The sequence below is a fragment of the Oryctolagus cuniculus genome, chromosome 6 (genome assembly GCF_051225735.1).
Source record: "Oryctolagus cuniculus isolate XC-2025 breed Fujian yellow rabbit chromosome 6, ASM5122573v1, whole genome shotgun sequence".
NCBI lineage: Eukaryota > Metazoa > Chordata > Mammalia > Lagomorpha > Leporidae > Oryctolagus > Oryctolagus cuniculus.
The window spans coordinates 158,638,928-158,922,243 of NC_142872.1; the positions used below are offsets into that span (position 1 = coordinate 158,638,928).

Below are 283,316 nucleotides of genomic sequence, written 5' to 3' on the forward strand. Positions count from 1 at the left end.
GCCCCAGCAGCCAGCAGTGTCCTCATAGCCTAACCACCCCCAGGGCTGCTCATCTCCCCAGGCAGCACAAATGGACAGCAGTAAGAATGAAGGTTGGGTCACCACCAGGCCAGGAACTGCTGAGGTGCCCGCTGAGGGAAAGCTAACATGGATGAGCAGTGGCAGAAGGAAACCATCTTTAACATCTACCACCTACAAGCCTGTGTCCAGCTGCAACACTGGACCAGGGATGGAGTTCCCTCCCAGCTTTGATATGAACATCCATGTGTGTATGTACACATACCCACATAGGAAAATCACATAGGAAAATCTCTCTCAATATAAATAATACCCAAATATTGAAATCCCTGGTTTCTTTTTTCCCCGTATAACATAGATATATTGATAGTGGTTAACTATGACTTAGCATTTGATTCACAGAACATCCAAAGGGAGTGTGGCACCTGTGCAAGAGGAGCAACCATCACCCAGGGATGGAAAAGGTCACCATGGGACCATGTGCATCCCTTTTGGGCAGGAATAGTGTCTGAGTCAGCTTGAGCTGGCAGAAAAAGCACCAGAAAGTCACTGTGTGCATCTGCAGGTGACAAGCACAAGTGCAAGGTGCCAGCTGACCAAGGTCCCTGAGGGCTCTCTTTCTGACTTCTGTGTCCTCAGACGGCTGAGACGGAGTTCTCAGGGGTGTCTTCCTCCACTACAAGAACACGGATCTCATTCTGTAGACTCCACCCACCACCACCTCATTCAAACCTAATTCCCTCCCAAAGACTCCAGCTCCAAATACCATTACTTTGGGAGTTAGGGCTTCAAACCATGCATTTTGTCTGTTTACAGTGTAACTGCAAAAGCATAATTTTGCTTTGACTTTATGTGGAAGTTGCCATGTTGGCACTGGCTGAGCTCTGTTGGGATCACGAAATGTCAGCCTAACTAAAACGAGGCATTGTCTCCTCCAGAATCCCCATCCGTGCGTGGTTCCCGGGTGAACGTGACCAGAGAGGAGCCCGCGTGAGGCTGGGGATGTGGAATTAACGCAGAAGCTCTATCACGGTCATCAGTAAGCAACGGATGCAGAGGAAGCTGCAGGCCACAGCCCACCCTTGGTCTCCTCCACTGTGTCCATCACGCCCTTCCTCCTTCACGTCTGCTGCTAAGGCTGGCCTCAAGGCTGCCCACTAGAAGCTGGCTCACGGACCCCAAGGGTAGCAGCTAACAAGGAGGCGGCTGTTTTGGCGGAGTGGTTTATGTCCACAGGGTTCTCCACGGGCTCCCGGCCACAGTCCTGCTCCAGCATCTCCGCTCTGTGAGCCGGGGGCCGCCCACCTGACCTGTGCTTCCTCCTCCCTGCCCCACCTCTCCCTGCTACGGCTTCACCTCCAGCCGCTCACAACCTGTGTCAGACTGCACTCCCACAGCCGGCTCTGGTACCCTCGTATTTATGGTGGCTCGGTTTTCCTGACTGGTCACGTTTTGATTTTAGTGGAGCCTCCCGTTGGCAGCTTCCCTGAGAAAGAGGGACCCTGGCTGAGAAGGCGTCTGGTCAGCCGGCTCCCTTTGCTCTGTCTCACTCCCCTCACAGCTCCGGCTGTGTATCTTTCACACATGTGCCTGCTTTCTCCCCCCACTACTTGTGTTAGTTGTTTTGCATTGCAACAACAAGATGCCCGAGACAGGTCAGTTTCACAAGCAAAAGAGGTTATATCTAGCTCCGAGTTCTGAGGGTTCACAGTGCAGGGAGGGGGCAGGGATCTGGCCTCTGGAGAGGGTCCCTCATGGGATAGCTTCACACGACAAGCGTGCCTGTGGATGGAAAGGATCCTACCTGGAAACAGGGGGCCAATGACTGACTCAGGTGTCAGGCCCAGGCTTCCATAGCCACTCGCCCTAGAGAGAACTGACTCCAGGAGACCAGCAAGCCCTCCTAAGGGCAGTGTGCCCCGCGATCCAGGGCCAGCTGAGGGACATGGCAGCTGCTGGCACTCAAAGTGGCCCAGTAAGTATTTGTTGAGTGAATATCTGGGGAAGCCCAATTTAAATACTGATAGATCATGGTCTGAGTAGCAATAGTTTTTCCTACAGTGTGTGTGCAATGCTGACTTCGCAATATTTTAGATAAAGAAGAAGAGGTCAACCATCAACAAAGCAAAGGAGGAATTGGAGGAGGAAGGGCCGGAAAAGGGGAAGAAGGTAAAGAAAGAGGGGAAGGGGGCAGGGAATTGAGGGAGCAGGAGAGGAGAGAGAGGGAGAACGAGAAGGAGGGACTCTGAGGGAACAGCTGACACTGTACTGGGTGTGTTCTACACCCACATGGAGACAGACCTAAGGGTCAGGTATCATTCCCCAATCATAGACGAAGCACTGATGTCCCAGAGAATTCAAGGACTTGAGGAAGGTCTTTGCAAAGTGACTGAGCGGGACTCCAAACTCAAGGTACCTAATTTCAAAACTCACATTCTCTCCATTATACCATGCGACCAGAGAAAGCAGATGTGGCATGGGAAGAAAAATTGAACTGCTATTTGATACCATATTTAAACATTCTACTTATATCTGGAATGATAGTATTAACTTCTTTACTTGACCAACTTACTGAGTACCACTTTAATAATTAATCCTTTAACCTATGACTTAACCTATTGTACAAGCATGCAGTTCTGTGATTTATAACCAACATTTACATTATAATCCTATGATATTACTATCATCCATTTATATTATAATCCTATGATTCTATCAAACATTGTCACTAACCAACCTTTTCTTATAGACAAATGATGAGTTAAGGCATCCTTAAAGTATACATTTTAATTGCAAACATCTTTAGGAATATCACCATATGACGTGGGGGACATTGGAGAAGTAATAATGATAATAATGACAAGTAGTTTTGTGTTTACCCTATAAGTGATGTGCATATACCATGCACCAAGCAAGACTGGGCCTGCAGGGTCCCCGCTCATATTTCAAATCAGTGGAGGCACTTCAGGGTTATCTTCAAAGCCTGGGTCTTCCTCTCTGGGCATAATTTTGGGTTCAGATTTCAGTCTTCTGGGTGCGTGTCTTTTCTCTTGAACTATGGTGGTCACATCCGGGAAGGAATGCTTACTGGGATCTACTTCTAGTTTCTCAACATTCTTGCTCCTGCAACAACAAAAGAGGCCGAAGACACTGAGATCACACAATCTAAACTTCAGTTTCGAATAGATTCAGCTCCATCATTCATTTCTTCAGAAAACACTGGTGAGCGTCATCTTCACAGCGTAGGGATGAGTAGGAGACAGTCCCCGGCTTCCAGTGGTCCAGAGCCTTGCAGAAACAAGATTCTGACCCATGAAGAGATACAGTGCTAGACAGTGCTCCAGGGCTGTGCCACTGCACAAGCAGCTGGAAGAGAGGTCACCAGGGAGACTGCTCACTTAGAATCTGTTTTGATGATAGAAATGACTCAGCAGGCAAAGCCACAGCCATTATTAACAAGAGCCTCACTACACAGGCCTTACTCCTGACTGCAGCTAATCAGGCTTCGCGACCCTGCTGCTTTGGACAACGCAACCTGCTGTGGGGCACTGAGACTACAAGTTCAAGTGCAAAGCAAAGGTCACCCTCCAATTACTGCCACCCTTCCCCCCTGCCTTCCAACCAAGGACTACTTCTATTGCCTGCACCCAGTTCTCTCAATATACATGAAACAGAACAGGTAGAACCTCCATCAGCCAGTGACCTCCAATGTCATGGTCATACAGAAAACTGTTGATGACACAGGTCCACAGTCTGACCCAGCAGCCCCAAACTGAAGTCCTCAAACTAAACCCATCCAGCAGACCTTCTGCTCAGAGGAGAAAAGTTCTGTTTTCTTTGGAAAACATGAACTCTCCGTTGCCTTTGCAACCCCCCCCCCCTCATTTCTGTAATCTGCACATCCCTGCAGGTATTTTTCATTCCTCCTAGTAGTGTCACATGGACCTGCTGAAGAAAAGTGCGAAGTCTACAAAGAGTATGAAGTGGCATAGCTTGAAGGCCCAGACTTCACCTTGATAAACCATGCTCACTGCCCAAGGAAGGAGCAGTCAGAATGGGTGTGTGCATGGCATGAAGTGGGGGAAAGGGGGCGTGGAGATCACTGATGCTCAGGAAATAACAGCGTCCTAAGGGAGAGGGCTGTGTGGAGCAGGCCGACGTGAATGGCTCTGGACAGGGCTGGTGCAAGGTTAGGCTTTCCTGAATCAACGGGAAACTTGCCCCCAATAAAAGAGGGGCTTATGGTGGCTGGCACCGGGCAACAGCAACACGGCTACACTTGCCTTCAGGGAGGGTGGACAGTTGGTTGTGATGGCTGGTATACGCTGGGCAGAGGGTGTCCACCAGTCCCCAGTCAAGAACCCCGAGCACAGAGTCCCTAATGACCTCCTCAGTGGAGTATTTCACCCTCATGGGAAGAGTCAAGGCGACTCCACGGGGAGTAGCCCCTTAGCAGCTTGCTCCTGGCTTTCTCTGGACTGTCCCCTTGCTGCTTTTGCTTGTGTCCTTTGGCTGTAAGAAATCTGAGACATGAGGAGCGCCATGTGCCGGCTCTAATAAGTGACTGACCCTGGAGGCGTCCTGGGGACTGCTGACACATGGCCCTGCGCTCAGCCCTGGTATCATCAAATTCTCAGATAACCTCAGTGTCGCCTCCTTCTGAGCTGGGTGGAGGCAGGGAGGGGCGGTCAGCCAAGGTCCCACAGGAAAATGGGTAGGGCTGGGAGCTGAATGCAAAAGCTATGGCATTGCGTCTACACTTACAGCAAAGTCAGGCACCACACACAGCACAAGGGTGGGTCCTGTCCTGCTGGCATTGGCACAGGCTATACCCATCACGGACGTCCTCCAAGTCAGCCGGCACTTGCTCTGGAGCCCGCTGTGGCAAAGCCAGGCCCTCTTGCCTCACACTCACTTCCTGGTAGGGAAGGAGCAAAGCTGACGACTTGAAGTCGTGAGGCAGGAGAGCATCAGGCTAGCATGCAGGACCCCGGCCCCTACTCATCCCGCTGTAGGCTGTCTAGCAAGTTAACTGCTCGGTGCCTCCCAGGCATCACCTCTATAACTGAGCTGCTCACATTGAACGTGGGTCCATCCATGTAAAGGCAAAGAGCAGTGTGCTCACTGAGAGTCCATGCCATGTAGGAAAGAGGAGTGTGAATGGGCCCAGAGCAGTGCGAGGGAGCCCACTGGGTACTCAGCCCAGTGCTGTCCAGTTCATGCCTCTTAGGTGCCCAGGGCTGTGATCGGTGCTGGGGATCTGCAGGGACAGGCCCACACCCAGCATCAAAAGAGGAGGGCACAGGCTCGGTTGTCGGTGTCTCAGGGCTCAGCCAGTGGGACAAAGCCAGCAGGTTGCAGCCAGAGGCGGAAGCCATGTCTGGATGGTGGGAATGTCACACAAAGGGGACTGGAGGGAGGGAAAGTGAGGGTTTTGCTGGGTTTTGAGTGGGGAAGAACCTGCCAGAGATAACAGGGACGAAAGGTAAGAAAACGCCTGTGCTGCCCAGAGAATGAGGTTCCCCAAGGCAGGGGTGGCGAGTGGGTGCGCACCCCTGGGGCTGTGGAAGGAAGGTCAGCTGACGCGCTGAGGGGGCCGCCTGGGTGCAGAGTCTTCAGGTGCCGTGGCAAGGACCGAAGCTGGGCACGGGGCGCCTCACCCACCGTGTTTTTGTTTTCACGTCGGGACTATGTGCTTATTTTTAGGACACTTACAGCCAGTTTTGTTTTAAAGCAAGGGAATGATATTAACAACCTATTAATTACATTCAGTGTCATGGAAGTGTAATTAGGAAATAGGGCTCCCGACACACTGTTCCCTGGGAGTGACCTGCTGTTCCAACCACTAAGTTTTCTTCACAAAGTCATTTCCTGTTGCTCTTTTTTTAAATTTTTTATTTATTTTATTTTTTTATTTTTTTGACAGGCAGAGAGGACAGTGAGAGAGAGAGACAGAGAGAAAGGTCTTCCTTTGCCGTTGGTTCACCCTCCAATGGCCGCTGCGGCCGGCGCACCGCGCTGATCCGATGGCAGGTGCCAGGTACTTATCCTGGTCTCCCATGGGGTGCAGGGCCCAAGCACTTGGGACATCCTCCACTGCACTCCCTGGCCACAGCAGAGAGCTGGCCTGGAAGTGGGGCAACCGGGACAGAATCCGGCACCCCGACTGGGACTAGAACCCAGTGTGCCAGCGCCACAAGGCGGAGGATTAGCCTAGTGAGCTGTGGCGCCAGTTCTCCCTTTCTCAAAATAGTGGATTCTACCGTGGTCTTAGCCCTCCCTTGCCACGTAATGTAAGGTTCTAGTACCAGGGGGCCACTGCTCTGCCTGCCACGCCTTCCTTCCCACTGGCTGCCTGAAGCCTTGCTGCCATCAGGGATGCTGAAGCAAAGGCCGAAAGAAAGACAAAGACGCCCCCTGAGGCCCTTGACTGTGGAGCCACCTAGGAAGCCACCTCCTCCCAGACTAGTTGTTGGTTGGGGGACATCAGCACCCTAGTTTTTTTTCCACTCTGTCTTAGGGATTCCATCTCTGCTTGCTCAGTAATCTGACACAAGGCGTGCCTGGACGTCATCTACATTTAGAAGCACAGAGAAGAGAATGCCAGGATCTGCTTGGGTGCCAGGAATTCCATAACCTCACATGAATCCTGACAGAGCTTAAAGACGAGCTCGGCCCGTCGCGACCACGGTTTCATAATTATGGGTATTACTGGCCACGGTTACTTAGTTGCACAGGTACTAAGACAGATAACAATGGCCACTGACGCGGACAATGCACTTTCTAGTTTGGAAAATGTTTTCGAAAACAGGAAGTTAGAGTTTCCAAGGACATGCATTGCAGCCATTATTAAATAAAGTTCTACTTTTAATTATTCTGCTCTTATTTAAAAAGGCTGGGAGATCTGGTTCTCTATTAAGTGGATATCTAAATCCATCTATTATAATTAGGTTGTCCTTGGCTTTGAGGGAAAACAGCCTATCTCACTTCCAGGCATGTCTCTCGGGCCATTACTTCTGTGTCTTGATAATAAACAATGAACGTAGTCGGGACACAGTTGTCGTGAGCAATGGACTAATTTGCAATGGAGGACTTTCATTACTCAGGAATCTCAGGAGCAATGAACAGAGAGCCACTAAGCCCGGGCCACTGGGGCTTGCAGTAATCCCCACAACCAAGAGGACGGGCGGTTCTGCCTGCATGCCTGAGGCCCGAAGGCTGGATGCCTGCCCCTGGTCTGGCCACCACCGCACTGCCAGAGCTGACCCCCTGGACTCTGCTGAGATTAGCTGGAGGCAAAGGAACAGATCATCACTGTGGAAGAAACGGGGGCCGGGGGGAGAAGAAGAGAAATGGCTAAGCCACTATGTATAAAACACAGCAAAGATGGACTCCTTCAACTAAATAGCATAAAAGACACACCCCCCCCCCCAACTCCAGCAATATGGTAGGCTGACATATCTGGACCAGATTCCCCACTTAACACTGGAAGGTTCTTGAGACTATGACAAATCTGATAACTCACAGAGAACAAGGTCAGAACTGAGTGACAGTTACCTGTGCCCTGAGGGCGTCAGCTGACTTGAAGTGGTGCTTTGGTCTTGCTGACCTTACGGAATCTGAGGACAGAGGTCAGAGCCCTGAGCATGCTCGGCGGGTGGTCTAACAGGACGCCCTGTGCACACTACGGGTACAGTATCAAAGGGCTTCTCCTTCAGCAAGAGTGGGGAGGGGACCGTGGCACAGCAGGGTCAGCCGCCACCTGGGACACTCACACCCCATACTGGCAGAACACCTGCTGCAAGTGCTGGCTACCTCGAGCTTCCCGTGCAGCTTCCTGCTTATGCACCTGCGAGACAATGGATGGTGGCCTGGGTGCTTGGGTTCCTGCTGCCTATGTGGGAGAACCAGATGGAGTTCCTAGGTCCTGGCTTTGGCCTGGCCCAGCCTGGCTGTTGCAGGCTTTTGGTGAATAAATCATCAGATGGAAGATGTGTGTGTGTGTGTTTGTGTGTGTGTGTGATCTGAACCCTTCTGTCTTTCAAATATATACATACAAACATACTTACATACATTTAGAGGGGAATCAGTAAATCCCCTCTGCTCATCTCATGAAAAGCTGCCTTGCTGGGGTGGAGAAGGTCTGTGCTGCTACCACAAGCCGCCAGTTTACAGCACCCTGGGGGTTATAGACGCTTGATCTTGAATTTAGATGGAAACACTGTCCAACTGGCAGAGTTGGGGGTCTGCCATGCAGCACATGCTGATGCCTCATGGCCCGTGGGAACCTCCGAACTGTTTTCTAAGGCAGTGGAGCATGAGGCAGGTTCACTGTGTCCTGTCTGCCTGCAAGGTTACCAACTTGTGAGTCCAGAGAGACAGAACACACACACACTGCAAGTTACACGAGGTGGCTTTCTCACTCCAGGTGAGCCTCGAGGGAGCACAGAAGTCTGGCATTCCCCGGGAGCCGGTCCTTGAAGGCTCAGGAAAGCTGCCCAGAGTGGACGCGGCCTTGTCTGCGTCCGTGCCAGCTGCACGGCATCCGAGGGGCTCCAGGATGCAGACCATCCTGGGTTTTACATCCTGAGGTGCTGGGATTTCTGGGCTAAAGGACGGTGAAGGACGTCTGGGGGCAGGGTGGTGGGGCAGCAGTGTGGATGCAGGGAGGCTGAAACGGAGGCCTGGTGTCGCTCCCCGTCTTCGTGGAGGAACGACACAGGACCCTGCACTGTTCTTTTGTCTGCTCGGCCCTTCCCGGGTTTGCTGCTGGTCCTTCCCGGGTTGGCTGGCAACCCCTCCACCTCCGTGGAAGGGCGGCTCTCCTGCCACTTTCCCCGCTTCCACGGGGGCGCAGCACACCGCCGGCCGGCTCTCTTGGGGGCTGCTCAGATGTTATCCGGATGTTCCTGGTGCATGTTGTCTCTCTCCTCCTTTATAGTCCTCTTCCACCAATCCCAACTCTGCTACCCACACGCCGAGTACGCTGCTCTCCTCCAATCAGGAGCAGGATCAGCTCCTGCAGCTTATTGGTCAAACTGGAGGCAGCTGCGTAGAAGTTGTTTACTCCTCTCCCAGCGTCATATTGTGGGAGAGCAGATGCATAGAATAAGTCTTAATTCCAGTAACTTAGTCTAGTCCGAGTTGCTCCCCACAGCCTGGCTGCCCAGCCAGTTCTCTCTTATCTCAGCACGCTGGACTCCCAGCACATTCCAGAGTCACTGCAAGTGAGAAAGAGCAGGGAGAACCAGGGCAGGAGGCGGCCCCTGGAGGCCTGGCCTGATAGAGCAGCTCTCAGAAGAAGTCAGGAACCAAGGGAAAAGGGTGATTTTCATGACAATCAGAAGCAACGAGAACAGATGATGGTAACACAGAAATTCCAGATATTGCAATATGAAAGCATGGATTCTAAACCTCGTTTACTAAGTTTAAATGTCTCAGACAATAGTAAAATAATGGAAGGTTTTCCTCTGCAATTGGCAATAAAAGACACCTGCCACCACTCCTAGATTAACTGTACTTTGGAGCCTTCCCCTATGCAATAAGGCATGAAAAGTAAAAGCTATATGGATTGAGAAGAAAGAAGCTATCATTTTTGAGCAGATATACAGACAACTTTACTAAAAGAACCCACAGGTCAATCAGTAAAACAAGATTAACAAGCCTGTTGAGCATAAAATCCAACCTGAAAGTGAGGGACATAGTGACAGTGACTGCAAAACACTGTGATGACACCAGTGTTACGGAATTGTGTACTTTCACATGGTTACAATGGTTAACTTGATGTTATGTGCACTGTACCACATCAAAAAGAACCACGTTAAAATATATTTATGATAGCATCAAATATGTCAAACCTATAAAAGTTCATGAACACAATTATGGAAAAATTATAAAATTTTACAGACATAGCAAATAAGTCTGAGAAAATACAGATGCTGATACTATGATTTTGCTCCCTCTAACTTGATCTATACACCCAATATCGTTCCAAATAAAATCCCAATATGTGTGTGTGTAAAACTTGACAAGCTGATTCCAAAATGTTCATGGAAGTACAAAGGGCCAAGAACACTCAACTCGCTCTTCAAGAAGGGTAAGGTCAGATGAGTCTCTCACCAGACTTCCTATAAAGCAATGAGAATTAAGGAAATGGAACACTACAGAGTCCAGAAACAGACACGTACACATCTGGATATTTGACTCATGGCAGAGATGGCCTTGGTGACAAATGCAGAAAAGACCAGCTTTTGAGTAAGAGAGATTGGCACAGCAGGGTGTCCACACTGGAAAAGAATAAGTAGTCACACCTCACACCAGCATCAACTTATGATGGATTAGACCTTAAATGTGAAAGGCAAAACCATAAGGACTACTTCTAAGATCTCAGGGTTGGAAAGTTTCTAGAATAAGACATTAGCCATCAAAATGAGGTTTAATAATTTGGGTTCTTTTAAAGTTCTCCTGTCCATCAAAAGACTCCACAAAGAGAATAAGAAGGCATGCCCAAAGCTGTAGGAATTCTGATGCCACTGCTTCCCGGCTTGGTGGTCTTGGCAAATTCAACCTCTCTGGACCTCAGAAATTACTCACAAACAGCAGTTCTACCATGTGGTGTTGAGGACCACAGATGGATTGTGCAGAGTGTCAGGTGGCAAAGTGAATGCCCAACAAACACCTGCAGTTGTGAGGAAAGTTGCACGCCTGCTGTTTGCATCACAGTGTCACAGGGCCACCAGAGTGGGTCCTCCAGCTCCGAGGACCAGAGCTCCACCCACCTTCTCCCCCTCCTCCCTGTCCCCACTCACTGCATCTCCACAGCCTGAGAAAGGGTGGAGGGAACTCCTGTATCTCCTCCAACCAGCTTCCCTGCCTGCCCTTGGTCACCAGGTGCATCCTTAGTGGGCACGCTCGGTGGGTGAGGTGCCCAGGCCGTGGCTGAGACACTGCACAGTGCAGTTGGTCAGTGACTAGGGAGCAGCACACAGACGCTGTCTCCGTGGCTGTGCAGGGACCATTTCTCAGTTATCAAGAAGAGAAAGACAGGCTTTGCAGAAGTGCTGCTGGGAAGAATTGTGCTAAGACGCCTTGAATCCTCAAGTGTAATCATGGTAATGATGGTTTTCCTGGGGTCTGAGAACCAGCTCCAAACTGTTTGCAATGATTTGCCTTCCCAGCCCGCAATGCCTCACAAATCAGATTCAGACTCTTTACATGTGTTGATGCTGCTGGGGGTTAATTACGACCGTGAATATTCATAATAGTCGCAATACCCTCGAATCTCCTATCTGCAATGGCAATCACTGAGCTGGGAAATCTGAGTGGATTTCCAAGGTTAAAAACAGTAACCCACTTTTGAGTTGAATTTCCATTCCATACCTGTTGTTCAAAAACAAACCTCATGTTTAAAAATCTCTACAAAATTTCAACAGTTGTCTCTTGACTATACAAATGCCGGACTGCTTTATTATAGAGACACAAATATAGCCCTGGTTCAGGTATTTTTATGTGGCTAATTCTAGCATACACATTTGTAGCACAAAGATAGTTTGCCTTCGTTCAAAATAGAACTTGCCATCTGGAAATGCTGAGAGGTAGAGGACAGCGGAGAGAACTGGGAGCTCGCTCTAGAGAACTGAGGACTAGGGCTTCGCGCAAAACACTTTTCAGGGATGTCACTGGGAGACGGTCTCGGGAGGCAGGGCCAAGTCTTCACTCAGGAATCAGAGAGAGGCTTTCTAACACGGGGGAATGCAGAGAGCGGGCTGAACATGCCTTGGAGAGCGGGAGGGTCCTGTTGGGACAGGAATCTAAACAAAAGCCAGGCGATGACTGTGGGCAGGAGACTGATAGGAGGACACGTGACGAGGGTCCCTGGGCCCTGGTAGCATACGCTGGGCTGAGGAATCCTGGAAGTGACAGGAGGGTCACAGTAGGGAGGCAGTGAGAGCAACGGTCCCCACACGTCAGGACACCACATTGCTCTCTCCCTCAGTTTCCCCACGTGTGAAGCGCGGACCACAGTTGGGAGGATGAAATGTGCTCAGATGGGTGAGGAACGCAGACGTGCCTGCCAACAGAGCAAGTGCTTGGCAAACGTCAGCGCTCACTGGTGTCGGCATGATCAGTCTGATTATTACCATCCCAGGAAGCTGGGACCTGGCTGCGCACAGATTTGTTTTTGAGGCATCAAGAGCCTTACAAAGCAAACGTCTGAGGTTCTGGTTACAAACAGAGACAGTCACGAGATGAGTCATCTTTAAACTTCAAACAACTGTGTCATTCTGGAAGCGGCACGCTAACAAACGAGTGCAAAGAGAGCGATATAACAAATGTCAGCCTGGGGAGGGGGTACCTTTCCTTTGTTTGCTCCCTGCTGCTGTCCAGGGTAGTTTTCGCAGACCTGGATGTCGGTCGGCTGCCTGTGAATACTTCTTCCACCTGTAATAGAAACACAGCGCATTCTAAGTGGTGCACTACTCTCTGAAGCACTTCTACAGCCAGTCTTTAAGCCCCTCTGTGCGGTACAGGAAGGCTTTTGTCACCGGTTGTATGTGTTCACAGCAGTCTTGCAAAGCCATGGGCTACCCTGTGATTGCTGAAGGCCTGGAAGGGGGATACAGTGAACAAGTTGACTCAGCGCATGTTATGTGAGAGCCAAAAAAACATGGCAGGCAATTTCCTGGGGTGCTGGGGAGCAGCCAAGATTGAGGTGCTGCTGCAGTGAGAAGCTCTCCTGGTTGGGAGCTCAAACCCCATTCTCTCCCCCAGCCCCAGTTTCTTTGTAAAAGCGAGGGAATCAGTTTATGACCTCAAAGGTGCCTTCTTGGTCTGAAGCGTCTTGTGATGCTACTGTTTTCAAAGTAGATAAGCTCAGGAGGAAGCACATTGAGGGTTCAGTAACACCGATCGGGTTCTACAGACACACTGCAGAGATCACTCAGACCCTGCACCCAGGCAAGAAGCCTGGAAGACAGCAGAGTGCAGGAGGGAGGAGAACCTGCCACGGCTTACAGACCCCAACCGTGTGCTACAGCACATGTCTTCAGCGTTAGGGATTTCGTGTGTTTTACTTAGTGCCCCACTGCCTCACACTCCTACTGGATAAGCATTGCTCAGAGGCCTACAAGAGGAACTGTCACACTCTCCCCTCCTGGTGACTGGGCCTATGGCCCAAGCCAGGGGTTTCTGCCCTTTCTTTGCAAGGTGGAGCATGACATGGATTGGATTGGGCATCCATTTCTCTCTCCACCCTCAACTGGTCCTTCTGTTTGGCGAGGGAATGACTTATTCACTAGCCACGTCTCCCTGGGGAACATGGTCACTGCTCCAAGAGATAAGGGACTTCTGCTCCTTCTCTGTCCTGCCTGAGGCTTGGTGTGCTGCACGGTTCTGGTGCAGGTCCATGTCTCTAGCAGGAAAAAGCTGAGCTGAAGCTTGGACTTTGAAGTCCGTGGCCAACCACCCAGCTGCCATCTGCCTGCTCAGGCAAGCACACTGGACTCAACGCTCTGCATTTGGGAAGGGAGTTGGGAACCCTGCTTTAGTCCCAACCCTAAGCTGCATTCTCACATCCAAGTTTTACGAGACCTTTCTATTGGGACACTGGGCACTGAATCGAATGAGTTCAAGGGGTAATTTGTTTCCCACTGGACTAGGGATTCTTGGTTGTAGGCTCCCCAAAGGCCCCAGCTCCTTATTTACCATGGGTGTCCTTCCACAAATGGATAAGGAGTGAGCAAACAAAGGACTGAGTCCTAGCTGGGGGTGCTGTGGTGTCAAACTCAGGAGGTGTGGGCTCCGAGCATATGTACCCCTAGACAGCAATCCTACACCACCATCGGGAGGTAGTGCCGGGGCCAGGGTTCTGTATGCAGTGCAGTTGTACAACTTACTTCCATGGTTTCTAAAAGTGCAAATGTATCTATCTACGCTTGGAAGGCCAGGAACATCAGTTGATCTTTCTCAGCAGAGGGTCTATGAGCCATGCAGGAAGAAAGATCTGCACAGGCACCACCTTTTCTGTATGGGCATTGAACACCAGACTGGAAAAAAGAAGACATAATACACAATAATAAGTACTGCAGCTGGCTCGCATGGTGGCCAAACTTTTGCTGAATCTCCCAAGAAAAATTCAATGAATGCTATAAAGACTTGAAATTTCAAGGCTGAAAGTTTGTTCAGAAACATTTTCAAAAAGGCATAAGTTTGCATGACAAAAGCCAGAAGAATGCTATGGAAGAACCAGCAACTAAAGTCACCAGGGCGGAGCTAACTGAATAATGAAGGAAGAGGTTTACCTAACAGAGCCGGCTTTATCATCAAACATAGCTTGTTTGTGAGTAGGCAAATTCTAACATGTTTCATTTGCTGTGTTTTAGAATACAGGGAATATCATCATTTTACGGTTTTCTCTTTTTTTTTCTCTTCTGGCCAGTGATGTTACAGGTTCGGATATTAATGTGGTAGGTATGAATGTCTATACTACTTTTAATGTGAAACTACTGGTTTGCTTCCTTTCCTTTAACGGAGCTAATAGGAAAAATGGAAAAACTCAATTAAAATTCAATTAAAAATATGAGTTTATTTTGGTACAAATCTTTTTGGAGTCCATGGCACAATTTTTCCATGATATGCATTTTCCACGTATTCTAAAAAAAATTTTTTTCACCCCCAATTTTTTGTACCAAAAAACTCATACTGTGAGTTCCATTTTCCGTGAACTTTTTGAAGTTTGTCATACAAATAGTTCATGTTGTGACCTACCCTTAAGGAAATGGAAACCCTTTTTAACAGCAATGGATTCCAGTTACAATTTACTACACTGTAGTAATGCCAACAGTGAAAAGAAAAACAAATCTGAGGAGAGACTACAAAGGAGTTCCCCTGGGTGTGGGGCAAGGAGTGAGGAGTGGCCGGTGTTAGGGCCAGGAGAACGGCCCCTCCTAACAGAGTCTCAGGGAGGCTCAAAGTAAGTGTGGAATAGTGTGGCCCCACAGAATTCTCTGTAATTCTACTCATTCCGTGATTTCCAAATATTCCCACATTTCTGATGGCGGGGTCTTGTGCCATCCAACAGAACAGCCACCAGCCACATGTGGCCACTCAGTGTTTGGGATGTGGTAGGTGCAGCTGAGACATTTGAATTTTATTGAATCTTGGCTCATTTAATTGCTATTCACCTAGCTGAAGCGATAGGAACCCAACTGCAGCCAGCCCCAGCCCCAGGTGTGGTGGTCTAATGATGAGTTTCACGGGCTGGTTTTCATGCAGGAAGGATACTGGCCATGGCCAGTCGCCCTTAACTCAGCTGAGATCTTAGACCACAGGGCTTTTTCAACTCTGAAGCTCTTTGCTCGCTCCTTCCTTGACATTCCTGGTACATGGCGCTCTCAGGTGAGTGTCAGTGTGAGAACGCAGGAGCCAACAATCCTGTCTCTGATCTGTGTGAGGCCTGAAGGCTGCCCTCCCTCGCTACACCATCAGCCACAGAGCTCAACAAGGAGTTGGCTGAGGCCCTTGCTCATCTGCCTCCCAGCTCCCCTTGTTTTCCCCCACGCCTGGCACACAGCTAGCTCCCTTCCCAGGTGCTGATCCCTAGGGCACTCCTTAATAAATATTTTGCATGCTCATCCCCATCTGAAAAATCTTTTTCCTGGGGCACAGTAGCACCTTAGCAACTTTTAAAATTTTTTGATATTTTAATTACTTTAAATGAGGTCAATGGTAGTTAAAATTCATTAAGGTATCAGCTTTGTAAAAAAAAAAAAAAAACTCTTGAAACTAATGTATAAGTTTTGTATTGCCTCACACTGTAAACGTACTAACAAGAACTGAGACATGTGCATAAATGAGTCTTAAAACACCCTGTTTCAACACTGTTATTTGTCATGTAACAAGCCCAGATAAGGATTCTCTGTGTTGATGGAAATGCAAATAGCGTCACAAATTTGGAACTTTTCTTCACAGGGAATTTTCTGTGTACCAGAAATCTAAATGTGTTTCTTATTTTTAAAAGGTATTTTCAATTCACTCAGTTGCAAAGATGCTTTTAAGTTTAAAAGTTAAAGAGAACCAGAGAATCAGCAGTAAGAAAAACATTAACACCGACATTGATATTAGCACTGAAAATCCATCTGAACACCACATTCCAATTAACAGCAGGTGAGATTCTCTGGCTAAGATCTACGGTGCCCACGGAGAGGACAGCTTTGGGTTCCCACTGTGCCTGTAGTCCAGAGCTGCCCCTTCTCTTGGGAAGTGATGTTCATTAACAGCAAACATAGTCTTATTTATTTGTGCTAAGTGAGTTTAAGGATGACGAATGGAGACATTGTAAGGGCCAAACTATGTTTAATAAATTAGATAATGTGAGACGAATGGTTTCCTGAATCCACAGAGAGAAATGTAATCAACTACTTGAAAATTCAATTGTGGGATGGGCATATAGGTACAAATTAACATTTTAATGATGCTACATTATTTTAACTGTCAAAGGGTCATACAAGTTAGGAGTGAACATGGAGTTAGTGACAGGGCTCACTTTTCTACACAACAGATGAATTTGCAGCCTTTGCCTAAATAGCTGCCTAGACTAGGTCTCACTGCTGTCTAATGTAGAACCCTGTACAGAGACCATTTACAGTTATTTGACAAAATGTATGAGGCTGCCTTACAAATATGACAGTTACTCATGCTAAGAAACGTAGACTTTGTGAGCTGGGTAAATGCACCGTAGACAGATGTAGGGAGATACTTAGCTCTCAATCCTCATTCTTTAGCTTGAATCACAGCAACTGTCACAATTTGACTGCTTTGGACCCATAAAACAGTGATTTCACATGGTTCAATTTAATATTTATGTGAATTTAAGTAACGATTGAGCAGTCACTTCATTTCAAATGAGTATTTGCTACTTGTAAATTCAAAGAGTGAACAAAGAAAGTGGAATATAATCAGAGACTACTTGTCAGGAAAGAAAATGTGAAATACTCAACATTTTAACATTTTCCTGTGAATTTAGTCTGGCTTCTTAAATAACGGTATGAAAATTACAACACACTTCTCTTTCTCTTGGATTTCACTTTCTCTCACAGTTTCAATTATTACCTCCACTAAATCTGTTCAAAGAAAGGCCTGGTGATCATCATATGCCAATGCAGGAATAGGGGTAAATATGGAATGGCAGATTCCTTGTCCCGCATCATCTCATGAGGAAGAGATAAACAATGAAAATGCATTGAGGAAAGTGTGATTGGCAATATCATCAATAGACTTCTATGGAAGCCCAGTGGAGGGAGGCATAGGGGTTGGGTGAGGAGTGGGGATCAAAGGCAGTTTACTGGAGGATGAAAGGACAGATATCAGTTTTTTTGTTTTTTGTTTTGTTTTGTTTTTCCCCAAGGAAACCTTTTATTTAAGGAATACAAGCTTAATGCATTTCATAAATACAACTTTAGGAATATAGTGATTCTTCCCATCATACCCAGCCTCCCACTCACACTCCAACCCCTCCTCCTCCTTGCAATCCCATTCCCAGTCCCATTCTCCACTAAGATCCATTTTCAATTAACTTTATACACAGAATACCAGCTTTATACTAAGTAAAAAGTTCAACACACAAAAACTGTTCCTCCACAGCTGAGACAAGGGCTGTTCAAAGTCATCGCATCTCGAAGTGAATTTCACTTTTTTTTTTTTTTGAGAAACTTAATTAACTTTAAAGAAGCACCCAAGAATGATACATCTTTTGCAGGCAATTAGGCATAACTACAACTTATGAGACCTAAACCTCCATTTAATACATTAAAAGAAAATAAGTCCTTGAAAACAAGTATTATCATTGGGGCTGGTGCTGTGGTGCAGCAGGTTAATACCCTGGCCTGAAGTGCCAGCATCCCATATGGGTGTCAGTTCTAGTCCCAGCTGCTCCTTTTCTGATCCAGGTCTCTGCTATGGACTGGAAAAGCAGTAAGAAGATGGCCCAAGTCTTTGGGCCCCTGCACCCACTTGGAAGACCCAGAAGAAGCTCCTAGCTCCTGGATTTGGATCAGCGGAGCTCTGGCTGTTGCAGCCAGTTGGAGAGTGAACCATCAGATGGAAGACCTCTCTCTCTCTCTCTCTCTCTCTCTCTCTCTCTCCACCTCTCCTCTCTCTGTACAACTCTGACTTTCAAATAAAAAATAATCTTCAAAAAACCAAGTATTATCATTAATTAAGGAAACACCTAAAAAAACAAGCAATGGAGTTGGACACTTAGGCATACTAAAACTTACGAGACATCAGATACACTTGATACACTAAAACTAAATAAATCTTTGAGAACAAGTTTTACTCTTCACTCTCACAATACAACTCTTTGAGGACAGAGTTCCTGCATAGGGAGTTAGTGCACAGTGATTCCTGTTGTTAATTTAATAATTAACACTCTTATGTATGATGTCAGTGATCACCCAAGGCTCTTGACATGAGCTGCCTATGCTGTGGAAGTCTTTTTAATCCACAAACTCTATCAGAATTTAGACAAGGCCATAAGCAAAAAGGAAGTCCTCTCCTCCCTTCAGAGAAAAGTACATTCATCTTTTATGACCACGTCTTTCCACTGGGGTCTCACCCACAGAGGTCCTTCATGTAGGACATTTTTTTGCCACAGTGTCTTGGCTTTCCATGCTTGAAATACTCTTGTGGACTTTTCAGCCAGACCAGAATGCTTTAAGGGCTGATTCTGAGGTCAGAGTGCTACTTAAATCAATTGTCATTCTATGAATCTGCTCTATGGACTGCTTCCCATGTTAGAGCATTCACTCCTTTTTAATTCTATTTATTATTATCACTTAATCCTACCCATATGATCACTTTAACACTTAAAATGTGGTTTTACCATCCAGCTTAAGAAGATTTGGGGTCCCATGCAAATTTTTAAACTGTATCCTTAGAAGTAAGTCTGTAGGAATGTATGTAGAACTATTCAGCTTTACAGTTACAAACTTCATACACTTCACAATTACAACTTTAGGATCATGGTGATCCTCCTCCCTTTCTTATTTATACTCTTATTTTTCACTAAGATCCATTTTTCAATTAACTTTATACACATATGATTAACTTTATGTTAAGTAAAGAGTTCAACAAATAGTATGAAAAAAAGTGTTCCTCAGTCAAGACAAGGGCTGTTCAAAGTCATTGCTTCTCAAAATGTTAATTTCACTTCTACATATTGCCTTTTAGGTGTTCTATTAGTTATCACAGGTCAGGCAGATCATATGGTATTTGTTCCTTTGGAACAGGCTTATTTCACTAAGTATTATGTTTCCCAGATTCATGCATTTTTTTTTTACAAATGACCAGATTTCATTTTTTAACCACTGTGTAGTATTCCATGGTGTACATATCCTATAATTTCTTTATCCAGTCTTCAGTTGATGGACTGGGTTGATTCCATGTCTTTGCTCTTTGGGGCTGGCGTTGTGGTATGATGGGTAAAGCTACCACCTACTAAGCTAGCATCCCTTATGGGCTTCAAGTCCTGGCTGCTCTACTTCAAATCAGCTACCTACTAATGGCATGGGAATGGCAGTGGAGAATGGCCTAAGTGGTTACGCCCCTGTCACCCACATGGGAGACTAGAAGAAACTCCTGGCTTCTGGCTTCAGGCTGGCCCAGCCCTGGCCATTGCAGCCACCTGGGGAGTGAACCAATGGATGGAAGATCTCTTTCTCTCTGTCTTTCCCTTTCTTTCTCTAAGTCTACTTTCACATAAATAAATAAATAAATAAATAAATCTTTTTAAAAAAGAAAGAAAACAGTAGGAGATGTGTGCCTGGCCTAATGGTTAAGACACCACTTGGAACGTGGACATCCCATGTCAGAGTGCCTGGCTCTGAGCTCCAGCTCTGCTCCGTATTTCTGCTTCTTGCTGTTTTGCACCTTGGGAGGCAGCAGGTGATGGCTCAAGTCATTTGGTTCCCACCCAACCGCTTGGGAGACCCCGACTGCATTCTCAGCTCTTGGGTTTGACCTGACCCAGCCTTTTGCCTGCTGTGGGCTTTTGGGAAGGAACCAATGAATGGGAAACTCTGTCTCTCTGTCTCTCAAATAACAATTAAATAATTAAGTTACTGCAGGAATTTCCCTGAAGACAGAGGTCATGTTGGGTATGAGGAAAAGTCTAGGGAGAACAAAAGGCATGAACAAAGAAAGGAAACTAAATGAGCACTTATACTAGCACAGAATATTAGGCAGACAGTAGCTGGAACTAAGGCAGAAGTGGGGAAATGTCCAGTCTTGGGGAGTTTAGCTGAAGGTCCTTGGATTTTTCACAAGAGGCAATGGGGCTCTTGGCAGTGCTTTTAACCCTTGGTGATATAGGTACTCAGCTCAGCTCAAAAGTGCTATCCCAAGCACACACCCTTAGTTTCCTTGGACAAGGTGCATGATATTAATAAAATTCCTAAATTCAATGAAGTGATAGCTTTTGGAAGAAGTATTTCTTTCTTCACTAGATACAAAATACATTTTTCTTTCTGTTTAGATAATTATAGTCAACGTTCTATACCCCACCCAATCCCACTCTGAAAATACTCATACAATCCTGTTGGGAAATGGTCTAACTATGCATAATGGCCATCAAGCTGATTCTAAGAACCCTCTCATTGAAGCTGTCAGTTAGGCTGTTCTTTGGGCTTTTGTTTGTCTGCAAACTACACAGATATGTATACAACAGCTGATGACAGTTTCACATGAGCTAGGTTTTGGACTCTGCACTGGAGATGAGTTGGCTCTATGTATCCTCTTGAAGGAGGTAAATTTTAAACCACCTAATGGAGAGAAACTCAATAACCCATATATTGGGAAACAATAATATTAGAATGTTGGTTATCTCCATGATGATCTATAAATTCAACATAATCCTAGCTGTCATCCCAATAAGATTTGTGTATGGAAACCAGTAAGTTGATTCTTACAGTTGTATGAAAATACAAAGAATATCTACAATGAGCATGTAAAAATGATGGAGGAATTGCAACCTTCAAGCTATATTATAAAGCTATGATAACCCAACAGAGTGTGGTATTGGCATAAGGACAAACAGATCAACGGAACAAAACGAAATCTAAAATAGACTCATCCTTATAAAGCCACTGCATTTTGACAAAGGTGTCAAAGTAGTTCAGTGGGGAAAGTAGGATCCTTTGGTGCTCCAACCACCTATTCAACTGGAAAACAATGAATGTTAACAACTTCTTCACATCACACTCAAAAATCAATTTGAGGGGTGCATATATGGTGTAGCTGTTGCTTCTTGGTATGCTCTCATCCCATATCAGAATGCCTGGTTTGGAATCCTGGCAGACCCACTTTGGTTTCAGCTTCCTGCTTTAATGAGCACCTTCCTGCCAATGCAGATGATGACTCAAGTACTTGGGTCCCTGCCACCAACTCACAAGACCTAGATTAAATTCCAAGCTCCTGGCTTTGGCTTGGCCCAGTCCCGGCTGTTGTAGGCATTTAGGAGTGAACTAACAGGGGCCTATGCTGTAGCATAGTGGGTAAAGCTACCACCTGCTGTGACAGCTTCCCATATGGGTGCTGGTTCAAGTCCCAGATGCTCCATTTCTGATCCAGCTCTCTGTTATGGCCTGGGAAAGCAGTAGAAGATGGCCCAAGTCCCTCCAGGAGACCTGGAAGTACAAAGTTTATATATTTATAGTTGATATTTTAATTCCAGATTTCATTATTTCTTTTTTTAAGATTTATTTATTTATTTGAAAGTCAGAGTTACACAGAGAGAGGAGAGGCAGAGAGAGAGAGAGAGAGAGAGAGAGGTCTTCCATCTGATGGTTCACTCCCCAGTTGGCCGCAACAGCCAGAGCTGTGCTGATCCAAAGCCAGGAGCCAGGAGCTTCTTCAGGGTCTTCCCATGTGGGTGCAGGGGCCCAAGGACTTGGGCCATCTTCCACTGCTTTCCCAGGCCATAGCAGTGAGCTGGATCAGAAGTGGAAAAGCCGGAGCTTGAACCCGTGTCCATATGGGATGCCAGTGCTTCAGGCCAGGGTGCTAACTCGCTGCGCCACAGTATTGGCCCCGATTTGATTATTTCTTAACTGTGTTCTGATTAACTTTCCTAAAACAAACATGTAACCCACTGAGCCTATTAAAAACTGAAAGTTGAGAGACTCCTATATATGGATTGCAGCTGATAACTGAAAATGATATTTTATGATAGAAAAATAATATACTTTTATAATCTTACTAGAGATAGTCTCAGTGGGAAACACCCTCCACTGATATGAAAAAGTTCATGCTTTTTCTTGCTTATCATTCATTCATTCATTCAACAAACATCTACAGTTCATCCACGATGGGCCAGGCCATTTTCTAGGTCATAGGGATTCAGTAATGAACAAAAATACTTGTCTTCTTGAAGTTAAGTTCTAGTGTACGTGTGTGTATGTGTATGTGTCTGTGTGTGTAGGTGTTGTTGGGGGTGTAGACAGCAAATACATGAATGTCTCACACACACACAGACACACACACACACACACGGCATTTTCATGCTATGAAGAAGGATGAGACAGCAAAGAGGCCCTGGTGGGCTGGAAGGTGGAGGCTGCATATTAATCAGGGTGTCAGGGAACACCTTATTAAGCAAGTGAGATTTGAGGACAGACCTAACAGAGCTAGAACAAGTCATTCAGGGAGCTGGGGGTGGAGGTTTTTTTTTTTTTTTTTTTTTTTTTTAGAATTAGCAGCAAGTGCAAAGGCACCAAGGGGCAAGTATGGCCTGCACAGTAGCAGCAAAGGAGACAGGAAGGCGACATGGAGACAGCAAGGGAGAGGATGACAAGCTGGCGGAGATGCCTGTGAGAGGCCTTGGACACGCTGGGGAAAATGCTGGTTTGCGTCCTGGGTGCCGTGGGAAGCTGTCGGTGATCCCCAGGCAGAGAAGGATATAGACATGGTCTACGTGGGCCTCAAGCCCGCTAGGCTGCAGCACGGGGACCCACCACAGCAGGCCGGAGCACAAGCAGGGAGACTCACAGGGCCGCTGCCTTAGTCACCCAGGACAGGGAGGGCAGTGGCTGGATGTGGGTGGTTAAGGAGCAGGTAGCAAGCAGCGGTCAGCTCTGCGTGTATTTTGAGACAGAACCAGGAGGGTGTGCAGGTGGGTTCCAAGTCGGGGGCAAGAGAGGCAAGCCAAGGTTGTCATCTGCTGTGTGCATTCTGCCAGCGTGGGCTTTCCACACCTCACACGATTGCTAAGACAATGGGAAGCAACCACGTTTGTCCTTCTTCCCCTCATGCCAGCCCTACCTGAGGGCAGAGATGTTCTAACTCCTCTGAGCAGTGAGGCCCAGTCGGGCTCTGCTCCCGCGTTTACTGTCCTCATCCTCCTGGTCTTGCCACCTCTCCCTTGCTCTTCTCTTCCCCTCAAGAGCAGCTGCTTGCCCTGTACTGATTATCTTTAGGGAACTCTCGGGGCGGGGAGGGGGCTGGCATCCCTGTTCCCACGAGCTTCCATTCTGTGGCTCCTTCTCATGGGAGGCATCCCTTCTCCTTCAAACCACCTGGGAAGATAAACAAGCCCTACCGTGCTGGGTCATGCGTCACATCTCACGACTCTGCCCCTCCTCTTCAGCGACATAGGAAGGTTTGGGAATTTCTTTTGGAGGTGATCTCATGAGAGACGTGGGGAGGACAAGGGAGGCGAAATCTCGTTTGTCTCCTCCTAAAAATAGTTTTCATCATTCCAGAGTAAAAGGTCCAGTGGCTATGAAAATATTTTTTCCTTGTGGCAGGAGTTAGTCTTGTCTTCTCCTGACATGGGATGAGGCTGAAAACCCTCACTAATGTGCAGGCTCCACTTCTGTAAGGACCTTGTGGGAATAAACAAGGCCAGGAGAAAGGGATGCCTTCCTCGGAGGAAGACGACGCCTGGGAGGGAGCTGGGGCATAGCGGCCTCACCCAAGACGAGGGACCAGGAGGAAGACCCCGTGGGGGCTGGGCGCAGGTTGGAAAGGACTCCCATGATAAGCACCTGGTCTGCTCTCTGTTTTCTGTCACTCTAACAGAATCCCTGATGCTGGGGAATCCATAAAGGGAAGAGGTTTATTCTGGCTTACAGTTCTACAGGCTGGAAGTGCAAGGTCAGGCAGCTGCACTGGGCCAGGGCCTGATGCCAAAAGTTGGAAGGAGAGAGGGGAGCCTACATTCCAACCCTGCCATTAAGGAATTAGGGTCCCATGAATGGGCGTTTGGCTCCAGCTCCTGACTCTATCATTTTGCTAACATAGATCCCGGTAGGCAGTGGTGATGGCTCAAGTAATTGGATTCCTGCCACCCATTCTAGGAAACCTGGATGGAGTTTCTGGCTCTAGGCCTTGGCAGGGTCAACTGTGGGCATTCTGGAAGTGAACCAGTGGATGTGAGCTCTCTCTCTCACTCTCCACCCCCAATAAAAGAATAAATAAAATTGTACAAAAAGGTTTCAACACCTGGATTTCGGTGGCCACAGTCAACCCACAGCACATCTGATGTATCCCAGTGACACAGGAAGATCTAACACCACGGAGGAGTGGGAGTGTTAATGAGAAGGGGATCTCAGGCAGAGAGGAAGAGGTCAAGGCTAGAATCAGAGGACCAGATGAGCAAGCTGGGGAGGCACAGAGCCTGTCAGCACAACATGGAGAAGCTGTGGGACCCTTTGCGGGAGGGAAGGGGAGAGGAGGAGGATGCGGGCAGCAGGGGAGGAGCAGACGCAACATGGCATCTGTGTTGAGCTCATCAACTGAGTGCAAGCTCAAAGCCAGAGCTCCAGATATTTCTCCAATGCCGCTCTTTGTTGCCCTGGCAACTGGGCCCTGGGAACTGGACCAAGGGCAAGAAAAGCCACATGCAAATGAAGTAAATAATAAACAAAGCCGGAGCCTGGACTGCCCCATCAGCACTGCCATGGGAAAAGGTACGAGAGCACTGAAGAAGGTTTTACACTGAGGTGAAGCCCCCTGGCCCCTCTGCAGGGTGAGGCCCAGTGACCTGTGGCTTCTGCTGCTGACGGAGGTGGTGTTCACCTTAGATCTTGCACGAGCAGACAAATATCCAGTCGGACTTGTCCGTGCTACTCTAGCCTCCGGCTTAGGAGAAAACCCTAGGAATCAGGGCCCTAGAATTTCCAAAAAGCAAGGCTGCCTCTCCTGCTGGTGCCCCACGTCAGGGTCCAGGTAGACGGGGATACTGGCCTGGGTCCCAGCCTCCAAGGGAGTGGGCAGAGATAGCAGACAGGGGACAAATATTCGAGTAATCACTGCTGCCAACAGCAGCTCTCGGCAACCTAGAACGGTGTCTGGTCCCCGCTTTTCCTACTCATTTGCCAGCAGATGGAAGAATGTCCTTGCCTTCCACCCTGACTGGCCAATAGGCAAAGGGGAGACAGCCCACTTTAGATGGGGACTTTGCAATTCTGCAGAAACTATGAATCAGTCACACAAGAACAGCATTTGTGTTCCCAGTCAGTCTAGGGTACTGCTTTACCGGCAGAGAGCCAGTCTGGGTTCTCACCTCTTTGATCTCCTTACATAAGCCCTATACAGGGTCAAAGGGGTGAAGAAGGGAATTAAGTTGAAGATGCACCTGCTGGATCTGGAGCCCACAGGACCCTGCCATTACTGTGGGCCTCTCCTGCCCTGCCTGCAGCCAGGGAGCCCTCTGCCTTCAGCCCTGGGAACCTCAGCTGGCAGTGCAGGGCCTGGGAGCTCCCAGTGCCTTCCTTTCTTGGATCAGGGCTGGCTGTCCAGGAGGTCCTGACTGGATCTCACAAACCTGGGGCCTGGCCTTCATCTGGCATCTCTGACATTTTCATTCTTTGTATGCGTATGATTTATTCATTAATTTGAAAGACAGAGAGATAGAGTGAAAGTAAGAGAGAGGTCTCACATCTGCTGGTTCACTCCCCAAATGCCCACAGCAGCCAGGACTAGGTCAGGCTGAAGCCTGGTGTCAGGAACAGCATCCAAGTTTCCCACGTGGGTGGCAGAAATGCAACTACTTGGGCCATTATCTGCACATGAGCAGGAAGCTGGATGGGAAACAGAGGAGCTAGGACTTGAACCAGCACTCTGACACGCAATGTGGACATCCCAATAACCCGCGGCACCACAGTGCCCACCTGCGATATTTTTCTGACAAGCATTTACTTATTTGAAAGCAGTAAATATCTTTTTTTTTTTTGGACAGGCAGAGTGGACAGTGAGAGAGAGAGAGACAGAGAGAAAGGTCTTCCTTTTGCCGTTGGTTCACCCTCCAATGGCCGCCGCGGCCAGCGCACTGTGGCTGGTGCATCACACTGATCCGAAGCCAGGAGCCAGGTACTTCTCCTGGTCTCCCATGTGGGTACAGGACCCAAGGACTTGGGCCATCCTCCACTGCACTCCCGGGCCATAGCAGAGAGCTGGCCTGGAAGAGGGGCAACCGGGACAGAATCCGGCGCCCCAACCAGGGACTAGAACCCGGGGTGCCGGCGCCACAGGTGGAGGATTAGCCTATTGAGCTGTGGTGCCAGCCAGTAAATATTCTTTTAAAAGTGACATTTGTTCATTTGACTTTGAGGACACCCAGAAGAAAAGACAGCCCGGCTGGTCTAAAGAGAAGCCAGACAAGGTACAGAGAGGAGGCCCATGGTTTGAAAAGAGATCTACAGCATTGAAGAAAGCAACTTCCTGCACATACTGGGCTTTCTTGCCCCTGTTTTGATAACGTAGCCAGGTAACTGCGCAGGTATATTCCAGTTAATCTGGCAGGAGGAATCACAAAAGAAAGGACAAATTCCGTTATACCCAGTTTTGATGCAGAACAAGTTTATAAATGAGAAAAATTCTGATTAATCAATTAATTTAAATTTTATTTGAAAGCTGCAGAGAGAAAGAGACAGAGAGAGAGATGTGGAAAGGCATCGTCCATCCACTGGTTTACTCCCCAAACGCCCATAACAGCCTGGGCTGGACCAGGCTAAAGCCAGGAGCCAGGAACTATATCCAGGTTCCCCACATAGGTGGTGCACATTGAGCCATCATCTGCTGACTCCCAGGGTGCACATAATCAGGAAGCTGGATTGCAAGCCACGTAGCTGGGACTCAAATCAGGTGCTCCAATATGAGACACAGGCATTCCACACAGCTGCTTAACTTCTTCACCAAATGCTCACCTCAGGAGGAGACAGTGATCCCACAGCAACCTGGCCATAGATGAAACGTCAAGGCATCATTTATGCTTGTTTAGATACAGGCCTTATAGGTTAAGACTTTAATTTCTACTTCTGCAAAATGAGGATAATGATTCCACCTGTTCTATAGAATGCTCACAGTATTCAACATGGAGTGTGGGGCTCGTGGTAGATGTTCAACAAATATTAGCTATGGTGTCAGTTTTATCATTAATTGGCATGAGGACAAGCAGGAGAGGCTATGTGGCCTGTGGGATACCCCATTTATTTGAGGTTTCTGACAGAAGAACCCCATGATGCTCAAATTTAGTGCTCTTTAAAACAGAATATTATCCATTTATTAATATGTGCTCATGGGAAAGTGAGACAGGCAGACTTCAAAAAGTTCATGAAAATATTGTGAAAAAACTATATATGGACTTCAAAGAGAATATGCACCAACCTTAATCTACATTTCAATTTCACTTAGACACAAACATTTAGAAGTACCCTCATATAACTTCAGTAAACCCTGATTCCTTCATAGAAAAATAAACAAATATTCACAGGTCAGGGGGGTACTGTGGGGACTGAGTTGTGCAAAACATATAGGACAGGATAGAAAAAAGTGCTTGCTAAATAGAAGGAGTTGTGGATTTACCATAACTCTGAACAGGTGCCCAAATCCTTCAGAGCAGGTGCAAGGCTATTTTATTTTCCTATTTGTCAAAAGCGCAGCATAGTGTCTCACAGGCAGATGGTGTATAACACATTTTTAGTTTGTGCAGTGAATCTACACATGCAAATTCTAAGTATAAGCCCTCTAGTTAGCTATTACCTCTTTAAATATTATCTCTGCCCCATTCTCCCTTTCTGTACCATATGGGACTAACTAAACTGAACATATATTAGGGCTTTCTTACCATATTCTACATTTTTAAGTATCTTTGTTAAAATCTTATCTCTTTGTGATTCATTCTGGACACTATTTTCCTTACCTATTTTCCAGTTTTCTAGGGCTCTCTTGAGCTGTGTCTAATAAATTCACTCATTAAATTTTAAAACTAGCTTATCGTATTTCAGTTCTAGAATTATTTTATGGAGTCCTTCTCAAATATACTCTATAATTTGCAGAGTTTCTGGTTCCTTATAAAACATTTCAAGCTTCAATTTGCACCCTTACATAATTAGCATCAGTGTATGCAGCAGACATTGTCAATGTCCACGCCAAAACTTTTGACTTTTCCATGCGCCCTAGCACCTCCATGTCTGTGGCTGGAGCCTCCTCCTTGGGACAGTGCAGGACCAATGCTTGGTCAGAAATGCCGGGGAGTTTACACCGCCACTACCACCTACAACAGGGAACAGCTTTCAGGAACTGCTGTACAAATACCACAGTTCATTGCTCCTTAGATAGAGTAATCCTGAGCTAGGTGTTCTGCATCATCTCCTAGTTTCCTCACTGGGGTAGCTGGCTAACCAGAGCACTCTGTATTGGCTGCCTTCCCTTCCCTCCATTCTGACCAGCATCTCCTATTTCCCAAATTCACTAATGCACTGAAATCCCCAATATAAGGTTCTGAAAAATCCAATTTTAAAAGTATTTAAGAATTTGTCTACAATAATGGTGAGACTCTTAAAGTTACCTCTAAGGAAGAGGAGCAGAAACCTGGCATAGCCAGATTCCAAAATACTGACTGGGTTTCTACCGGAACCCACTCTAAGCTCCAGGCGTGTCTAATTTATCCCTGTGTGCTAGACACTTATTTGGAATAAGTAAATCAGTAAATTCCTTGACTTAGCATGCATGAACCCATTGTACGTTGAATACACAGTAAGAAAAAATGCAGTTACCACATACAACTGGGCAAACAGTGCAGCAACACAATGTGCTATGGAGGTGCTAGTGTGGCTCCTCACCATTGTGTGGCTGGCCAGGAACTGTGCCCCCATTGCTGCTGCCCAGCCTAACCCTAGGAGTGCTGGATCATGTACCACTAGCATGGGAAAAAGACACAAACCCAAAGTATGCTTTCTACTGGACGCATGGCTTTCATGAAGGGAGTGTGTGTGTGTGTAAAGTTTGAGACTATGGATGAGGTTAATGTCTTACAGAAATGATTTTCATTGGGGTTTGTGACACATGTATGTGTAGGTAGTACTCATCTTAGACTACTTCTTCTCAAGTTCAAGACCCAGTGTGGGGCCAGTTAGACAACGTGAAGACAGGCTGTGAGACATTCCGAGGAATGTCTTACTTCTTACGCACCATGCTCCCAGGCTACAAGCTGCTGTCAGAGGCACATCTCAGAGAGGCAGGGGTTCACTAAAGTCCTGGCAGGCTCTGGACTTCGACTCTTTCTCTAGTTTCCCTATGTGGTCACTAAAAGCATGGCTTAGCCTAGCCTTTCAGCTATTCCTCCTATGCTAGTAGACAGTATATGTTCACTATCCTACTCGGTGTTGACATCAAAATGTGTTTAAGATAGTAGTTAAAGGGCAGGCATGTGTTGCAGTGGTTGGGATGCCATTTGGAATGGCCATACCCTAAAACTGGAGTGGCAGGGCTGAAGTCCCCGCTCTGCTTCCAATTCCAACTTTCTGCTAATGCAGACTCTGGGAGGCATCGGGTGTTACCTCAAGTACTTGGGTCCTTGTTGCCCACATGACAGGCCCAGACTGAGTTCTGAGCTCCTAACTTTGACCTGGCTAAGCCCTGGCTGTTGTGGGCATTTGGGTAGAGAACCAGTGGATAGTAGATCTCTGTTTCTTTGCCTTTCCAACAAATAAAAAAATAAAGTTTTAAAATAAAGTTAAATATATAGCCCATCATCCAAAGTTCTCTTCAGTGTGGTTACTGCTTCTTATTAGTTAGTTGGCAATTGGCAGATAATGGAGTTCTAGAGATGATATTTAAGGTCACAAGAGTAAATGAGCTTATGAATGGATTGAGTATAAATAGGAGAAGGAGTCTCAGGAGTGAATGATCACAGCCAATGTTCGGAGGCCTGGATATGAGACAGAACTAGCAAAGAAATGGTAAGAGTTGTCCAGCAACAGGAGCACCAAGCAACACAGGAGGGAACCCAGAGAAGCAACGTGAACAAGGATTTTAAAATGGAAGGTCTCATTGTTGATGTATAAATCTGCTGGGAGGCCGAATGGGAGGGGGATGCAGGACGACCACTGGATTTGGGATTGTGGAGAGCACGAGAGACCTCAGAAAGAGATGTCTCAATGGCAGGAAGTTGGGCACGCGATAATGCCTGACGGCAGCTGCTGCTACAGATGACAAGAATAGAACAGGTCAAAGAAGCCAGACCCAGCTGTCTTCTCTTCACTGTGGTGTCTAGTATAGAGACAGACTATAAAAACTCTGTGGATGTCGTATCCTTTGGTGTATAGTTATCAACATCACTTCAGCGAATCATACCATGTAGAAGACAATATATTCTTTCCCACGTTAAAAAAAAAAAGAAAGAAAGCAATGCCGCTGAGGAGGGAGGCTAAGTGAGGACCCTTGGGGGTACTAGGAATGTCTTCCTCTGAATTTACGTATTGGTTATGAGTGTGCTCAGAGCACCAAAACTCTCGCTTATTGTACACGTACGTACATTTTTAGTATACAAACTGATTTCAATAAAATATTAATAAAAGAGCAGAAACAGCAGTTATAGAGGTCTGCTTTACGAGTTTTGTAATAAAGCAACCAGGGCAATAAATAGAAGGGGGTATTTTAATTTTGTTATGTTTCTTTTCTAAACATTTTATTAAAATACGGTGTACACATATCAACAAATGCACTTAGGTATACAGGTCAATGAGTTTTTTTTTTGTCATCTGGTCACTCTCATAATCAACGCCTAAATTAAGAACAAAGCATCCCTGGGGCCCAAGAGTTCTCACTGTTGTGGGAGATGTTTCAGCCTATTTTCTAACGTACGATCCAGAGAAGTGAAATTAGATGAGGCAGCACAGAGACGAGGGAACTGCCAAATGAGAAAACGTGATCTGTCCAAGGTAAGTGGGAACAGGATCCAACAACACATATATGGAGCGTTGGGATGGACTGTGGGCAGTCAATTCATAGAATTAGAGGGAAGGAGGGTTTGGCAAGGGACCATACATGCAGGTAGACTGGTAGATAAAATGGTTGATGTATATTGCAGTTAGCTTTCTCTTCAGATTTATTTATTTGTTAGAAAGGCAGAGTTACTCAGAGAGAGGGAAACACACACACACACACACACACACACACACACACAGAGAGAGAGAGAGAGAGAGAGAGAGAGAGAATCGTCCATCCACTTGTTCATTCCCGAAATGGCCAAAGCCAGGAGCCAAGAGCTTCTTTCAGGCCTCCCATGTGGGTGCAGGGGTCCAAGCACTTGGGTCATCTTTCACTGCTTTCCCAGGTGTATTTGCAGAGGGCTGGATCAGAAGTGGAGCAGCCGGGACTTGAACTGGTACCTATATGGGATGCTGGCACTTTAGGCAGTAGCTTAACCCACTGAGCCACAGCACCAGCCTCTTAAGTTACCTTTTGACACTTCCATTTTTACAGTGTTGGAGATTTTAGGAATGAACTGAGAATAAAAAATAAAAGTGAAAAAAATATGAATGGAACAGGGACGCCTAGAATGATGACCAGGCGGTTTGGTGGACCCACTTGACAACTGGAGAATAAAAGTGAGTTTACGGTGGGTCTATCTCAAGTCCACTTGAGTGGAGGGAAAGCACTATGAAACATGGATCCGAGCAGTAAGGAAAAGGGAGTCTGACATTGTGTCTGCAGGGTCGTGGTCTGTTTGACCTTAACATGTGACCTTCACCTCCTGTGCTCAGTAGAAGCAGAGTCAAGCAAGATGTTCAGCAGATGGCAACTTCCTTAATCTCAGTGAATTACTCTGAAAGAACCCCCGCAGGAAATCGCAAAGCATATTCTTGGAGTGCTCCTGCAACTCGTCAGTTGAGAGTCTAGATGGGAGTTGAATGTAATGACTTGACGCAAGCGAATAAGGCTCTCAGCGAATGCAGCGTTTCAGTGAAATCTTGTTAAGCTGGACTGCGGTGAGCTCATATGCCAAATACTCCCAGGACGCTGCTCATCAGATTGTTTATGTACATATGATCTGTCTGACTACAAATATTAAAAAAAGGCTCCACAGTAGCATGAATGCTTGGAAAATGTGATGGGGAATTATCTCACTCAAAATGGGAACTGAAGCCACACCTGTGGTATTTATAAACTTTGGAAATTGGGTAGCAACTTTAGCGAGAAAATATTCCCACTCCCCCGCCCCACCAAACTATTCTGAGGGCATAAAATAATAGTAATAATGGAGAAACACCCTACTGATTAGTCTTGATAATGTAGATATATCAGTCAATTCATCCCTATTACAATCCATAAGTCCAATGCAATGTCAAGAATTATAAAACAATACTAAGAGCCATTGATACTATTTAACAATGTCAGTTCCTAGTGATGAATAATAGTGATTAATAGAAAACATTAACACAGTATGCATTTCATCCCAAGTGCTGTTCTAGGGCTTTCCTTACATTCATGCACAGTATCCTCAAGACAGCCTTTATTATCATTATTATACAATTTTGGGATGAGGGATTGGAGGCACAGAGAGGTCAGTAAGTTGCCAGGGTCACACAGCTGCTGGTTGGCTGGTTCCAGAGCCCACTCCCATAATCATCTCCACTGCTCCTAAATCTCCATCAGTGAAAATCCCAATGGTCCTTTGAGGAGAATTTGATGAACTGACTTTCAGATCATCTCAGAATACTCACATTGAAAAAGTAACCAGGCAATGGTTGAGAGGGAGGGGAATAGGGGAGATTCATATTCCAAACATTGAAATGGATTTTAAAATGCATTTAATGTATTTACTCAGAAAATTATTGAGCAGCTGCTCTCTGCCGGGCTCTGTTCTGGCTTCTAGTGACACAGCAGTGACAAGGACTCACAAAACCCCATCTCAGACGAAGCTTGACTCTTATCTTGGAGAAGAGACCAGGAGATACGTAATAAAACACGTAGGCTCTCAGGTGCTGGTATGTTCAGTGGATATGTTCGGGGGAGGGATACAGAGTGCTGGGAGGGGGAGGAGACTCTTCCTTAAGTGTGGGGTCAGGAAGGCCTCCTTCACAAAAAGGGACTCGGGCAGAAACCTGAGAGTGGTGAGAGCAAATGATAGTACCTGGAGGAGGAGCACGGCAAGTGCAAAGGCCCGGGAGCAGTAAGAGGCTTCCTCGCATGTGGGTCAGCAAGGAAGCCACAGGGGGCCAGCACGGCTAGACCAGAAAGTGGGAAAAGATGCTGATGGCCGGTAAGGGGTGGTGGGGCTTGGTTGTCAGGGGACTTTGCCTCTAACTCTGAACGAAATGGGAAAAGTAACTGCCTTGATTTACATATATAAAACAACCACTCTGACTGCTATCTTGAAAATAGAGTTACTGTTCTCCAAAGCAGCGTGAGTGTGAGTTACAACGGGTGGCTGATGATACCGTTGCTTTGTGTGCCTTGACTGAATACGCCTAACGTGATAAAAGGCCACAGATGCTGCAGAGTGAGATTCTTTTCATATCAGCCCCGAAAGCTAGGACTGGTTATCAAAATAGTGCCAGAATCCAGAAAGAAATGCCACTAGCTAGTGGGAAGATTACGACAAAGCCCACACAACACAGCGTCCTTATTACCAGTCCTCTATCTCCTGGGCAGGCGATCCTCCATTGCCTGGGGCTGCCTGTGTGGGAAAGCCAGGTCCGTCACGGAATTTCCCAAAATAAACATGGCATAATCATCGCAGGCACGGCACAATCAAAGGTCAGCTCTCTGCAGTGTTCTTCGCAAACACCGTCACATACAGGGAACCACTAGACATCCAATCTAATGCCCTTTCAGCTTGGAATATCTGAGTATTATAAACCACTAAGGACCATCTTAGCTATTTCTGGAAGAGCTAAGTTTCACTCATGCTGGTGACACTGTTCTATAAATGAATTGAAGTTGAACCCAAGTGTCTACTTGGTTCTCTTATTTTAGGTGGAGTCAAATGGTTTTGCTTATTATTTACATTGCTTTGAGTCAGTGTTTTCCAGCATTTGAAGCCTAATTATACTATTTTCTTTTGAAGCGTTTGTATATTTAAGGTCCATAGCATGACACTATGGAAGATATTTGGACGAGTTAACATATCTATTGTTCCACGTAATTGGTCACTTCCTGTTTCTGTGGCGAGAGCAGTTCAAGTCTGTTCATGGAGCACGGATCCCCAGTACGGTGGAATTTTAGCACATACAGTCCTTAGTGTGTACAGCAGGTCGCGAGACTTGTTCATCCTATGCATCTGCTACTTCGCATCCTCTGAACTGCAGCCCCAGCTGACCTACAGCCCCATCCTCTGACCTCCATTTTCTCTCCAGCCCACCCATCCCTTGTTCCTGATCACTAGTGTTCTGTTTTCTCTCTGTGTACATTTCAACTTTTATAATATTTCCCTTAGCATAATGTCCTGCAGGCCCATTCTTATTATAGCAAATGGCAAGATCCCTTTCTTTTCAGAGCTGAGTAATATTCCAGTGTATATACTCACATGTGCACCACTGTTTCTTTATCAGCTCAGCTGTCAATGAACGCTTAGGGTGACTCTCACAACCCGCTTCCAGATCCCTCTGTGGTTCTAATGCAGGCCAGAGTCACACGGTTCCACAGTGAATTAAGTCTGGGCTTCCAGAACAGCACAGTGAACTGAACTGCCCTACTCCAGTGAATTTTTGACGATTTTTAAGGAAGAGCTTGAGAGTCCACGCAAATAACTCTGATAAATGAAAAACAACTGATGTTGGGCAAGAAATTATTCTGCAAAGCCTGCTTTTGCTAACAAAATACATTTCTTTTGAGATAAATGATGCTAGAAGATGCCTCTAGCATAACACATACATTAAGGTAACATTCATAGGGTTGTGTGCCCGGCACCATGGCTCACTAGGCTAATCCTCCACCTGTGGCGCCAGTACCCTGGGTTCTAGTTCTGGTTGGGGCGCCAGATTCTGTCCCGGTTGCTCCTCTTCCAGTCCAGCTCTCTGCTGTGGCCCGGGTTGGCAGTGGAAGATGACCCAGCTGCTTGGGCCCTGCACCCACATGGGAGACCAGGAGGAAGCACCTGGCTCCTGGCTTCAGATCAGCACAGCGCCGGCTGTAGCAGCCATTCGGGAGGTGAACCAACGGAAAGGAAGACCTTTCTCTCTCTCTCTCTCACTGTCTAACTCTGACTGTCAAAAAAAAATTAATAAGGTTGTCTAAACTCTTAGAAAATAAGAGTGTATTTCAAAAGGTTTGTGGAAAATAGAACTAAAAGATCAGTTTGCTGTGGTGCAGCTCTTAAATGCAGTTTTTTTCATGACGCACACTTTCCATGAGCTCTCTGACAGCCCCGCGTTTTCCAAGTTTTGCACCTGAATGAACTCATCTTTCAGCTCCGTTTCCCATGAACTTTTGTACAGAATCAGAAGAAAAATGCTTACTCAGGTTATGCTGAGGAAGTAATAGAACCATTCCTAGTCCCTCGATATGCAGGATCTTATCTTTAACCTTGTACTTTTAAAATGCTTTTTCCCTAATAAGCCATTTAGAAGTTTTTGTGTGTCTTTACATTAAATGTGAAAAAATGCAGACATAGAAAAACAAAAGGATGAAATGGAAACAGGATGCTGTATTTGTTTAAAAGTGTTGTGAGTGGTGACAACAGGGGTTTCTCAGCAAGTGCCTGGCACCCTGTTAGAGTATAGGAATCATGTCTTGATTTCTCTCTAAGAAATAGCAGAGTTCCCCTTTACTCTCTGGCTTTTCAAAAAACAAACAAAAAAGCTGGTGATCACAGTACCATACAAAAAGTCTGTTTCCAAGTCCTGGTGTAATTAAGTTACTTCTTAGAGTTCCCTATGGGATATTCTAGTTAATTTGGAGCATTCTGTTAATTTGTTGTAGTCACCAAATATAATGCAATTCTTACAGTTAATGTTTGTTATTTCATTACTTGATAGAAAATTGTATTTGCTCTCTTATTGCCCCAGAATAAAACTATATAATTGATTACTTATAATCAATCTGTTGGAAAATTGGCTACAGGAAAACAATTACTAAGTCGTTATAGAAACCACACTGGTTAACATAGTTTATATCCTTTGTACCAAGCACTCCTTCCAGTCTGCTTTTCTTCCTCACCAGCAGAGCCCCACTTGACTGGTTTATCTACTCTTCCCCTTTGAAGTCAGAGCAACCTGGGCAAGACTGACCTCACCCCCAAGCTCATGGGAAATAGAAGCCAATCACCATCCCCTTGGCCAAAGATTGGTTCAATTGTGCAGGAGTAAGCTAGTCAAGCCTGGATGGACTCTTCGGCTAGACTGTTCTAATCAATCCAGAGGAACTCTTATCCTCCCTCCTCTCCTTCTCTGTTTCACTTTTTGGTCTCATGCAAGGCAAGAACAAAAAAGCACGCTGCCTGGCGTTCATCTCATGGACGGAAGCCAGTCTGAGGACAAAAGTGACATGTAAGACAGACCCTGAGCCTATCTGCCTGGCTTCCTCTACCTTCTGTTCTTGTTACAAGGTGAGAAATGCTAACGGTTACAGCCACATGTATTTGGAGTCTTTGCAGCTTAAACTGGAAACATCCCCAGCTAAACTATCCCATTGTGGGGAACCAGATACTCCAGCACATGCAACACTTCCAGGCTTTAGAAGCCATAGACACTAAATTTAACTCACCAAGGAGATGCAATCCATATTTTCACCTTCAGTTTTCCTCTCTACATTCAATGAATCTCCAATTCTATTTCTTTAGTGTTTTTCCAACTATATCATCTCTGTTGTCAACTATTTCATCTCACTTGATTCTTCAACCACCTCCAAACACTGGTCTGTTTCTCTGTTCCCATTCAGAGAAGAAATTCTCAGAACAAGTTGTCTGAATGCTCGTTTCCTCCTCAAATGGCTAATTTTCTCTCATCTACCCTTTCTGACAGTTTCCATTGTCACAGTCTCCCTAAGACAGCTTTCATCCAGACCACTGATGGCCTCCGCTTTGTTAAGTCCAATGATCATGTGTGTCCTCATCATACCCGACCTCTTCCTTTCTTCTTGAAACCCTTCCCTGATACCACATGCTTCTGCTTCTGGTTTCCTCCTTAACTCATTGGCTGTTCATGCATAGTTTCCTGACCAGACTCCTCTGCTCAACCACAAAGTGACAGAATGCCCACCGCTCCAGCCTGGGCCCTCGTCTCTTTTCCATCCAAACTCCTATGTCTGTAACCACCATGTGTATGCTTATTGCTTCTACTTTCATAGTGCTGGCTCATTGTCTCCTCTGAGCTCAAGGCTTTTATATGCAAATGCATGCCTGTGATGTCAACTAGATGGTTCAGAACATCTATAATTCAAAATGGTCAAATGAAACCATAATTTGCTTCCCCTAATCTGCTCCTCCTAAAGTCTTCCCCCTTTCGGAAAATGACACCAGCATCTAACTATTCGTTAAAGCCAAATATTAGGAAGCATCTTTGATTTACTTCACAATCGATATCTTGCCGGTACCAGCATCAAAATGCATCCTCAATTCAATTACGTTTCACTGCCTTCCCCACCTTGGCTGTGGTCTCCCCGCTGGATGACCTCATGCAACCTTCTCACTAATTTCCCCTCAGCGCTCCTTTCCACCCTTTGATTCAGAGTCCATGGAGAAGGCAGAGTAACATTTTAAAAACACAAATCAGGTCATTTTAATCCCTGCTTAAAACTCACCAATGACTTCCTATTGCTCGTGGAATAATAATAATAATAATAATAATAATAATAATAATATTGCTGTAGCCCAGAAGACTGTGTACAAGGCTGATTCTGCCTGCGTTTCTGCCATGTTTTTCTCCTCTCCTCATGCATCACATTCCTGATAGCCTGGCTGTGTTCACTGTAGTGTTCTGGGAGCAGTGGCCGCATTCCCACCACCAGTCCCTTGCACACAGCATGCTCTTTCTGCATGCACCTCACCTTTATACATCTGCAGCTTCACATCAGCCAGGTCTCAGTTGAAATGTCATCTTTTCACAGGACTGTTTCCTGATCCCTCAATATCCCTCCACTCCTAGCACCAGCCTTATTTTCAGCCTAGTGCTCATCTCTACCTGAAACAAATTTGTCTGTTTAATTGTACACGGTCTGTCTTCCCTTCTCTGAAGGGAAAACAGAGACTTTAGTTCATTCAGCACCTGGAAGAGTATAAGGCTTCAATAGTCACTCAATAAATACAGAAGAATGAGAGGCAGGCACTGTGGTACCACAGGTTAAGCTGCTGCTTGGGACACCCACAGCCCGTATCAGAGTGCCTGGGATCCCCCTTCAGATACAGCTTCCTATTAATGCAACTGGGAGGTGGCAGATGATGGTTCAAGAACCTCTGTCCCTGCCAATCTTGTGGAAGAACTGGATGGCTGTTATAGGCATTTGTGGAGTAGACCAGCAGATGGAAGATTTTTCTATTTCTTTCTCTCTGTGTGTCTCTCTCTCACTTCTCTCTCCCCTTCTCTCCCTCTCTCCCATTCTGCCTTTAAAATAAATAAAAACAAAATATAAACTTCATATTTAAAAAATACAATTATAGTTCATACCTCTGTCATTTTCCCCCTTGATTTATCCAGTAGCAGCCTCTCCCATTCTCCCATCACATCCCCAATACCAACTGCATCAAGTGATGTTTGTCTGAGATCCTCCATGAATTTTCTCCTCTATACCCTCCAGCTTTCTCCACTTTCTCACATTTGCCATATGCCACAGCCACACAGAACCATTTCCATTCAGACTGTGCCTCACACCCGTGGCCTCCTTGCCATATGATCTTCTTCTTCTCCATGTATCAAACCTCACTCACCCTTCAAAATCATGTTCTCACATTTCCTCCTCATGAAGCTAAGCGTCAGGAACTCTACTATTTCTAGCAATGATGCCATGATTGTTTATCTTAGACTATGGAAAATCACTTGTTTACATTCTTGTCTCCCTTCCTAGACTGGTATCCATGTAGGCAGTCAACAAATGCTTGCCGAATCAAACAGAATCGAATCTGCCCCATGCCATATCAAAAATACACATTTACCACCCCTAATAAGAAGAGGAAAAAAAGAATTTCAGTTTGGTCCACATCATGAAAATAATACTAGCAAAATTCATTGTATGCAAACCATGCTATGAATTTTACATGCTTTCTCTTTCTTAAAAGTGGTATTAGAAAACAGAGCCCTAGAAAGTACTAGTTTGGAAGTCCAACCCCATCTTTTCAGAGATCTTGGGCATGCTTCATCTCCTCTCGAAGTTATTAGCAAGGAAAGTACCAGTCACCACATAAAGGACGTGTTCAGTGGCACCTGCTTCACTTGCAAGAACCACGCGATTCATCCATCCAGCTGCCGTCCAGACTCTGGCCTGCAGGGACAAGAACTGCTAGGGAAGCAATGGAAGAACGAGCCCTCACAAGCCTGAACCGCAGCCCAGTCTCAGTTCTTTTCTCCTCCCAGATCTCTGTTCTCCTACCTCAGCTGCTGTGAGGAGGTTTTCTGGTCCTCTCAACCAACAGATTCAATCAGAAGTCATCACTAGCCCTGACTGGTCAATTTCCTCCAGGAACCGACGAATGCTGAGGTGACGCTGCCTACCTTGGGCATGCAGACCACCAGGTGCCCGGTGGTCTGGGATCTCTTGGCAGAGCTGCTGTCAGGTCTGACTTCTGCAGGAAGGACAAGCTGAAATGGCTGAAAATAAGCAGGCAGCATCAGAAGAGTAGGGACACATCGAAGAGCGGATTACTGCAAGAGATGGTCTAATTACCAATTCAAGCTTCGTATTCAATTAAGACATGCACTTAGACTTATTAGTAAAAAAATTGCATGTGAGCCTTGCCTGATATGCATGAACTATTTTACCTATGTTAATGAATAATCTAAAAAACAGTCATTAATCACAAATAGCAGAACACTCATGGGACTGTTTATGGCTTCTTGTCATAAAACATCAACAAATTTCCATTTTAAAGGCTTAATGTTCACCCATATAAATGCTCAGAATCAGAAAAACATATTGTTTCAAAAACTGTATATATTTGCTATGAATGAAACACTGATAGAATAGGTGTGCAATTTAATCTCATACATAAGCTGTTATACATACAAGGGTGCTTCAAAAAGCTGACGGACAATGGAATTAAAAAGATATGCTTATTTTGGTGCAAAAAATGAAATTTATGCACACAAGGGGTCTTCAAAGAGCTCATGGGCTTGTACATTATGAAAAATATAGATTTCAGGGCCAGTGCTGTGGCACAGCGGGTAAAGCCACCACTGCAGTGCTGGCATCCCATATGGGTGCCATTTAAAGTCCCAGCTACTCCACTTCCTATCCAACTCTCTACCTGGGAAAGCAGTAGAAGATGGCCCAAGTCCTTGGGCCCCTGCACCCTCAGGGGAGACCTGGAAGAAGCTCCTGGCTCCTAGCTTCTGATTGGCACAGCTCTGGCCATTGCGGCCATCTGGGGAGTGAACTAGCGGTGGAAGACCTCTCTCTCTTCTCTCTCTCTCTCTGTCTCTACCTCTCTGTAACTCTGTAACACTGTCTTTCAAACAAATAAATAAATCTTTAAAAAAGGAAAATATGATTTCAAAACATTTTGCATCCAAAGAAGCATCTTTTAATTCCATTGTTTTTCCTGCAAACTTTCTGAAGTACCCTTGTCTGATCACTGTGCTACCAGCTTGGTAGAATGGTGCAGTACAATAAACACAGGCTCCGCCTGCGGCGCCAGCAGCCTGGGTTCTAGTCCTGGTTGGGGTGCCGGATTCTGTCCTGGTTGCTCCTCTGCCAGTCCAGCTCTCTGCTATGGCCTGGGAGGGCAGTGGAGGATGGCCCAAGTGCTTGGGCCCTGCACTCGCATGGGAGACCAGGAGGAGGCACCTGGCTCCTGGCTTCAGATTGGCGCGGTGTGCCTGCCGTAGCAGTCATTTGGGGGGTGAACCAACAGAAATGGAAGACCTTTCTCTCTGTCTCTCTCTGTCTAACTCTGCCTGCCAAAAATAAAAAAATAAAATAAAATAAACACAGGATTACAAACTCGCTGTCTCAAGCTACACAAGGCCAGCAGCCATTTCTATTTTACACCATTCCCATGGTCTAAAATCAAGTGCCTAAAACAGCATTCGGATCAGGTTTCTTCTCTTTCTCTATTGGAATCATATTTAAAAATTAGGGCAACACAGCTCAGTTCAAATCTTAGCTTTGGAAACTGATAGTCAACGGGGTCAGACATACCTTCCCTTTGACCATCACTCGCACGTAAGTTGGCTGCACATCAACGTCAATTAATGAGGTATCCATGTATCTTTAAAATGAAACATATCAAATCCTGTAAGCTTCAAAGCCGTTTATTTTAAACAAGTGCAAACACAAATTCACACTTACAGGAACATTTTAAACACAGCTTAATTTTTCCATGCTAAACAGGTCTTACAAACCTCGTCTTAAATTAATCCCCAGACTAAAGGAAATTCAACACATCAGCAACTTCAGTTTCAGACCCACAAGTACACTTGGCATTGATTGCCCCAAACCAAAAATATCTGAGGTCTGAAGCACCAGAGGTTTCCAAAAAATAGCTCGCTATGTTTTTTCATGAGTATTTTATTTTAAGGCCCTGGAAGTCTCAGAGCCAGGAATGCTGAGCCCAGCACGCTTGGGGCCTGAGCCCGCAGCTCCTGCTTCCTGGGAGGCTGTTCTGCAGCTGCCCTGATAGCATCTCTCCTGGAAGAGGAGCACAGCCTGCTGATCCAGCAAAGCCTTCCATGGACGCCTGTGACCCCACGATCGAGTGACAGCTTTTCTCCTTGACTTGTGAGCAAACGGGAGATGTGGACTCCCCAGCACTCACTAAAGAATGAATAAATATATACATATAAATATAAATAATCAGGTTGAGTCAAACAGTTACAAAAGACTGAGTGCGCTCATTGGGAAATGCAGTGATGAGTCACTACTTGCAAACACGAGGGCAGGGAAGCTAACACACTGGCTGCAGGCACAGGCTTCGGAGCTGCACACACTTGTGAGGAGCTGCGTCCACCCCTTCTTGCTCTAACACCCTGCCCTGCATGCCTCAACTTCCTAAACCTTTGCTTTGTCATCTGCAAAGTGGGAATACTAGTCGTGCCTGCTTCGTGAGATTGCTATGGAGGACAGTTCATAGTACATGATTATACAGTGTTAATAAACTATTATGTTATTTCATGAAGTGTATATAACAGTGAAAGTAGAGATACCATTTCCCACAACTTTATGCGTAATATCTACCGCTTACATGGCTATCTGCTCTTCACTGGATTTCAGCCCCTAACACACTCATCTGTGCCGACCTGGCAAGCCCTTCCTCCGCCAGACGGCTTTTCCTGCCAGCTCTTTGTCGAACAAGCTCCTTCTCATCCTTCGAGTTGCATGGCTCAGATCGTCAACTTGCCCTGAACCTAGTATACCCCACTGCATACCGTTCTTCTCCATCCCTGCACACTGCCTCTTTCCTCTACAGCACCCTTTTCCAATGGAATTAGTCATTAAGATGCCTGACTAATGTCTGCCTCCAACAGCTGTCGCTGGGACAACGCTGCAGGAGAGCAGAGACTGAACTGAGAATACACCGGCGATTGTCTCCCCGTGCCTGGCACAGGATAGGCATCCTGTAGGCATCCGTTGGATAAAGCCGGGAAGTATACATGAACTAATGAGCTTAATCTTCGTGTATACTCCTGGGTGCAAATACAGCCAACAAGGAATTTCAGTGCAGTTCACTGAGGCAGAATTGTGGCAATGGAAGGGTTTTACGACAGAGTCGGGGGAAACATAACCACCATTAAAGTTCACACACACGGGATGAGCAAAGTTTCCATTTGAGGACTGAACAGGAAGCAGGCAATGGAGCTAAAAGAGAAAGGATTACACATTCATTGAACTCCGGAAATAAGGCCTGGAAATGGAAAGGACTTAAAAAGATGGAACAGTGGGTGTTTAATTGAAAAACAACAGAAATAGCCTACTGGAGAGTTTCAGGGACAGAAGACATCAAGTCGGCTGGAGAAGAGCTGCTGATTCTTTGAAGGAAGGTGATCAGGCAAGCAGACAGGCAGAGAGCTGCCGTGAGGCACAGGAGAGACAGCTCACTGGGGAGCAGGGACCAGACTAAGAGCTAGACTTCCCTTCCCCAGAGCCAAAACCAGGCAGTGAGTGGATAAGAACTACGTGGTATATCCATACTACGGAATAAGGTTCAGCCATGGAAAGAAATTCCTACACGTGACAGAACGAGGGAGGAGTTTTACAGACATACAGAAGGGCAGCAGCTACTTACAGGTACTATCCGGAATAGGCAAACAGGTACAGAGGCACAGCAGGTTAGGCTAGCCTGCCTCAGGGAGGGAGAAACAAGCAGCGATAATGGGGATACAACACTGTGCACTTATTAAACACCACTGGGTTACACACCACAAAATGGTTGAAAGAGTGCGTTTTAAAGTTACGTGTTATTTTATTACAATTCAGAGAGCAAATGTGGATGAAGGCCTGGGGGCTTATCCCCTGGCTTCTCCATTTCCTGTTTGCTTTGATGAGAGGTGCCCTGTGAATGTACTCCCTGGTGGGTAAACCCAGGATGACAATCCTGCCTACTTCCCTGCATTACTGAGCAATGCACTAGAGAATGTAAAATCCAGGACCAGAGAAAGATCTTTATTATAATTCAGGCATACCAGGGTCCACTGACTCCATTCATCAGCATTCATTCATTCATTCATTCATGCCTGTAATCACTGAGTTCCTAACAGGTGCCAGGCACTGTTTCAGGTCCTAGAGACACTGGGAGGGAAGAACACACGAAGTAAAGCTCATGCCTGGACCATACATGTTAAGAGCAATCAACGAAGGCTTTGTCGGCAGGCATGCTGCGGTGTTAGGCTCCATAGCAAGACAGAGAGGCTTCCCTGAGAGGGGCACAAGGCATGCATCCATGAGGATACGGAGGGCCACAGCGACACAGGCAGAGAGGGCAGCATGCGTGAGAGGCCCCTGAGATTGGCAGCTGGAGGTCAGGACAGGGAGCCAGCAATGAGGCAGAGTGAGCTGAGTGGCTTCCAGTGACTTCCCCAAGGAAGGGGAGAAGGTGACACAGGCTGGGGGTGGGAGTGCCGAAGCTGCAGAGCGGAGGGTGGGGTGGGAGGGGCCGGCTTTACTGTGATGTGGTGCTGAGGTGTGAGCACCTGCCCCTGGCATGGAGTTGGGGGAGACAGGAGTCATGTTCTAGGAGGGAGGCAGGGGAAGCAAGGGGCTGCTGGAGGTGCCCCGGCTGACTGCCAGAGCTCGCTGTGTTATCAAAGTCTTCTGGAAAATACGAGGAAAATCAAAGCGACGCGTCAGGAAGAAGAGCAGAGGGGGTTCCAGCAGTGTCAGCATCAGAAACTGGAAAGCCCTGAGGATTACTTAAACAGCCTTAGAAATTCCAGAGTCCACAGCCATGGAATTGTGGGCTTCTTCCCTTTATCCTCATGCTCTGACAATTAAAAATCCTCTGTCTTAAAATTAGTCTTCATCTAATCACATGTCCAATCAAGCTCCCCTTCAAAAGGTTTCAGAACTTAGAAGACGGCTGCTGAGGATGAAAACGGACAGATATGTGAGTTAAGTAAATACATAATGAAATGTCTTTACCTATAGACAGTGAGGTCCAGGATGATCAGGTGATGTTTTTCGTCATCTTTCAAAGAGAAATCAAGTCTAAGAGTGATACATGGGGGGGAAGGGGGGAGATAGTATCTTTAGAATACTGCATAGGTTCCCCAGTCACAGAACCCAAAGTAAATTTGAAAATAACCATATATAATAATCTTCAATGACAAGCTTATTTTGGTAGTTAGATAATAAAATGTCTATGTTAATTTTAAGACTTGAACAACAACCTGCTCTTTATCAATAAATTATTTATGTTTACATTGTTTAAACGTAAGACTCTTAAGACACAAAGAACTAACTTTGGTGCGGAGATAGAGACATCTGGTGGCTAAAGCTTTCTTCTCCATTTTGCTAGGAGCAAACTCAAACACTAATTATTTATGGAGAACTAAATGCTGCAGTTGCTTGCTCTTTTCCATACTTTTATACTGCTTAAGTTGTAAGGAGTTCTGTCTTCCTTTTTTCCTTGTTGTCTTTCTTCTCTTTCCTTGCTGGAGCTTTCTAGTGTGCTGGATGGAAAGGCTGAGCCATGCCAATGATTACTATGTACTTACAAATGAACAGAGGTTCGGAGAGGCTGGCATAGCTGCGTGAGAGGACCTATAGGCCTGGACGAGAGGATTTTAAAGCTCACCCTGAAGCTGGGTCCTAGGTATAGTTTCCATACTGTCAACATACTGTTCAGAATTACTTGGTCAATTTTGACTATGGCATGCATGATGTTACTCTATTACGTGTGTGTGTGTGTGTGTGTGTGTGCGTGTGTGTCCCAACAATATTAAACAACGTGAGCTAACTTATTTGGAAAACGCAGAGTTGGCTACAGAGCTGGTGGTCAGAGGTAGGTCCTATCGCAGCACACACTCTCCCACCGCTCCCAACAACCCAGTCATGAGGGCCACCTTCAGCGTCTCAAATGGCCCAAGCCTTCTTTACTCCATCTCAGAGCCTTGTCGGGCCTTCTTTGCCTGTTCTCCAATTCCCCAGCCAGACAACTTGAACTCTCCCTGCGTGCATCACATGGAAGGAAATTTTGAGAGGCTTCAGAGTAAGTGAGTCATTTCCCAGCCTCTGCTCCTCCTGGTTTTAACTAGGCATGTGGCCATGTAGCATAAAATAAAGTATCTCCCAGGCTCCCTTGCACCTAGGTGAAGTTGGGCGATTTAGTTCTATGAGGGAAATTCTCTTAGGGCAGGATCCAGAAATTGTCCTTAAGAGAAGAGTGGTTATCTTTTCCTCCTTTCTTCTTGATGCAGTTGAGAACAACAGGTTGCAGGAGGCCAACACAGGAACCATGCAGACCACTTAACAAGCTGCTACCCTTGTCAGGCAACAGCTGGTGTCGGCTTGTACCAAAAGTGGTGGTGATGGAGCTGATGGGAAGCAGTTGGATTCTGGTAATGCTGAATGAGGAGCTCATCAGGTTGACTGATGAAATGAGAGATAGAATAAAGGATAAAAAAAAGGTTCTGGTCTTCACTACCAGGAAAATGCTTGCCCCTGAGATGGAGAACATCCGGTGAGGAGTTGTCATGGGGATGGCGGCCAGGAGTCCTGTTTTAGGCCTGGGCTTGTGTTAATTATTTCATATCAGCACCGTGATGTTAAACAGCTAGCTGAGTGGCTGAGTGCAGGATAACTGTGGAAGCCAAGCCCTCGAGAGGAAGAGGGTCTGGGGACAGGGAGCAGCAGAGACAGACCTCCGACAGGCCGGTCACCCAAGGTAGCAGCACAGAGGGGGTATGTGGACCGCTCCAGGCTCATGAGGAAGGAAGAGGGCACTTCTGGCTGCTTCTGTTTTTTCAAATAAGAGAAAAGGTAGAGACTACGGAAGTGTAAGGTTGTGCTTGCGGTAAGGAGAGAAGGAAGGGTGTGAGAGCAGCAGAGTGCACTGCCCAAGAGAACACCAGGAGTTTGCTTGAGTCCACTTGGGACCTGAAGGTTCACGGATGACCAGTGAGCAGAGGCGAAGGCTTCCTCCAGCCACGCATGAGGGCAAGCTCAGGAGCCAGCGATGTGCTAGATGTAAACAGGGTTGGGGTTTCACGAGGTGAGGATGAGGGAAGGAGGGAAGGAAAAGAGAGTTCTAGATGTTTGCCAAGGACTGACTTCTGTGGGGAACCGGGAAAGCAAAGCAGGTGCGAGGAGCTGGGAACATGAGCGCTGGGGATGGGAAGCAAAACAGCAGAGTGAGCTGATGGTCTCAGTGAAGGCACACGACTGCTGCAGTGTGGGGAGCTCCACAGGGACACAGGGACACAGGACACGGTGCTCGGCGAGACGCTGGAGATGAAGATTCTAGGCGTGGCAGATACTGATGGTGGCCAGACTGGGAATGAAAATGCAATCACATAGCTGAGCTGAGGTGGAGAAAATGATGGTCAAGAAACTGGGAGACCAGGACTTTTGGTGGATGGTCTATGTTGGTGATGAGGTCAGAAGACCGAGGATGGCAGAGAGGTGACGAGAAAGACACTGACGTCAGGGCTAAGACCTTCAGTGACCTGAGAGGGCAGAGGGTTGAGGGCTAAGCAGACAGTGCAGTAAGGAGATCAGGGTGGGAGGACATTCAGATGACCCGTGTTTCAGCAGAGCTGGAGATTTAAGGGATAGAGGAGAAAGATGGCCTGAAAGTAGCTCTTGCCGTGGTCTATGCGTGGTGAGCGGCAGTAGCAGTGGAATCCTCAGCTCCAGACAATGAAAGAAGACAAAGTGGCATTGAGAGAAAAGGCTGAGGTTTCAGGTTTGGCTGACAAAGCATAAGCTCCAGGGGCACGGTGGCAGGGGTAGGGGATCAGGGAGAGGACAGAGAGTGAGTTGGATTCAAGTCATATGGGAATGAGACTCTGAAGGAGGACAATGACCAGGGAGGGGAAGTCAGAGAGCCCAAGGCATTGTGGGACTAGGTGGGCATTGGGGGAGGGGTGGACAATGAGATTGCCATGGACTCTCCCTAAGTGAACTGGCTCTAGGGGAAGGTAAGATGGTCAGTGTGGTAGTCTTACCAGGGACACTTGAAGGGTCTCCCTTGAGAGCCATCACAGGCTGAAGAGAGATGATTTCACCACTACAGTTTTAAGCTCCACCAGAGTAGAAACCTATCCTATGCAGTGCTGTATCCCCACTGCTTCACCTAGTGTCTCACACTGCCTTCCTGTCTGCCGTTTAAAGGTTTGTGGAGGACATGGAGATTCTCCCGCCTGCTGGATGAAGGGTGTGTGTAGGGGCGAGGGGAGATTATAAACCTGAACATGGAAATCACTAGAACTAGACACACACCACCTGTTAGCTATATGACCATGGGCAAGTCACTTCACCTCTCCCAGGCTCAAGTTTGGGGCTTGGCAAAAAAAAATATTGCCTACGGCCTGAGACTGCTGAGAAGACAAATGATACCTGGGAAAGACTTGAGACAGTGACTGTCGTGGTAATGGGTTAGCAAATAAAATAATAAACTAAATAGGTTTTGAGTCATAAAATGAAGTCAAGAGTTTTAGCCCATAGTCTTTTTGGTCTGTATCATGGCTACAAAAGACCTTTTTGGCATGCTTTCTAGTTTTAATTTTTCAGACAGACAGGGTAGACCAGGTATCATTAGATTTGAGAATTTCCAGATTGAATACTTTTCCTCTCATCAACTTTACTCTTGTATTTATATCAACTTCTTCCCTAGATCTCAAATGCTTTGTAGATGTGTTCCAGAGTATAACATAGATGTGCAGGAGATATATCAGTATTCTCAGCCAACTTCTTCATGGAAGAGTTCGAAAGATTTATAAGTGCAACAATAACACAGTGGCAATTTTTAGGCATAAAATTGTATATGGACCAAAGCTTTGTGGGATACACAGGGAACTAAGATTTCCATGTGCCTAAACCATCCTCTGGATGTCAATGAAATTATATATGTGAAACGATGATAGATGCTTTGCTTTTAAATAAGCACAAATGACATTATTTGGACTCAGCAAACTTGCTGAAAGTGGTCAGGTATAATCTTTGCAGAGTAGACCCATTTTCTGAAATCATTGTAAAGCCCACTGCCACCGATGCTGCGTCCAGGTCTCCACTTGGCCTACGTACTTTGGCTCATTTACGTTCAAGACCTTCCCATCATCAGTGATCAGAGTCCTGGGCGGCTTCATGTTCTTCTTTTTTCCACTGAAGATCAGGGGTGGGTGGGAACCAGGGGCAATGGTGCAGGGTGTGGCAGGAAAGACAGAGGGGAGAAAAGACAAAAGCAGGTAATATTTTAAAATCAGTTTAAGAAAAATTAGGCAGACATATGTAAATATATCCACAATTCACTGTTATGAAACTCATTCCTTTAGTTCTGTGCTTGAAACTCAAAGTCAAGGCAGTTTTTTTCTTTCTTTTTTTTTTTTTTTTAATATGGTTGTATCTATGTCTGCAAAGTAAAAATGTGACCAAGACAATTTGCCAGATAATTTAAATGGGGGAGGAAAACTCCTTTTCATGAAATATCCATGAATATTTAAATGAATCTATTTTATGCATGATTTACCCAGATAACTGTCAATTCTCCATTTGTGTGTAGAGCTTCTGCTTTAGTTAAAATTACAATTTTTTAAAATAGAAGTGGAATCTATTCTACAGAAATAAAAATTCTAGTTCATAAGGATCTATATAAAAGGCAACTTCTCACAGCATTCTCTGTCGTGGCAAAATCCTGGAACTACTGGGAGTGTCCATCAGTGGAGGAGTGAGTGGATCAACTGTGGTACATTCATGCTGTGAAATATTTTGCAGCTATTACAAATGTGTTTTCTCTTTACCTATTGATTAGTTGATGATGTATTTAGTGAGAAAAATGTATAAAATATGAGCCTGCTCTTGTTTTAAATAAAAGACTGCAAGTCCTGTATGTGCTGAGATGATTTCTGTGACTGCAGAGAGTGGAGGAAGATGTGGTGGGGTTCACGCGAGCCTGTTGACTCTCATTACACTGAGGGCAGGATAGGATGCAAAGAAAGGGAGCCAGGGAAATGCAAGTGTGGTGTGTGCGTTCCATTTAAAACATTACTGGGAATGCATGCAACTTAAACAGCCCTATGTGGACAAGGACTGGAAGACCAGATGGACAAGTGTATTTAGATTGTGAAACTGCAGGCAATTCTTTGCTTTGGATGTCTCTCATTCTTGTAAGGTGGATTTTGTGTCAGTTAACCTTATGTTTTAAAAGAAGCACTCACATTTGCTCTGCACCTTGAACTGGGCCCCAAGACCCAATTAAGTTAATATTTTGATGACCCAGGACTATTAAGGGGCATCCAGAAGTACCTGGTTTCACTCGACTTTCAATGAAGACAAGGGCAATGTATGATGAAATATTTCTCTTGTCATTGCTTTCTTCCAGTTAATGTAAATAATTATGCAATCAAAAAACCAAATACCTCAGAAACCCACTGGATTAGGCAGACAATAGCACACTGAACAGGGTAATTTACACCTATGTCCAACTCAACCTTATTTTTTTTTAGGTGTCAGAGAGAAAACATATTTCTCCTTATTTCATGCTCAATACAATATAAAATACTCATACACACATATACACACAAATACATGTGTGTATATGTAAGGATGGATATGCTAATAAATGTTAAAATTATAGTATATAGCCTGTGGATGTGGGATTTCCGTTTCAAAGTGCGCTGGAGTCTGCAAAGCACTACATTTCTTGGCTTATCTGATTTTCTTAACAACACAGTTGGGTAGGTAAGGCAGGTATGATGATCCCTGTTAAACAGATGAGGAGGAGCTAGGTACTTGCCAACATCAGACAGTAAATGACAGTCAAGACACAAATACGCAGTTTCTGATGTTATTAAAGTGCTCTTTGCAAAGCATTGAGTGGCTCTCAGCTTACAAATCGCCTTATTTTACAAACACATCTTTCAGATGGCACTTGATTCTCCATTGTTTCACCTCCCTATCGTGCTAGATAATGTGGAAAATTTTAGGGAAGCAGCAGAGATTCTTATTAGTCTTTCTACTCTTTTGGTTTCTTGCTTTTAGTTGATAATCATAGAGAGAGACACTATGTTTCCTCCATGTCACTGCCAGGCAGACTGTCGCATTTTGAAGTTAATTGATTATATTATCAAACTCATGAATTATAAGTGTTCCATAAGTGATATCCCAGACTTAAGCACCAACATGCAATAGAATGGCATAGACACTATCTTTGAAAAAGCTACTGTGAAAATAACTTAAGCATTCTAGCTTTTAAGAAATCATCAAATTATATCAAAATAGTTGAAAAATGAAAGTGTATTGTTAAATTTCCAACAGAGTTAGAACAAAATGCCTAATGAAATTGACTTCTAATTCTTAATTTTGCAAATTAATAGAAAAGACTCAAAGGAGCTCATTCAACCCAAAAGTGACTTTTTCTTTGTTCCATGATAACTTCTATTTCTAACCTAGGTCATACCTGTACTAAATATATTTACAGTAGTTGAAAAGCTAAAGACATATAAACAAACAAAACCCTACCTAAAATGTCACATTTTATGGTGGTCTAAAGAAGATACCTTGATATTAATTAATGCTAGCCAATACACTTCAACAAAAAGTTCTACTTATGGAGAAGCAAAAACCATGTGATAGCTAACAATAGTTTAATGTAGATAACAGATAAAATAATGTGCAATCATGAAAATATGGTCCATTACAGTCTTACCTCACCCTCTCTCATTGACAGGAAAAGATGGAATACCTTAATTTTTCTCGGTCTTTCCGTTGTTTCTCCACATGTCTAAGAGTTTCCAATCTAGACTCAGGAGTAAACAAACAGGGCTTATTCCAGAATTCCAGATCCTCTTCATCATCATGTAATTTCTTGTTGTTATGCTCCTCTACTTGTATAGCTGGTGTTTGGAAGTGGTCTTTGTTCTCTAAAGATGATCTAGGAAAAAAGAGACACAGAGCATGGATGACCAATAATAACTCTATGAGTTTCATCCCTAATTCTTCCCCTGAAAAATATCACTTTTCTTATGTCATATTTCACTTTAAAATAAAAAAAAGTCTCTGAAAAAAAAAAACAACACACAAAGTCTATCTGAGTCAAGATGGAGAAAAGTACGGCCACAAGTCTAGGGAGGCACCTTGTCCTCTGTCATCAAGGAGGTTTGCAGGCCTGGCGCGGTGGCGGGTGAGGTTTATAAAAAGCATAGTTCCTTCAGTAAATCTGCAGCAAGGCCTAGGAATTTGCACTTTACAATATTTTGTGGGAGGTTCTACTGATCAGACAACAAGGAGACCACCAGGCCTTACCAATCATTGCACCTCCAACCTTGGACCTGGTAATTCACCTTCCACTCTGCTCCCACCAAACAAATCTGATCATACTATTCTCAAGGTTCTTTCATGATTCTCCATCTCTGAAAGTCTCTTGTGGGATACACAAGGCCTCCCATAATGGCCTCCACCTACTTTATTTTTCATGGATAATTTCTGATTATGCAGTTTATGAAGATTATCTATTCTTTCTCTTATTCCTATTTTGTGAACTATGAGAAAATTAAAGATATCTTTATGTGCCATCAAATGGGTATTATGTGAGATATCCACGATTTGCTTGATAGGGACTAAAAGTATTTATTATACATCTTCTGAGTGCCAGGTCCCAAACAACCCTAGTCAAGATATACCATGACATTACTACTATCAAGAGATTTTAATCTAATGGAGAGAAAGTGACACCATTCAAACAATAAATATTGAATATAACCTATCTCCCCTTAGAATATACATTCTATTAGAAAATGATAGGGCGGCGCTGTGGCATAGCAGGTAAAGCCGCTGCCTGCAGTGCTGGCATCCCATATGGGTGCCAGTTTGAGACCTGGCTGCTCCACTTCCAATCCAGCTCTCTACTATGGCCTGGGAAGGCAGCAGAAGATGGTCCAAGTGCTTGGGCCACTGCACTCATGTGGGAGACCTGGGGAAGCTCCTGGCTCCTGGCTTCGGATTGGCACAGCCCTGGGTGTCGCGGCCATCTGGGGGAATGAACCAGCAGATGAAAGACCTCTCTCTCTCTCTCTCTCTTTCTCTCTCTTTACCTCTCCTCTCTGTAAATCTGCCTTTCAAATAAATAAATCATTTTTTAAAAAAAAGAAAATGACAGTGAATGAAAAAAACTACATTAAGCCTTTTAGTACCAAGCATAGCAAATAGTAATTACTCAGTAAACATTAGATTTTGCTCAAAAGAGGTGACACAAAAGTCTTATTTAGTTGATCTTTCAGTAAGATAGTTTCTGAGTGGATGGGACAAAGACACTAGAACATGCAGTTTAAATACTACATACAAAGCATAGAGCAAAATTCTGCTTAGATTCTTTACACACTGGGGGCACCTGGCTCCTGGCTTTGAATTGGCACAGCATGCTGGCTGCAACGCACTGGCTGTAGCAGCCACTTGGTGGGTGAACCAATGGAAAAGGAAGACCTTTCTCTCTGTCTCTCTCTCTCACTGTCTAACTCTGCCTGCCCCCCCCCCCAAAATGCAGCTAGATATTTTAATAAACAAAACAATGCAAATTACTGAAAATAAATGCTTTGTCATAAAGCTACAGTTCTTTATGGTAGTGAAAAGACAACTGGTAAAGAGGATGTATACGTTCTTACCTATTCTAGCTAACTGATACTGAAATAATTGGTTCCATGCTCATTCAAGTAACTTTTTTCCCTAAGAAGTTAAGAAGTGACTATTTGGTTCACTTTTACCTTTTACAATCTAATAACGATGATTAAAAAACCAAAAATACTTAAGAAAAACTGTTGAAATATCAGCTAAATAACATAAGTCTTCAAAGGAAAAATGTGTGTAAATTTAGGTAGCTGATTGGTGAAACAAACTGAGTTCATTAGGTTATGAACAAAACATTTCTCTTAAATCACTTCCTTTAACCTGTTCTCTTGGAACTGTCTTCCTACACATGAGCAGATCCAACAGACCTATAGTCACTTTCAAGACAGTCTCATCTCAGCTAACACTCATCTTCAGGTATTAAAACATCGATGATTTAAATAAAGCTTCAGCGTTATATCCAAACTCAGCCACTCCCTCACTCTCCTGACCCCTGTCCCTCCTAGTCCAGTTCAAGACTGGGCCACACAAAGGGAAAGGGACCTCGTCTACTACCCCCATCGCTCATCTACCCCTCACCCCTGTGTCCTGTGTCTCGTGGCTCTCCTTGGGTTCCTTCTGATTTCAGAATTCTGGGCCTGGGAGGACAGAAGGGGAGAAAGAGGTGGACATCGCTTCTGTGACCACTGCTGTTATTGCCGCCTTCTCTGAGGCCAATGCCCAGACACCAACTTCCTCTGCTTGTGAGCCTTGGTCGTTTGTGGAGATACTACATAGGAACCCTCCAAGTACACAGCTGCTCATAAGGGTTGTCAACTTCCTGGTTGTCCATTTTGTGACAACCCCTTAGATTCTGCCATTGACAATCGGCCCTACAACCCCTCACTGCTGCCACACTCTCTTTGGCTGCATTCCTTCAAGAAAGCTCAAGCCCAGCTCCATCTACCGTCTGTACTTGGCCTGCAGATACCCACAAATTCTTGCGATGTGAAACACTTGCAGTGTACGCTGCTTCCAGGAATACCCTCTTTCTTGATCCTTTTGCTCTAAGCTGCTCCTGGCCACTTCCCATCTTTCCGATTCTCCAGGCTGGAAGCAGGCTCTCTAGTACAGAGATGAGAGGCTCAGCTGCCCTCGTGCAAGCTCCAGAGCTCTGTCATGTTTCTCCTGCAGCCCTCGGAGGCAACAGCTCCCTAATCCTCCCCACTGAGTCAAAGACTCACCATTTCAGAGATTCCCTCCCAGAATGTCTAGGTTTCTGTCCTTATAGGCTAGATGGATTAGAGTGGAGATGGCTGCAGGACCAGCCATATGGTGGGGGAAGCAAGTAGGCACCCAGAAGAAACCCAACTGTAAGCTTCTACTAAAATATAAGAAAAAGATTATTTTAAACTTTTGTAACCTTCTATGAATCAAGAATAGCAAATGATCTCCAATACAGCTTTTGTGATAATTATAGCCCTGTTGCAACAAATAGGAAAAGCACAATAAGAAAAGTATATTACAGCGTAAACCCATTTATGAACATAAGTTGAAATGTTATAAATAAAATATTCACAAAATAAATGCAACGAGGCATCAACAAATACATCATGAGCAAAGTGATTCTATTCTGGAAATTCAAGGGTGGTTTAATATTAGAAATTCAAGTGATACGATTCTACACATTAACAGTAAATCATGACTATCTCAATGTAGCCAGGGAAAGCATTTAATGAATATCTTTTTTTTTTTTTTGACAGGTAGTTGGACAGTGAGAGAGAGAGACAGAGAGAAAGGTCTTTCTTCAGTTGGTTCACCCCACAAATGGCCAATACAGCCAGTGCGCTGTGCCGATCCAAAGCCAGGAGCCAGGTGCTTCCTCCTGGTCTCCCATGCGGGTGCAGGGCCCAAACACCTGGGCCATCCTCCACTGCTTTCCCGGGCCACAACAGAGAGGAACAACCAGGATAGAACTGGCGCCCCAACCGGGACTAGAACCCAGAGTACCAGTGCTGCAGGCAGAGGATTAGCCTAGTGAGCCGCGGCGCTGGCTGCATTTAATAAATATCTAATATAAAGGCGCATCAACTGAGAATAGAAGGAAACTTATTTAACATTACCAAACCCCATGGCAAACGTAATACTTAATGATGAGGATTGGGGTCATTGTTTTGAAAGTCAGGACCATGGTATAGATGCCCACTCTTACTGCTGCCGTTCTTCCCCTATATCGGAGGCTTTTGTAGGCACCATGAAGAAAATAAAGCGGATTGGAAGATTTTAAAGTTGCAGTTTACAAACAATATATAGAATATTGCAATTTTTTCAAAAAGTCAGTATAATTGCTTAATACAACAGCAGTACACAGAAATCATGTGTTTCTTTAAGCATCAGCAAGAAGCAATTATATGTCTATTTTTCATATTTTTGAAGATGTTAGGAATACATCTAATAAAAGATGGTACAAGGGATTTATAGGGAAAATTACAAACTTGGTTGAAGGACTCAGAAGAAAAATAAATAAACACAGAGAGAGCTATTCCCAAGTCCAGCAAGGAGAGTCACTGTCAGGAAGATGTCAACTTTCCCCCAGGGAATGTACACACTAGAGGCAAGTTCAACCAAAATTCCACTGGGGACTTTCAGCAAGTTCCATTAGCACACTCAACAATTCTGAGGTGGACAGTTAGCCCAATGGCTAAAACACCTGCATGCCCTATCGAAGTACCAGGATTCAATAGCCAGCTCTGGCTCTTAACTCTACCTTTCTGCTAGTACAGACTCCAGGAGGCAGGTGATGGCTCAGGGAGTTCCTGCCACACACTTGGGGAAAACCAGATTGAGTTTCTGGCTCCTGACTTTGGCCCTGGCCCATCTCCAGCTGTCACAGGCATGTAGGGAGTAACCAAGATGGACACTGTCTCTCTATATATCTGTCTCTCCCTCTGACTCTCTCTGGCTCTCTGCCTCTCAAATAGAAAAATAGTTCAAAAAATTTAAATATTCAAAGCAAACATACAATCATTATTTATTAAAATTGGGTGGTAGAACTATAGCTGCATATTTTAACATTTATGTGTACCTGAAATAGTGTATGATTATTATTTTTTTGATTTTATGAGATTCTGTAATCTATGTATTTAAAGCTGTCACAGCGTGGAATCAAATCAGTTGACTATAGTTGCAATTCACTTAAATGAGAACTGAAAATTCAGATTTGTTTAAAAAAAAAGGAGGGGTTAGTAATCATATTAAAAACTTATTATCTAACTCACAAAACAGAATGTTTTCATGATGTAATTAGAATTATCCAATTTATAATCCTGTGATCTGTATGTAGCTTTTCTAAAATATTCCCACTTTATAAATCAAAATAAACCTCTTTAATTCATCTTTCCTGTGCGTCTTTGATAGAGATTTCTCTGAGGATAATTTTAGATGCAATTTAGAGTTACTGGTATGGAGAGGCACTGTTTTCTAAGGGAAGAAAATTTCACAGTATTATTGCAAACAATGGGATGCTTCTATCCTGCCTGCCCTCCCAATTCACATCATATTTTATTCTTCAAATCAATCTTCTGGAAAATAAATGACACCCTGAAGACCTCAGGAAGGCAACTTAGTTTGCTGTTTTTCCCAGGAGTTAACTGGAAAGTCAGCGCTAATGAGTTACATACAGTGGGGTATTGATGTCGGTGTACCATCGTCCATCAAAGCCTGGATTACTTCTCTTGTCTACATTTCCATGCTCCTCTTGAAGTTTCTTCTGAGCCTCTTCTCTCTCTTTGGCTCGTTTGAGGCAGTAAGCTTGTTCTTGTTCTCTGATTTGTTGTTCAGTTACTGGATAGTTCTGCAATGCCTGAATCCTTTCTGAACGTTCTATTTCTTTACCATCCAGCCACTTAAATAAAAAGCAAAAAAACACAGTACAGTTACTCACATGTAGCAGTGTATATCAGCATTGTATATCAGTGTTGCAGTATTTAGAATTTAGAAATAATAATACAACAACCTTAGCGATTTAAAATTAAACCAAAGTAATTAATAGGAAATATCAGAAACATTGATCTAAATTGATATTTATTTCAATCAACAGTTTATAAAATACCTTTACCAGTAATAATAATAAGTAGGCTTTCTGTAAAAGCCGATAATTATAGACAAACTTTCAAAGTACCTTGTATTACTTTTTTTAAAAGATTTATTTATTTGAAAGAGCTACACAGAGAGAGAAGGAGAGCCAGAGAGAGAGGTCTTCCATCTGCTGGTTCACTCCCCAATTATCTGCAACTGCCAGAACTGCACCAATCTGAAGCCAGGAGCCAGGAGCTTCCTCCAAGTCTCCCACGTGGGTGCAGGGGCCCAAGGACTTGGGCCATCCTGTACTGCTTTCCCAGGCCACAGCAGAGGGCTGATCAGAAGTAGAGCAGCTCGGGCTGGAACCAGCGCCCATATGGGATGCCGGCACTGCAGGTGGCGGCTTTACCCACTATGCCACAGCATCGGCCCCGCTTGTATTACTTTTATAAATGTTCCCTCTACCAAGAATTTCAATGCTGAAGTCAAAGCATGGTTCCAAAGTGTAACAATAACACTTCCCGAATGCTCTCTATGAAAAGGGCAGAAAGTTGATGCACACTCATTTCCTTGGCCCTGTCCCACGGTGCTAGGAAACCAGGCACTCAGAAGCCCACCCAGATGACTACTGCATCCTAAGTGTGCTCATCATCCTATCAAAGCCGTCAATTTAAGATACTTACTTATTTATTACATAAAATCAGATGCATTTCAATTTAAGATACCTGCTTATTTATTATATAAAGTCAGATGCATTTGAATTTAAGATACTTATTTATTATATAAAATCAGATGCATTTCAATTTAAGATACTTATTTATTATATAAAACCAGATGCATTTTATAGGAACAGGTGAAATACTCATGAAGACATGGTAGGCTGATATTGGTTCTTCAATAATGTCCACATTCTTACCTCCATGAATGTAACCTTACATGGCAAAAAGCATTTTGCAGATGTGATTTAGGTTAAGGGTCTGGGATGAACAGAGTAGATGGTCCTTACATAGCTCACCAGTAAAAGAGGCAGAAGTGGCAGGGTAAGGGTGGGGAGAGATGTAAAGATGCTATACTGCTGGCTTTGAAGATGGGGAAGAGACCACTAGCCCAGAAATGCAGGGGCCTTCTAGAAGCTGAACAAAGAGAGGAAAAGAATTCCTCCCAGAGTTTCCAGGAGGAATAGACCCACTAACACCTGGGCTTCAGCCCAATGAAGCCATTTCAGACTTCTGACCTCTACAACTACAAGATAGTAAATATGTATTGCTTTAAGATACAAGTTTGTGTTAATTTGTTACAACAGCAAAAAGCAAAGGCTAAAATAAAAGCGAAAACACATATACAATTTAGTAAAATACACGTTTTAAAAACTATCAGGAGAGGACTTGGAAAAATGGTGGATTAGGGAGCAGCACGCTTCACAGGGCTAGGAAGAAACAGTGCAGAGAATAGTGTAGGAGGTACATGCTCAGAAGTGGAGAGAAAACCACCTGGGAAGCCCCGCGGTAGGAGGGGAAACGGCTTGAATGTGTGTGGTGAGTGCTAACACAAACCCCGAAAACCTGAGAACTTGAGTCACAGACAGTCAGAACCGACAGCTCAAAATTTTGAGATGGAGGAAGTTGGTCTGCACCAATCTTTGGGAGTACTGAGCCAGAGAGCAAGGCATGGGTCTGGACTGGAGCCTGGGGAGCTGGTGGTTGCTGGTGGTTGCCTGTGGTCCTAGTGGAAGTGGAGAGGGGCAGCTGATTCAAACCAGTATCTCCAAAACAGAATGCGCGAGCTGGCTGAGAGAGGGTGGGTGCCATTTTAAAACAGGACTACCACTAGGGAAGCCTGTAGCTCACTGCGTCAGGACACTTGAATGCAGCACTGGCAGCAAAGGCGGGCAGGCATTAAGCCAGTGGCTCTAGCGTGTGGGTGTGATCTAGGGCAACAAGGGGAAGGAACAGTCCACAGCCCCCACTGCCTCAGAGCTCGGCGGGAAGGTGGCGGGCACCTACGAGAGACGAGGAACTCCCACACCAGCAGCACCCTCTGGTCTAGGTGTCTCCGGGAGCCTTATGTGCTGAGACCTTGAGGCCTCTGTGGCTACGTGAAAAGGCATAGGGCTTAGCTGGGATCCAACTTGGGTGTTACCCTAGAAACTCACCTTAACCTACAGCATTGACCAGAGTCCCCTGGACACACCCTCTACACACTTCCTGGTAGTCTCTGAAAGGGCAGACATTGCATGAAGCCAAAGAAGCATAACCCCAAAGATAAAAACCAACAGAAGAAAAAAAAAATCAACTCCACAAATGCTGAAACATAAGAGCCGAAATTCAAGAAAGAATAAGGAAGTAACCATGATCCCCACAGAGGAACACAACATTGCAATATTAGAATGTGAAGAGGAAGAGACCGAGGAGATGCCAGAAGTGGAATTTAGAAAAAATCATAGGGTTACTCAAAAAATCAGAAGCAAATTCATGAACTAAAGAAAACCATACATGATATGAATGAAAATTTTTCCCAGGAAATTGAGACTATAAAGAGAAATCAAAGTGGAATATTAGAGATGAAGAATTCAATGGGTCAAATAAAAAAAAAAGTGGTGGAAAGTCTTAACAGCAGACTTGATGAGGCAGAAGGAAGAATATCTGAACTAGAAGACAAATCTATGGAAATCTTAGAGTCAGAAAAAAAAAGAAGAAGAAGAAAATAGAAAACTTAAAAACAGTGTTGCAGGGGCCAGTGCTGTGGCACAATAAATTAATCCTCCACCTGCAGCACCGGTATCCCATATAAGCGCTAGTTCTAGTCCCAGCTGCTCCTCTTCCAATTAGTTCTCTGCTAGGGCCTGGGAAAGCAATGGAAGATGGCACAAGTGCTTGGATCCCTGCACCTGCGTGGGAGACCTGCAAGAAGCTCCTGGCTCTTGGCTTTCGATGGGCCCAGCTCTGGCTGTTGCAGCCAAATGTGGAGTAAACCAGTGGATGGAAGACTTTTCCCTCTGTCTCTAAGTCTACCTCTCAAATAAATCAATAAAATCTTTAAAAAAAAAAACAGTGTTGAAGATCTATGAGATAATATCAAATGACCCAACATACAGATCTTATGAGTTCCTGAAGAAGTAGAAGGAGTGAAGGGAATAGAAAGCCTATTTAGTGAAATAATTACAGAAAACTTCCCTAATTTGAAGAAAGAAATGGATGTTCAAGTAGAAGAAGCACACAGGACTCCTAACAGACATGACCAGAAAAGATCTCACCATGACATATTGTAGTCAAACTTTCCATAGTAAAACATAAAGAAAAGATTCTAAAATGAGCACAAGAGAAATACCAGATTACTTTCAGAGAGGCTCCAATTAGACTCACAGCTGACTTCTCATCAGAAACCCTAAAGGCTAGAAGGGAATGTGTGAGATATAGTCCAAGTCTTAAAAGAAAAAAACTGTCAACCCAGAATACTTCACCTCACAAAGCTTGCATTTATTAGTGAAGATGAAATAAAGACCTTCCATAAGAAACAGAAGTTGAAAGAATTTGTTGACACTCATCCAGCCTTACAGAAGATGCTTAAGGATGTGCTACACACAGAAACATGGCCATCACTATGAAAGAATGAGAAGGCAGAAGAGCCACTAGTGAAAATACAAAAGAAATCCTAAGTAAACAATAGGAATATTTATGGAAAAATGGCAGGGCCAAGTCAGTACTCATCAATAGTCACCTGGAATGTAAATAACCTCAGTTCTCCCGTTAAAAGATACAGATTTGCTGAATGGATTGAAAACAACATCCATCTATTTGCTGCTTACAAGAAACACATCTCACCAACAAAGATACATGCAGACTGAAAGTGAAAGGATGGAAAAAGATAGTCCATGCTAACAGAAACCAAAAAAGAGCTGGTGTTGCTATCCTAATATCACAAAAAATAAACTTCAACATAACAACTGTTAAAAGAGATGAAGAAGGGCATTATTTAAAGAGGAAGGGATCAATCCAACAGGAAAATGTGACTATAATAAACATATATGCAACTATCACAGGGTACCTGTGTACTCAGAAAATGCTAATAGACCTAAAGGGAGACATAGACTCCAATACAATAGTAATGGGGATTTCAATACCCCACTTTCAGCAATGGACAGATCAACCAGACAGAAAACCAGCAAGGAAACAACAGAGTTAATTGACACTATAGACCAAATGGACCTAACAGTTATCTATGGAACCTTTTACCCAACAAAGACAGAATACAGATTCCTTTCATCAGTGTATAGAACATTCTCTAGGACAGACCATATGCTAGGTCACAAAGCAAGTCTCAGGAAATTCAAAAACATTGAAATAATTCCATGCATCTTCTCAGACCACAATGCAATAAAGCTTTAGATCAACAACTCAAGAATCTCTAAAACATACATAAACAATGGGAGACTAAAAAGCATGCTCCTGAATGAACAGTGTGTCACTGAAGAAATTAAAAGAGAAATCAAAAAAAATTTCTGGAAACAAATGAAGATGACAATACATCATATCAAAATCTATGGGATACAGCAAAAACAGTGTTAAGAGGGAAGTTCATATCAATTAGAGTACCAAAGTTACTAAATAAATGAGCTATCAATGCATCTCAAGGACCTAGAATATCAATAACAAACCAGTAGGAGGAAAGAAATAATCAAAATTAGAGAAGAAATAAACAAAATTAAAACCAAAAAAATTACAAAAAATCAGTGAAATAAAAAGCTGATTTTTTGAAAAACAAACGAATTGATATACCATTGGTGCAAATAACAAAATAAAAGAAGGAAAAGACCCAAATCAATAAAATCAGAGATGAAAAAGGAAACATAACAACAGACAGCACAGAAATAAAAAGAATCATCAGCAATTATTACAAAGAGCTGTATGCCAACAAAAAGGGAAACCTAGAAGAAATGGATAGATTCCTAGAAAGATACAATCTACCAAAATTAAGTCATGAAGATATAGAAAACTTAAACAGACCAATAACCAAGACAAAGATCGAATCAGTAATAAAGATCCTAACAACAAAGCAAAGCTGAGGACTGTATAGCTTCATTGCTGAATTCTACCAGACATTTAAAGAAGAACTAATTCCAATTCCTTCTCAAGCTATTCAAAACAATTGAAAAGGAGGGAATCCTCCCAAACTCCATCTACGAAGCCTGCATCACCTTAATACCTAGTCCTGGAAAAGATGCAACAAAGAAAGAGAACTATAGACCAAAATCCCTGGTGAATGTAGATGTAAAAATCCTCAACAAAATATTAGCTAATAAAATCCAACAACACATCAGAAAGATCATCTACCCTGTCAAAATGGGATTTATCGGGCGGAGCCAAGATGGCGGAATAGTGAGGGCGCGCACCGATAGTCCGGGAAAATTTAGTTTAATAAAAGGGGAGTTACGGTAGCCTCAGAAAAAAGAACCAGGAAAATATTGCAGAGGAAACTCTTCTGGATCCAGTGGTCGTGAATCGGAGGACCTACTGGGAGAACAAGGTCGCCCACCGCGCGAAAGCCGAGCCGCGGGACCGAGCCACTGGACCGAGCCGCGGAAGCCGAGCCACGGGACCGAGCTGCGCAAGCCGCAGGCTCTGCACACCAGTGCTCGAAGGGGAGTGCAACAGCGGGGAGACTTGGGACGTCCAGGGCTCCAAGTCCACACATCGGCGCTGGAAGGGGAGCGGACCTGCGTGGAGAGCGTGGGAGCCCACGGTTCGGGACACCAGCGGCAGACTCAACACACCAGCGCTGGAACGCGAGGTGAGCCGAACCTCAATAACCCGAGACACTGGCAGGCAAGCGGAGAGAGGAGACTAGAGCGAACGACCCCCGGGGGGGGGGACTTCACCAAGCTAACTGGAAGAGAGAGGAAAAAAAAAAAGGTGACTGGTACGGACACGTGTTTCTCTCTCTCCGCTCACCTCTCAAGGGCGAGCAAGACAAAGAGCAGGCGCCATCTTGGACATACGTCATAAACAGAGCGACCTCAGGTCTGCACCGGCCCTGATCCTAGCAGAAAAACCTGACTCTGGGCGGGGCGAATTAACAGGAGATTAGGACCTAGTAAATTTGTGGTGCTACTGAACTGAGACTGTGAAAAAAGAGACGGTGGGGGAGAGAACTCACGGAATTCACGTGAGCACTCTCCAGAGACGCTACAATTCCGTAACTTTGGCAACCCAGTGGGAGACTGAAGGAGACTTTGAGCCCACTCTGAGGGCCGAACAGATTCCCTGTGTGGTCCTTGGGAAAGAGCTTCTGATCTCTGGCTCCTGCGGGTATATCATTTGCCTGCTAACTACCTCCAACTTCGTTCAGCTGTGCAGAATAACTTCCCTTTTGAATCAAAAGAGAGAGAGAGAGAGAGAGAGAGAGAGAGAGGTTTACCACGCCTAACCTGGGAGTGTCACCTTTGGCACACCAAACAGAGCTCTCAGGCCACACCCATCTCAAGCCCTAAGGCTCCATCAAAAACAGATAGTCCACTTAATCTAGAGTCATAGTATAACAAGAAAAAGCACCACAGTGAAGAAACCAAATATCTCCAATATGCCAAATAACAAACGCAAAAACCAAGGTAATAAAAACAAGGAAGTCACCATGAAGCCCTCAAATGAAAAAGACACCCCAATTCAAGATTATGAGGATGATGACATAGAAGAAATGCAAGAAGCAGATCTCAAAAAATTGATAAGAACATTAAGAAGTTCTCAAAAACAAATTCTTGAACTACAGAAATCCTTAATGGACAAGATAGAAAATCTCTCTCGTGAAAATGAAATATTAAGGAGGAATCAAAATGAAACGAAACAACTAGTACAACAGGAAACTGGGATAGTGACTGAAGTGAAGAATTCAATAGATCAAATGAAAAACACAATAGAGAGCCTTACAAACAGAATGGGAGAAGCAGAAGAGAGAATATCGGACTTAGAAGACAGAGAACAGGAAAGGATACAGTCAAACCAAAGAAAAGACGAGGAAATTGGAAATCTAAAACATATTGTCGGGAATCTTCAGGATACTATTAAAAAACCCAACATTCGGGTTCTAGGAGTTCCTGAAGGCATGGAGAGGGAGAAAGGATCAGAAGGCCTTTTTAGTGAGATATTAGCAGAAAATTCCCCAGGTTTGGAGAAGGACAGAGAAATCCTAGTACAGGAAGCTCACAGAACCCCTAATAAACACGACTAAAAGAGATCCTCACCACGACACGTTGTAATTAAACTCTCCACAGTGAAACATAAAGAAAAGATCCTAAAATGTGCAAGAGAGAAACGTCAGATTACTCTCAGAGGATCTCCAGACTCACAGCTGACTTCTCATCAGAAACCCTACAAGTTAGGAGGGAATGGCGAGATATAGCCCAGGTACTAAGAGAGAACAACTGCCAGCCCAGAATATTATATCCTGCAAAGCTATCATTTGTGAATGAAGGTGAAATAAAGACTTTTCATAGCAAACAGAAATTGAAAGAATTTGTTGCCACTCGTCCAGCCCTGCAAAAGATGCTTAAAGATGTGTTACACACAGAAACAAAGAAACACGGTCATCAATATGAAAGAAGGTAAAGGAAGGAAACCAAGGAAGGAAACCTCACAGCAAAAGATCACAGGGAATTCAAAGCATATATTAGAACTTATCTTTGGCAAATGGCAGGGCAAAGTTACCACTTATCATTAGTCACATTGAACGTGAATGGCCTGAACTGTCCAGTTAAAAGACACCGATTGGCTGATTGGGTTAAGGAACAAAACCCATCTATTTGCTGCTTACAAGAAACACATCTTTCCAACAAAGATCCATACAGACTGAAAGTGAAAGGCTTGAAAAAGATATACCATGCCAACAGAAATGAAAAAAGAGCGGGCGTAGCCATCTTAATATCAGACACCATAAACTTTACCACAAAAACCGTTAAGAGAGACAAAGAGGGACACTACATAATGATTAAGGGATCAATTCAACAGGAAGATATAACAATTATCAATGTATATGCACCTAACTACAGGGCACCGGTTTATCTAAAAGATTTGTTAACGGACTTAAAGGGAGACTTAGACCCCAATACAATAGTACTGGGGGACTTCAATACTCCACTCTCAGAAATAGACAGATCAATAGGACAGAAGATCAACAAGGATACAGTAGATTTAAACGACACTATAGCCCAAATGGATCTAACAGATATATACAGAACTTTCAATCCTACAGGTAAAGATTTTACGTTCTTCTCAGCAGTACATGGAACCTTCTCTAGGATTGAGCACATACTAGGCCATAAAGCAAGTCTCAGCAAATTCAAAAGAATTAGAATCATACCATGCAGCTTCTCAGACCATAAAGGAATGAAGTTGGAAATTAGCAACTCAGGAATCCCTAGAGCATGCGCAAACACATGGAGATTGAACAACATGCTCCTGAATGAACAATGGGTCATAGAAGAAATCAAAAGAGAAATCAAAAACTTTCTGGAAGTAAATGAGGATAACAGCACAACATACCAAAACTTATGGGACGCAGCAAAAGCAGTGTTAAGAGGGAAGTTTATATCAATAGGTGCCTACATCAAGAAATTGGAAAGGCACCAAATAGATGAGCTTTCAAATCACCTCAAGGATCTAGAAAACCTACAGCAAACCAGACCCAAATCTAGTAGGAGAAGAGAAATAATTAAAATCAGAGAAGAAATCAACAGGATTGAATCAAGAAAAACATTACAAAAAATCAGCCAAACGAGGAGCTGGTTTTTTGAAAACATAAACAAAATTGACACCCCATTGGCCCAACTAACTAAAAAAAGAAGAGAAAAGACCCAAATCAATAAAATCAGAGATGAAAAAGGAAACGTAACAACAGACACCACAGAAATAAAAAGAATCATCAGAAATTACTACAAGGACTTGTATGCCAGCAAACAAGGAAACCTATCAGAAATGGATACATTCCTGGACACATGCAACCTACCTAAGTTGAACCAGGAAGACATCGAAAACCTAAACAGACCCATAACTGAGACAGAAATTGAAACAGTAATAAAGGCCCTCCCAACAAAGAAAAGCCCAGGACCAGATGGATTCACTGCTGAATTCTACCAGACATTTAAAGAAGAACTAACTCCAATTCTTCTCAAACTATTCAGAACAATCGAAGAAGAGGGAATCCTCCCAAATTCTTTCTATGAAGCCAGCATCACCTTAATTCCTAAGCCGGAAAGAGATGCAGCATTGAAAGAGAATTACAGACCAATATCCCTGATGAACATAGATGCAAAAATCCTCAATAAAATTCTCGCCAATAGAATGCAACAACACATCAGAAAGATCATCCACCCAGACCAAGTGGGATTTATCCCTGGTACGCAGGGATGGTTTAATGTGCGCAAAACAATCAATGTGATACACCACATTAACAGACTGCAGAAGAAAAACCATATGATTATCTCAATAGATGCCGAGAAAGCATTTGATAAAATACAACACCCGTTCATGATGAAAACTCTAAGCAAACTGTAGCAATACAATCAAAGCAATCTATGAAAAACCCACAGCCAACATCCTATTGAATGGGGAAAAGTTGGAAGCATTTCCACTGAGATCTGGGACCAGACAGGGATGTCCACTCTCACCACTGCTATTCAATATAGTTCTGGAGGTTCTAGCCAGAGCTATTAGGCAAGAAAAAGAAATTAAAGGGATACAAATTGGGAAGGAAGAACTCAAACTATCCCTCTTTGCAGATGACATGATTCTTTATTTAGGGGACCCAAAGAACTCTACTAAGAGACTATTGGAACTCATAGAAGATTTTGGCAAAGTAGCAGGGTATAAAATCAATGCACAAAAATCAACAGCCTTTGTATACACAGGCAATGCCATGGCTGAGGAAGAACTTCTAAGATCAATCCCATTCACAATAGCTACAAAAACAATCAAATACCTTGGAATAAACTTAACCAAGGACGTTAAAGATCTCTACGATGAAAATTACAAAACCTTAAAGAAAGAAATAGAAGAGGATACCAAGAAATGGAAAAATCTTCCATGCTCATCGATTGGAAGAATCAATATCATCAAAATGTCCATTCTCCCAAAAGCAATTTATAAATTCAATGCAATACCAATCAAGATACTGAAGACCTTCTTCTCAGATCTGGAAAAATTGGTGCTGAAATTTATATGGAGGCACAAGAGACCTCGAATAGCTAAAGCAATCTTGCACAACAAAAACAAAGCCGGAGGCATCACAATACCAGATTTCAGGACATACTACAGGGCAGTTGTAATCAAAACAGCATGGTACTGGTACAGAAACAGATGGATAGACCAATGGAACAGAATTGAAACACCAGAAATCAACCCAAACATCTACAGCCAACTTATATTTGATCAAGGATCTAAAACTACTTCCTGGAGCAAGGACAGTCTATTCAATAAATGGTGCTGGGAAAATTGGATTTCCACGTGCAGAATCATGAAGCAAGACCCCTACCTTACACCTTACACAAAAATCCACTCAACATGGATTAAAGACCTAAATCTACGACCTGACACCATCAAGTTACTAGAGAACATTGGAGAAACCCTTCAAGATATTGGCACAGGCAAAGAGTTTCTGGAAAAGACCCGGGAGGCACAGGCAGTCAAAGCCAAAATTAACTATTGGGATTGCATCAAATTGAGAAGTTTCTGTACTGCAAAAGAAACAGTCAGGAGAGTGAAGAGACAACCGACAGAATGGGAAAAAATATTTGCAAACTATGCAACAGATAAAGGGTTAATAACCAGAATCTACAAAGAGATCAAGAAACTCCACAAAAACAAAACCAACAACCCAATTAAGAGATGGGCCAAGGACCTCAATAGACATTTTTCAAAAGAGGAAATCCAAATGGCCAAGAGGCACATGAAAAAATGTTCAAGGTCATTAGCAATCAGGGAAATGCAAATCAAAACCACAATGAGGTTCGACCTCACCCCAGTTAGAATGGCTCACATGCAGAAATCTACCAACAACAGATGCTGGCGAGGATGTGGGGAAAAAGGGACACTAACCCACTGTTGGTGGGAATGCAAACTGGTCAAGCCACTATGGACGTCAGACTGGAGATCCCTCAGAAACCTGAAGATAACCCTACCGTTCGACCCAGCCATCCCACTCCTTGGAATTTACCCAAAGGAATTTAAATTGGCAAACAAAAAAGCGGTCTGCACCCTAATGTTTATTGCAGCTCAATTCACAATAGCTAAGACCTGGAACCAACCTAAATGCCCATCAACGGTAGACTGGATAAAGAAATTATGGGATATGTACTCTTTAGAATACTATACCGCAGTAAGAAACAACGAAATCCAGTCATTTGCAACAAAATGGAGGAATCTGGAACACATCATGCTGAGTGAAATAAGCCAGTCCCAAAGGGACAAATACCATATGTTCTCCCTGATCGGTGACAACTGACTGAACACCAAAAAGGAAACTTGTTGAAGTGGAATTGACACTACGGGAAATGGTGACTTGATCAGCATAGCCCTGACTGTTAATGAACAACTTAACACATTATCCCTCTTAGTAGTTGTTTTGTCTGTTCTACTTAATATGACTGGTTTAATTCTGTAATTAATACACAGTTATTCTTAAGTGTTGAAATTTAACTGAAATGTGATCCCTGTTAAACATAAGAGTAGGAATAAGAGAGGGAAGAGATATATAATTTGGGACATGCTCAAGCTGACTTGCCCCAAATGGTAGAGTTAGAAACATACCAGGGGACTCCAATTTAATCCCATCAAGGTGGCATGTACCAATGCCATCTCACAATTCCAAGTGATCAATTTCAGTTCACAAAAAATTGATCATAATGAAAGGACTAAGAGTCAAAGGGAGCACATAAACAAGTCTAGTACCTGCTAACACTAACCGATAGAATAAATAAAGGGGAGAGTGATCCAACATGGGAAGTGAAATACCCAGCAGACTCATAGAATGGCAGATGTCCTAAATAGCACTCTGGCCTCAGAATCAGCCCTAAAGGCATTCGGATCTGGCTGAAAAGCCCATGAGAGTATTTCAGGCATGGAAAGCCAAGACACTCTGGCAAAAGATCTCTGCGAGTGAGATCTCAGTGGAAAGAACAGGTCTTCAAAGAAGGAGGTACCTTTCTCTGAAGGGAGGAGAGAACCTCCACTTTGATTATGACCTTGTCTAAACAAGATAAGAATCGGAGAACTCAGAGGGCTTCCATAGCCTTGGGAACTCATGACTGGAGCATAGGGAGATTACTGATGCCATAGACAGGAGTGTCAATTGGTAAAGTCAACAACAGGAGTCACTGTGCACTTACTCCTCATGTAGGATCTCTGTCCTTAATGTGCTGTGCATTGAGATTTAATGCTATAACGAGTACTCAAACAATATATTTCACTTTGTGTTTTTATGGGGGTGCAAACTGTTGAAATCTTTACTTAATGCATACTAAACTGATCCTCTGTAAAAAAAAAAAATTATCAACTCCCAACTTGACTCTCACTGAGATTAAACATGACAATAGGTCTGATCTGATTTCATCATCATTAAAAAAATCATCTATTATTTTTCACTTTATGTTTCTGTGCGGGAGCAAACTGTTGAAATCCTTACTTAATGTATACTAAGCTGATCTTCTGTATATTAAGATAATCGAAAATGAATCTTGATGTGAATGGAAGGGGAGAGAGAGTGGGAAAGGGGAGGGCTGTGGGTGGGAGGGACGGTATGGGGGGGAAGCCATTGTAACCCATAAACCGTACTTTGGAAATTTATATTCATTAAATAAAAGTTAAAAAAAATGGGATTTATCCCCTGAATGCAGGGATGGTTCAACATTTGTAAATCAATCAATGAAATACACCACAGTAACTAAATGAAGAACAAAAACCATATAATTTAAGCATTTGATAAAATACAACATCATTTCATGATGACAACCATAAGGAAAATGGGTATAGAATGAACATTCCTGAATGCAATCAAGGCAATTTATGACAAACCCATGACAAACATCCTATTGTACACATAAAAGCTGGAAGCATTCCCCCTAAGATCTGGAACCAGACAAGGATGCTCACTCTCACCATTGCTATTTAATATAGTCCTGGAAGTTTTAGCTAGAGTCATTAGGCAAGAAAAAGAAAAAAAAAGGATACACATTAGAAAAGAGAAACTCAAGCTATCGTTATTTGCAGATGACATGATCCTATATATAGGAGATCCAAAAAACTCCACTGAGAGACTATTGGAACTCAAAAATGAGTTTGGTAAAGTAGCAGGATATAAAATTAACACAGAAAAATCAATAGCTTTTGTACACACCATGGCTGAGAACAAACTTGTAAGATCAGTACCATTAACAATAGCTCCAAAAAGAATTAAATACGTTGGAATAAATTTAACCAAGGATGTCAAAGATCTCTATGATGAATATTACAAAACACTAAAGAAAGAAATAGAAGAAGACACTAAAAATAGAAAAATAATCCATGTTCATGGATTTGAAGAATCAACATCATCAAAATGTCCATAGTACTGAAAGAAATTTAGAGATTCAATGTGATCCCAACCAAAATACCAATGACATTCTTCACAGATCTAGAAAAACAATGCTGAAATTCATATGGAAACACAAGAGACCCTGAATAGCTAAAGCAATCTTATACAAAAAAAAATCAAAGCTGGAGGCATCATGATACCTGATTTCAAGACATACTACAGGGAAGTTACAATCAAAACAGCCTGCTACTGGCACAAAAACATACTTATAGACCAACATAACAGAATAGAAACACAGGAAATCAGTCCATGCATCTATAGCCACCTTATATATTATAAAGGGGCCAAAATCAATCCATGGAGCAGAAACAATCTCTTCAACAAAAGGCACTGGGAAAACTGCATCTCCACATGCAGAAGTATGAAATTAGAACCTTACCTTACACCCTGCACAAAAACCCACTCAAAATGGATTAAGGACCTAAATCTATGACCCAATACCTTCAAATTATTAGAGAACATGGGGGAACCCTACAAGATATGAGCTTAGGCAAAGACACACAGGCAATCAGAACCAAAATTGACAAATGGGATTACATCAAGCTGAGAAGATTCTGCACTGCAAAAGAAACACCCAGCAAAGGGAAGAGGCTACTGATACAATGGGAGAAAGTATTCACAAACTGAAAAACCGATAAAGGGTTAACATCCAGAATATATAAAGAGCTCAAGAAATTCAACAACAACAAAACAAACAATCCAGTAAAGAAATGGGCTAAAGACTTAAACAGGCATTTCTCAAAAGAGGAAATTTAAATGGACAACAAACATTTGCAAAAATTCTCAGGTTCACTAGCCATCAGGGAAATGCAAATCAAAGCCACAGCGAGGTTCCACCTCACTCCAGTTAGAATGGCTCGCATACAGAAATCAACAAACAACAAATGCCTGTGAGGATGTGGGGGAAAAGGTACTTTATCCTCTGTTGGTGGGGATGTAAACTGGCCTAACCACTGTGAAAGACAGTATGGAGATTCCTCAGAAATCTGAATATAGTCCTACCATATGATCCAGCTATCCCACTCTAGGAATTTACCCAAACCAAAAGAGATCAGTACATGAAAGAGATATCTGTACCCCCATGTTCATTGCAGCACAATTCACAATAGCTAAGATACGGAATCAAGCCAGATGTCCATTAACTAGGGATTGGATAAAGAAATTATGATATATATACACTATGGGGTACTACTCAGCTATTAAAAAAAAAAGAAAAAAGAAATCATGTCATTTGCAACAAGATGGCCACAACTGGAAACCATTTAGTTAATGAACCAGCTAGTCTCAAAAAGACAAATATATGTTTTCCCTGATCTGATACAACTAATAGAATTCCTGAAATCTGAAATGTAACGTATTCGGGGGAATTAGTCATTTGGAGAATGGATGATTGTTTATAGCCTTGTCTCTTCCATTGAAGAACACCCATTTGTTTAGTTTTATTTTGTTTTGTTTTGTTTTGTTTTCTCTTCATACTCTTAGCAGAACTCCTCTACTTAAAGTGGGGCTAACTATAAGATCACTAAGTAAACTGGTAACAGATCATCACAAAAACTAAGAATGGGAATCCAAAAGAGAGGGGAGGAAGGGTTGGAAAGTGGTGGGAAGCCCCACTTTGTTCCTACACCTGTATATAAGAAATATATGAGGGGCTGGCGCTATGGTGCAATGGGTTAAAGCCCTGGCCTGGGGTGCTGGCATCCCATGTGGGCGCCGGTTCGAGACCCGGCTACTCTACTTCCAATCCAGCTCTCTGCTATGGCTTGGGAAAGCAGTAGAAGATGGCCCAAGACCTTGGGCCCCTGCACGCACGTGGGAGACCCAGAAGAGTCTCCTGGCTCCTTGCTTTGGATCTGCGCAGCTCCAGCTGTTGCAGCCTTCTGGGGAGTGAATCAGCAGATGGACGACCTCTCTCTCTGTCTCTGCCTCCCTCTGTAACTCTGTCTTTCAAATAAATCTTATTTAGAAAAAGAAATATATGAAAATTGTATAACAAATTAAAAAATACAAAAGAAATCTATTGAGATTAAATTATGAATTAAAATTATAATGTGAAGAGTTGGAAACATATTTCCTAAGATGTTTTGGTTACAAGAACTCCTATTACTCCTATAGATGGCTACATATTTGGTTCTGAGTTTCAAAGAAAAATAGAAAATAATATCAGTTATACTATGTTCATTGTGTTTAATGGAAGAATATGCTAGTTTCTGGCTTTCCTCTAATATTTGGCTCTCAGACAAATTTCTAAAGTATAATTGTATAATGGCAATCTTCAGATACACCACACATTCATTATTTCCAGTGAAAGATGAAGTCACAATGATAAAATCTAATTCAATAAAACATACTTGTTAAGGTGATGAATAATTGTAGTCCACATACCTAAATCAACTTAGGTTAAGCTAGGGTCAGGTTGGAAAATTATTAATCAATAAAATTTACTCATTATATCAGAGCAGGCATTTAGCCCATTGGTTAAAATGCTTGCATTACACACCAGAATGTGTGGGTTTAATTCTCCGTTCTGGTTCCTGTCTCCAGGTTCCCATCAACGCAGACTCTGGGAGCTAGCAGTGATGACTCAAGCAGTTGGGTTTCTGACACCCTCATGGGAGTCCTGGACTGTGTCCCCTGCTCCAGGCTCTGGACCTGACCCAGCTATTACAGGCATTTGAATGGTAAACCAGCAGAGGGGAGCTTGGTTTCTCCTCCGTCTCCCTCTTCCTCTCCCTCCCCCTCTTCTCCCTCCCTCCTCCCCTCTCAAATAAATATTTTTGTGTTTCCTGGTTTTTGTTATGTCACTTCTATTTTTCCCATTATGAAAATGATTTCTTTTTTGTCTTCTTTTAACATGTAAGTTAGGCCAGCACCGTGGCTCACTAGGCTAATCCTCCGCCTTGCGGCGCCTGCACACCGGGTTCTAGTCCCGGTCAGGGCACCGGATTCTGTTCTGGTTGCCCCTCTTCCAGGCCAGCTCTCTGCTGTGGCCAGGGAGTGCAGTGGAGGGTGGCCCAAGTGCTTGGACCCTGCACCCCATGGGAGACCAGGAGAAGCACCTGGCTCCTGCCATTGGATCAGCGCGGTGCTCCGGCTGCAGCGCGCCGGCCACGGCGGCCATTGGAGGGTGAACCAACGGCAAAAGGAAGACCTTTCTCTCTGTCTCTCTCTCTCACTGTCCACTCTGCCTGTCAAAAAAATAAAAAAATAAAAAAATAAAATAAAATAAAATGTAAGTTATACAAGCTTCATATATTTCATATATACATATTTAGGGACAAAGTGGGGTTTTCCCTCCCTCCTGTCCACAATCCAACCCTCCCTCGCCTCAGAATCTCATTCTTAATTTTTACAGTGATCTATCATCAGTTATTGTTGAATGGAAGAGAGACAGATATAGTCAGGCAGAGATCTCCCACCAATTAGTTCATTCCCCAAATTCCTGAAGCAGTCAAGGCTAGGCTGGTCCAAAGTCAGGAGCCAGGAACTCTATCTGGTCTCCCATGTGAGTGGCAGAGAACCAACTACTTGAACCACCACTTGCTGCTCTCCAGGGTGTGCGTTATTAATTAATTTCCATTACAAGTAAATATATACAAATCCTTGAGAAAATATTAACATATATACATTATCATAAATATATTATTAATATAACAATTTGCACAATTCTGGCTGAATATAATTTCTTTCACCTGGGATTTTTATGAACACTGGGAAGCAAAGTGATATTCTGTTATCTGTGACTGGAATGCACTGATTAATTAATTAGTTTATTTAGTTAATACTCCGCCTTTACATTGTTTAAGTGAATATTAATTTAGTTAGGCATGCTGTGCTTAAAAGACTGTGAAAATGAAGCCTCTGTCATCTTACAGACAGAAGGCAAAAGACCCCACGTTGAGGACTGATGACACATTTCAGACCGTGTCCCAGCATTTATTCTAGAGATCTCAATTTATTTGATGGCTTCTGTTAGGTGGTCTTTGAAATTGGTCCAAGTTTCCTTTAAGCCAAAATCACATCTGAGTTTAATGGGCCTAAAGAACAGAAAGAAGATTTTAAGCTGAACATTTTTCGTATTTCTTGATCTTTCTTCACTCAGGATTCTTGCCACCCAGGGGCAGACTGTCCACACTTATTGATAGTAATTGTGTCTGGGCTGCAGCAAAGAGGAGAAAGAGACGCTAAGATTTACTGAAGGCCTCACAGGACTCCTTTAAAGGAAGAATTATTATCCAATTATAAATGAGTAAAATCAGACATTCAGTTCATAGGGAGTGGAAACATGAGTTAAACCCTGGTCTGTCTGCTACCAAATCTTTTTTCCCGCTCTGCTACAGTGCCTACATCCCACCTGGAGTGTCTCAGTCGCTGGCTCAGTCCACGTGACCGACTGAAATAAAACTACTCAGTCAGCGTGGGTTGAGTTGAGTCCCCCCACAAAATAGGTCTGTTGAATTCCTCACCCCCAGTACTTCAAAATGCTATCCTACTGGGAAATAGGATCATCGTAGAAGTAATTCATTAAAACATCATCATACTGGGGTAGGGTAGACCCCTAAGTGACCAGAATGCACAGGAGAACACCATGTGAAGATGAAGGCAGAGATCAGGGTGGTGCATTAGCAAGGCTCAAGATGGCCAAGACTGGCAGCAACCTACCAGGAGCCAGGCACAGAACGAGGGTCTCCCTCACAGCCTCAGAGGGAACCAACACAGAATCAGAAGGAACTTCACCCCAAGCACCTGGCTTCTAGACCATGAGATCATGAATTTCTGTTTTGTAAGCCACCCTGTCTGTGGCACTTTGTTACAAAGCCCTAGGAAAATACTACATCTGTTAAACAATTCCCTTCAACCATATCACAAGCTTTCAGTGAAATGGCAGTTAAGCTTCTAAAGTACGTCAACCTATTTTTTTAAGTACTAGTGAACACATTTATGAACATCATTTTTCAAAAAGCGGCTGTTGTTGTCAATGGCATCAGCTGACTTGGAGAAGTCTTTCAGGAAGACCTGACCTAGAACTTGCACAATTGTCCAAAAGGAAGCAGTGACTATAGACACAGTATGAGTGGTGGAGTTTTTGGTGTCTGACATGAGTGGGTTCAAATCCCACCAGTGCCACTTGCCAGGTGTGTCATCTCAAACAAGGAGTGTCCATCCTCTGAGCCTTGGCTCCCTCAATTCTGAATGCACTGAACTGCCTCCACGCACGGGTCCGGCTAGATCGGAGAAGCTGTGCAGAAAGCATCCGGCACAACACCCGGCCCCTGTTTCTAGCACCCGAGTGAACACTGCAGCCCTGACCACACAGCCTCACGCCCCCCAGCCCTTCCACGAAAACAGCTCCTCACGTTCCACCACAGGATCCACTTCCGTGATGCTCCAGTTATTATCAGCTCATTTCCTAGGAGGTCATTGCACAAGAGTGGTCAGCCAGCACAGTATTTGAAATAACTTCCCATTTATTCCAGACTCGGTTACCTGCATCCTTCATTCTCTTTATCTGAGACAGTTTGAATTATAAGAAACGTGTTCCATCAAATCCAGCAGCCAGCCATCTCTCAACTACAGAGAACACAGGAGGCTGAGAAACAAGTGCACTCTGAGAACTGAGAAGATGTCTTTACAAAGCTAATGCATGCCTGCACTCCCTGCGCAGAAGCTGGGCACAAATGGGGCTGGGAATACTGGGAATTATATGCAGATTACCAATGCTGTTTCCAACATACATTTGAAAAACACTCAGATGCATGATTTCTCCAGAAATCACATTTTGCCCTATGTTTTAAAATCCTAAGATTTGGGATATTTGCTGTAAGAGATGAACATAAGTGATGTTTCTCCAGTGTGGTCCCTGGACCCGCACCATGGAAACTGCCTGAAGAGTTCATTAGAAATGAAGATTTCAGGCCCCTTGTCAGATCTGAGCACACTCTGGGGTTACACAGCAATCTATGTTTCTAAAAGCCCTCCAAGTATTCTGATACACACTGAAATCTGAGGCCCACTGTCCCAGGGTTGAGAAGGGGTGAGGATACAAAGATGACTATAAAAGCACTGCAGATTAAGACTACAGACAAAGGAGCTGTAGCTACCATGAAAACCCTGCATGTCTGGTTTGCTTCTACTCGCGATGCACTGTTATTAGCAATGATGGATGCGCTTCCTAACAATGGGGTGAGCTCCCCAAGAAATAGTTCAATTAAGTTCCACGTGTTCTGGGTGAGGAAGGAGAAAAGTGTTCCATTTATTCTACAAGGATTTATTAAAGCTATTAAAATAATGTTAAAGGTTTAGCAAGTCACAGAATTTGGATTCTCTGCTGTATTCCACCCTCTGAAGCAACACGTTCCCTGACGACGCTGCAAATCAATCACGAATTACTGTGCTTGTTCACTTTCACTTTCCTGTGTTTCTGGTATCATCCAAACAAGCACACCTTTAACTGGTGCAGAGTCGCCACCACAAACTCCCGGTAGCCGTCAAAGTAAGCGCACGGGTTCCCCATGAGAAAGAGCTCCTGCAGGTGGATGTTGTGTTTCAGGGTTTTAATGCTGCTCAGCTCACCAATGAAATTCATGGTCAAGTCAAGTTTTGTTAGCACTTCACATCCTGTTGAGAAGAATACAAATAAAACCAGAGTTTTGTTTTTTTTTTTTTAAAAAAAAGGAAAAAGCACAGGGGTAAGACACTGTGCGTGACAGCACATAACAGAAGTTTAACAATGATAATATTTTACATCTGCTAATTAATTGCATTGCTTACCAATTAGTGGTTTGCAGAAATATCAACTCAAAGACTTAGGATTGCCTCATTTTTAAGTTTTCATCTCTCCTTCCCCTCAAGGCCTTAAAAGCAGACTTACAGCAAATCAGTCCTCTGATCTTTGCACTCAGGGACCACTTTCCCTGCTCGGATGCACAAGGCCAAGGCTGGTTAATGTTTGGATCTGGTCACTTTCTGGCATGAAGAAAGCCAGGCAGAAGCTGCTACTAGTGTCGGTGTGACGTCAGAACAAAATTTCTACAAGACAGGCTATCTGGAATCTCTCCTGAGTATTTTCCCAGGTAATAGAAATATATGTCACCATGGAGGGTGATGGTGGGAAGCTTCCCCAAATGGAAGGTATGTCATAAAATCAATGTTTTCAAAGTCACCTAAGAAAGTCAGGTTGGCTCTGGGACCACCAGTACCTGAACCGAGGTTATTAACACAGGAAAAGAGAAGGAGGCACAAATGCTTATAAGAATAATAAAACAGGGTAAGTCACTGAAGCAGACATTTACAGTAAATCTGACCCATCCATCTTCATTAGAGACAGCCAGACACTATAGAGATAATGAATCAAATTCACACTTGAATTTGCATTAACTCCCCTCATTCACATTCCATGGGAACTTGGTAGCTAGGAGTCCAGACTTTGAAATTAGGCCGGCACGAATTCAAGGCCTCCCTCTACGTCACTCATGCTAACACAACCTTGAGTAAGTGACAATCATCAGCTTCCTCTCCAGCAGAACTCTCCTGATATCAGTAATAGCATTTTTTTTTGGCAGGAGTTGCTGAGAAGATAATAGAAACTGATGCACACACAGTGCTCAGCATAGTGCCTGCCACCTAGAGTGTGCCAGGAAGCTTCAGCTGTGATTAGAACGGTCCAATAAGCACTCTTTTGATTATCATAAGGCTTCTAGGAAAATGTGTCCAACAGGAAAGAGGGAATTTTAGCTGTCCCAGGAGCAGAGATTTTGTAGTTTCTCACTGTGAACTAAGGAAGGGTTGACCTGGTTTATACAGTCTTTTTGGGTTTGCTTCAGTATAAGGTTATCTCTCTCTGACTTATTTGATTTTTTTTTTTTTTGACAGGCAGAGTGGACAGTGAGAGAGAGACAGAGAGAAAGGTCTTCCTTTTCTATTGGTTCACCCCACAAATGGCCACTACGGCCGGCACACTGCGCCGATCCGAAGCCAGGAGCCAGGTGCTTCCTCCTGGTCTCCCATGCAGGTGCAGGGCGCAAGCACTTGGGCCATCCTCCACTGCACTCCCTGGCCACAGCAGAGAGCTGGACTGGAAGAGGGGCAACCAGGATAGAATCCGGTGCCCCAACCGGGACTAGAACCCGGGGTACCGGTGCCGCAGGTGGAGGATTAGCCTAGTGAGCCACGGCGCCAGCCCTCTCTCTGACTGACTTATGCAGATTTCTCAGCCATCTCCAGCTGACAATCTACTTCTACTTTGTTCTACATTTGTTTCTTCAAGCCTTGACACACCCTGCCCTTCCATCATGCTTCCAGATTATATACTGCCATTTTGTGGTTATATAACTTAAAGTAAGCTCTGGTTCCTCATACCCTATATTAACATATCAATATGAACTGTATTATTATTTGGGTCACAGTTCTCTAACTGTTTCACCTTTGGTATGGCTTTTCTCACTCCTGAAGGCTATGTGATGGAACCAGCCTTATTCAAGAGAGTGTTCTCTCCATCTTAGCCTCTCCTGATTCTGCACCTGACTCCACCTTGTGCGAATTCCATGCTCTGCTTTCCTCTCACCCAGTCGTGTCCCACGCCAGTCTCTTCAAATAATTTAACTTTGCTTTAGTGTTTCCTTCTGTATATCCTCAATCTATATCCATCCACCCATCCACGAATTACTGAGGGCCTTCTGTGTATAAGTTGCTGAGCCAGGTCTTTAGGATAGTTATTCTGAAAAATTCATAGCATCCAACGTAGGCTTTTCAAAAGCTGGGAAAGGAGAAAAAGAAAGGTGTTATAGGAAAATAAAATGAAATGTGCAAAGGTGTCAAGAAGTGAAGCAGAAACCAGAAAAGGTCAGTCTCCAAGGGACACTATAAGCCATCTATTCCATACACACTGATTCTTCTTTCCCAATCCCCATTGCTGATCAATCGATCAACCCCTTGTTCCTGGCTTCTAGTCCCAACGTTCTACAAGATTTGTTCCTCTCAACATGGCCATGGCATTTATATTGGTAATTCCAGTAGACCTTCAATCCATTACATTGTCAGATCAATCTGCTGCATATGCCATGATTGATGATTGATTCTCTGCCAAAACTATCAACTGTCTTGGTAACAGTGATACTGCTTAAGGGAGATCCAAGACAGCAGAATAGGGAGGGAGCTTACTGCTCTAGTCTAAGGGAAGATAGTTTTTAAAAAGGAGAAAGTCTCAGGGAAGAGTTAGGAGAAGAAAGTCCATGCAAATTAGAGGGACACTGTGGACCTACATGGAGGGTATAGGTACACGTAACTCAGGACCCCAGCAGCCGAGAGCCTCAGCACCAGATGTGCAGAGGTGATATCAGACTGCAGCAGCCCATGCCACTGGTGATAAAGCTGCAGGAAGAGCCTGGCACAAGTCCAGCTTGAAGCCCTGTGAACGACAGTGTACCTGCCAAACCAGAAGAGAAAAAAAGGGAGGGGGCTCATTTCTCTCTCCCAGACCACCTTGCACCCATGTCCTGTAAAGCCGAGAGAAGGCAGACAACATTTTGGACATATGTAACAGCTGCAACAGCTCGTGTCTACACATCCAGGAATGCCTGAGTCTGGCTGGGAGAATTGACAGGTGGCAGGGTGTGCTGGGACTGTGAAAACACTGTGGCTGTGTGGGAGGGTGCAGGTGGGGCTTGTCCTTTGGGCAATTACTCTGAATGGCTCCACACGTTTGGGGCTCCCTGATTCCCTGGTGAGGGTCATTGCTGCAGGATCTAGGCTTACACAGAGGACTTCACAGATACTGTGTGTGGTTCTTGTGGCGGCACAGGTGAACACTGTATTCACTGGGGCTAACGCCCAGACACTGGTCTCCTTTGAGGAGAGAAGGTGAGCATGAGACTATGCCAAGAGAGCAGAACAAACCTCCTCTTTGATAAAAAAAAAAAGAAAAGAAAAGAAAAGAGAGAAAGAGAGAGAGAGAAAGAGAGAGAGAGAAAGAGAGAGAGAGAGAAAGAGAGAAAAAGAGAGAGAGAAAGAGAGAGAGAGAGAAAGAGAGAGAGAGAAAGAAAGAGAGAGAGAGAAAGAGAGAAAAAGAGAGAGAGAGAGAGAAAGAGAGAGAGAGAGAAAGAGAGAGAGAAAGAGAGAAAAAGAGAGAGAGAAAGAGAGAAAAAGAGAGAGAGAAAGAGAGAGAGAGAGAAAGAGAGAGAAAGAGAGAGAGAGAGAAAGAGAGAAAGAGAGAGAGAGAGGTGATTTACCATGCCCCACCTGGGGGTCACTTGAATACCTTGAGAAGAATTAGGAATTCTATCTTCTTTAAACGTCTGGTAGAATTCAGCAGTAAAGGTATCTGGTCCTGGGCTTTTCTTTGTTGTTAGGGTTTTCATGAATGATTCAATATTTGGCTTGCTTATAGGTCTGTATAAGTTTTCTATATCTTCATGAGTTAATTTTGGTAGATTGTATCTTTCTAGGATTCTATCCATTTCTAATAGGTTTCCCAACTTGTTGGCATACAGCTCTTTGTGGTAATTTCTGATTCTTTTTATTTCTGTGGTGTCTATTGTTATATTTCTTTTTTTGTCTCTAATTTTATTGATTTAGGTCTTCTCCTTCCTTCCTTTATTGGTTATTTGGGCTGATGATGTGTCAATTTTGTTTATTTTTTGGATAATCCCCTCAACCTGGAGCACTAAACAGAGCTCACTGGCCACACCTACCACACACCTCTGGGTATTCACTGAAAAAGCAGACATTCCACCAAACCACAGAGGCATAGTCCAAAGATAAAAGCCATCACAGAGAAAATAAAACAAAACAAATCAGAAAATAAACCAACTATCTCCGCAAGTGTCAAATAATAAACGCAGAATTCAAGAAAACAAGAGTAATGAAGGCTGGTGCCGTGGCTCAATAGGCTAATCCTCCACCTGTGGCACCGGCACCCTGGGTTCTCGTCCCGGTCGGGGTGCCAGATTCTATCCTGGTTGCTCCTCTTCCTGTCCAGCTCTCTGCTGTGGCCGGGGAGTGCAGTGGAGGATGGCCCAAGTGCTTGGGCCCTGCACCCGCATGGGAGACCAGGAGAAGCACCTGGCTCCTGGCTTCAGATCGGCGCAGTGCACCGGCCGCAGCGGCCATTGGGGGGTGAACCAACGGAAAAAGGAAGACCTTTCTCTCTGTCTCTCTGTCACTGTCCACTCTGCCTGTCAAAAAGAAAAGAAAAGAAAAGAAAAGAAAAGATAAGAAAAGATAAGAAAAGATAAGAAAAGAAAAAGAAAGAAAAGAAAAAGAAAACAAGAGTAATGAAGACAACATTATGTCCCCAAAAGAACATAACGCTTCAATACTAGAATATGAAGTTGAAGACATTGAAGAAATGCCAGAAATGGAATTCAAACAATTGACTGTAGGATTACTTAGAAACAATCATATGTAAATCCATGAACTAATGAAATCCATACCATGACATGAAAAAAAAAATTATCCCATCCATGAAACTGAGATCTTAAAGATAAATCAAAAAGAAATCTTGGAAATGAAGAATTCAAGACAATAAATAGAAAATGCAGTGGAAAGCCTTAACAACAGACTCAGTGAAGCAGAACAAAGGATATCCAAGTTAGAAGACAAATCTCTGGAAATCTTACAGTCAGAAGAAGAAGATGAGGAAGAGGAAGGGGAAGGAGGAATAGGAGGAGGAAGGGGAGAAGGATAAGAAATCAGAAAAACTAAAAAACACTGTTGGAGAGTTATAGGACTATAGGAAACTATCAAATGACCCAACACACTGGTCTTAAGAGTACCTGAAGGCATGGAAAGACAGAATGGATCAGAAGGCCTTTTTAGTGAAATAATAACAGAAAATTTCCCTAATTTGGAGAAAGAAGTGGATATCCCAGTACAGGAAGCACATAGAACTCCTAACAGACATGACCAGAAAAGACCTTCACCACGACACACTGTAATCAAACTCTCCACAGTAAAACATAAGAAGATATTCTAAAATGTACACGAGAAAAAAGCCAGATTATATTCAGAGGATCTCCATTAGACTCACAGCAGAGTCTCATCAGAAACCCCACAGGCTAGGAAAGGATGGTGAGACATACTCCAACTCTTAAGAGAAAAATCTGTCAACCCAGAATACTATACTCTGCAAAGCTCTCATTTATGAATGAAGGTGAAATAAAGACCTTCTATAACAAACAGAAATTGAAAGAATTTGTCTCTACCGTCCTTACCAAAGATGCTTAAGGATGTGCTACATACGAAAACACAGAAACATGGTCGTCACTATGAAAGAAGGTGAAGGCAGAAAATCACCCAGTAAAAATACAAAAAAAAATCCAAAGTAAACATAGGAATGTTTATGGAATAATGGCAGGGCCAACTCATCACTTATCAATAGTCACCTTGAATGTAAAGAGCATCAGTTCTACAGTTAAAAGCTACAGACTGGTTGAAAGGATTCTTTTTTTTAAGGATTTATTTATTTATTTGACAGTCAGAGTTACACGCAGAGAGAAGGAGACACACACACACACACACACACACACGGCGGGGGGGGGGGGAGGGTCTTGCATCCGCTGGTTCACTCCCCAATTGGCTGCAACAGCCAGAGCTGTGCCAATCCAAAAGCAGAGCCAGGAGCTTCTCTGGGTCTCCCACATGGGTGCAGGGGCCCAAGGACTTGGGCAACCCTCCACTGCTTTCCCAGGCCATAGCAGAGCTGGATTGGAAGTGGAGCAGTCGAACTCGAACCAGCACCCATATGGGATACTGGCACTGCAGGTGGCAGCTTTACCTGCTATGCCACAGCACCGGCCCTGGTTGAATGGATTCAAAAACAAAACCCATCTATTTGTTGCCTATAATAAACACATCTCACCAACAAAGATGCATGCAGACTGAAAGTGAAAGTATGGAAAAGAATTCTATGCTAACAGAAACCAAAAAAGAGCTGGTGTAGCCACCCTAATATCAAACAAAATAGACTTAAACATAAAAACTGTAAAAAAAAAAAAGGAATTATAGAATGATTAGGATTAATTCAACAGGAAAATCTGACAATTAGACATGTATATGCACCTAATTATAGAGAACCTGACTATTTAAAAGAAATGTTAAAAGATTTAAAGGGAGACATAGACTCAAATACAATAGTAATGGGAGATTTCAATATCCCACTTTCAACAAAGGACAGATCAACCAGAAAGATAATCAACAAGGAAACAAAGTTAATCAACACTATAGAGCAAATGGACCTAACAAATATCGGTAAAACTTTTCCCCCTACAGTTGCACAATATACATTCTTTTCATAAATACATGGAACTTTCTCTAGGATTGATCACATGCTAGGCCATAAAACAAGTCTCAGCTAATTCAAAAAAATCAAAATCATACCATGCATCTTCTTGGACCACAATGGAATGAAGCTGGAAATCAACAACACAGGAATTTCTACAACATACACAAACACATGGAGACTGAACAACATGCTCCTGAATGAACAGTGGGTCACTGAAGAAATCAAAAGAGAAATCAAAAAACTTCTGGAAACAAATGAAGATGACAATACAACATATCAAATCCCATGGGATACAGCAAAAGTAGTGTTAAGAGGAAACTTTAGCAATTGAGGCATACATCAAGAAATTGGAAAGGCACCAAATAAATGAGCTATCAGTGCATCTTAAAGATCTAGAAAAACAATAGCAAACCAAACACAAAACTTGTAGGAGAAAGTAAATAAATAAAATTAGAGAAGAAATCAACAAAATGGAAACAAAAAATACGAAAGATCTACAAAAAGAGGTGGTTTTTTTGAAAAAATAAACAAAATTCACACATCATTGGCCCAAAAACCAAAAAGAAATCAAATAAATCAAAGGGATTCAAAGTGGTAAAGATGAAGTCAAACTATACCTATTTGCAGATAATATGATTCTACTTATAGGGGACCCAAAAGACTCCACTAAGAAATTACTGGAACTCATAGAAGAGTTTGGTAAAGTATCAGGATATAAAATCAACACACAAGAAACAACAGCCTTTGTATGCAAAGACAATGGCCTGGATGAGAAAAAAAACTTCTAATATCAATCACATTCACAACAGCTACCAAAAAAATTGAATACCTTGGAATAAATTTAACCACGGATGTCAAAGATCTCTATCTCAAGAATTGCAAAACATTAAAGAAATAAATAGAAAAAGACACAAAAAATGGAAAATATTTCCATGTTCATGGATTGGAAGTATCAATATCATCAAAATGTCCATTTTTCCAAAAGTAATTTACAGATTCAGTGCAAATACCAATCAAAATACCAAAGACATTCTTCTCAGATCTAGAAAAAATGATGCTGAAATTTATTTGGAAACCCAGGAGACTTTGAATAGCTAAAGCAATCTTACATAACAAAAACAAAGCTGGAGGCATCACAATACCAAATTTCAAGATATACTAAAAGGCAATTATAATCAAAACAGCCTGGTACTATTACAAAACCAGATGGATACAACAACTGAACAGAATAAAAATGCCAGAAATCAATCCACCCATCTATAACTTATATTCGACCAAGGAGCTAAAACCACTCCCTGGAGCAAGGACAGTCTCTTCAACAAATGGTGCTGGGAAAACTGGATTTCCATGTGCAGAAATATGAAGCAGGACCCCCAACTTAGACCTTGCACAAAACCCATTCAAAATGGATTAAAGACCTAAATTTACAACATGATACCATCAAATTAGTAAAGAGCATTGGGGAAACCACTCAAGACATTGTCACAGGCAAAGAGTTCCTCCAAAAGACCCTAAAGTCCCAATCAAAGACAAAATCAACAAATGGGATTACATCAAATTGAGAAGCTTCTGTACCGCAAAAGAAACAGGAAAATGAAGACACAACTGACAGATTGGGAGAAATTATTTACAAACCATGCAACTGATAAAGGATTAATAGCCAGAATATATAAAGAGATCAAGAAACTCCACAACAACAAAACAAACAACCCAGTTAAGAAATGGGCAAAGGATTTAAACAGGTACTTTTCAAAAGAGGAAATCCAAATAGCCAACAAACATATGAAAAACTGCTCAGGTCACTAGCTATCAGGGAAATGCAAATCAAAACCACAATGAGGTTTCACCTCGCCCCAGTTAGAATGGCTTTCATACAGAAATCAACACACAACAAATGCTGGCAAGGATCTGAAGAAAAAGGTACCCTAATCTACTATTGGTGGGAATGCAAACTGGTAAAACCACTATGGAAGACAGGTTGGAGATACCTCAGAAATCTGAATATAGCCCTACCACATGACCCAGCCATCCCACTCCTGGGAATTTACCCAAGGGAAATGAAATCAGCAAATAAAAGAGCTATCTGCACCTCCATGTTTATTGTAGCTCAATTCACAATAGCTAAGACATGGAATCAACTTGTCTATCAACTGAAGACTGGATAAAGAAACTATGGGATATATACTCAATGGAATACTACACAGCAGTAAAAAAAATGAAATCCAGTCATTTGCTACAAAACGGATGAATCTGGAAAACATCATTCTTAGTGAAATAAGCCAGTCCCAAAGAGACAAACACCATATGTTCTCCTTGATCTGTAGCAACTGAGAACCTCTAAAAGGAAATCTGTAGAAGTGAAATTGACATTTTGAGAAGCAATGACTTGAACAGCCCTTGTCTTGACTATTGAGGAGCAGTTTGTTATTTTATTATATTTTATTATTTTTATTTTTTTCTACCTAATACCATTGGTTGAACTCTTTACTTAACATACAATTAGTCATAGGTATATAAATTCAATTGAAAATAGATCCCAGAAATAAATAAGAGTGGGAATAAGAGAGGGAGGAGCTGTACAGTTATGCACACATTCCCAGGACTTATCCCTAAGGGTAAAGCTAATATCCTGCCATGGGACTCCAAATCCCATTAATCTGGGTGGTAATAATGCCATCAGACATGTTAAAGTGATCACATAGATAGGATTAAGAGTTAAAGGGATCACATAAATAAGACCAAGTGTCTGGTAATAACACTAGATAGAATTAAAATAGGTGAGCATGTTCCAACATAGGAAGCAGTCTACACAGTAGACTTCTAGAAAGTCAAAAGCCCTAAACAGCACTCTCACCTCAGAATCAGTCCTTATGGCACTCTGGACTGGCTGATAAGACAATGAGAGCATTTAAGGCATGGAAGGCCAAGACAGAGTGGCAAAAAAAGAGTCCTACATGAAGGATCTCTGTGAGTGAGACTCCAGTGGAAAGAAGGGGCCATTAAAGAAGGATGTACTTTTCTTTGAAGGGAGGAGAAAACTAAACTTCCACTTTGATTATGGCCCTGTCTAAATACTGACAGAGTCTGTGGACTAAATGCCTCCACAGCCTTGGCAGCTCATGGCAAGAGCCTCGGGAGATCACTGACATCATAAATAAGGGTGTTAATTGTTAACAACAAAAGTCACTGTGCACTTGCTCCCCATGTAGGACCTCTGTCCTTAATGAGCTGTACTATGAGCATTAATTGCAAGACTTGTCCTCAAACAGTACTTTATACTTTGTGTGTGGAGGGGGGTGCAAATTGTTGAAATCTTGACTTAGTACAGAGTTGGCATTCTGTATATAAAGTTAATTAAACATGAATCTTAATGAAGAATGAGATGGGATAAGGAGTAGGAAGTGGGACAGGAGTGGCAGTGGGAGGGCATATGGGGGGAAGAACAACTATATTCCTAAAGTTATACCTATGAATTTTGCATTCATTAAATAAAAGCTTAAGGGCCCAGTGCTGTGGCTCACTTGACTAACCCTCCGCCTGCGGCGTCAGCATCCCATATGGGCACCAGTTCTAGTCCTGGTTGCTCCTCTTCCTTTTCAGCTCTCTGCTGTGGCCTGGAAAGGCAGTGGAGGATGGCCCAAGTGCTTGGGCCCTGCACCCACATGGGAGACCAAGAAGAAGCACCTGGCTCCTGGCTTCAGATCAGCGCAGTGCTGGCCATAGTGGCCATTTGAGGAGTGAACCAACAGAAGGAAGACCTTTCTCTCTGTCTCTCTCTCTCACTGTCTGTAATTCTACTTGTCTAATTAAAATAAATAAATAAATAAATAAATAAATAAATAAAAACTTTAAAAAAAAGACTATGTATTAGTAGTCTACCCTCTGGAATCCTCAACAGAGAAAAGAATATATTAGCTGTTATCGAACTATTTTTTTCCATCATCTAGGAAGAAAAAGAAAAAAAGTCAAAGCAATGTATGTTTAAATCATACTAATATTTACTCAGATAGGTGGACTGAGTGTGTATATGCATCTTCCTCTATGATTTTAAACCCTTATAATTAAACAAAAATTACATACTTGCAGGTAGATAAGATACACCCTCCCTCACTACACTTCCCCCAACAAGCACATCCTTAAAGGACCCTGCACTCAATCCACCATATTACAGCAGAAGGCACAGCACTGAAGGAAAGACCCAGTCCAGACAGAAAGCTGGGGGTGGACTGTGAGCTTCAGGCTACAAAGCTCAGAAAGACAATAGTGACCATGCTTCCCTCTAGTGGTAGATGAACAAAACGTTGCAAAAGCAGTTACTTCCTTACTGAAAATAACAAACCCTAGGCAACACAACTGAGAGGGAAGGTCTTATTATCTCTCTGATGCTTTAGACTGAAATGTCACTACCACAGAACATGGATATATTTTGCAATTTAATTAGTTGACAAGAGAACACAGTAATAGGGCTGTAGAGTGTTAGCTGGGAGAGAGCAATATTCCATTTCTAATGCAGAAAAATGACAAGAATGGAAAGAATCTTCTAGAATCCAGCATAGAGGCTGGGCTTCAAGGCTTTGATATGTTAATTTTCTAGGGCTGGGAGATGAAAATTAAAAATGTATGATGCATATTTATGTCTTGTTGATAGATGACTATAAACTTGATAGTCATCGAAATACCCATTTCTGTACTAGTAGACAAATGGGCTGAAATCCACCATGACCCAAGCAAAGTCCTCGTAATTTTAGCTGTTGGCAGATCGGGAGTAGGGTGGGCACAGAAGCTTGCCTGCCTGTGCTCCCTGGCCCCGTTCCCCAGAGTAAAGCCTATCGCTGGCATGTTCCTCCCACTCACGGAGCACACAGCAGCCCTGCCAGGCATGGGAGAGGCTGGATGGGAAAACCAAACCTCCCAACTGCAGAACAAGCCCATATCAGCCACTAACACACCCAATTCTTTGTGAATGCACTCAGGCACTAAGTTTTGCCAGAAATTTAGAGAAAAGATAACACATAATAGAAGGCTTTGATGTAAAACAGGAAACCTCAGATGAAGTGAGCTAATTCAGGGAACTGAGGAACTGAAAACAAAAAGTTCAAATAATTATCTCCCAAGAGATTTTAGAAGATATCTCAGACACTAAGAAATAGCACAGAAAGCATCAATCAGAGGACAGGAGTGAGTTCTGAAGAATGAAAATGATGGCCACAATGAAGAGTTCATTGTAAATGAACTGAATTATAGAATGAGAAGAAAGGATCTTAATAATTATTTTGAAATTTAAATCTGGTGAAATATGTCAGGCTGTAATATCAATAGGCAAAGAATCCTAAATAAGGAATATAGGTAGATTGGATTAAGATGGCAGAGCAGGCAGGGAGCTTACTGCTCTATTCTAGGAGAAGATAGTTTAAGAAAAGTGGAAAGAGTGCAGTCTCAGGGAAGAGTTAGGGAGAAAACAACAGAAGAAACTCCATCCAAAACAGAAGGACACAGTGGACTTTCTTGGAGTGTGTGGATGCCCACAACTCAGGACCCAAGCAGTTGAAAGCCTCTGTACCAGCACTGGAGAGTGAGGATGAGGCCAGACTGCAGCAGCCCAAGCCACTTGCAAAAAAGCTGCAGGAAGTGCCTCGAGGGAACCTGGCTTAGAGCCCCGTGGGGGATAGTGTACCTGCCAAACTAAAGGACAAAAACAAAGGGGGCATGTTTCTCTCTCCCAGTCACTCTGCTATGGCGTCCTGTAACCAGCTGACAGAGAGCAGGCGCCATTTTGGACATAATTAACAGCTGTACCAGCTGGTGTCTGCGCCCAGCAACCAGCCACGCAGACTCTCCCGAGTCCGGAGAGGAAAACAGACTGGGGCTGGGTGCTCCTTACTGTGGGAGGCTTGAGTGCTGGGACTTTGAAAACACGGAGGCCACGTGGGAGGACTCCGGGTGTGACTGGGACATGGAGCAGTCACTGTGAGAGGCTCATGCGCTCATGCCTCCCTGGCTACCTGGTGAGGGACATTGCTGGGAATCTGAGCTTACACTGAGTACTGCACAGATCCTTTGTGTGGTCCTTATTGCAAAGTGGATGAATAACATACCCACTGGGGCTACACCCAGGCACTGATCTCCTTTGAGGAAAGGAGCTCAGTTGGGTCTATGCCAACAGACAAGAACAAACCCCCATTCTGATTTTTAAAAAAAGGAAATTTACCATGGCAAACTTGAGTATGTCACCTCAGAGATGCCCTTCCCCCAGGAGAACTGAACAAAGCTCCCTGGCCACACCCAGCACACACTTCCAGGTATTCACTGAAAGGAGATACTCCACTAACCTACACAGTACAAATATAAAAACTGCCACAGGAAAAAAAAAAAAGAATATATCCACAACAAAGAGCATATCCACAAATGCCAAATCACAAGTGCACCAACTCAAGAAACAAGAATAAGGAACACAACATGATGCCCTCAAAAAAAAAAAAAAAAAAAACCACTTCAATACTAGATTGTGAAAATGATGAGACTAAAGAAATACCAGAAATGGAATTCAAAATATTGATCATAGGATTACTTAGAAGTAATCAGAAGCAAATGTGTGAACTAATGAAATCCATAAATGACATGAAGGAAAATTTCTTCCATGAAATTGAGATCTTTAGGAGAAATCAAAATGAAAACTTGGAAATGAAGATTCAATAGAACAAATAAAAATGCAGTGGAAAGCTTTAACAACAGAATCAGAGAAGCAGAACAAGGAATATCCAACTTAGAAGACAAAGCACAGGAAATTTTACACTCAGACCAAACACAAGATGAAGAAATTAGGAAACTAAAAAACATTGTTAGTAATCTACAGGACACTATCAAATGACCCAACATATGGGTTCTAGGAGTTCCTGAAGGCATGAAAAGAGAGAAAGGATTCTTCTAATACTTTTTAGTGAAATAATAGCAGAAAATTTCCCCAATTTGGAGAAAGAAAGGGCCAGCCAAGTACAGGAAGCACATAGAACTCCTAACAGACATGACCAGAAAAGATCTTCACCACGATATTGTAATTAACCTCACCACAGTAAAACATAAAGATAAGAATCTAATGTGCATGGGAGAAATGCCAGATTACTTTCAGAGTATCTCCAATTGGAATCACAGCAGACTTCTCATCAGAAATCCTACAGGCTACGAGAGAATGGCTAGATATAGTCCAAGTCTTTTTCTTTCTTTCTTTCTTTCTTTCTTTCTTTCTTTCTTTCTTTCTTTCTTTCTTTCTTTCTTTCTTTTTTTTTTGACAGGAAGAGTGGACAGTGAGAGAGAGAGACAGAGAGAAAGGTCTTCCTTTGCCATTCTTTCACCCTCCAATGGCTGCCGCCGACGGCGCACCGCGCTGATCCAATGGCAGGAGCCAGGTACTTATCCTGGTCTCCCATGGGGTGTAGGGCCCAAGCATTTGGGCCATCCTCCACTGCACTCCCTGGCCACAGCAGAGAGCTGGCCTGGAAGAGGGGCAACCGGGACAGAATCCGGCACCCCGACTGGGACTAGAACCCAGTGTGCCGGTGCCGCGAGGCGGAGGATTAGCCTACTGAGCCGTGGCGCCGGCCAAGACTTATTTCTAAGGGTACAGTTTAAAAACTTGGCATGGGACCCCAAATTCCATTAAGCTGGGTGGTAAAAATGCCATCTTAAATGTTAAAGTGATCATATTAAGTGTTAAAGTGATCATATAGGTAAGATTAAGTGTTAAAGGGATCATATAAATAAGTTCAAGTGTCTGGCAATAATAATAGGCAGAATTAAAAGGAGAAAATATTCCAACATGGGAAGCAGTCCACACAGCAGAATAATAGAATGACAATTGCTTTAAATAGCACTCTGACCTCAGGCATTCTGGTCTGGCTGAAAAGCCCATGAAAACATTTCGGGCATGGAAAGCCAAGATACTGTGGCACAAAATGTTCTACATGAAGGACCTCTGTGAGTGAGACCCCAGTGAAAAGAAATGGTCATCTGGCCAGCGCCGTGGCTCAATAGGCTAATCCTCTGCCTGCGGCACCGGCACCCCGGGTTCTAGTCCCGGTCAGGGCGCCGGATTCTGTCCCAGTTGCCCTTCTTCCAGGCCAGCTCTCTGCTGTGGCCTGGGAGTGCAGTGGAAGATGGCCCAGGTCCTTGGGCCCTGCACCCCATGGGAGACAAGGAGAAACACCTGGCTCCTGCCTTCAGATCAGCGCAGTGCACTGGCCGCAGCACACTGGCCTGTCAAAAAAAAAAAAAAAAAAAAAGAAAGAAAAAGAAAAAGAAAAAGAAATGGTCATCAAAGAAGGAGGTACTTTTCTCTGGAGGCGAGAACTTCCACTTTGCTATGGCCTTGTCTAAATACTAACAAGACTGTGGATTTAAAAGGCTTCCATAGCTTTGGCAGCTTGTGTCAAGAGCCTTGGGTGATCACTGATGTCATACATAAGAGTGCTAATTGTTAAACTAACAACAGGAGTCACTGTGCATTTACTTTTCATGAAGGACCTCTGTCCTTAATGTGTTGTATTATGAAAATTAGCTCTAAAACTTGTTCTCAAATAGTTTGTGTGTGTGTGTATGTGCAAGTTGTTGAAATCTCTACTTAGTATAGAGTTGGTCTTCTGTGTATAAAGTTAATTGAAAATGAATCTTAATGGAGAATGGGACTGGGAATGGGATAGGGAGGAGGAGGAGAGGTGGGAGTAGGAATGGGAGGGAAGGTATTGTGGGAATAATCACTATATTCCTAAAGTTGTACTTATGAAATTTGTACTCCTTAAGTAAAAGTTTTCTTTGGGAAAGAAAAAAAAATAAAGAAAAACAGAATACAGTTTAAAAAGTACAAAACATCAGTTAGAATTCAATTAAAACAATCTATAGGGGAGATCAAAGAAAACTAAATGAGGAAGCTATTGGAATAGATGATAGAGAGATAGATAGATAGATAGACAGACAGATTGAAAGAAGGGAGAAAAGAGGGAAGGGAAGTAATGAAAGGAGAAAGGACGGAAGTGTGGGAAAGAAAAATTGACAATCAAGATTTCTATATCTAGGAAAATTATTCTTGAAAACTTAAAAGAGGAACTAAGACATTTCTAGGTAAACAACAATTGAAAACATGTCACTAGCATATGTACCTACAAGAAATATAAAAGGGCATCCTTCAGACTGAAATGAAAGACGCTGGATAGGGGCTGGTGCTGTGGCGTAGTGGGTAAAGCCACTGCCTGCAGTGCTGGCATCCCACATGAGCACTGATTCGAGTCTCGGCTGCTCCACTTCTGATCAAGCTCTTTGCTATGGCCTGAGAAAGCAGTGGAAGATGGCCCAAGTCCTTGGGCCCCTGCACCCATGAGGGAGACCCGGAAGAAGCTCCTGGCTCCTGGCTTCAGATCAACACAGCTCCAGCTGTTGTGGCCATCTGGGGAGTGAACCATCACATGGAAGACCTCTCTCTCTCTCTCTTACTCTCTCTCTCTCTCTCCCTGCCTCTCCTTCTTTCTCTGTGTAACTCTGACTTACAAATAAATAAATAATTTGTAAAAAAAAAAAGACACTGGAGAGTAACTCAAATTTCTATGAAAAAATAAAAACCATCAGCAAAGCTAATATAAATGCAACAGAAATATATTTTTGTTTGTACCTAGTTTTTCTGCTAACTTATTTAAATGATGACTTCAGGAAGAAATAATTATAAATCTATGTTGATGGGCACATAATGTATAAATACACAATTTGTGAAAATAAGAGTATAAGTGGGAGAAGAGAACAAAACAATATAGGGGCAAAGTTTTACATATTACTGAGATAAAATCTGAATTAATTTGAACTAATTTTTATAAGTTAACTTATTGATTGTAATTTTCATGGCGACCTTTTAAAAAACAACAATATTATATACTGACAGAAACAAAAGGTATTAAAGTGCTACAAAAGAAAATGTGATACAAAAATAAAAATAGTACTACAGAAACACAGGGACAAAATATATGGGCAAAAATAGCAGACATAATTTCTTCCTTGTCACTCATCACATTAAATGTAAATGTAATAAACTCTCCAATTAAAAATCAGAGAATGACCAAATAGACAAAAAAATAAAAACATGACTCATCTACATGTTGCTTAAAAGGGACATAATTTTGATTCAAAGACACAAACAGAAAGTTAAAAAAATGGAAAAGGTTTCACTAAGCAAATAGTAAGCAACAAGAACATAAAGGACTGATGTGGCTATACTAGTATCAGACAAAATATACTTTACTAAAGATAACAAAGGATGCTTTGTAATGATAAGGAGATCAGTTCATCAAGCAGTTAAAACAATTTTAAAAGATAAGCATCTAACAGCAGAGTCCTCAAACACAGCAGCAAAGGGAGAATTGGACAATACAACATCAATAGAGATTTCAATACCCTGTTCTCAACAATAGACAGAACAACTAGGCGGAACATCAGCAATGAAACAGAAGAGAACAACACTAAAATAAATCTATATTTAATAGACAACTTTAAAGCATTCTACCCAAGAATAGGAGAAAACACATTCTTCTCAATTGTGCATGGAACACCCTCTACAACAGACCAAATATTAGGCCATAAAGAAAGTCTCAATAAACTTGCTATTGTTGATATCACAGAAAGAACGTTCTGTAAACCCAAAGGAATGAAACTGGAAATCAGTAAGAAAAAAAATTTAATTCACAAATATGTGGAAATTAAACGACACTCCCATATAAGAAATGGACCAAAGATGAAATCACAAGATAAATTAGAAAATTCTTTGAGACAAATTAAGTCAAAAACACAACATTCCAAGTCTTAATAGATGTAAGGAAAGTAGTATTCATAGGCAGTTCATACCTGTGCATATCTACACACACACAAAATCTCAAATAAGTAACCCAACTTTTCACGTTATGGTAAAAAACAGAGCAAACAACACAAAGCAAAGAGAAAGAAAGATTTAATAAAAACTAGAATAGAAAAAAAAAACAAAATGAAAACTTGGTTCTTTGAAATGATCAGCAAAATTAGCAAACTTAGCTACATTAACCAAGACAAGACTCAAATTTACTAAACAGGAATGAAAGAGAAGACATCACTAATTTATTTTACTGTCTTATAAATTTTTAAAATTTTATATAAGGAATACCAACTTCATGCATTTCATATATACAAATTGGGGAACATGGTGATTCTTCCCATCCTACCTCTCTCCTGCCCATACCCCACCCTTCTTCCTCCTTTCTCTCCCATTCCCATTCTTATGTTTTACAAAGATCTATTTTCAATTAACTTTATACTCACAAGATTAGCCCTACACTAAATAGAGAATTCAACAAATAGTATGAAGAAAAAAGTATAACAAACAAACCAGCAAAAAACATTGTTCCTTAACAGGCAAAGACAAGGGCTGTTCAAAAATATCACATCATAAAGTATCAGTTTCACTCCTATAGATTATCTTTTAGGTACTCTATTAGTTTCCACAGATAAGAGAGAATATATGGTATTTGTCTTTTTGGAACTGGTTTATTTCACTAAGTATAATGGTTTCCAGTTGCATCCATTTTGTTGTAAATGACAGGGTTTCATTTTTTTTACCACTGTGTAGTATTGCATTGTGTATATATACCATCATTTCTTTATCCAGTCTTCATCTGATGGACATCTGGGGTGATTCCATATCTTAAGTATTGTAAATTGAGCTGCAATCAACATGGGAGTGCCGATAACTCTTTCATATGCTGATTTTATTTCCTTTGGGTAAATTCCCAGAAGTAGATGGCTGGTCATACAGTAGGTCTACATTCAGCTTTCTAAGGTATCTTCATATTGTATACCACAGTGGGTGCACCAGTTTACATTCTCACCAACAGTGGATTTAGGGTACCCTTTTCCCCACATCCTCACCAGGATTTGTGGTTTGTTGATTTCTGTATGAGAGTCATTATTTAAAAAAAAAAAAGAATTATTTATTTATTTGAAAGGCAGAGTTACAGAGTAGCAGAGGCAGAGGCAGAGAGAGATCTTCCATCTGCTGGTTCACTCACCAAATGGCCACAATGGCTGGAGCAAGGCCAATTCAAAGCCAGGAGCCAGGAGCTTCTTCCTAAGGTTTCTCCTAGGTCTTAGCTTTCCTAGGTCATAGCAGAGAGCTGGATCAGAAGTGGGGCAACCAGGACTCAGAACAGCTCCCATATGGGATCCAGGCACTGCAGACAGTGGCTTTACTTACTACACCACAGTGCAAAAGTGGGGTGTTAATGTCCCCCATTACTACTGTATTGCAGTCTATGTCTCCCTTTAGATCTATTAACATTTCTTTTAAAAAGCCAAGTGCCCTGTAATAGGGTATGTATATGTTTATTACAGTCACATCTTCCTGTTGAATTCATCCCTGAATCACTGCATAGTCCCTTCTCTGTCTCTTTTAAAATAGTTTTTGTGTTAAAGCCTATTTTGTCTGTTATTAGGATAGCTACACCTGCCCTTTTTTGCTTTCTGTTAGCATGGACTACCTTTTTCTATCCTTTCACTTTCAGTCCACATGTATCTTTTTAATGAGATGTGTATTTTGTGGGTAGCAAATTGATAGTCTTGTTTTTCAATCCATTCAACCAGTCTGTATCTTTTAACTGAAGAGTTGAGGCCATTTATGTTCAGGATTACTATTTATAAGTAACAATTTGGCCCTGCCATTTTTCCATAAATATTCCTATTGTTTACTTTGGTTTTCTTTGGTACTTTTACTGGGGGATTTTCTGCCTTCACATTGTCATGATGGTGACTATCTTTCTGTGTTTCTGTGTGTAGCACAACCTTAAGCATCTTTCATAAGGCTGGACAAGTGGTGACAAATTCTTTCAATTTATGTTTGCTATGGAAGCTCTTCATTTCATCCTCATTCATAAATGAGAGCTCTCCAGGATACAGTGTTCTGGGTTGACAATTTTCTTTTTCTCTTAATACCAGGACTATGTCTCATCATTCTCTCCTAGCCTGCAGGGTCTTTGATGAAAAGTCAGCTGTGAGTCCAACTGGAGATCCTCTGTAAGTAATCTGGCATTTCTTTCATGCACATTTTAGAATCTTTTATGTTTTACTATGGAAAGTTTGACTAGAATGTGCCATGGTGAAGATCTTTTCTGGTTATGTCTGTTAGGAGTTCTATGTGCTTCCTGTACTAGGATGTCCCTTTCTTTTTCCGAATTAGGGTAGGTTTCCATAAATATATCACTAAAAAGGCCTTATAGTACATTCTCTTTCCATGCCTTTAGGAATTCCTAAGACCATGTGTTGTATCTTTTGATAGTATCCCATATATCTCCAACACTGTTTTAAGTTTTCTAATTTTCTAATTTCTTTTTTTTTTTTTTGGTCTGACTGAATAATTTCCATAAATTTGTCTTCTAGCTCAAATATACTTTCTTCTGCCACGCCAAGTCTTTTGTTAAGGCTTTTCACAACATTTTCATTTGATATATTGAATTTTTCATTTCTAATATTTCCTTTTCTCTTTAAAATCTCAATTTCATGGGAAAAATTTTCATTCATATCATGGGTGGTTTTATTTAGCCTGTAGATTTGCTTCTGGTTGGTTTGAGTAAACATGATTAACTTTTTGAATTCCATTTCTGGCATTTCCTCAATCTCTTCATGTTCACATTCTGATATTGAAATGTTGTGTTCTTTTGGGGGTGGTCATGGCATCTTCTTATTCTTGTTTCTTGAATTTCTGCATTTATTTTTAGACATTTGTGGAGTTAATTGTGTTTTTTCCTCTAATGGCTTTTATGTTTGAGCTACACCTCTGTGGTTTAGTGCAGTATCTGCACCTTCAGTGAGTACCAAGAGGTGTCCAAGTTGGGCCTGGTAGCTGTCCTCTGATTAACAGAAGGGAGGGGAATGGTCACCTCTGCTGGTGTGATACCCCCTCACCTCCTCTCCTCCAAGCTGAGCAATAACCAGGTGTTAACCCCCAGTGTATTCAATACTAATCTGCACAACTGTACGAACTGCACAACTGATCTGTGCAGTTCTAACTGTGAGCAGGGCTCCCTCTGCAATGAGCTGCTCTAGGTAACCAAGGAGCTCCGAGAGTGTGCACCCAGTGACTGCCCAGAAATACAGCTACAACCTGCCCCCTCTCACACAGTCACAGTGTTTTCACAGTCTCAGTGCCCAAGTCTCCAATGGTCAAGGAGTGCAAGAGGGCCCACTCCACCCTGCAAGACTGTCCCATCCAGAGAGACTGAGGGATTCCCAGAGCTGCTGCCCATGTGTGTTCTGCCCTAATGGATCAAGCCTGATCCAAAGTCAGTGGGGAATGTGGGTCTTTCCCTCTGTTAAAATCCCTGGACACATGCATGCAAAATACCCCCTGGCCAGGCCACAGCCCCATTTGTTTCACAATTGTGCTGGGCGCATGCAAGAGTCCCCACAGGTGGCACTTCCTTTCCGTTTTGATGGCTCCCCCTCCCCACCTGTTGCCCAGTAGATGCAGCTGACAAGGTGGAGAGCATCCCCACCAACTGCACTCAAACTGCCTTGGTTGCCTCTGCCATCTGTGTGGAGACTGTTCCCGCTAGTTGCTGGGTGCACACATGAAAGATGGAGCAGCTGCTACCTGCTTATGTCCTAAAATAGTGCCAGCCCTCCCAAAGCTGGCCTCAGGTCACTGGGTGGGTGTGTGGGAGGGGATGGGGGTGTGAGACAGGGAGAGACAGACACGCCACTTTTTCTCCCCTCTGGGTGAGGGTTCTGGGTCCTGTCAGGGTTCTGGGCTGGGCTCGAAGACAAGACAGTCCACTAGACTCTCCTTCCAGCTGTATCAACAGTGGTGCCAGCCCTTGCAGGCTGACCTCATGGTGCTTTTTCTAGATCCAAGCAGCTGAGCCCTTTGTTGTGTTTGTGCTCTTTGCTGCACATCTGCACCTTCTACAGAGGTCAGAGCGTGTCCCCAGCTTTCACAGGACCTCCCACTGCAGTTTGCTGCAGCTGTACCCTGAGAGTGCACTTTCTCCACTTCTTTCCTACTAATTTAGCCCAGCCTAGATCAGACCGCCCCAGTGCTACTCCACCATCTTGGAAAAAAAGAGCCATCACTACTGACATTATAAAAATGAGAAGGACTATAAAGAAATATTAAGAACAAACGCATACCAACAAATGAGATTACCTAGGTGAAACAGATGACTTTCTTGAGATACATAAATTACCAAAGCTGACTAAAAAAACAAAAAATCCAAATAGTCTTAAAACAAGTAAAGAGATTAAATTAGTGATTTAAAAATTTCCATAAAGATATGTGAATACCGGAGACTTCGAATAGCTAAAGCAATCTTATATAACAAAAACAAAGCTGGAGGCATCACAATACCAGATTTCAAGACATACTACAAGGCAGTTATAAGCAAAACAGCCTGGTACTGGTACAAAAACAGAAGGACAGACCAATGGTACAGAATAGAAATGCCAAAAATCAATCCAAACATCTACATCCAACTTATATATGACCAAGGAGCTAAAACCTTCCTTGAAGCAAGGACAGTATCTTCAACAAATGCTGCTGGGAAAACTGGATTTCCACATGCAGAAGTATGAAGAAGGACCCCTACCTTACACCTTACACAAAAGCCATTCAAAATGGATTAAAGATCTAAATCTATGACCTGATACCTTCAAATTATTAGATAACATTAGGGAAACCCTGAAAGACATTGGTACAGGCAAAGAATTCTTGGAAAATACCCAAGAGGCACAGGCAATCAAAGCCAAAATTAACAAATGGGATTACATCAAAATGAGAAGCTTCTGTGCTGGAAAAGAACACTCAGGAAAGTGAAGAGGCAACCGACAGAATGGGAGAAATTATCTGCAAACCATGCAACTGATAAAGGATTAATAATCATAGCATAGAAAGAGATCAAGAAACTCCACAACAACAAAACAAACAACCTAGTTAAGAAATGGGCAAAGGACTTAAACAGGCATTTTTCAAGAGAGGAAATCCAATGGCCAACAGACACATGAAAAAAATGTTCAGGATCACTAGTAATCAGGGAAATGCAAATTAAAACCACAATGAGGTTTCACCTCACCCCAGTTAGAATGGCTTTCATATAGAAATCAACAAACAAAAAATACTGGTGAGGATGTGGAGACAAAGGTACCCTAATCTACTATTGGTGGGAATGTAAACTGGTAAAACCACTATGGAAGACAGTTTGGAGATACCTCAGAAATTTGAATATAGATCTACCATATAGCCCAGCCATCCCACTCCTGGGGATTTACCCAAGGGAATTGAAATCAGCAAATAAAAGAGCTGTCTGCACCTCCATGTTTATTGCAGCTCATTCACAATAGCTAAGACATGGAATAAACCTAAATGCCCATCAACAGAAGACTGGATAAAGAAATTATTGGATATGTACTCTATGGGATACTACACAGCAGTAAAAAAAAAATGAAATCTGGTCATTTGCAGCAAAATGGATGAATCTGGACGACGCCATACTTAATGAAGTAAGTCCCAAAGGGGCAATACTATATGTTCTCCCTAATCTGCAATTTCTAATAGAGCATCTAAAAGGTCATCTGTAGAAGTAAAATTGACATTTTGAGAAGGAATGACTTGAACAGCCCTTGTCTTGACTGTCAGGAACAGTTTTTTTTTTTTTTCCTTCTCTTCTTCCTACTATTTGTTGAAGTCTTTACTTAACATAGAGTTAATCATAAGTGTATAAAGTCAAAAAACTTTTCCATAAAGAAAAGTCCAGGACCAAATGGTTTCATGATGCATTCAATCAAGTGTTTATGGAAGAATTAATTCCCATCTCTTAAAAATTCTCAAAAAAAAAAATAGAAACACTCCTAGTTTATTCCAAGAATGATTGTGGTTCAAAATATACCATAAAATAAGTCAAAAGGAAAACCCACAAAATGAATGACTATACTTGCAAATCATATAATTAGGATTTATTATCTAGAGCATATAAAGAACTCTTACTATTCAACATAAAAAAGCAAAAAGAAACTAACCTAATTTTAAAATGGGCCCAAGTTTTGAATAAACATATTTCTACAGAAAAGGTATACCTAGAAAGCACACAAAAAAATTCAACATCTTTAGTCATTAAATAAATGCAAATCATGACCACAATGAGATACCACTTCACATCCTTTGGGATGGCTACAATAAAAACAAATAAACAAACAGATAATAACAAGAATGAGCAAGGCATGGAGAAGTTGGAGCCCTTATAAATTGCTGGTGTGATGCAAAATAAGTGCAAGTACTTTGGAAAACAGGTTTAGCAAACTTTCTTGTTTGTTTTTGATATCTTTTCAAGAAGTTAAACGCAGAGTTATCATATGACCTAGCAATTCCATTCTTAAGTATGAGTATATTCCAAATTAATTGAAGATATATGTCCACAAAAAAAGCACATGAATTTTCATAGCCATCTTATTCTTAATAGCCAAAAAAAATGGAAGCAATTGAAATGTCCATCAACTAATGAAAGGGTAAGCAAAACGTTGGTGTATGCATACAATGGAATATTGTTCAGCCATATAAAGAAATATTGATACATGCTACAGTGTGAAGGAACCTTGACAGAATTACACTAAATAAGTCAGAAAATACCACATATATTATGTGATTTCAATATCTAATAAATATTCAAAATGAAAAATGCTATGGAGACAGAAAACAGATTCAAGATTGCTAGGGCAAAGAGCAATGAAACTGAATGTTACTAGATACAGTGAATGTTACCAGATATGGGGAACTAAAAATATCTGAATTGGATAGTGATGATGGATGATGTACAACCTGTGAATATACTAAAAATCAATATACTCTATCTTTAAATAGTGAACTTTAGTTTGTGAATCATATTCCAATTTTAAAAACTAAATATTCCAAATATTTTAATTAAGAGACATTTTTAAAAAGAGAAAAGTATTTTGATTCTTTTTACATGAAATATTTGATATGGATCAGAGAGATTAATATAAAAATAAAATCATTAAAACTAAAACTTAATAAGAATATATTGACTTCAGAAACCACATAAAAAAAGATTGATAACTGGGTATATTAAAATGTAAGACTTCTGCATGGTTCCAGTATCACAACTGAAATAAAATGAAAGCAGTAGATCAAGAGAAAATATTTCTAACATATAAGATAAAGGATTAATATTTGGAATTTATAAGCACATTAAAAATAAAGACAAATCAATATAAAGGTGGCTAAGCGCTATGAAATATCTTCTAATTCACATAAGAATAAATATAAATATTCATGTCACATCTGAAAGTTTATATGGAAGCTCAGTAACAAGAGATCTGTATATTAAAATAATTATTAGATAACAATGTCTTCCTATATTAAAAATATATTTCAAAGTATTTGTGAAATTGTCTATCAGTGAGTACTCACATGGACTAGGGCAAGTATAAACTGATACAATCTTTTTGGAGAAGGATTTGGCAGTACATTTCAAAACATGCAATTTTAAAAACAGGAATTCTACTTCTAATTAAAAACCTTGCAAAAAAAAAAACTGCACATGTACACAAAGTGAAATGTGAAATATGCTTACACAACCATGCTTATTATAGCAAAATGCTAGAATCCACCCAAATGTTCCTCTGCAGACAAATGGCTAGATAAATCACTCTGCAATCGTTTTGTTATACAGCACCCCGCCCCCTTTCCTGAATATCAAAAAGAGCAAGGTGATTTCAGGGAATAAATTAATTTACCAAATAGTATTATAGTATAATTCCATCTACAGAAAGCAAAATAAAACCAAACCACCTCCTATACATCTAGGTGTTAACCCTGGCCAGTTCTGGGAAGGGAACTAGGTCAAGAGGTGAAGACTGGACTTTCATTTGTAAATGTATTGTCTTAATTTTTATAAGAATTAGTAAATTTAAGGTTTATGTAAAATATTAATTTTAAAGTGTGCATCTTGTTTATGAAGTGCTACTTAAATCTAATTTTAAATTTCAATTTTCATTCATAACTAGAGAAAATAAAATTCTTACCTTCCAAATTTTCAATTTTTTCAATATTGTTTAAAGCCAAATTCAAATATTCAAGTTTCTTGAGCTTGCTAACATTTTCTGAAATATACAAATAATGTAATTAATTCACCTTCAAGATAAAATAAATTTCCACCTCATCCATGGTGGAAATGATAAAGAAAATTTAAGGGGTGTTGTTCTGGTTATCAAAACCCTGTTGCACCTGTATGTCAGACACTGCCATTGCCTATGCAACACCCAATTCCTCCTTTGTCCTTCAGATGGAATCCAGGTTTGACCATGGTCTTTATCCATCCCCAATCCAATGGCTTAGGCGTAACCAAGCTTGGCCAATGCATAGCAATTCAGTATCTCTTGCTGGTGACAGCTCACGCATATGGTCCAGGACAAGGTACGCACACCAAGTACTCTCAGTCAGCTAAAAGAGCAGGCTCTATATTCATGCTTGGGAATTTCCTTTCTCCTACTGGATGTTAATAAGAAAGGAATTACTCTCCCTCCAGGTACTCACACCAATCACAAGGGAACTAGCTGTAGGACAAAGCCCACATTACGCCTGGTAGAATGATAGAGAGAAGTAATCAACCAACCCTGGCGTATGCCCAACTTCCACTCTTACAGATGGGTAAGACGATAGAATTCCTCCCTATTAAGCCACATGAAGTGGAGTTTCTTTTACTTGAAACTGAAGCCAACCCAAAATAGGATTATTAGTTTTAATAAGCATGAAATCCCACACAGGCAAAACACTGAGTATGAACAAATCAAGGCATCATTTTAGAACAGCTAATAACATGTAACAAAATGGCTGATAGCTAACTATATGCCACAGAGCATTTTGAACATTTTGCATATATTATCTTACTTAATCTGTATAAAAACCCCATAGGGGTAAGTTGTGTTTGTTTTACAAATGAGAACGCCAAGGTACAGAGAACGAATCCATTGGCCAAGGTTGAGTTATACAGCCGGGAAATTTGACTCCACATCTGGATGCTCCATCATTACGTATCGTAACAGTTCTTAGCAGAAAACTCTGCTAAGGAGTGTGCATTTGAAGTAGCCTCACTTAAAAGCAATGGTTCCTCCGCCATTTCTCAGTTATTATAATGAAGAGCAGACCCCAAGATCACCACCATTTTGACCACAAATCGTCCACATGAAATTTACGAAGCATCATACGCTTACAAATTGACTTGAGAGCAGTAGCTTTCCTCTCAGAGAGCCAGTTTACTCACTCTTTTTAAAATAAGAAGTTTAAAATAAAGTACAAGTGTCTCACGGCAATTACCCTAAGCATCACGAATGTTTACAAAAGGCTCTCTGGCAACATCATGACAGTTATAAAATTTGGAGGTTTCTGTGTGCCAGGAATTATGATAGCCAGAGTCTCATCTGCATCCTGAAGAAAAACACTTAAGATTACCACTGTTAATACTGCAGCCCACAATAGAATACCTGTTCAAAATAGAATTCCCCTACCCTCTCATTGTTATGCATATCAGGACTTCAGAAAGTTCATGGAAAAATGCTTATTATGAAAAAACTATTCCAGGGGCTGGCGCTGTAGCGCAGTGGATTAACGCCCTGGCCTGAACCACCGGCATCCCATATAGGCGCTGGTTCTAGTCCTGGCTGCTCCTCTTCTGATCCAGCTCTCTGCTATGGCCTGGGAAAGCAGTGGAAGATGGCCCAAGTCCTTGGGCCACTGCACCTCATGGGAGACCAAGAAGCTCCTAGCTCCTGGCTTCAGATTGGCACAGCTCCAGCCATTGCAGCCAACTGGGGAGTGAACCATCAGATGGAAGAACTCTCTCTCTCTCTCTCTCTCTCTGTGTAACACTGACTTTCAAATAAGTAAATAAAATCTTTAAAAAGAAAAAACTATTCCTGGATTTAAAAAAAAAAAAAAAAAACCTGCACCAAAACGAACTTCCCTTTTTATTCCATTTTTCCACAAACTTATTTATTTATTTATTTATTTGGAAGCCAGAATCAGAAAGAGAGAGAGATCTTGCATCTGTTGGTTCACTCCCCAAATGGCCTCAATGGCCAGGACTGTGCCAGGCTGAAGCCAGGATCCTGGAGCTTCTTTTGGGTCTCCCACATGGCTGCAGGGGCCCAAGCACTTGGGGCGTCCTCCACTGCTTTCCCAGGCACATTAGCCGGGAGCTGGACTGGAAGTGAAGCCGCTGGGACTTGAACCAGCGCCCATATGGGATGCAGGAATTGCGTGCAGTGGCTTTACCCACTAGGCCACAATGCTGGCCCCTGATGCAAACCTTCGAGCGTTTCCTTGTACAGCCCTCCAAATGCTGGGAGAGACATCTGACAGGAAAAAGCTAAGCTTTATGCAGGAAGGACTTCCTAAATCAACTCCTCGAGAACAGCCAGAAGGGGGAAGGTGCTTGGCCTCGTGGTTAAGACACCCGCATCCCGTATCAGAGTGCTGGCTCCAGTCCTGGCCCGGGCTCCTGACTCCAGCTTCCTGCTAGAGGCAGACTCTGAGAGGCAGCGGGGATAGCTCAAGTAATTGGGTTCCTGCCACTCCAGTGGGAGACCTGGATTGCATCTCTGGTTCTCAGCCTTGGCCTCAGCCCAGCGCCCCTCAGCCACTGAGAGCAGGTGGGGAGTGCGTCAGTGCGTGAGAGCTGGATCTCTGTCTCTATGCCTGTCTCCACGTCTATCTCTGTCTGCCTGACAAATGAGGGAATAAATAAATAAATACATACAACAACAGGGACCAAGTTGCTCAGAGGAAGAAAACAGGATGCTCTCTAAGTGCAAAGTATAGACCCCGCCCCTGGCAGCAAGAAGGGGGTCTCAGAGTTTTGCCCAAGTCGCCGCGGAAGCAGTTCCCACCAACTGCCACAAGCAGAAGCCCCAACTCGCAGTGGCCCAAGCGCCGCCTCAGGTGCCAGACGCTCTGTGGCCCTCAACTTCACCCAGGCACGGTGCCCGCCGGGAAGCTGCTGACGGTGGATTTCTGGAGGCCGCCCCCACAGGTTCTGCGCCTTCCCCGGGGACCCCAGATGGGCCTCAGCTCCCACTTGGATCAACACGAGGCAGCGCCTTCCTCCGCAGCCCATCTGGATCCCCCAGTGAGGAACAGAGCTTTAGGGAAGGCGACTGCTTTGCAGACTTCTGCTTCGGTGGCATGGGGGGTAGGGTGGGGGGTAAGTCTGAATCCCAAAGGGGTAGTTTTACTTGCTTGCTGAATAAGTGCGCAAGCGCCTAGGGGTGGAGCAGCACTGAAAGATCCTGTTATTAGGATTTGAAAGAGTGTTTAATTTAAGTATACTTTGGAAGCAAAAATTTAAGCTTTCTCACAGCTCTGAAAAGGACTAAAATACTACGTTCCTAATTAGTAATTGTGATGGACCCAGCTGTGGAGATTAAAATTTCCAGAACTCTTTTAGATCTTACAATTAGGAATGCTCTTTAATGCCCCACACATCAAAGCTGGTGGCTTTCTGTAACAGCCCTTTAATTGAACGATGGGCCAGAGATCCCGGCTTCTGGTTAAGTAAAAGAGGCTGACGATAATTATCAGGAGAAATACACAGAGGGTTTTAGCAGGTCTGCAAAACACAATGTGAACCTAGGTGTTTTACAATCCGAGGGCCGATCTGCAATTCCTCCCAAAAGCAGAGGCAGGTCCAGCACAGTGTTGCTCAGTCTCAGCGGCATGGACAACTGAGCTGGAGAGGTGTCGCTGGTGGGGGTTGTGTTATGCATCGTAGGATGGTTAACACTCTCCCTGGCTTCCACTGACTCGGGGCCAGGAGCACCCACACACACATTTGTAGCAAGCATAAATGTCCCCAGACATTGCCCAATGCACCCATCTGAGAACCACTGCACATCACCAGAGAAAGTTCACCACCACCTTCAAAGCAGACCTCTGGGCTCTGATGTCTAAGCACACAGGGGTTGGCACTCCCTCTACCTCGTCAGCCCTGACCCATCCCTTCCTCTCCAATTCCATGCACCTCTCCCTCTGCCCCTGCCTTCATGTGAGGGCCTGGGGTGCCCTGGGGTAAATAACCCTGATGGTGACAGCAGGAGCAGCTGACCACCTTCATCTAATAAGCACTGGTTTCATGGTGAGCAGAATGCTAAGCACCTCCTTTCAGGTCGCCCAGATACCAATTCTGCATGCTGGGGATTAACTAGTCCTGTTTTACAGATGGACCGACTAAGACCAGGCACACATTAACTGAAATTTCTAATTCTACTCGGCTTATAAATGGCAAAGGCAGGGTTCAAAGCCAAGTCTACCTGATGCCAGAGCCTTGGCCTGCTCTTATTACTGAACCACACTGCTGCTTTTCTGAGTACTGGGGGTGCTCCTGTTTCCACAGGGCAGGGCCTGCATTAGAGTGAGGCCACAGCTCTCGACCCTTTAATTCATTCTTACTGGGGGTTGGGGCGGGGGGAGACACAGGGAGTGGGAGAAGGATTGACTTATTTTTGATGGATAAATTGGGAGAAGAAACTGGGCATAGCCAATCCCATCCTCTTTCCCGGCTTCTGGGATCTTCCTGACAGCAGAGAAGACAGAGTGTAAACCTCTCCTCCCATAAAGCAAGGACCTACCCAGGTAGAGGAAACTTGGGGTTCAGTTCTGCATGTGACTGGACGGATAGGTTTACTCTGGAGACAGTATCAGCAAGCCCGCCTGGCTGCAGCTCGAAGCCGCATTCTTCAAGGAGCCGCACCAGCCATAATGCTGGTATTTGCATCTTTACCCACCTGACTCCTGTAAACTGGAACCCCCTCAAAACCCAAAGCCTTGTGTATATACGTCACAAGAAACAGGGCGGAACTGGCTGCCAGTGTGTGGTAACCTGACAAAGACTTGTTCAATTCTCACATAATCCATTCAGCTTTGCAAAGTAACAAATGCCTGACTTATTTCCTCTTCTCTTTCCAATTTTGAAAAAATAAATGTGTTTCACGTCTTTTTAGGTGATCAAGTCGAGTAGCATGTGCCCTGCCTTTAACTTCTCTCCCAACTCCTTGCTGGAGATGCTTCTGGCCAGTGAGAGTCACAATACCTGGACACAGTCAGGGAGATACTGTATTTGCCAACTACCGGGAGCTGGGCATGGCTGTTGTCCCAGTAATTCTTTTTCGGTTATGGCCTTCCTCTGAAAACACTGCATTTTCCTAAGTCTTCCATTCAAAATGCTAAAGAAACAGGAGAACAGAGTGACGAAACTTACCAATTTTCCCAATCAGATTATTCTGAAGATAAAGAATTTTTAGATCCCGGCACCATTTGTCAATATGTTCTAGTCTTTCTATTTCTTGCTGATGCAAGGAGAGTTCCTCCAGGGAAAAAATTATACAGTCATTGTGTTCAGCATTCCGTCTAATAAGATCTTCTGTGACTGAAAGAAAATTTGTCACATATTACATTTCTGCCCCCATTGTTCATCACGGGGTTATTACTTTATTATTGCATTGAGTTTTCTTTGCAGTAAAATATCAATTCTCCAGGCCAGAGTGCTTTTTAATAAGAAAGAGATCAGTAAAAGTCTTCTGGGAGATTTTGTGACATCATGTGGATGAGAGGGGAGAAAGAGAGACGGTAATATCTTAGGTCTTATTTGTTGTTGTACGTGCAGAGTCTACACACACTTTGCTGTACGGATGGAGGTAGAGTTGACAGTCAATGACAGTCAATGCCTATACAAAAGGTCACATGCAGTGGTGCCATGTCCAACCGGAGAGGATTCAACAACAGAGAGAGAGCAACTTACTCCCAAGAGCTACAGTTGGGCTAGCAGAGGGCAGAAATATGAAAATATCCTCCATCATTCAATAAAGAAAGGTCATTCATTCATTTGACCAATATGTACTAATTTAACTGGTGACTCTTTACAGGTCTTGCACTGCAATCTTTCAAAGCAGCCACCATTTGTTCTGTTTCCAGGAAGAATGAAAAAGCCGCTCACAGGAGGGTAGATGGAAGCCCCACCCCTCTAACAAGAGTCTGGACTGCCCAGACTCAGATGGTTATGACTGTGTGGCAACAATGGCACAGCCTGGAGACAATATCATGGCCCAAGTTGGAGCCATACAGAAAACCATAAATCGTCTGTACAGATGCACTGAAATTGAAGAGGTAATGCCAATGGAAAAATCCTGGCTTTCCCACTCCTACTAAAATATGTTAATATTGCTGAACCATCACATTTTAGGCAGAATGTAGAAAGATTGCATATCCACCCCAGGAGATAATATTTATTTATTTCACTTACAAGGTGCTAAGCACTATTCCAAATGTTTTGCATTTATTAATGTATGAATGCACAATGTCACTACTGACATTTTCTAGATGAGGAAATAAAGCCCAGAAAGTATCAATGGTTTTCTACAGTCTTGGTGGAAAGTGCTAGAGCCAGGTTTCAAATTCACTGTCCAGCCCCAGGCTATGTGCTTCTAACCACTATGCTACGCTGCCTTAAACACAAGCAATAAGAGCCTCCTGAGGTTTCTCAGGTTTCCTGACTGTGCAGACCCCTCTAGGCAAAGACAAAGTTCTTCATCACACCTTTTGACCATTCTGCCTCTGAGCCAAACCCACGAAAAGGGAACACGTCTCTTTGGAAAATGTAAAAAAGTGTAAGAACTTGACCATGTGCATACAGTAAGCCAAACAATCTTCTACTTCTGATGGGAGGAGAAAGGGTTGTTTGCAATGATAGTTCTTTGGAAGGAAGACAAGGAAAACAGAGATGAAACTATTTGTGGCAGACGCCTCTGTGGGTTCAACTGACAGGCAGAGATGGCTGCAAACCTGGTACTGGGAAGGGGCAGGCCACGGTGGAAGGAAGCTCAAAGGACAACCTCACGTGCCCTGGCTTGCTGAGGTCCCTCCTGCCAGCCCTGTTCCTTCCTGGAATGCCACTACCATTTTGTACGCCAGCTTAAATAGACTGCTCTAGCCAACCAAAACAAAACAAAAAAATACTTCCTAGAAACCAAACCGGTAAGAAAGAGAAGGGCATGAAAAAGAATAATGAATAAGCAGGTACCACCAACATGAGGATATAGCAAAGCTGCTGGGTATAGATGCCGGTTTACATTACAGATGTAATGCCTGTTACATGTATCTGTCATTCACCTCTACGCATTCTATCACCAAGGATACAACGTGGGTGAAGAGGCTGAGACAGCAGAACCAACATTGTTTGAGCTAACTTAGCGAAATCCGAGGTTTATTTGCTACTACTGCTAAGACCTTCAGTGACTAATGGGGTAGCTGTGGTTTGAACTACACAAGCCTATGGGGCAGGGGTGTGGTTTGCTGGAGCCCTTACTGCCAGGAGACCTGGAGTCCGTGGGGCTGCACATCCATAGCTCACGCCCTCCCCTCTGGACCATGCTTCAAGAAGGAAGATGTTCTGCCCAAGAGGCCCAAGCCTGTTCCTATGCCCTACACTGGCTTCTTCTCCAAGTTCATTCTGACAGACGGAAATCCCATCCCATATGCATCCCCACTTCCAGGAGTGTCCAAGGAGCAGCTTTTTCCAGGGGTTGTGTGGGCTGGAGAATCCACCCTCATACATGAACAAGAAGGGTGAGGATACAGCCAAGGGTGGGAAGAGGAGGGAAGACAGACCAGGAGACCACCTTTCCTCAAGCTACCACGCCCTGGCACAGAACTCCAAGCAGTATGGGAAAGTTGCATTACATCTGCCATCTGGGTTTCGGGAAGGCATGCGTGCCAAGGGAATAAGACACATTTTATCTAGTCACTCGATCTATAACTTGATCCATACACCTTTACTTCCATTCTTGCCCCAGATTCCAGTGGAAGATTTAATTTAATATAACCTAACTGGAACCCCACAGGGACTATCTATGATGACTGGAATGTGTTCCGGGAACTCTTTCTTTTTTTTCAAAGATGTATTTATTTATTTGAAAGTCAGAGTTAGGGGGAGGGGAAGAAAGAGGGGTCTTGCATTCCACTGGTTCACTCCCCAGAAGGCTGCAATGGTCAGGGCTGGCCAAGCTGAAGTCAGGAGCCAGAAGCTTCACCCACGTCTCCCACATGAGTGGCAGGGGCACAAGCACTTGGGAGATCTTCCATTGCTTTTCCCAGGCCACCAGCAGGGAGCTGGATCAGAAGTAGATAGGAACCAGTGCTCCTATGAAAAGCTAGCATCGCAGGCAGCAGCTTTACCCACTTCTCCACAATGCCAGCCCCTGTTCTGGGGAGTTCTGAGAGCATCTTAAACATCAGCTGGTCTCTGGTCTCATCTGTGCAGCCCATAGGGGGCTTCTGGGCTCCCTGGGTAGGGAGGCATTCAACTTCTCCAGTTCTGCAGTTTTAAAGGCCTTTCCAGTTTTCCCTGACGATTGACACGGTTGGCAAAGGTCCTACTGATACCAAATACCCTTCCTGTAGCCTCTTGCTACACCTCTCAAAATTTCAGAAAGTGTATTCATCATGTGTCTAAAAATGATCATTTTAAAGCAATTATCAAATCTTCCCCTTCAAAGGCATATAGATATTAGGAAGGGATTATACTGATCCATATCTCCTAACCCTTAGAATTAAAATGATAAAAGTCAACACTAGGTATTAAGAGTAGGAGGTGAAGGAACCCCCTAGCATGAATAACTAATTTACACACATGCACACACACACACACACACACGTGAAAGGAGGGGCACAACAGTGGTGCTGTCTCCTCTGGCCTCAGAATCAGCCCTAAAGGCATTCCGATCTGGCTGAAAAGCCCATGAGGGTATTTCAGGCATGGAAAGCCAAGACACTCTGGCAAAACAAAACAAAACAAAACAAAAAAACCTAAATGAAAGATCTCTGTGAGTGAGATCCCAGTGGAAAGAACAGGTCTTCAAAGAGGGAGGTGCCTTTCTCTGAAGGGAGGAGAGAACCTCCACTTTGACTATGACCTTGTCTAAACAAGATAAGAGTCGGAGAACTCAAGGGGCTTCCATAGCCTTGGAAACTCATGACTGGAGCATAGGGAGATTACTGATGCCATAGACAGGAGTGTCAATTGGTAAAGTCAACAACAGGAGTCACTGTGCACTCGCTCCTCATGTAGGATCTCTGTCCTTAGCATGCTGTACATTGAGACTTAATGCTATAACGAGACTCAAACAGTATATTTCACTTTGTGTTTCTATGGGGGTGCAAACTGTTGAAAGCTTTACTTAATGTATACTAAACTGATCTTCTGTAAAAAAAAAAAAAAAAAAAGAAGAAGAAGAAGAAATTATCAATTCCCAACTTGACTCTCACTGGGATTAAACATGACAATAGGTCTGATCTGATTTCATCATCATTTAAAAAATCATCTATTATTTTTCACTTTATGTTTCTGTGTGGGAGAAAACTGTTGAAATCTTTACTTAATGTATGCTAAACTGATCTTCTGTATATAAAGAGAATCGAAAATGAATCTTGATGTGAATGGAAGGGGAGAGGGAGTGGGAGAGGGGAGGGTTGCGGGTGGGAGGGATGTTATGGGGGGGGAAGCCATTGTAATCCATAAGCTGTACTTTGGAAATTTATATTCATTAAATAAAAGTTAAAAAAAAAAACAGTGGTGCTGTCTCAACAGCAGTAGCTATACACTATGATGGATGAGAAGAAAATGCAGAGTCACTAAGGAAGGTGGGACCGTGAATGTCTGGAATTTCTCAGTGGCCCTTTTCTGAACTCTTCTAGAGGAAGCACACTGCTGTGTGGCCCATCACTTTACAGCGCTCGAGTAACTGTTATTATACCACACTGCTTCATCTGCAATGGCAAGCATCAGAGGAAAGACCAGAGTACCTAAGAAAAATGCGTAAAAATATCTATATGGTGCACAGAGATTATAGCGTTTCATGCTTTTAAATGGAAAGGCCCGTTGCAATTTTATATGCTAACTTGGGCCAACCACCCTTTAACTTCATGAAGGGATGCTCCCTTTCAGAAACTCCGGCTCCAAGTGATACAGCACTGCGCTTACGTAAGCTCATCCTAGGAACTTAAAAATGGTTTGGGGGCAGCTATTGTGGCATTAACTCTTAAGTCACTGCTTGGAAAGCCTGCCTGGGATCAAGTCCCACCGCTGCTTCTACTCCAGGTTCCTGCTAATGTGCACCCTGGGAGGCAGCAAATTATGGCTCAATTACTGAGGTCCCTGCCACCCAAGCAGGAGACCAGGAAAGAGTCTCTGGCTCCGGGCTTTCACCTGGCCAAGCCCCCAGCCTTTGTGGGCATTTAGGAAATGAATCAGAGGATGGCAGATTCTCCCTCTCTCTCTCCCTCCCTCCCTTCCTCCTACCCTCCCTCCCTCTCTCCCTTTTCCCTCCCTCCTCTCTCTCTCTCTCTACCTTTCAAATATACATAAATAATAAATCTTTAAAAAAAACATTTTAAAAACACTTCCAAAACAGATATGTCCTTTCCAGACTATGTCAACAGAGGTGGTATTGCAACACCTAATCTGGTATGGTATAGATTTAGAACAAACCCTTGCTCTTATGAAACATATCGTTTACATTTCCTTCTTTTAGAAAAGTTCAAACAGTGAAATGCAAGACTCTGATGGAGTGTAAGAAGTGGCTCTAAAACACGTTGCCGAGGAATCTAAAGGTTTAACTCCGATAAGCCAGCCGAGGTTTCTTCTCAATTCCTGCAATATGTGGGTTCTATCAGTAAAATGGCTTTGCAAGGAGGGGGCAGGAAAGGCAGAGGGGAGGTTTCTGGGAACATGGAGGTAGCCCTTTGCTTTTCCCAAGCTTTTCAGTATATTCAACAAAGTTCCAGAACTCCCAGAGCCAACAATTCAGTGTATATTCCTCCATGCCCTCTCTTTCTCACTGGATTGGAATAAAATCAGCCAACATGTGTTTATAGCAGCTTTGGGGTCATTTTCAAATGTTGAAAGACCTAGCAAATGCAGATAGAAAACAAAGATTGAATAGAAAGGAAGGAATTGCAAACAGAGGAAGGCTACCTCTTACAGCATCTAAACTTTTTTCTTTTATAATTTTCAATGGACAATGTTTAAAAATTGGATTGCACATTTACCCCGACTTTTCTCACGGACCCAGGTCATCCGAACGTGCATCAGGAGCCATACTGTGCCCTACTCCGTTGATACCTTTAAGGGGTGTGGACATAGAGTGCACCATTCCAAAGCACAAGGTTACAGGGGGCGAAGACAGAAGCACACAGAAAGTTAATGAGTGCAAAGAAGGGAGCGATCAGTGCTGTCAAGAGAGAAGAGGCCAGGAGAGGCTTCACCAAGAAAAGCCTGGGCTGAATGCGGACAGGGGAGATCGGGCAGAAAGGCCTCCCAGGCTATCATGTTCCCCCTCTGATTCGCAAGGAGTAATTCCTCCAGCTGGGCGAGACAGCCCTTGGAAGCCCACCTCCGTCAGGGGTCACTGCAGCTGAACAGACACCTCAGCCAAGGTCATGCCCCTTCCCAAGACAGCCCAAAGCCATGATGTGGGGTTGCAAAGGCCTAGTCCCCCACCCTTGGGCAAGTCAGAAGGTCCATGCATGGTTAGAGCTCCTGGGGGTGGTTAGCGGAGGCCTCCTGAAACTCATCACAGCCCAACTTCCCCCTCTGTCCACTCTTGCTTTCTCCCTACCCATCCCGAGAACTCGCCCTCGTAAACCTCCAGCACATCAGTCTGCACCTGCTGCTCTGCTTCCTGGGGGACTCAGCCTGGCAGCGCTGACAGTTAAAGGGGCCCGTGAAAGCAGACGCTAGCTAGGAGAGAGTTCCGCTGCTGAAGTGACAGTGTGGATGCCGTCACTGGCCGCAGGCAGGACACAGGGTCTGGCCCGAGGCAGTGGTACAGCTGTTAAGGCTCAGGGGTGTAGAACAGAGCGGGGACACCAACACAGGGGAATGGTTTTTTGGGAGTTGTCAAATCTCAGGCATAGAGAAACTGTGAGGGAGCTGTTACTTAAAGAACACTTGCACTGGGCAGCTAAGCGCTACAGGCAGAGAGATTCTAATGGTCTGGTGAGAGCTGAGTGTGAAAAACCCGGCCACCAACCTGGTAGCATTTCGTGGAGCCAGAGCACAGACACTGGCTGAGGACTAGGACCAGGGCTTACCCGGAAGAGTAGCAGCGACTTCCATCTTTGAGCATGATGGAGTTATGGGACAGCAACTACCAAACACCCCAAAATAACCAAAAATCCGAAATATATCTGAGTAAAGATTAAAAAAATACATTGGACACCAGAAAGTCAAAAGGGAAATTAACATATTTTACCAAAATGAAAACAAATCAATATCATATCAAAGTTTGTGAAATGTACCTAAACCTTCCTAGAGGGAAATCTACAGCACTGAACTGCTACAGAAAAAAAAAAATTGGCTTCCACGCTAAGAAATTAGCAAAAGAGCAAACTACACCTAAAATAAAAGAGATTATAACAGAAATCAATGAAATGGAAAGCAGAAAAACAACAGAGAAAAATCAGTAAGAATTAAAAAGCTCATTTAAAAAATACAAATTGGTAAACTTCTAGTGAGACTTCATTTAAAAAAGAGAGAGAGGACACAAATTGTAGATTTTAGGATTCAGAAGCCGGCACCACAGCTCACTTGGCTAATCCTCCGCCTGCAGCGCTGGCACTCCGGGTTCTAGTCCCGGTTGGGGCGCCGGATTCTGTCCCAGTCCAGCTCTCTGCTGTGGCCCGGGAAGGCAGTGGAGGATGGCCCAAGTGCTTGGGCCCTGCACCTGCATGGGAGACCAGGAGGAAGCACGTGGCTCCTGGCTTTGGAATGGCGCAGCACCGACCATAGCGGCCATTTGGGGGGGGGGGGGATGAACCAATGGAAAGGAAAATCTTTCTCTCTGTCTCTCTCTCTGTCTAACTCTGCCTGTCAAAAAAAAAAAAAAGATTCAGAGAGGTGACATTATCTCCATTCTGCAGGCACTAGAATAAAGGAATACATAATATAAATGGTCTTGTGCCATCAAATTCAGGAACTTAGAGCAAAGGGGTAAATCCCTTGTATGATGAAACCAAAGCTCACTCAAGAAACCATAGACTGAACGGCCCTGTATCTACCGAAGTAATTGACTATGTGGTTGAAAACCTTTGCACCCAGAAGACCATGGCATGGATGTTTCTGCTGATGAATTCTGCCAAGCACTTAAGGAAAGAGAAAACAAAACAAAACAAAACAAAACAAAACAAAACAAAACAAAAAACAGGACTCCATGTTTCCAAAGTCTTCTAGAAAAGTGAAGAGATGTTAGCAAGGGGCAGGAAGCCGTGCAGGGACAGCCCAGGGAGAGACACGCAGCCACAGCTTCCAGGCACCAAACCCCCCAAATGCCCCCACTTGGCCTCAGTCTGCCACCCTGAGGATATCTGTATGGGTTCAGTCCCAAGGGGACCCGATCTCCGGGCCTCAGTTTCCGTCACCTAGATGGGGACGATCGGGATTCCTGCTGCTCGGAACGTGTGCAGAGAACAAAGTCAAGCACCGATCCAGTCCTCACCACAGTGCACGCTGCTGCCTGGCCACTGACTTGAACTCCGAAATAGCCCAGTCATGCCGGCCGACTGGTTCCCCCTCTGTGGTCCACCACTGCTCTTCTGACGAATTTCTCAGTTCTTCGTGGGATCTGCACGACCTGTGGATCTGACCCCCGCCCGCCTCTCTCCAGCCTTCCTTTTCTCTGCCCCTCCATCCCTTAATTCCTCCCCTCACCCCAGCTGTACCACTGGTCACTGTTCTTGGGCCTCTCTTGGCAGTCCCAGGCCTCCAGGGTCCCCTGCCTGCTGCCCTCGGGCTGAGTCCAGGGCACAGGCAGCCCCATAAGCGATGCACCTGTGTTTGCCTCTCAACCAACAGGAGAGAAGCCCACCTCTGGCTTGCTCAGCGCTGCATCCCTCAGGGCCGCCTTGCAAGTCTGGTAAGAGTCAGAGGGCAAAGGATAACCCGCACAGACAATAATATGCGGTCCCTGCACACGGAAGGTAGGCCCAGGGAACTGAGGCGGCATCAGGGAGGGGCTAGCAATGGGGTTTGCGCTTTACACGCACTCCCTCCACCACAGGCTGTGAGGCCCTGCGGGCAGAAGCCCCATCAGCTACCACTATCTCTTGATGAGAAGTATGCAAATGTGTTCAGTGGGATTTTTACAATAACTGATACATGGAGCCGTTCAAGACTGCCGTTTGCGGAGATAAAATCTGTTGTCCGCATCAGAACTGATAACCGATAAGCCCCCAAACCCTTGAGGTTCTGGGTGCATTTCTCAACAGACCCGTCTACACCGCGTGCCCCAAGGGGTGAAGTCACCGCTACACCCCCTTCCTGCGTGCGTCTGAGGGCGGCGGCTTCCGCACGGTGACAAGCCCGGGGTCACACGCAGCCCCGGACCGCACCTGCCGCCCCCACTTCCTCCAAGCCCAAGGCCGTGGGCCCCCGCCCCGCCACTCTCACAGGCCGGGCTACAGCACCCGTGAGCCGAGGTCTGCGGAGCGCGAAGCCCCACACAGGGCCTGGGTCCTGGGCGCTGGGGTCCGGGGCTGCCGGCCGGGTTTCCCACGCACACCCGCCGACGCCCGCGACGGGGACGACCGAGGGCAGGAGGTGAGAGGGGCGCCTGCTTACTCCAGCCCATGGCGCCTCTCGGGTTCGCCGGTCGGGGAAGCCTGACCCGAAGCCGGAGGAGGACTCCCTTCAGGCTTCGCAGCGCGCCTCAGAGCGTCTCCGGGGGACTCTGGTAGCCATGGCAACGGGACTCTACGGCGGCCGCGCAGGGCCCTGCGGCGCCGCGTTTCCCGCCCTCAGCAGGAGGGCCCCCAAGGGGGCAGAGCGGTGACTCCGCACGATGCCTCCTTCTCCCGAAACCCACGACCAGAATGGAACAAGGCCTCAGGGCAGTCTTCTGTCCAGACGGCTTGCCTTTCAGCCCACCCGGTGCAGTCTCCTGTAACTCGGGTAACGCTGGCCAAGCCAGACCTGGCTCCGGCCGGCACTGTGCTTTGCAGCAGTAGGGGCTGGTGAGAGGCGCTGCAGCCACCCCCACAAACCTCCACTGCCTTCCCGGGCCACAGCAGAGAGTTGCCTGGAAGAGGGCAACCAGGACAGAATCCAGCGCCCCGACCGGGGCTAGAACCTGGTGTGCTGGTGCCGCAAGGCGGAGGATTAGCCTAGTGAGCCGCAGCGCCGGCCAGACAGGCACTTTTTATTTTATTTATTTATTTATTTTTTAACTTTTATTTAATGAATATAAATTTCCAAAGTACAGCTTATGGATTACAGTGGCTTACCCCCCATAATGTCCCTCCCACCCGCAACCCTCCCCTTTCCCACCCCCTCTCCCCTTCCATTCACATCAAGATTCATTTTCAATTCTCTTTATATACAGAAGATCAGTTTAGCATACATTAAGTAAAGATTTCAACAGTTTTCTCCCACACAGAAACATAAAGTGAAAAATACTGTTTGAGTACTAGTTATAGCATTAAATCTCAATGTACAACACACTAAGGACAGAGATCCTACATGAGGAGTAAGTGCACAGTGGCTCCTGTTGTTGACTTAACAAATTGACACTCTTGTTTATGGCATCAGTAATCACCTGAGGCTCTTGTCATGAGCTGCCAAGGCTATGGAAGCCTTTTGAGTTCACTGACTCTTAGACAAGGCCATGGTCAAAGTGGAAGTTCTCTCCTCCCTTCAGAGAAAGGTACCTCCTACTTTGATGACCCGTTCTTTCCACTGGGATTTCACTTGCAGAGATCTTTCATTTAGTTTTTTTTTTTTTTTTTTTCCAGAGTGTCTTGGCTTTCCATGCAGACAGGCACTTTTTATGAACAGGCTCGGTATAAAGTGAGTTGTCATTGTTGGGTTTTGTTTCTTTGAAGTCATGGCTTCCTGTCTACAGATTTCCCCCAAATAAATAAACACAAACCCACCCGTGAGCCCTTCCATCCATGCCCCTGCTCATCACTCTGAGCTGTGAAGGAAGGGAAAGGAACCTCTCACAGCCCCACCAATCCCCCCTCCACCCCACGCAATTGCGGAAGGGCCCCACACGCCTCAGCCCAGCTCCAGAGAAAGCAGCGACAGCAGCAAGGGGCTCTTCCTCAAGTGTCCATTCACCTCTCGGGTTATCTTTCAGTGTGTTATTATTACAAAAGTAGTGATTGGTCTCTACCCTGTTTGAAAAAAATGAAAAAAAAAAACCACAGGGTTGGGGGTGCGCTATGTAACACGTAAAATCTTCGTGTTGCAATCCTAGCAGGCAGTATGGAGTGCATGTGCGGGTGATACTCACCCTGTAAAAGAAGATTCATTGAGCAATGCTGAATGAGGAGAAATGTGTTATTTCAATACTTCCTGCCGTTAAGCATTTACTGTCAGCTACCATTATGGCCAGGTGGAGACGAGGACATGAACTTGGCAGAGAGGCAGGAACATCAAACAATGTGAAGTGAAGCAGGGGCAGGGACCACCACTTGGTTTGGCAAAAGCAGTACACGGCATAGAGGGTTGCTTGAACAGTAAGCCTGCGAGTGTAGACCTGGGAGACGTGGAGGCACGGAGTACTAAACCAGAGGAACCGACTGGCATGCAGGACATCGTTGTGTTGTCCCTCCAGCAAGAGGAACACTGGAGTTCTGAGGAGATCCTCAAAGACACCCCAAGAATAAACTTAGGTGACATCCACTGCTTCCACCCCAAAGTCAGCTTCTCGTCATTTCCCTGTCTTCTGAAAGCCAGACAACGTGGGATAAATAGTGCAAGCTAGTACAAGCCCCGGACGATCAGAAACATCCGTTGCATCCACAGGTTTATTACTTGTGGCATCAGAGAGACGACTGTGCCTGTGACAGCTGCACGTGTGACATTTCCACATGCAGATGACAACATGGGCGAACACGGTGGCTGCGCCCCTGGAAGGTCTGGTGCTGGATGGCATGAACAGCAGGTGAGTTTGGCAAACATGCCTGAGCTTCAACTTGTGCCTTTTGACAGCAGGGAGCTCATCAAGGCTGCAAAGCTAGTGGCAGGGAGCATCCTAGGTAGATTAGTTCCTGAGAGACATGACCTCAGGTTCCGTACAAGGCTGTCAGCCTCCGGGTCAGAAGAAACAAAGTGAGGCAGCCTGGAGTCTAGAAAGTTCTCTAGGGCAGTTGCAATTGCCATGTTGGTTCTGAGCGTCTATCCTCAGCTCTACCCTCTCTTGAACTCTCAACCTTACTGTGAAGCTGTGCTTGTCAAAGGGGTACTATGGTTTGGATGTTTTTGTCCCCACAGTAATTCATGTTGAAAGTTAACCCTCGCCGGCGCTGTGGCTCACTAGGCTAATCCTCCACCTTGCAGCACTGGCACACCGCGTTCTAGTCCTGATCGGGGCGCCGGATTCTGTCCTGGTTGCCCCTCTTCCAGGCCAGCTCTCTGCTGTGGCCCGGGAGTGCAGTGGAGGATGGCCCAGGTGCTTGGGCCCTGCACCCGCATGGGAGACCAGGAGGAAGCACCTGGCTCCTGGCTTTGGATCAGCGTGATGCGCCGGCTGCAGCGGCGGCCATTGGAGGGTGAACCAATAGAAAAGGAAGACCTTTCTCTCTGTCTCTCTCTCTCTGTCCACTCTGCCTGTCAAAAATTTAAAAAAAAATTTAAAAAAAAAGAAAGTTAACCCTCAATGAAGCAGTGTTAAGAGGTGCAGCCTTTAGAAGGTGGCTCAGTCATGAGGGCTGGCCCTCATACATGGCCTCAGTACCCTTCTTCCAAAAGGGCTTGGCAAAGGGCATTTACCTCCTCTTCCCTTCTGTCCTCTGCCTGGGGAGGGCACAGCATTCCACAGATATGAAGACAGGAAGCCATCTTGGAGATGAGACCAGGCTCTCCTTGAATAAACCACCTGGCACCTTGGCCTTGCACATCCAGAGTCCAGAACTGTGAGACACACATTTCTGCTCTTTATAAAATTACTCTATCTCAGGCATTTTGTTAGGGCAGCAAAAAGAGTCTAGAAGGACTTTGGATTTTTCTTGTTAACATCAGCTGTCCTGGAGTATTTTATTCATAGATGGGAAAACAATGGAGCTGCCACTCTACAGGGTAGAAATCTCTAGAATGTGTTCAAGCATTCTGTGTTTGACACTGCCCACATGCTTTGAAACTGCTATCTCAGTTCTCACAGCAATCCCAGAATTAGGTAATGTTATCGTCAATGCATTGCAAGTAAGGAAACCAGAGCCCCGCAAGACTGTATTACAAGCGCTAAGTGAGCCAGAGGAGAAATAAAATATTTTCCAGAAAAGCAAAAACTGGGAGAACTCACCACCACCAGACAGCCTCACAGGAAATCCTGAAGGAGAGGTCACGTGACAAGAGAGGCAGCAACAGAGAGAGCTGAGAGAGCCAGACTTGCTCCATAAAGCCTACTGTTTGGCTAATCAATCCAGTCGGTTGACTTCTGACGCACTCCTGTGAGAGAGGCATTGATCCCTTCCAAGGGAGATGTCCCTATGACCTAGTTATGGCTCCCCGTACCCCACCTCTTAATAGTTCTACTTTCTTTCGATTCTGTTACAGTGGGAACCACAGCACGTCCAGCAATGAATCCTTGCCAGGCTACATTTGGTCCAGAGCAGGGATCTAGCAGGCTCCCCAAGAAGGGTGATAGTCCCTCAATTGGGACCTTTTCATCAAAATCTAGGAAATGAGCTGGGTCTGGTGGCAGGGCCTTGAAAAATTGCCCTGCCCATCTAATGGAGCGGAGAAAAGCACTGGATGATAGAATGGAAAAACCAGGGATGTTGTCTTTGTAATTTGTCATGGGCCAGTCTGGGCTGTTGTGTATGCCTTGTCCTTCCTGAATCCAACATCACAATCACTGTGTTTGCTGAAAACAGAGAACCCATGTGGTATGCAGGACATGTGTACAATGCGCTGTGATGGTTATGGTCCACTGACAGGAAGGGAAATTGGGAAATAAATCACACTGTGACAGTTCCAAATAAAGTCAAGTTCATTTCACTCTAAGTGAATGAAATAGTTTAAAGCATGAGGATGTGCACTTATGCAAAGCATTCTTCCAAATAGACGCGTTTCTTTGGCTTCTGGAGATATTACAAGATGAGAGGTGCTTCCTGGGCAAACTGCTCCTACATTTTGTGTTTGTGAGTAGAAGAAATAAATCTATAAGAGGTTTTTTTTAGAATTCCAAAAGCAGCAAAATAGTCTTCCTACTTCTTTTGTGCTGGATTAATTCCAGGGTCGTGGACTTAGAAAGTTAAATGGTTCTTTTTGTTTCAATTGTTACATATAATGTGGTATATTTTATTGTGTGTAACCAATACTGTGGTTGCAATTCCATTGTAATTTGCATTAATTTTCCCTTCTGAAGAGTTTATTCATTGCAACTTTGTTACAATAAAAAAGCCAAGCACCTAAATTTATTAGCACAGTTCGTTTCCCTCCGTTCCTTCTCCTTCCCTTCTTCCTTCCCTCCCCCCTCCCCCTTCTTCCCCCTCTATGTCATCTACTTTCCTTCCTCCTTTGATCTTTAAATATTTATCCAGTGTCTTCCATATATCAGGCACTGTGAGAACTAATCTACACAACACATGTAGAAGCCATAGAAGACTACTTGACATACAGGAAGTACGCAGGATGGGTTAACTATCCCCCTTTTGAAAACAAACTACTCTAAACAGGGACCCTAAAATGTGAGTGCTCTTTCCCCTATGTAACAGGTGAGGAAACTCAAGCTACTTTGCATCCATGCAACGAAAAATGAGAAAATTACTTGCAAACTTGTTCCTGAAAGTCCTTGCATCTTCCACTTGCTGAACACTGGCTCTTGGAGCCCTGAGGCACAGTACACAAGTGTGACTACCCAAAGGCCATGACACTGGAGAAGCCAAACATAGATGCCCCCTCTAGCCAAGCCCCAGCCTTCCAGCCCTCCCTGCCTAGGTGCCAGAAATGCGAGTGACACTGTCTTATATCCTCCATCAGCCAAGAATCACTGAATGCCCTCTGTCAAAAGCACATGGAACAGAAGAATCACCAAGCTTCTCCCTGCCAGGTTTCCTGACCCACAAAGTCATGGGATACATTCAAATATTTGTTTTAAATTTGAGACTATTTGTAATACAGCAAAACGTAGCTAAAATATTAGCAGTAACTGCCTTAGGCCATCAGTGTGGGATTCTGTTGGTGCCTCATTTAGGTAGGAAGCTGAGTTCAGCAAATTCCAAGCTTTTTTTTTTTCCAGCAAACTAAGTCTTCTGTTCCAACCCAAATATATAAGACATATAAAAGACTCACTGCATACTGAAGCGAGTGTCAATGACTGAGCTGAGGGGCACTGAGACAATCCAGTCAGTGGTTGTCTGTGTAGATCTGGGAAAAGAACAGTAGTTAACTTTGTTTGATGGTGACGTGAGACTACATGGGCCCCAGCTCATGGGAAACCCCACAAAAGCAGGGTTTGCAAACCACTGAGCTAACCTCCCATTGGTCCCTCTGAAACGACTGCGGCACATCCATTACACATTCAGAACAACCAGCCCAGGGCCCACCCCAGAGTGGTCTCCAGGGTTTTTACGCAGTCCCAGATCCCAGAACTATAGATTCTTTCGATGCTTAACTAAGCCAATAATTCTTGCATGAAAAGTAGAACATCGTAAAATAATAGAGTGTGTATTAAACCCCATCAATTAAATGTAAGCCCATTACTGTCAAAGCACACCATCGTACATCTGTCTTAACCCCTCTTAGAGCCTCACAGCATTCCAAGGGAAAAGCCTATATCCGGTTAGTCATTGCTGTAAGGAGCAGTCTTACTAGCAGAAACTCTCAGGTGCAGCCGGAGTCCAGCAATGAAGCCGTATGTTCCATCAGGTCAGCCACTTTGGGATGGGCACCTGACATTCTCTCTTGCCTTCTTGTCTCCTGACTTACTCCCCTCTTCACTCCTTGGCCCAGCCTTCTCCACTGCCTCCCTGATCCTGCAGCCAGTGTCCATAGGAACCAAGGCATCTCTCCCATGTGGTTCTTCCCCAGCCTCAGTGGGAGAGCGCGTCTTCTATCCTGCATGGAGAATCTAACAGAAAATGGAATCTTCCTCAGACTGATCATCTCTCATAGTGGGGCTTTTGGAGTGGATTCTCTGTGCAGAATGATTGCAAGTGTCTTGTTTTGGTACCTGGCACCTATCCCCTGAGTCTTGTTGGAGAGCAACTCCAGGTACCAACTTTCTGCTTTTGCCCTGGAACAACAGCCAGTATGAGGACATATGACCTGTGTCTGCTCAGTGAACCTTCTCTTGAGAGAACACTCGAGGATGGGCTTGGGTGGGTCTTCCTACGGTGTCCTGGCTGTACTGTTCCACCTAGCAGTTGCTCGCTGGGTTTCTAGCTTCCTGCCCCCCAACCCTGAGCACCTCCAATTCCACCCATTGCAAATCTTGGTGCTTCTGCTGCAATCTGTGAAGGGTAACTATGCAGTCCTGGAGGACACGTTCTCCATGTAAGACCTCCCTCATTTCTGACACCAACTACAAATTCAAGGGGTTCCCAAAACCACGCTCAGTTTCACCAATTCACTAAAACGATGCAAGCGTCTTAAAAGCTGCTGCACTCACAGTTACAGTCTATTACAGAGAAAGAAGATTAAGATAAACCCAAGGAAGAGACACACAGGATGGAGACCAGAAGCTTTGGTGTTTTCTGCTCAGGAAACCAAGACCTGTTTCTTTTCTAATGATATTGCGTGATCATACATGTGGCGTACTGCCATCCGGGAAAGCTCACCTGAGCTTTGGTAGTTAGACTTATTATTCAGATTTCACCCTGTAGGCATGATTGATTGATATATTGCCCATGAGGTTAATCTCAGTCTCCATGTTAACAGACACCTTGTGACCCAAAGTACCTTCCCCCATCCGAGTAACATTATTGGTGTTTCTGTGATGGACAGACTCCACCCTAAGACTACATGAGAGTGGTTTGCACCTGCTCCAAAGCACATGTTAGACTATGTCCTGAGACCCAAGCTTCCCCAAAGAAGTAAAGACCCTAGGAGGTACGTCCTAGAATCTGAGGGTAAGTAAAGGTGAGAACATCTCTAGGGCCAAGGCCAAATTCTTCTCTGCACACCTTCTTGGAGTCCCATGATTTATATGAGAATACCTCAATAGTTCCAATCTTTTTGATTTTGTTTCCAGGGTCATTTTCATTTCTAGCAACATGTGATGCCTTATGGTTCTAAGGGGCACCCTTATCACTGAGGGAGAGGAGAAGAGCAGGCCCAAATGTGAAGGAGACGTGCAGCTCAATTTTGCCCTTGTGGCTGGTAAAGTGTTCCCCATCAGCGCACACAGGCACCAAACAAAGACACTATGGACTTCAGAAAGATGATGACCAAGGTTTCTCCTTGGATAGTTGACTTGTTCAAGGTCAGAAGTTTGTTCATTTTCTAGAACTTCCTAGCAGACAAGTGGCAGCACGTGCTAAAGGCCTAAGAAACTCTAAGAAAAGCAAACTAAAAAATGTATCCAATAATTTAATTTTCTCTGAGAAATGAGTAATCAACAACCATATTCATTTTTAGCGTTACAACATGAGGGACCAACCCATAGAAAACCTGGTGTCCCCAAGATTGTTATTTGAAAACCATTGAGCACAACTAACTATGGATAGGGACAGCAGTAAACAAAAATCCACAAAAATTAAAACTGTATCTCTTAGAACATTAGTCCTTCCAAATATAATCTTCAAGGATCAACTTGAAATGAGGCTCCTGGATAATTGCAAGAAACTGCCAATTTTGCTAATGATAATAAGTTTATTTTAATTGCTAATATATTCCTAATTACTCTAGTCCTAAAATGTTTACTTCCCTGTCAGTCATCTTCTCTGATATATGGTCTTTGTGAAGACTTTGTCATATCAATCAAGTTTGGTGGCAGCTGCTGAATATGATGTCACCTTCCTTGTCATACAACTCTGTTGGGCACCATTTGTCCTCAAGTAGGGAAAGACCTCACCCACAAAATCTCCTAGAAATCATGGCTGTCCATTCCAGCTTGCAGAGAAGTTGTGTTTGCAAGGCTTTTCTTACATAAAAGAAGAGAAATGACGTTATCTATTCCTAACTCTATTTTATTTTATTTTATTTTTGACAGGCAAAGTTAGACAGTGAGAGAGAGAGAGAGAGAGAGAGAGAAAGGTCTTCCTTTTCCATTGGTTTACCCCCCAAATGGTCACCACGGCCTGTGCGCTGCAGCTGGCGCACCATGCTGATCCGAAGCCAGGAGCCAGGTGCTTCTCCAGGTCTCCCATGGGGTGCAGGGCCCAAGCACTTGGGCCATCCTCCACTGCACTCCTGGCTCCTGGGCCACAGCAGAGAGCTGGGCAGGAAGAGGAGCAACTGGGACAGAATCCGGCACCCCAACCGGGACTAGAACCCCGGGGTGCCAGCGCCGCAGGCGGAGGATTAGCCTAGTGAGCCACAGCGCTGGCCCCTAACTCTATTTTAAACTGATCTTCCACCTGCCCTAACTCTGTGTGTGTCTGTGTGTGTACCTATGTGCATGTGTGCAAACAATTGTGTTTCAAGAGTATGATTAATTTAATGTAAACATTCCTAATTTGAGTGTATATAAGGGTTTCATCAATACATTAACTAATTTTATTTCTTCTAGCAAATAATATTGAAACCCATCGGCTGAAGACAGAGCAAAGATCAAGGTTGGGACAGGTTTCAACTGTCCTGTCATTCTGCTGTCCTTGAGGGAGAAGAGACGACAGACAAATAAGCAAATAAATATTACACAACAGGATTGCAGATAATAATAAGGCTAGAAAAGAATGTTGAGGTGGTAGGTAGTAGAGGAGGGCTGCTGTGGCACGTCACAGTAGGTCATCAGGTGCCATCTCCAAAGAGGTGACCTTTGGGTGAACCTGAGGATGAGAAGAATGAGGTTGTATAAAGAACTAAGGGGACAGTTTTCCCACAGAGAGGGAAATGCAAAAGCTCCAGACTGGACAGAGCACAGCCTGCTAAAGGGACAGACAAGGAGACCACTGTGGTGAGGCTGGGGAGTGATGAGGCCAAGGGCTGGCTGGGAGGCGGCCAACTGTGTTGGTGAGGGGACAGGCATGGCTCTTGGGTTCCAGTCTCTCTTCTTCTGATCACAGCACTCCGAGTTTTCATCAGAGCTTCTCCTCTGCATTCTGTGTGGCCTGGGTATGACTGCAGAACAGTACCCTCTCTGAGGTCTGGCCAGTGAGAATTCTGCCTTTCTCCATGCCCGGGTTGGGTGGGTGGGTGAACGGATGACCCAAGCTGGGCCAACAAGGTGAACAATGACAACAAAAGAGCACCAGGCCTAAAACTAGAAGGGTGCCTCAAAAAATTAATGCAGGATATAATTAAAATATTTTGAACTAAACTTTTGGAATAAAAATTTTGAAATGCATGCATAGTTTTTCCATCATATGTATTCTCCACAAAATTTTGGAATAATCCTTGTATTGCTAGAACTGTTAGAGACTTGTATTTTCTGCTGAGATTGCTGACAGCTCTCTGAACACTGCATAGGGACGTCTGCGTGAGAATGAAGCCAACATATGCGACAGAACAAAGAGGTGGAACAAGACCACTGGGCTCAGGGCATATGTATCTGTACCTGAAGGTAGGCCTTGGAATTTTGTGTGCATGAGACATTAATTTTTCTTTTCTTAGTTTGAGTTAGATGTCACTTATTTGTAATTGAAAGAACCCCTATTTTATTTTTAGAAAGCTTTTATTTAATAAATATAAATTTCATAGGTACAGCTTTGGGAATATAGTGATTATTCCCCCTATACTCACCCTCCCATCCCTACTCCTGCCCCACCTCCTACTCCCTCTCCCATCCCATTCTTCATTAAGATTCATTTTTACTTATCTTTATATACAGAAGACCAACTCTATAATAAGAAGAGACTTCAACAGTTTGCACCCACACAGAAACACAAAGTATAAAGTACTGTTTGAGTACTAGTTATAACGTTAATTTTCATAGTACAACACATTAAGGACAGAGATCCTACATGGGTAGCAAGTGCACAGTGACTCTGTTGTTGATTGGCACTCTTATTTATGATGTCAGTAATCACCCGAGGCTCTTGTCATGAGCTGCCAAGGCTATGGAAGCCTTTTGAGTCCACGAACTCTGTCGGTATTTAGATAAGGCCATATACAAAGTGGAAGTTCTCTCCTCCCTTCAAAGAAAAGCACATCTTTCATTGATGGTCCCTTCTTTCCACTGGAGTCTCACTCACAGAGATGAAAGAACTGCTATTTAAAAAGTAGCATATATATATATATATGTACATATATATGTAAGACATATAAAAGGACTATTTATAAAGTGCCATATAAAAAGTACTATTAAGTACTATATATATGTTTTGCATATCTATATGTATTATTTTTAAAGTAATATAAAAGCATTGGTGGATATATATTTTAATTAATACAATGGAGCTGAGTGTTTTCACATTCCTATATGTTTTTTTAAAGATTTATTCAAAAGACAGAATTACAGAAAGATTATCCACATGATATGTGTTGATGCTAGCCTTGATCACCTCTGAAGAAGCATTTTTCAAATTTCTGCACTGAAAAGTCACTTTTTTTTCATCTCTCTCCTCCCTGCCTCCTCCCATTCTGCACTCTTTGGGAGAAAGGAACTCACAGCACACAGCTCAGGGATGGTGAGCTGTGCTCCACCTACCAGAGCAAAGAGTGTCCACATGGATCACTTGGACTTCTGCACAGGAGATTAGTGTAGTCTCCTCTGTTAACTTATTTATTCAACTACTTGTTCACATTACTATGAATTCTTCCATATTATTGGGTTAGAATCCAATATTATTTTGTTTGCTCAAATTTGTTCAACTTTGGGCATTGGAAATTCTTTCAGTTGGTTCTTTGTCACTTTGTTGTGCTCCCATAACCAATGTTTTGCTTTATTTTTCACACTCTCTTAATTTGCAACACTGCAAGGTAACCTAGGATCACACTGTGTATTCCTAATATCCCCCCAACACACACACATCAGTTCTAGAATTAGTCAAGAAGCCTTGGTTTCTTTTATTGAAGAATGACACTAGACACCCAGATGGATGAGGATACTGAGTTAAAGAGTGAGTGGTTCTAGATAAGCCTGCAAAGCTGTGTAGGAGACACAGCACCCTGCAGTCCAATGGCACTCTGAGACCATTTTGGGAACATTTAGAAACCAACGCATGGAATAAATAGGAGAATGATACAATATAATTTACTTTTCTTTATTTTTAAAGCATTTATCTGAGAGGTACATAATTAGAGAGATGGACAGACAGACACAGTTTCAATCTGCTGGTTCACTCCTCAAATGTCCTCAGTGACTGGGAGTGGGCCAGCACTAAAGCAGAGAGCTGGGAACTCAACTGGCGTCTCCCACTTGGATAGCAGGGACCCAACCACTTGAGCCGTCACTGCTGCCTCCCAGGTTGCACATCAGCAGGAAGCTCCAGAGTGGAGCTGGGCATCAAACCCAGCACTCTGATATGGGACACAGGTGCCTCAAACACTAGACCAAGCACCCACTCCCACGGTGTGCTTTTAAAGACATTGTTCTGGCCACTGTAGGGAAAGTGAAGAGTAGGGCTGGGTGAGGCTAACAGTGTTGTCTTAGAGAAGGCAGTGGAAATAATGAGAAGCAGTGACTGTATATATGGAGGGGAAGGGTGCCATGAGCCATTGGCCTCATTGATGATTTGAATAAGGGGATGAGGAAAAGAGAAAACTGAAGCATGACAGCCTAAGTCATGGACTTGAGCAAATTTGCTTGTCTTATTAAATAAGAATCCGTATTCTAAATATACCAGTGGCCTCCATCTTTGTTTCCTTCTCAGGACCTGAGCTTCCTCATTGATAAAAGAGGAGGTTGGATTAGACATCTCGGAGTGTGCATCAGCATGGGGAGTCTTCAGGACGGAATGCAGCCAGCCCCATCTTCAAGGATTGGTATTGATAATAGATTTCAATCCAGGAGGAACAGGATGGCAATAAAGACAGAAACACATAGACCAAGTGATATTTCTTTTTTTTACACCTGGTTCAAAGATTTTATTTTTTTAATTTTTATTTTTTAAATTTTTATTCAATAAATATAAATTTCCAAAGTACAACTTCTGGATTATAGCGGCTTTTTCCCCCTATAACCTCGCTCCCACCTGCAACCATCCTCTCTCCCACTCCCTCTCCCATTCCATTCACATCAACATTCACTTTCAATTATCTTTATATACAGAAGATCAATTTAATATATACTAAGCAAAGATTTCAACAGCTTGCGCCCACACAGAAACACAAAGTATAAAGTACTGTTTGAGTACTAGTTATGCCATTAATTCACATAGTATAACATATTAAGGACAGAGGTCCTACATGGGGAGTAAGTACACAGTGACTCCTGTTGTTGATTTAACAATTGACACTCTTATTTATGGCATCAGTGATCACCCGAGGCTCTTGTCATGAGTTGCCAAGGCTATGGAAGCCTCTTGAGTTCACCAGCTCTGATCTTATTTAGACAAGGTCATAGTCAAAGTGGAAGTTCTCTCCTCCCTTCAGAGAAAGTTACCTCCTTTGATGGCCCATTCTTTCCACTGGGATCTCACTCACAGAGATCTTTCATTTAGGTCATGAAAAGACTGGGTTGGATAGGGACAGGCATTTGTCATAAAGGTTAAGACACTACTAGGGACATCCATATCCCATGTCAGAGGGCCTGGGTTAGGATCCTACTTCTGTTTCTGATTCTAGTTTCATGTTAGTGTACACCCTGGAAGGCAGCAGGCAATGGGTCAAGTGGTTGGGTCCCTGCAACCCATGTGACTGAGTTTTGGACTTCTGGCTCTGGCTTGGTCCAGTCCTGGCTGCTGCAGGCATTTGGAGGGTAAACTGGTGGATGGAAGATCTCTCTCTCTCTCTCTCTCTCTCTCTCTCTCTTCCCCTCCCCCACATTCCAAGTACATAAACATAATTTTTTTAAAAAAATGAAGAACCAGGGTGCCTACAACAGTAGCCTGACTGAGACTACCTCAGACAGCTGTGGAATCGCAATGGAGAGTAGAAGGAAACAGGAGGAGACACAGAAACAGAAAGCAAGACAGGTGGCGTGAAAAGAGTCACAGAATCAGAGTGAAAGAATGCACAAACAAAATAAAAAAGCAAAAATGGAGGCGGAAGATATTTCACCACTCTTGCTCCACTTTTTCCCGTATAGATAGATGTCTAAATGACATCTATTCAGCAAACATGTACACACACATGCACACACACACACACACATGATGCATTTGTATACATTGCTGTGGTTTGGAAGTGGTTTCTCTCAAGGGTTAATATGTTGGAAATTTGTTTGGAGGTAGTGAGGCCTGGAGGAAGGTTCTTGGGTCACTGGGAGAGGATGCTTTCCTGTGGGTTGGTTTTTGATTATTATAAAACAACAGGCCTGACCACGTCCCAGTCCCGGGCACGGTGTCATGCCAGGTGATTTCTTGCTGTCACATGTGCTCCCACCAGGATGTCATCTACACAAGGCCCTCATTAGAGCCAACCTGATGCCAGTGCCAGGCTTGTAGCCTCCAGAACTGTGAGCTAAATAAATCTCTCTTCATTATAAAGTTACCAAGCTCAGGTGTTTCATTGTAGTAGTGAAAAACAGACTACTACAAGTATGAATACACAAAAATATATAAAGAGTTTAACGTACAAAAGATAGATGCCTATATATATATATATATATATAACTATATGAGAAGTTGTGTGTGTATATATACATCAGCATACTACATACTGGCTCTGTTCTTCGTGTTGAAGAGTAAAACAACTAGCAGTAAACAGAGCGCCTGCTCTCATGAGGCTTATTTTTAAGTAGGAAGATATAGCAAACAAACCAATAAACAGGCAATTGCACAGCTTGTCATGTACTATTAAATGCTATAGAAGAAAAAGCGAATAGAGGAAGGGGATGAGAGTGCTAAGGAGTGGTCGCTGTCTTGTATTGGAGGAGGTGACATTTGAGAATGAAGCCACGTGGATGTGTTACAGGATAGTGCTCCAGGCAGGAGAGCAGCAAGCACAGATGCCCCCAGTGAAGTGATCCCATTATGCCCAGTGAGAAGGCCAGCATGGCTGGATAGGGGTGAGTGAGCTGTGGATGGGAGCAGAGTGAGAAAGAGAGAGAAGTGTAAGTGAGAGAGAGAGAGAGAGCTGGAGTCCTGTTAGGTGCAGACTTGAAGGCAGTGAGAACTGTGGCCTCTCCTAGAGGGAGAAGGAAGCAATTTGGGGACTTTGGTAGAGACACGGTACCCTTTGACTTTATTATAATGGGATCACTCTGGATGCTGTATTGATAGGAGGCTGCAGGGGAAAAGGTCAGAAGAGAAGGAGGAACACTGGTTATGGAGGTAATTGCAGGAGCCGGCGCTGTGGATCAGTGCAGCTCTGGCCATTGCAGCCAACTGGGAAGTGAACCATCGATTGGAAGACCTCTCTCTCTCTCTCTCTCTCTGCCTCTCCTCTCTCTGTGTAACTCTGACTTTTAAATAAATAAATAAATCTTTAAAAAAAATGAGGCTATTTCAATCAGCTAAGCGGGGATGGGGGAGCTCATGATGTTGCAATTGGTGAGCAGTGGTCAAGCCCAAGCCGCATTTTGAAGGTGGAGCCAGCTGAAGGTTCCAGCTGATACAGGGAATGCAGGTAGCAAGGGAAAGGGAAGAGTGGTTACAGGTTCAGCTGGGGAACAAGAAAACACCCTGCTTCATCTCAGACTCACAGCATTCAGAACTGGAGCCAACACATCTCTGCTGGGTAAGCCCCCAGTTTACAATACTTCATAAATGCAACCCTTGGAAACAGACAGAGGGGCCAAAGATCAGTCCCAAAGACTTCAGTTGAAAAGCAGAGAAGATGGCATTGCCGTGAACTAAGATAATGAGATTGGGAGGGGGTGGTGGCACAGGAAATAGGAAAATTATAGACTCTGGTATGTGTTAAGCTTGAGATCTGTGTTAAACATCCAGATGGAAATAGTTTTTTCAACTAAATATTTCATTTATTATTTTAAGATAACATATTTCCAACTTGCCTAATAGTTAATTCTTAATGACTCACCTACATAAAGAGCTCAACAAATAGAAAAATAAAAAGACCAGAGTCCAGCAGGAAAATAACCAAGGACTATAACAAAAATCAAATGAAAATATATTCAATTTAGCTCATATAAGGTAAATTGTAAAAGAGTCACAAGATCATTAATACTGTAACAGAATATAATTCCTATCGATTGACAAAGACTTACTGAGAAGGCAGCTGGATCTATGAACGTGGGGCTGAGGTCCAGGTTGGAGACACACTCAGGGAAGCTGTGGTTCACAGGGGCATTTGCACTCATGAGCAAGGGTGAGACCACGCTAGGGGTGCTGTTAGACAGTGACACGGGTCTGGCATACTGCAAAATGTAAAAGTTGGTAAAATGTGGAAGAATAAGCAGAGGAGACCTACACCCAATGAAGCCAAGTACTTGAGAAGGAAGAAGGGATTTATCACACCACGTGCTGTTTTGAACCAAGTCGAATGAGGACTACACATTGACCATGGATTTAACAGCATTTAACATTCTGGGCATCTTTGACATGGGCTGCCTTGGTGGGTGGTAGAAGTGAAATCCTTTTTGGGGTGTGTTGGGGAAAGACTTGGCAGAGGAGAATTAGAGGCAAAGAAGCATCAGGAAGACAAACCTAGCAAGGGGTAGTGCTGCTACTGCAGGAAATGGAGAAGCACGCAGTTATAAGGGATGCGGAATCCAAAGAGGGGTTTGTTTGTTTGTTTGTTTGTTTGGAAGAGTTACAGAGACAGAAACAGAGACAGAGGCCGGCGCCGTGGCTCAATAGGCTAATCCTCTGCCTTGCGGCACTGGCACCCCAGGTTCTAGTCCTGGTTGGGGCGCCAGATTCTGTCCTGGTTGCCCCTCTTCCAGGCCAGCTCTCTGCTGTGGCCAGGGAGTGCAGTGGAGGATGGCCCAAGTGCTTGGGCCCTGCACCCCATGGGAGACCAGGAGAAGCACCTGGCTCCTGCCTTCGGATCAGCGCGGTGCGCCAGCCACAGCACGCTGGCCGCAGCGGCCATTGGAGAGTAAACCAACGGCAAAAGGAAGACCTTTCTCTCTGTCTCTCTCTCACACTGTCCACTCTGCCTGTCAATAAATAAATAAATAAATAAATAAATAAGAGAGAAACAGAGACAGAGAGATCTTCCATCTGCTGGTTTACTCCCTAATAGGCTGCAATGGCTGCGACTGGGCCAGGCGGGAGCCAGGAAGCCTGGACTTCCATCCAGGTCTTCCATATTGGTGGCAGGGGCCCAAGTGTTTGGGCTATCATCTGCTACTTTCTCAGGTGCATTAGCAGGGAGCTGGATTGGAAGTGGAGCAGCTGGGATTCAAACTGGCGCTTATGTGGGATGCCAGTGTCACAGGTGGAGGCCTCACCACACTCCATGCCACACCCACCACCCACTGTGCCACAATGCCAGCCCCTGGAGGGTTTATATAAGCCAGGCATTACTGCAACGTGCTGACAGGCTGCCGCTGCAGGAGAGAGGCAATGCTTCCTGCAGCAACTTCTATGACTGATAAGGGAGGGTGAGTTGTAAGGCATTACAGGTGCAGTGGGATTTGTCATCCTAAAATTCATGCAGACGTTTATGCTCTGAGGTCTCAGTGCTAATGGTTGATGGATTAAGACAGGAGAGTTAAAAGAGTGGAGAGCTGGCCCACTTGGGGTGGTTAAGCAATGGAGCAGCTGGGAGGTGTTTAGGCCACCGGGGGCATGATCTTGGGAGTGCTTCCTGAGAAAGGGCGGACTAGTACTTGACTTCGAGTTTGGCACAAGGTTTCTCCTTCTCTCTATCTGCTTCCTGGCTTATGATGTATGTGATCGATCAATCCCCTGCGCCCACCATGACCAGGCTCCATGGAGCTGCCCCATCCTGGACTGTAACCTCCAAACTGTGAGCTGAAATGCAATTTTTCTGTCCCAGGAAGCTCCTGTCATGTGTGTCAAAGTCAGGAAAATGGACCACTACAGCACGAGTGGGGACTGCCGCAGGAGCAGGGGGAAGGCAGAGCTGGAGCAGATGCGGATCTGTGGTACCTGTGTGGTGGCAATGGCTCCTTCTCTCTTTGCAACTGTTTCTCTTTTCTGGGTGAATCAGGAAGGGAAGACATCAGCCAGGAGTGAGATTAGAAAAGGATATGCTGAGGGGTTGAGGATAGAGCACAAGATTCGAAATAGTCACAAGGGGAGAGTGGATAAGTACAACCGGGGAAGGCTGCCAGTACTGCCAACGTACCTTGGGTTGTGGTTATGGACTTAAAGAAAGGCTGGGTTGGGGGTCTACTTTCTCAGGCCATGTGCACCATGCAGATGCGTGAAGGTACCTAACAGATACAGAATTGGATTCTATCAGAACTGGTGTTTTATCAAGACAACACAACGAATAAAGAGAGGCACAATAGAGTGACTTATCACTGGCCCATGGAATAACAACACTCATGTCAGGACCAGTGGAATCTGATCCCAGCAGTGTTGAACAGTGTTGGAGGTGAGGAGGAAGTGCACTGGAGACCTGGTGATAGTTAAGAAGGGAATCTTCAAAACTGACATTATAGGGGAGTTGCAGTGACTTACCGGTAATGACAACATCCGGGGGTTGCCTGAGTCTGTGACTTAGGATAGAAGACAAGATTATAAGCAGAGAGGAGCTAAGGACAGTGAATTCTCCGGGCAAGAAGCACCTGAAAAGATATTCAACATCATTAGCCACCAGGAAACTACAGACCAAACCCACACAAGGATGTGGAGAACCTGAAACTCCCACACACTGCTGGTGAGAATGTAAAACAGCTCTGGAAAGCAGTCTTGGCATTTTCTTAAAAATTTAAGCAAAAATTACCATATGACCTAGAAATTCCATTCCTACATATCTACCCAAAAGAAATTAAAACAAATACATCGCAAAAGTCTTTCATAGAAGAATTTATCATAATACCAAAGAATAGAAACAACCCAGATTATGTCAGTTGGTAAACAGATAAACAAATGTGGGGCATCTATACAATAGGATATTATTCTACCACGAAAAAGAATGAAACTGTGATGCATGCTAAATAATGGTGAAACTTTCAAGCTAAGTGAAAGAAGTCAGATACAAAAAACTACATGTTCTATGATTCCATTTATATGAAATGTCCAGAACAAACAAATCTATATAGGTAGAAAATGGACTGGTAATCTCCTAGGGCTTAAGCATAGGAAGGAGAAATGACAAAAAGTGGCAGGAAGAAGCTCTTTGGGGAGAGAGAGAGAGAGAGAGAGAGAGAGGCAAGAAAAATGCCAACAACTACAATCATACAGCACAAATGAAAGAGAATGGTTATTTTTAATAATGGGATTGTTTAGTGACCCAGGGTGCTACAGACAAGCAAGGAGAATATTCCTAGGCAGTGGGGATGGCCTCTCTCTGTGGAGGTGGTATCTGCATCATGGGAGGAATCCGGCCTGCAGAAGTTCAGGGACAATCTCACAGGTGCAAAGGCCCTGGGGTGGAGATGAGCTTGCTGTGCTGTAGGAACAGAAAGGAGGGCAGAGTTATGGCTGTGGTGTAGTGGGATGGAAAACTTTCCACAGAGAAGAGAAGAGGTTGTATGCAGAGTGATCCCTGGAGTTGCTGAGTGGAGACTGTGTTGTTAGCCTGGAAGGATGGCAAGTGGGAGACCAGGTAGGAAAATGCCTCTGCTCTGGAGTAAGTCTCTCTGTTTTCTTCAAATGGTATCTTCCATTTTCTTTACCTGACAAACGCATGTTCCTTCACTTTTTTTTTGACAGCCAGAGTTAGACAGTGAGAGAGAGACAGAGAGAAAGGTCTTCCTTCCGTTGGTTCACCCCCAAAATGGCCACTATGGCCAGCGCACCGCACCGATCTGAAGCCAGGAGCCAGGTGCTTCCTCCTGGTCTCCCATGCAGGTGCAGGGCCCAAGCACTTGGGCCATCCTCCACTGCCTTCCCGGGACACAGCTGGACTAGAAGAGGAGCAGCCAGGACAGAATTCAGCGCCCCAACCGGGACTAGAACCCAGAGTGCCGGCACCGCAGGCGGAGGATTAGCCTAGTGAGCCGCAGTGCCGGCCACTCATGTTCCTTCTTCAAGAACATTTCAGATCTATTCCCAGTAGCCAAAAGGTAAAGATAAGCCAAGGGGCCATCTCAGACTGATGTATACACAGCATGGTCTAGCCACATGGTAGAATATTATTCAGCCAGAGAAAGGAGCCACGTGTGGCCACATGGAAGAACATGAATGAACCTAAGCAATACTATGTCAAGTGAAGCAGAACAGCCACAAAAAGGCACCCCTTGTACGGTTGCAATTAGGAAAAATGTCCAGAATAGGTCGATGCATAGGGATGAAGGCAGCCAGGAGGTGGTGAGGGGCCAGGGGAAGGGGGTGGAGAGTGACTGCTCAGTGGGTACAGGCTTTTCTTGCTGGGTAATGAACATGTTTTGTAACTGGAGAGAGGCAGTAGACATAAAACACTGTGATTGTCTGAAATGCCACTTAATTGTACCTGTTGTAAGTGGTTCATTTCGTTATGTGAATTCCTCCATTCAATCTTTTAAATTTAAAAATTTCTTTTTATATAATAAGCAGAGAGAGAGAGAGAGATCTTCTGTCCACTGATTCCCCAACAATGCCTGCAAGAGCAGGCTTGGGGGAAGGCAGCAGCAGGGGTGAGTGCTGCCCTGCACCCCCAACCCTTCCCCAGGGCTTGCTCAGAGCTTTCCTCCAACCACCTTGTGTCTGTGGGACAAAGAGCAGCTGACGGACCAAGCTTGTGTCTGCTGCCTCTTTGGTCTTTGGAGTTTGGGAACTGCACGTGAGATCAGCAGCCCTATTCAAAGCCACAGACTGAGGGAGGGATAATTGCTCAAACAAAGGAGTGTTTTAGGAATCAGAAGAGGGGAGGAAGAGAGACTGGCTGTCTTTGTTCTATTCTGCCAAGATAGAATATTGCAGACCGAGAAGCTGGTGAAGAAGAGAAATGTATTGACTCATAGTTGTGGGGACTGGGGGAGAGAGAGAGAGAGAGAGAGAGAGAGAGAGAGAGATCATCTCGCTACATCATCCTATAAAGGAAGATGGAAGGGCAACAGAGAGTAAGAGGTAAACTCACTCTTATAACAGCATCAACCCCATCCTTGAGTGTGGAATAGGCCTAATCGCCCTTAAAGACTGCTAATGCTATTAAAATAGCAATTAAATTTCAAGGTGAGCTTTGCAGGGGAAAAACATTCCAACCATGGCATGAGAATTCTAAACAAGATGACAGCCATCCACGACAAACACCATGCAGCTTGTCTACACTTTCCATGGCACCCATCTAGTGCTCACCTCCTCAGCCGGCACTGGCTGGGCACCGGGAATAGAATGGTTCCCATGGCTGACAAGGGCACTGCCCTCCTGGAGCTAGTTAGCACGAGAAAGCATGTCTGACACAGGGGCTGAGTGCCAAGCAGAGACACACAGAGGAGAGGCCACTGCGGGAGCTTTAGCTTTCCCTCTGTCATCCCGGCGGAGGTGGGAACAGCTACCGGGAATCACCTCCACCTTAGAGCCCATCACGCTAATGTCACCATCCCTTTGTTTGCCTCACTCATGAGGCTGTGCCCCTTCAAGTTGCATGAACTCATATAGGGGCTGAGAATGGAAAAGAAGGACAGAGGGAGGGAGAGAGGAGAGCGGGTATGAGAACGCCTGATTTACCACACGCACTGAATTTTAATCTGTGTCTGCTTCCCTTTAGCCAACTGTCTTTCATGCTAACCTTTGCAGTTTCCAACTTGCCCCTGTGCTGTGTAGGGGAGGGGGAGTGGCATGACATTGGTGCCATGTGACAGTTGATGGCACTGCTCTTCTACTCATAGCAGGGGGCTGGGCCTGTCATCTGGTGGAGCTTTCCAGTTCCAACAGGGCAACGGCCATGTGACTGACCCCAGATGGTGGCTGCCTCAGTGTCCAAAGTTCTTCTCTCCAGGTAGCCTGCTTTCATATCTCATCAACCTTGCAACCAAGTCCGTCCTCTTGGATAAACACCAACCTGCTGGCAGTGGCTCTTCCTGAGTTGAGGGATGATGGAGAATTTTTTTCCCCTTTCACTTATTTGAATGTTCTCTTTTTTGTTTGAATAAAATGATGGTGAGTCACTTTCAAAATAAAGAGAATCAAATTAAAGAAGTTATTTTTAAAGGCAATCCTTTCTCGTGCCCTTATATAAGCTTTCTCCTATTTGATCTTCTCTATGCCAATAAAGTGGTCCCACCCCTCCACCCTGTAGCCAGCACTTCAGAGAAGGCAGCTAGGCATGACCTCATATTTGGAGATGCGGAAGGAGGTTTAGAGCAGTTGTAATAAATCCAATATCACAAAGCTGCAAACAGCAGAGCAGCCAGAAATCTATGTCCTTGTGCATGTCCGTGCCTGGGTCTACGTCCACCTGACTTTGAAATCCATGTTTGCCTTTCTATTCCTCTGCTTTGTGTTAAATATTGGAAGAAACATTTATTCAGCTGGATTAACTCAGCCTTGGCCTAACTTCAGTCAAATGCTAGCCTCAGCCACTAACTGAAAATTTTCCATGATCCTGCAAGTCAGAATTCCTATTACTACTAGTAGTACTAATGTTACCACTAGTAGTGCAATAGTAGTAATGATATGATGATGATGATGGAAACTCCCACTTTGGAAGAACTCACCGTGCCTCTGGCACTTGGCTTCCATGAAGTAATTTAATTCTCGTAAAACTGTTTGTAATTTAATAGTAACTTAATTCATAAAAATGCTGTGAATCAGGTTACATTTTTATCCCATTTTAAAGATTAGGAAATTAAGACTTTGCAAGTTGGAATGTCTTGCCCAGTGTGATGCAGCAGTTAAGTTGCTAGGTCACAGCCCAAGGTAGCTCAAGTGGGACTGCAGTCAGTGAGTCAGGCTCTACTCTCGCTAGTCTTCAAGGTTGTGACTGAGGGGCTGGCATTTGGCTTAGTGGTCAAGGCACTGCTTGGATGCCTGCGTGCCATGTTGGAGTGGCCACACTTGATCCTGGTCTGGGCCAAATTCCACTCTCCTGGGAGGCAGGAAATCAAGGCTCCTGTGGTTGGGTCTATGCCACCCAGCTTTGGCCTGCTACAGCCCCGGTTGTTGCAAGAATTTGGGGAGTAAACCAATGAATGCGAGCTCTCTGTCTCTGTCTCTGTGTGTCTGTGTATGTGCACCACCCCAAAAAAAATTTGTTTATTTTTTCTCTAAAACAAAAGAATGTGACTCAGAAGAGGAAACACGAAAGTTGGAGAAGGTAGAAGGCTCTGGAACGTGGTCCTTGATTTTTTTTTTTTACTGTAAAAAAAGGGGGGGGGGGTGGGAAGACAAGACAGAAAAAAATGGAACTTCTGACACTAGTTTCTCCTCTCTCCCCCACAGCAGATCACTTGCAACCTGAACTTGAGCTTCACCCACACAAAAGTAGGCTGTTTCAATTTAGCTTGAGCTGGAGGAGGGGGGAGCCCTCTATCTCCACAATGCAAATGCAAAATGACTTCTGGGTTGAAAATGCAAGTCTTCATACACCAGCCTGTGTTCTCCCTCCCTTTATGTCTTCTTTGTTTTTATTTCCTCTAAGGCTACAACACGAAAAGAAAATTTTTGCAAAGTGGTTGCCAGTTTTTAGCATCCACCTGCTAAATTGCACCCCACCCCCACAGGTCCCCCAGCTGACTCTAGCAGGTGTAGCTTGCAGCTGCAGCAGATTTCACCCAGCATGGCACAGATGGAGGAGATGCAGCCAGCACAGTGGGATCAGCTTAAAAAAATACATGATCAAGCCTCCATCAAGGCCTGGTAGGGAAATGTGGCACTGAGGCGTAGTATGCCAAGTTGGCAGGTGTCTGTGTCTGCTATGTCATGTGAGCAATAGTGGGATTCCTTTCAGGGATGGTGGTTAGCATCCCCCGTAGCACAGGGAGAGATCATTTTGCCTGAGTTCTCTTGGAGTAGCCAGGACAGGCATGTGCTTGAGGCGTGGATGGGGAAGAGCAGGGCTGAGGGGTTGGGTGGATTGCTCAGGAGCCTGAGCGACTCAGGCTGGACAAAGCCCAGTACCCTTTACTGCAGCCTGTGAGTTAGGGCAAACCACGCCTCCTCTTTGAGATCTGCTTTGTTCATCTTCAAAGTGGGGGTGGGGAAAGAGGGAGAGGGAGAGGGAAGGAAGGAGGGAGGGAGGGAGGGAGGGAGGAAAGGAAGTACCATTATATTCTTATATCTATAAACTACCTAGAATCTGCTTGCTTGATAATAGAATCACATTAACATGAAAATTAAAGTGAATTGTGTTGCAAGAGTTATCATGCATTTTCTGTGACCCTGAGAACCTAATAAATTCCTTTAAGAAAGCTCATGGGTCCTGGCACGTGCTAGGTAATCACCAAGTGATCAAGACTTACAATGATTGATTGAATTTGCAGATGAATGAATGAACTAGAACATCTAAAAGTTATTTATACTTTCTAGAGCAAAAAAAATGATACCTCTAGTAAAGATCTTTAGAAGATCCGCATAATTGATCTGTCAGAGCAGTGATGTTCAATTCCATATCACTGACTCTCTACCGTGTATTTGGTGGACACTTTACGCTTGTATGTGTTATGGATGGAATATTTTTGTTTCTCCAAAATTTATATGTTGAAGTCTTCATCCCTGCTGTGATTGTATTTAGAGGTGTGGCCTTTGAAAATGAGTAGGGGGGCCAGCACTGTGGCTCAGTAGGTTAATCCTCTGCCTGCAGCGCCCGCATCCCATATGGGAACTGGTTCTAGTCCTGGCTGCTCCTCTTCCCATCCAGCTCTCTGCTATGGCCTGAGATAGCAGTGGAGGATGGCCCAAGTCCTTGGGCCTCTGCACCTGCGTGGAAGACGGGGAAGAAGTACCTGGCTCCTAGGTTCGGATTGGCGCAGCTCAGGTTGTTGCGGCCATCTGGGGAGTGAACCAGCGGATGGAAGACCTTTCTCTCTGTCTCTCTCTCTCACTGTCTGTAACTCTACCTCTCAAATAAATAAATAAAATCTAAAAAAATAAAAAGAAAGAAAATGAGTAAGTCAAGAGGATACCACCTTCCCACCATGAGTAGGATTAGAGTCCTTATAAGAGAAGAAGGCCCTGGTCTCCTCTTTCCACCGCATGACTGCACAATCAGAAAATGACCATTTGCAGACTGGGATGTGGCCCCCACCAGACACTGGATCAGCAGCTGCCTTGATCTTGGACTATCTAGATGCCAGAACACTGGGAAATCTACGCTTGCTATTTAGGTCACCCAGTCTATGGCATTGTATTACAGCAACCAATTCAGATAGGGGAGGGAACGGGACCCCTCTACCCTCAGCACCTCCATCAGTGGGTGCCCACATGGTAGTTATCCATCTTCCCTTATGCAATGCCTGCTCTCTCAAGTACACTTCAAGTTTCTTGTTGGCAGACATCAAATCTTTTTGTACCTGTCTCAGTTCTCACAGGTAGAGTGCTCTCAAAAGTACAAACACAGGCTGAATTTGGAAAAGTGAGTGGTTCTCTATGCATCTAGGGGTTTTACTTTCTAGCTTTTACCTTTTTAGCTTCCCAACACTGTCAGCATCTTGGTGAAGTGCTCAATACAGAGTTTGGACATTGGAAGGCATGCTTCCCTAGCAAGTCTGCATGTGCAATGCAGTTCCTTTCTGTATATAAACAGTCATCACACATAGCATCCTGGCCACCTTGGAAAGATGCTTGGGAATTCATTGTTTGCTCTGAAAATTGGTAAACAAAGGGAAAGAGTCACGCATTCATTCTTCCTTCATTATATATTTTAATTTAATTTAATTTAATTGAGAGAGAGAGAGTGACAGACAGAGGGAGAAACAGAGAGGGGGGTCTTACTTCTGTTGGTTCACTCCCCAAATGGCCACAATGGCTGAAGCTGGTCCAATCCAAGGCCAGGAGCCAGGAGCTTCTTCTGGGTCTCCCACGAAGGTGCAGAGGCCCAAGTGCTTCTTCTACTGCTTTCCCAGGCCACCAGCAGGCAGCTGGATCAGAGGTGGGGCAGCCAGGACAGGAACCGAGCGCATATGGGATGTTGGTGCCGCAGGTGGAGGCTTGGTCCATTGTGCCACAGCACCAGTCCCCTCTTTCCTTCATTATAAACCTGAACCCTTGTGGAATTGGATGGTACCTGCTTCTCTGTACAGACATATCCCAACAAATAAATTAAGAAGACGTGGTGAACCCTAGAATATCATTGGTCTCCAACCCTAATGAATTAAAGATCTACATACTGAACTGAAATGGCTGCTGACAACACAATACATGAAGTCCCTATTGTGAGGAACATGACGCTATCCTTAACACAACTGTGCCACCCAAAACTCAGAACCAATGATTAAGTCTCCAATCCACTGTCAGCTGCAGAAGACTGAGGGAAACAGTAAACTTTAACACTGGAATGCAATCAGCTAAATTCTGATCAAGGGAACTACGAGACTAATGACTCAGTGTCCACAAGAAACAAATGTCAAAGGTTGGACAGGGGTGGAAGTTGGAGGAAGAACCTATGCATTCAAAGAGACCTGAAAGAATTTGTTGAACAAGTCAGCAAAAACAGGCAGAGAATTGGGGAGGTGCCAAGCAAGGCAAGGAGGGATCAGCATAAAAATCAGGACTGTGGTTATCGTGGGGAGGGGTTTCAAGAGGTTGAAAGGGGACACCGGGGTGGGGGGTGTGCTCCTGATATTTTTTAGCTGCCAAGATTTCTTCTCTTTCCATAGTTGGTTCTTGAAAGGGCATTTGCCTTACGATAGTTCATTAAACTCTACATTTGTTTTACTTCATTTTCTTAATGTATGGCATTTTCACAGTAAAAGAGATTCTTTTTTTTTTAAGTGGCTGTTTTGCCTATGTCATAGAGTAGAAAAAGTCCACATAAGCATAACATCTCCCAAGTGCAGGAACCTCAGCTGTTTCCTTATTGGCATTTCCCTGGGAGCTAGACTGGCTCTTGGCAAGTGGTGGGACTAACTACATATTTACTGAATAAATGAATAGATAAGATACACTCATATGTGTATAGGATACACTCATGCATTCATATTCTGATTACTATGACAAACCTCAGCAGTTACAAATTCCCGAGGAGTGGACGACAGATCATCGGCAATTTGCTATGTACAGCAGACACAATGCTCTGTAAGGACACAGCGTGAACCTTAGCCTCCAACTGCAGTCACCTCAGGGAGCCAGGAGAGCGGCACTGCGAGGATGAAACCTGGTTACAGTGGGAGAGAGCCTGAAATCAGCTGCTGGCACACAAACCACCTCCGGTCTAGTCCTTTCCTCTGGGTTTCACCCTGTAATAGCAACACCTCAGCACCACCACATTAGACACCGCAAAATACTTGGCTAGAAGTTCTGGACCTTCCACCACAATGGAAGAGCTAGGAAGAGCTGAAAGAACCCAGGGAAAAGGTGACCACATGACCTTAAAATTCCGTCAGCAACTATTTTTGTTTTCTTTCTTTCTTTTTGTTTGTTTGTTTTTTAAAGATTTTATTTATTTATTTGAGAGGTAGAATTACAGACAGTAAGAGGGAGAGAGAGAGAGAGAGAGAGAGAGAGAGAGAGAGAGGTCTTCCTTCCGTTGGTTCACTCCCCAAATGGCTGCAGCAGTCAGAGCTGCACCGATCCAAAGCCAGGAAACAGGAGCCTCCTCCCAGCCTCCCACACGGGTGCAGGGGCCCAAGCACTTGGGCCATCTTCTGCTGCTTTCCCAGGCCAAAGAAGAGAGATGGATTGGAAGAGGAGCAGCCAAAACTAGAACTGGAGCCCATTTGGGATGCCAGCGCCACAGGTGCAGGGTTAACCTACTGTGCCAACGGCGCCAGCCCCAGCAACTATTTTTGAAGATCTTTGGCAAAAAAATGGTCTATCTTTTTGTTCTTTAAGATTTATTTTATTTATTTGAAAGACAGAGTTTCAGGGAGAGTGAGATGGAGGGGGAAAGGGAGAGGGAGAGGGGGAGAGAGAGAGAGAGAGAGAGAGAGAGAGAGGTAGGTTTTCCATCCACTGATTCATGCCCCAAATGGCTGCAACAGCTGGAGTTGAGCTGGATCCCAAGTCAAGAGCCGGGAGTTTCTTCTGGGTCTCCCACATGGGTACAGGGTTACAAAGACTTGGGTCCTATTCCACTGCTTTTCCAGGTGCATTAGCAGGGAGTTGAATCAGAAATAGATCAGCCAGGATTTGAATCAGTGCCCGTCTAGGATGCTGGCACCCCAGGCTTGGGCTTTAACCCACTGCACCACAGTGCTGGCCCTCAAAGATCATCTTTTGAATAAATATTAGGAAAATTGGATGTCCCCGTGCAATCAACTAAAAATGAGTTGAAGACCTAAGTGGAACATCTTAAACCATAAAAATCCCAGAAGAAAACATAGAGGAACAGCTCCCTGATGTTGGCTTTGGCAGTGATCTTTTTTTTTTTCAATATCACACCAAAAAGCTCAGACAACAGAGCAAAAATAAACAAGTGAGGCTGCATCAAACTAAGAAGCTTCTGCACAGCAAAAGGAACAATCAACATGATGAAAAGGCAGCCTGCGGGTTGGGAGAGTCTCTCCAAACTGCACATCTGTGAATACCCGAAATATAGAAGGAATTCACATGACTCAATAGGAAAACCACAACTGACCTGGTTTTTAAAAAATGGACAAAATAATTGAAGACATTTTTTCCAAAAGACATGAAAATGACCAAGAGGTATATGAAAAGGTACACATTTTTGTCAGCCAAAAATGTACTACACAGAGATTATGTAAAATGTGATATTTTGGTATTGCCATTTGAAGCAAAGACAAGATTCTGCAGAGAAGAATTTTCTTTGCCGAGAATGACACGGGCTGATTTGAATGGCAGTCCCCGTTAGCTTCAGCCAGGGAGAGGGGTGGAGAGGGAGCATTTCCCACAACCCTCCAGCCCACTGTGCAATGTCACTACCACATTCACATGTCTCCAAGAACTCTGCTTCATCTTTACTTTGTTCTATGGCATTTTCCTGTATGATATCTTTATTTTAATTGCAATTTGAGTGAGAAATAATTACCATCCCCAAGGTTAACAATATGGTATAGAAAATGGTTCAAAAGCAGGATGTACCTTCTAGAAAATTCTCCCTTTATTCTGCTCCTTTTCTATACCGTTGCCTGCTCTGTGAATATTAGCCCATTTTCCATCACTATAATGAAATACTTGAGACTGGGTGCTTAATGAGAAAACAAGTTTATTTAGTTCATGTTTATGGGAGTTCAGGGGCAGGGCACCAGCATCTGCTTAGCTCTGGTGAGGATCTCTTGGTGGACAGAATCAAAATGGCAAGAGGGCGTGCAAGGAGGAAAGACCACACGGTGAGACAGGGGACGAATTGGGGTTCCTTGAGAACTACATTAATCCCTCCTGAGCCAGGGCCCTCTGGCCTCTAAGCACCTCCCACTGGATGTCACCTCTTAAAGGTTACCATTGTCACACTAAGGACCAAGTTCCAAATGCATGAACACATAGGGAGCAAAACATATCCAACCCAGGATACCTATTGTCACCCCCAAATATTGAGCTTCATCGTTTGGGGTGAATGATGAATGCTTGCAACATTATGTTGAATGTGCAAAGAATACTATTTATCTCAAATGTTATTGATAATACACAGTTATTTTATTGTTCTGTTAAAGCAGTTCAGCAAGGGATAGGTGCATGCCACCTGGTCCAGGACCCTGCATGGCTACAAGCTCCTCACAGAATTCTCTAATGAAGACTAACGTTTGTGAACCACTGTCTTGGGGAGTGAAAGGGGAACTTTCCCTCCAGTTAGTCTGTTCTTCGTCGCATTTTCACAGTCCTTTCCCCTTCAGACTGTCAGTGCTTGCAAAGGAAAGGCAAATTAATATAATCTTCATGAACATATTGCAATTACGAGGGGAAACTGAGATTTTTTTAATCACATAGCCAAATTACAGTGTTTTTTTCTCAATTATCCAGTTGCTCCTTCCTTTCCAATAAAGCGTTTGATTCCAAGTAGATTGCAAGCCGGACAATTTCCGGATATTCAGATTGGAGACATTCATCAGAGGCATTCCTAAATGGTTGTCAAATTTTGGCAAACCTAGATCGGAGAAAGGAGAAAAGAAATGCATAATTCATCCTCATACACAGGAAATGCAGTATCTAATCACAGTGTGCCATTGCCTTCACACAACCAGCTTAAGTAATCACAACTAGGAATGCGAACCTCAACTCAGAGCAGCTTTGGATTTTGCCCCAGCAGTTCTCAGTGCTCTCCCCTTGCTCCTTTGGGAAGGTTATAGAGGTTTTAGCCCCCAACCCCAGCTGCGTACTTCATTAACATCCATTCCGTACTGTTTCTCGTCTACCTTGTTCCATCTCCAGTAGAGTAACTCCTGGGTTTTCCTCATTCCCTAAGACTCAATCATCCACTAAGTATGATAGCAGACAGAGCAGGTGTTGCCCGTTTTGTTACTATGAGGCATAAACGTTCAGAACGTGCAGTGTGGAGGCTACCACATTATTTACACTGTGAGATGCTTGTGATGGCTTTCGTTGGCAAGGGACATTCAGGGAAATGGCGAACAGACTCTGCCTATCCTCGCAGACTTTAAATTTAATGAGGAAAGCAGCTGAATAATTGCATTATGGTGTGAAAGGGGATACAATTGAGAAGCATGAAGTGCTAATAAGCACCTGATGTAATAATCTAACTTTGCACAGTGCAGGATTATGGAAGGAGAGGGACTGCTGCTTCCATGTTTTTGAACCAAATTCAGGGCTTGCCCTCCACCATCTTAGATTCTCGTCATTGATTGATACAAGAGATTTAGGACTCATTCCTGGTTCCAGATATTAATAACCATGTCTCTGTTTATTATCTTCTGGATATGTTTATATGAGAGAGAGAGAGAGAGAGAGAGAGAGAGAGAGAGAGAGAGAGAGAGAGGCAAAATTTTTAACTTACAGGCACAGAGCTCTTGCTATATAAGAAATACTTCAAGGAATGATGCAGCAAATGCATTCAACTCAATGAATATTTATGGAGTACCTACTATTTTCAAGGTCTTGGATTGGGTACAAAAAAAGAAGTCAATAGTCCTTGTGTTCACAAGTCTTAAATTGAAGAATGTTTGCATATGAGGCTGATTGGGCAGGAAACAGAAAAAACAGGGTGGCGTGAGGATAAGAGAACCAGCTAGAGCAGGTACTCAGATGATCACAGAAGAGCTCTGCTCCCGTCGAGAGGCTGTAGGTAGAGTATTTATGTAGGATGGAAATAACATCCTGATGTAATTGCTTTTAGCAGAGAGCAAGCAAGGAGCTCCAAGCAGAGGGGTGCTGAAAAAGCCACAGATATAACTCCAGCAGGTCAAATACTGGCTCTTCCAGTTAGCTCTCCCTGCCTACACTTCCCCGTCTGTCCTAGTCAGGGAAACCACCCTCCCAGTATTCCCATGGCCCCTTTGTTTACTCTCTATTGGCACTTGCCAAATTACAATGCAGCTCCACTTTACCCTTTTTTCTTAATTTTTATTTATTTATTTGAGAGGTAGAGTTACAGACAATGAGGGAGAGACAGAGAGATAGGTCTTCCATCTGCTGATTCACTCCCCAAATGGCCACAACAGCCAGAGCTGGGTTGATCGGAAACCAGGAGCCAGGAGCTTCTTCCAAGTCTCCCACACAGGTGCAGGGGCCCAGTGACTTGAGCCATCTTCCACTGCTCTCCCAGGCCATAGGAGAGAACTGGATTGGAAGAAGAGCAGCCAGGACTAGAACCGATGCCCATATGGGATGCTGGCGCCGCAGGTGGAGGATTCACCTACTGCACCACAGCGCCAGCCTCCACTTTTCCTTTATATGTCTATTACTTTCACAAGACTTTTTAGCCTTGGCAATGTGACCTGGGGAGCCAGTAATGGCATCTTGCTCGGAGCAGAGACTACGTAAATATCTATTTAGACCAAGAAAGAAGGGATTAACACTGTTCCGTCTCACCAACCATAATAATGCCCCCACTTCGAAAAGTCAGGTTTCAAAATAGCTCTTTGGGTGAAAGACTTTTGGCAAGACGTTGTCACATAGACTGCTGCGTCTCGTCAGCGTACACAGCCGAGTCCCCATGCAAACCTGTAGTAACGCCAGGAGAGGTACACCTCCAAGAATACCTCATCCCAGAGAGGAACCTGTGGCTGGAGCAGGGAAGCAGACAGCTCAGAAGAATGTTAGACAAATTCACTAATTTATAAGGATTAAAGAATAAGGATTCCTTGGGTGACCTTCAGACCCAGTTTTCCCATAAAAAGGTTAAATAAAATTTAGCTATATCAGTGCCTGCTTCCCAAACTGGACTGCCTACAAATTATGGAAAGCAAAATTCAAAGTGATGTTGCAGGGCTGGTCTGTGGCATAGTGGGTAAAGCCACCACCTGCAGTGCCAGCATCCCACATGGGTGCCAGTTCGAGATCCGGCTGCTCCACTTCTGATCCAGCTCTCTGCTATGTCTTGGTAAAGCAGTACAAGATGGCCCAAGTGCTTTGTCCCCTGCACCCACGTAGGAGACCTGGAAGAATCTCCTGGCTCCTGGCTTCGGATTGGCACAGCTGCAGCCATTGCAGGCAACTGGGGAGTGAACCAGAGAATGGAAGCCCTCTCTCTGTCTCTTTCTCTGTCTCTGTCTCTCTCTCTCTCTCTCTGTTTCTCTCTCTCTCTCTCTCTCTCATTTCTCTGTGTAGCTCTTTCAAATAAATCAATTTTTAAACAAAAAAGAAAAACAAAACAATGTTGCCTCAAATGGCAAGCAAAATTAATCTTCGCTAAACGATTGTCATTTCAGAATTAACGCAAAGATTTCCCAAACAGGGAAGCAGCACGTTGACAGCAAGTTAATCTGAACTGTGGACGTCAACCTTGAAGCCGCAGGCATCGGTCTCTGGCAGCGAGAGTGGAGGGAAGGTAATTAGCGCAGTCCACCTCACAACTCGATGGGGCTTTGCAGACTGCTTGAAATTCTGGGAGCATCTCACTCACACCTCAGTAGCTCCTTGAAATATGCTGAGCCACAGCAGTCAGCACACAGGGGCTCATTAAGTGAATAAAAGAGGGCAGAGGAATCCCAGTTTGTAACCGAGATCATTTCATGGGCAGTTTGCCAGCCATTTGGGAGACCATAAAATAAAGATCTTTTAACATGAAGTATTTCTAAAGTCTAATGTTCTGCACCTATAAAAGCACTTTTCAAGCCATTGAAAAAAAAAGACCTCTTTCCAAATTATTTCCTAAATCCTTCTGCCTTCAAGATTAAGCCTGTTTATTTTGATGTAATGATTTAGGAGGCGGGATGACACCATCAGATTTCAGGGGGACCAGAAACTGCTCTTTGGGCCAGATGTTCCGGATGCGCCTGCATGTAGTCCATCACGGAGCAGAAACCCTTCTCAGACACCAGATTAAGGCCTGGCCGTCTTCGCGCACACAATGATCACACCGGCAACACTTACCGAGCACAGGCAGTGGCTTTGAAATGGCCAGCGAGGCTGAGCAGCAATGATTTGATAATACCTCGAGTGAAAAGGAGAATATTTTAAAAAAAAAATTTAAATGCTTAAAATTCAGATGAAATAGAGAAATTAGAGCAGCAATGTAGGAAACAGTTACTTACAAGCTACAGTTATCATCGCTGAACACGTGAAGACACTGGTTAATATGTCTCCCATGAAGCATCTGAAACCAGAAGACTGCATAGGTTATGCACTTCTAACACACAGACCTAATACAGACTTCCTATTTCAAAATCTACTATAAAACTACAGTCATAACCATAGTGTGGTATTGACAAAAAGATAGACATACAGACCAGTGGAAGAGAGAGCCTAGAAATAACTCTCAGGGGTACATTATACTGATTTTTAAAGAGGTGCATAAGCAGTTCAATGGATATTCTTTTCAACACTGGTGTTGGAACAATTGGATATCCACATGCAAAAGAATCACCCTCTAAATATCCATCACACCTTACACAAAATCTAACTTGGAATGAGTCATAGAGCAACATGGAAACCACAGAATTTCCAAAAGAAAAAATAGGAGAAAACTGTATGACATTTTATTTGATGTTTAGTTTGTTAAAATGCCACTAAATACACTAACATGAAATTTTAAAAATTTATTAATTGGACTTCCCTAAAATTCACTAAAAAGAAAAACTTTCTAAAAAGCAAAAAAAAAAAAAAAAAAAAAAAAAGAAAGAAAGAAAAAAGAAAACTTTTGTCCTGTGAAATATACTGCTAAGAGAATGAAAAGATCAGGTATAAATTGGAAAAAAAAAATACTAAGAAATCACTTATCTGATAAAGGACTTCTATCCAGAATATATAAAGAACTCATAAACACCAATAAGAGGTGCTGGCACTGTGGCCTAGCAGGTAAAGCCACCACCTGCATTTCATATGGGCTCTGGTTCGAGTCCTGTCTGCTCCTCTACTGCTCCAGCTCTCTGCTATGGCCTGGGAAAGACAGCCCAAGTCCTTGGGCCCCTGCACCCACATGGGACAGCCAGAAGAAGCAGCTGGCTCCTGGTTCCAGATCGGCACAGCTCCAGCCGTTGCGGCCAATTGGGGAGTGAACCAGTGGATGGAAGACTGCTCTTTCTTTGCCTCTCCTCTTTCTGTGTAACTCTGACTTTCAAATAAATAATTAAATTTTTAAAAAAAGACAACCAACTTGAAAATGGGTGAAAGATCTGAAAATACACTTCACCAAAGAAGCTATACATATGGCAAATACAGGAAAGATATCATTAAGGTATTGCAAATTAGAAGAATGAGACTCCATTGCATACCTATTAGAAGGACTAGAACTAAAAGGATGACTATGAAAATGCTAGAGACAGGCTATGCAGGAGCTAAGCAAGTCTACTGGGAGGAAAACAAGACTTGTTATGGGTCAAGATACACTGGAACCAAGGTCACAGCACTGGAGTGGTGGCCTTCTTCACTCGCTCTTCTCGACCCCATAGCATATATGTCTGTAAAAATGATCCAACAGAGTAACCAACTCCAACACCCACTTTCAATAACAAGCACTTTACTGAATGATAACAGTGCCCCTTCCTATCCTGAAATAAGATTCACAGATATGCTGTACCCATCCACATACATATCTAAATTAAAGAACTACATTAACAGAGAAATAGAAAATACTGTAAAACAAGGTTATATATTAACACATCTCTTACACTAGAAGGTACAGAGGTACCCAATGCTCTGCCTCCTAATGATGAATGACCCGTTCCTTAGAATTCTTTCTTGTTTGCACTTCTCTTGCATGTACATGCTCCCTCTTTCCCCCTGTTTCTGGCTCTCTCTAATTTGATCACTACCTCTTTCTCTACTGCATTTAAAACTGTGTATCATTCTGTTCTGTGGATAGATCTACTTTAGTTATCTAGGCCTCTATTCATGGATATTTGTGTTGTTTCTATTTTCTGCCACTACAAAAATGATGTCAATGAAACCGAAAAAGCTAAAAATAATGTTGAAAATGCAGAAGAAATTAGGAGAACTCATACTTTCCAATTTCAGAACTTAGCTATAACATATGCAAAAAAAGGAAGATGAAATCTCATTTTACATCATATACAAAAATTAATTCATAAGAAATTAAAGGACTAAATGTAAGACCTCAAACTACTAAACATGTTCAAGAAAATACAGAAGAAAGCGTTGTCACATGGGATTTGGCAATGGTTGTTGAATGTGATACCAAAAGAAAAAAATATATAAATTGGACTACATCAAAACTTAAAAAAAAATAACTTCTTCATATCAAAGGACACAATCAACAGAGTGAAAAGTTAGCTCATTAAACAGGAGAAAATATTTGCAAATTATATACTGGATAAAGGAATAATATACCAAATATATAAAGAACTCCTGTGACTCAACAACAAAAATTGCAAACAATCTGATTTAAAAATTGAGAAAGGGCTTGAATAGATATTTCTGTGAAAAAGACAAGTAAATGTCCAATAATTAAATGAGATGGTCGACATTGTTAGCCATCATGGACATGCAAATGAAATCATAATGAGACACCATGCCATACCCAGTTGGGTGGCTCTGGTCAGAAAGACCAACAATAACAAATGCTGTCAAGGATGAGATGATTTGGATCCATGATGGCTATGGTTTCAAGGTGATTTGTCCACCAAGCCTTCTTACACTGCAGGCTTGGTCCCCAATATGATAGTATTAAAAAGTAGTGAACCTTAAGATAGGGCCTACTGAAAGGTCACTAGGTCACTGGGGGCATCACATTCATAAGGAATTCACTTCTGCTCTCATGGAGTGATTGAGTTGTTATAGAAAGAGCAAGAATGGTCCCTCGCTGCTCATTGCTATGTGAGCTCGATCTCTTTCTCATCCACTCCCACCATTATATCGTTCACCACATTGTGATGGAGCCAGAAGACCCTCACAGGACTGCACATGCTCTCAGACCTCCAAAACTATGCATGAAATAAATCTCTTTTCTTTATAAAGTATTCAGCCTCAAGTATTTTGTTCTAGCAACAGAAAATAAATAGACTCATAAATTGCTGGTTGGAATGTACAATGGTGAGGTTTCTTGGAAAACACTTAGAAGTTTCTAGAGCTAGCACATGCCTATAAATTCCATTTCTGGAGAAATGAAAGCATGCAACCATGCATAAATGTACACACCTGCATTCATGGCAAAATTTTTTATAAAAGCCCAAGGTGGAAACAGCCCAAATGCCCATCAGCTGAATGGATTAACAAAGTGTGGTCTATCAACACAAAGAAATATTGTTCAATAATAAAAGGAATGAAGTAATAATGCATGCCACAACATGGATGAACCTTGGAGACATTACATGAAGTGATCAAAATCAAACACAAGGCTGGCACCGTGGCTCACTAGGCTAATCCTCCACCTTGCAGTGCCGGCACACCAGGTTCTAGTCCTGGTCGGGGCGCCGGATTCTGTCCCGGTTGCCCCTCTTCCAGGCCAGCTCTCTGCTGTGGCCAGGGAGTGCAGTGGAGGATGGCCCAAGTCCTTGGGCCCTGTACCCCATGGGAGACCAGGATAAGTACCTGGCTCCTGCCATCGGATCAGCGCGGTGCGCCAGCCACTGCGCGCCGGCCACAGCGGCCATTGGAGGGTGAACCAACGGCAAAGGAAGACCTTTCTCTCTGTCTCTCTCTCTCTCTCTCACTGTTCTCTCTGCCTATCAAAAAATAAAAAAAAAAAATAAAAAAATCAAACACAAAAGACTACACAGTATATGAGTCCACATGCAAGAACTCTGCAGAACAAATACATAGAGAGAGAAAGCAGCCTGGTGATATCCAGGGGGCAGAAGAGGGAAGAATGGAGAGCAATTGCTAATGGGCCCATGGTTTCTTTTTTTCAGAGATGAAATTGCTTTGGAATTAGTTAATGAAGACTGGATATTTATGAAAACACTAAAAATCACTCAGAAGTACACTTTCAAAAGACAATATTAAAAACTTTGAAAAATGCAATGAATGGCATTTTACATGTGTCAGTTCACACAATGTGCTAGTGTATGCACAAGATAACTCTAGAAATGCTATGGCCAGGTCAAAGTTGATATGAAAATTTAAGTTTGATGGAAATCGTCACACTGCCTTACCTAGGCATTTCCAGCATACATTGTTAAAACTGTTGCTACCAGGGAAGGAGAATGTGAGCTACTTAACAACCAGGCCAAAAAAGTATGTTATCAAATATTTGGATTTTTGCCATTTGGAGGTGGGATTGTGTCACAGGGTAAATGAAAACTCATCTTTTTCAATTTTATTTATAAAATAGAAATAACTTGAAAGAGATTAAATGCAAAAAAGAATGGAAAATACTATAAAAAAATCCTATGCCCAGAAGTAGCCATTATTAACATCTGGTGGACATTCTTCCAGATAACTCTGCATGCATTTAAAAACTCTTACTCTAAATTGGAATACAACAAATGAACAATAAAGCATATAGAATACACATTTTGATATTTTTATGTCAACCTCTGTAACTGCTAATGAGATGGGGAAAGAGAATATTTCCAATATCCTGTTTCTTTGTTGTCCCTTTCAGTCTGTGCTCCAAAAATTAATCATGATTCTAACCTCTATAAGTGATTCATTTTCACCTTTTATTTATACATACACACACACAATTATCCACACATGAGCATATACACGTACGTATTTGAGACCCATATATGTGAGTGTGCGCAACTATCCAACTCTGTCATGTTTCAGTTACTTAAATGTGAGAAGCACCACACTCTTGCACATACCAATAGCTCTTTTTAACTTTTTTTACTTACATAATCTATTTATTTAGAACAATTTTAGGTATACAGAGAAATTGTAATAGTAGAGTTCTCATGAGCCCCTCAGCTAAGCTTCCTGTACTATCAGAATCTTACAATTATTAATTTCCCTTTGTCACAAAGAATCCATGTTGGTATGTCACTATTACATCAATTCCACCTGTCTTCTAAGCTCTTCTGTTTTTCCCTGTTGACTTTTTCTCCATCATCCAGCTCCAGGGCTCCATCATCCAGGAGACCACACAGCTCCTTAGGTTCCTCTGGGCTATGACAACTCATCAGACTCCTTGGACTGTTGACCTTGACAGCTTGGAGAAGCACACTGCTTTGACAAGGTGGTGACTGTCCCTTCCTTTGGGTGGGTTTTCTGCTCTTTCCCTCATTATTAGACTGGATTTCAGAAGGCAGTTGAGGAAACTGCCATTCCCATGGCAGGTATCAAGGACACATGAGGTCAATGTGACCTATCACTGATGTTAACCTCGTTCACCTGAGGTGGTGTCGGCCAGGCTTGGCTACAGTAAAGCTCACTTTTCTCTCCCTTTCCATACTCTGCTCTTTAGACACAGGTTTCTAAATGCGGCTCACATGCAAAGTATGGGGAGGTAAGCTTCACCTCCCAAAGGGAGAAGGATCTATGCAGATTACCCCATGAGGAAAAGAGAAACATGCCACCAATAATAAAGAAGGTTCCATGATCAACTTGGAAGTTTGGGAAACATGAAGTTACATGAATCTAACCTGAACTCATTAAACTTCACTAAAGCATCTCCCAAGCCTTTATAATAATAGTGCACATTATGCTCGTCCAACTTCAGACATACAATGTGGCATTGTGCAAATTTATTTTTAACTAGAAGATGTCCATCTCCCTCTTTTTGTTCTTTTGGTCCCATTGTGATCTAAAAATGCTTCTCAACCCTCATAATTATCTGGGGAGCTTTTTAAAAAATATCGATTCTCACTAGACCTAAATTAGTGTCACCAGGGATAAGCACTTGGGATTTGAAAAGCAAGTCCTCTAACTGATGCTGAGGTACTTAACCCTGAAGAGGTGGGACTTGAGGGCAGCCAGCACTTGCTGACCAGAGCTCAGGGACCGTAAAGACCCCAGTACTGCACTGTTCCCCTTTGTCTCCTCCAGGCAACAGATCTCCACGAGCCCCTGGCACTGAGGGTAGGGTGAGGGAGGCACACAGTGTCTGCACCCATGGGGAGAGGTAGATGTCAAACATGTAGACAGGTGGACAGTCAATAGGCCAGGTGATGATAAGTGCTCTGAAGTGAAGCAAGGTATGTGTGATAGACTGTGCAGCGCCCTTTGTACAGGGCTATCAGAGAAGGATCCTCTATGATGTGACTTGTAAACAGATTTCAAAACAAAATAAGGTCACACATTATGACGTTACCTGGAGGTTTGTTCTAGAGAGTTACTAGCAAATGCAAAGGCACTGAGGCACTGAAAGGTCTTGATCACCGTCCTGGAGACTTGGACCAGGAAGGCAGAGGAAGGGCATGAGGACGGAGCGTAGAGCAGAAATATGCCTGCCATCGGGCACGAGCAGCTTGCGCTCTGGGATGCTCTGGACCACTTTCTGATGTCAGGACGAAAAACACAATGGAAAAGATGGAGTCTCAGCAGGGACTCAGTCTCCTCCAGACAACAGATCTCCATGAGCCCCTGGCACTGAGAGAAGGTGAGGGAGGCACACAGCATCTCAAAGCCTTTGAAATCCAGTAAGGAGCACTTAGACAGTCACCAGGATTTTAAATACAGGATGAGACATGGTAAAATCCAATTTTGAGCAAGATTCAGCAGCTTCTGTATGTTTTATGAGAGGATAGGAGGAGGATGGTGAGAGAGAGGGGGACCATGAACAAACAGATGAACCGATCTGAACCACAGAGCTCCCTAAAATGCTGTGTGGAATAAGGCAAAGAAGCCACCCATTCAATACAGCCTCATTAATTATGAAACAGCACTTCATGTGAATTAAAGCTGAATTACCTTGTGCAGGCATAAATGATTAAGCATGCAGCAAACAGAATAGCCTGAAAGGAGACCTCTCGCAATGAGCTGGGTTCTAACAGAAAGAACAAAAATAAATGAGTTAGAAATCATTGCTGATCAAGTCCTGTGGAACAGCACAACCATAATAAAACTTCTCTTCCTGCATCAAACAAAATAGCTTTCAAATATATGTCAGGTCAAGCATTTTGTCATAAATAAGACGGTAAAGTCACCTAACGTTATTCAGGGTCATTCATTAGAAAACTTTTGCAAGTAATCAGTTCTTCTATCACTATAAAACTAGACATTGTGTTAATTAAATAGTTTGGGTCTTCCCTTTTGATTTAATGTGGGGAAAGAATTTGTAGCATTTATGATAATGTCACAAATGCATAAATCTGACCACAATAGTGATGCTGATGTTAATGATAACACCTAAAATGTGTAGCACACCTTGCAGTTCACAAGGAGCTTCCATATATCAGCTCACCAACCAACCTAACGGCCCAATGTGAGGTGGGAACTCTTGTTTTAGGTGTGCAAATGAGAAGACGAAGACTGAGAGAAAAGATGAAATTATTCAAGGTCATGCAGCTATGAGATGCCAGAGCCAAGATTTGAAACTCGCATCTCGGCAGAACATAATGTTTTGTCTGAAGTGCAGCTGGCAAAGCCAATTGCAACTTTGCATAGTGGGAGCCTCCAAGGCCCCAAAAGAGAACATGGATTATGAAATATTTGTCCTTGCAAAGCCCTTTGCAATCAGCAAAATATTTCAGTGCTGTCAAATTATGGTGGAAAATGGCAGCAAATCTTCCAAAAGTTATAAACACAGGAGGTAAACCAATGAAGAACCTGAGTATTACTCTAATCACCTAAACAAAATCAGAGCTGTTTAAGGATTACTACATAAAGATCTAAAGAAAATGTAAACAGACTTTAACAAACTTTTGCCAAATGCTTCAAAAGTTCACTCTTGCGATAGCTGTTTAAAATTTGGAATGATATTCTATGAATGCAATTATTTTTGCTATTTATGCTATGAGTGAGGATTGAGTCACCTAACAAAACCTACTTAGCCCATAATGTGGGTGGAATACTGAAGATCAGCAATGCAAAATACATCAGGAAGAAATCACGCCCCTGCCAATGTACAGCATTTCGTGCACACGGTTAGATGAGTTATTGTGAGTTCAATTAATCCCTCAACCTCCTTGTAAGATGTGTTGCTATTCTTAGCCTCCCCTGATTTCATGTGGAATTTGGAAAACATTTCTTCATAGAAATAATTCCAGCCTGAAAAGCTGCAGCCATGACTACGCTTGGATACTGAAGGGCAAGTGGTTGACCCATATGCATCTCAAGATTCTTATCTGTACACTGGAGGTGGCGCACTTATTAACTGGCCCACTGAGGTCTTGGGCATCCACTCTGTGCCATGCACAGTTGCAGTTTGGAGTTCACAGATGACCTTGACCTAAAGCCACAGCCTACTGGGGGAGCTCACAGTCTGATGAGGGAAACACGGGCCAACAGGCAGCATCAGGGCAGATAATGCGCATGACAGAGGCAAACTCTGTGAGCTAGAGTGCCAAGAAGGGTGGGCTCCCTGGATGAAGTGCTGCTGAACTTTCTTAGATATTGGCAACCTAGAAACTGCATTCATTTTATTTCCTAGAGCATATTCTACACCAAATATGCCTCGTAAGTTCTCTTCCCAGTACAACTAAGAGAGACACGTCAAAGGGTGTTTCAGTTCTCTTTCTAGGTTTTGGGATAACAGAGTAAGCAGCTTTGACTGTTTTATTGTACAGGGGAAAATGTGAAGTGTTGGAGAGTTTGGTAAGTTCTCTTCTGTAATGGCTCATAGAGTTCCTGCTGACATGCAGGGAGCTGGACTTTGGATTTTGGCTAGCTGATGATAGCATTAGCTCTCATCACCTTGATGCAACACCAAGTCCAAACATGATTCATCCGATATTAGCACACTGGAGGTTAAGGGGCTCGCTTGCTGAACTTATTCCAAATCCATTCCAGATCAACACATTTATGGTTTTTTACTTCTGGCCAGGGACATAGCATTAAAAATGCTCTTTCCTTGTTTTCTTTGCTTTTCTTCTTATGAAATGTGTCAAATACACAGGTAAGTACGAAGAGTAAAGCAACAGGCACCTGTATATCCTCTAGCCTACGAAATTTTAACATCTTACCAAATGTCAAGGATTTTTAAAACTGATAAAGTGCCATAGATGCGTGCCTCTAATGCCTGTTGTCCAACACCCAAAGTCAGTCGCCTCCTCTGTGAATGCATCACGTGGGCTCTGGCAGAAACCCCAGGCAGGTCCTCCCCAACTGGCACAGGTTGATGCCAGTTCCTAAGTGTCAATTCATCATCTCTCAGTTATTCTCAGATCCTGAAGAGAAGATCTCTGTTTTTTTGGTTGGAGTTGGGGCTTGCAAAGATTTAAAAAGAAAAACAAAAAACGGAATGAGCTTACTTGAATGGTCCAACGTTCTGTCTTGGAAATACCCCGATGCTGTTGATCGGCACTGCAGAGTCCTGTCCTGGGAGTTTTCTCTGGCAGGCTGAGATCCGGTGTGGCCAGAGGAGCAGCCTTTTGCAGACTCTGCATTTAGTTTTTCTGGTTCCAAGTCATCAGCCAAAGAAAAGTCAAAATCATCGCCTGGAAAAGTAGAAATGTAATGAATATGTGTGTGTTCAGTGACTGCCCAATGCAGGTTTCTAACGATCACAGCAATAGCAATGCCAATATCCTGTTGGAATAGGGTAGAAGAATTTCTGGATTAGATAGCATTTCCATTTGTCTTCATCATTGTAGGTTGAAGACGAGGAATATCTGCAGTGTCAAGACAAGCCAAGGAAGCTGATTGCAATGTAGTCAGGACACAGTGACCAATCTGTCTTGGTTGAAGCTGAAAGCCACATTGAGAACTGTCAGGGAAGGCATTGAATACTGGCTATGTAGTTGGGGATTTATGTGGCTGGCACTGGGAGTGATAGAATGTTGCTGAATAAGAGTGACACTATATACACACATACATGGTGTTTTTATGTAACTAAAATAACACGTGGTTTTGATGTGTGATAAAATCCAGGTGTCCCTGAAAGAGTTTCTAAGATTCACACTTAATCCCCGAGGTATGTTGGGGGAGCATAGACAGATTTGAAGGCTGCCTCACCCAACATCTCTATAATACCAAGCTTTATAGAATAGCCAAATCCTTCTTCTCTTTTTACTTCTTTTAACTTTTTTCATTCATTAGAAACTTATCCAACTTGACTACATTATCAGGAGCTGACATAGCTGGCGGCTTACACTGGCAGATCAGAGAGATGTTGTCCCAGTTCTCATGTGGCTTACGTTCTGGAGTGGGGCAGGGGAGAAAATGTCCCGTGACAAGTGTCATTAAGGAAATGTGCCTCTATAAAATGCATTGAATTACCAGTAAAATATAGCAAACATTTGTTTAATTTTCTTCAGTTAGGCTATTGAATGCATACATACCTCCAAGAACATGTGCCTATTCCTTCTGCAATGGTTCATATATAAGTCTATTTTACCAGTCCTGAAGTTATCCTAACTTTCCCTCAAAGAAAAAAAGTCAAGTTTATATCAAAAGCATGCACCATTGTTTCCATATATGCCATGATAACTTCCAGGAACAGCTGGGGTCTTGAACCTGAGAATACCAAGGGACATTTCACATTGATTCTTGATTTGATTAAGAGGAATTAAGTGGAGAATTAAAACTCCTGACACCAATGTTTCACTGGAGAGGATGAATGTGTTAAGAAAGAATGTCTTCCAACTAAAGGGACAGTAGAGCACCACAGCTTGAACTCACACACTGCAAGTCTCCCCTTTGGTTCATTCTACATAAATACAGCTAGGAATTGTCTTGGTTCTATCTTTGCTAGTCTGTGTTATATGCACCCAGGGCTTCACTTAATCCTGTGGCTTTAGGTAAGAAATTGAGCCAATTTATCCAATCCAGCTCTCTGCTAGGAAAGCGGTACAAGATGGCCCAGGTCCTCAGATCTCTACACCTGCATGGGAAACCCAGAAGAAGCTTCTGGGTCCTGGCTATGGATTGGCCCAGTTCCAACCATTGCAGCCATTTGGGGAGTGAACCAGCAGATGGAAGACTTCTCTTTTTCTCTCCCAGGCTCTGCCTCTCTGTAACTCTGCCTTTCAAATAAACAAATAAACCTTTAAAGAAGAAAAAATGACTCAGGAAGTTATCAGGCATTTCTAGATGCTGGGCTTATCGAGCGTGGCTGCTTTCCACGACTTGAATGGATGGCACGGACTTTCTAGAAGAAATGCCCCCAGGGATGGAAAGGACTGTGTCCTCTGCTGTTGGCCCCGCTGCAGAGCTGAGCAAGCACAGCAGGGGATCTCCAGGCAAGAAGACAAAGCAGAAGTGTGCAGGGGAACGGCCAGAGCTCTGAGAAGGGTGCAGAGACAGAGACAAAAGAAAGCAAGGGGAGAAGAAATAATGGGCTCATGTGGGTTATTCTTATGGTGCAGTGGGGGCTTCAGGAGGAAAAGGCGTGGAATCTGAGCTGTGCTAATTAATAAATAGAAAGGCTTTCTCCCCTTGGCTTGAGCATAAGACAATTAAGGAAAGAGAGCAGCTGGGAGGAGGGACCGCAGTGACATCCCCAGAACACCCCGCAGGCCAGAGGAGTTGAGGAAGTGGAGCAAGAGTTGTGGAGAAGGTGACAGCATCCTGGGCACAGGCCAGGCACATCTGGTGCCTCCTACAATGCACTTATTATTTCTACTGCACAAATTGCGCTGAACAAGGAGCTGGAGGAAGGAAGTCAAACTGCTGTGCCCTACTTATGGTCTGGAGAGGGACAGACATGCAAGTGAACAGTCAGGACACAGCGCAGTCATTTCCACCATTTATCCAGTGGATGTCCAGGAAGGAGCATATCTGGGTCTGCCTGGGGAAATCCAGGGAGGCTTCACAGAGGTGGCAGAACTTAAATGGAGACTTAAGGGTGAGTAGGAGTTCTTCCAGAGAGATAACAAAGAGGACAGGCTGGGCAGAGACAAATGGAAGCAGGGGAGGTGGTGAAGGAGAGTACTGGAGGGTGGGGAGCAGAATGAGGAGGGGAAAGGGAAAAGAAAATGCAAGAGAGAATATGGTGGGTGCTGAGCAGAGTGACAGGAGTGGGCGTGAGGGTTGAACCTGCTAAACAGAGCTCATGTCACATACAGAAGCTTAGATGCACTCTGTGGCAATTTGGAGTGAAACAGGAGAGGTGCTGGGTGTTAAGTGCTCGCTTGGCATCGGCCACGTGCTGTGTGCTCTCTCCTAGTCCAAAGGCTGGAGTGAGCTTAGCACTCTTAGTGATGCCTGGGGTCCTTGCACAACAATGGGTCTCAACGGGGGTAGTTTCTCTTCCCAGGGTCCTCCAACAACATCCAGAGACACTGTTTGTCACAGCTTGGGGTTGGGGAGGGACTAGAGGCCCAGGGCTGTCACTGACGTCTTTTAGGCACAGAAAGCCATAACATGGAAGGACTTTCTGGCCCCAGTCACGCTGCGGCTAAGGAGCCCAGCCCTTGAGAACACAGAGCTACATGTATGAGGCCTTGTCACTGTCAGGGCTCTGGCACCCACCATGGGGAGCTTGTGTCTGGTTGTGCTTGCTCTTGTCAAAATGCCCCACTCTCCATAATTATCATACAGTCATGTGCTCTAAACACATGTTCTGTGTGGTGTTGGCCTGATGGCTGCCTCCCTCACTAGACTAAAAGCTCCCTGGGGAAGCGGGCCACACAGCAGACTCATAGAATGACAAACACCCTAAACAACACTCTGACCTTGGAATCAGCCCCTAAGGCATTCAGAATTGGCTAAGAAGCCCATGAGTGCATTTCAGGCATGGAAAGCTAAGACACTGTGGCAAAAAATGTTCTACATGAAGGATCTCTGTGAGACCCCAGCAGAAAGAAGGGGCCATCAAAGAAGGAGGTACTTTTCTCTGAAGGGAGGAGAGAACTTCCACTTTGATTATGGCCTTGTGTAAATAAGATCAGAGTTGGTGAACTCAAGAGGCTTCCATAGCCTTGGCAGCTCATGACAAGAGCCTTGGGTGATCACTGACATCATAAATAAGAGTGTCAATTGTTAAATCAACAACAGGAGTCACTGTGCACCTACTCCCCACGTAGGATCTCTGTCTTTAATGTGTTGTACACTGAGAATTAACGTTAAAACTTGTCTTCAAACAGTACTTTTTACTTTGTGTGTCTGTGTGGGTACAAACAGTTGAAATCTTTACTTAGTATAGAGTTGATCTTCTGTATATAAAGATAATTAAAAATAAATCTTAATGAAGGATGGGATGGGAGAGGGAATAGGAGGTGGGATGGTCTGGGAGTAGGAAGGCAGGTATGGGGGACGAAGTGCTATATTCCAAAAGATGTACTTATGAAATTTATATTTATTAAATAAAAGCTTTCTTTTAAAAATAACCAAAAATAAAATAAAATAAAAGCCCCCTGGGGAAAAGGTGAGCTTCTGTGTCACGCACACAGCCGCTTAGACCAAGCACTCAGCTGGTGGAGCAGGCCTAAAAAATCGCGGAGATGGCCAGGCTGCTTTGCTTCCCATGAAGGCTAAAACTGACCTGAGGGTGCTGGACGCTCCCACCACATTCAATGTAGTCTCCTTGCCCAGGCCCGGGCTCTGACACCCTCTGTGGCTCCACTCGGCCTGACTCTGAGCCCACGGAGCCGACACTGTGGGAAACCTGAGGCTTCCTCCACCAGCCCTGCCCGCGACTTTGGGCCACATGACAGGCAGTCTGAGGATGCATCCCTACTGGCTGCCCAGTGCAAAGAGAGGCTCTCAGGTACCGAGTAATGAGCTTGCTACAGAGGAAGTCCTGAACCACGCTCATGCAGCACGAGCCACAACAGCCAAAATATGGAAGCAACCGCAGCATCCACCAACAGATAGATAAAGAAAATGCAGTATGTGTATATATGTGTGTGTATAAATATTTATATACATATGTATGAACTACTAACCGTCTTTAATATCTAAGGAAATACTGACAAGTTTGAGTACACGGATGAGCCTGGAGGCAGTACACTACATGGACAAACACTATTTGATTGTTCTTCTACACGGTGTCTAAAATAGTCAAGTTCATAGAAACAGAGAATACAAAAGCGATTGCCAAGGGCAAGGGCAAGGGTGGGGGGAGACAGAGTCTCAGTTCTGTTGAATGGGTCAACAGATACGGTGAGCACGAGCCCGTGGTACAACCAAGTATGCACAGTTAACAAGCAGGTGTGTACCAAGAAAGGAAATAGCACGCTAAATAGTCTTCCCACAAACATACAAAAGGGGCTACCGGGGCCTTGGGGCTGCGTCTGCCACCCTGACTACAGCGATGGCATCATGAGTACTTGCATATGTCACACATGTTAGATTGTCCACATTAAATATGTACAGTTGTTTCTATATCAATTAGACCACAATAAAGTTGTTTAGAAAAAGAGGAAGCAACTCTTTTTCACCCAGGAGTGAGCTCAGATGGACCTCTGCTATACTCGCTTAAAGAACGGAAGCTTCCACGTACCCAGATTATTGAAATACTTGAGCCATTAATATCCCAGTGTGGAGACCAGACCAGGAGCTGCGGCTCCTCCAGGGGGAAAAGGGTGGCCTAAAGCAGACTGCTTGGTGATGACTTCTGGATCAGGAAGAAGTCCAGGAGGCTCCCAGTGATCCCAGGGGCATTAATAGCTCCAAGTCAGAACCCCAGCCAGTGGAAGACGACAGCCCCAGAGCCCTTCCTGTGCTAGGGGAGCTATCGAACTCGAAGAGTGACGTTAACGTGTCGGTGTTCATCTGGGGAATGTGGAACAAAGCAGTCCAGAGGAAAACTGTCTCTGCCGATGAAGATTTGTTTCACTTGCAATGGGAAAAGCCTCATCCGTACCCAGAGCCTGTGCACAGGCTGGGCAGAGGCAAAGGGTGGCTGAAGCTGCCGCATAGGGTAGCCTTCAAAGACAGGCGTTTCACTTGCAGCAAAATATGCCAACACAGACGACCCTGGGTAAAATAGTATGGTTAGTCCAAAGTTACACAACAAACCAGCGATGGAACTAAGACAAGAACACTTGACCAACGGGGATGTTTTATCTGAGACAGAGAAGGCGTCTGGACAAGCAGTCATAACCCTAGGGTCCAAGTGTCAAGGCCGCTGCAGGTCCAGCTTCCTGCAGAGAATAGGAAGGGGATTTGCTTGCTTTGTGCAGAGGCGGAGCCACAGGGGAAAGCAAAGCCAATGTGATTTATTGAATGAAAGCACTGGACAGTTATCCACAACTTGTTTCTCTGCTGCCTCAAACAACCTCAGCTGGAATTGCCATATGAAAAGGACCCAACAAATGCAGAATTTGCATCTTTCTCAATCAAAAAAATATTATAGTGCCCCGTCATCTCCCAGTGCTGCCAAACCCTGTGCAGGAACCTGTCTGAGAACTGGAAGGGAGCCAATGCATTGGATGATGCCTATTTTAGAACAAAAACTGCTCGGCTGGGTCTCAGAAAGACCAGAGTGAGTTTCCAGGCAATGGAGCCTTGTTTGTGGCCGCACATTGATGCTGTACAGTACACAGCAGAAGAACTAGATCTCAACACACCCAACAGTGAGGAGCTGACACCCCTGCATATTGCCATCATGACCAACAATGCACCCATCACCAGGATTCTTCTGAGGCCAGGGGCCCACCAAAGTCGGCACTTTGTCAGTATGGAAAGCCAAGCACTGCTTCTCAATACACCGGTCCAGGAAGCCCAGAAGAGGGTGAGTGAAGGAAGGGTTCACTCTGGGCAACAGAGAGAAGGGACAGCTGAAAGCTTGGGAGTGGAAGTGTCGGCTCTACAGACGTATGAAAACAGGCTTCGCACATGCCCAGCACATTGCTAATGTCATGGGAGCTGTCAAAGAGCAGGGAGCCCAGAGGTGCCCCCCACTACCTGCCTCATGGCAAGCAGCAGCACATCCCTCACGGTCAATGCCTCTTAGCATTAACACAGGTGTGACGGTGATCGGCTATGAAGGTACTGCGCTCCTGATATCTCCCACTGCTCCTTCTTAAGAATCTGTCACTTCGGGGTCAACCGTGCCTGCGGTGTATTTTTTTTCTCTGAATAGCAGGACTATTTTCACCCTACTTCTGGAGTTGAACTATTTCCCTAAGTACTCATGTGAAGAAGCAGTAAAGTGACTGAGAGCAAGTCACAGAAAGGATAAGACACAGACAAGATAAGATTGGGTTGTTCTTGCAAACGACTTGATGTTCCATTCATGTTGCAGAAGGGACTGTTCTGTGCACAGGGCTGGGACAGGCCTGAGTAGCACACAGTGAGGAATTGGATTTGATGCAAGGGTCTGACAGACTTGATCAAGCATGCTAAATAGGGGACAGAGAAGTTGACAGCTATAAACCAGGTAAGTAGCATTGAGGATTAACAACAGAATGAACCGCGAAGATGAAGTTTGCCAGTGGTCAGAAAGAACAAGGAAATTGTGAAGTGATAGAATCAGTAAAGGTCCCAGAGTGGAGGTAGCCTTTGGTGGCATCTGGGCCCGGCTGTGAAGGAGGGCTAGGATATGGACCAGAGGGAATTGGTGGAAAGCAGATTCCAAGTGGAGAGGATGGCAAGCATAAGTATAAAAACAAGAAAATGCTGAGATCAGGAGAGGACAACTTGTGGAGAGAGCAGGAAGTAGCCAGGCTCCACAGGAACACAGGTGCATGTAAGATTCGAGAACGGAATGAGGGCCAGGGAGTAGAGTGGGGCCTGACATCAAGGCTAAGGAATTTGGACTTTGTGTGGTGAATTCTGCAGGGCCACTGAGTGATGGGGGACAAGATCAGATGTGGACTTAAAGACTGAAGTAGCCACACTATGTATGATGTAATGGATACGGATTTAGAACAAGAACAAGAATGAGGAAGTCATTCAAGAGAGAGGTCATGAAGCGGACCTGGCTGCGGTGGCAGTCCTGGCGAAGAAGAGGGACAGCCCAGAGGAGGAAGGGATTTCAGAGGTGTTAGTCACAGCCAGTGCTTGCACAGAGCATTTTTCTGTGCCAGGCACGGTTTAAAGCTTATATCTGTATTAAATCTTTTTAATTCTCACAAGAGAAAGAGGAGGCCAGATGATTGAGTTCATGTGGGAGCGTTGAGAGCACCTCCGCTGATTAGGCACATGTGAGCGGCGCTTAACTACCATCTGGGGAGATGTGGACAAGACCGTGACAACGGTGAGCACGAGCCTGTGATGTTTCTCAAGGCTGCCTGGTTGGCCACTCAGCTTTGCCAGAGAGCTGGACGACATTCAAAAATGCATCATATACTAGAAATGTCACACGGAACCTTCAAAAAGAAGGTTCATTCAACGTAGGAATCATAACGAAATCTTAATTTCTAAGCGATCAACAATTTTTTTCCTCTCTGAAAAGATAATGTGCCCCTTAGTCACATTTTCCCTGACATCCAATTTTTTTTCTCCAACCTTAATAATGAATGCAAGAGTCGTGGTGCAGGAAGCATTTCAGCAGCTAGCTGTAGTGAAGTTATATCTGAAGACAACCATTGCATCATTTCTGCTTGCTTTCTTTACAGTTAAGACAGTTTAATTCTGCTGAGAGGGGAGGATTCCGTATTTTCCAAGTGCAGCCACCATATCCTTGCATGAAAAATTATGCATTATTGCCCCCGATAAAGAAGACAAAGCCACAGGCAGCTGTGGTCACCAGGGATGTCTACGGAAGAGCATTTGTTCCAGAGAAAACCACAGGACTCATACTCGAGTGATGTGCCTGGGGCCGTCTTGCCTTTGTTGGGCCACCAGCAGGCCCCACTCAGTCCTCCCTGCATGAATTTCCTATTCTTTTCCAGGATGCTTTACAAGCTCCGGGAACACATCCCGAATTTCAGTGCCGGGGTCTCGAGAGCTGCAGAATGCCAGGGTAAGAACTGAATTGCCACTAACGAGGAAAAGTTGTCTCAACACAGCTGGGGAAGGGTGAACTCAGGACAAACAAAAAAATAAAAACCCCATCTCCGCTGAAAAATGGAGCCAGAGAAAATCGGGGAAACAGTGTTTGATTGCATCCATTGGAGAGAGAGAAAACAGCACGTTAGTTTAATTGTGAGTTCTTCTGAAGTCTTCTAACTCGGCAACATTTCCAGAAAAAAAGAATGAAAGTCATGATAAAAGTCATAAGGCTGTGGGTGAGTCCAAAAGCAAGAAGTCTGGGGGACGATCTGATTGCTGTTGATAGCAGAGGTGAGCGATTTTAAGTCCTGGGTGCACTCAGGTTGACTAATCACTGACATTGGAGGGGGTGGTTTAACTGGCTATATTTAGGAGATATTTGGAAAGCATGTGAATTTTAATAAGACACCTCATGCACATGCAGAACTGGTAAAGTCCAATTGCCTTAAAATTTGTGGGCATATTTTGAAGAGAAAACTAGATGTTACTCTCCAAAACGTGAAACGTTGCCTTTAAAACAGTGAGCCCCGGATTTCAGTCATCCAAGCATCATTTTCCTGATTTTTTTCCATATCATAGGACCTGCTTGCTCTTAGCCATTTCGTATTTTCTTTAGTTTGTCTCATTTTAGAGGTTTTTTTTTTTTTTTAATATCTATTTGAGAGAAAGAGACGTAGACAGAGAGCTTCCATCTCTGGTTCACTCCCACCGCTGGGCGTGTGCCAAAGCTGAGAGCCAGCAGCCAGGAGTGCAATCCAGGTCTCGCATATGGGTGACAAGAACTCAGTTACGTGGGTTATCATGGCTGCCTTCTGGGCTCTGTGTTAGCAGGAAGCTGGAGTCAGGAGCCAGAGCCTGGCACTGAACCCAGACACTCTGACAGGGGATGCAGGTGACCTAACCTGTGGGTTAAACACCACCCTTAGACTTTTTCTTTAAAGGAAGCTATCAATCACTTAAATATTCTAAAGAGAGAGTAAATGTAAAAATAGACATTGAAAATTTAACATTTAATTTGTTCTCAATACAGAAGCACCAAAGATCTCTGAGCCTTTTCTACTTAAAACCCGCTTCACCAAAAACAAAAGCATAGCAGGTGATGGGGGGTCTGCAGGATGCTAAGCCTCCGCGCTGAGCCAGTCTCCTAGGTTTTCTTGGGATTGAAAGGGTTAGAAGAGGAGCCCCACTTCTCTCTCACTGTGCAATCCAACATTCATTTCCTCTGTGTCCAGAGGTCTCTTCTACTACCCCACACTGTGGACAACATGGCTTTACAATCAAGGAGACACTTGCGCTGTGTGTTCTGGAAAACCAGGCTACAACCAAGGGATGGAAACCAGTAAAAGCAAATGATAAATGTAGCAAGCCATCGCTGCTGCAGCAGTAGCCTATGAGTTAGAGGCAGCCATCAAAAGAGCAAGAAGGAGTTGGGGGTAAAAGGGTGCAAAGTTTCAGGCTGACAAGATGACCAAGTTCTGGACATCGATCCCAAGGCATGGTGGCTATGGCTCCCAGGAATGCGCAATTTTGGAAATTACTGAGAGTAGCTCTGAAATGTCCTCACAAAGACGTATGTGAGGTGTCGGAGATGTGAATTACTCGATTTAACCATTTCACAACACACCAAAAAAGCCCATGGAAAAAAAAATGAAAAGATAAATATACTCAGCAGACTCATAGAATGGCAGATGTCCTAAATAGCACTCTGGCCTCAGAATCAGCCCTAAAGGCATTCGGATCTGGCTGAAAAGCCCATGAGAGTATTTCAGGCATGGAAAGCCAAGACACTCTGGCAAGACAAATTTATTTTGACACCAAAAATTTTTATATTTCTTTTCATAATATTCATTTTCATGAGGTTTTTGAGGATCCTTCCTATGTATAGATTTCAAAAATTATTTTTGCCCCAAAATGAGCTTAACATTTAATTCTACTTTTCCAAGTCCTTTTGCAAGTATATCTTTGTATGCATCACATCAGACAGAATATAATTTTAACATTCAAGAAAGTCTTAGATGGGCAAATCTGTAGACACAGAACCTGTATTAGTAGTGTTAGGAGCTGGGATGATGGGGCATGTGTGGGATTTCTTTCTGAGAATGATTGAAGTGCTCTGGATTTAGAAACTGGTCGTGGCCACGTAACTTCCCTTGTAAGTCTATTAAAAATCACTCAACTATAGCCATTACAACGGTCACTTTTATGGGCTGTGGGCTATTTCTCAATTGGGAAGTAATGAGAGTCCCTTACTGCTGTAGGTGCATATGCCAATCTGGCCAAGAGTCAGGGCGATGACTTCCGGGTGAGGATTCCACACCTGACCTGTTTACAGAGACGGCTTGAAGCTCACAGCACTCTTTTTTTTTTTTTTTTTTTTTTTTTTGACAGGCAGAGTGGACAGTGAGAGAGAGAGACAGAGAGAGAAAGGTCTTCCTTTGCCGCTGGTTCACCCTCCAATGGCCGCCGCTGCAGCCGGCGCACCGCGCTGATCCTGGCAGGAGCCAGGAGCCAGGTGCTTTTCCTGGTCTCCCATGGGGTGCAGGGCCCAAGCACCTGGGCCATCCTCCACTGCACTCCCTGGCCATAGCAGAGAGCTGGCCTGGAAGAGGGGCAACCGGGACAGAATCCGGCGCCCCAACCGGGACTAGAACCCGGTGTGCCGGCGCCGCAAGGTGGAGGATTAGCCTATTGAGCCACGGCGCCGGCTAGAAGCTCACAGCACTCTTGCTGTGACCTCTTGGTCACCTCATCCTGTTAGACATTCCTTCATGCCCCCTCCTTCTAGAACGCTATACTCTTGGTTCTTGGCCTCCTGAATTTTCCCTACAGAGCCTTTCACCAGTGTGATAACAGCGGTTAAGAGCACACACTCAGACTCTTAGCTCTGCATCCTGGTCATGCCAGTTACTTGTTGGGTGGCCTTGGGAAAAGTTTTGAATCTTCCTGAGTGTTGCCCTCTGGAACATGGGAAGGCGAAGGCTAGCTGGCCCCTAGTAGGCTCTGAAGAATAAGGATGACTTCATCCCTGGGATTCATGGGGTGGGGCTGGTCTGCAGCAAACTTTCCCATCAACTTCCTGAATTCCTTCCTTACCTCTGCTTTCTGTTCATTCACCTGTGTTCCAACGGGAGACCCTCTAGTCTGCTCCTCAGACTGGTTTCCAAACTCACGTCTCTAAACCCAACTTTACTCTCCACCTCCATTGTCACATTTCCAAATCCTGACTGCTGATCTTCCTATGTCTCATAGGTACATGTCATCCATGTAAAATAGAACTCATCGTCTCTCTCACTGATCCCAATCCGTTCTTTATTGGGGGAAGGGGGGCTTCTTGGAGCTCATATACATTGAGCAGAATGCCAGCCCCTGGAGGGATTATTCTCATGGATAATTGCATTTCATCCCCACAACAATGCTATAGGTTGTTATCTTTCTTCTTTTTTGTATAAAGGAATGGAGGATCTGAGGGGTTAATTAACTTGCCCAAGAGCACTCAGGTAGGCAAAGACAGTTCCGGTCTACCCAGCTCAAAAACCCAGCTTCCTCACTGCTTTGTCATGCTCTCTTCCAGGTCTTGGTGACTGGCAGAACTTTCATGCCATCCCCTAAATTAAACCCATCAGCTTTCTCTGATTCTTCTTGCCTTTAATCTGTCACCCGCCTGTCAATTCTGGACAGGAATTGGAAACTCTTGCTGAAGTCTCTTCCCTCCTTTCTTCTCTATGTACCTGGTGGTTTTCTTTGCTCCTGGGCTCCCCTTCCTACTCTCCACCTGCTACTGTGATGATGACACCACCCTGCTCAAGAGTCTTCAAAAATACCCTGGACTCATCTCCCCTTCCCTGCCTCCTTCTCCTCCCCTGGTCCTGCTTAGACTTCCCTGAGATTTGTGTGCAACTAGAATTTACTCGATCAAATCCATCATTAGTGCATATGAGGAACTGTTTCTTCACTTAATAAGCACTTATTTTAAAAACTAACCTAGAATTACACACACACACATACACACAAGTGTGTGCAAAAACTAGGGCAATCTTCGCAGTACTGTGCAATGTCAGTTTCCTGGTTTTGATAATGTGCTCTAGGCGATGGCGCTGTGGAGTAGTGGGCAAATCTTCCGCCTGAGACGCTGGCATCCAAACTGGGCACTGGCTCGAGTCCCAGCTGCTCCTCTTCCCATCCAGCTCTCTGCTATGGTCTGCGAAGGCCATAGAAAATGGCCCAAGAACTTGGGCCCCTGCACCCACGTGGCAGACACAGAAGAAGCTCCTGGCTCCTGGCTTCAGATCAGCTCAGCTCCTGCCATTGAGGCCACATGGGGAGTGACCCAGCAAATGTCTCTCCCTCTCTGTCTGCAACCCCAACTCTCAAATAAATCTTTATAAAAAAAAGATAATGTGCTCTCATTGTGTAAGTTGTTGCCAGTGGATGAAGCTGGATAAACATGCCTTGGCCCCTCTGGACTGTTTTTTTTTTTTTGTCTTTGTATGGATCTATAATTATAGGAAATTAAAAATTTAAAAAGGATAATGCAGTATTTGGGTTTTATGCCCAGGAAGCAGGTGGAAAAATAATGGCTGCATAATTACTACACTTATACTTAAATTATTACATGGTTGTAGTCTGTGATTCTTGCTTGCTTGGGCCTGGGGTGTGAGACACACCCTGGAGTTCACCTTGGAAAGGAGAACAAAGCCTTCCTGGCAAAGAGCAAAGCCCGAGCTTTCAAACCAGACAGCCCCGGGTTGCGTTCCAACTCTGCTGTTTATAAGCTAACGAATTTGGGCAAGCTACCTCACCCGGAGCCTCCCTTTCATCATGATCATAGTATGTAGGATAACAGAACCTACTTCCTAGGGTTTTCTGGGGGTTATTTAAACAAGATGATATGCAGACACGGTGGTATATTCAACTAAGACAGAATGTAAATGAGCCGCTGGACTTCTTCTCGCGTGTGTGTGGCCCACATGGCAAGTCGTGTTGCCTGGTCCACTGACATGTGTCCAGAAGCCTGCTTACTCCATCCTGTGATCGTCTTAGTTCAAGCTACCATTACCGCTCATCATCTGAATCACTCCAACAGCCTCTGCACTGGGTTCCTGGCTTCTGACTCCAACACCTGACATGTAGTCTGAACACAGCAGCCAGAGTTCTCCTGTCACGATGTAAGTTGAATCAAGTGACTCGTCTGCAATAAAATCCGCTAATGATCTCTCCTGTTGCTCAGGGAAGGCAAGGCCTTGGAAATGCCTCGCAGTGTTGCTCGTCCTTCCCCGCTTGCACCCTGTACACACACCTCTGAGGTTCTTCCCAAGCAGACTGCTCACTGGCTCAGTCTCAGGCAGCCTCCTGGTCCACAACTTGGCCCTGCTCTGATTGTTCTCCCCCAGAGATCTGCAAAGCTCTTTGACTCCTCATTTTAAGCCAGGGCTCCAGGGTCCATCTCACTGAGGCCTCCCCTAAGTACCTTTTGTAGACTTGCAATCCACATCACTGCCACTCACCCCTTTCCAACATGCTATCACATCGATTTACTGTCCCCTCCTACAAGAAAGCGAGTTCCATGAGACTGCGTGGTTTTGTCTGTGAGGTTCACTGCTGGGTCCGCTGCATTGAATGGTGCCTGGCATATAGTCGACCCTCAATGGAATCTTCTAAATGAATGCATGAATTATTTTAGTGGAGTGAATAAGGCGGGCCAAGCCATGGATGTGTGGAGAAGCCTGGTTCTTTTGAGAAACTGAGAGCAGATTACTGTGTTGACAGCTGGGTGTGTGCAAGGGAAAGAAAAAGAAGCTGAAGACAGGCTCAGCAACATGGGCGCTGGCAAAGCACAATTGCACAGGAGACACAGGGGACACAGGGTCCCTGCTTAGAAAGACTCACCTTCCGTTTAATGCTCTGCATTTGACCCTTGGAATCCTTAAACTTTGTATTTACTTATTTGTTTGAGACACAGAGAGAACGTCCATTGATTCACTCCCCAAATGCCTGCAAAGGCCAAGTCAAAACCAGGAACCAGGAACTCAATCCAGCCGCCACATGGAGTGGCAGAGACCCAACCACTTGAGAGATTGGCACTTACTCCAAGGATGCTCACCAGCAGGAAGCTGGAATCAGGAGTGGAGCTGGAGTTGGAACCCAGGCACTCTGGTATGTGATGTGGGCGTCCCAACCAGCAGCTGAGCTGCAAGGGTAAACATCTGCCCCATGATGCATAAATGTTTTTTGAACAAAGGACCCTGCATTTTATTTTTTGTACTGCATCCTACAAATGGTGCAGTCAGTTCTGGAAAGAAAGAAAGAAAGAAAGAAAGAAAGAAAGAAAGAAAGAAAGAAAGAAAGAAAGAAAGAAAGAAAGAAAGAAAGAAAGAAAGAAAGAAAGAAAGAAAGAAAAGAAAGAAAGAAAAGAAAGAAAGAAAAGAAAGAAAGAAAGAAAGAAAGAAAGAAAGAAAGAAAGAAAGAAAGAAAGAAAGAAAGAAAGAAAGAAAGAAAGAAAGAAAGAAAGAAAGAAAGAAAGAAAGAAAGAAAGAAAGGAATAGGGAGGGAGGGAGGGAGGGAGGGAGGGAGGGAGGGAGGGAGGGAGGGAGGAAGGAAGGAAGAAAGGAAGAAAGGAAAGAAGAAATCCAAGGGCCTTGTATGCTGTGTTAAGAAGACAGTGGAAAGTCTACATTTGAGGCCACCCAGCAGTTTGGAAGATGGAACAGAGAAGGTGGAAATACCATGCCCATTCATCATCCCTACCTAGTGATTTTCCTCATCCTTGTAAGATCCATTCAGATGTTCCTTCTGCCTGGACTCCTCCCAGCCTCCAGCTGGCAGAGCTAACACAGTCTTCCCTGGCAAACCTCCTTGCATTCTCTGTGCACACTGCTCATAAATCTCTCACGGTGCTCAAGGCATTAGAATCTAATTATGTACAGACACATTTATCTTTCTGTGTTAATGCAGGAGTTGCTCAAGGTTGGGGCTTGTCTTATTCAGTCTAGATGAATGTGTGCTTAGTAAGGTGGCCACAGCGGGTCCTCAGGGAGTCTGACCAGTGAATGAGTAATTGAACAAATGACTCTTATGTGAGTGTTTGAATCTCAAAGTAGACCCATAAACCTATGTTTAGAGATTTCTTCCCTTGACAGCAGCAGGAGGAGGAAGTGGCAGAAGAGGTGGCAGTGGTTCCCCCAACCTTCACATCCCCCTCCACCTGACTCCTGGCCTCTCTCCATCCCTTTCCAGTAGATATCAGAGATTCTTCTAGATAGCAGATCTCCACGTCTTGTCTTCCCACTCTCTCCTCACCCTATTCCTCATCCGCTTCTGCCACTTCATGCCACCAACAACAACCCTAGGTCAATGAAACTGGTGAGCACTCTTAGTCCTCATTCCATCTGCCTTTTTGGCTTGAGCATTCACTGTTGACCGCTTCCTTCATCTTGAACCACTGCTCTGCCTGAACTTCCGTGCTACAGCACCCTTGGTTCTCTACCCATCTGTCTTGAGGCTTCCTCTCTGTTGATTTTACTGGCTAATCCTACCATACTCGCCCATTCAACACTGGAGTTCACAAAGCCTCATTCTAGGTCTCTTCTGCCAATCCCATACCCTCTTCCTCATCCATCTCATCAGCTTCAATGCCCACCTAGAATGAGATGACTCCAGAGACGCAAACTCTAATCCTGATCCCTTCTCAGAGCCCTGGGAGATGGAGACCAACACCACCTTGACTTTGTCCTTGGATGTCCCAAGGACCTTATATGCAATCTGTTCCAAACCATGCCTGTGGTCTCCACTTACCCAGTGAATCTGCTCACTGTGCTCCTCAGACCCTGGCTTTTTTCACGTCCTCAGCCCAGAATGCTCTTACCTTGCCCTTTTACCCAGGAAAATCTCCCCTCATTGTCCAGATCTCAGCACCATTGCCATTCCACAGGGAAGGCTTCCCTGAGTTTCTAAATGGATCAAATCCCCTACTGTATCATACACTTTTTCTTCATGCCACTTACCACAATCATTATTTCATGTTTGTTGATGCAATTATTTGGCAAAGTCCAACCTGTGCTCTAGTAAACAATAAGACCAAAGAACACAGGGGCTATATTGTTCATAATCACCTCTGTATCTCCAGACCAGGCAAATGGATGGTGTGCAATAAGCATCTATTGCTTCTGTTCTAGTAATAAAATAGTAATTAGGCAATAAATAAAAATAATTAGGCAATGATTTACTGAGCAGCAGGCTTTGAAATTTGCCTGACAGTTATTGCCCTATTTAATGTTTAAAATAGACTTTAATTCCCATCACTGTGTTTGCATACATACATGTGTGTCTATATATATACACAGAATTTACTATTATGTGTAAAATACTACATGCTATGTACCTAATACATACATATGCATGTTACATAGAACAACAGTAATATTTATCGTGTGTGTGTGTGTATTTGCTTTAAAATTGAGTTAGCCAAGTTAGCTAACTATAATGTGCCCAGACTGGGACTTGACCCTGTGTCCAGTATACTTTCCCCAATACAGGTCTTCTGGAACTGACTCCAGTATCATTTCTCCATCCATATCCCATACACAAAAGATGCACTGGACCTGCATAAGTATTTTCCCAGTATTATTGACTCAGAAATTCACAAATTTAAGTTGGACTGTTTTACATGACATGGACACATGCACATTTCTACTGCACAGGTGGTATGGAGAGAAATGTAGATGAAGTTGTAAAATGTGGCCCATCCTCTCTGTCAAAATGACTGTCCCTTTGGACTTGACATTGGTCCAGGACCACATGGCTACCACTACCCATTTGGAGACGATGCTTCCCCATGGAACGGAAGATGCAAACTCACCATTTTGACTGCAACGGTACGTGTCCAGCCTCCTGACTCCTTCCAACCACTTGTCTTTCCTTAGGGAAGAGTCAGCATCAAAGATACTTGCTTGTAGCCAGGATTCAGAGGCATTGAGGTCGAAGAGAGAAGAAAGGGAGCGACAGAACTTCCTTTTCTTTCTAAATATTCTGGGAAGATATGAAAGTAGCATGGTGGACAGTGAGCAGCAGTCCCTCTGGGTTAGAAACCAAGAGTGATCTGGTACCAAGTACACATCTGCAACCTAAGTCTGCACTTTCTGGAAGTTCCCCAAAATTCTACCGTGTGCCACATCCCAAGATCAATGTCAAGAATACTGAGTTAAAGGACCAAACTGTGTGTACACAATGTTCACAATCTATGGGAAAAAGATAAGAATAAAGCAGACACACCCAATGCTTTCATAGAGCTCATTCTGTGCCTGATGTCTTTCTAAGTGCTTTACATAAATTAACTGATACTATCCTCAGACAGCCCTGAGAGGTAGTTACAACTGCTGCCCCATTGTTCGGATCAGGAAAGAGAGACTTAGAGTAGTCAGGTCACTGACTGAGATCATCCAGCTCGTAACTGACCTGGCTGGGATACAAACCCAGACAGTCTAGCTCCAGCAATTGTTGTTGGTTGCCATGTTCTGGAGGGAGTATGGGCTTGGGAAAAGTTCCGTGAGGGTTGCTCTGAGAGCCCTAGCAAAGGCATTGCCAGTTGAGTGAGAGAGAAGGCTTTCTGGAATAAGTGCCTGGGAAGAACAAGTAGGTCTCACACTGGGTCATGTTAGGAAATGACACTGGAAAAGGAAAATGGGCAGATAAAGAACAACTTTGTGGGGCCAGTGCTGTGGTCTAGCAAGTAAAGCCACTGCCTGCAGTACTGGCATCCCATATGGGCACTGGTTCGAGTCCTGGCTGCTCCACTTCCAATCCAGCTCTCTGCTGTGGCCTGGGGAAGTAGTAGAGGATGACCCAAGTTCTTGGGCCTCTGCTCCCATGTGGGAGACCCAGGAGAAGCTCCTGGCTCCTGGCTTCGGATCAGCACAGTTCCAGCCATTGTGGCCAACTGGGGAGTGAACCAGCAGATGGAAGACCTCTCTCTCTCTGCCTCTCCTTCTCTCTGTGTAACTCTGACTTTCAAATAAATAAATAAATCTTAAAAAAAAAAAACAACCTTGTGTATCACGTGGAGGAGAGAGGATTTCATGTTAGAACAAAGGGAGACCACTGAAGCATGCCAACGGGAAAAGTACCATGGCAACATGACTTGGTTTGTTTGTCCAAAAGATCCTTGACCTTGGAGGATGACTTCAAGGGGCTGGATTGAGGGCACACAGGCCATTCAAAGTATAACTAAAAGGTGCATCCGCCTTTTGCTAAGCGTGTTATGCTGAAGGCCTAACTGAAGCCATGCCATGCAAAGAGGAACTGGGATAGTTTTAGCCTCACAAAGTTCTGCAAGGTCACCTACATGTGCAATCAGAGCTCCATTTTGAGTTGTTTCCTTTGGTGTTTAAATGGATTACAGCAAGATTTGTATATTCATTCCCCCAGTGGAGCTCAGCCAGGGTGATTTCAGGTCCAGGGGACATTTGGCAGTTTCTAAAGATATTTTTTCTAAATGTCAGCCAGAAAAGGGGTACTGTTGGTATACAGTGGATAGAGGCCAGAGATGCTGTCAATCATTCTGTCATGCACAGGACAGATATCCACAGTAAAGAATTATTCATGTCTTCCTTCCCTTCCCTTCCCCATCAGTAGGGACAAGGCAGATTTCTCTGACTCTCACTCCAGGTTTTCCATCTGACTTGAAATGATCAATGAGACATTATCAGGCTGATGCACACAGAAGCTTGAGGTGCACTTGTGTGGAGGTATGTCCTCTGGCATTTATGTGACTATGACAGGGAGAACATTCTTGATGTGATCTGCAGGTTGTAAGAGAATGCCATAAGGGGAGCAGACATAAGACCAAACTGAGGCCAAGCTTAACCCAAAGTATATGAGATCAAATCAAGTTACCCCAGCTGACTTCCAAACAAGTCTTATGTGTTATGAAGACTTTGCAGTTGCTTATTTTTTATGCAGAATTATTGTGTCAAGAAGTGACTGGTATAGTCAGCATTTGGGTGGTTTAAAACAAAGAGCAATAGATGAGATTACTCGAATTCATTGATCCAAAGTGAACTCAGTCATCTTTTTTTTTCTCCAAACAGGCCCCTACCTTTTCTCTGATCTTGGTAAATGGTCCCACTATACATGCAGTTGACAAAGACGGAGTCCTAAGTTTCACACAAGTGCTGTTCCTTTGCTGGAACTCCAACATCCAGACAATGATCACATCCTGCCTCTTCACCATCCCTCTCATCTGTACGCCCCTCCACACTTTCATCCTTGCTACTGCTGTTTTATTTCAATGCACGGATACCCTGTCTCCAATTTTTCCCACTCTATTCACTCTCTACTCACATATCCATGTTATCTACAATCCATCTTCTGCATTCTTATCCCTGCTGTTTTCCTAAGAGTAAACCTGATACTTTGTCAAAGGCCCTTCTTTTTCTACTGAATAGATCCCAAACTCCTTAACCTGACATTTAACTCCCTCCACCCAGCCCCTGCCTTTTTACTCAGTCTCCTTTCTGGCAGACTGCCACTGTAACTTGCGCCCCTATCAGACTCTTCGCTATTCCCTTTAATTACATCAGTGTCTCAGAAGCCCATGCCTGCTCCCTCTGTCCAAAAGCCCCCCTTTTTGCATTTATTTTCATTAACATCCTGCATCTTTGAAGACTCCAATCAGTCATCACCAACTCCAGGAAGCTACTTTCTGTCTGTTCCTCTATTCTCCCTTGTTTTTCCCTCCTATCCCAATTTCTAGCCCTGCCTCTGTGTCACGTCAGGACTTCTGCTTATTTCCATGTCAACTATTCTTTCTGCTTATCTCCCCTTGTATTTCCACAGTCTGGAGCAATAATGGTCTCCTTGTAAGTGCTTGTGGGATGAGCGAATGAATGAATGAATGAATGAAAGAAAAGCTAATGGATGGATTGGACTGAAGCTTCCTTTATGCAGTAGCCTCTACTTACCTAACCAAGTTCTCCTTGTACATAACACTGGTCTGGGATGGGTTCAGAGTTATGTTGCCATCTTTGTCACTGTGGAAACTGTCTTCTGTCCAAATGTAGTAGCCATTGGTGAGGAGCCTGGGACTTCGGCGACAGGTGTAGTAGGAGCCCGTCAGGGGGTCTGTGGAGCAGCATTTAAAGGAACTCTCACCATCCAGGAAATCACAGGAAAGACTAATGAAAGGAAAATGAAGAATCCTCCAAATATCCAGTACAGCCAGTCACACAAAAACCACGTTCTGGTTACTGCAATGGGAAACAACTTTGTATTCCTGACTGTCAGTGACTTCTTCAGCCCTGAAAGCCGTCACTCTACTTCTTGGGCTTCATCTGCCTCATGACATTCCTGAATTCCAGTGTCTTTTCTGTTTTCAATTTCAGGGAAGTTGAAACAACCTCTTCACCACCCAATGAGCCTGCAGTCTTGACAAAACTGCAAAACAGATTTTCTATAATGTTGGAAGCTCATCGTCCCTTCTTCCCCTTACTCTGAATACTCTCCAATTTCCACATCATCATTCTTGAGATATAATAGGAAAAGTATAACTATGTAGTTACCAGAAGCAGGCAAGATATGGGATGAACACGCAGGCAGAGTTCTTTATGGCCTTTGCAAAGTCCCCCCATAGCGTGGCTGCACAAATGGTCACTGGTTTCCTCCCCTGACTTGGTACCCAGAGCATCTTGTGCTTCTCTTGCTAAGATTTGTGAGGCTTGGGTATATAAAACAAGTACATGCCCATATGACTGAAAGGCAACCAAAGCTATGCAGGTGTTCTAGAAATTTAGAATTTCTTGGCATGAGGAATGTTGGAGCTTGGTGACAATAGCAACAGAGCCACAGTGGAGAAAAGAATACGGGATTTGACCAGGCAAAACTACTGGCTTTCTCTATCCTCTCCCACAAAAACTTGGGATTTTTCTTTGTCCCAAATCCTGATTCATTTCAGTGTTTGTGTGTATGCCTGTCTGCCTCCATAATTATTTTAGAAATGGTCATTTTCCCATTCAATTATTGTTTATAGCCATTGCCTATATTTCCACTAAACTAGGGTCCTTTTGCTTTTTAGTTTTTAAACTTCTTATTTGGTGGAGTATTAAGTAATGTAAATTTAAAGTATGTCATCTCAAAAACTAAAAATAAATAAATAAATAGAGAAGGAAGGCAGGTGGGAGAGAGGAAGGGAATATCATTGGTTTCCTAGAATTGTACCTACAGATCACATTGTATCATTAAAAGCTAATTAAAAATTAAAAGAGAAAAGAACTTTCTGGAGGGCAGGAGCTGTGTGTCTAATTGATGTTCAGTATGTTCATAAGTGCAATACCAGCTGCTGGATGACAGCACCTAGAGGCTTTGGAAATCTGACCTTAAAACACAGTGACTGAGTACATGTGTGTGTCAAGGGGCAGTGATGTCATCAGTCAGCATCCCTGGTAACAAACCCCATGAGCTCTTCACCTGGATGTTAACAAGGGACTTACACACATTTCTCCATGAGAAGATTATGCCTCCAGACAACCTCAGGGTGAAAGACTCAGAAGAGATCAAGTAAGAATCTACACCTCTTACCTTCTGTGTTAGTGCTCTTTCCCCTACTGTTCTGGCTCCTTAAGAATTAATGGGGGTTATGCATTTAGCCTAGAGGTTTAAATGCCAGTGAAGAGGACTGCATGCCACGTTGGAATGTCTGGGTTTGATGTTCCTCTCTGGCTCTCGACTCCAGTTTCCTGCCTCCCCCAGGGAGGCAGTGGTGATGGTTCAAGTAATTGGGTCCCTGCCACCACATAGGAGACTTGGATTTAGTTCCCTTCTCTCAGCCTCAGCTGTCACAGGCACGTGTGGAGTTAGTTAGCAGATAGAAATTCATTTTCTCTCTCTTTCTCTTTCTTTCTTTCTCTCTCTCTCTCTTTCTGCCTCTCAAATGAATAAATTTTAAAAAATTAGTGGGGTAATTGCATGTATAATGTGTCAGACAAGTAGGAGTTTACAGAGATATGGCCCTGCATTTCCACCCACATTCCAGTTTCAGAAGTCTCAACATTCAACAATTTTCACTTGGAGTCTCTCCAACCTTCAGCCATCTTTCCTTTCCAATGCCCTTAACTTTATCCTCCCGTGGTTGTAACCACTATGGGGACACTCTTCCAACCTCCGGATTATGGTAAAAACAAATATTCTTCCCCAACAATATCAAGCATAATAAATGGATAACAAGCTTATCCCTAGACATTGACTTCCTTCAATTCTGCTGTGCAAATTCTAACAGCTGATTAATTTTACCAGGTCCCTTCCAATTGTTCTCAGAAACCCAACCCCATACCAAAGCACAGCAACTTGCTTAATTGCCCAAAGAAAAAGTCCTTTCTTGTCCTGTGAGGTGACTAACAGACCTTGGAACAGTCTAAAGTTCATGGCCCCAGGACAGGATAAAGATGGGTTGGTGAAGAAAGAAACCCTATCACAGGGCTGGCGCCATGGCTCACTTGGCTAATCCTCCGCCTGTGGTGCCAGCATCCCATATGGGCACTGAGTTCTAGTCCCGGTTGCTTCACTTCCAGTCAAGCTCTCTGCTCTGGCCCAGAAAGGCAGTGGAGGATGGACCAAGTATTTGGGCTCCTGCACCCGCATGGGAGAGCAGGAAGAAGCACCTGACTCCTGGCTTTGGATTGGCGCAGCGCCAGCCATGGCAGCCATTTGGGGAGTGAACCAACGGAAGGAACACCTTTCTCTCTGTCTCTCTCTCTCTCTCTCTCACTGTCTGTAACTCTACCTGTCAAATAAAAAAAAAAAAAGAAAGAAACCCCGTCACAATCTTTAACAAAATTCAGACAGTTGCTCATAAATGGATAGATTATAAAATGTCTCTCACCCTTCCACACATTTCCCTCGTGCTCTACTGAATTTCTTATCTGTTTGCAAAATCAAAGACCAATGCACAAGTTAACAGACGCACTCAAGTTAATAATAAAGTACGTTTTAAATGGGTATCATTTATTGAGCGCTTTCCCGTAAGTCTGACCTCATGCTCTACTCTTTATCGACTCTTCACGAGTCTCTGCAGAAGCTAAGCCTTAGTATTATCGTCATTGTACAGAAGGGAAAAACTGAGAGCAAATTAGTTGGATCTTTTATGCAGCTATTGGGTGTCAGAGCTGATATATGAACTCCGGTCACTGTGACTCCACAGTATGTGCTTTTGTTTGTGTTTTGCTGACTCACTTGGGAATATGAGGAGGCCTGGGCTTTACAAGAAAGGACAGGTTCTGCTACAATCGCCTGATGTCTTTACATTCCAAGCACATGACACAAAATACGGGGTGGGGGGCCCTCAACTGCTGCCTGCATACAGGATGAGAGAGAAATCAGAAGACTGGAAGGAGGAAAAGACAAGCGACTCCACGTGGATTCAATGCTTGAATGAAATGGTAGATTCCACATGGGTGAGTGGAGCACCAAATTCAGCCAGCTTGTGTGCTGTTGTATAAGCCTGTGGCTCCTGAAAAATGAGCTAGGAAAGGATATTTAAGAGAAAATCAGGGGCCAGCGCCATGGCTGACTTGGTTAATCCTCCGCCTGTGGTGCCAGCATCCCATATGGGCACCGGGTTCTAGTCCCGGTTGCTCTTCTTCCAGTCCAGCTCTGTGCTGTGGCCTGGGAGTGCAGTGGAGGATGGCCCAAGTGCTTGGGCCCTGCACCTGCATAGGAGACCAGGAGGAAGCTCCTGGCTCCTGGCCTCGGATTGGTGCAGCACACTGGCCGTAACGGCCATTTGGGGGTGAACCAACAGAAGGAAGACCTTTCTCTCTGTCTCTCTCTCTCACTAACTCTGCCTGTCAAAAAAAAAAAAAAAAAAAGAGAGAGAGAGAGAGAGAAAATCAATTTGAGCAAAAGTAACTACCCATTAGTACCCAGTTGTTCGCAGTTACCTGCACACTTTTAGCCAGAGAGTCACAGCCCATTACTGAATGAGGCACATTTCTGTTGTGTATGTGCCATGGGAAAGAAGCTATGTAACTCTACCAACATGGGATGTGAGCTAAAAGAATGGTTTTGTATCAGCACAAAATAAAACACACAGGAAGAGAAGTGATCGCTTTTTCTTGAGAAAAGCCTCATACATACCTGGGGGGAATGCACGTAGGAGACAGCTCTCCAGCAAACCCTGTCTCTGACTTCGAAGCACCTGCAGAAGCCAAGGAGAGAGAAGCAGAAACATCTCACATCCATGACCGCCAAGAGTGGAATCCTCTATGAAGGCATGGACAGCGACACCCCAGCCTCAGCCAGAAGACACGAGCAAGGGTAGCACCCAGGGAATGGGCCCACTCAACTTGGCACCAGGTCTCAGAGGGAAGCAAGGGATAACCTAGGGCTGGTGTCACTGTTCCCTTCCTAGGTACAGGATTCTTTCACAGGCTCCTTAGCACAGGACGAGGCAACAATAAATCATTAGCATCAAACAGAGCTCATGATAAGGGGGAGAACACATCTAGGGGGAAGCTGTGGTTACTGTAGCTTACTCAGTAATCTAAGGGACTCAGTTATAGTCCCAGACTCTCCCTCATCAGGGCTGTTTAAGACACATCTACTGTCCGATAATGAGCAGAAGACATTAGAGGGGAAAAGTTTTGTTTGATTTTATGTTATATGTGAAGTCTTCTCAAATTTTTAAAAATTTTGTTTATTTATTTTCATTTGTATTTGAAAAGCAGAGTAAGAGAAAGAGAGAAAGAGAGAGAAAAAAAGAGAGAGAGATCTCCCATCTGCCACTCCCCAAATGCCCTCAACAATTAGGACTGGGCCATGCCAAAGTTAGGAGCTTAGAACTCAGTCAGATTCTCCCATGTGGATGGCAGGGACACAAGTACTTGGGCCACCATCTGCTGCATCCCAGGGAGCATATCAGCTAGAAATTGGATTTTAAGAAGCCAGCGTTTTGTCGTAGGGGGTTAAGTCACCGCCTGCAATGCTGGCATCCCATATGGGGACCAGTTTGTGTTCGGGCTGGTTGGTTTCTGATCCTGCTCCCTTCTAATGTGCCTGGGAAAGCAGCAGAGGATGGCCCAAGTGCTTGGGCACCTGCATCCATGTAGGAGACCTGGAAGAAGCTCCTGGCTTCTGCCTAGCCCTGCTCTGGCCTTTGTGGCCATTTGGGGAGTGAACCAGCAAATGGAAGATCTCTCTGTGTGTGTATGTGTGTGTGTGTATGTGTAATTCTGACTTATAAATAAAATAAGTCTTTTAAAAAAAGAAACTGGATTTTAAGTGCAGGAACCAAGACTCAAATTAGGTACTCTAATATGGAATACAGGTGTCCCAAGCAGCAACTTTGACTGTGTGCCAAACACCCACCTGTCAGTATTCTTAATTTTAAAAAGAGAAAGATCCACTCATTCACTCTCATTAAATCAAAGGCATAGCAACAGACTTCACGTGGGGACCATTGCAGTTGGTTAATATTCTAAAACAGAACTGTACAATGTTCAGCAGTGGTGTCAATACTTCTGTTAGGCAGGCTCAGTGAAACTTGATTCCATCACTGAAAATATCTAAGTCTTAGATTCTAAGACAAAGAAAGCGATTTAGACTTACAAATTAGACTGGATGATTTGTAGGGAGACAATTCTGAATGTGTGAGGGAGGGTTAGAAGTAGGGTTTGGGGAAAATAACAAGAGGAAGGAAGAAACTTGAAACCACTACCGTTTCAACAACGCCCTTATTTTCTGCAAGTAGCTATCAAAATCATTCAGCATTTTTTAGACACAAACAGTTTTGCATCTTAATAGTAGCTGATAAACAATCTCCTTTCACATTTATGCACAGGCATCTAAAAAAAACAGTGATTTTTTTTTCTACTAAAAGGAAAAATATCACATTTCTCTCAAGGAAAGAAATGAAGTCAAAATCATTGCCAACGTGAACACTGGCATTTAAGAAACACAAGCTACTGACAGATGGTTAATGGTCTGAGTATCAGCAAAATCAAAGCAAGGAAATTGCTAAACGGAGTCTAATCGTTCAAAAGATAATTGCATATAGCAGTTCTCTCACATTTACTTGCTGCTGGCGTTGACATCAGATGAGTTACTCGGTGCATCTTTGGAAGGCCGTTTGTTCAAACTTCACAGATTTTCTGCAAAAGACGTTAAAAAAAGGTGGACTATATATTAAAAATAGAAAAAATGATGCCAAACAGATGGCATCTACTAATTGCACTAGTCAGATTTGTTTACCGAAGTAATAGAGAGAGATAGGCTTGAGCGCAAGAGACCAGATTGCAGGACTTCACTCAAAGTGTGTCTGCTTCTAAGATTTTGTCTTACATTTTCCATTGTCTCACTTGGTGCATTTAAATAATATCCTCCCTTTATAAATAAAGACATCGTTGTATTTGGGAACACTAGACTCACAATGGTTGATTTGTAATTCAAATAAAAATAATGAGTGAGTTCGTTGATTAAGAAATCTGGAAAAACTACCAGCTCTAGAGCCCTCCAAACAAACATATTTATATTTTAATCATGCACCACAAATCAACCCCATTATCAAGTTTCAGACAGCGCTTTGGCACTCATGTCTGTCTTTGGCCCAACAGCTTGAACCATTGACAGGTAGTCACAGAGACAGTCAGTGCAATTGTTATCAGCCTAGACATTCCAAAAACAGCATAATCAGTGTTACACTAAAAATAGTGTGCCATTGGACAGTGCCTACAAACTCAGTTCCCATGAAGAGTTAGTTTACTCTCTCAATTACAAATTAGCAATAGCAAAGTACGTACATTATGCCAGCCTTAGTCATTTAGCTCTCATCCCATAATTCTACCTTCAGTAGACTGTTGGATTTTGTACTCGTATTTACCACTACTCCAGCAGCTTTATAAGGTAAGACTAAGTTATTTCTGATTTGCCAACGCTAACCACACTTTGTAATATAATAATGAGCAATGGATTGCTTTTGTAGCTGTAATACAATGAATCAAACCACACTCATTCTATAGCTCCAAATTACTTCAATCAACTGTATATAATCTATATTAGCACACAGAGAAACCTACTTATAAAGACCTTTCAAGATGTCAGAAGAACTTGCTGGCATTCCTTGGAAGATTTCTGAATCAAAGCACACATTTACAGATTCTGTTTGTTTGGAATATAAAATAATATTATTTACAATATAATATATTAGTCTGCCCCCTGCCCTTTGCATTCTTGCTGCATAAGAGTGTGCCCAGCCCAAATTACTCTGCTAGTTTTTCCCAAGAGTTAAATTAGTTTTAAGCCAAGAACTTCTGCAGCAGACAGCAAGTTATTATTATATCTTACAACTGCTTGTGGCTGTCACAGGCAGTAAACTGACAGTTAGCTGAGAATTAGTAACAGAAAAAAAGGCTGCAGACACAATTCGAGAACTTTTCAAGAAACACACGCTCTCTATCTACCAGTTCCACCAAAGCAACACATCTGTTCTGAAAAATAATGTTCCCACACACATTCCTTCCAAAGGGAGATCCCTGTCTCTTCTTCCAGTTGACAAATGCCAAAAATAATTACTGAAGTGTGCAGCTTCCTGTGGTCGGCAGCGGAGAAACCGAGGACTGAGCCGATCTTCAGTCGAAAACTGGATGTCACAAAGTCAACAGGTGCAGAACCCCGCGATAAAGGGAACCCCTTCCTCCCTTCTACCCAGATCACCGTGTGCAGGCATTTGCAGAGAAGTTGTCTTCTGCAGCCCGGCCCCTGTCCTTTGGAAGGTTTCTTAGAACAGAGACTCAAGTGCGTAGTTCTGGGGAGAGTCAGCCTTCCCACCCTCTTGTTTTCTTTCAAAATCAGCCTGCGAAACCAGAGGCAGAGAAGCAGAATGAGGTCACACTTCCTGCCGGGCTCCCACCAGAGGCGCTCACGGAGAAGCTTGGTGAAGAGTTAAGAGAGGCTCCCGGATCTGCAGCCCAGGACGTGCAGCCCATGAGTCAGGCCAGCCGGGCTCGCCATGGTTGCTGGAGGGACGCGTTTACGAGCCAACTCAACACCCCCAGTGGCAAGAACATGAGAAAATCTCCCAGTGAAGTGATACTTCCTGCTCAACATCTTCTGGTCACACTTGACTATGAGTAGTACAGAGGAGGGCTTTTGCCCAAGCCACTTAGATTTAAGGCATGGACACTCTTACATTCAGAATCCTGGCAAATAACAGGAGCTGGATCTTATGAAAATATCTCTAGTGGCACCATACTGATTTACCAAACTTTGGACATCCCCCCTCACAAAAAAAAAAAAATTCTATGGGTGGTATTTTAACTTTATATTATAGGAAAGCTCAAAGAACTTGACGCTTTTTGTAGCTCCCTACATATCTGCTATGACAATCAAAGAAACTCATTTTCTAGCAATATAGAGATAGCTTTGGGTAGCAGAAAGAACATGGGTTTTGGAATCACACAGATTGATGTTCAAATTGGCATCCCAGCTGTGTGGCTACAGACTTGTAATTGAACTTCCTGTCAGTTATATAGGCTAGCTTACAGAATTAAAGGAGATCAACGAAGTGAAAACTAACCGAGTCCTCAGCACAGACGTGCAAGGCAGCTTCCTCACTCATTTTCTGTAAACCAGCACCTCCTCTGACCCAGTGGTCAGGCCGGCAGAGAAGCCCATCCCATCCTTTCTGGTGTTCTCTTTCCCTCCAAGGTTAGGCTACTCAGCAGGATCTCATGGAGTATGTGGCCCGGGGCAGCAGAAAGGGGGCCCATCAAGTTTCAAGGTTCCCGACCTCCTGAACTTCATATTCTTGTTGAGTGTGGGCTGAAGTTCATGACCTGCTCCTTGTGAGTACAGTAAGGTCAAGGTCATCGGTTGTCATCACCACAATTTGGCTGCAAATGATGGTGGCGTCTGTCTTGCTGGACCCTCCCTAGCACCTTCTTGGCTTGCTCAAGCTGCCGTGGTGGACAGACCCACCAAGGGACCAAGCGTAGTCCCAAAGGCTGGGAGGGAACTGAGGCCTTCAGGCCAACACCCAGGAATGTGGCCTAGAACCACATGCAAAGACTTAGGAAAGGATCCTTCTCCAACGGGGCCTTGAGAGGACTACAGCCCCAGCTGACACCTGGACCATACCCTGTGAAAGACGCAGAAACAGAGGACCCCTCTTAGTCCTGCCCACATTCCTGACCCATGAAAACTGGGAGCTAATAAATGGCGTTTTCAGTCACCAAGTTTTGGGGTAATTTGTTTCGTGGAAATAAAGAGCTAATACCTAGTGCTAACAAATGCTTACTGCTTGAGCTGTCTGTCAGTGCTGACCACTGCCATGGCTCTCTGCTGCTGTAGCGCCTCCCTTAGACTATGCACTCATAAATTCAAGGCTACTGGTCACATCTACCTCTATGCCGGATAGCTATTCTGTTCTGCAGCTGTCCTGGGAGCCCCCAGCACCTTCATCTGTTAGTCAAAGCTGTCTCCTTCCTCTCCTAGACTGTGATCTCTTGTAGAGGAGGAGGGCCAATCCTTTAGACTTCAAGATCTCTGTATCTGTCTGTGTTGCCAAATCTTCTCCAGGGAGCTCACATCAGAATGAGTTTGCTGTTTCTTTAAAGGTCTGGTACATGTTGGATTCTCATTAATGATCCAAATAATCACCCATTTTATGGAGTGTGCGAGGCCGTGTTCTATGCCCTTTTCATCTATCAGCACAGTGAATTGTTATACCCACCTCTTGACAGATGCTGTTACTATCCCCATTTTAAAATTATTTACTTACCAGAGAGAGAGGAGTTCCCATGGGCTGTTTCACTCCCCAAATTTCTATGACTGGAGCTGGGCTGGGCTGAAGCCAGGAGCAGGGAACTCAGTCCAGGTCTCCCATGTGGGTGGCAGGGACCTAACCACTGAGCCATCACGTGCACATTAGCTGGAGGATGGAATCCAGGCTCTTCAATATGAGATGCAGGCCGCCCACGTGTAGCCTAACCAATAGGCCAACTACCCACTCCTGTTAACCCCACTTACAGATGACCAAACTGAGGCACAGAGTTAAATACGTCTTCCAAACACGCCTAGCTGGTTGGCAAGAAGCCAGCAGAGCTGGCTGTAGGGCTCCTGGGTGTGTATCCGTAGAAGCAATAATGACCCTATCAGATACGTATAAACATTTCCTATGAATGAGACACCACACTAAACACTGTATGTACATGGCCTTGTTTAATCCTCACCCAGACCTGGAAAACAAGTTAATGAATATCCACACGTGATATGGAGGGTTAGAGAGTCTGCCCCCATGTCTCAGCGTTGCCAGGAGCCAGAGTGAGAATCCCAACCCTGCAGCTCCTCACGGCTCTGCTCTCTGCAGGCCCACGTGTCTCCCTGTCGTTTCTCAAACACGAGATCCGTGCCAACTTCAAGATCTTCAAGATTGGCTCTGTCTCTGCCAGAGCATCCCTGCAACTGTCACCGCCCTTTCGTCCCCAGCTCCCTCAGCCCTCTCTTTCACGGTCTGGCTACCTCGCCTTCCACTCCATCCCCCACTCTGTCTCTGCTTTATTCTTCTCCTGAGCACTTTCGCCAGGCAACAGAGGTTGCTCAGTTAGAGCACAAACCTTCAACGGGCAGACTCTTGTCACTTCCCCTCATTTCTACAGGGCCTGTATCAAGAATTGTGCTGCCCCTTTAACAGGTCATCAGGTTAATATTTGTAGAATCAACCAATACATGAATGAAAATCCAGGTGAATCTGATTTCAGAATCCTTATTCTGCATGCTATAAACCAGTGTCTGTAAAAGTATGCTCTACATACCATTAACAGATTATGTGTGTGGGTAGGGAAATGGGTGAGCCGTAGACTCATGTACAAAAGGTCCCAGGACAGTTTATATATTTAAACAAAACCAGAGGTTACTATGGATTTTGTGATATAGGGCCTTGGGACCGTGCACAAGGCAAATGGTCTTACCAATTCTCAAAGTTATTTGCCTTGGGAATTTCCAGTCAGAGGATACCTCTAGAGACCTGTGTTCCAGAGTTGTGCTTTGCCAACTGCTATGAAGGGTTGAATGTGCTCCCCAGGCCCCTGCGGGAGTGCAGGATCTGAGGAGCAGAGCAAGGCTGCCTCCACCAGGTGCACTTGGCCACCAGTGCACACACTTTGGAAAACACCAACATAAACGCATGAGCTTGATGATTGGTTGAAAAATACGACGACCAATAAACAAAGCCGCCTGCAGGCTTGCTTGAGTACTTCCTGACCCCCCTTCCTGCCTGGGCTTCTCTCTCCTCTGCTACTTTGTGTCCCCTTTTCTTGCTCATGTGAGAAAATTGGCAGAGGGGCCAGCATTGTGGCAGAGTGGGTAAAGCTGCCGCCTGTGATGCCAGCATCCCGTATGGGTGCCAGTTCGTGTCCCGGCTGCTCCTCTTCTGAACCAGTTCCCTGCTGACGCACCTGGGAAAAGCATCAAAGATGGTCCAAGTGTTTGGGCCCCCACCACCCACGTGGGAGACCTGTAAGAAGCTCCTGGCTCCTGACTTTGACTGGGCCCAGCCTTTGCTGTTGCGGTCATCTGGGGAGTGAACCAGAGGGTGGAACGACTCCCTCTGTGTGTCCGCCCCCCACCCCATAACTCTGACTTTCAAATCAATTCTTTTAAAGCAAGAAACTGGGCAGAAATCAACACCATATCTCCCTCTGCTCCTGAATGCCACCCTTGCTTCATCGCACCTGTCTCCTCTGGGGCTCCAGCTACTGCCTTCTCTTGTCTGGACTTCACACCTGCCTCCTGTCTGCTTGCCACACGCCAGACCAGCCTCTACGCTGCAGCCAGAATGACTTTTCATTATGAATCTCTGATTGTGTCACTCCTCTACATCTTCCCTGGCTTATCACTGCTCCTCTCTCTCTCTTCAAGTTCCAAACCCTCCTCTTGGTCTGCAAGACTCTTCGGGATCCGGCCTGGCCCATTTTCCAGTTTCATCTTTCTCTCACCACACTTGACCTTTCTTCTTGAACTCGACTGTACCTTGATATGAAGATTTCCGAACCGTCTTGCCCCAGTGCTCGCCATTCAATACTGATCAAGGGCAGAATGAGGTCTAGAAATAAGTGCTGTTAGAAATGGGAGTGACGGGGGACACATGATTTCAGCTGGCCCAGGAGTACTCTGAAGCAGGATGATGGCATGTTACAGAGCCCCACACCCTGGGAGGAGGGACTGCTCCTGACTGAGAGCCCCGAGTTTTCTCCCAGGTGTGCAGCTCAGGCTCTACCCCTTGGATAATAAAAGTCTCCTGGGGCTGGCGCTGTGCTGTAGTAGGTTAATCCTCCACCTGCTATGTTGGTATCCCATGTGGGCACCAGTTCTAGTTCTGGCTGCTCCTCTTCCCATCCAGCTCTCTGCTACGGCCTGGGAAAGCAGTGGAAGAAGGCCCAAATCCTTGGGCCCTTGCACCCATGTGGGAGACCCAGAAGAAGCTCCTGGCTCCTGGCTTCGAATCGGCTCGGCTCCAGCCATTGCAGCCATTTGGAGAGTGAACAAGCAGATGGAAGAACTTTCTCTCTGTCTCTTCCTCTCACTGTCTGTAACTCAACCTCTCAAATAAATAAATAAAATTTTTAATAAAAAAATTCTCCTTTCTCCTTTGCTCTCTTTGGCCACCTCTGGTGCCTTCCTTGGGGGACTGAGCAACTCTCCCAACCTACTTTCTTTATTTTAAGATTTATTTTTATTTTTTATTTATTTTGGAAGAGTACAGAGAAAGAGAGGAAGAGAGAGACAGAGAAAGAGATCTTCCATCCGCTGGCTCACTCTTCAGATGGCCACAATGGCCAACACTGGACCAGGCAGAAGGCAGGTCAGGAGCTTCATCTGGATTTCCCACATGGGTGGGAAGGCCCCAAGCACTTGGGACATCTGCTGCTGCTTTTCCCAGGCCATTAGCGGGGAGTTGGATTGGAAGTGGAGCAGTCGGGACATGAACTAGCACCCATGACTGATGACAGCTTTGCAGGTGGCAGCTTTACCCACTACAGCACATGGCTGCCCACACCCACCCCCAACCTACTTTCCTTGTGTGGAAGTTGAAAATGGAAAGATTCCTTGGACTTTGTGTTGTCGGAAGTTCTTTGTACTAACCCATCACCTCTTCGACTATGTATGCACTTTCTCAAGAACGGAGACAACAGCTTTTTTATCTGTCTGATTCTGGTCAGCTCCCTGGACAAACATCCACACTTACCGTTCTTTTCAGTTATCCATACCCCTCTGTTTTCAAGCACCTTGAACTTGTCAGAGTATTCACTGCTCAGGTGTCCGTCCTGTGTCTTAGGAATAATCCTCTGTCTTTGAAGAACTTTCAAACTGTTTTGAGTTTATAATAATGAAAAGAGTCCATTGGCAGTGTGAATTGTGGTCAGACAGTGAGATCAGAAAGCCACTAAGGGTAAAAGGGGACTGGGGTGGGGGTTGGGCACAAACATCTGGAGAATAGCTTGATTCAGTTTGAGCCAGGTACTAAGACAAAGTCAATTTGGATTTACTGAAACAGCTCAGGTTGGTTCCCTTGTTATGACACTGGAGTATCTCGTGTCCAGATAAGGACAGAAGAATGAAATCACTAATAGCTTCTCCTGCTTTTTAGAATCTACAGTTTCCACATAGTTAAATTCATTGCCATACTTTCACTATCTGCCTTCACATTTGATTTTCTGTAATCAATGTTCTCAAATTTCTTTTCTTGCTAACGTGTCTTATTAGGACTAAAATAATATTTCTGGAATATTGCTGAAATCCCAGCAGCAATCTTGGGGCTGGACACAAAGTAAGCCCTCAGAAAATGTGTGTCTTCCTGAAATCGTGAAGAATAGAACTGGGACCCCCTTAGAGAAGACAATGACCAGAGATATGAGTTCCAGAAAAGGACGAGAGAGGCACATGAGGAAACACCTGGTGTTTTGATATGTCAGTTATGGTTTGCAAAAACATGTTAACCTTTTTCTATCTAATTTAATACTCATCACAATTCTGTAAAATAATTTTAAAATGCCCTCTTACAGGTGAAGAAAAGCGAATCAGAGAAGTATCTGGTGTGCAAACATACTAACAAGTATCAGGCTGAACATACAGTTCCTGGTCTAACTCCTTTCCTGGTGTAATTACAAATCCCTGCCTTCATTATCTTAGGTTGCCATTAAAAATGAAATAGAAAGAAGAAAATCAATGGGTTAATGTCCTTCAAATTTATGTCTCCTATGATCTTCAAGAAACCAATAATTCTCAAGAAAACAAGAACAATATGAGGAAAGAAAATAAAGAAAACCAAGCCATGTTCACTCACATCCTGGTAAAACTGATTCTTTTGAATGCTTTGAAAAAAACACAAAAGAGGAAGTAATCCAATACCTGATCACATGGATGAGTTGCCTCAATACTTTTGCTAAGACAAACAACGGGTTGTCACAATGCTTTCACTGACCAATACCCTGGCCCGGCCAGAGCCTTTCCCCTCCTACATCTGAGGTGTTGGTCCTGGGCCAACAGTGTAGACAGACCAAGTGCAAGAGACTGGTAGGGGCTCATACACGGACCCTCCCTGCTCTTACCTACAAAGGCCTGCTATTTATCAAAATGGCTCAGTTTGCATGTTGGCCTACTTGAGTATACTATTAAGATCAGGAATTAAGCTTATTTGCTAGTGTGCTCCTTGACCCAGCATGGCACCTGGCACATTGCAGGTGCTGAATAAACGCTTGTAGGAAAGGATGGAAATAGAATATTCTTTATTTGATAGCACTAGAATCAAAATTACAAAGAACTGCAAGGAATTGCTGATTCTAGAATCTGCCTAAAACTCTTATTTGAAGCTTACTCATGCTTCGAATCATAATTCAAGCAATCTTCCATGATTTGTCAATTCAGAATGACCACATCCTCTATTGTCTCTATTACAAACTGAGTTATGTGTGTGTGTCCATCTTCTCACTGTGGTGTCACCTTAGTATTGGAACCAAGTTATATTTTCCTTTCTGTTTCTTCAGTCTCCATCACCAAGTTTCTAAAACTAGGTAGCAATTCAATAAAAGTTTGAGTCCTGTGGAACGAATAGTTGTATCCCCTCCAAATTCACACATCAAAGCATTCATACTCAAGGCGCTGCTATTTAGAGATGGCACTTTGGGCAGGCACTTGCACCATGAGCGTGGAGCACTCACGAATGGTATTAGTGCCCTTTGAAGAAGACACGTGATAGCTGATCTCTTTCTGCCATGTAAAAGGCCACCAACTGCCCACCAAGAATAGTGTTGGACTTCAAAAGCTCTAGAACTGTCACAGATAAATTTGTGTTGTTTCAACCACCCAGATTGTGGGATTTTTGCTATTGCATCCCAAATGAAGTTAAGAGATTAAGTGATAACATAGATGCCTGAAGATGAACGGATGCACACATACGTGTTGTCCGCCGTACTTGAGTGAGTCACTCAATCGCTACCAGCTCTGCTCTCAAGGAAAACAGTGGTTGCTAAGAGATTGAGTGTTGATTGCTGCTAGTTTGGATAGTTACTGTGTTCTGTTGCTCACGCTCTTCTCCCCCTGGTTTTAACACTCTCTCCCAATGTGCTTCTATAAAACAAACACCTAAGGAATCAAAAATATAAATGTTAGGTCAATCACTCACTCCATTTGGTTCATATTTGGCTTACAACTCTCCTTTGGTTTGCTTTTCTAAGTTTGCAAATTGGGGAGCATATTCTCAGCTTTATTGGATGACTGAAAATTGTTACAGGCAGTAGAAATTAGTTGCATTGAATATTATTCTTGTTGCCCAACTTTCATTCTCTTTCTTTCAAGTCACAACATACCAATTTTGCTTTAAACAAACTACTGCTTCCAACGTCTCAGTCCATCTTCTTTGGAACAAATCTCTCCCACCTGTCTGATTAGCAATTGGACCCAGGCCTAAGTCAACTCGATATGGGTCACTCCCATGGCCGCTATGCTTGGTTCAGGGCTGCGCATCAAACTTCATTTAGTCCAGTAAGACAATGATGTCTAGGACTTGTTTTTATGTTCACCAGAATGTTGTAATGAGAAAGCTGAGACTGTTGGGTGTCAACCCTATGAATGGAACCACCTCTGGGAAGCAGAGAGAGGTTAGGATTTGATGCCTGAGTCAAATTCACCCAGAAGGCAGACTTATCCATTATCTTGTATTAATTCTCCAAAACCCATATAGTCTCTTTATGCTTACATCTGTTTTTGTTGAATTTTCTGTCATAGGTAACCAGAAGAATACTAATACACTTCAGGTCTGAAAGTTTTGTGCACATAAAAATCATTTAGGATGGCTTGTGAAAATGCAGATTTCCAGGTTCCAAACACAGGATGCAAATTAGAGCCTAGGAACTTCCATTTCAATCAACAGCCCACTAAGTCTAATGCAGATGAATGAAAACAGCCCACCCTTGGCCCTGCCATGGCAAAGGAGAATGAATGGTCCATTGAGGAATCAAGACTGGGTTCCATATCCAGTGCTTTACTCCATAGGGAGCCTTCCCCTATTTCTCGTTATTTATTTTTTATGTGCAATGATTAGATGTCCCAGTTTGTCTGGAGATCCACCTACTGTTCTGGTGCATTGTTCATGGTACTTCCCTCCCAAATGTCTGGGCTTGGACGACCAATTCTATGGTCATTTCATTGCTTCAGAATCTTCACAAAAGGGAGTTTGTTGCTTGCCTGGCTGCAATTACTAAACCAAACATACAGTTACTTTTTCTAGTTTCTGACCTTTAGTAGCAGAGACTGTGATACCTCAAAATCATTACTAACAAGTCTGAAAGTCTCAAATCTCAGAAACACAGGTGGATTTTGAGTAGCACTCAGACATATAGTAATACGTCATCTGGCACGTTCCACGTCCTTTTTCAAGAAGTGGTATTTAAACCTGCAAAGCACAATGGGAAATACACTGGAACCATGAGCAGAGTGAGGCCTGAACAGAGAAGGAGACAATGTCTGTGTCAGTTCTCATATGGCCTGAAGGTCCAACTGCCAGCAATTAGTTCTTGCGCAACCATCACTCCAGGTCAGCTGATAAAGGGATGTGGTGCCAGAAAAGACAAGTGAGCTGTTTGCCAGGTGGAGGCAGTGATGGGGTGCCACTTTCAAGATTTTTAAGGACCTACAATGGAGAGATTTCCCGAAGGTGCCTGGTGTAGCAGTTCAGCTTCCTACTGACATATGTAAGAAGAGACTGAAAACCTTGAATTGCTCTGATTCTTCTTTACTCTGCTAAATACAAATGTTAAATAAACATATAAGAAACAGCAGCTTGCTTGTGTTTTATATGTAATCAAGGAATATCTGCTATTTAGTAGTTATTTTGCCTCGCTTAAAATAGGTGTGCAGTTGTTAAATATTCCAGGAGACATTGTGGTTCCATATTCATATTTTTAACATTGGAGGAATTTAGTTCAGTGACTTCTGCCTAACAACCGTTGTTTCAAGATAATTTGCCCACTGCTTGTTTGGCTCTGTTCAAACACAGCTGTAAACTCTTTCTTTCTATATTTGGAGATGCAGTGACTGATGGCATCAACCATCTGTGAGAGGGCTGTGTTGGGGTGGAAGCCAAGAGAGGGAACTAGCAAGACACAGCTTTGCTACAGAGCTGGGGAGTCATCTCTAGATTTTCCTGTGTCCTGTGCCGCTGCCCTGACTTCTGATTCTGTACGGTCAAAAGAGGGAAGACATCCTAGCCTACCTTACGTGGTTGTCAGTTTCATTAGACTTAGTGCCCCCTTCTAAAACATTATGCATCACCTTCTCTACTCTTTTGAAATTAAATTCTCACATCACATAACCAAGCTACATACGTATTTTGACCAAATCAATCTGACATAGTGATAATATAAAGAACTGGCATCATGGAAATGTTTCATAAGAAAATAACACACATTTCATAACATCAATGTTCAGTCATGACTCCAAAGAGACACAATGAAGAAATTAGATGCTTGCATCTAATTTAGATTTGCCCTGAACTAATAGCTACAAATACAGACTGATACAGGTGTATTCTGTCAGGAACTCGGATACCACGAGTGATTTAAGAATTGGTGACATGAGTGTTTTAAAGTGGGATAAACTCTTGGTAACGTTCAAAAGAAAGGACAAGCTTCTCCTGCATTATGTAACTGCTTCTTTCCTGGAAAACTGTATGCATGTTAAAAGCTTGCAAAAATATTTGGTCCCATATGTGAAATTTAGTTCTAGGCACAGAGAATTATAAACAGGTTTTCCTCATCCACAAGCGTCTGGAGGGACCTTCTAAAGCGAGTCGTGAGTTGGGGCAGTTCTTCAAGGTTTGAGACTGGATTACGCATCTCAGGATGTCTAGAAGCCTGGTCTTTCACCACCAGGCAGTGGCAATCCTCTAACCCACTAAAGTGACAACTAAAAACATCACCTCTTCCATTTGCAAAATGCCTTCCATGGGTTGGGATGAACTCCAGAGGGAACCACTAGCCTACACATTCCACTCAAGTCAGAAATCATTTACGTAAGTCCTCATTTCCATTTTTTTCTCTCAAGTTGCATTATTGCAATGACTCATTGTTATGTTAATGGATGAATCATCTTTTGGGGGTGAGTTGGTAGATTCCCAAGAAATAATGAAGAGTGGACAGAATCTGTGTTATCCATTAGTTTATATTACAAACAACCTCAAATGTTCAGTGGTGTCTATCCTATTTACTTTTTTTCTCGCTTACTTGTGGGTCAGTGGGGATTCTTCCAGGGTTCAAAGAGATTTAGCTCCAGGCTTAAAGCAGAAACTTGACTGCTGGTACTGTCATTGTTTCAGGAGAAAAGGTTCCTCATGTTGAACATCATTAGCAACTTCTGATACAAAATCCTCAGGCATCTAATTCGCACAGCCCTGGTTCAATCTCCTTTTTGGTTCTGGGTGCCTGACTTCATCCTGCCAATAAGGCTCTCCACCCTGCATGTGCTTGGGCAACGTGCTTCCTCTTGCTGCACCTGCAAAAGAGCTCAACATTCTGTAATCCAAAGAGCCCCAAGCTTCAGCCACTCTCCTGTTGAGTGGGAAGGTGACTCGGCCTCTGAGATTCCTGAGTGAGTCTGTCCTCAGTTTGGGTAAGGTTAGGCTGAGTAACAAACAACCCCTCAAATCTTGAAAAAGTTCAAACAACTCATCCTTTAAAAAAAAAATCTTGTACTATCTATCAGTTGTAGGTTATGTTCATAGGAATCAATGGGGTCAGTAAAAAGGTTAATATGGCAGACTATGAGTGACCTAGGTCCAGGAGACACAAGTCCAACTAGTTTTAGTGTCTTCCAAAGTAGTCAACTTCTTTTTATTTATTTATTTAGACAGGCAGAGTGGACAGTGAGAGAGAGACAGAGAGAAAGGTCTTCCTTTGCCATTGGTTCACCCTCCAATGGCTGCCACGGCTGCAGCCAGCGCACTGTGCTGATCCAAAGGCAGAAGCCAGGTGCTTCTCCTGGTCTCCCATGGAGTGCAGGGCCCAAGCACTTGGGCCATCCTCCACTGCACTCCCTGGCCACAGCAGAGAGCTGACCTGGAAGAGGGGCAACCGGGACAGAATCCGGCACCCCGACTGGGACTAGAACCCAGTGTGCTGGCGCCGCAAGGCGGAGGATTAGCCTAGTGAGCCAGGGCGCCGGCCCCAAAGTAGTGAACTTCTAATCTTGCACTCTGCAGACAAGTCTCAGTAAGTGTTTGCCTTGAATGCTTTGTATGCTTTTTCAGGGCGGTTTGTTCCCAATTATTAGTGAGTCCTGGCTCACCGTAATCTGTCGAGAACCTGCGTCGATAGAACAGCTATCATCTTGAATGTTACTTTTCCTGTTCCACACAGAGAGAAGTTGGTGAGCTGGCTCTTTACCTTGTCAGCTGGCCGTGACAAAACGGCCAAGGTCACTTCTAATTTCATGTCATAGAAAATCAAAAAGCCATGCATAATTTTAAGGAAGATAGAAAGTAAAATCCTGTCATGTGTCTGCAAGATGATTCTAGAAATATTTGGTGGCCTGAACTAATGCCAATCATGGTGAGAAATTTCTCAAACATACAGGGAGTACAGATGCTGGGCAAACAAAAAGAAAGAAGACAAAAATTCACTAGAGAGTGTCTTATTTATATCTTTTCTGTGTATCTCTGTGCTGTTTGTAGCTCAGTAGCTATTAGTAACATAGTAGGTGCTGAATGAATGTCTTGAATAAAAGGATGCATATGAATACGGTTAATTTTCCAAATCTCACCATAATTGAAGCTTAAAGAGAGTAACATTTCTATTTTAACGCCACACTGCGAAGCAAGAGAAATACAAGTGCCATTTGCATGCAATGTTGCGCTTACAAAAGTTGAGCCAGGATTGGACAGCGGAAAGAGAGAAAGCTGTTTCGCATCAACAGGACTTTGAATGTGACCACGAGCTCGCTGCCCCCATAAGGGAATCCTGTCTCCTGTGCTTGGTGCTGCTTGGGCCCGGGCAGGTGCTCAGTAAGCACAGCTGTGCTGTCTTCAGCGGTGGAGTCCTGAGTCATGTCTCTGCACACACAGACACATACAACGCCCTGGGAAACGCTGCCTTTTGCATTCTAAAGACCTCCCAGGCTGTGGGGAGCAACAGAACTGTGCAGTTGTGATGGTCACGTGATAAATCTACAGTACAGTGTCTCCCACAGAGTGTCCGTTCAAGAGACACGTACGGACTTGAACAGCAACCATTCACTCAATTCTTAACGTGGAAAGGAGTGGGTCCCTAAAAAAAGCGGGCAGAGCATTTACAAAACTCTGCCTAGGGTCCAGGAAGGGTTTTGGGAACCTGGTTCCCATCCCATCAACGATCATAATCGATGGCCTTCATCTTCATCTCCCAAAGGTCAAGCATTTCACAATGGCCAATGGGTGACCAGAGCTCGCGTTCCTTCCTTCGTTAACCAGGGACCCTCCCGCGAGCCGTTGGCGAACTGTCGTCAGGCCCCGCCTCCCAGGGCGGCCGTCCAATCGGCTGCGCGGCCCGGGCCCAACCCTCCGAGTCACGTGACACGGCCCAGCCTGCTTCCGGCGCGTCGCGGGCGGCTGACGTCGTGGTGCCCGGCGTCGCGTCAGGGCTGGCCGGCGGCAGCGGCGGTGGAGGCGGAGGGGATGGCAGCGGACCCCGAGCGGGTTTGAGGGCTCGGACCCAGCTCCCTCCCGCGCTACCTCGGTTGACCCGGCTCTGCGCCCCCAGCTCGCTCCGCTGCTGCTTCCCCCACGGCCACCGCCTGGGTGGAGGCGGAGGCGGAGGCCCGGGCTGGCCGCCCCTGCTCGTGCCCCGGCTCGGCCCCGGACGACCCGGCTGCTGTGCAGGGAGGAGGCCGAGTCGGTAAGAGGTGGCGGCGGGGCCTGGAGGCCTGCTGGCCCCCGCCCGGCCGCCCGGGACGCCCCCGCGCCGGGGTCTCTCTCCCCGACCCGCTCCCCTCCCGCTTCGCTTCCCACAACTCGCCGGCCCTATTGTCTGGGCGCCGCCGCTCCCTCTCCCCGCCTCCATTCCCCCCTGCCGAGGCCCGACGGCTGTCAAACCGGGGCGGCCTCGGCTCCCCGCCCGCCCCTCGGCTTCTGTGGCCTCGCGGGCCTTTTCCGATCCTCGCTGCACTTTGTCCGTGTCTGCGTCTTGCCGAATGCCGGCTTCCCTTTCCCTTGTCATCGGCCAGGACTTCACCGCCCGTCCGCTTTCTTGCCTGCCAGTGTCCGCCGCTGTCTGCCTGCCCCTCCCTTGCTGTCTCTCCGCTTCGAGTTTTCCCACCAGTAGGCTGTCTTACTTTGTGAAAGTTGCTTACTTCGCATCCCACACCGCCCCCGCACCCAGCCACCCACCCAAGACAAAAGCAAAGCTTGCCTTCCGCCGTGCCTCGTCCGGAAGTGTCACGCGGGGGCTTCTGCCTCCTGACCGGGACACTTCCTGGGGGCTCTCAGCTTGACGCTAAAAAAGCAAAACCAAACAAAACCGTTAGTGCAGAGGGTGGCCTCGGAAAAGGTGAGGTTGCTCCACTGGCGTTAGGTTAACTGACACTGGCGAGCCCTCCGCTTAAAGCGCTGGTGGCTTTGGCCCTCTGACACCCTTGGTCGCTGCCCGCTACCTTCTTCCCGCTGATCTGGGCCGGTGCCAGGCCCCGAGGGCACCCGTCCCCCGCCCCGCCCAGCCCCGAGTGTTTTCAGTTTGATTTGCACTTAGGTTCCTGGTGAGTGTGCAGGCTGTGTTTCCCCTTACCTCTCCCAAGATTCTTTCAAAGAGGACGGAAGAAACACTTGGAATTTCATTTTTGCTGTGATGTTTTGTCTGTTTTGAATTGTGACCAAACCGTTTTATATAAAAACTGACAATTGTGGGTTTTTTTTTTCAATTGGAGGGAGCATAGTCTTAGTAATCTTAAATATTTAAAAAAAAATGGGCTACAGATCTCTTCTCCTCCGTGAACAATAGATTTACTTTTCTGATGGCCTATATATTCTGATTAGGCTATGTCAAAATAATATTTAGAGTCCTCAGATACTCATGGTGAAAAAGAGCCCCCCTTAAGCGTGCTATTTACTGCCCTGTTTACAAAAGATTGGTGAACAGTTCACATATGAGTGAGCTAGAGAGAAATAGATACTTCAATGTGGTTTCTTGTTTAACCCTAGAACCACTTCTATCATCAGTGTGGACACTGCATATTGAGGTAGTGTAGAAATAAATTCTCCAAGTAAAGGAAACCCATGTCACTGTTTCTTATTGAATGGAAAGTGTAAGGAAGAAATTTCTTTTGAAACTTGGTAAAATTAAAATGATTGAATCAGCTGCTGCCAAGGTGAGGGCTCATAGGTAGTGAAGAATCCTACTCACCAGAGGAACTGTTAAAACCCTCGCAGGTACCTAGAGTGGCTTGCAGGTTTGTATGCTTCTACCGTCTTGTCTAGTATCCTGTTGCGAGGCATTCAATAAGGATTTGTTGAGACGAAAGGAAAAACTTGGAATGACAGTAGCCATATTCCAGCTTTCTTAATTTTTCAAACAGAAGAGCATTTTCAGCTGTCTCAGTGGACCCTTCTTGCGCATTTTAACTGAACGTTAGTAACTTTTAATGACCTATCTATTCATTATTTTAAAATAGTTATCTTTTTGGTGTCATTAAAAAAATTCATGTTCAAGATTGCCTGCAAGTTGCACTGTACTTTGCTTAGAGAGATTGGTAATCATCATTCAGCTTTCTTGAAAATTTGGCAAGTATTCTACCTTCTCATGTGTTGCTTTTAATATGAATTTTTCCTCTTTCCTTACACTGTATTCCCTACACGTCTTACTACTACACAGTGGAAACTAACTTTATTTTTTTCTCCTCTTGAGGCAGTGAAGAGAGAATACTGAAGAATTGACTCTCAAGATGAGTAAAAAGCCTCCAAACCGTCCTGGAATCACTTTTGAGATTGGTGCTCGTTTGGAGGCCCTGGACTACTTACAAAAATGGTACGGAAGCTATGGAACTTTAACCTGAAGCACAGGATCTGTAGCCTTACGTACGAGTATGTTAACTGATTGCTGTTCATTCTTTAATGGTGGCAGAAGCTTCAGTGTAGTCACAGCTGAATACACATAGGTTTCCTACTTTTTAGGGTTTTCAGGGTTAACATCTATAAACTTTTTAGGTGGTTCTTAGTACAGTCATTTTAGGTGTTTGAGAACTGAAAGTAATTGTCTATACTACGAGGTATATACAGAGTAGCAGTACCTTTCTGCATTTAAAATGAGCTTTATTGGCAAATTCAAGAGAGGATTAATCTGGATAACAAACTCCCCGAGGTTAAGGTAAATTTTGATATAAATATATCTTTATGTTCTCTGTCGGAGAACACATTACAGAGCTTATTAATGGTTAGCATAGTCTTTTGTTCTGTAGAGTATGCTTTCAGAATATCTCCACTACTACAATCAGACTCTCACTTAGCCTCCCGTCCTAGAGGACAGTAATCTCAAGGCAGAGTGGGACTGTCTCAGACTGTCTATTTCTTCTCCTATTCTGGCCATTTGTGTAGAGCTAAGTTAAGAAGTGCCCTCACCCTCAGCATTTCCCTTACACAGTGGTGGATTAACTGGGATTACACCCCTATCTGGAAAGGAGAGACGGGAAGCGATACACAAGGGTCACTAGCCATCGTGGGGATGAGGAGGAGTCCCCTTGGAGACTCCTTCAGGTTAGCTGTCTGTCCTGGCAGATTCTCCTGTTACCACTCTCAGGCCCCAAACCTGAGAGGGACGTTGCAGAGATTACCCATCTGGGTGGTGCTGGTGGTTCCTCCGGAAGCCTGGGTATTTGGATTAGGGCCCCAGTGTTTTAGCACTGGTCTCACTACACCTTCCTTGCAAGCATCATGAGCATTTTGTAGTTTTGCTTTTGATTGATTTGCATTAAGTCAACTTCCTCGGTTGGCGATGTAGGCAGAAAAATCTTGTTTAGTCATATTTGACTTTAGACTAGGTTTTTCTTTCTGTTAGTGTCTGGCATTAGAGCACAATATACTTCCCTGGCTCCCAACTTAATGGCTGCCCTCTTGGTTTCTGCTTTGGTATAGTTTGAGGTGGGGAGGTACAGTTACTATGCCCCCTACTCCCAAACTACATCTTAGTGTGTAGTACTTTTTAGGGGTCTTAAGTGTTGTCTCATCAGGAGTAGAGTGTGCATAGCAGTTTTCAGGAAGGGCTTGAGATGCACCCACAAATCAGGCAGTAGTATTCTTCCTATGGGTGGTAATAGAAAATGTCTCCAGATATTGCCAGATGTCCACTGGGGGGAGGAGGAGTTGAAAATGCTCCCAACTGAGAACCCCTGCGTTGGGTTATGCAACAGAGGATGCTAGTATAGGCAGTAATTGGCTGTCTCGGTGCTGATTTGATCAAGAGGAGCTTTTTACTCTTAGGTACACAGGTGGGAGTATGGGAAATAATACTTTTTACTACTTTGATGTTTATCTTAAGTTAGTTCTATATGTTTTTTAAGTTACTCACTTTCGATAGCTAGTTTATTCATACTAACATATTCTTGCTTCTCAGCTGACATAGTTAAAATTGAACTAGCTTCAGGTTCAATGTATAGCTTACTAGTTCTTTTAGTAGTTTTCAGAGGTAACAAAGTAATTTTGATACTAGTGAGAAATTTACTTTGGTGATTAAATGTTTTTAATTTAGTAGGTGTTAAATTTGTGATCCAGAAGTTTAAAAGATTACAAAAAGAACTACTTTAAAAACCATGCCTGAATTTATGTTTACTATTCTGTGCTTTGAGTATTGGAATATCAAAAGGTATAGCTCCTTACCAAGATTTTCGTAAGTGCTTACTAAATAGAGTTAGATGTCATGCAGCTATTCTATTAGTGAAATTGAAATCTTATTTTAAAGGCCTGGTAATAGTAGGTCTCTTTAGTGTAAGTGAATGTACAAGTAAATCACATGATTATCATTGATAATTGTCATCAGTTTGATTATCATGAGCGCAGCTCATTTGTATAAAGATTTTGGCATTGTGCTTCGAGTGGCTCCTTAATAGAATTAAGAGTATTATATGTATGCTAGGTAATTCAAATAAATAATTTTCTTATTACTTTATTTAACGTCAGTAGTCTCAAGAACTAGTCAGACTTCAGAAGGTCTTAATTTTAGTGTTAAGTAGTTTGTCATAGAGCAACTATTGCTAAGATATACTTAAATTTTAATGAGGCATAAAATCTCTTTAACAAATTTTATTTCTATATAGGCTAATACATTCTTCCTTTCATTCCATTTACAGTCTGTATTTCATATAAATTCAACAAAGTTTCGCTTTAGCATCAGATAAAAGTATAAGATTATTTGATTCTTGAACTTTGACATTATTATGAGGAGCAGAATAGTTAATCATTGAACATATACCAGAGAGGGTGGGCACTTGACCTAGTAGTTACGATGCCCACATTCTGTTTTGGAATGCTTGGGTTTGATGCCCATCTCCCGCTCTTAATTCCATCTTTCTGCCAGTGTAGATTTTGGGAGGCAACAAGTGGTGGCTCTTGTAGTTGGGTCGTTGCCACCCATTTAGGAGACCCGGATTGAGTTCCTGATACCAGCTTTGATGTGGGTACTTGAGTGAACCAGCAGATAGAGGGGCTGTGTCTCTGTTTCCCTGTCTTGTTCTCTCTCTGTCCCTCTAGCTCTCAAGTATGTTTTAAAAAAGAAAATACACAGAAATAATTTGCGTCCTCTTTTGCTTTTCTCCCTCCCTCCCAAATTCTCTTTTTTCCATCCGTATTAAATGCATGGTCTTCCAAATTTATTAAGTTCAGTTTGAAAAGTATTGAGTCATATTTTATAAAATGTAATTTGAGCTATCATAGGCATTGGACAGGTAGGAGGAAGCAGGAATGCAAATCTCGCTTACTGTCTTTGACAGTTTGCGTTGTCGTATATTTATTTGGAGACACTGCCTTATCACCAGTTGGTGCGTTAGGGTTTTCCCTTGTTTTGCACCTTTGTTGCACCTTTGTTGTGCTGCACCTCCAGGTGCGGCCTCGCCTGGCTTGTGCCTTCTTGCCCACATGCTTGCTCCTCATGGCTCCTGGCCTGCTCTCTGCCTGGTATGGACCCAACTTAGCTTCTAGACTTCTTTCTCTCTAAATGAAACCCCTCACCTTCCTGTGCATTTCTCTCACTGAATAAAATGCTTAAAAAACAAAACACAACAACAAAATAGGTTTTTTTTTCTTCCAAGGGCCATTTGGATGTTTAACATCATTCATGGGCCAAATTACCAACTTAAAAATTAGCCTGCTCTAGCTTTACTGAATTTCAAGCCCCACCTGTGATTCCCTGGCAGGGCCAGACCAAATGATTTTGTGGGCCTTCCATGGCCAATGGGCTGCACATTCCTTGCCCCATTTTTAAAAAGAAGTGCAAAAGGAACGAGGTAATAATGTAGCAGCTAAAGTGCCATTTTTTTCCCTTGTAAGTAAAAGGTTTTTCATATATAAAGAGGAAAAATAATTTTAGTATGTGTCCTAGAAATAGGATAAACTATAAATTTAATGATTAGAAGTAAACTCAAGTTAAATTCTCACTTTTAGTTTAGAGATAGCTGTTTTTTTTTTTTTTATTTTTTAAAGATTTTATTTATTTATTTGAAAGTCAGATTGAGAGAGCGAGAGACTGAGACCTTCATTTGCTGGTTCACTTTCCTGATGGATGCAGTAGCCAGGGCTGGGATAGGCCAAAGCCAGGAGCCAGGAGCTGTTTCTGGATCTCCCATGTCAGTGGCAGGGGCCCAGATACTTAGGGCATTTTGTCCTGCTTTTCCCAGGCCATTAGCAAGAAACTGGATCAGAAGTGGAGCAGCCGGGACACAAACCGGCACCCATTTAGGATGCCAGTGTTGCAGGTTGCAGCTTTACCTACTGTGCCACAACGATGGCCCTGAGATAGCTTTGATTTAATAGGAGCACTCAATCTTGTTTTTCCTAGGAAAAGCACATTGTTACTGCTTGAACAAACCACATTACATATTCCTTAAAGTTCAGAAAGATATTTTATTCTTGGAAATATATTTTGTATTTTTAAGTAGTGATTTATTACTTGTTTCCAAAGTACCTTTCCAGCTGCATGAGAAAACTCATTGTCAAGTTGATTATTTACCAGTACTACTAAGTGCAGACCCTGAGAAGCCATGGACTGACCCATCATCTTCCAGTCCCACGTGTGTTTTTTGGTACTTGGGTCTCTTCTGACTAAATCTAAATCCTAATTAGTAGTGTGGGTTGTTTTCATATTTGAAAATTTTATAGTTTTACCTAAAACGTTTTCTTTAACTTCCTCCTCAGTAATCTTCATGAAGACTTTAGTTTGCTAGTGGGTATAGCCAGAACAATCAACCGTTTTCTTTTTTCCACTGTATTTTCCATTTTAACCTCTATCCATTCAAACTTTGGCATTGCGTTTTATAATCTCTTGAAGGCAGTAACATAACAATGAAAACAAGTACAGGTGTGTTGAGACAGGAACACATTGGAGTGAGAAAGTTCGGGTGTGGTGTTGTGTTGGAGATACTGTAAGTGGGTGGGTTTGCATTTAGAAGGTTACTTAATAAACCTGTAAATGTGGGTAAGTCCTTTGAAATCTTGGTTTGCCTATCAGTAAAATGGGAGCGATGTAAATGGCTTTTACTTACAGGTTAATTTTCAAGATCAAATTATGTATTAAACTTACCTTGAGCTCTATAAACTGATACCTAGTCATAAAGCACGGAGGTAAATGCACTGAAGAGGGAAAGCTGGAGAGCTGAAGACTTCAGTGCCCAAGCTTTAGGCACAGCTTTAGTGTTCACACGGGAGTAGCCTGAACGCATAGCAGAGGAAGCATGTTATCGCAACAAGCTGTAGATAGTCTTTTTGAAGCGATAGTAAGATCCTTATATTTCCATAGAGTTTTATAACTTATAGAGCACCCTTGCAAATATTTAAGTATGTAATCATTCTGAATATTGTTCAGTAAGACATGAAAATGTAAAACTGACTGATTTAGCTTCTGTCTTTGATTACAATTAAAATAATTATTGTACGTGATTTTGTTATAAAAACAGCAGATAAATAATATACTTTGTGTTAGTCGTAAAAGAAATTTGAAATATAGAGTCAATTTAAAACATTCAGATGAGATATGCTCCTCTGACTTCTTTTGGAATATTTCTATTTAATTCTCTTCTAGATCTAAAGAAAAGGAAAATGAAAGATTAAAAAATGTGGAGATGTCTCCAAGTATCAGAGTTTGATAGAACAGTATAAATTTGAATTGGCAAATGCTGTTTCCACACATTTGGAGTTTTTTGAACTATATGGAACATTTGCAAATGTGAGTTTTTAAGATGTTGATGAACAGAATTTTAATAGGGTGGGAAAATTGAGGAAATTTAAATTGTAGCAAGTACAAATACTTTCTAATTCAAATAAAAGTACATATTTTCTGAATAAAGGCAGTTACTTTTTCCTAATTCAAAGGACAACAGTAGAGATAAGTTATGTGATCTATCTTGATGGGAGGAGAAGGCTCCTGGAAAGTAGTATGTAGATCACATTTTAAAAATTAAACTGCATTTAAATTGTGTTAGATGAGCTTGAAATTTGTAGCAGTATTAGGTTAATAGTTGCTCATATGAATAAACTTTTTGTGTCACATTAGATTTTCCTAAATTTGCGTATGCCAGAAAAATCATGATCATTATTTTGAGTCATTTACTATCTGTGGAAATTTCATTTCAGTTATAGACTCAGAAGAAATGTGCAATTACATGTCTATGACAAAATAGTTGTTCATAAGCTCATGGGAATCTCGTCTGTGAATACTAGGTTGAGGATCCTTTTTGTGGTGAATTCAGATTGGGATCTGTCAGATTTACTTTTTTGTTGCTGGAGTTTTTATTTCTGAGATTCTTCACACTCATAGTCACTCACAGCTTTTGGATCCTCAGGTCTAAGTTCACTCGTCAAGCAGCTCTGTACCAGTGCACACATTTTAGTTCTTTAATTTTTAAAGTTTCTGCAAGAGAAAGCTCTGTGAATCCCTTTAAACAATGCTAAAGATAAACTCTCCTCCCCCTATTATCCTCCACTTTCCTTCTTTTAAAAACAGTGTGAAAAAGCAGGAATAGAAATGGGGACAGACCGACTTATTTTAAACACACCTGGTTTTACTGTGCTCGCCCTTGCTCTGATGTTCTTCCTTTCATCATGTTGATTTTTTTATAGAACTTCTTCTGATCCATAGACTTTTTTTGCTTATCCTAGTTTTCTTGAAAAGCAGAGAAAAGGAATATTGGAAAAAGTAAATTTAACTGAAAATCAGAAAATTGGAGTTTAAGTGCTGTTCTGCCGTGAATTCTGTGGCTTTGGAGAGGTGCTCTTCTGCCTTAATGTCCTTGCAATGAGAATACTACATTTCAGATCATCTTTTATTTTTTTGATATATTTTACCCTATTCAGGAATGACAAATTTCTAGAAACCTTTAGATGGAGAAACACAGACTTGAGACAGAAGTAAGGTAGGCCAGAGAAGTTGTATGTTGTTTGTTTGCATTGGCTATTCACAGAAGGGAAAATAAGTTGAGAAAAATGAAGATAATTTGGAGTCAAAATACAGGTTTGAAGCATTCAGTGTGTAATCATTCTGGACAGGGAGCCTCTTGACTTCGAGTATAGTGCTCTCTCTTCTACGACCTGTTGCCTCACAAGGAGATTCGCGGCAGCTTTCAGTTGACTAAACAGGCCATCCTGATTCCCGACTTACTCAAGTGTTGTGTATGTCTGGCATTTCTAAGGGCTGAAAATGTCCAATAAGTGTATGTCACTCTTGCTCCTTGGAATTAGAAAGTTTGGGCAAGACAAATCACTTCCAGGTGTATCTATCCCAGAGAGGCTTCCTCCTGAACTTCTCTTAGAATCAGCTCTCCAACCTGGCTTTCCTAACCACCTTCATAAACTTGGAATAGCATGAAGTTCAGGGGTCCAGGGCTTACCATGCTGGGCTTTGTGTACGTAAGTTTGTGTTCTTACAGTGGTAAGGGGTGGACTGAGAGAAGAGTTTCATCTGCTCATCTAACTTTTGATTGAAGTACAGCTAAAGAGTATGACACACTTCCTCTCCTTATACATTACGTCATTCCTGCTGCTGTTACGTATTGTGAGATTTCACACTTGTCACATCACGTTAGATAAATGGGTGTTTTTAGTGGGAGTTTGATTAAAGACATAGCTGGGAAATAGTTTATCTGTTGTGGTAATTTACTGAAAAGAATATGTTGTGATTTTAGTTCTGCTGAGTCTGTAGAACTGGCACCTGCAGTGCTTACATGGTTTTAATTTTGTTTGTAAATGATTTACATTGAAGGAGAAAATAGTTTTGGTTTTTTTAGAATTGTGAATATAATGTTATTTTTTTGAGAAACCATTAACTAAATTAATATCTAAGAATGTTCTTTTTATTAACTTGGAAAATTGATATGCAAGTATTATGTGATTTCAGTAATTATAATTCAATTTTGGAAGTATTCTTGTAGTATCTTGAAGGACAGATATTGGTGTTTAATATTCAGTGTCTGAAAAACCTGTTTTCTCATTTCCTCAATTCCCCTTCAATTAAAAATGATTATGTTTGTGGTATATCATTATTCATTAAGTTACTGAAGTGTTAGAGACTTACATGAAATTATATTTATTTAAGACTTAACATAGTGACTTAATCATAAAAGATACCCAACGAAGCTTATTGACCTTTGGCTACTTTGTAAAGAATGAACACAAAAATTTTGGGGATACCTTGAAATATCTGTTTAGTATTAAAGATAATTATGGTGATTGATTTGAGACATATTGTTTGAAAACTAAGCATAAGATTTTTGTCAAACTAGAATAGCAAGTTGAATTTCATTTTCTTAGTTCTATAACAAATTAATACTCTAGGTTCCTGTATTAATTTTTAAACTTATGACAGCTTTCAAACATGCTAAAAGTTCTACTTTCTTTTCTCAGAGTGTTTCATTTATTTATTTATTTGAGAGAGAGAGAGAGAGAGAGAGAAAGAGAATAAGAGAATGCTTTCATCTACTGGTTCACTCCTGAGATACCTACAGTCTAGGGGGCCAAATCTGGGAGCCAGGAATTCAATCAAGGTTTTCCACGTGGGTGGCAGGAAGCAGACTACTTGAACCATCTCTGCTGCAGTAGCAGGAAGCTGGAATCATGAGCCAGGGCTGGGGTGGAACCCAGGTGCCTGATGTGGAACCTTACCAGTGTGGGGACTTCCTAACCAGGGTGGGGACTGCTAGGCCAAACGCCTGGCTGTTGCATTATGATGATGTGATGTTTTATCCTTATGCATAGTTGAGAGACAGTGCTCGTTTTTTTTTTGGGAAATTTTAAAGACAGAAGAGTCTTTTTGCTTAGTCATGTTATGTGTAAGGGAACATTTATTTTGTCTAATATAATAAAAGCTGTTTTCTATACCCTTTGAGTTAAGAAAGACAAACGTTTTAGGTATGTTGTATGTATAAGAAGCAGAATCTTAAAATTAAATTTGCAAGAAAAAAATAACATACTTTGATTTTCATATTATTTTTATCTGTTTTCAGTACCCCTTGAAGAGCCTCCTATATTTGAAACACTGCAGTGTGACAAGAGCTGACATCGTCAGTTAGAAGATGCAGAATCTATAATGATTGAACACATAGGCTTTATGGACAGAAAATCCTAAGTTTAGTGACCCATCACTTACTACCTCTTTTAACTTGAGCTGGTCACTGAACTTTTCAGAGCCTCCTTGACCTCCCTTTATTTATTTTTTCAAGATTTATTTTTTATCTAATTTGAAAGGCAGAGTTAGAAGGAGAGACAGAGAGCTTCCATCCATTGGTTTCCTCTCCAAATGGCTGCCACAGCCGGAGGCTGGGCCAGGCTGAAGTGACGAGCCTGAAACTTCATCCAGGCATCCCACCTGAGTGACAGAGGTCCAGGCACCTGGGCCGTCTGCTGCTGCTTTCCCAGGCACGTTAACATGGAGCTGGATTAGATGTGGAGCCACTGGGACTTGAACCTCTGCCTGTATGGGATGCTGCCTTGCAGGTGGCAATTTTACCCACTATGCCACCTACTTTACCCACTACCCAGCCAGCCTCTAATGTAAATTCTTAAAACTTTAATCAGTAGGCATATAAACAAATGACTTTGTAGTAGTAAATAATTTTAAAGTGGTAAATACCAAGAAAGGGTTTTGAATAACTGCAGCCTGCTGGAACTTTGAGTTTTGCTAGTAGTGTTAAGTAACAGAATTTGCAGTAACCTGAAAACATTTCATGAATTACATTACACTTTTTTTTTAGAAGATTTATTTTTATTTATTTGAAAGAGTTACTGATCGAGGTAGAGACAGAGAGAGAGAAAGGTCTCCTCTTTGCTGGTTCATTCTCCAAATGGCTGCAACAGCTGGAGCTGGGCTGATCCGAAGCAAGAGCCAGGAGCCTCTTCTGGATCTCTAATGTGGGTGCAGAGGCCCAAGGACTTGGGCCATCTTCTACTATTATCCCAGGTGTATTAGCAGGGAGCTGGATTGGAAGTGCAGCAACCAGGACTCAAACTGGCGCCCATGTAGTATTCCGGCACTGCAGGCTGGGGCTTTAACCTGCTTCACCACAGCATGGCCCCAAATTACATGAAACTTTGAGTGAAATACTGATTTTAGGGAGAGGTATGTTTTATTAGAGTAGGAAAGGAATTCTTGATGCTGTCATGGATTCTTGTGGTGGGAGAGTCCATAGTGCAGGTTACTTTGAGTTGATTAGAACTGACAGTATGAATGCAAGTAGGCATGGCTGGAGATTGAGGTGGTAAGGTGGTAGAAAGCAGGAATTTAAATCCAGTCATCTGAAATAGAGCATGAATTTGGAAGGTGGTTGCCACAGGGTTCTAAAGGAAAATGCATGGGTAACTCTGTTCTTACCCTCCCTTTGCTGGAAAGGTTGTAGACAAGTAGGAAGCAAAGTGAACTGGTAGTCTGCACTGGATATGTATAATGGGGATGAATGGGTCTGAAAACAATACCTAAGAAATAATGTACCAAGACCCTTAAAATGCAGTGTTGGAGAAGATGTGATTTTGACCTATAGGCCTTCATCTGCATGTTCTTAAAATGCTAGATTATTTGTATTTTTATTTCCCTTTGAGGTATCAAATGAGAATTAAAGGAGTTTATTTTCAGTGCATTGTTTTAAAGTGTGAACAAAATGCAGTATCTGCAAGCACTGAGTTTTCAAATACAATACTAATACTAAGTGACATTGTCACTATGGCTCGAATCCGTGAGTGAATGGGCAAGAAGGCACTTCCGGCAGTTACCAAGCAGATGCAGATGTGCAGTGCTTTCAGGAAGCTGAAATTGTCAGGGTTACTAGGTTACAGGAATATGGTGTTTGCTTTGGATTGCAGCCTGCAATCATTTTTGTTACTTAGCAGTGATCATCCTTCTGATAATCACATGAAAGGCGGTTCTTCCCCTCTGTTTTTAGGTCTTACATGTCTCAGTCAGTTTTTTTATGAACACCATGTAACAGGTGAAGTTCTTACCCACAAAACTTCTGAATAATTAATCCTAACTCCTCGGATTCTGCTAATATTTAGATTATTCTTAAGTCTTATTTCAGGTATGTTTCACACATCGCCATCTTTTAAAACTTAACTACCTTGTCCAAGAGAGCATCTTTATTTAGGCAACTGTACTAGTATAATACATCTTTACTGGCTATCCCGTTATATTGTAACTGTGTTAACCTGTTAGATTTTCTTTGTTGGTTAAATGAATGAGGGACTGTCAATTTCTAAATTTAAGAAATTTTATTGTCTCATCAATGTAAATATGTAATTTGAAGAATTTGTGCCACAATACTTGCCCCATAAACTTATCTTTCAATTTCAGTTTTCATGAACTTTTTTTTAAAGATTTTTAATTTATTTATTTGAGAGGTAGAGTTACAGACAGTGAGAGGGAGAGACAGAGAGAGAGGTCTGCCTTCCATTGGTTCACTCCCCAAATGGCCGAAACTGTCAGAGCTGTGCTGATCTGAAGCCAGGAGCCAGGTGCTTTTTTTCTCATCTCCCATGCGGGTGCAGGGGCCCAAGGACTTGGGCCATCTTCTGTTGCTTTCCCAGGCCACAGCAGAGAGCTGGATTGGAAGAGGAGCAGCCGAGACTAGAACCAGCGCCCATATGGTATGCCGGCTCTGCAGGTGGAGGATTAACCTACTGTACCACGGCGTCGGCCCCTTCATGAACTTCTGATTCACCTTTATATATTAGGGAATTTCCCTTATAATTTCTCAATAATTTTATCATCATAGGTGAAAATCTGGATGTATCATACTTGATATATCAGAATGAGTTCCTTAACTTCAGATGATGTTTGTTTTATTACATTAAGTACAAAGAATTCTTAAACTAATATGTCAGATTATATTTCTGCCATAACCCTGCTTACCATTCCTTTTTCCTCTTTCATCCAAGGATAGTGGACTACTCACTAGTTTGAATGTTGATAATCTTGCCTTCTGGAAGTTCTTGTCTGCACATATTTGATTATGAAAATTTGATTACACTTGTCAGTCACCATCTTCAGAGTACACTGATTCCCATCGTACCAGACACATAGCCTTTGGATGCTGCTCAGGGAAGGTTCAGTCTTCTGATTGAGTGGGTGGGTCAAGACCTGCCCATGTAGAATAATTAGCAGCATTAGCAGTATAGAAATAAAGCTGTAATGCTAAGTCTTGTTGCAGTTTTCTCATACTCCCCTTGTTTTTTCGCAAGTCCAAAGAGTTGATATTATAGGGAACTGATAAACCATATTTAGTGTATAGCCAGCCTCTTTGGTCACTGTCAGATACTTATTGGATTATGCATTAGTCTAGCATCTAGATATTGTTGCTCTCTGAACAGTCTTTCACAAGTGGGAGGCAGCAGCCATAGTGTTAAACTGGCAGTATTTTGGATAAGGCAATAAAATTTGTAAGAATTCAGAGAATATAAAAATAATTTTTGTTCTTGGTGATAGCCTTAATGTATTCTGTGTTTATGGCTGTCATTTAACTTGATCATTAGTATTTTGATTCAAAAAGGGACCTAAGAAACCAATTGAGATATATGAAAATTTTGTGAAACTTAGCAAGAATCATTTTTTATTTATTTTGGAGGGATTTTTACTTCTCTTGAACCAAAAAGAGCTGAAAGAACCCACTTTAGGGTGAGTTATTTTCTTAAGTTTTTTCTGTTCTCCAGGATTGAAGTATAAAAGGTGGATGATAGCAAAGTAGACCCCAAGCAATCTCATTTTCTACACAAGTAAATAAAATTTAATTGGTGCATGCATTTAGAAATGTATAGCAGAAAACAGAGAGAGGAAATTTTATGGTACTTTGTAGTAACAGATGATTTAGGTTTAAGAGCTTTGTAGAATTTTGGTGTTGAGATTCATACTTTTTTAGTGAGGTTGTCTTCTCTTTTCCTATGAAACTCTTGAATGATGCCAACTCTAATTGTTTTCTTCATATCCTCATTGCTATTATTATCGCCTTATCTCTGACACTTTAAATTCTAAAACATCCATTTCCCACTTTGTAAATGTTTTCCCAAATCATTCATGAATGTCTGGGACTGAGCCTAATCTCTGTTCTTTAACTCTGTCAGCTTTCTGTGATTCAGCCTTTTAAAAAATTAACAAAACAAAAACATTAACACTACATCTTCCAGATTCAATAAGAAAAATCTTTGATTCAGTTCACAGTTAAAATGAGACATAAACAGTACATCAAAGTACTATTGTTGTGCTTCAACATAGGGACACATTTGTGAATACATTTGTTCAATAGTATTTTCTCTTCACTATGTGTATCCAAACATTACCATGGACCATCTGCTAGAACAGGAGAATCATTTCACTGTATAGGACTATATTTTGAGTTGTTGTTGTATTATAAAGATCTTTGATACTATGATTTTCCCCAAAGTGTAATTAATAAGACAACCAAATTCAGCATAAACTTAAGTTACTAGCTGTTGTTTGTAGAGTAAGTGGTCATTTCATTGGTTTACTGTTTCAGAGCCCTTCAAGTCTGACCCTAGCCAACAGGTCTAATAGATTATTTTGTCTACTGACAGTGCCTAGCAAATGTCTTAGTTGTACTAGATGTTCAAGTATATGTTGAATGAATCAACAGAAATTGTGCATTCTTGATACAATTTCTGACACCTGTATTTAAGATTTAAATTTGATAAATGAACATTATAAGATTAAAATAGATAATCTTAGGTATTTTTGTTATTTAATTCTCAAGTGTACCTTTCAGTCTCTAGGTATTTACACAGGGAGTGCAACAAGCCGTGCCTTGTCCTGAAGACTGTTAAACGCTGGGAAGGGGCTGGTGCCGTGGCTCACTAGGCTAATCCTCCGCCTTGCAGTGCGGGTTCCAGTCCCGGTCGGGGTGCCGGATTCTGTCCCAGTTGCCCCTCCTCCAGGCCAGCTCTCTGCTGTGGCCAGGAAGTGCAGTGGAGGATGGCCCAGGTGCTTGGGCCCTGCACCCCATGGGAGACCAGGATAAGTACCTGGCTCCTGCCATTGGATCAGTGCGGTGCGCCGGCCGCAGTGTGCTGGCTGCTGTGGCCATTGGAGGGTGAACCAACGGCAAAGGAAGACGTTTCTCTCTGTCTCTCTCTCTCTCACTGTCTACTCTGCCTGTCAAAAAAAAAAAAAAAAAAAAAAAAAAAAAAAGGCTGGGAAGGATGGGGGAATAGAGAGTCTGGACAATGGGCACTAAGTCAGAGTGAGATCAAAGGAATAAATTCCCAGTGTTCCATGGCGCAGTTGGGTGACTGTGGTTCACAGTGTGAGCAAGTGGAGGAGCGAGGTGTTGGGACCCAGTCATAAAGTAATATCAAGGAAAGGGCACTATTAATTGTTCTGATTTGATCAGTACACATGGTATGCATGTATTGAAATGTTGCACTGTGGCCCATAAATTAATGCAGTTATTGTTAATAAAGACAATAGGGGTGTATATATGGTTTCGTTCCTGATTTTAATGGTAAGCAATATTTCAGTTCAACCTTACTATTCAATACTCCATGTACAAAAATCAGGATTTTCTCTTGACAGAGCTTTTTTTGTTTTTGAGGTATCCATCACGAATTGAAAAAATCGACTATGAGGAGGGCAAGATGTTGGTACATTTTGAGCGCTGGAGTCATCGTTATGATGAATGGATTTACTGGGATAGCAATAGATTGAGGCCCCTTGAGAGACCTGCACTGAGGAAAGAAGGGCTAAAAGATGAAGAAGATTTCTTTGTAAGTAGCAGATTTTTTCCACTTGCTAATTTTGCTAAATACATAATGACATTTTTAAAGATTCTGTTCAATTTTATGAAAACCTGTTTTTGTTAAATATGTATTATACATTGTTTAAAATAGGATTTTAAAGCTGGAGAAGAGGTTTTGGCTCGTTGGACAGACTGTCGCTATTATCCTGCCAAGATTGAAGCAATTAACAAAGAAGGTATGTGCTTAAGATGATCTGAGACTTAAACTGGAATTGATAGTAAAACTTCGTTGCATTTCAAATTTTAATTAATATATGTAATTGTTGCATATGACTTCTCCTTCTCTTGGTATTTTACTGAACGAACTTTCTGCTAGTAATCATTTGGGAGCATCTAATTTGTTCTGTACGTAGTACAAATCAGACGGCACATGATTTACTGCTGAAGTAAACTGTTGGAAGTTAACAGAGGTAAATAGTTGTTAGTTTGTCTTCTATTACATGCATTTTATTTCTACTTCTCTGTAGTTTATGCAAACTATTTATGTGCATCTCAACCAGAGTGCGAGGAAAGAAATGGAAATTTGAATCGGTTCAACTCCCAAGTGTGGTGCATGCAGTATTTCCTGAAGAAAGGGTGTGGAGCTTGATCGGTGTGGACATTTCCTTCACCGCATCTTTCCCCGCTCCCTTCCCACGAGTTCCTGTAGATAATTCAGTAAATGTCCTCAACAGCCTTTTTGAATGTTTGATTCTGAACAAAAGTTAACTGACATGAATAAAAATACTGAAAATAAATCAGGTATTTTCGTATGGCGTCAAACTGGGAAATCTGTTCCACATATCAGGAGTTTAAAGTACAGAACTTGTGAACTGATTAATTTGGAAAGATGTGAAAAATTAAGATTTAAATTATTGAAAATAGTGAAAAATTTTATGATTTTAATTTCTCAGCTAAAAACCTCATTTAAAACAGTTATGAGATGTTCGCAGAAGTATTTTTCAAGTCGGTAATGTATTAGTTTTCTATTAAAATGATTGTTTAAACTTGACCGCTTACTATTTTTACTAAGGGACAGCTTCTTGGCAAGAAGGGCGTTTAGTCTAAGTAGGGGACGTTTGTTTCAAATTGTGTGTTGGGAGACAAAACGTTAGCAGGATCATGAAGGAATAAAAAGGCTTTTCTGGCAGAAGATAAGTGAGGTATGGAAAAGAATAGAAGTGAGAGATACGTCATTTTTAAGGAACTGCAAGTTGTTTGGAGTGAAGGATACAGTTTTGGCAGTTGAGATTGGAGGGGAGGCAAGGATTGACACATGAAATGTCTTGTAATATTGCTGAGGATTTTGATCTTTATTTGGAGGTTATGGGAGTCATAGAAGAGATTTAAGCTGAGAACTAAACTAATAATAAACTTGAGAGAAAATAGGAGGTAAGAGAACTTAGACGAGGAAGGCATTTAAAAAGGGCTATCTTGGGCACAGACGTTGAGTTGGCAGCAGGTTAAGAGCTACTTGGGATACCTGCATCCCAGTTCAAATCCTGCTGCCTCTGTTTCTGATCCAGCTTCCTGCCAATGTGCCTGAGAAGGCAGTGGATAATGGCCCAAGTACTTGGGAGACCCGAATGGAGTTCAGTCTCCTGGCTTTGGCCTGGTCAGAAAGATTTTCCTTTCTCTCTCTCTCTCTCTCTCTCTCTGTCTCTCTTTCAAGTAAGTAAATAAAAAAAGAGATACTAAGGAATGTTAGTTGTGAAAAATTAAATCATAGTCTAATTAGAAATCATGTTATGACTTTACAAAGACCTTAATCCAATTTGTTGTTTTAATGAATTGAAATCATGAATATGGCTAGGATCCAATTACCACTAGTTACCCTACTCCAGAGATGGGAGGCATCTTAGTCAATAAGTATGGAGGTTGTGTCTCCTTTCTAGCATGCCCTGTGTCTCACCCTCCCTTCTGCCTCTGCAGAGCTGTATTGATGGAGCTTGCATTCCTGAGTTTACTCACGTTGGCTCCCCAGTGTGTAGTCCAGAGCCTTGCATGGAGTAAGCAGCCTCTGTAACAACTTGTGGAAGAAAGCAGGAGTGAATCTGTTAGATTGGCTAATAGGATCTACCAAAAATGAAACAAAGCAAAATTAAACAATGCTTTCTACTTTAATTAAGAAAAGTTTTAAGTGTAGAGAGCTTTGGGGACCTCTCTTGTATGCCTCGAGTTCTGTGGGTGTGGGCATGTGCACACAGAAATTTGGAAACAAAGCCACCCTCATGCACTAACCCATCCTTTTTGTCCGCAGAAAATCACCTTCATTAGAGGAAGAGTAGTGATACTGATCATCATCCTTGCCATTTCAGGAGAGGTTTTCAGTGAGCTCTTAGCAAAATATTGGCAGATATTATTTTTTTAAAAATCTCCACCAGAGGTGTATTGGTTTTGTGATTTCTATATGTCCCATGTGATGGATGAGCCTGCTTCCTTTCCCCTCAAAAGAAGGAATCAAAAAAAAGCAAAGTAAACCCTTGATTCAGTGTAAAAGTAAAACAAAAAGAACAAATGTGAACATTTAGGTGTTTGTAATACAACTTAAAGAAACGAAGAGAAGGGGTAGTCAGTGTGGATTGGAATGGTCAGGGAAGTTTTCAGATTCAGGAAGGTATTTGAGTGGGTTGTAGTTAGGCAGACATGGGAAAGGAGAAGGCATCACAGCAGATAAAATAGGAGCAGTATGAGCAAGGGCAGGGAGGGCTCAGTGTCCAGATGGGCTAGGGAGCAGCCTGGCTACCCTGGAACGCCCTGTTGAAGAGGTCAGACAGGAATGATGGTGGAGCAAGGCATACGTAGGGATTGGCAGTTGCAGAATTTTGCCCGTGTGTTTGTTTACTCCCTTGGTATTCACCTTGCTGATCATTTTTTTCCCTGTAACTTGGGTCTAAATCTTCATTATCTTTGATATTTAGCATTAGACTAATTATAGAAAGTTACAAAATCAAATGATACTCAAATTGCTAAAAAGAAAAATCTTTTTGTGCATTGGCTTTGGTGCCAATTTTAGTGTCATTAATAACACTGATTGCATGTCTTGTTTATATTTCTTTTGTAAAGGCCAAGTAATCTGTTTGTTGGCCCTCTGCCCTCACTTGGGAAGTGGTGGAAAAACATTTATCTCCGGGATAGAGAAACATTTGCATTTCTTTGAATATAAAACCTATGTAATTTTTGTGTTTTTAATAGTACTGGCTCAAATTGACTTCAGAGCGTGAGGTGATAATCAAAAGTGAATATGTTTCATAGTGGACATGCAAACAGAATGTTGAGCCCCAAGTGGGTGAGTTTGAAGGAAAGGCAGGTGGCTGGATGAGACCAGGTGTGAGTGGTGGCTGTGCTGCTGCTTGGCTGCAGCCTCACCCTGCACTTCCACGTCCTGATGCACACTTGAAGAAGTTCATCTAAATGCGTTTTAAATTGTTTTCCAGTTTAACAATCTGGGAATCTGTAATTCTTATTTGCCAGTTCACTGCTGATTCCAAAAGAATATTTCTTTCCTGGGAAAATGATCTTTTCCATGTATCAGATTTTTTTCTGTGTTATTTATTTTGAAAGAAGCTTTCAAAGAGAATAATAAGTCCTATGGAAATGTTATATTTTAATAAATAATTATTTTTATCAGACATTGAAACATACTTATGTTATTATGTATTGAATTTCAAAATCAGTAGAAATCAGGTGTACATGCAATTAACTTATCAAGACTTAATTTGTGCACTTTATGAGGGAAATATTAGTTGTTTTAAGAGGGAAAGAGAAAGTAAACTTAAAAAACTTGATGGTGCTCTTAAAAGAGCTATATGTATCCAGTATTGTGATCACAGAACATTTATTTATATTGGGTCACTATTTGATAGATTCTAAGCGTTGCTATCAGGTTGAATTACATTTTCTAATGCTTCTGACTTGCTCCTGTTTCAGGAACATTCACAGTTCAGTTTTATGATGGAGTAATTCGTTGTTTAAAAAGAATGCACATTAAAGCCATGCCCGAGGATGCTAAAGGGCAGGTAAGAGTATTCAGTACCTTAGTTAACCCACAGGGACGTCTTCTTGAATGGTAACTGGAAAAAAAAATCCAAAAAAATACTTTATATATGTTGTTTTTTAAGTGAACTAATTGTAGGATTATGTGCTGATAGCCCCAAATAGCAGCAAGAAAAAGAAGCTTAGGATGTGAAGTAAAATACACTTGATAATTGCTTCTCTGGTTTTAGACCTGCTAAAGTTATAGGTCACTAGTTTCTGTTCCAGGTGAAATCCCAGCATCCTCTAAGCTGGTGTTGTCCTATCGACCCAGCTGGATCGTGTAACCAGCCTATGGGAAGTGAGGTAAGTGCCTTGTTTTAAGTTTTGGTTTTTTTTTTTTTTTTTCTGATATATAGTACCATTTACAAGGTTAATTTTTTTAATTAAAATTTTGCATTAAGTTTCTTTTCTTCTTTCCTTCTACAAGTCATTATTCATCTCCCTTTAAAAGGCGCTTACCTTATACTCTAGGCTGTTTCAGGTAGGGCTCTCGGAGTCCTGTGCTGGAAGCAGTGTGTTATGTGCCTTGTCACTGCTCAGAGCGAGAATAAACGGTAAGCATGTGAAGGAGAAACTGGAATGCACTTAAAAACCATGACTCCATTTGTTGATTCTGTCTTCTGAAATGCAGGAAAGAAGAGGTGCCATTAGCAATTTTAAACATTTTCTTGTATATTCTGCTGTTATTTGGGATTTTCAGCACCTGGACCTACAATTATTTTAAGATCTTAAAAATAATTTATAAAAATAACTAATAGGGAAATATACTACATATTTGTTCCATAACATGCAATGAAAAATGTCATTCTGAAATGTTTTAAAATCACTTGGTCAGCTACAGTCAGTTGCAAATATTTAATAGTCTAGCAATGTATATTAATACATTAAAAAATTATGCCTGAAGAAATCTCTAAGAAGTGTGATTGTTTTAAATTACTTGGTTTTCCAAATTTTAATTATAAAATGATTAGCCATCAGTTTTTCCTCGGTTCATATGGAGATGCAATGTAAGATGAAAATGCTTTTAGTAATGAAAGTGCTTCTGTCTTTCTACATGTATGTATAAATAAAATGTTCTTTTAAGCATTCAGTGGTGTGATTTCTTGATTACTGTATAGAAAAATTGAAATGTTGATTGAAATGTTGGGAATACTCTTTAAGTTTCATCAAAGAAAAATCTTGTGGGGGATTAAAAATTACTATTTTTCTGTTTCTGACTTGGCTTGGTTACTCAGCTGTTTCTGAAATGGCACCAATATTATTGCCTTAAGTCCCCCCAACCCAGTTGGGGCACTGAACCAGTTTGCTTTGTTGTAAAATTATAGGTAGTAAAATTTAAATTTATTGCATGTTTTGAATATTTATTCTTAACAAGTATGAAGGGACTTCAAAAGTGTCATGGAAAAATAGAATTAAAAGTTAAAAATATGTAAACTGTATTTCTCAACATAACCTTCATCAAGTTCAAGACACTTTAATAGGCAAAGATACTAGCCATTTAGCCTATCTATAAAGAACTGAGGGACCTGGGAATATAACCATATCAATGAAGTCTTTTTGAACATAATTAACTGAAGAAGAATGGATGATCTTTAAAGATTTTTTTAAGTTTTGAAAGTGAAAATAAGTCAGAAGAAGCCAAATCAGGATGGCAAGGTGAATGCTTAATGATTTTCCATCAAGATGCTTAAAACTTGCCCTAGTGTGATGAGCAGAATGAGAAGGAGCATTGTTGTGGTGAAGAAGGGCTCTTGTAACGCTTTCCCAGGCTTTTTTTCTACTACAGCTTTAGCTAACTTTCTCAAAACACTCTCCTAATCAGCAGATGGTATTATCCTTTTGGTCTCCAGAAAAATTAATAAGCAAAATGCCTTGAGCATCCAAAACAGAACATAACAAAAAAACTGTTGCCATGACCTTTGGTCTTGACATGTCTGCCTTTCCTTTAACCAGACACTTCCATATCTTGGTAACCATTGCTTTGATTGTGCTTTGTTTTCAGGATCATACTGGTAAAGCCATGTTCTTCTCCTGTTACAGTTCTTTGAACAAGTACATCAGGATCTTGATCTTACCTGTTTAAAATCTCCATTGAAAGCCCTACTCTTGTCTCCAGCTGATGTGGGTGCCAGTTTTGGCACCCCTTGAGTAAAATGTTTACTGTACTTAATTTTTCAGACAGAATTGTGTAAGCTGAAGTAGTTGAGCTGTCTATGGTGTTGGATATTTCTGCTTTTACTCTTCAGACTTCTTGAATTAGGGCACAAACAAGATATTTTTCCTGGCAAATTGATGTGGGTGGTCTGTAGTTGTGGACTTCATCTTTGGCATTGTCTTGTCACTGCTTAAAAGGAGTTGTCTGTCTGTAAGCTGCATTGTTCTCATCAACTTTTCATAAAGCATCTATGATTTCAACACTTTTCTTCACAAGCTTCACAATTTAATGTTTGTTCTGGCTTCAGTTTTAGCAAGATTCCTATTGCTCTGATGGGGGTTCTTTTTAAATGAATTGGTCTCAAACCTAGGTCCTGTTCAGAAGTGTTATAACAAGTTAGTATTTGATTATTTTATTAAAAGTATTTTGAAATCCATGGATAGTTTTTTTGAAATACTTATTTTCCATGAACGATATGAAGACCCCTCCTGTTTATCCACACCATGTTAACATTAAAGTGGGTGCTGGGGTGGGCATTTATTTAGCCTAGTAGTTAAAATGCCAGTTACTGTGCCCGTATCCAGTATTGGAGTGCCTGGGTTTGATGCCTGGTTCCAGCTCCTGATTCCAGCTCCCACTAGTGCCGGCCTTGGGAGGCAACAATGACAGCTCACATATTTGGGTTCCTGCTCCACAAGTAGGAGACCTGGATTGAATTCCAAGCTCCTAGCTTTGGCACAGCCCTGTCTTAGTCATTGTGGGCATCTGAGGAAGGAACTAGTGGATGGGCGATCTCTGTTTCTCTCTCCTTGTCTCTACAAATAAATAATTTTTAAAAATCTATGCAAACTGTAAAACTACTAAAAGAGTTATTTGAGTATTCAGTATTTAGTTTCTAATTTTTCATTCACAATTTTTACATACATTAAAATATTGATGAAATTGTTTTTAAAAACTATTCCCATTTGTGGGCTTTTTTTCTCTTCCTGCAAGTTTTTGACTTGATTTTACCTTGACAGTATGCTAAATCAACTATTGTTTAGGCAAAACACAAAGAATCCTTTCTGATTATCTTCTAGATTTTGAGTACCTTTGGAATTCATTTATAAATATGTGCAATAAAATTTCTTTTGTTAAACTGGCAAAGAATACTGTAGTAAATAAATTCAGTTTTCCAAACTTTCTATAGGTTCTGTACAAAATGTGACATAACAATTTAAAATATACAAATTATTGTTTATTTGAATCAGTTGGTTAATAATTCCTGTGTTCAGAGGTTACCTTGGGATCCTTTAAGAGCTTTTAATGGATTGTTAGCTGTACCTCTAGACTTTTCTCACTGAAATAGAAGATATGATAGACATGTGAACTGCCCAAAAATGTAATTTCCCTCTCTCCTTCCTTTCCTTTTCCCCTTCTTTTACCTAGTTTTGAGCAGAATGGCTGTGTTGATACATAAATAGCTATGAAACTGGCCTAATTTACAGTATGAGGATTGATTCCTCCATCTGGTGTCTGTCTTCTTACAGTTAATTCTGATACTCTACCCTATAAAGCATAGGGTGAGGATTGAACCATTATAGTCTTAATTTGGAGGTATGTAACAAAGGGAAGTTTTTGTTTTGTCTCCTATTCTTTTCAAGAATTACGGTTCATAATGATACATTGCCAGGTTCTCTGAAGACAATATATAGTATACTGAGAGCACTTTCTTTTTTCTTCTTGAAGGTGTGCTAATACAACATTAATGTTGTAACTCACTAGTGTTAACCATTGTGTCCTAAGATCCTTTCCTGTTTCCTGAACATTTTTTGCATGTGTTTTATTGGATTCTTAAACCAAGTCCTCTGACATAGGTATGGCTCATATTTCCATTTCGTAGTTGAGGCAGTTCGAGACTTAGAGAACTGAGTGACTTAACGTTTCCCTTCACTCTTACAGGCTCTTTGAATGCAGATTTTTGACTTCAAACACAGTGCTCTCAGTGCACTGCTCTCTTCTGTTGTCTACCCAGAAACTGGAAATGTATCGTTATGAACTGTACTTGAAAAGACCACGTTTCAGTTATTCATACAGTGAAGGTTTCCTACTTAAAAATGCAAGAGCACATGATGCTGCAATGTCGCTGTGACAAAAATTGCATCACCAAGGAGCATTTTTTAAATGACATAAAAAGTAGAATATGGTTCTCTTCTAGTTTTCTGTTGGAGCCATAAAACAACTTGGAATGGACATCACTTGACATTTTTTGGTGTTTCTCTCACAAGTTAAACATTTCCCCATGTGGAACCCAGAATTAAATACTCTGGCTTTTAGAATTAGGGAGCCCGCAAACGTAGGTGCCACGCGCTGCTTCTTGGGCTTTCCGTCACTCTTTTTCCCAGTGCCGTATTCTCTGACTTCAGTGCTTCTGTGTAGCGCGTTTCTTTCTGCCTGGAGTACCTGTCTGCCCCTTTTCTGCCAGCCTTTTCCCTGGCAGATTCTTGCCTGCCTTCAGTGTTCAGCTCGTCTATTATTTTCTGTGGCACCTTCACCAGCCTCTTCAAAAATTAGTCAAAGTAGTAAAAATTGATCATTTCTGTTCTCTCATAGTCTTTTGTTTATTCCTCTAGTATATCTCTTGTCACAGTGTCCTACAGTTAATTTTATTTTCTTACAAATTCCTTATGAGCAGGACCAGTCTCTTATCAATGTTGTTTCTTAAGTACTTGGTATGTTTCCTTACATACTTAGCAGATTACTCCATTTAAACAATGCTGAATGAGTGTGCTAGGTGCAGTCCCGTGATGTTTTCAGTTCGTCTTAGTCATGAGCGATGCATAGGTTTTGCTTGTTTGTTTTGTTAATGGCTTCTTATCTTTCTATTATTTTCAAAATGGATAGCCACCAACCTACATTGCCTATTACTTAGTTTTGTTAACCTCTAGTGCTTCTATCTGTTCATGTAACTCATGGATTGCATTCATTTGAGGTTTTGAAATTATTTTTAGTTGCTAGCACTAGGAGTGTAACATTGTGTGCATTTTGGATGACTGAATCAAACATTTCTCACTAGGAGTGTAACATTTATACATTTTGGTGACTGGTCTGTTTGACAGAAGTTGGTGCTTCTTGTAGATTAACTCTGGGGATATTACAATGTTTGTTTTTAAAAATAGCTTTCTAATTGTGTAAATTAGCTTGTTACCACAACTTTACACTTCTTTACACTTTTGCAGGTTTTTTGCAATAAGCATTTGTAGTGAGAGGTACACTAGTAAAATTTACTTAGCGATAGACTAAATAATTAACACCAGAAAAATAAATATTCATACCTCAAAAGTATAGTAACTAATACTGACCTAGGAAGTTGTAGAGATAGAGGAATTAGTTGGAGACCAATTGTAAGCTTTATTGTAGTCAAGTCATGTAGCCATTTTTTTTTTTCCTTCAGTAGTATTAAGCAATTGTGATAAATTGGTATCCAGACTTTAGCTTTAGAAAATAATAAATCCATATCCTGAGTTTTATGAAGTCTGTTATAATTTGGATAGTACATTGTTAGAAGGAATAGTTATTTGTCCATTGGGGATATATTTCTTTTCATCTTTATGGAAATGCAACATGAGCATTTTTCTCTTTTATGGTCCATTGTGCAATGGGAAACAAATGCATTACAGCACTTAAGCCCTAAAAAGGACTAAGGTCATGTAATAATCCATATTTGCTATAGGCTTCCTCTGTTACTTTGGATGTTGTCCCTGTAAAAAATATTTTAGAGAAATACTCATTACTGAATATTTTTTGATTTTTGGAAGGTTGTACAGTCCAACTAACCAGTTACATTGTTAAATTAGATACTCTGTTGATGATCTACTGTGTAAATATAATTAATTTGATTTTATGTGTTTATGGGAAAGTAGCTTTGAAAGTGTGATATTTATTTTTATTTACTCATAGTACATTTTGATCGGTTTTTAATACTTCACATGTTTTGTGTTTTTTCTTTGGAGGACTGGATAGCTTTAGTCAAAGCAGCTGCTGCAGCTGCAGCCAAGAATAAAACAGGGGGTAAACCTCGAACCAGCGCCAACAGCAATAAAGATAAAGAGAAAGATGAGAGAAAATGGTTTAAAGTACCTTCGAAGAAAGAGGAGACTTCAACTTGTATAGCCACGCCAGAAGTTGAGAAGAAGGAAGAGTTGCCTGCATCTAGCGAGACATTTGGTACAAGATACGCTCTTATGTTCCTTCCTTATGACACTGGTAAACTCAGGTAGTAAGTTAATGAGTCCCTTAAACCTGTAACATTGAACGTGTAGTTAAATTATGAGTTTTTTTTCTTCCCATAGTGTGGCAGGTTGACAGTCTTCAGATAGATTTGAACATTAATGGTATAAAATGCGTACCTGATATTGGGTGCCCTCAGTATTGTTGGTAGTAAGATTTTGTTTGTTTTTTCTTTATCCTTTTATATATTTCTTTATATATTCAATGTATAATATGGAAAAAGCAATGTTTTTTCCTGATTTTCTTTTTTAAAGAAAAGTGCTTAGCAGTCATTTATTTCTTATACATGTAAATCTCTCAGTATAGAGTAATTTATGTTTTCTGAAATTCTCATCAGATACTAGATTTAAAAAGTTAATATGCAAAGCATTTTGACCATTTTGGTAATTTTTTAAAAAAGAAATCATATGTTTTAATTTTGGATTCTACTGAACTCTCATATATGTGTTCTGTTAAAAGTAGGACTTCATGTAGAGAACATTCCAAAGATGGTCTTTCCACAGCCAGAGAGCACATTATCAAACAAGAGGAAAAGTAATCAAGGCACCTCATTTCAGGCAAAGAGAGCTCGACTTAACAAGATTACTGGTAAACTACAATGATTCTTTTTCGGGGGAATGGAGGGTTTGATTTTAGAGTAGTTTATTTTTAATAAAGTAGAATGCACCTTTGGTGTAAAAATGAACTGGTTAATAAGAAAGTTTTTCCAGTTCTTCAAGGTCAGTGTCTTAATGTTGTCGGCTTTTCTATTGTAAAACGTTTATCTTCTACCTACCTCACAGGGATGTTGTGAGGATTGATAATGCTACAAACTTAGAAAGTTTTGAAATCACCTTGCTGGTAGGAGTAGTTTCTATAAGAAATACATTATCTACTTTTTCTGAGGTTCTAAATATCTTTATGCAAACATTCTACATTTAGGAATAGAACAATATATGGTTGGAAAGATGAAAATCCAAATGAAATTCAGTTTCTGAATCTGTTAATTCCTAATGTAAAAGTACTTCTTTAAGTTCTTTGCTTTCTTTTCTTTTCTTTTTTAAAAAATTTCTTTCAGATTGATATCTAGAATTTGGGCTTATTTCCATATGTTCCTTGTAGTTTAGGAAGTAGCAGTGCTAGGATATGGGAAACACTGACAATTCTAACTTGGTTACTGTTCATAGAGAGAAAAATTGAAGTATTAGAATGGTGCCAATCATGAGGCTCTGTCACTTTCAAGACTGTTTCAATTTCAATATTATTGTCTTTAAAAGCAATTATGAATGTACAAGTATTTTATTTTTCTGAGTATGTTTTAAAAGGGTAGTTTAAATACTTTAATGATTCTTATGTTCTTATTTTAAGGACAAAATGGTTTTTAGTGCCTCTGGTCTAATAAAGCTGTATAAACTCTGTTGGCATTCATTCAGTTAACTTGAAGAAGTGTGGTTTCATTGGCAAGATGTAGGAATAAACATAAAATATACATTTTGACCATTTTCTGAAAATAGGGAATCTCTTGAGAGTTGCTTCTGGAGTGAGTGTTCATCCAAGTGATTACAAGTGATTTCAACAGATGAAAATAGGTTCTTTACATTCATTTATATTATTTTTATACCTTTCTATGATAAAGAATGCATTTGGTCCCAGGACAGGAAAGATTTCAAGTCAATTCATCCATTACACCTTTTCTTCAGAAACTGTAAGCCTTGGGGAAAACCAAAATTTTCTCTAAGTGGTCCTTCTGACAGCGACTTGAGACTTTAGTTTTGCCTTAAAACGTGGAACCCAATGCAGTCCGCTGAGCAGAAGTGGAACAGTACTTGTAGCTGTGTGGATGCAGAGATTGGACAGCACTGTTGGAGGAGTCAAGTTCAAGGAAGACAAAGGTGGCACTGACACAGCACGACTGCCAGCTGACCAGCATTGTGTTTATTTTTTTACCTTCAGTCCGGATGACCTGCTTTCAGTTTCAGTTAGTGTACTCTGAAATATGTCTGTTCTTGCGTGCCTTACCAGGAGATTCAGACTCAGCGTTTAAAGAAGTAAAAAAGAAAACAGTTGATGCCACATTGATCATTATCTCTGTGAGGCCTTGAGAAGCCAGTAATGGGGGGAAGAACTTTTTTCCGTGTGCCTGGAGTTACGGTCCTGGTTGTTCAGAGATGCCCTGTGCCTTTTCTGGAGGGACCTTCTCTTCACGTTCCCTGGGGAATCTCAAATGGCATTTGGCAGAAGCAGCAAAACATAAGACTTTATGAAACAAACCATGGTGATCTTTTTCCCTTTATATACTCAGGAGTAAATTCTTTTAATGGCACATTTCTCTTCATCGACTTCTAATTTCTGCTTGAAACTGTATTGTGCAAAAGACAATAGATATTTTAATGTTGTCTTAAGTGGTTGAAACTCAGGCTTGCCTCTGTACAATAAATTTCATATGCAGCTCATAAAAAGAAATGGTATTGAATATAAAATAGCTGTTTTACTCTAGAATTATGGCATCTTTTAACTTAATTGAGATCAGCTATATGTTTCTTCTGGTCCCTTTGCTTCCAAGTGACTGGGGCTAGGGGATTATGGCAGCTTACCCTCATGTAGTCCTCTCTACTCCATTGTATTTTATGTTTTGAATAATTTTAGCTGAAAATAAATAGATGAGCTATGGTTAAGTTTAATTCATATATTCACTTTTCCTGTTCCCTTCCCCAAACACACACCCCTACAACTGTTCCAAACCTGGTATGTATAGAGAATAATACAAGAATGGCTTTTTTCAAAACTTCCAAATAGGTAAGACAGTGAAAATGTAGTTGCACAGTATATATGAGAGGACTTCAAAAAGTTTATAGAAAGATGAAATTCAAGATAATGCAGATGTTTGATGAGCTGTTGAAGTCTCCTGTGTATGTGTTCTCCCAGGTTCTTCCCATTATGCAGAGTGCCTTAGAGATTAATACAGAACATTGGTTTATCAAAACCATTGTTTTTTAGTCTTACCTATTTTAAGTTATAATCTCAATGTTACATATTCAGCTTTCCAAGAAACCTTTTGCTGAAATCAACATTTGGTTCTAGTATTACTTTCAGAATATAATTTTAATGTGTGAATTCCTACATAGATCCCTACCCAACTTTAGGGTATAGTCAAGTTGTATTGCCTTCTAGACAGATAGCCCCACCTCATGGGGTGTTTGGGGGCACTCTCTTTTTCCTATTAGTTATGTTGTGAACAGCTTCAGTAATAAATGTGCTATTACTGTTTTATTATGTTATTAGTTGCTAAGTATGCTTCCTTTGGTTTTCTTGGCCACCTTTGAAATGACACATCAATGATTTTCGGTGGCCTTTTATGAGCAAGGTGGCCATAAAAAGTACAAGGTTTATAGCCCTGGCCTCATTGAAGGTTCCTGACTGGCTTCGCAAATAGTTTATACCAAGTAAATGCCTTTTATTTATTAATTGAAGCAGAGTTTAATCTTTTTTGAAATTAATTATGTTTATTCCAGAGAAAATATTCTGTCTTCTAACTTTGAGAATTGACATTCATTGGGGAAAGCTAGCACTTCCAATTTTTTTTCAGTATTTATGGAATGAAATTATAGTGTTAAGTTCAAATGTTTTAAAAAGGATCCATACTTTTCCACTTTTCCTCCTTTTTTTTTTTTTTTTGGACAGGCAGAGTGGACAGTGAGAGAGAGATAGAGAGAAAGGTCTTCCTTTTGCCGTTGGTTCACCCTCCAATGGCTGCCGCGGCTGGCGCACTGCGCTGATCCGATGGCAGGAGCCAGGTGCTTCTCCTGGTCTCCCATGGGGTGCAGGGCCCAAGCACTTGGGCCATCCTCCACTGCACTCCCTGGCCACAGCAGAGAGCTGGACTAGAAGAGGGGCAACTGGGACAGAATCCGGCGCCCCGACCGGGACTAGAACCCGGTGTGCTGGCGCCACAAGGCGGAGGATTAGCTTAGTGAGCCGTGGCGCCAGCCCATACTTTTCCTCCTTAACATTAAATAGAGCTGCCAATGTTTTTAGAACTTTTTTAAGTAGATAAGATGCAGCTAGGTGTAGCAGTAAACAAAGAAGTCTTGAGTGAAGGTACCCACGTGAAATTAAAAGTAGCGAAGATATTTTAAGCTAAGAATAATGCAACAAACAATCTTGTTTTATATTCTGTGTGTTTCAAGGATTTAACCTGTCTTGAATATTCTGTATTTTATTTCTCTTGTATAAGCAAAGCCCACATTATAAGTACTGGCATTCTAAACAATCTTATTCTGGGCATTAAGCCATAGAATTTTACAATTTTACAGAATAAGCGTGTGTATGTGTTAAAGGATATCATTAGGAATAATATTTAAAACCCACACAATTATGTAAGGAACTCTGAAGTTTTGATGCAGTCCCTTGACTTAGTAGGGGTGTTTGTAGTTTTGAAAAGTAAATATTTGAGAATATTTACTTCATGCTTAGAAAGTGTGGGAGATTTTAGCTGCTCAAATTTTTGGAAAGTTAATTAGGATGAAAATCAGTATTTTTTTCTAATAAGCAATTTCTGTACAATTTTTCTCAAGGTTTGTTGGCATCCAAAGCTGTTGGGGTGGATGGTGCTGAAAAAAAGGAAGACTACAATGAAACAGCTCCAATGCTGGAGCAGGTATGAAATGGTAGCATTTGATTTTTTTCAAGGTTCCCACTGGAATGATCATGGAGCTATAGTATCCATGCAGTTGAAATTGACATTTGGATCAGATATGGGAATAGACAGCTAATTACTTGATGATACATTTTTAACTTTGCCTTCTCTGAGATGTACAGATCAACTACAGACTTCATTAGTATTTGTTTTCAATAGACTGGCATTATAAGCCATTGTCTCTAAAATTTGAAGGCCTGGAGACAGGTATCCCAGGGTATAAGCTTCCAGCCGGATCCCCTTTCACTGGCTTACATAAAGACCCTTACACAAATACTTTTCATTTGTGAGTTAAAACAGGGTTTTTTGACATCTAATAAAGCTTCTTTTGTAAGAAGTTTCTTTTATAACAATTGGTATTGTTAGACTATGTGTTTTATGAATTGATCAATGAGCCATACATTTTTGCTAGGATGTATATTTTAATAACTACAAAAAAAGAATTTAAAAAACTATTAAGGGTCTGTCTTTAAACCACCTAATAGAGGAATTTAAAAATGAAGGTGGCAGTTGCTAGATTTTGCCTTGGCTACCTTCAGATTCCCACAGTACTTGTACATACGAACTGTGCATGCTTTTACATTCTCTAAGGGCTTAATTCTTAGGCACTGTTAAGACTAAAAGAACACAATAATAGCCATAACTGGATTTCCTTGGTTCTCTTGTTTTAAAATCTGAGCCTTAATGTAGTTTTAATATATCCTTTTTGTATTATTTTAATTTTCTTTATTAGTAGACTAATAAAGAAGACTTTAAAATAAATACCTTTTGCTCTTCTCTATTTGCGTTTTAAAGAGTAGTCTAAATTTAATTGATATTGTATTGAGTTTTTCAGGGTTATTTTGGGCCTGATTTGATAACAGTGTGTTGTTTTGGTGCCTCCATTAATGTTATATTAAATCAATGGTCTTTTAAATTGATTAATATGTCAATGCATCATATCTTCTGATTTTCTGTGATCATCAGACGGTTAAGTCTTTGCCGTTATTGTCAGTATATAACCAAATTTTAAATGACTTTTTTTTACTGTGTACTACTATATTCAACATCTCAGATAATAACAATATTTTGTATATTCACCACTGTTTATGGTATTCTCAGAATGCGATAAATCAGGGACTTGGGTAATAAAATGTTTCTGGAAAATTCATTACAATGTCAATCTTTCATTACGCACAATCCTGCTGAGCTGAATGTGGTTATGAGAATTACTTATATATGTCGAAGTTAGTGTAAAGGACAGTACACATTTCAGAGAGAAGTACAGAAAATATTTTGAAATTGGGGTTAAAAAAGAAGATAAGGAAAATTGAAAAACTCGGCTATTTCTGTTTGCATAATTGAAAATTTTGAGTCCTTGCCAGTTTTGTAACAAAGAGACCAATAATCGTTAATGAGAACTTTGTAAATTATTTTAGATTTTAAGGAACATCATGCTGTTCCTTTATTTTTTGTCATTCAGGTTGATTTCAGTGTGAAAATGTTTTGTAACCAAACTCTTGACTTTTATGCTATGTGTTAGCCCTGTTACAGAATTAAAAAGCCGAGTTATAAAACTCTTAATTATATCTCAGTTGGTTTCAACAATAAATCTAAAAGAGGTATTGATTGTCATTAACCTCTGTTGTCCTGAGTTCAGATGTCACTTGTGACATAGATTGATAACAGGCATGTAGCTAAAACTTCATGTGCTAATGGATTTATTTATATATTTTAAAAATATAAATTTTGTGGTCTTGAACCCCCATTCTCAGATTATTAACTATAGATTATTTAATTGTATTAGGGAAATGTCATGTTATACTTTTTGGATAAAATTTGCATTAGATGCATAATAATTCAGTAAGTTTTTAAAAATGTTAATTTGTCCTTGTTTAGAAGTTAAGCATCTTATCAAGATATTAATTTAAGTTTAAATCTTGTTTTATAACTTTGTAACTTGAGAGTAATGGATGCTGTAGTGATGTCTTTCACGTATGTGAAGAACAATAAAATTGTTTATTTACAAGTAATGGCTCTAATTACTTTTCTGGCAACACCTTTTATGATAAGCTTAGCAATGCTTTGCCTTTATGGAGTACTTTTTCAAGTGACTAATCTGCACTTATACACATGTATAATGAGTGAATTCAACAATAGAAATAATGACAACTGAATGAATGTGACACTTGACCCTTGTATGTGGTATGTCCAACATGCCGTTTATAGAGCATTCAGAAGTGCCCTACCTAATACCAAGTGTACACTTTTTTCCCCACCAGAATTTGAGTGCTTTGTTTATTAGTGGGAAGAGAGTGATTTATTTGGTTCCCAGACACTGGTCTTTCATAGTCCAGAGAATGACAGACAACAGACCCAGTGTTCATCCCTCACAAAAGATAGGGAAGTAAAAAGGTTTATTGGGAACAAATTTCTTGTTCATAGTTCTTAGCAACTTGACTTTATAGTGGCCGATATTAGTATAGGTTTAGAAAAAAATGTGTCTTCCATATATTGCTCTCCAGTAAGTATATATGTCAGAAAATGAGACAGTGCAGGCATTCCAGCACGTAGGCGCAGACTCATCCAGTGTTGCTGTTATCTGTTGTCTTTGAACAGTGGACACATTCACACATACTATACATATGTAGGAAATTTTACTGCCAAATGAATAAAAGTATTCTTTGTGAAAGAACTGACAAAGTTCTAATTTTTTTTTAAAAGTATCAGTTTTCAGGAAGAAGGTAAAAACTCTCATCTAAGAATGCGACGTATTTTGTTTTTAAATCCAATGTTTTTAACTTACACTTTATCTCTTTGGTTGTTTTTTTTTTGTTGTTGCTTGTTTTGTATTGTTTTTTAGTCTTTTAACTCTATATTGCTGGTGGCTCTGATTTCATGATGCGTTATGCTTATGAAACTCTAGCTTTCAGCACTAAGAGGAGTTAAAGATAATGTTTTGTTAATTTGGTCATTGTTTTCCTGTTGAGATCTTTCTTTAAAGGGAAACTGTCTACTTAGACCTCCACATTCAGCTTGATTAAATGTAGAACTCAAAACATGAAAATACTCTTTATTAATCTGATTATTGTTAATGTCATTAGCAATTATTCCAAAGATATACATATCAATTTAATACTGAAATATTTGTCTTATAAGATAGCATTTTATGAGACTATTATAAATAATGTATTTAAAATAAATTTAGACTGAAAGTTGACAGCATCCCTTTAAAGACAGTCTATTCAACTTTTAGTTAATAATTTGTGGGGTTCTTTTTGGTTTTTCATTTGTAATAGAAATGTTATATGTTGCTTAACAATGTTTTTGGATACTAAAGTTGCTTAACAATCAAAATAGAAAACAAGAACAAAAATGAAGAAACCAAAATAAAAATATCAATTTTTTATTATTTATTCAGGCGATTTCACCTAAACCTCAAAGTCAGAAAAAAAATGAAGCTGACATTAGCAGTTCTGCCAACACTCAGAAACCTGCACTGTTATCCTCAACTTTGTCTTCAGGGAAGGCTCGCAGCAAGAAATGCAAACATGAATCTGGAGATTCTTCTGGGTGTATAAAAACCCCTAAATCACCACTGTCCCCAGAATTAATACAAGTCGAGGATTTGACGCTTGTATCTCAGCTTTCTTCTTCAGTGATAAATAAAACTAGTGAGCACAGATTTTTAAAAAATAGTTATTTATCATATAAGATACATTACAAACAGTTTGATTGTAGTAAATATTGTTTTTTTATGAAGTTGCTTTTTAAAATCTTAGCTTTGGATGATACAATAGTGAAGGCTTGAAACTATTTCAGGGGCAGAAACCATCTACATTGCTTACTGATGTGTTGTTCAGAAACTATGCTGCTGGGTGAGAAACCTTACACAGATCCCACTGCAGTTGACGCTCCTCAACTCAAAGAACCCAAGCACAATGAGAGGCCTGATTCATTACAAAAAAACCTCCCCTGCAAAACAGAAACACATTGAAAAAGACCTGTGGTAGACATTTTTACTTAACTCCTAACACTGTTCTTTTGGATATATTTATTGTCACCACCTTTCTGTAAACCTGTGCAGCACATTTTACTCATTCTGATATATAATACAGACTTGTGTTTAATCCTACTAATGAAAGGAGTGCCTCCTTGGTCAGACTTTAAAAAAGATTGTATTGTTTCAGTACCACTAACCTTTCAAGGGTTAACCTTTTTAAAAATAGCCTTTTAACATGGGTTTGGAAATAGCGATGTATGTAGACGATCCCTGTGGGCCCTGAGTTCCTCATATCAGCTTAGTATTCCAAGTTAGAGACACATGAAAAACAGTTATCCAGAAAGTCACTGGTCAAATAATGCCTTTTTTTCCCCCTGCTTGACAAATAAATCAGTAATATAATTAATAAATGAATATGACATGGTTCCTATTTCATATTACATCTTTCAGAATTATTAAAAATGTTGTCATGGAGAAGACATTTATCAATCAAGCATGTTAACCTCTTCCATTCAGTTGCCATATTTTCTACTAAACAACATTTAAAATTTTTTCATCAGTTTTTAAAATTCTTTTAAAATAAGTGACTAGAAAGAATGAGAAGAGAAAAAATTGTTTCCTCATAAGCTTCATTTTGTATGGCATTTATAATGAAATAATGTCATTAGTAGTCACTAGAATGTCATGACATTGGTAAGCACTTTATTTTGAAATTGTTTTTATCGATGTTATAACTACAATATTATAGTAGTTGAATTTTATTCATTTTTTTCCAGTTATCACCATGTCTCTTTTCATTTTGATTGTTGTAAAATTGCTCGTAAATACCCAAGTTTCAACCTCTTTCAAGCATTCTTACTTCCTCTAAATTAATATGAATATATCGTTCTATCTTGCCTTTCCTTAAAAGTCAAATTTTTTGACATGTAGAAAGAGCATATCTCAAAAAAAAAAAAGATTTCCAAGTATTTATGTTGCATCCTTAGAAAATGCTTAAATGGCTCACCAACTTATTTATTAAAAAACCAACAAAAATATATATAAGGGCAAGAATAATATACTCTAACAAATCCCCATCATTTCTCACAGTAGCTACATGAAGTTGTTTGTGTTCAATTTTTTTTAATGAATCAGGCCCAGGCATATGTTTATAAAAATCCATTTGGGGGAAGGAGGATGGTATAATCATTACATTAGTTTTACTTTGGCAAGTAAGTAAAGCACTAACTATAATATAAGATTTTTGTTGCTTGTGCCCCCTTTTTTGCTTAAAGTGTTTAAATTTATAATGTGGCAAAAAGAAAATACATATCTATATATATGTAATTTTTCTTTTATCTTTGCTATAAAGAAACTGTTTCTCCAAAGGAAAAATGTCAATTTACACAACAATTTGTAATTTGAAATTTAAATTTAGTCTATATTTTGGGGGAGCTAGTTGAAAATATTGTTCTGTGTTTTTTTTATTTTTCTTTTTTTCTTTTTTTAGTTCTTGTAGGTTTAAGATTATAGAAGTTTTGATTAACTCTGAATAGGGCACAATTTTTGCCTTTGATTACCTTTGGAAGATGCCATTCCTTGTGGATATCTTACAACCACATCAAAGGACAGAATATGAATCCTTTTCCCCATTTGCTTCCTTAAGTATTTTAAGATGCTCCTGGTATGTATCTGCTTCGTGAACATTGAAGATCTTTTTCTAGGTCCTCCACAGCCTGTGAATCCCCCTAGACCTTTCAAGCATAGTGAGCGGAGAAGAAGATCTCAGCGTTTAGCCACCTTACCCATGCCTGATGATTCAATAGAAAAGGTTTCTTCTCCCTCTCCAGCCACTGATGGGAAAGTATTCTCCATCAGTTCTCAGAACCAGCAAGAGTCGTCAGTACCAGAGGGTAATGTATATTGATTTCCTATAGAACCAAACATAAAAGAAGATAGAGAAAAAACTAAAAATTAAAGATTGCTTTTAGAATATTAAGCGATTTATGCTTGTTTCGTACATCTTTTGGACTTATAAACACTTGGTTTATTCTGCAAACATTGAGTACCTTCTTTATGCCAGGCACTGTTTAAATGTAACACTTGAATCCACATTGATACTAACTCAGCCAGTTTATCTGTATTAATATGGTATTGTGTTCTCTATTTTGTATAGTGCCTGATGTTTCACATTTGCCACTTGAGAAACTGGGACCTTGTCTTCCTCTTGATCTAAGTCGTGGTTCCGAAGTTACAGCACCACTAGTCCCAGATTCCTCTTACCATAATGAATGTCCCAAGGTAGAAAAGGAAGATACCCAAATACTTACAAATCCTTCCAAAGCAGTCAGTGATGGAAGAGGAGCTCCAACAGCAGCAGGTAAAAAAAAAAAATAAAAATAAAACAAGACATGATTTGTAAATAATTAGGACTGCTGTTACTAGATAGGAACATTTTGGTGTTTAACTGCATCATTTTAACTCCTGTATAGTTTCACATATACTGTGATACAACATTTATGGAAGATAATTTCTCTGTTTTAAAAGTTCTTCTGTGTGATCAGTTTACCATCATATTCCCTGAAAATTCTTTGTACCTTGTCAGTTTCATCTACTTTGTTCTCCCTGTATGTTTCTTATTTATTTATTTATTTATTTTTGACAGGCAGAGTGGACAGTGAGAGAGAGACAGAGAGAAAGGTCTTCCTTTTGCCATTGGTTCACCCTCCAATGGTCGCCGCGGCTGGCGCGCTGCGGCCAGAACACCGTGCTGACCCGAAGGCAGGAGCCAGGGACTTCTGGTCTCCCATGGGGTGCAGGGCCCAAGCACTTGGGCCATCCTCCACTGCACTCCCTGGCCACAGCAGAGAGCTGGCCTGGAAGGGGCAACTGGGACAGAATCCGGCGCCCTGACCGGGACTAGAACCCGGTGTGCTGGCGCTATAGGCGGAGGATTAGCCTATTGAGCTGCGGTGCCGGCTGTCCCTGTATATCTCTTAAATCTTTATTTCCACTAAGTGTTATTTATTGGAACTAAGTGTAATTATTTTTAAGCCAGAAAATAGTTAATATCATCCATATCAGAATGCTATTTTGAGTCCTGGCTGCTCTGCTTCCAGCCCAGTCCCCTGCTAATGCACCTGGGAAGGCAGCAGAAGATGGACAAATACTTGGGCCCCTTCCACCCATGTGGAAGACCCAAATGGACTTCTAGGCTCCTGGCTTCAGCCCAACCCATCACCTGGCCGTTGAGGTTATGGGAGTGAATCAGCAGATGCAAGTTATATCTCTCTCTCCCTCTCTCTCCTCTGTCTCTCTGTTCACTCTGCCTGTTAAATATTTACATATTTTAAAAAATGAATATATAAACTGAATATCTGAATCTTAAGTATAATTTATATTTGGAGGAAGAATCTCCCAGTCAAATGAAATTTACTGTGAAGTTATTTGAGGACTCTAATCAGTAAAATCAGTCATACTTAAAACACATTTTTTGGATGATTTTGTGATATTTATTATAATGTGACAGTATTTGGATGTCTTCTATCAAATTGATACTTTAAATCTAATAGAATGTTGATTTGCATCTCCCTTATATGATGCATTTTTTAATTTAGAAGTTTTAACCTGATCCAGAGTCCATGTGATGAAAAAAAGGCATATAATAGTTCCAATGAAAGTAAATTACTAACTTGATAGAGGGTGAAGGAGGTCTGAAGTGATTCAGTCTGAAATGGAAATGGAAGAAAGCATAAAGAAGTATGTTGGCATATTTACCAGCATCTTCCCTGAACCTACTCTATCAACTCCTTAGATGAAGAAACATAAAATACCAGAGCTGCCTCTTTCTGGTGGTGGCATTTATTGAAATAAAGTGATTGAAGTAACTTAGGACACATACTTTATTTTTTAATTTACTTCCTTCACATTCTTATCCTTCCCTAAATTAGTGTTACTGTTGGCAAAAAGTGTACAGTTCTCTACAATACCATTTTATCTATAAAGGTTGAAGTCATTTTTCACATGACTATGTTTCCATGTCTTTTTTTTTTTTTTTTTTTTTTTTTTTTTTTTTTTTTTTTTTTTTTTTTTTTTTTTAGGAAAAGCTACAAAATACAGCATTTTTTATAGTTTCTCAGTTGGCTCTTTCTAAGCCTGGTGTTTCCTTAGAGTAATTTTTCTCCTTTTCTCATCAGATTTGTGAATTATCATTTATCTTTGAGATAATTTTCCTGATGAAGGTCTTACGCAGTTCTTTGACAGTCTTGGTTTTGCCATTGTTTGAAAAGATGAGGAGTATGTTAAAGCCTTAATGGAGTATATCCATTAAGCAAGTCATTTTTATATTATGAAAATGTTTGTATTTTCCTTAATATACATATATTTTAATGAGTATAACAAAACTGAAATATAGACCAGTTAAGTAGCTATTATAGTTAAAAGTGTTATACTACCCAGATTATATATATTGTAAAATATCAAAGCGATGACTCTGCATGGAGATCCTTGACAGAGATGATTTTGTCTGTAACCAGGGAATTAGCCTTGTCTTCTTCTCAGAATCTCTGGTGTGGTTGTGGAGATACTGCTGAACTCCTCATCTCTCATAATGGTTGGAATTGTGCTGGAGTATAGGGAATGCTGTCAGTGTTCTTTTTCCTTTTAAAAATTAGCAACCACTATTTGGGAAAGTAAAAGTATTAAGATAGTTTTCTTGGAAAGTGAAGGAGCAGAGCTTAGGCTGATAAGATAACTGAATTGCTGGTGGAAGAGAAAGGTTCATGTGAGTAGTGAGTGCAGTGGTTGGCGCATTTAATTGCTTACAGCAAGGAAATGTGTAGTTTTTTGTTTTTGTTTTTGTTTTTTTTTAAGATATATTTATTTGAAAGAGTTACTGTGAAACAGAGAGAAAGAGAGACAGAGAGATCTTCCATCCACTAGCTCACTCCCCAAATGGCTGCAATGGCGGAACTGGGCCGATCCAAAGTCAGGAGCCAGAGATCATCTTCCGCTGCTTTCCCAGGTGCATTATCAGGGAGCTGCATCGGAAATGGAGCATCCAGGACTCCAGCAAGTGCCCATATGAGATGCTAGCACGAAAGGCAGCCTTACCTGCTCTGCCACAGTGCCAGCCGGAAATACATAGTTTTAAATGTTGATTACTGAAAATCAATCTATTAGAGGTTTGATCTCAGTATTTGAATGAAGGGAAGTAATTCTACCTTGTTTCTGTATTGCCTTTTAATTTTTTTACTTTTTGAGGAAAGTAATGGAATTTAGGTCATATTCTGTTGGATATCTTTTAATTAAAGCCTTGTGAGCTTATGTCACTTGCATTGAAATTCCAAGTGATCTGCATGCTTTTCTCCCTGAACGCTTTTGTTATCCACCTTCTCTGTACGGTTTTGCATTATTTCTTTAATTTCTGTCTGCCTCTCGGGTTGTCTTACATCTAGTCCAAGTTCCAGACAGTTATGCTTTTGTTTTCGTTTTGTTCCTTTTTCTTACGTTTGTGCCTTTTTCTTCGATTGGTGTCCATCTTGAACATCAAAGTAAATTTTGTTACTTTTGATTTTAAAACTTCTCTAGAAAGTGTTAATCACCAGAACTTAGTCAGAGATGTTTTCTGGATTGTATCCATTTGAAACCTCTGGAGACTTTAGAATGCAAAGATGTTAGGTGCTAGCAGTGGAACAGTTTAACAAACTTAGGCTGTGTGTGTGTGTGTGTGTGTGTGTGTAAGATAATATGCACGGTGCTGGGTTTAAGAGTAATACTACAGGATTGGTGGTATTATGCAAATAGCTCAAGTATTATATACACCTGTTCTTAACAGGTTAAATTTAGCTTTTAATTGTTTTTCCAGTAGAGATAATGAGTTTGCACTCATCTGTCTACATTCTCCTGCTGGGATGGATACTACCCAAGGCTGGCTACATTACCAAAATGTTTAATTGGTATTTTTATAAAAGTTGATGCCTTTGTTTCTATTTTATTATCAGAATTTTTTGACAGCAGGCAAAGGATTTTACTTAAGAATACAGCTTCAGATAACCTTAGTCCTGTCAGTGTCTGGAAATGTAGTGTGGATTAAGTATTTTCAGAAGTATGCTCTTGAAAAAGAAGCACTTTAGTGTACCAACAGATTTCTGTTCTTTCCTTGTCAGGATCTCTGAAGGTAGGGAGCACCTCATGCATAAGATATGGGATCTGCCTTCCAGAAACTTAAAGTCTAGAAGGAACACAAAAGCTAATGACCAAAGTGTAACTAACTATTTAATGCACAATGTTAAGTGCCTCAAGATATGTAGAGTGTCCTTGGGTGCAAAGGAAGACAGGGTTGTCCTCAGGAGGCCTCAGACAGAGAAGCAGATGGCTTATTAGGTGGTCTTGTTGGGGCTGGCAGTTGGTCTCTTAAGAGCCTATGGGGCAACCCAACCTGCCTGTCCTCCTGTTTTCTATCCCTTCAGAGCAAAGATTAAGTAAATCAACTTCTTGAAACCCAGTTTTTCGTCTATATAAAAAGATTGCATTCTAAAATGTTGGCTTTTTAAATTTACTGTATCATCAGTTATGCTTTTTAATGGAGTCTTAAGTTTATTCCAAAGAAAAGATCATGATATGATGGGATTTAATTTTCAAATATTTGACAACTTTTATTCCCACTAACCCCAGTGAAGACAAAATTGGGATTACTAGATAAGATGAAAATGACTTTAAGCCTTAGGCCTGTGTTGAAAGAAATACCTTTTTCGTAACATACCCTGTTTTCTAATTTTTCAGCAAATTGGCACACATGTATCAAACAGTTGACCTGTTACATTACAGCATCTCTTAGTGAATACAGATACAAACATTGGCTTGGCATGGTTATGAAGACCACACCATTGTAATCCCACAGTGTTCATTAGCAGACCATCTAGTTTCAGAGTAGGATTTGATGACAATCATTACACTTCTTCAGTGACATTCACAGTCGTTTCTTCGTTTTTACATGAAATACAGACATAAGTATAGAAATAGTGTCAAAATTTGTATTTGAGTTAAGTTAGTTGGACTCTTCTTTTTTTAATTTTTTTTAAAGATTTTTATTTTTATTTGAAAGGCAGAGTTACAGAAAAGAGGAGAGAGAGAGAGAGCGATCGATCGATCGATCCATCTTCTGTTCGCTGGCTCATTACCCAAATGACTGCAACAGCCAGGGCTGGACCAGGCTGAAGCCAGGAGCTTCATCTAGGTCTCCCACATGAGTGCAGGGGCCCAAGCACTTGGGCCATCTTCCACTGCTTTCTCAGGTACATTAGCGGGGGAGCTGGATCAGAAGTGAAGCAGCCAGGACTCGAACTGGTGCCCATATGGAATGCCATTATCACAGGTGGAGGCTTAACCTGCTACACCAGAACAGCAGCCCCAGTTGGACTCTTCTTAAGTGAATCCTCTGTAGAGAGTCCATGAACTATATTATTGTTGGTTAATGTAATGCTTTTTATCACCAAAGAAAAACAGAGGGTCATGTTGTTAGCCTAAATTAGTATGGCAAGAAAGCATGCCATAAACTCTACCTAATCTGATTGTGTCTGGTTTTAAAGTGGCCTTCGTTTTTGTTCCAACATCTTTTGTCACTTTTACATTTGCTATTTAAAGGCTTCATTGTTTTAAATTGTTCTTCAGTTTATTTTACAGATTTTTCAAAACTAAGTTATAACTAGGGCCTCTTCTCTACCTCCTCCCCCACACCAACTGTTCATGGCTTCTGCACAGCCCAGGGTTTCCATGGAAAGGCTCAGGGCTCGCCTCTTTTTAGCCAGAAGAATCTGAGATCCTTACCACACTAGGAAGGATTTGAGAGGTCACTCTCCATTGCTGGTTTTTACAATGTGTATACGCAAGCATGGTTCAGAGCTCTGCTTCTTTTGCTTTAATCTAAGTGACTTTCTCTTTTTGTGTTATGTACTGGCCTGCCACTTTTTTTTTTTTTTTTTTTTTTTTTAAGATTTGTTTGAAAGGCAGAGTTACAGAGAGAGAAAAGGAAGATAGATCTTTCATCAGCTGGTTCACTCCCCAAATGGCCACAATGGCCAGGCTGGGCCGGGCTGTAGCCAGGAGCAGGAGCTTCATCAGGATCTCCCAGTGGTTTCAGGGGCCCAAGCACTTGGGCCATCTTCTGCCTTCCTGGTTGCATTAGCACAGAGCTGGATCGGAAGTGGAGTAACCAGGATCTGAACCGGTGTCCATATGGGATGCCAGCGTTGTAGATGGCAGCTTAACCCTGTTACCACAACACCAGCTCCTACATAATATTATATTCAAAGAAATGTTCTGTTGATTAAATTTTGTATAAAATTTGTGAGAGAACCTCTGTTCTATAAACTAGTACTTAGGTTTCCCAATTCTAATACATGATGACATAAGAAATTGTGAACTTTTTTTTAAGATTTATTTATTTATGTGAAAGAGTTACACAGAGAGAGAGGAGAGGCTAAGAGAGAGAGAGAGAGGTCTTCCATCTGCTGGTTCACTCCTCAATTGGTTGCATTAACCAGAGCTGCACCAGTCCGAAGCCAGGAGCTTCCTCTGGGTCTCCCATGCAGGTGCAGGGGCTCAAGGACTTGGGCCATCAGAAGTGGAGCAGCCTGGACTTGAACCGGTGCCCACATAGGATGCTGGCACTGCAGGCAGTGGCTTTACCTACTATGCCTCAGAGCTGACCCCTGTGGACTTCTTATAAAACTAAATGCATAGGGCTGGCACCGTAGTGCAGTAGATTAATCCTCCACCTGCGCCACTGGCATCCCATATGGGTGCCAGTTCTAGTCCCAGCTGCTCCACTTCCAGGCCAGCTCTCTGCTATGGCCTGGGGAAGCAGAAGATGGCCCAAGTCTTTGGGCCCCTGCAGCCACATGGGAGACCCAGAAGAAGCTCCTGGTTCCTGGCTTCAGATTGGCGGAGCTCCAGCCATTCAGGCCATTTAGTGAGTGAACCAGCAGATGGAAGGCATCTCTCTCTCTCTCTCCCTCTCACTGTCTGTAAATCTAACTCTCAAATAAAAACAAATCTTAAAAAAAAAAAAAAAAACTAAGTTCATTCTTTGGCTGTATTCTAAAATAGGTTTATTTTTGCTTTTCTGTTTGTGCATACCTCAAAAGTCCTGTCAGTTTTGCATATATGAATATTTATTTTGATATTCTGTGTAAAATGTTGACAACAAACCATTTGTCAGTCCCCTAGTTTTGTGTCTGAACTTTCATCATTTATGAAATCTAAAGCTTTGGGAACAACCAGAACATAGGACAAATGAGTCTAGAATTAACTCTTCTGAAACCACTTTGGGATTGATTATTTATATCTACCCTACTGGACTTAGCTCTGTATTCTAGAGCAGAGATTGATAAGCACTGGATTTGTCTTCCATATCCCTGAAGGAGTGGTACCCATTGTAGTCAGCGAAGGTAGACCAGTAATGCAGTTCCTTTCATGGACACCCTGGCCCCGGTCCAAGAGGCTGTAGGCTTCACGCTATGGCTTTCATCCTGGAAGAGGAACCTAAGAGTCTGTCACATTGCCAAGTGCCACTTCTGAAAACACCAGTGCTGCTCCTGAGGCTCGAGAAAGCACATTTGCAAATACATGTTTCTATTTTATATTGACATCTAGACAAAAATGACTTGCACAATTGTTCTGTTTTGAATATTATCATTACTGAACAGCAACACATTCATGATGGAATTCAAAGGTACAAATTTGGTTTGGGCCAGAAGAGGTTAAATGTTAGTTTACAAATTTTGTGCAGGTTGTTGGAAATCAGTATATATAATATTTCAATGAGCTGAGTAGCAGCAGATCCTGTCACCAGAGCAGAAATGGTACCTGTTAATACTGCTACAATGGCTTTTGACATCTTCTGTGGTGTCAAAAGTGGCAGTGCTAGTGAGCTACAGTACAGTTACTTGAACATTTCTGTGTGTGTCAGACCCACGTTTATGCTATTTTTGGGAATGGTATAGTCTCAAATTAATGCCCCATCACAGAAAATAAAATAAAAAGAAATACTTATTTACCAGACAGTAGTATAAACACTTTACATATTTTAATTTATAGAATCCTTACAATAAAACAGAGTAGCTACTTTTATTCCCATTTGACAGATAAGGAAACTGAAGCCCAGAGACACTAAATGACATACTCACCACCATATGACTAGTAAGTGCTGGAACCAAGATTTGAATCTAGGTAGCCTGAAGGAACAGAAATCGTCCTTACCTTATCAATTTTTTGAAGTAAGAAATCTCACTTCTTTGTTAACTAGGTCTGGCAGTAAAATTACATAGACTTTTAGGGAAAAAAGAATCTTATGTAGAGTTTGGGGAGGGGTTTTAATTTAAGATATCATTTGATTCTTTTAACTCTTCCTGATTAAACTTACATATTTTCCTCCTAACCCACAGGAATATCGAAAACAGAAAAAAAAGTGAAATCGGAAGAAAAAAGTTCCACTGCATTTGGTATGAACAGAAAGTAATCTTTAACAAAGACTAAAGCTTGGCAGAGCGGGAAGAGATAGTCTGTCCCTTACTCTTTACCTGTTAATCTTGCTTTAGGTGTAAGTGACCATCTGCTTTAGTATCTGTTAGCATTAGCTCCAGAGACGTGATTTCTTAAATAGATATCTTGTTTTATATATGTGCGTGCATATGTATACACACACACGCATATATATGTATTTTTTGATCAAAGATCCTGTGGCTTTCTCTAGGAACATGTCTATTTATGTACATCTGTGTTTGTGAAAGTGTGGTTGTTTGAAAATAAGGTTCCATTTACTATATCATTAAGACTTAAAGGATGGATGATCTGTAAGAATAGTCATTTGTTGTTAGTCTTGTCTCTTCAATGTACTTATAAAAATTTGCTGAGTTTTATGCTATCTTTTCTCTCTACTGTTATGTAGTGACTAAAAGTCAAGAAATAACGAGTGACCACTTTAAAAATGTTCTCGGTTAGTAACTGAGAGCTTGGGTCACAGAAAGTTGTTTAAATATGGTTGATAAATTGTAGGCGGAACCAGTCTGCATTAGAATGATCGCTAATGGAATACATGGGATGATTCAAATTGAAATAAAATGCTCTCAGATCCATTTCTTCTCTTTAACATACTTACACCTGGAAAAAGGAACGCTTCGAAATTTGAGGATAGGAATAACAGAATGCCTTTTTGTGTGTGTTCTTAGCCTTCATTCTTGTACATGCAGGGGAAGTGAGGGAAGACTGAGGAGTTGTTTAGGCAGTGATTTAATTGACTTACTCATTTTTCCAAAGAGGAAAGTCCATAAAGTTTTTTTATAATTTCTATATTTTCTCATTAAATTACACATGGAGATGCTGAGTCTCCTCAGTCAGACCTTTTATAAGTCATGAAATTTCATTTCTTGCCACACCAGGAAATTGACCACATTCCTCACTTCAAGGTTTTAACTACTATCTATGTTAACTTTAAGGTGTCAGGAGTTGGGATTTCTCTACACTGCTAACGAAGACCCCCTCTTGTAGTTCAGTAAGCCAATGAGATGTTCCAGACTCATGGCATGAGCAGTTTAACTGAATCTGGCCACTCTGGGCATGTGACTGGCATAGCTGGTTCAAACAGAAATGCTGCTTTTAGGTTAACCTCAGAGGAACAGCCCAAGGTAAACCATGATTACTAAAGTATCCATTTCTGTTGTTTAGGGAAGAGAAAAGAAAAGGATAAGGAAAGGAAAGAGAAGAGAGAGAAAGATCACTACAAACCAAAACAAAAGAAGAAGAAAAAAAAGAAAAAGAAATCTAAGCAGCATGGTAAGTATGCTGGTTAATTTAAGTAATACTGAGTATGGTTAGTCCCAGTTTTAAAAATTCTAAGATTCTTTCAGCTCTCCCCTTTTACCAACATGGAGTTAGGACGAGCTACTCATGCTTCAACACTGGTGAAGTTCCCATGGCTTTCCTTTGTCTTGCACTCTGGTGAATAAACTGATTTTTGCTACCAAGAAGACACTTTAATTCCCAGCACTGTAGTGGATCCGACCCTCTCACCAAATCACCTCAACATCCTGGAGGAAATATCCTGAATCTCGGAGCGTAGCATTCCTTAGATTCACTTTCCAGAATGAAGGAGAAATAAAGATATTTTTAGGAAAAGCCACAGGATTTCTAGCAGCAGCCCTTTTCTACAGGCAGATCTGAAGGCTGCACTCGAGGGCAGAAGGAAGATAATGACAAGAGGAAGGTTTACGATTCCAGGAGTCCCAGGGAGCAGGGTGTAGGGTGCCTAAGTTGGAACTCTTGACTATATGAAACAGCTTGGTTTGTGAGGATGATTTCAGCCACATGTTACAAAGCGTCTGCCTTGGGCTGAGCACCCCGTGTTCAGTGTTTCTAAGCTCCTTGTGTCGTTTTGGAGGAATAGGAGATGTTGGCTGCTTTTAGGCTCCAGTAAGTTAGATCTGCACACTAAAATCTCTAACGTGAACACTAAAAGAAACGTAGGGCATAATTTACAGAGCAGAGGGAGGAAGAAATGTGGTACTTAACTATCCAAAGAAGACAAGGCGATAAGAAAGTATGGAAAACAAGAAAAATACAAATGTATGTCCAAGTCCTAACCACTGGTTACTATGGATGTGAGTGTATTTTGGACTGGAGTCTTTGAGTATAGTTAAGTCCAGTGTCTTGAATGAGATCTTCCCGGACGCAGGGTGTACCCTATAGCTACTAACTGGGGAGGGAAAGGGAAGGGAGATTGGAACACAAAGGGGGAAACCATGTGCGGGCTGTAAGTGGAAAAATGCAATGTAAAACTATAAACTTTATTTTGTGACATAAGTTCCAAGAAGTTGAAAACACGTGTGGGCAGTGATATCAGCCATTTAGCCCATCCCTGCAGAGCTGCAAGTGTGCTTCAGTGAATGAAGAAATCTGGTTCAGTATTAGTGTTAGAAGACCTAGAATCTTCTGTGCTTTGAATAGAGAAACAGTTAAAAGTGATAAACTGATAAGAACAAATCAGAAGGGGGACATACTGGTATCAGAGTGATGGACAGAACCACAAGAATTCAGTAAGTGGTAACACAAAGTGGTTAGAACTAATAGAGAAAAAATTGCAAAGAAAACTTGTTCCTTATAATTGTAATCAGCCTCTAACTGATAACCCTTTATAATGAGCCTTTTCTAAAAAGTCACACTTTTTATTTCTTAATAAAAAAGTGAAGAACATCGTGTGATTGTTTACACTGTAAAATTAGACCTATACATTGAAAAATTTACCTCTGTAAACAGAGTCCTGGGCAATACTGAAGAAGCACAGAACATTGCTATTTGGAAGCAGCAGGTGCTCAGCCTGCTAGTACCAGTGTCTGTGTAGTTAATTATTACATCTGAGGAGAACTCATTCTGGGATATTTACATCCCTATTGGAAATGATCCTTACCTCAGACAATTAAATTAGAAGAGTAGACTTTCAGAAGAGGGAAATATGGAGTTTAAAATAACTTTAGAATTTTCAGGACATCTAAGTGTGAGAGAAGTCACATTATTATTCGGTGTGGTTACTGGAATAAAGTGTTCTTTAGTCCACAGTTATCACCTTCAGGAAGTTTTAAAAATTCTTTTATTCACCACTGAGTGTTTTTTCATGTATCCTGCTGGTGGTTGTTAGTTGCCAGGCTTGACCTGTGCCTTTGATATTAGTTCATTACGTCCTCATATTAACCGTTCACAAGAGGGCCTGTGGTCTTCATGTCGCAGTCAACTACAGCACAGAGAGAGCTGTTCAGCTCACATGGGGAGTGAGTGGTGAAAACCAGATACAAATCTGTGTAGTTTGGCTTCAGAGTCAGAGTGTTTAACTGTAGCCATTGGGCTGTGTTAACTTTACGTCCTTTACTTTAAATATTGTTTACCAGGCTGGGTAGTCTTCCCTTCAACAAGTTTTTACTTATTTTTGTTGCTCTGCTAAGTTCTTATCCTTATCTGTTACTTTAAATGAGGTTACAAAGAGTAATAATTTAATGAAGTCATTTTTTTAATTATTCCATGTGGTAGTGGGTTAATAAATTTCTTGATTACTGGAGTTAGTGTACAGACATAAAACTAACATTATGTATGAGAAGTTGCCATGTTGATATGTTTTAAAAATTTTTTATTTAGTTTCATTTTGTTTGAAAGAGAGAGTGAGTCAGAGTCAGACAGAGATCTTCTGTCTGCTGATTTATTCCCCACTTGCCCACAACAGCAGGGACTGGGCTGAACTGAAGCCAGGATCCCAGATCTCAGTCAAGGTCTGCCATGCGAGTGGTAGGAATCCATCTGCCTCCCATGGGGCACATCAGCAGGAAGCTGGAATAGGAAGCAGAACTGGGACGTTAATACAGGCACACTGGTCAGGTGTGCCCACATCCCAGGCAGCATCCAAAACGCCACATCAGATGCCTGTCCTACCACGGTAGAGTCAACAAGTGATGTCTTCACAGATTTGTAGCTGTGTTTGAGCAGGTCACTTCATTTCTGTGTTTCATCTGCGTGTAAATATGAGGAAACTGAAAGCATGTCAAGATGTAAACAAACTAGGACAAGAAATACAGGAGAATTCAAAGCATCATGTAGTAACAGCAAAGATGCCCTGTAGGGAGTTGGTAGTCAGCAAGTACGTATGCAGGTGGGGCTTCAACATTCATGAATGCAAAATACGGAGTCAACGCCGAGTAGTCCATCCCTAGAGAACCAGCAGTTCTGGGAATTTAACCCTGTCAGTGCAGTCATTTTTACCTTAGTAACAAGAAAAATGGGTGCCCTTCAAGGATTTTTAAGATTGTGAAACCAAAAGAAGTCAGAGGAGCCAACTGAGGACTGTAAGGTGGCTGCCTAATAACTTCCGGCAGAATCTCACAGCATTGCCCTTGTCTGGAGAGGGGAAAGAGCGTTGTGGTGAGAAGGACTCTCCTGAGGAGCCTTCCCCAGGCGTTTTTCTGATAATGCTTAAGCTAGCTTTCTCAGAACAGTCCCCCCTGACCTTTCTTCTTGACCTGTCCGCTCTTCCTTTCACTGCACCACTTCCTCTTGTCTTCAGGATCACGCTTGGTCAAGCCAGGTTTCATCCCTTGTTCCAGTTCCTTGAAGAAACGCTTCGGGATCTTGACTCAGTCTGTTTAGAATTTCCATTGTAAGCTCTGTGCTTGTCTGCAGCTGATCTGGGCAAAAGAGTTTTGACATTCATCAAACAGAAAGTTTGCTCCACTTTAATTTCCCGGTCAGAATTGTATATGGTGAGGCCGGCGCCACGGCTCAATAGGCTAATCCTCCACCTAGTGGTGCCGGCACACCAGGTTCTAGTCCCGGTTGGGGCGCCGGATTCTGTTCCGGTTGCCCCTCTTCCAGGCCAGCTCTCTGCTGTGGCCAGGGAAGGCAGTGGAATATGGCCCAAGTGCTTGGGCCCTGCACCCCATGGGAGACCAGGAGAAGCACCTGGCTCCTGCCTTCAGATCAGCGCGGTGCACCCGCCGCAGCACGCCAGCCACAGCGGCCATTGGAGGGTGAACCAATGGCAAAGGAAGACCTTTCTCTCTGTCTCTCTCTCTCACTATCCACTCTGCCTGTCAAAAAAAAAAAAAAATGTATATGCTGAACCACTTGAGACCTCTGTGGTTTGGCTGTTGTTTCTGCTGGTAATCACTGATTCTCTTTAAGTAGGGCATTGAGAAGATGTGTTTTGTTTTGTTTTTTTCCCTTACAAATGTGTCCGGAAGGTCTGCCTCCGTGTGCTTCATCAGCCGTTTTTTTGTTTGTTTTTTGTATTTTTTCAGGATTTATTTATTTATTTGAAAGTCAGAGTTACACAGAGAGAGGAGAGGCAGAGAGAGGGAGAGAGAGAGGTCTTCCAACCATTGGTTCACTCCCCAGATGGCCGCAATGGCCGGACAGCAGCCCTTTTTAAAATGGATTATTCATTGCCCCCATAAGCTTTGCATAAAGCATCCCTGGTCTCACTGTATTCCCACCAGGCTTTATCACAAATTTAATTTGTTCCGACTTCAATTTTAACAGAATTTATATTGCTCTGATAGATTCTTTTCAACTGCTGTCTTATCCTTCTTAGTGCCTCAAACTTGGTCCTATTCAGACATGTTACTGTGAGTTTATTTTGATGCAAACAGTTTAGAGATCAGTGCATAGTTTCTTCACACTATGATTTTCTATGACCATTTTGAAGCCCCATCATATAGTAAGAACGATAAGAGGCATATCTGCATCTACCAGGAATGTGTGATATTTGTGGTGAGGTTGGTACCTGATAAATCTGTTAAAAATTTAGAGAAGCAAGAGTGATCAAGGGACATCTGTAGGACAGGGTTGAGGAACCATTTTTCTGCCAAGGGCCATTTGGATGCTTATAACATCATGGGCCATACGAATTGTCATTTTAGATTATCCTGTGATAGACTTATTGTATTTCCAATCCTGCCTGCGATTGCCTGGGCAAGGCCAGACCAGATGATGTCCTGTGCCTTATAGAGCCAGCAGGCCGTGTGTTCCCCACTCCTGATGTAGGAGACTATACACATTCTGCATTTAGAAACACAGCAGTAGACTTTTTAATTCATAACAGCCAGAGAGGATTGGAGTTAGAATGCCAAAACATTTTTATTCATTTGGTAATGCAACATAGACTAAATGTTAGCCAGGTTTTGTTTTCAGTACCAAACTGATATTTCTTTGATTATTTTACAGTAAGTCCCTACTTCTGCTTTGACTTTTGCTGAGAGGAGCATGTAGAATGTGGTTGCTAGGGGGCAGCTTTGAAATGTCTAGCAGAAGATTTCAGATCCTGGTCATAACACCGCTGGATGACCTCTGACAGGCCACTTACAAGTCTCTAAATCCTAATTTCTTCACTTTCTAGATGGTAATGATGCTTTCTACTACATAGAAGTATTACTGGAATTAAATAAGATGATCATTGTAAAGTACTGTGTGTCGCTCCCCCTCTTCGTGGAGGAGCAACACTAAACCCTGCCTAGGCTTCATATCCGAGTCACGGCACCATTATGTCGCTCCCCGTCTTCGTGGAGGAACGACACAGGACCCTGCGCTGTTCTTTCGTCTGCTCGGCCCTCCCCGGGTTTGCTGCTGGTTCTTCCCGGGTTGGCTACCGACCCTTCCACCTCCGTGGAAGGGCAGTTCCCCCTGCCACATTCCCCACTTCCGCGGGGGAGCGGCACACCGCCGGCCGGCTCTCTCGGGGGCTGCACAGGTGTTCCTTCAGATGTTCCCCTTAGATGTTCCTGGTGCATGTTGTCTCTCTCCTTCTTTATAGTCCTCTTCCGCCAATCCCAACTCTGCTACCCACACGCCGAGTACGCTGCTCTCCTCCAATCAGGAGCAGGTCCTGCTGTTTATTGGTTGAACTGGAGGCAGCTGTGTAGAAGCTGTTTCTCCCTTCTCAGCGCCATATTGTGGGAGAGCAGATGCATAGAATAAGTCTTAATTCCAGTAACTTAGTCTAGTCCGAGTTGCTCCCAGTTGCTCCCCACAACTGTGCACATTACCTAGCATTTAATAAGTACCCTTTCATGCCTGTCCTTAAATAACAAGGTTTTGGGCAAGACTGCACTGTAGTCCAACAGCAGAGCGTCTGGCAGTGGTCCTAGGTTGAGGTTCAGGGTGAGGCCCAGGAACCTGGGTTTTAACAAATGTGTTGGTCACTTTTCCATTACTGTATGGAAAATCCTGAGGCCGAATGGCTTCATAAAGAAAGGATGTTTGTTTAGCTCACTGTTTTGGAGGCGGAAAGTGCAGCATTGAGTGACCTCCGTGATTGGTTCTTTGGTGAGGGCTTGTAGGTGCTTGGTGTTAGGATGGGAGTGTGTGTGGAAATGAGAGGTCAGATGGCTAAATGGGAAGCCAGAGAGCCAGACAGGCTGTTCAGGAGTAAGGTTCAAGTTCTTCTAACTCAGTCTGGCAGGAACTAATTCAGGGGTCCCCTGATAATAGCCTTGGATCCTTTCTTCCAAAGACAGTATCCTTGGTGACCTGAAGATCCCAGGGGACCTAGGCCCCACCTCTTAAAGGTCCACACCACCTAAAACATCACCAACACATGAACCATTGGGGAACAAGCCACATCCACACTGTAGCAACATGCTTTCCAGTTTGTGTACACTTCCAGTGTTGAAATCTACTGATACTGCTTTCTGGCAAAGAGTGAGGCTTCTGAGGTCAGGCTGTCTGGGTTTGAATGTTGCCTTTGCCTTGGATACCTGTGTTTCCTTGGATGGTTCACTTAACCTGTTCTGCCTCAGTTCTGTTTGTAAAATAGCTCTAGCAAATTACTTCCCTTATTGGATGGTTGGGAAGAGAAAAAGAATTTAAAAAAATGGAGGACTTCAGAAAGTTCATGGAAAATGGAATTCAAAGATGCTTATTGTGGTACAAAAAGCTTTGAAAATCCATGTATACACCAGGTCTTCAGAAAATTCACAGAAAATGTACATAATGGAAAAACTACACATGGATATCAAAAAATCTTTTGTACCAAAATGAGCTTAGCTTTTTTTTTAACCTTTATTTAATGAATATAAATTTCCAAAGTACAGAATATGGATTACAATGGCTTCCCCCCCAATAACATCCCTCCCACCCGCAACCCTCCCCTTATCCACTCCCTCTCCCCTTCCATTCACTTCAAGATTCATTTTCTATTCTCTTTATATACAGAAGATCAGTTTAGCATACATTAAGTAAAGATTTCAACAGTTTGCTCCCACACAGAAACATAAACTGTAAAATACTGTTTGAGTACTAGTTATAGCATTAAATCTCAATGTACACCACACTAAGGACAGAGATCCTACATGAGGAGTAAGTGCACAGTGACTCCTGTTGTTGACTTAACAAATTGACACTCTTGTTTATGGCCTCAGTAATCACCCTAGGCTCTTGTCATGAGCTGCCAAGGCTGTGGAAGCCCCCTGAGTTCACTGACTCTGATCATATTTAGACAAGGCCATGGTCAAAGTGGAAGTTCTCTCCTCCCTTCAGAGAAAGGTACCTCCTTCTTTGATGACCCATTCTTTCCACTGGGATCTCACTCGTGGAGATCTTTCATTTAAGTTTTTTTTTCCCCCAGAGTGTCTTGGCTTTCCATGCCTGAAATACTCTCATGGGCATTTCAGCCGGATCCACATGCCTTAAGGGCTGATTATGAGGCCAGGGTGCTGTTAGGATATTTGCCATTCTATGGGTCTGCTGTGTATCTCACTTCCCATGTTGTATCATTCTCTCCCTTTTTTATTCTATCAGCTAGTATTTGCAGACACTATTCTTGTTTATGTGATCCCTTTGGTTCTTAGTCCTATCATTACGATCAATTGTGAACAGAAATTGATCACTGGGACTAGTGAGATGGCATTGGTACATGCCACCTCGATGGGATTGAATTCGAATTCCCTGGTATGTTTCTAACTCTACCGTTTGAGGTAAGTCAGCTTGAGCATGTCCCGAATTGCACATCTCTTCCCTCTCTTATTCCCACTCTTATTTTTAACAGCGATCACTTTTCAGTTAAGTTTCAGCACTTAAGAAGAATTGTGTATTGATTACAGTATTCAACCAAAAGTATTAAGTAGAACAAACAAAAAAAATACTAAGAGGGATAACATATTAAGCTGCTCATCAACAGTCAGGGTGACGGCTGATCCAGTCACCGTTTCTCATAGTGTTCATTTCACTTTAACAGGTTTCCTTTTTGGTGCTCAGTTAGTTGTCACCTATCAAGGAGAACAAGTGGTATTTGTCCCTTTGGGATTGGCTTATTTCACTCAACATAATGTTTTCCAAATTCCTAACAGGGATCACTTTTCAGTTAAAATTTAAACACCTAAGAATAATTGTGTGTTAATTACAGAGTTCAACCAATGGTACTAAAACAAAAAAAAATACTAAAATGGATAAAGTATTACATTGTACATCAACTGTCAGGACAAGAGCTGATCAAGTCACTGTTTCTCACAGTGTCCATTTCACTTCAACAAGTTTCCCCTTTGGTGCTCAGTTAGTTGTCGCCAATCAGGGAGAACATATGATATTTGTCCCTTTGGGACTGGCTTAATTCACTCAGCATGATGTTTTCCAAATTCCTCCATCTTGTTGCAAATGACTGGGTTTCGTTGTTTTTGACTGCTGTATAGTATTCTATAGAGTACATGTCCCATAATTTCTTTATCCAGTCTACTGTTGATGGGCTTTGGGTTGGTTCCAGGTCTTAGCTATTGTGAATTGAGCTGCAATAAACATTAATGTGCAGACAGCATGGTACTGGTACAGAAACAGATGTATAGACCAATGGAACAGAATTGAAACACCAGAAATCAATTCAAACATCTACAGCCAACTCATATTTGATCAAGGATCCAGAAACCAATCCCTGGAGTAAGGACAGTCTATTCAATAAATGGTGCTGGGAAAATTGGATTTCCACGTGCAGAATCATGAAGCAAGACTCCTACCTTTCACCTTACACAAAAATCCACTCAACATGGATTAAAGACTTAAATCTACGACCTGACACCATCAAATTATTAGAGAGCATTAGAAAAACCCTGCAAGATATAGGTACCGGCAATGACTTCTTGGAAAACACCCCAGAAGCACAGGCAGTCAAAGCCAAAATTAACATTTGGGATTGCATCAAATTGAGAAGTGTCTGTACTGCAAAAGAAACAGGAAAGTGAAGAGACAACCGACAGAATGGGAAAATATATTTGCAAACTGTGCAACTGATAAAGGGTTGATAACAAAGAAATCAAGAAACTCCACAAGATCAAAACAAACAGCTCACTTAAGAGATGGGCCAAGGACCTCAATAAACATTTTACAAAAGAGGAAATCCAAATGGCCAACAGACACATGAAAAAATGTTCAAGATCACTAGCAATCAGGGAAATGCAAATCAAAACCACAATGAGGTTCCACCTCACCCCAGTTAGAATGGCTCACATTCAGAAATCTACCAACAATAGATGCTGGCGAGGATGTGGGGAAAAAGGGACACTAACCCACTGTTGGTGGGAATGCAAACTGGTTAAGTCACTATGGAAGTCAGTCTGGAGATTCCTCAGAAACCTGAATATAACCCTACCATTCAACCCAGCCATCCCACTCCTTGGAATTTACCCAAAGGAAATTAAATTGGCAAACAAAAAAAGCAGTCTGCACCTTAATGTTTATTGCAGCTCAATTCACAATAGCTAAGACCTGGAACCAACCCAAATGTCCATCAACAGTAGACTGGATAAAGAAATTATGGGACATGTACTCTATAGAATACTATACAGCTTAGCTTTTTATTTTCTATTTTTTTCAAAGCAGGGAGTTATTCATGTATTTTGAAAGAAAGCACATAAGTATACTATCTCCCATCTACTGACCCACTTCCCAAATGCTCATAACAGCTGGGGCTGGCCCAGGCTGAAGTCACAAACTAAGAACCCGGCCAGAGTCTCTTATGTAGGTGGCAGAGGTCCAACTACGTGAACCATCACCTGCTGACAGGGTACACATGAGCAGGAAGGTGGAATCAGGAGTGGAGCTGGGACTCGAACCCAGGACCTCCTGTATGGCTGCAGGCATCCCAGGCAGCAGCTTAATCACTACTCGAAACCCCTTTCCCAGCCTTACCTTTTAGTTCCATTCTTTCCATGAACTTGTTGAAGTGTCCTTGAACACATATGGTATTAAAAATTGTGTCATGTAGGGAGTCGATGTTGGCTGTGCTCTAGCAGTCATGATGATAGCTGTGTAAGTTTCACGTTGCTGCTGTCAATAAATTACTGTATACCAGTGACTTTAAAAATTCCTGTTTATTAAAATTCTAGAAGTCAGAATTCCAAAATGGGTCTTACTAGGCTAAAATCAAGGTATCAGCGGGGAGGGGAGGGACCCTGGTGCTATGGCATAGCAGCTAAAGCTGCCACCTGCAATGCCAACATCCCCTATGGTGCCACTTTGAGTCCCAGTTGCTCCACTTCCAATCCAGCTCCCTGCTGATAGTCTGGGAAAGCAGAAGATGGCCCAAGTCCTTGGGCCCCTGCACCCACATGGGAGACCCAGAAGAAGCTCCTAGCTCCTGGCTTCAGGTGGGCCCAGCTCTGGCCATTGTACCATTTGGGGAGTGAACCAGTGGATGGAAGAACTCCCTCTGTCTCTTCCTCTCTCTGTAACCCTACCCTTCAAATAAATAAAATAAATCTTAAAAAAAAAAATGTATCGACAGGGCTGTATTCCATTCAAGAAGCTCTAGGGAGCAATCTGTTTTCTTGCCTGTTTTAGCTTCTAGAGGCCACCACATTGCTTGGTTTGTGTCCTCCTATGATTTGTACAGCTAGCAATGGTCAGTGAAATCTCATTTTGCTTCTGATTCTGTTGCCTCCCTCCTTCACTAAAAAGACTTTTTAAAAGTTATTTATTATATGAAAGGTGGAGAGAGAGTATGTGAGCACACAAACTCCCAACTGCTGGTTCACTCTTCAAATGCCTGCAATAGTTAGGGTTTCACCAGAGGCAAAGCAGGGAGCCTGGAATGCAGTCTCAGGTTCCCAGGAACCCAGTTATTTGAGCTATCCCTGCTGGTTTTGCTGTTCCTCAGGGCCTGCATTGGCAGGAAGCTCAGTCTAGAGGCTGAACCGGGAGTGTAATCCAGATATTCTGATGTGAGAGGTGCCATCTTCCCTTTCACTTCTGAGGACCCTTGTGACTATGTTGAGGCCACCCAGATAAACCAAGATACCAACCTTAATTCCCCAGTGCCACAAAATTTGAAGTGTTTATAGATTCCAAGGATTAGAACATGAACATGTTTGAGAGATTGGTATTCTGCCTACAACCACCAACTTCAGACAGATACCTGTACAGATCAGTGGTATTACTGCTTTTCTCTTACAAACTTGCTTTTCTACTCTACCTCTCCTGGATGTTTTCCACCCTTCCACATCTCACTGACATGTTCCCTAATCTGCTTCAGTTGACGTGGCTTGCTGTATATTCAGCTGAAGAATTAGGGACTGGCAGGTGGAAACTTACTCAGCTTCTGTAGACCACTCACCTGAATGTGCTCATCTTCTGCCTCTGTTTAAAAGGAGGGAATGTCCACAGATGCTTAAAACCTTGGCACTGCTGCCACCCCACCCACTGCCTCCGCATCTTCAGATTCCTGTAGGTGAGCCGCATGAGCTCCCATTTTAAAAAGCCCTCCAATTCATTTTGCTTTTCTTGTCCCTGCACCTTGCACAGCCCCATCTCAGACCCACTCTCAGTCACTTCATTGCTTAAGCAGAAGCCAAATGTCAAGCTTGATGTCGCTGTCTGCACTCTGTGCCTCCCATCTATAGCCTCACTACACCTTCCTCTCAGTATCCCCCTCAGCTACCATCATCCCATGCCTAGCCACCAGCATCCCTGTCCTGTACTGTGACTGCAGCTGCAGCCTCTGAGCTGTCTCCTCACTCTCACCAGTGCCTCCCTGCACCCCATCCTCCCTTCCACAGTTGAGTGAACTTTGGCAAATGAAACTGGACTTGTGTCACAACCCTTGAATGGGTTAGGGTGAGGCTTCAAAATGATAATAATCTGATCGGGATGTTGTCACAGTAGCCTCATTTCTTACCTGCCGCGTGCCCGGGGCTGCAGCCACAGTCTCAGTTTGTCACATGGGCATGCACTCTTGGCTTTGGAACCTTCCCATGTGCCTCAGCTTGAGCCTTCCCCCGGTTTTCCTTCCCCTGTCCTCAGCTGCAGCCTTTGTGAGCTGCGTGGAAACTCTCCCCTTGCACATGTCTGTGCTGCTCACTCCAGGCCCAGAGCAGAATCATGTTTGATGGATTCCTCCCAGGGCCAGTTAATTTCTTGTAGAGGTGTTTTGCATATTTGTCGATCCCATTAGCACTATAATGATCAGTGTGGTAGACATAAGAAGAACTTTTTTGTTGTTGTTGCAAATCACAATTTTTCATTTTTATTTATTTATTTTTTAACTTTTATTTAATGAATATAAATTTCCAAAGTACAGAATATGGATTACAATGGCTTCCCCCCCCATAACTTCCCTCCCACCCGCAACCCTCCCCTTTCCCTCTCCCTCTCCCCTTCCATTCACATCAAGATTCATTTTCGATTCTCTTTATATACAGAAGATCAGTTTAGCATACATTAAGTAAAGATTTCAACAGTTTGCTCCCACACAGAAACATAAAGTGAAAAATACTGTTTGAGTACTAGTTATAGCATTAAATCACAATGTACAGCACACTAGGGACAGAGATCCTACATGAGGAGTAAGTGCACAGTGACTCCTGTTGTTGACTTAACAAATTGACACTCTTGTTTTAAAATGGCAAAAAAAAAAAAAAAAAAAAAGTCTTACACATCATGTAATTGTGAGTATAATGGGGGAGAAAATGTGGAAATAACTTTTTCTGTCCTGGCCGAGAGTCTGCTGGTAACAGTAGAACTCAGTGATCCCGTCTGTGCATATACTTCTGCATGTGTTTACTTCCCAAGTGCTCTTGCCGAACCCCGCGTGTCAGACACACGATGCTAGCCGTGGACGGCCAAGGCGACAGCGTGGTGGTGTGAGGGTGCTTCGTGTGCTGAAGGAGGGCGTCCTCATTATTTCTCTAGTGGCCCGGAATGCGTACCTGCGCCTCATTAATGTTCCTTTATGTGTCTTGCGTTGCAGACTATTCAGACTATGAAGACAGCTCCCTCGAGTTTTTGGAAAGGTGCTCTTCTCCACTTACTCGATCTTCTGGGAGTTCCCTGGCTCCACGAAGCATGTTTATGGAGAAAACTACGACCTATCAGTACCCGAGGGCGATTCTGTCTGTCGACCTCAGTGGTGAAAGTAGGTGTGACTGGGTCATGGTTCAAACGAAACACGATTCCCAATGTAGAGCTGCGAATGAAATGTGCTCTGTTGAATGTCTGAGCAGGGCACACAGTTTAGCAGTTGTGACACAAACTTTGACAAAAGGTCTGAGCATTGGAAGTTTGAACTACTTTCCAGTTCATTTAAAGTGAAGCTGGCTTGTATGAGTGGGAGGGATGGTGATGGGATCAGCCTTAGTGTCTGCTCTCTCTAGAGTGACCCTTCCTAGGTGTTTGCCATGTGAGGGTATTTACAGATTCTTTTCTACCAGCTTACCAACTAGCTGTTGTTACCTGCCTTTTGTAATTAACAAGCAAAGGCTTAGCAGTTAAAGTAACTTTAAAGTTAATGCTAGGTTTAAAATTCACATCAAGATCTGTCATGACTCCAAAGTTAATGCTCTATCAAATATTTATCATAGTCTTAAAAATGTACTTTGAGGTTTTTTTTGAAACTTTTATTTAATGAATATAAATTTCCAAAGTACGATTTATGGATTACAATGGCTTCCCCCATATACCGTCCCTCCCACCCGCAACCCTCCCCTTTACCACTCTCTCTCCCCTTCCATTCACATCAAGATTCATTTTCGATTATCTTAATATACAGAAGATCAGCTTAGTATACATTAAGTAAAGATTTCAACAGTTTGCTCCCACACAGAAACATAAAGTGAAAAATAATAGATGATTTTTTTAAATGATGACGAAATCAGATCAGACCTATTGTCATGTTTAATCCCAGTGAGAGTCAAGTTAGGAATTGATAATTTCTTTTTTTTTTTTGACAGAAGATCAGTTTAGTATGCATTAAGTAAAGATTTCAACAGTTTGCACCCCCATAGAAACACAAAGTGAAATATACTGTTTGAGTACTCATTATAGCATTAAATCTCAATGTACAGCACATTAAGGACAGAGATCCTACATGAGGAGTAAGTGCACAGTGACTCCTGTTGTTGACTTTACAAATTGACACTCCTGTCTATGGCATCAGTAATCTCCCTATGCTCCAGTAATGAGTTTCCAAGGCTATGGAAGCCCTCTGAGTTCTCTGACTCTTATCTTGTTTAGACAAGGTCATAGTCAAAGTAGAGATTCTCTCCTCCCTTCAGAGAAAGGTACCTCCTTCTTTGAAGACCTGTTCTTTCCACTGGGATCTCACTCACAGAGATCTTTCTGCCAGAGTGTCTTGGCTTTCCATGCCTGAAATACTCTCATGGGCTTTTCAGCCAGATCCGATTGGCTTTAGGGCTGATTCTGAGGCCAGAGTGCTATTTAGGACATCTGCCATTCTATGAGTCTGCTGAGTATCTCGCTTCCCATGTTGGATCACTCTCCCCTTTATTTATTTATTTATTTATTTATTTATTTATTTATTTTGACAAGCAGAGTGGACAGTGAGAGAGAGAGACAGAGAGAAAGGTCTTCCTTTGCCATTGGTTCACCCTCCAATGGCCACCGCCACCAGCGCGCTGTGGCCGGCGCACCGCGCTGATCCAATGGCAGGAGCCAGGTACTTATCCTGGTCTCCCATGGGGTGCAGGGCCCAAGCACTTGGGCCATCCTCCACTGCACTCCCTGGCCACAGCAGAGAGCTGGCCTGGAAGAGGGGCAGCCGGGACAGAATCCGGTGCCCCGACCGGGACTAGAACCCAGTGTGCCGGCGCCGCAAGGCGGAGGATTAGCCTAGTGAGCCGCGGCGCCGGCTTCTCCCCTTTATTTATTCTATCGGTTAGTGTTAGCAGGTACTAGACTTGTTTATGTGCTCCCTTTGACTCTTAGTCCTTTCATTATGATCAATTTTTTGTGAACTGAAATTGATCACTTGGAATAGTGAGATGGCATTGGTACATGCCACCTTGATGGGATTGAATTGGAATCCCCTTGTATGTTTCTAACTCTGCCATTTGGGGCAAGTCAGCTTGAGCATGTCCCAAATTATACATCTCTTCCCTCTCTTATTCCCACTCTTATGTTTAACAGGGATCACATTTCAGTTAATTTTCAACACTTAAGAATAACTGTGTGATAATTACAGAATTAAACCAGTCATATTAAGTAGAACAGACAAAAAAAAAACTACTAAGAGGGATAATGTATTAAGTTGTTCATTAACAGTCAGGGCTATGCTGATCAAGTCACCATTTCTCATAGTGTCCATTTCACTTCAGGAGGTTTCCTTTTTGGTGTTCAGTCAGTTGTCACCGATCAGGGAGAACATATGGTATTTGTCCCTTTGGGACTGGCTTACTTCACTCAGCATGATGTGTTCCAGATTCCTCCATTTTGTTGCAAATGACTGGATTTCGTTGTTTCTTACTGCGGTATAGTATTCTAAAGAATACATATCCCATAATTTCTTTATCCAGTCTACCATTGATGGGCATTTAGGTTGGTTCCAGGTCTTAGCTATTGTGAATTGAGCTGCAATAAACATTAGGGTGCAGACCGCTTTTTTGTTTGCCAATTTAAACTCCTTTGGGTAAATTCCAAGGAGTGGGATGGCTGGGTCAAACAGTAGGGTTATCTTCAGGTTTCTGAGGAATCTCCAGACTGACTTCCATAGTGGCTTGACCAGTTTGCATTCCCACCAACAGTGGGTTAGTGTCCCTTTTTCCCCACATCCTCGCCAGCATCTATTGTTGGTAGATTTCTGTATATGAGCCATTCTAACCAGGGTGAGGTGAAACCTCATTGTGGTTTTGATTTGCATTTCCCTGATTGCTAGTGATCTTGAACATTTTTTCATGTGTCTGTTGGCCATTTGGATTTCCTCTTTTGAAAAATGTCTGTTGAGGTCCTTGGCCCATCTCTTAAGTGGGTTGTTGGTTTTGTTTTTGTGGAGTTTCTTGATCTCTTTGTAGATTCTGGTTATTAACCCTTTATCTGTTGCATAGTTTGCAAATATTTTTTCCCATTCTGTCGGTTGTCTCTTCACTCTCCTGACTGTTTCTTTTGCAGCACAGAAACTTCTCAATTTGATGCAATCCCAATAGTTGATTTTGGCTTTGACTGCCTGTGCCTCCCGGGTCTTTTCCAGAAACTCTTTGCCTGTGCCAATATCTTGAAGGGTTTCTCCAATGTTCTCTAATAACTTGATGGTGTCAGGACGTAGATTTAGGTCTTTAATCCACGTTGAGTGGATTTTTGTGTAAGGTGTAAGGTAGGGGTCTTGCTTCATGCTTCTGCACGTGGAAAGAGTTTTTTTTTATTTAAAAATTTTTTTTTTAATTTGACAGGTAGAGTTATAGACAGAGAGAGACAGAGAGAAAGGTCTTCCATCCGTTGTTTCACTCGCCTAATGGCCGCTACGGCCTGCACTGCGCTGATCTGAAGCCAGGAGCTGGATACTTCCTCCCGGTCTCCCATGTGGTGCAGGGCCCAAGCACTTGGGCCATCCTCCGCTGCCCTCTCGGCCACAGCAGAGAGCTGGACTGGAAGAGAAGCAACCAGGACTAGTACCTGGCACTCCAACCGGGACTAGAATCTGGGGTGCCAGCGTTGCAGGCAGAGGATTAGCCAAGTGAGCCATGGCGCCAGCCCTTTTAAAATTTATTTTTAAATTTTACATCAACATGTAATGGTTGGCACATTTTTATGGGGACACAGTGCTACTTTTCAACACATTTGCATAGCTTAAATTGACTACATCCAGCAACCTGTCTTTGCTTTTCCTTATGTTTTCTTTGTGTTTGGATCCTCCTAGCTCTTCTCTTCCAGGTGTTTATACAGATTATACATCATCCTGACCGGTGGTCACCCACATCACACCCAGTGTTCTGTGTCATTTTGTTAGCAGGAAACAAATACTGCATGTTGAATTTCTGTTCACAGATAGATCTGTAACCACAGATCTGTGACTAATCCAATCCGTGATTTAAACACAGTCAGGCACTAAACACCCACACGTAGATAGGAAGCCATGTCGCGTGAAAAGAGTGCTGTGTTGGAACCTGCTGGGTTTTCCTGGCAGAGCAGTGCTTGTGGTAGAAGTGTCGACGACTCTTCCCTTCCTTGTGATGGACAGGCAGCCTGTTGCTTCGGAGAGGCTCTCCAGGTCTAGATGCCAAGGGCAAGTTCTGCCCAGTAGAGACGAGAGCCAGGGAGTGAACCCTGAGAGATAAGGTCCTCATTTAGGTAAAACACAAGGATCCCTATGGATGAGCTCACTCCCTATCTTTTCCTTTCTTCTGAGTGCCTTATGTGGTAGATACAGGATTATACAGAGGTCTTCAGGAAGTTCGTGGAAAATGCTTCTTATGAGAAAATGATGCATGGATTTTCAAAAGTTTTATGCACCAAAATAAACTTATTTTTTAATTCTATGACATGAACTTTTTGAAGTACTCTCGTTACAGTACAAATTATAAATCTGTTCATCTTACAACCAAAAAATGGATAATATCTGTGGAAATGACCAAAATGGATAGTGTTTGTGAAAGTGTGTGGAAGCTATGCAAATTTAAATCATGAGTATCAACCTTAGCCATAACCTCTGTGAGCATGAAGACTAGGGGAAATTTTGAGTTACTAACGATGATATATATATTAAGGTACAAAGCAATCATAGTCACCCAAGGTTTAGAAATAATCGGTGTCTTTGCCAGAGACCAGTACTCTGTCTTCCATTTGTTTGCTCCTCTTTCTAAATGCTGACTAGCTTCTAATCACTTCCCAGAGCCCCTTTATTTCTGAAAAATGATTTGAAAATGGGAGAAAATGTGCTGAGTATATTTTTGTGTACATTGTAGACTTATCAGATGTGGAATTCCTAGATGATTCTTCCACGGAGAGTTTGCTTCTGAGTGGAGATGAGTACAATCAGGACTTTGATTCAACCAATTTTGAAGAATCTCAGGATGAAGACGACGCTCTTAATGAAATTGTGCGATGCATTTGTGAGATGGATGAAGAGAATGGCTTCATGATTCAGGTAACTGGTGAGCCTCTCCTTACAGTACTGAGTTAGTTATTCCAGGTGCTCAGTTAGAGGCTCCTGACTTACTATCCTGTGTAAAATGCCAGTGATAGTGATTGGCAGATTTCTTCATCAAATGAAGTAGTGTTCTTGTTTTAGGGTCACTTTCCCTTTACTAGGGAATTTAATTTGAGGACTTCATGCTGAAACTTCTGAAATACCCTTAGGGTGGACAAGCGTCTACAAAGAAGAGTAGACCATGACAATCCTTCTCATTGCTGTCAGTCTTGCTTAATAATTAACAGTGTGCAATTTGAGTCACCCTTCAATGGGCAAAAATGGAAGCACAGCTTTCCAGTATTCTCAAGGAAGAAAGGGAAACTTTACTGCAGGAGTTAACAGCCTTTCCCTCTAGGAAGGAGTATTTCAGAGAAAAGGGCAGCATCACCCCTACTTTATGACAGCGCATTTAAGATAAAGATGCTAACTGCAGAGGCGAAGCACCCATAATCTTCTTTTGTTTCGCCCCTTTCCAATGATATTCTCAAGTAAGGGAACTACGGATTGATAATTTCGCCATGCAGGTACTTAAAAAAGGTCATTGCAAGCTTTGTTATAAACATGCTTGAAAAAAAATGCGTCTTTACTAAACCATTATAAAGGGCTTTTCTGTTGTGATTGCCTAAAGGTCAGGAAGAGACAGACAAGGGAAAACCTGACCTTTTTTAAATGATTTAAATAATTTATCAAAAGATATTTTAATAGGTACAACAGAGGAAATTCTTGAAATAGTTTACTATTTCAAAAATAAGATTCATCTAAATCATGACTTAACCTTCGTTAAGCATCTGTCCTTGCCCTGAGCGAGTCTCCCGGCCTGGAAGCACTGTAAGCGCGCGTCTGTTTTCTGGCAGTGTGAAGAGTGCCTGTGCTGGCAGCACAGTGTGTGCATGGGGCTGCTGGAGGAGAGCATTCCAGAGCAGTACATCTGCTACGTCTGCCGGGACCCTCCTGGTAAGGCTGTCTTCACTGTGCTCGTTGCACGGTGCCGAAACATCTTCTGCTTATTCCAGAGCGTATCTGCGGTATAAAACATTATCACTTCTTGGTCAGTTCGACTCAGCTTCCATATCCAAACTTCAAAATATTTTTCCTTGTTTGTTGTATTTTTAATTTCCATAGTATCTCCTTAAACAAATGCATCAGCAGCAGGGTATCAACAGAACACCAGCTTTCTGGAAGGGCCAGAGGCACTGCTTCTTCTAGTTGAGTTAGCGCATATGGACTCCTGTTTGTTGATTTCCAGCACGGCTCATTTACAGTACTGAGTTAGTTAGCGCTCCTGCTGGCGTGATTGTGCTGCATATCCAACTCATCGTAGCTCAGACAGGGCTCTCGGGTCACCCCCTGTGATCCCTGCATTTACTGATGAGTCACAGGCCTGGTGCAGAGGGGTAGCACGACACGTGGCAGACTGAGAGGGAGCCTGTGGTCCGACTCCCCGTCCACCGTGCTCTCTGAGTGCCTTTCTACATGCAGTGCGGTCTTCGGTGGCATTTTCTGCATATTTGATATAGTTTTAGCCTCAAAGGTGGAAAGTTACTAGATATTCTCAGAAGGCAAATGAATTACCTCTATGCCTATCAAAAAAAAAAGGAAAAAAATCACAATTATACAGACCTATATGATATCGGCACTTATTTAGTCAGTTGCCAGCATTTATTGGATAACAGATGTCTATGTGTTAGTCATTGCATTCATTCAAACAACAAATATGCCCATTTATTATTCATTCAGCAGAATTTATTGGAAATCTTCTGTTTGCCAAACACTGATGCCATGATGGGTTTAAACCCTGCCTTCTACTCGTGATGTGACAGAGGACACAGACATAGAAGTGTCTAATTTTAGTAGGATCCAGCTTGTATAAACATGAAGGTTATAAGGTGATTTGGGATTTTGTGAGGTCACAGGCTCGGGGGAGTTGTCCATGTTCACTCACCTAGAACTCTGTCTCACCTAGTGTCAAACAAGCTTAAGTGAGAGAAAGAAGAACCTTTGTCTAGTTTCTCCCTAGTCCTTTGGCCATTATTATAGAGAGCAGATACCTGCTCCATAAAAGGTGAAGGCAGTCCACGTAAGGTCCTGTTGAAAGTGGCGTCTCCCACTTCACCCTTGGTCAAGTTTCTTCTTCGTGGTAGGCAGGAACACTGAGGGTGTGGTGTGGAGGGACTCAAAGCACTCTTTGAATCTGCTCTTTGTGCTGGAGCTGCCTCGCTTACTGAGAAAGTTGAAGGGTTATCTGAAAAGTGGAATCTTTTGTGACTTTGATGTTAACTTCATCTACAGGTCAAAGGTGGAGTGCGAAATACCGTTATGATAAGGACTGGTTAAATAATGGGAGAATGTGCGGGCTATCGTTTCTAAAAGAAAATTACTCTCATCTCAATGCCAAAAAGATCGTTTCCACACATCATCTGCTTGCTGATGTCTATGGTGTTACAGAAGTCCTACATGGGTTACAGCTGAAGATTGGAATACTGAAGTAAGTGGATGGTGGCCAAGGGAGGCTCACGCTTAAGGATGCAAGTTAATAACTTTTTTTTAAACAGAATTGACCATAAACTAAACACACACACACACACAAAGGGCCCACTGAAGGTCCAGAGCAGCATTTTTGTGAGAGAATAAAGTTTAATTTTTAAGAACAAGGGAAAATGACTAGTGGTTGTAGTGGCTAGCTGCTTCCGCTTGTTGTCCCAGACAGAGCAAGCATAGGTGAAGGAGGATATAGTGTCTGATATTTGAACAGGTTTTATGTGCTCACCCTGTACATAAAGTTAGGTGCAGCTGATGTGGTGAGCCTTGCATTTTGTGTCCTCCTTCAGGAATTCTATCAAAATGAAAGATTTTACACAGAGTAAGTGTATTTTTATATACTTTTATATCTTTAATTGCCTGAAGATTGATTTAGAGAGGAGGAAAGGAGCTGATGGATCATGAGTCCACCTTTCTGCTGCGAGCCACGAGTGTTTAGTCACCCAGAGTCTGAGCTTTCCTAAATAGCATCAAATGTCCTCAGAGTTCTTGTGTTCAGTCCTTCTAATGTATTGCCTGATTGTAGTTCCTCTTTAAAGGAACAGGCAGAATCCATGTTTTCTATAAAAACCTGAAGAACCACTGGTTCCTCACGAGACGGTCTTCCTGTGCACTCACCTGTCTTAGGTGGGGCCTCACCCCACCCCGTCTTCGTGCCCCTCCCCGTGTCCACGCCCTCCTTCACTGTGGTTCCTCAGCATTGTGCGATGGGTCCTCTCTGTCTTGTACCCTAACAGCACCTCCTTCACTGCTGTCAGCGTGATCTCAGTGAAAGATAGGTAAGGTGGTTCCTTTTAGCTTAAGGTACCATTGCCTTCCTGTTCTCCAGTGAACAAAGTCTGCGCTCTTCAGCGTGCTCTCCGAGTTCTTCTGTGATACGTATGCTTCTGTCTGCCATCTTGGTGTGCTTTCCCTCCCCTGGGTTTTTATCCCCAGATGTTCCAGTGTGCCCGCCCATAATCCCTGAGTACAACGTGCTCTTCCACAGCTAGGCCTTTACTTAGTCCCAGAATATCCACCTACCTCTCGCCCCTCTTGGCCTTGTCACGATTATTGTCTGCCCATCTAGAACTGACCATGCTCTTGACAAGCTCCATGTATGCCAGTGTTGTGCACTTTGGTGCACTTCATTTTCCTGTGTGTCCCCTTGCTCTACCCTGAGTTCTTCTGTAGAGCTGTGTCTTACTCATGATTTTATCCCAGGTGCACAGTGGAGGCCTAAGTTCTCAGTAACTGTTAAGTGATATTTGCTTCACTTATGTATCGTAAGCCTGACTCTGCATTTCTTTATGAAAAGTCAACATGAATGTCAAGACTTGAAGGAAAGACAAATTTATTAGGCTTAAAAAAAAGTGGTTGTTCCTCTCTTGGCATCTGTATGAATTTCTGTTGTCATAATTTTGATAAGAATTTTAACTTGACTGTTTCTGCTTCATGAGCCTCTAGGCCCTCTTTATATTAATGCTTTTAGTAATAATAGTGATTATTATTATTACCTACTATTTATTGAAAACCTAGTACATGCCAGATAATTGTGGTTTTGTGTGAGATTTCATTTAATTTTTACAGTAAGTCAGAGAAAGCATCATCAGACATGGCTTGTCCAAGCTTCTCCGTGACACAGCAGGGTTTAAATCATTGGCCTTTTGGACTGCAAAGCCAGTTCTCTTTCTACTCTACTGGTGGAGAATTTTAGTGTTTCCTGGGTATTGTTAGGCAATGAAAAGATAAAATTTATCATCTCAGAAACAATACTTGCATGTAATATTAAGAACAGTTTGACTCTGAGGTTTATCTAATTTGGAAATTATTAAATCCCAAACATGGTTGAGTCTTTGGAAAAGTTTATGCCCCAGATGTCCTCCTCTGTCTCCAGTGCTGTGGCTGTTTGGCTTGCTGCACAGTTGTAGTTACCACAGAGCTAACTGCACACCATTGTGCTCTCATGTCTGGTGACAATAGAGGCGGGTGGGCATTACAGTAGGCCACTTTCCCAGTGTTACTTTCTTCAAAGTAAAAATGATTATTATTCAGCGTTTGCATATCTAGAAATTTATCTGACTGGAATATACCTGTCTGCAAATACACGTTTTCTCTCTCTCTCACTCTCACTCTCACGTTCCCCATCTGCCTCAGCAGAGATTGTTTGTCTGGACTCAGTGGGTAATTAATGCTGTTGGTTGGCCAGACTCAGCAGGTCTACTGTGTACTGCTCTGGCAAAACGCCCGTAAGGAGGTGTGTTTGAGGGAAAGAAAAAAAAAAAACAAAACAGTAAATTGCTGGAGTCCCATACAGAAACAACAAAAGAGAGAGTATGCTTTCCCATTGAGGATCATTTGATGTGTATGGAAAACATCTGGAAGATTATCCCTCAGTTGTGACTGCCATGGTGGAGATTTTTACTTTGTGGACATGTGAATTTGCAATTTATTTTCTTGCCACTTTGTGACCGAAAGGAAGTTTTAAAATAAACTTATAAAATTTTTCCATATTATACAATAAAAAAAAACAGCAGTGAAAAATCTATAGGAAAAAAATGCATGTATCAATCAATGATGTGAACTGTCAACAGATTTAAATTCAGTATTGCTTTTCTGAGGATTATTTCTTTAAAATTGAGACATGTCAAGCTTTGCTTTTGTCTTCAGTTCCTGCCCTCCTCCTAGCCTGACTGTGAAATGGTGCCCCACTTGTTGCTTTTTGTGAACTGCTGTTTTTCCACCTTTGTTTGAAGGAATAAACATCATCCTGACCTTCACCTCTGGGCATGTTCGGGGAAGCGCAAAGACCGAGATCAAGTAATAGCGGGGATAGAGAAAAAAGTAGCAGTGCGAGACACAGTTACCCTAGAAGAAAAGAAATATGTACAGAACCATAAAGAGCCTCCTCGTTTGCCCCTAAAAATTGAAGGAACCTATATTACAAGTGAGCACAGCTACCAAAAGCCACAAAGTTTTGGTCAGGACTGCAAATCTCTCGCAGACCCTGGGAGCTCAGATGATGATGATGTTAGTAGTTTTGAAGAAGAACAAGAATTCCGCATGGGAGATAAAAACCGTTTAAAATTCTCAGCAAAAGAGCATAGAATGCCTGAAAAGGTAAAGCTGGTTCATTTTTCTTTGCATGGAAGGTGATAGAAAAACACAGGAAAATTTTGTAAAATAGCATACTGAATTTCCAGGTTTCACTTACATTTCCAAATTCGTGGTATTTTGTTAAGGTAGACTTTTGTTTTTTCTATAGGAAAACACTGGCGATATGAATATTTAATTAGCCCCTCATTCAGATTTGTAGTAATTCTGTTTACTATTAACCTAATAAAAATTTCAATTTTGTAACCACACTTAATGCCTCAGAAAGATAATAATGAGTCACATTGCTTCCAGATGAAAATGTCTGCCTGTGAGGACACGAAGGCACATGTGGGTGACGTGATTTGTCTCTCACATGTTTCAGAAAAGGCCCGGCCCTCTCATTTTCTTTCCTTCCGTTTTAGCACATTTGTAAATGCATGAAGATCCATTTCACAGTAAGCTGAATTCTTACAGCTCTGTATGTATGCTGAATTTTTGTAAACTTACTTCCTATTCACTGAGATCATCTTAAAGAGTTTGTGCCTTCATTTTTTAGAGATTTTCAACTAGCAAAGCCACTTTTACTTTAGTTCTTTATTTCTATGATTTCCTTATAAAGTAATCATGTAAACTAGTACTTCCTAATAATTTAGAAATTTATATTTCATGAAATCTGTGGTAAATTATTTTAGCAAAATAATATCCCTCGTGTAAAATGAGTTGTCACTGGCAAATCCAAGTCCAGATTTGGTGTGTGTGTATGTGTTTGTATGTATGTGTGCATGTGCACGCACACATGACATGCACACACACACTAAGCAGTTTGCCCTTCTGACTTTCTTTAAAGATACGCAGCTTTCCCTCACCTCATGATTTAATTGTAGCAGTAAAGCCCAGTCTGTAGTTAATTACACTTCCTCCTGGTCTTTGACAACTTTCTTGATTTTTCCATCATTGCCTTGCCCTGAGCTTAATTGAGGGTGGGGCCAGTCTAAATGGGCTGATTGTAATTACAGAATAGACTGAGTGACTTTGTTTATTGAACACGTTTTGTTTTGTTGAAGCATCTCCCATTGTCATGCTGTGCTAGGCTCTACAGAAGCACCAGGCCACACCTCTGTCAGATACCCTAGGAGTCAGACTGGGTTTCCCGTATCATTGTGGGTGATATGGTTTTAATGTATCTTTCCCATATTGGTGACATTGCATTTTATCCAATTTTCTTATTTTTCCCAATGGTCCTTTGGAGAAGAACCCAGCAGAAGGGAATGTGGTGTTTGTTTATAATGACAAAAAGGGCTCTGAAGACCCACGAGACTCGCATCTTCAGTGGCAACTCAATCTCCTGACACACATAGAAAACGTGCAGAATGAAGTCACCAGCAGGATGGACCGAATAGAAAAAGAAGTTGATGGTAATTTAAGAAAGAACTAAAATGCAACTGTAGTGTGTCTGTTATGATGGAGACGTATGATGAGAACTTCAGATGCGCTGCAGACCGAGGGAGCCTCGTGTGTCCCTTTATGCTGTATTTAACTTTGTTGTGTCTTTTTGGTGAAGATGGTAAGACTGTGTCTTAGGTGGTTGTTTTTTTCAAGGTGATAATTGAATACTGCCCATGTGCCAGGCTCGATATAGGACACTTATTTCAGAATAGCCTTCAGTTTCCTTAAACTGTGTGGGTTTGTTTTTATCAGCATAAGGAATTTAAGCATATTTGAAATATGAGAGGAATAAATTTTTTTAAGATTTATTTTATTTATTAGAGTTACTGAGAGAGGTAGAGACAGAGAGAGAGGTCTTCCATCCGCTGGTTCACTCTCCAGATGGCTGCAATGGCCGGAGCTGTGCTGATCTGAAGCCAGGAGCTAGGAACCTCCTCTGGGTCTCCCACATGGGTGCAGGGGCCCAAACATTTGGGCCATCTTCCACTGCCTTCCCAGGCCGCAACAGAGAACTGAATCAGAAGAGGAGCAGCCGGGACTAGAACCAGTGCCCACATGGGATGCCGGTGCTTCAGGCCAGGGCTTTAACCCACTGCGCCACAGTGCCGGCCTGAGGAAAAATATTTTGAATGTTTGCTCGCAGTTTTGTTAGTATTTGCTAAGGGAAATTAACAAAACAAAAACTCCTAAAAGAGTAAGTGGATAAACTTTAGGTTTGCATACAAATTTTCAAATGCTTTTCCATTATATATTTTATATCTTCATTTGTCATCCCTGAAGAGCCCTGCAAAGCCGGGGGAAAAAGAGTGTCCACTGCATAGCTGAGAAAGTGGAGTCATCTGGGTTACACAACTCCTAACCTAGTGTTCATTTTATGCTCTCTGACTTCTCTTTTCTCTGACCTCAGAGACTGTATCCCACTGTCCCCATCACCACTCCTTTTGTTCATTTTGCAATTGCAAAAGCACATGTTACTTCCACACTGTGCCAGGTTAGACCTTCTGCCTTTACTTTGCCCTGAAAAGAGTGGAGGGCAAATAGAAGCCTATTCAGCACCTACTGTTTGGTTAGAAACCAACTATAGAGTTAATGTCTTACACAGACTTTTTGAAGAAAGGGAACTGTAGCTTGACATTATTCTATAGTATATTTATATTTCCAATAGAAAGGAATTGTAATACAGTTTTTACAAAGTAATGAGATAATTCGGTTGAAAAGGACACAGAAATTGCCACTGCCTTTCCTTTGTTACAAAGAATTTCTTTATTTTTTAAAAGAATGGTTAGAGCAGATAAATTTCATTTAATTGTGGTAGAGATGGTTTAGATCTACATTAATCAAAAACCTGAGCAGGCATAGGACACAGTTGTTTCCTGTTCGAGAAGAAGGTAAAGGTGACGTTCAAAGTGAAGTGTGTGTGTGTGTGTGTGTGAGACCTAAATTAACAGGTCACATTTCTAAAGAGGAGTGAGACGTAAAGAATTCTTGTCACAAATGATTTGAGTAAGCTGACCTTTTCAAAGACAGAAATTGAGCCCTCTATTACCCTTCCATCCTTGTAATGATAAGGATTTTTTTACTCTTCTTCCAGCAGTCATTTGGATTTGTTTGTTCTCTTTTCTCTTTCAGTTCTGGAAAGCTGGCTTGATTTCACAGGGGAACTGGAGCCACCAGACCCTCTGGCAAGACTACCCCAGCTTAAACGCCACATAAAACAGCTCCTAATTGACATGGGAAAAGTACAACAAATAGCAACTCTTTGCTCTGTATGACAGCAGGGAAAACTTAATGAAAAGAATGTGGGTCTCTTTAGGCGAATCACTTTTACTCTCCACGTGACTGCCAAGTGGATAGTTAAAAAGCTTAGTGACATTTGGCCATGAACTGCTTTGTGATGTCGGTGGGATGGCACCTTGGAAAGCGAAGTGAAGAACAGCTTTATCAAGGAAGCTTACACTGAAACATCGTGAGCAGGCTTCGAGCGAGCATGTGTTGTATGCCAAGGATCTGGGAAGTAGAGTATCATCTACGCTAAGGGCATCCAATGTGCAGGATTTGTGAATAGTTGCTTATGTGAAGCTTGAGATGCCCATAGAAGTGTGGTGTATTTATATGGATTTTTGTAGAAGGAGTCACGTTTAGAAGCCAGCATTTGGCCAAAAACAAAATTGTAAAGGAAATTGAAATTCTAGAGTTCTACAAAGTAGTTCTAAGAACTGCCTTCTCAGCAGTGGGAACCAGCTGCACGGACGTTCGGGTTGTGTAAGCTTTCGGAGGATCATGAGCTGTTTCTGGGTAATGAATGTCCTGAATCAGAAAGCTGACAGTGAAGCCTCACTTCTGGGAGGAATAACTGTGGAGTTCTTACTTCATTGTGAATGTATTTGAAAAACACCAAATAATTGGAATCTATTGCGGGCATTGAGCTCATTAGAAACAGACCACCTTGCAGAAGAGTCTGATGTGCCAAATGTTGATGATCCTGCTGGGAAGAGGACTTTAAATATTGTGGGAGTTCTCTCATGCCCAGTTTTCTCTAACTGCATCAGTCCATCTGAAACCAGTACATCACATGTGCTGGGTAAATAGTTGAGAGGCAGTATTCAGGATTCAACATACGGTTTGAGCCTGAATATGCTGGCTGTTTGCCTTCACAAAAAACTTGTAAATAACCTCAGCTGGGATGAGGAGTGACAGAAATATCAAAATAACTTGTGGCTGTGGATTTTTCAACTGCTACTAGCAGAATACTGGAAAAGCTTCATTTCTGAAGATGAATTTTATTTTTAAAAAATACATGCGCACTCAAAACTTTTAGCTTTGATTACAAATGGACAGATTTCTGAACCAAAGGCAACTAAGTTGCTGTCTTAGCTCTTGCTGGATTTTGAGCCTAGGTCCTACTGTGTGCCGGTCCTCAAGTGAGTTGTTCGCGCCCAGTGCTCCATACGCAGGTATGCGGAAGTGTGTGTGCTTGTTCTGAACAGACACTCAGTGTACGTATGTACATAGTCTACACATATTTATATCACACATGCCTAGTTTTATTACCATAGACTATACGAATTGGTGGTTAACATGAAATGTTACCTTTTAACAGACTGTTTTTAAAAATTAAAAGTGTATGTACAGGTTTTGAAAAATTTTTTAAGGGGGAAAAGGACTGTTAAGAGGAGGCTATTTGATGACTATAACACTTGAATATTTTATGCCTCGTTCTGTTTATCAGTTCTAGCGATCTGTATAAATGCATTTGAGAACTGATAGACAGTAAACTTGAATTTATCTTTGATAAGAATACATGCCACTGTACATTCAGATATTATTTAAATTTGCAAACACACTGTTCTATATGTAAGGTACTGTATGTAAACCCTTTATTAAAACTATTCCACATATCCTAAAATTTCAGCTTGCCTTTTTGCGGCCTTATATTTTAATGTAAAGACTAAAAGAATGTGCAAAACAGAAACTTTTATTGCCTTTTGAGATTCTACAACTTGACAAATGTGCCAAAGATCAACAGACATAAAATATGATCCTGTGTATTTACTTGTGATGCAGTGATTTTGTCAAAGATCTTGCTGATCAATGGAAAGCTTTAGCAGAGGTGATATTGTGGGGTAGTCGCTTAAATTTGCCTATTAAAGTGAAAAAAAAGTGCCTGTGTTCTGTGTGTGGAGTAAATTTGCGAATGTCTGTATTTCATGATTGATACTAACTAAACCTTTGACTTATCTTTTAAAATAATGGCTCTTATTTCCCTGTTGTGGCTAACTTCCAGACATTGAATTTATATTTCTTTTCTCAGAAACGGAGCAAGTAGCCCCCTAATCTAGGGATGGTAGTGTTGCTTAGAATCTGGCCACACTCACAGAAGAGCCTTTGTGCCCAGTAGCACTGATCTTCTACTCCCTGGTGACCGTGGGTAAATCCATGCACATTTGGCCTGGTAGCACAGGTTGGGCATCCCTAATCCAGAAATCCACAATCAGAAATACTCCAGAATCTGCTGGAACTTTCTGAGCACTGACGTGATATGCCACAAATGGAAAATTCCATCACTCATCTCACACTACGGTCTCAGCCAAAATGTGGGCACACTGCACATGCTGTGTGAAGCCACCTTCGGTTAGGTGTATAAAGGTGTATATGAAACATACATGAGTTTTGAGTTGAGACTTAAGTCCCATCTTCAAGATAATTTATGTGTGCGAATATTTTAAAATCTGAAATTCTTAGTTGCAAGCATTTTGGATCAGAGATACTCAAGCTGTGTCTAAAATAAAATCAGTGTTTGTTAGCAGCCAGCAGGCTGAAGTTCCATTTAATAATTAGATGTTTAAAATTGTTGCTTATGTGTATATGAATTAGAAATTGAATTCTTTTAAATTTATATCTTTAACACTATTATTTGCACATACCTTTAATACACAGACTATCAACAATTGGTTGAAGCCTTTTAAAAACATTTTATTTGAAAGGTGGGGTGATGAACTTGTTACACCCACTGACTCATTCCCCAAATGGAGCCAGGAGCTTCATCCGGGTCTTCCACATAGGTGCAGGGACTCAAGCACTTGGGACATCTTCTGCCACTTTCCCAGGCACATTAGCAGGCAGCTGGATCAGAAGTGGAGCAGCTGGGACTTGAACCTGTGCCCACATGGGCTGCTGCTGGCACTGCAGGCGATGGCTTTATCTGCTACGCCACAGCGCCAGCCCCTGGGTGAAGCCTGATCGATTAGTGGGCAGGGCTTTTCTGTATGAGTTCCAGAGGACAGTTTCGTTGCAGGCAGTCTCAGGTAAAGATAAGACTTTTTTTTTTCCCTTTCAGTCTTTAAATATACCCATATAGGTATGTTTAAGCAATATACTGTAGAGGATTTCTTAAAAAAAAAAAAAGTTATTTATTTGAAAGGCAGAGGCAGAGAGAGGTCTTCCATCCGCTGGTTCACCGAGAGGATTTCTTGAGAAGATGTTTTAATTGCCGCCTAGACGGTAGTGTGGGCATTGCTGGGGGAGGGATCCCCACTAGTGTAATACTGATAAGTCTAGTTTGTATTTCCTCACAGTTGTGTGTTTCCGCTGATTTATTTTCATGCCTAAGAATAGTTAATTTTTCCTGAAAGGAACTGGTTATTAGAATTTCAGGCAAAGCCCCTTTTCCTAACATTCATCTTAATTCCACTTACTTCCGCTGAGATGTTCTCACTTCCACATGTGTAAAAAGCAGCGTACTGTTTCCGCTCCGAGAAACCGAGCCTCCTGCCAGCCTCACTCTCCGTGGATCACATTACCCTCAGAGCCCAGGCTAGAAACAGTCACTGCTCACCTCCGTGCCACCGCAGTGTCGTCTTCCTCTGCAGTTCTCCCTGGAAGCCTGCTGTCTTTCTGAAGAAAATGTGGAGCTATTAATGCTGACCTGAAATGCCAACGTCATTATTCTACTCCATCAAAATGACCACTGCCAACCTAGAAGGTTGGGTCAGGCTTTGTGTATCTTAGCTGCAGTATCCGTACTAATTGAATGCTTTTGTAAGACGGGTGAAATGGTCCTTTGCTAGCTGAAGACACTGGTGTCTGAGACAGAAACTTCTAGTTAGGATGCAAATGGCGAGTTCAGGATTCAAACTTTGTGCTAGTCCAAGTTCATGTTGTTTTCTAGCCTGTGTGCTTCAACTGCTGTCATCTCCATTTGCTACTGTGAAACTTCTAGAACTACTGCCAATCGTGTTTAAGTCCGTGCTATCTGGATCATTTGCAGTTCACCTAACCATGTCTCAATTGGAAACCCAGACATTGCTTCAAGCTTTGATCTCTCTTCCAATGAGAAGCACTCCATTATGGCAGGCTTCATATAGCACCCAGTGCTGTGCCAGGAGCCACCCCAGTGACTGGAGATTGGGTGGAGTGGACCAGGTGGGCACTCTGAGTCCTGAACTCAGACTTGCGCTCTGGCAGTTGACCAGCCATGCGATCCTTCTGAGCTTTGATTTCCTGACCTTCATGGCAATGATGCCTAGTTTAGAACTTGCATGAGAATGTAAACAAATAAGGTACCTAGAAGCTTTTACTAAATAAAATTGAAACTGGTAGACATACTGAATGTCTTTATGTGTCAGCCATTAAGTGAAGCTAAGAGGAGATGTAGAATTAGTAAGATCGTGGTTTATAGGCTATTACAAACAAAATCAGTTCCAGCTAGGAAAGAGTCCAGGGGGCCAGCCAGGGAGGCCAGAGAAAGGAAAGGCAGGTGGACTTGCAGGTGGAGGGGTTTTCATTAAAACGTGTACGCGCATGTGTGTGTGAAAGAGACTTCTAAAGGATTTTTGAAAAATTGTCTTTGAGCACCCTTGAGAGAGCCAGTGACAAGACTTGGATGTATTTGGGGATTCGAGATGAGCCGAGAGGAAAGAGCTCATAGAAGTGGGCGTGGCTTAGGACACCGCTATGGGCAGTGAAGGGCTGCTGCTTCCATCTGAAGTTCCCTCGCAGATATAAACTTCCGAAAAGAGCAGGACCTCCCCGATGTGTGAATACTGATCTTCATCTCAACCAGTATTGGCATTTTAAAATGTATTCGATGGGATCCGAGTACATATTTGGTAGTACCCACTATCGCTAAAACACAAGGGGACATTTGGCACAGAACAAAGTTGCTGTTTGGGTGCTCTGCTGGGTTCAAGTCCTGGTTCCACTCCTGCCTGTGGCTTTCGGCTAATGTGCACCACAGGAGGCAGCAAATAGGACTCATGGACTTGAGACCGTGCCACGCATGTGGGAGACCCACACTGATTCCCTAGCTCCTGGCTCTGGCCTGGTCCAGTCTCTGCTGCTTCAGGCATTTGTGGGGTCAGGAAGAGTGAACCAGTGGGTGGGAGATCTCCGTCCATCTCTCTCACATTACCTTTCCAGTGGGGGAAAAAAAACTTGAAATATATGAGCAACACTTCCACAATATTTGGAAACTTTTCAAAAATTTGTTTTTGCTTTTCCATTTTATTTCTCAACAAAACATTACCTTCTTTTATATTTAGAAGGGTACTTTAGTGGCAGGAATGGAATGAGAAGACAGTGCATGTTTTTGAAGTCTTCATACAAATCTTTATCATCTTCTAGCACTTCTCTCTGCAGTAAAATGGTACCTTGTAGCAATAGTAAAAGTAAAATGTTACAGTAACAGCGTCAAAATGCACGAAGCAAACACTTATCCCTGAACAGAGAAACAGGAAAGTCTCCAATTACACCCTCCTTTCACATTAATAGAATAGAATCTGTACGGATGTAGACAAATGTAACAAAAATGGTCACCCGGCTTAACTGACGTGGAACATTTCACCCAACAATGTAAGAATCTGAATGTCCTTTTCATATGTGCAGGGGGCACAAGAGGTATCCAGTCTATAAAAACAAGTCTCAGTGTAAGATGATTGAAATCAGGGATATGTGTTCTGGCCACAATGGAATTGAGCAGGAAAGTAATACCAGATAATTACCTGAGAAAGAACCCAAATGCTTGAAAACTAAGCAATATACTTCTAAATAATCCATGAAGCCAAGAAAAAGACTGTATAGAATAAGAAAATATTTCAGACAGTGAAAATAAAAACACAACGAGGTTACATTTGTGAGATATAGCCCATGCTATGTTAGATTTCTGGCCTTAAATGCTTCCATGTGTAAAAACGGAGGTACAAAAAATGACTGATCATGTGGGGAGCAACTCGGACTAGACTAAGTTACTGGAATTAAGACTTATTCTATGCATCTGCTCTTCCACAATATGGCGCTGGGAGAGGAGCGTACAGCTTCTACCCAGCTGCCTCTCACCAACTTGA

The 283,316-nt window shown here is 42.7% G+C and overlaps 3 protein-coding genes across 56 annotated transcripts; 1 reads left to right on the plus strand and 2 right to left on the minus strand.

Moving 5' to 3' along the window:
• Window positions 1-2,790: 2,790 nt before the first annotated feature.
• On the minus strand, window positions 2,791-118,499 carry DNAAF11 (dynein axonemal assembly factor 11). 4 transcript variants are annotated; one of them, XM_051844035.2, is made up of 12 exons: window positions 118,333-118,498; window positions 108,922-109,089; window positions 103,694-103,771; window positions 77,777-77,949; window positions 57,318-57,541; window positions 51,782-51,970; window positions 49,126-49,203; window positions 45,022-45,087; window positions 41,587-41,656; window positions 39,942-40,037; window positions 12,374-12,459; window positions 2,791-3,141 (listed from the first exon to the last, which is right to left on the minus strand). In XM_051844035.2, the coding sequence occupies exons 1-12, from the start codon at window positions 118,340-118,342 to the stop codon at window positions 2,964-2,966; spliced, it is 1,416 nt and encodes a 471-aa protein (XP_051699995.1). In that variant the 5' UTR covers window positions 118,343-118,498; the 3' UTR covers window positions 2,791-2,963. The 4 variants fall into 4 exon arrangements, with proteins under 4 accessions (XP_051699995.1, XP_051699996.1, XP_089191849.1 ...); XM_051844036.3 differs by lacking the exon at window positions 45,022-45,087 and having other exon boundaries at window positions 118,333-118,499; XM_070075505.2 differs by lacking the exons at window positions 2,791-3,141; window positions 12,374-12,459 and adding an exon at window positions 26,946-27,248 and having other exon boundaries at window positions 118,333-118,499.
• A 28,688-nt stretch (window positions 118,500-147,187) lies between these two features.
• Window positions 147,188-189,306, minus strand: TMEM71 (transmembrane protein 71). 7 transcript variants are annotated; one of them, XM_008255920.4, is made up of 11 exons: window positions 188,985-189,265; window positions 188,489-188,570; window positions 187,483-187,564; window positions 185,553-185,613; window positions 181,388-181,600; window positions 178,288-178,457; window positions 160,865-161,050; window positions 158,364-158,439; window positions 151,646-151,707; window positions 151,485-151,545; window positions 147,188-148,080 (listed from the first exon to the last, which is right to left on the minus strand). In XM_008255920.4, exons 3-11 carry the CDS (start codon window positions 187,526-187,528, stop codon window positions 148,065-148,067), a joined length of 891 nt encoding a protein of 296 aa, XP_008254142.1. In that variant the 5' UTR covers window positions 187,529-187,564; window positions 188,489-188,570; window positions 188,985-189,265; the 3' UTR covers window positions 147,188-148,064. The 7 variants fall into 7 exon arrangements, with proteins under 7 accessions (XP_008254142.1, XP_089191852.1, XP_089191850.1 ...); XM_089335726.1 differs by having other exon boundaries at window positions 181,388-181,547; window positions 188,985-189,261; XM_089335724.1 differs by lacking the exon at window positions 188,489-188,570 and having other exon boundaries at window positions 188,924-189,306.
• A 13,193-nt stretch (window positions 189,307-202,499) lies between these two features.
• Window positions 202,500-279,023, plus strand: PHF20L1 (PHD finger protein 20 like 1). Of its 45 annotated transcripts, none has more exons than XM_089335730.1 (22): window positions 202,519-202,831; window positions 204,833-204,952; window positions 210,209-210,352; window positions 219,207-219,378; window positions 219,502-219,586; window positions 223,320-223,408; window positions 223,641-223,730; window positions 229,575-229,788; window positions 230,311-230,439; window positions 234,405-234,487; window positions 237,927-238,179; window positions 240,212-240,400; window positions 240,664-240,867; window positions 248,933-248,989; window positions 250,212-250,319; window positions 263,248-263,412; window positions 268,190-268,371; window positions 269,271-269,370; window positions 270,706-270,901; window positions 273,690-274,053; window positions 275,279-275,444; window positions 277,105-279,023. In XM_089335730.1, exons 3-22 carry the CDS (start codon window positions 210,300-210,302, stop codon window positions 277,245-277,247), a joined length of 3,042 nt encoding a protein of 1,013 aa, XP_089191856.1. In that variant the 5' UTR covers window positions 202,519-202,831; window positions 204,833-204,952; window positions 210,209-210,299; the 3' UTR covers window positions 277,248-279,023. The 45 variants fall into 45 exon arrangements, 43 of the variants coding, with proteins under 43 accessions (XP_069931619.1, XP_069931621.1, XP_069931622.1 ...); XM_070075515.2 differs by having other exon boundaries at window positions 230,314-230,439; XM_089335731.1 differs by having other exon boundaries at window positions 223,653-223,730; window positions 230,314-230,439.
• The last annotated feature ends 4,293 nt before the right edge of the window (window positions 279,024-283,316 follow it).

Excerpts from the sequence above, each read along its gene's own strand:
- TMEM71 (XM_089335724.1), bottom strand. The coding sequence starts at position 187,528 with ATGCACCGAGTAACTCATCTGATGTCAACGCCAGCAGCAAGTAAAT. Across the intron at positions 185,614-187,482 it reads AACGCCAGCAGCAAGTAAAT|GTGCTTCGAAGTCAGAGACA; the intron begins GTGAGAGAACTG and ends TGGCTTCTGCAG. Across the intron at positions 161,051-178,287 it reads GTACCGTTGCAGTCAAAATG|GCGATGATTTTGACTTTTCT; the intron begins GTGAGTTTGCAT and ends CTACTTTTCCAG.
- PHF20L1 (XM_051844048.3), top strand. The coding sequence starts at position 204,870 with ATGAGTAAAAAGCCTCCAAACCGTCCTGGAATCACTTTTGAGATTGGT. Across the intron at positions 219,379-219,501 it reads AAGATGAAGAAGATTTCTTT|GATTTTAAAGCTGGAGAAGA; the intron begins GTAAGTAGCAGA and ends TGTTTAAAATAG. Across the intron at positions 275,445-277,104 it reads AATAGAAAAAGAAGTTGATG|TTCTGGAAAGCTGGCTTGAT; the intron begins GTAATTTAAGAA and ends TTTCTCTTTCAG.
- DNAAF11 (XM_051844035.2), bottom strand. Across the intron at positions 51,971-57,317 it reads ACCGACATCAATACCCCACT|ATCATCTTTAGAGAACAAAG; the intron begins GTATGTAACTCA and ends CTTTTTTCCTAG. Across the intron at positions 49,204-51,781 it reads AAAGACCGAGAAAAATTAAG|TGGAAAAAAGAAGAACATGA; the intron begins GTATTCCATCTT and ends CCTGATCTTCAG.